At 39.7% G+C, this 288358-nt stretch overlaps 5 protein-coding genes and 2 long non-coding RNA genes across 15 annotated transcripts; 3 read left to right on the top strand and 4 right to left on the bottom strand.

Moving 5' to 3' along the window:
- Positions 1-61981: 61981 nt before the first annotated feature.
- AGTPBP1 (ATP/GTP binding carboxypeptidase 1) lies at positions 61982-125266 on the bottom strand. 5 transcript variants are annotated; one of them, XM_053932118.1, is made up of 28 exons: positions 125042-125264; positions 116852-116983; positions 115742-115812; positions 108511-108641; positions 107905-107972; positions 107425-107488; positions 106935-107081; positions 106548-106679; positions 104619-104712; positions 102975-103012; positions 101249-101457; positions 100662-100839; positions 99144-99241; positions 98005-98121; positions 96656-97368; positions 93108-93191; positions 92767-92853; positions 92532-92680; positions 91015-91102; positions 90134-90278; positions 87799-87952; positions 86896-87076; positions 85387-85516; positions 84895-85026; positions 83072-83248; positions 77694-77854; positions 75591-75718; positions 65423-65510 (listed from the first exon to the last, which is right to left on the bottom strand). In XM_053932118.1, the coding sequence occupies exons 3-27, from the start codon at positions 115771-115773 to the stop codon at positions 75625-75627; spliced, it is 3603 nt and encodes a 1200-aa protein (XP_053788093.1). In that variant the 5' UTR covers positions 115774-115812; positions 116852-116983; positions 125042-125264; the 3' UTR covers positions 65423-65510; positions 75591-75624. The 5 variants fall into 5 exon arrangements, with proteins under 5 accessions (XP_053788092.1, XP_053788095.1, XP_053788096.1 ...); XM_053932117.1 differs by lacking the exon at positions 75591-75718 and having other exon boundaries at positions 61982-65510; positions 125042-125261; XM_053932121.1 differs by lacking the exons at positions 75591-75718; positions 77694-77854 and having other exon boundaries at positions 65285-65510; positions 125042-125266.
- Positions 125267-126049: 783 nt separating this feature from the next.
- On the top strand, positions 126050-161731 carry NAA35 (N-alpha-acetyltransferase 35, NatC auxiliary subunit). 2 transcript variants are annotated; one of them, XM_053968835.1, is made up of 23 exons: positions 126050-126069; positions 135746-135889; positions 138641-138674; positions 140124-140238; positions 141321-141395; positions 142556-142723; positions 143570-143636; positions 144332-144375; positions 144963-145013; positions 145711-145794; positions 146617-146731; positions 147221-147399; positions 148473-148532; positions 149742-149848; positions 150073-150139; positions 151143-151241; positions 152524-152702; positions 154332-154468; positions 155410-155477; positions 155822-155962; positions 157550-157672; positions 158795-158875; positions 159382-161731. In XM_053968835.1, exons 2-23 carry the CDS (start codon positions 135766-135768, stop codon positions 159439-159441), a joined length of 2178 nt encoding a protein of 725 aa, XP_053824810.1. In that variant the 5' UTR covers positions 126050-126069; positions 135746-135765; the 3' UTR covers positions 159442-161731. The 2 variants fall into 2 exon arrangements, with proteins under 2 accessions (XP_053824810.1, XP_053824809.1); XM_053968834.1 differs by lacking the exon at positions 126050-126069 and adding an exon at positions 134372-134525.
- Positions 161100-199510, bottom strand: GOLM1 (golgi membrane protein 1). 2 transcript variants are annotated; one of them, XM_053968837.1, is made up of 10 exons: positions 199037-199510; positions 192653-192826; positions 189912-190091; positions 180163-180217; positions 179090-179192; positions 172094-172220; positions 167477-167606; positions 165991-166266; positions 163900-164013; positions 161100-163557 (listed from the first exon to the last, which is right to left on the bottom strand). In XM_053968837.1, exons 2-10 carry the CDS (start codon positions 192779-192781, stop codon positions 163493-163495), a joined length of 1179 nt encoding a protein of 392 aa, XP_053824812.1. In that variant the 5' UTR covers positions 192782-192826; positions 199037-199510; the 3' UTR covers positions 161100-163492. The 2 variants fall into 2 exon arrangements, with proteins under 2 accessions (XP_053824812.1, XP_053824813.1); XM_053968838.1 differs by lacking the exons at positions 192653-192826; positions 199037-199510 and adding an exon at positions 190444-190510.
- Positions 199511-199802: 292 nt separating this feature from the next.
- LOC128802451 (uncharacterized) lies at positions 199803-206163 on the top strand. The gene is made up of 3 exons (XR_008435437.1): positions 199803-200224; positions 200326-200392; positions 205523-206163. It is a non-coding gene; the product is annotated as an uncharacterized LOC128802451 (long non-coding RNA).
- Positions 206164-227370: 21207 nt separating this feature from the next.
- On the bottom strand, positions 227371-234888 carry ISCA1 (iron-sulfur cluster assembly 1). The gene is made up of 4 exons (XM_053932015.1): positions 234758-234888; positions 232621-232674; positions 230839-230944; positions 227371-229835 (listed from the first exon to the last, which is right to left on the bottom strand). The coding sequence occupies exons 1-4, from the start codon at positions 234836-234838 to the stop codon at positions 229687-229689; spliced, it is 390 nt and encodes a 129-aa protein (XP_053787990.1). The 5' UTR covers positions 234839-234888; the 3' UTR covers positions 227371-229686.
- Positions 234889-238381: 3493 nt separating this feature from the next.
- TUT7 (terminal uridylyl transferase 7) lies at positions 238382-272272 on the bottom strand. 3 transcript variants are annotated; one of them, XM_053931329.1, is made up of 29 exons: positions 272181-272272; positions 269778-270291; positions 265453-265628; positions 264807-264923; positions 263899-264076; positions 263312-263400; positions 262333-262384; positions 260566-260635; positions 259579-259705; positions 258726-258845; positions 256616-256747; positions 255694-255874; positions 254216-255351; positions 253940-254090; positions 253160-253246; positions 252128-252228; positions 251537-251594; positions 250718-250821; positions 249588-249677; positions 249385-249498; positions 249199-249276; positions 247790-247967; positions 247206-247253; positions 246996-247087; positions 246413-246528; positions 243097-243416; positions 241270-241346; positions 241037-241100; positions 238382-239408 (listed from the first exon to the last, which is right to left on the bottom strand). In XM_053931329.1, exons 2-29 carry the CDS (start codon positions 270271-270273, stop codon positions 239341-239343), a joined length of 4620 nt encoding a protein of 1539 aa, XP_053787304.1. In that variant the 5' UTR covers positions 270274-270291; positions 272181-272272; the 3' UTR covers positions 238382-239340. The 3 variants fall into 3 exon arrangements, with proteins under 3 accessions (XP_053787304.1, XP_053787305.1, XP_053787306.1); XM_053931330.1 differs by lacking the exon at positions 272181-272272 and adding an exon at positions 271423-271949; XM_053931331.1 differs by lacking the exons at positions 250718-250821; positions 251537-251594.
- A 106-nt stretch (positions 272273-272378) lies between these two features.
- Positions 272379-282970, top strand: LOC128782304 (uncharacterized). Its single transcript, XR_008428718.1, has 3 exons — positions 272379-272917; positions 273999-274071; positions 282739-282970. It is a non-coding gene; the product is annotated as an uncharacterized LOC128782304 (long non-coding RNA).
- Positions 282971-288358: the final 5388 nt, after the last annotated feature.

Raw genomic sequence — 288358 nt, 5'->3', positions numbered from 1 at the left:
ATTAACATCTCTGAAAATTCTTTAGGTTTTAAAAAGTCCAGGAAAAAGTAATTTCAATTTTGAAAGCTAAAATAATTTTAGTCCTTATTTGAAAATTTCTAAAATGTTCTTCAGGAAAAAACTTAACTAAACCTATTTTTCCAGAGGAAGATTCACAATGATGGGCTACATTCTTATTTTATTCTCTGTCATGGCATACTATTGTTAAATTTAGAGGAAACCCACTCTGAATGACTCCTGAAAGAGAGATTCATATATTTTAGGTAGACTTTCTATACACAAGCAACACTGAAACACTATCTTTCTTTCCATAAAGATTTGATTTCATGATACCAAATGCTAAAGACTGTCTCACTAGGCAATCTTACACTTTGAGCTCATTTCTTAAAAAGTGTTTTGATTTCCTAGTAATGTAGCAGGCACCAGAAAATTATATGCACTGTATTTTTCCTGTGTTTATTATTTTCTCTTCCTACTGGAGCCTTCTTTTTGCCTCATTACATTTTTCCCATTGCAAGTTTTGGTCAGAGTCCAGGGGATTGCGGTCAGGTTCTGCAGGGATTTTTTTTCCTGGTTCTTTCTCTCCATGCATATTTCATGTGCCCATTACTTTAGGTGCCATAAACACAAATTAAAACCAGCATCATTTCTGTCAGAAAGGGCCATATTTCTCTACTCATTCATTATTTATATTGGTTCCTTAAGTGGTGTTCTTGCTTGTTTGTCTCTAATAGAGGATACAAATTATTTCACAGCCTTTGTTCGTTACAAAGACTAGGCTGATCAGGAGCTCCACTGAACTTTAAAAGCAATGAGGCTCATCTCTGCTGATAGATAAATCCATGAACAATACTTGCTGCTGAACAACCTGCCTCAGGCAGCCACAGAAACCACATTAGCCTCACCTTTCACTGTATGTCATGGTAGAGATGATTCCTGTGCTTTGGGCCCATTTGAGCATTGAGTATTTAACCTCTGCACTTAGAATGGTCTGTGAACTTACATGGTGCATAACAAACCTCCAAATTTGAGTAAATAAAGAGGTCTCCTGTGTCACTGTGTCTGGTCTGGTGAACTTCACCTTCTTCTCAGGGATAAGTTCATTTAAAAATCCATTTGATTTCCTTCTCCTGCTGCTTTGATAAGGATATATCCAGATTCTCTGCAATTTTTACAAAGCTTCCTATTTCATTCTGTATGGTCAGATTTGGCTCACCTTTTCTTTTTTTAATTCCAGCGATATTACTCTCTGACTGTGTAGTTCTTTCCACCACAGTGCATTACCAACCAATGTACCTTGAGGAAACACCTGCAGAGTCTCAGATATTTCATTCTGTTGTGCAAAAATGGATCTGTAAAGCTGAAGCAGAGACCACTCCACTAATCTTGACTACTGGTCATCTAAGGCTTGCAAAAATCATGACACTAAAGTGTTTTGCATTTTCCTGGGTAAATAGAGGGAGTTTGCTTCCTACAAACTGCTTTTCACATTTTCGATCTGTTCCACACAAAGAGGAAAACCACACATTCCCTTTAAAATAACAGAAATTAGCTTCTCTGAATGTCATGTGAATGAAGACTGAAGCAATGAGAACATCTAATCCTATGAAATTCATAATAAAATTGTGAGACTTGACCACACCACATTAATTCTATGTTATTTGATCAGAGTGGTCAGTAGGTCTGTGTCATCATGTGCTGCAAGATCATCAGTGAGCCCACCCTAAAGAGGTTCTAGAGGACTCCCATCTGTTACCAGCAGAGTCAGTCAGGACCACTAAATAAATTCCCATTACATAGGCACAGGGCATTGGAAGGACATTTTATTTCTCCCTCAACACCTGTGGTGCTATGGTCTTGTTGAAGGAGAGGCAATAGCTCAGGTCATTACAATGCTCATAATTTTGTGAATCCCAGAAGGACCAGAGCTTCATTTGAGAGCAATCTCTGGTTTCTTTTGCTGTCACTGGCAGCTAACCTTGCAATTAACCTGTGCAAATTGGTGCAATTTGAGCACCAATTCTGCTGTCCTCTTGGAGAGCTGAAGGACAGTAAATAAATGTGTTGGCAATGGGTGTTTGCTGTAGGCTAGTCTGTTTCCTTACTTCCAACATGTCCCAGCTACGAGTCAGGAAGGTACAGCATTTCCCTTACATCCTGCTTGGGAAGAAGGAAGGAGAAAGGAAGGGAAAGAAGAAAAAAGGAAGGAGAAAGAAAGGGGAGGAAGGACAGCAAAAAATAGGGCCAGTCCATGAAGGTCAGTGCTTTCCCAGGCAAAGTGAAATATCAAGTATGGCCCTAAGATCTACTTACTGCTTTCTTTCTGCCATCTGTCCTTATTCTTAAGGGACTCTTGATAACAGAGGTAACTGTTCCAACAATATTTACAAGCATTTTCACCCATTTCCAGAAATTTCTTTCCTCCCTTTTTCTTTAGGGAGTCCTTTAGACAGCAACGAAAGCTCTAAAGCAGGAGAGCTCTATCAGAGTAAAGGAATAGTATTTAAAATTAATTAAGAAAACAATACTAAGCAGGTTATGAGCCCTGGGCTGTGCAGAGACATCGCCCTCTCTCCGTGTCTTCTGCAGGCAGCAGCACAGCACGGGCAGCAGGGCTGCTGACAGGGCAGGAGAGCACTGCCACCAAGTGCAAACCCAGGTCCTCCACATCCTCGTGCCAGGAAAATTGTTTTTAAAAGCCCCTGTTCACACCCTCTTTTCAGTCCCTTGCCTTAATAAAACTGTCACAAGTCCCACAGCTGGTCATATTGGGATTTTGATTTTGCAGGCTGTAATTAGTCCATCATTTCATCATTTTTACTCTGTGAACTATTATCTCAGCCTGTTCTTTCACACCTTCTTTTTAATCATCAGTTTTTTTTAAGTAACTCTGTATTGACAAAAACTGTTAACATCATTGACCTTTTAAAGAGCTGGTTATATTAACTGTGTGATGGCAGGGCAGGGAGCAATCTGTGAAGTGCAGAAATAAGAAATCTCCCAGCTGCACTGAGAAGAGATGGTAGAACTTGGCTTCAAGAATTAGAAGACAAGAGAGAATACAGCTTCAAGACTTAGAAAACAAAATTAGGTCCTGGCTATGTGGGGATGCTGAGGAAAGTAAGCTGAGCTAATTTAAGGTGTAGATTTAAATTGGATCAGGCAAACCACATTATATTGCAAAGAGAATGAAAAGAAACAGAATTAAGGCCTATTTTATTTTTTTAAAGTCACCTGAGTGAGGTAATGCAATTTTACCTATACTTTTAAAATAATATTTTATTAATTTTCCTTCAAGTCCTGTCCAGGCACAGACTAGCCCCAGATCACAGTGCAAGTGTAAACAGAAGTGGCTGGAAAATTGTGATATTCCATCCTGTCATGGTCTCTGGCACTGGTTTTCTGAAATTAATTTTGTTCTGCTCCACATCGGTGTCAGAGAAAGCAGCCTGGCTCCTGTTTCCATTGTCTGAATGCTAGGCAGATATGCAATGACTCTGTCTCTGGTTCAGCCACCTGCAGAATAGGGAGGCTACTTTTCTTTAGAAAGGGTAAATGATGAAGAAAACATTTATGACTCTTGTCTATTTGGCACTAAAAAATATATGAATAAACAGAAAAAAACCCATACTCAATTGTCTAAGTAAGGACAGACAGGTCAGTTCTTTTGGTTTCCTTTCCTCATTATACAATTAATAACAATATAAATGTTTGTGATTAGCATTGAAATATTTATACTATCAATGAAATTGAGCAAAACTCCCTATAAATATAGACAATGGAAAATTTGAGCTTCAAAACTTGTTTTCAGAATCAGGCAATATTTAGGAACTTCAGCTTGATTCTGCTCAATCAGTCTTCAAAACCAGCTTGTGCCTTGTTCTGTCCTCTGGATGACAGTAAAATTGTTCACAATTGCCATGAACAATATACTTAGCAAGGCTAATAAGCAGTTCCTTCCTGGCTCAGTTTCACATCACAGTTAAAGGTTAAGGAAATAAAATAAAGGAAATGTTAAAGGATGTTACTAAATATTGCATTTTATTCCCAGCTTCATAACAGTAGAGTGGACTCTACTAGTGATACCCTATCATCTCTTCCTTGATGATTGGCTGTATTAAGTCATACTACTACTTACTTTTAATAACTATATTCTCACTAGCATTCTTCATCAATTACATATCATACATCAATGAAAATAAAAGTTCTGAAGAAACTTTCTCTTCTTCTTCCTTCTATTTTTGTGCCCAACCTCGGGAAAAATTAAATGCAGGCTGGAAAAATCACTGAGAACTGAGAGCCAGCTGACAAATCCCTTGCTCATTGAAAAACAAGTGGCCTGGACAAGTAACACACCAAAATGGGCAAGGCAGGAAGATTCTCATAGTCTTGCTCTGACATGGCCACATGTGACTCTGCCATGCTCAATCTTTGCTGAGCATCTGTGCCTCACTCAAAGCCTGTAAACCATGGCACCAGCCTGTTGTGGAGACCCTGCCAGCATTAATCATAACCAAGTTCTGTCTGGTGTGCTTCATGGGAAGAACCAAGGTCAGGCAGGGTCAGTGCTGAGGAGGCTGAGGAGGCACAGTGGAGAAAGTTGGTTTGGGTCTTTATAATGCCCTTTCCCAGAGAGAGATTGCAAAGGTAAAATATTACTATATATACATAACATATATATATATATAAATGTTATTTTCAGAGCAAAACACGAGCACCTAAGGCACATGCTTTCAGGTCAAGTCATCCAAAGGTCTTTCAAATTCAGCCAGGATCTTCTAGTTGCAAATAAAAACAGGAAGAGATGGACAGTGACTGACCTTAAACCACTTTCAGAATAAACCTTGGCTGAATTTTGACACTAAACGTTTTTGTGCTGTGAAGTGAAGGAACCCAGCCAGGCTGACAAACTGAAGACATGGTATTCTCAAGCAGGTGACGAAACACAACAACACAATGGGAAAGTAGGGGTAAAGGATCCCTCCCAAATCTGAGGTCAAAGGCTGGACAGTCCTTCCAGGACAATACTTCCAGACGTCAGCTTTTGGGAAGGAAAATACAGCTGAAGAACATTGTGCAGCCACAGGGAAATACCAAGCACTAGTTTTAGTACAAAATTAATGAAGTCAGGGAAAATATCCTGATTAAATCTATTTTTTAACATATTCTGAGGCTGAAAAATAATGCACTAGTAAGGCGAAGATACAGAGAAAGCCAGGTCATACAGGACATTTAGATTAGGCGGGATAAGCCCTTGCAAATGTGCAGTAGGGATTAATTGCACTATGGCAGAGATGGAATAGATGACTTACTGTAACAGTTCTGGAGGTAGCTAACAGCCAGAATAAGTCATCTTTAAAATGCAGCAAGGAAGCTTAGTGTCGCAAAGATTCACAGCAGAAATGGCACAGCTCTTCTGCATGATAATAAGGAAAATCATAAAGGGGTGAATTAAGGACAGAGGGTTGGGTTTGTATTTTAATTTCATTACTTTTGTCAGCTTATATTATAAGTTAAACATTCTTAAGAGGTATGGCAATTTTGTTGACTGCAAAATTTGTATCTGTTTTGCTTTTCCTTTTCTCCTAAGTAGGAGGAGGAAATATTTTATGACAGATTATTAAATCCTAAGTGGCTGATTCAGCTTGGCAATAAGCCGTTTTACAGGGATGAATGCTGGAAATAAGTCTGTTTAGTGTGTGCACTACATGGTTATATCACAATTTTTTTTCAGGTAATCACCTTCTAAACAAAACCTCAGCCTTTATATAAGAATGACTTCTTTACCCTAGAGACTCAAAAAGCTCTAAGGGAAATGTATATTTAGACATCTCCAAAAAGTGACTTATTTACCCTATTCAATACACTAAATCTGGAGATTACATGATTTACCTGACAGACATCAGGGCCTCCCCAGGAACTGTTTCGTTCTGATAAGCAAATATGCATCTCATGCCTGCTTATCAGGGAAAAATAACTGTATTTCCACAATATCTTGTAATGACTCTAAAGAGGTGTTTAAACTTCACTAGCATTTTCAAACCCCTACACAAAAAGCAAACAAACACAAAGACAGTCAATATTGTCCCTATACAGTGTATGCTGGGGCTTTGATTAAGGGCTGGTGAGCATTTACATCTCTGAGACATCTGCTGTCTTCAGACAGGCAGGTATTTTGTCTTCAGACTGGAGCAGGCAGTGGAGAGTCTACAAAGAAAATGTGCTCCTTAGAAATGTAATTGAGTCCTCTCTCACTTAGGGTATTCTGACTGAGAGCACATGGCTGCTACTCATGTAAAGGAAAGCAACATTTCTACAAAAACCACAGTTGTTTATATAGGAAGAATGCTATTCCAGGCTGTCTTTTCAAGGTGGTTTGAAAAAATGATGTGAAGTGCAATAACTAAAAAGAAGGGAAAAACCAATGTCTTTGTTTAGCATGGGAAGCTAGATTCATCCTACAGCAAAAGCTTATATTTTTCCCAGATGGTTATGTTACCCCAAAGGCAAACTCAGCATTGAATATTTTTTCCAGGCCTCTAGAATTTAGGGAAAGGGAAAGGGAAAGGGAAAGGGAAAGGGAAAGGGATAATATAAGAATTCAGACAAACCACCTAGATTCTCTTTGTTTCTCTTCATGTGCAAAGGGACAGCATCAAGAACAGTTTCCCAGCTGATGACTGTTCATACCATTTAAATTATTAAGATCTACTCTAGCCAGCAGCAACGTGACAGCCAGTGGTTTGGGCATCTCCATAAGAAAGGTCAGGAGTTCCAGAGAATCTGAGTGGATTAATGTAGAGACTAGTTTCAGAGATATATGAGATACTTTGGTGAGTAGCAACAGGGTGGCAATTTGCATAAGAGACTGATGATAATATTGATACTGTCACTTTCTGGAAATGGCAAACCATTTTTAGAATTCTAAGTGAAAACTATTCAATTTTTATTGAGCACATTATGAGATATTCAGTGTAGAGGCTGGAAACTCTAAAAGCTGCAGGAGAATCAGAGGAGTACAAAGAGACAGAATCAAATCCAAAAAACTAAGATGCAAAGGCTAAGTTGCTATCAAATTTTCAACTCAACAAGGCTTCTCCTTTGGGACTGCAGAAGAGAGAATTTCACACGTTGGGTCAACAGAGGCACTGGTATGGGAAAAGCCAGATTTTCAAACTGTTGAAATACAATGAAAAGAGGATAAAATAAAATAGGCACAAGCTTTTCTCTTTAAGAGGGACTCTGGATTACTCTGCTCACACAGGCTTAAATGTCCTTCCACTCCAGTGCACCTTCTCTCTTCCTTTTCTTCCTCTGCTTCAATCTCAGTGAAGACCATCAACTTGTGACAATGTGGATGTCCTCTTTCAAACTTCTCAGTGCTGAGGGTTCCACTTTTGCCACATAGTTATAATGGATGTCCAAACACAAAATGTGGAGAAGAAAAGTCCCTACATTGAATTATGTTTTTCAGTCATCCAATCATGGTATTTTGCTCTTATAAAACATAATGCTTTTCATTCAAAGACCTCTGAGCTTCTAATTGATTTTTTTAGATTATTTAATTAAGTCGCAAAATGTTCCTGTGATCTAGGAAAGTATTGAAATGAGTGAGTAAACTAGTATAGATGAATAGTCATTAGTCAAGATGACTAACAGATGAGAAATGTACAAATAAAGGGTAATTGCAGTAAAAGAAAATTAGCTAGAAACAGGTTAGAAGAGTGATTTTTAGAGAATAGTTCTGAACACCTACACTCTTTCATATCCAGCAGAAGTTGTGATAGTTCAGAAGTGTCTAAAAACCAGACTAGGTCTGATTTACCTAGGTACACTGACACAGACACAAGAGACACTTTTGAAACAAAAGTGTGTATGTGGCATAGGAACACAGTGCTGAATGTACCTCTTGAACAACAGGCTGAACTGACTCCTTACTCACCTACATGGACAACCTCAGAAAATGGGTTTAGCCTAGGAGCCCCTACAGACTATACATTACTCACCACCCATCTCCAATGTCAGTTGTCATTTTAGATAACATTGGCCCAGAAGTCTGTTCTGAGTGGATCTTACTGTTGCTTGCCTCCAAAGGTTGATATGCGATCCCCTTCCTGCATAGATATCTTTCCCATAACTGCATGATCAATACAACCATAGTTCTATTTAGTCATCCCATGTTCAGTTTCCCTGCACTCTATGGCACACCAGCACCTTCTCCAGAAGTAACAGGAGAGAGGAGCAGAGAGAGACGGTTAATTTCCCCTGTCATTTATCATTTATCATTTATTTCCCCTGTTGAGTAGTGAGGGTACCAAAGGGCTGATGGATGCGGAGTAATGCTTAGGTAAGATTGACAACTATTTCCTCCTGCTTCATACACATAACCAGCACCCACCTGTTTTCCTCCCACCCAGAGATATTTTTGAAAGCTTCTTCTAGCAAATTTCTGCACCAAAATTAAACCCATATAGCAGTCAGCCTTATTGCCGTGTTCCCACGTCAGCTGTGTGTCATGACAACAGATGATAGAAATGCTGCTATTCAGGCTTCAGGGTACGTGTTTCTTTTTTTTTTTTTTTTTTCCCTTTTCTTTCTTTTTTTTTTTTTTTTTTTTTTTTTTTTTTTAATTTTAATAGCTTTAAAAAGAGCTCTGAACAAAAGTTCTTGCTCCATGATGCAGCGCTGAGCTAAAGCACACAGGGCAGGTATACCTGCCCACATGCCAACAGGCAAAAATAAGTAGAGTGGGTGAGGTTTCCTGTGGCGCTGTGGGGGCTGAGGGAAAAACACTTTGAGGAGAAAAGAAGATGACAAGATAAGGGAAAATGGAGAGGCAGAAATAGAAGTGCTTCCCTTCCCTGCACCCCTCCTCTGTGGGCCTTCAGCACTGGGGCAGCTCCGTGCACCACACATGGATGTCCCTGTACTGCCCCATGTCCTAAAACCAGTCAAACCTCCCTGCTTTGGGGTGCTTCTTGGCAGACTCCAGCCTAATCCACCAGAAACGGCCCTGTTTGTCTCACCCTGGTCTGCAGTGAAGGAAGGGAGTTTTCAATTTCCAGGCAGGAAGCTCTTGCTCTGCAAACATCATCTGAATTATTCCATGGGAGTAAAGCACTAACAAATAAAAGCCTCCTCACACAAAACAGTGTTATTCCCATAAGACATAATTTCTCCTAGGTCAGACACGCAGATACTCCTTTCTACCCAAGAACTCAAAATTTGTATATATGGCCTTGGTTTTGGTCGTGCGTTTTTTGTTTGGTTTTGGTTTGATCTTGGTTTTTTTAATGTACAGCTAGATCCTAAAGGAAGAAAAATAAATGAACCTAATAAAATCATGGTCCCAGTTACTTTAGGATCAGGCTATTCAAGGGCAGTCAGAAGCTTGGAGTCACAGAGGAGGGCTCTCCAGCTGGAACTGCTGCTGTTCACAGCTAGTACTTCAGTAATCGTCACATTTGTTTCTGTTTCACAGCATCATAAAAGACAGCAAGCAACTCCTGAGCCAAGCAAGAATTTAAATACATCTTTGAGGCCTTTCCCATTTAGAAAATCGCTTGTGTCTGTGTTTGATAGTAAGGGCTGCTCCTGAATATAAATGCTTCCCTGAATCAGGGCTACACAAGTATCAGAAGCTTAGATCAAGGAGCTGATCTGTCCAAATCAGGCATTAGAGGCGTGATGAAATGCTGCAGATCTTCCCTTTAATGAAACTTAGTTTATGAAAACCCTTTAATAAAGCTGCAGTGAGTATATTTACATTCCCAAAAGAGAAGAGGTCTCTCTCAAAATGAAAAAAATTACCACAATTAATAATATCCTGATATTCTTCATAATGGCAGTAGATTGCAAGATTTTGTTGAGCTGTTCATCATTTTGAATTTCCATGCATCTCTTTATTCCACAATCACATCTACACCCGCTGGGGCACTTTAGGAACTAAAATTGATTGCTGCATATTAAAAATAGCAAATGAATCTCATTATTTCTTTTGTACCTCCCCAGTTTATTCAGCATACAAAAAACAAAATCAATAGCATCCTGCCTGAGGAATAGGGTTATTTTTGTATTTTTTTTTAATACTGCTGCAGATTTTTGGCTTTACTCTAGAAACTGTGATGCATTGCACCAATATATTTTCACTCTATGAGCTTTTGGATCATCTGCATTTTGCTGTGCTAATCCCGGATGTTTAATATCAAGGAAAATAGTATTTATATCCCATTCATCTCTTTCTCCAGCATCTCCTGTGTATCTGCATGTTCATTTTCCATTGCCAACAGTCTGAATACTCAGAAATATTCAGAAATTTGCTTCTCAGTGGTGCAGATCCAAGTAAACATTTACACCTAAGCTTATGTATAATTTAAGATAAATTTGGGTTTGAGGAGCTGAGGTGCATCCTTGAGCTGAGAGACATAATAGAATAAAGGAGGGAGGGGGTGTTCCTGTGGGCTCTGACTTTTGGGGAGAGCTGGGTCTTGTAGATCTGGGTAGAATTCTGGAACTGGTCTGCTTCTTGTTTAAGAAAAGAAATGTGATATTTCCTTTCTGTCCATCTTTCAGCACTTCCACAGTTGCCCACTGTTTTCAAATAGATGTAAGTGGAATAAAATTATTCAGGAAACAGTATCTTTAACACCTAAGAATGTGCATAATCCAGGTGACCTTTATATGTGTAGATTTTTTTTTATATGTCTAGATTTTTTTTCCATCCACTTTGTATATTTTTTTCAGATGAAAACAAAGTTTTCATGGTATTTCAACCATACTAAGTCCTTTTTAATATAATCTCCATCCTGATTTATTAACAGGTGGACTTCCTACCAATAGTTGTCTTTCCCCAGCACACTGATAAAATGCTTTCTATTTGTTCTCACGTACCTGAGAGAGGCAATCCACTTTGCCCTAACTGTTCTCTTTTCTCTGAAATCATCAGCTGCATAATTACCCTATACACATGGATTCCTGTACTGCCCAAACCACTCACTGGTTCAGGGTATTTGATTTTATTATTCTTGATCCTGAAACACAAGACTCAAGACTTTCTATTTTATGACAAAATTCTTTCTATGCCAAAAATTATTTTTTGATATGTTTTACTATTCTCTTTAGTTTTAAAGCAGAACAGAAAACACAAAAAAATACACTTTTTCCTTCTTTCACCATTTCTTCTGGGACTTTTCCCTGAAATGTGAACAGACTTTTCCAGTAAAACAAAGCAGATGTTTTGCAACAGTTTTCACAACTGTAAGTCCCTGACAAGCTATATATTATAGATATGTCCTGTGCAGCAACCATCGTATGAGTATCTTTACATATAACGAGTCATAAAAAAATTAATATTAATATATACTCCAGTAAACTAATCTTCCAGTTTGGGAAAAAATGAACTTCTCTTTGTATTTCCATATATATATTTTTCCCCTTGATAAACTGATTTCAAGGAAACCATATACATACTTACAGTGATGTGAATTTGTGATAGAATTTGCAAATATTTTAGTTTTATTTCTTTGATTTCTGCCTAATTTATATCTGACTCAGGTGTGACATGACGTGTCTAAACTCTGAGTAAATGCTTACAAATTTGGAAAAAATTTGAGGTCTGATATGAACTTATATTAAATTTGAGTGCACTTCAGACGCACTAACTGATTGCATCTCAAGCAATGTACCCAAAGAGGAGTCATCCTGGAAAGACATCTTGATATTTTTTTTTCTTCAGAAAGTACAATCATTATCAGTTTGCTTCTGTTTCCTTTTTCCTTTCACTGAGGCAATGTTTGTTCTCTCTAAAAAATGGAACCAAACAATGCTATTATGTGAGTCATCAGAAAAGAGCAGCAGCAGTCGTACTTGGTTGTTGATGGTGATCAGTTTGAATTGCTTGCTGCCCCCCTGCCAGTCTCTTGGAAACTTTGGCATTTGGAAGATACCTTGGATTTACTTGTTTGGGTAACTTGGTGCCTTGCTGCTCATAAGACCATAAGCAAAACCAGTTTTACTTGAGAACTATGTTTGTGTTCCCAAAGCATTGCAAGTCTAGTGCTGCAGACCTTCCTTAGCTGACTGCAAAACATCAAACACTAGTAATGAAAAGTGGAGATGGCTGCCTTCTAAGTATAATACAGGATACATCACTAGCTAGTCCAGAATACACTTAATTTTGCTAGATGTCAAGAGATGTCATGCTGCCACATAAAAATGTTTCCTATTGTCCTTAAATTGATCATTCAATCCGCTTGCCATCAAAGAGTAAAAGTAGCCTTTCTGCTTTCATCTCACTATGAAAGGAAAAAAAGAGCAGATATACATGGCAGTAATTATTACATCCCATGGCTTTTTTTTTTTTTTAGGAAGAACAGCATACTATCAGAGAAGCAGTAGGCAAAGAGAAGAAGAAAAGAAAATTCACTCTCTTTGAGATTTTACTATGCAGAAAATCTCTTCTTGTTTCTCTGTAACACTTCTAATACTGCCATTTGAGTTAGAACCTCACATCCTTGTGCTGTTGGACATCTGACAATAGTTGGAGTGAAAAGATTGTGAGGCACACATCATCAACATGTACATAAAAAATTACAAGGCCTAAACAATTCCAAACAATGCAAGAAAATTACTGAAATTAAAAAGGATTGAAAAATATGTTCTCCTGCTTGAATCAAATGTCAATGCGAAAGAAATTCAGCAGATCTCTGCAGGTTATACTACAGAAAAACTGTTATTCATGGATGTGTTCTTCAGATTCTACTAGTCAGCAATAAAGATTTGTTTGCTCTGTATTACAACAGAGAGAAGGGGGAATCACAATACTGAAGCACCACTTTCAGGTTCCCAAACGGAAATTAAACACAGCAGTAGAGGCAAATTAACAATATTTAACGCACCTAACAAGTCGTAACAGAGCAATTGGCTGAGCCTGTTGCCCGGCCGGGCGCAGCTGGCAGCGCCGCTGCGGGCAGGGGCTGGCCCGGAGCGCGACCCGCGGCAGCGAGCGGCGGCAGCCCGGCACGCCGCGCGGCCGCGCCCCGCCACAGGCGGCAGCGGAGCGCCCTCTAACGGCCAGCGACGGCGCTGCGGGGGCTGCGGCGGGGCTGCGGCATGGGCTGAGGGCCCTGCGGGCGCTGCTGCTGAGCGACACTCCCCTGCTGCTGAGGGACACTCCCCTGCTGCTGAGGGACACTCCCCTGCTGCTGAGCGACACTCCCCTGCTGCTGAGGGACACTCCCCTGCTGCTGAGGGACACTCCCCTGCTGCTGAGCGACGCTCCCCTGCTGCTGAGCGACGCTCCCCTGCTGCTGAGCGACGCTCCCCTGTTGCTGAGCGACACACCCCTGTTGCTGAGGGACACTCCCCTGCTGCTGAGGGACACTCCCCTGCTGCTGAGGGACACTCCCCTGCTGCTGAGCGACGCTCCCCTGCTGCTGAGCGACACACCCCTGTTGCTGAGGGACACACCCCTGTTGCTGAGGGACACTCCCCTGCTGCTGAGGGACACTCCCCTGCTGCTGAGCGACACACCCCTGCTGCTCAGGGACACTCCCCTGTTCCTCTTTGCCCCCGCCCCGCCGGCAGGAGACCCCTCGAGGTGTCTTCCTTTCCCAGGCTTCTCTGAGCCGTGCTTGTGTTTATTCTCTCTACAGGGAGGGAGGGTGGGAAAGTGCCACTGAACGGGAAGATTTTGCAGCATGCTGTGGTCTCCCAGGGATTTTTGGCAGGTTCTCATTTCCTCGGGGAGCCAAGAACATTTTGTCTCTGCATCTCACATTCTTCTCTCTTGCCTTCAATGCTGTGCAGTCTCGAGGGGCAGCGCTGCCTGGAGACATCTCAGAGGGGCTGGCAGCTTCTACGGAGCTCGGGTCACAACCCACAGCGAGTGTAAGGACAAAAGTCCAGGGCACGAGCGTACAGGCAGCAGGGATGGATGAGGGTGACTCCAGATGTTCAAGACCTTGGCTCAGGTCAGCCTCTAGGCCTTATGAAAGGAACTTGAGACATGCCTGGCAAATCCTGCACAACAAGTGACAAAAGTTTCAGTGCAGAATTACCAAGCATAGGGTAGGGCCTGGCCAGACATTTTAGCAAAAATTTGTAACTGTAGGTCAAAACAATACATTCTGGATCAATAAAGAGAAACTAAGTCACACTCACCCACTGGCATAGGCCAACACACCTCATCAATGCAGGCACCTAGGCACCAAAGGTTGCCCCAGTGCCCAGGGCTCAGGAATGCCTCACACTACTTGTCAGCTTCTTTCTGCCAGCAGACATGAGCCTTTCATCCATCCTAGTGATGCAGCATTGTCATTGCTGGAAGCCTGTTGTAGCACTTCTGTCGCATCAAGCTGTATTCTCAGTCACTAACACACATCTCCTGAAGACACAGCAGTCACCAAAACCATCCTCAATGGGTTCACCACACCAAGAGGAGAGACCAAGGAGGTGAGGTGTGAGACCAGACCTATATCTCACTGTATCAGCTGGATTCAGCATTGTTATCTGCAGCGGCCAGCAAGGGGGAAGGGGAAGAGAGATTGGTGCCATGCACACCCTCCCATACTCATCCACAACCCACAGCTCCCACTCTAGGAGTGGTCACACTCCAGCGGCCACCAACGGTCTAGGAAAAGCAACTTTCACCCCATTTTGTGGGTAAAAATGGAAGAGCCTGGAGAACAAAAGTTATTATTAATTCCCATCTGTTGAAAGGAGACTGCAGCTGTTTTGAGAGGTTTTCCTGCAAGCTTTGCAGATCTGCTCAGAATTTTAATGGTTGTTTACCAACCAAAAAGTATGCCATTGAAAGAGCAAGATGTTTCCAAGCAAACATGGTGTGAACATCATTTCAGCTTAGAAATAAATCTCTGCTTTCTTGCAAACATTTTTCTAGGTGAGCAAAGATGGTTTTGTATTTGATTCTTTCACTTTTCAGCTGTTCTTTTTTAAACTCATCCTTTGCCATCTAAGAAGCATACAGGCGAAGAGATACCTTGAAATATGCAATGCAATTTTACACACACAGAAAACCTTGTTAACCCCAAACATTCAATGTGTTCACTGTAGGTAGCCCCACAAAACACTGATGTGCAGTTAGAGTAGTATGTGCTAGGAAAACTGGTCTCTGTCCAAAGAACCAAGCCTCGAAATAAAACACTGAACACAAAAGATGAAAAAAATAAAAAGGTTTTGTTATATTTTGGTAAGTGTAAAGACATGTGTCAGCCTTTTTACCTTACATTTTCTGCTGTGGTCATATTTTCAACGGGATTGTTATTGCTGAGAAATTAACATGTCTTTAGCCAAACTCTCTAATGTGTATTATTTATATCAGAAATTAAATCCCTGCAACTATGCCTGTGTTTTATGTCTGTGTATAACTAAAAGGCCTGCCTCTGTGGTATTTATACATGCAGTTTCTCTGTGACATGTATCTTGTACATAGCAGAAGGAAGCACTACAAAAATGCCTCAGATAGATAGAAAAAAACCCAAAGGTTTTTCGCTACAGTGCATTAAAAATCCAAGCTCTTTTTATTTATTCCAGTAGTCTTTGAACTGCTTGACTTGGAGAAGGTATTTACAGCTGAAATGATAGTCCCTGAACACAGCCTAGCATTCCCAGTATCCCTGCTGTAACTGGGGGATGGGAAAGATCCACTATCACCCACCATTTAGCCAAATAAGTTATGACCATCCTGCATTTAAAAAAGACCATACCTGAGAAACTGGAAGGACAAGAGAGTTAAGTAACATAGCAAATGGTCACCAGGAAATGACCAGGAAATTAATATAACATAGAGGCAGTGCTAAGGAGAGAGTTGGACGGCCTGCTGCTATTCCATCAGGTCATGCAGCTGAAAATATTAGTGAGAAAATGAAACTATTTATCTTTCACTAAGACAGAAGTGAAAAGCAATCTGGGCAGTCTGACCTTCTAATCTGAGTTAAGTCAACATATAAACAATAAAAATGGACTAATATTTCAAGGAATTTTGTTTTAATGACCGTGGGGGTTCAAGTTACTGTGGGTATTTTCCTGTAATATGATAGAATCCCACTAAATGGTCATTAGTTGACTTCTGGTAATGGAGACATGAAAGCTCTCTGTGTGTCCTGTGTTTCTGTTATAGGGGTCCAAAGGCTACTGAGATGGGTTTCACCCATATAGTTTTGAATTTATTTTCTCTTAATAAATGGTAACCTACAGTTTTGTGTAACGGCAGTGCAAAGTGGATTTCTGCTTTGTGATAGCTAATTCATGGCAACTAGCTTCTAAAACGGTATGTGAAAGTGAACAGCTGTGAACTGATAAATATTAGGAATTATTAAATACACTTTTTTAAATATAGCATTTGCCCATTCCTTACAAATATTTTTTCTGTTTTGAAGTTCAGTCTCCAGCATAACACAAACAATGACTGAAATAAGTGCTATAAAAAAACACAAACAGATGGGAAATCAGGGAAATGATAAACACAATAAAGTCAATGGCATGACCTAAATTTGCCAGAGATATCAACTGAGTAAGCCAAGGTTAAGAAATCACCTCTCACTGCCCAGTATTTTCCTTATTGAGAGTGTTGATGCCCCCTGCCTTGGTCTGAAAGACATATGTCATTTAAAGAAAGCAGGAGCCTCCCTTGAAATGGAAAATATGACCCACTTTCCTCCAACTTATTATAGCTTTGAAATTAAGGGCCTTTCAGGCAAAGAGATGGGAAAAGGAATACCAGTTATTTGCTAGTGTGTGTCTGTGTAACCAGGCAAGCAAACAACAACAATGCTAGCACAGCAAACGAGAGCAGAAATCCCAGTGAAGTTTCTTCCGCTCTTTGAGCACTTTTGGTGCAGTTCCGGCCGCAGCCGGCAGGGGGCGCTGCTGGCTCCCGGCGGGCCGGGCGGGTGCGGTGATTCCCCCGCGCCTGCAGGGGGCGCTGTGGCGCGGGTCCGGCCCGGCTCCCTCACGCGGTAATGGCGGACGGGCTGGCAAAAACGGGCCCCAGCAGGAACCTCGGAGCGGCGGCTGGATCATCAGGGCGGGCTCACCTGGGACAGCAAGCAAGAGGCAGCAGAAACTCTGTAGCTGTAGCTGGAACCGTGGGATGTCCCAGCAGGCAGGGGATGTGGAGCTACGGTGTGGCAAAACCCCGGAGCTGTGGCAGAGGAACTGCGAGGTTGGGCAGGGGCAGCCCGGCTCCCGAACACAGCTGGGAGAGGCCCCCTTGGAGGGGGAAGGGGCTCAGGGTCTCGGGGCTTTCCCTGGGGCACCTGAGCAGATGGTGGAAGTTCTTTTTTTAGTGAGGTAGTGTATTAATAAGGTCCCAGTGTAATGGCAGCTCTCACAAGCAGAGCTCCAGTGACGGTAGAAGAAAACAGGAGACGGAACCCCGCAGTGGTGCTGTGTTCTCCCCACAGCAAATGCAGCCTGTCTCCCCCTCCAAAGCCGACAGGGAAGAGAGCTAGGAGCTGCGCCCAACCCCTTCCCCCAGCCCAAACCTCCACATATCTCTGCTGCTCCAAGAGAAACCCTCAGATAAGAGAAGTGCAGCCAGGTGCCCTTCTCCCCTGTGCTTGGCAGCTTCTTTTGTCTCTCCTAAGTACCAATCGTTATGGTTTCTTAGCGACAGATGGGACAAAATTCCATGACAAAAGAAACAAAACGGAAAAATCCTAAACCCCAAAACCCTCCCATTTTTAAAGAAATGTTAAATAGGTTTTGAGGATATAATCTGGCCACCCCCAATCTTTTTTAATGCATGCTGGCATCCATGGATATGATCTCAACAAATCTAGGTGCTTTGATTTACTATGGCATAATATCAAGAAAACACATTACCTGAAAATAACCTGATTTAATATACCCTTGATTTTACCAGTGCACTGTCTGCATGTATCTATAGGTAGACAGATAAATTACAGAATCATAGAGTTGTTTGTGTTGGAATGGACCTCCAGAGACCACCAAGTCCAACACTTCTACAGTTAGCAAGGGCATTTTCAACTAGATCAGGTTGGTCAAGGGTCTGACATTGAGTATTACCAGGCATGGGGTATCTCCTAGCTCTCTGCACAACCTGTGACAGTGTTTTATCATCCTCATTGTAAAAACTTACTATATCTAATTGTGAAAAATGACCACTCACATTATAAGATTTTAAACGTTTATTAAACCTTAACAAAAAATACAACAAATGGACTAAATAAGGAAAAATAACAGTGCTGGGAGCCCCACCCTTGGCTGTCAGCCACATGGCACCTCTTCAAGATGGATGCTTTGCCGTTTATACCTATAGCCTCTCCTAGAGCTTTGTCATTCAGCTCCTTCCTTGCCATCCAGTGGTGGAGGTTGCTTTCTTACACTCTGATTGGGGCAAGTGTTACCATAGTAACAAGCTGACCTTCCTAAATGCCTGGATTACCAAGACCATCCTGTAATAACAATACTGGGGGGAAACACATTGCAGTAAGATAACTATACATTTATAAAACTTCTCTTAACATACATATAATGTTCACCCCTTAATTGTGAGAGTTAACCGTCTCATTACTCATCTATAGCATAATGTAAATTGACCCTCTTTCCATTTAAAACTATCACCCCTTGTCCTATCACAACAGATTCTACTAAAAGTTTCATCTCCATATTACTTGTAGGCCTCTTTCAGTTATTGACAGATAAGATCTCTCTGGAGCTGTCTCTTCTCCTGGCTGAACAACCCGAGCTTTGTCAGTCTGTTTTCACAGCAGAGGTGCTCCAGCCCTCAAACCTCTTAGTAGCTCTGCTATGGACATGTTTCAACAGGTTAATGTCTTTCTTGTGCTGAGGACCCCAGAACTGGAAAAGTACTCAGGTTGGGTCTCATCACAGTGGATCAGAAAGGCAGAATAACTCAACCTGCTGGCCACTCCTCTTTTGATGCAACCCAGGATACACTTGGATTTCTGGGCTGAAGGTGCACTTTATCAGGTCATGTCCAGCTTTTCACTCACCACCATGCCCATGTCTTTTTTTGTAGGGCTGCTCTCAAGGAGTTCTTCTCCCATTTTATGTCTGGTGTCACCCAACCCAGGTGCAGCACCTTACACTTGGCCCTGATAAATCTCAAGAGAGTCTTGTGGGCTCACTTCTTGAGGTTGGCCAAGTCCCTCTGGATGGCATCCTGTCCCCAGGAATGTCAACTGCACCACTCTGCTTGATGTCATCTGCAAATTTGCTAAGAGTGCACTTGATCCCTTTGTCTGTGTCATTGATGAAGACATTAAACAACACTGTTCCCAATACAAACCCCTGAGGGACCCCACTTATCACTGATGTCCATCCATTGAGCCACTGACCTCTAGATGCAACCATCCAACCAGTTCCTCATTCACTGAATAGGCTACCCATCAAATCCATATCTCCTCAATTTAGAGAGAAGGGTATTATGAAAACTACGTCAAAGGCCATACAGAAATCCAGATGGATGATATTCATGACTTTTCCCTTGCCCACTGATGTAGTCATTCCATAATAGGTTTGTTCTCCACAAGGAAGTTTCCCTTTCAGTTGCCCACAGCCAGTGCTCTGCAGCCCAGTGCAGAACTGTTAGATTTCTAGTGCTGTGGGAATGGGCAGATAGCAAGTGAGCCATCCCAACTTATCCATGCCATCCCACTGCACAAAGTCTGCTCTTTCTTACACACAACTTGCACAGAAAATGGTAGCTTTCTAAAAAGTGTGAACCACAGGAACAGTAGAAAGTGTCCTTATTTCAACATGTGAGAGTTCATTGTCAGACTGTTGCAATGCCCTGGGAAATACTTTCTCTCATACTATTTCTGCATCTGTCTTCTCTACCTCAGAAAGCTTAGCACTCACTGAATTCTTTCATGCTTATAATATCTCAGAGCCATGCCATCTAACCTGTGCATGCCACATAAAACACAGCTCACACACCTTGTCACTGCTCCCACTTGGGACAAAACAATGCACAGTGCTAGTCACATCTGTAGGGCTTGGATGCACAGCATGGGTCATGACATGGAGAACCAGGGAGTCCCAGTAAAAGCTCTAGGGGTTTCACATGGGGAGCAAAGATATGAGCTGAGGTGTAGGAGTCTAGCATCCTTTGGGTCTAAAGAGAAATTCTCATGTGAACTCAAGGGATTTTGCACTCAAGAAGGATTATGAGTCTTCACCACTACAGCCAATACAAATAAAGGAGGACCCTCTCCACAAAATGAGCTATGCTAAGGTGTTGCCAGGGGTTGGCAGCAGGGAATTCAGGGGTGGTTTCCATGAGGAGAGCTCAGGGACTGTCCCATGCCCAACATGGATTGTTCCAGTCAATACTAAAATGGCACCCTCACTGTCTAGAGGTGAGCAGTCCATCAGTCCAGCTAGCAGAGCCTTTGGAAAAATATATATAAGAAAGGGTAAAAAGCATCTCATACTAGTTTTGAGAGAGGAGAGTGAGAAATATGTGACAGCAACAGCCCTGCAGGCACCAAGGTCAGTACAGAAAAAGAGGGAGGGAGTGATCCGGATGGTGGAGCAGGGAAAAGACCATGGAGAAGCAGATGTCAACTCATCACAGCAAATACTTACTCCTTGCCTCAACCACCAGAAAAATACTGTTGGTCTTTAGATACAGGAGGTGTAAAACACCTGTTTTCTTTGTTCAGGGAAGTCCTTGGACATCTCCCAACTGTTTTTGAGAAATATCTTGCAAAAGTGGCAGCTTGGAAAGATTCTAACTTGGCTAAACCTACAATGTCCTGTACTAGCCTCTAGACTTGTTATTATACAAAGAACAATCTAGAGTAATTTCCTACTTTTTCCTGTGTAATTTCTCACCCAGATTAACTTCCTACTTCTTTTGTCACAGCAGGAATCCAGGACCATATTACATTGAAAGAGTGTGGATTTTATGTTATACAGTGATCAAAGTCAAATGCTTGTTTTTCTACTCATCTGCTCAATTTCAGTTGCACTGAAATTACTACAGCAGTTGTCTCAGTAAGAGTACAACTCTACCTAATCAGCATCTGGCAATGTGACACAATTAGTTCAGACACTAGCCCTCTGTTTCCAGTATATTCTGCAAGCCCACAGTGTATTCAGTGCACATGTTGCTATAGAAATGCAGAAGTCCTACTAATGCCAAGAATATTTACCTCATCCTGTTCTTATTTGGACACTTACTCACACTCCCAGAGACTTGTGCAGATGCTCATGGGGTAGACGTGTTGTATCATTGACATATGAGTTGTGGCTTATTAGATTCTCCCAAAGGCCCTTATGGACCAGATTGCATTTCCCATGAAGTCTGCATTAGACAGCAGTGGGCTGTTAGCTGGGGGAAGGACAACACTGCATCAGGAGAGCAATATTCCCTAGCAGCAGCTTGCCACAAGGGGGGATTCATCCTAATTTACTTAATAGGACCAGAAATATTTGGGGTTGTTTGAACAAAACAAAATACTTCAAAGCCAATTGGGCTGACCTTTCATGAAATATTAACAAGTCATATCTGAGACAAATGGAAAACTTAATGATGCAATGTAATTTTTTGGAAACTACACTTCATATTGTAAAACAATTTTTAAAATCCTGATTAGCTTCTTTTGCCAAGAAGAATCTGTTCTGTTTTTGCTCTTGAATATATTTTAAATGCTATAAACATCAACTTTTACTTGGAAGATAACATCACATCAAAATTCTAATTAAAACAAACAAGAGCTGAGAGTGCTTAGCGTAGGCCTTTTTATTCTAGATTAGTCAAGTCATCAATTTAAAACAGGAACAAGCCACATAAATATGACAAAGTAGAAATGAAAAATTGTCTTTCAGACACACTGTGCCATTTATTCAAAACAGACCAAACGGAACACCTGGCTTCTTAATATAGAACAGTAGTTGGGTCAGCTCCATTAAGGGAAATTGATTTCAGCAGAGATGATCTTGGGAAAAAAAAGTAATTTCCAAAAGAAAGTCATATGGAATCACTTGTCATTCCCTGCTCTTCCTTTTCAAATCTGCTTCAGGAAAAAAATTTCAGGAGCATTCAAACATAGTTTTAAACATAGCTTCCTTGTGTCTGCTTCCAACAGAATTCTTCATGCTCTACTTCTAATTAAAGGATCTATTCCTGTCAGATTTATACAAACACCCCATTTTATGGCTTCCAGATTCAAGTTCTAATTCTTCAGCTACTGTTGGTCTCCTGGTTATTCTTTACCTTCTGACAAAGAAATTACCACTTCACATGAATCACTTATTTAATGTCCAAATTCAGCTAAAACAATTGCAGCGGGATGTGGTGGTTTGTTGTTTTATAATTGTTCTTTGTTAATCAGTTCATAATGGTTTGTCCCATGTACCCAGTCTGTTCCCCTAACGGTTTAGCCCTAAGTTGTTTACTCTAATATTTTCCTGCCAAGTGCCTGTCAGTCCCCATGTCAGTTTCCCTAGTACCTCTCTTGCACTGCCCCTTCCTCCTTATAAATCCCTGTCAATCCCCACTGCTGCCTACCCCTGCCTGTCAAGGTGAACACACCTTGTTTGTTCCAGAATGTTCCCTGTCTGTTGCCCCTTCCCCAGTATCTCATTGGACTGTTAAGCCTGCTCCCTCCCCTGAACTGCCCTCATTGAACTATCCCAGTTGTGTTCTCCTCCCCTAGTGCTTCCCCATTGAGTGAGAGTCACTCCCCTCTTTAAAAAGAGGCTGCAACTCTCAGTTCCCCACTTACTTGTCCCTGAACTCTCCTCGGTAATAAACTGCCTTGGAATTCATACAAGTGGCCCCTCTCTGTTCTTTGCCTTGGACCCTTGTCTTGTTCAGCAGCTGTGTTATCCACGCCACAGCCTGCTGCAGGGAGCTGCAACTCCCTGTGAGCACTGCCACCCTAGAGGTCTCGGAAGAGATCTGGGGGCAGCCACTCTCGTAGGGCCCTTTGGCCACCGAGGAGTGTGCTACCCAGGAGACCTCCTCACTGTGGCCACAGCCTGGGCACTACAGGAGAAGGAATGAAAAATTAAGATCTCAAAGTTATTCGATTTTATTATTAATTAGTTATTTGGTTTTAGTCATTGAGTCTGATTCTGTGAGACAGTTAAGAGCCTTTCCCTGTTCATTAATGTTCACACTACTGCTGAATTCAGTTTCAGTTTCTGTGGCTGATAAAGAGTCCAGCATCTTGTGAGGTCAAATATTTTCTTGGTCACATAGGCAGAGATGAATTTGGGTAGGAAACCAAAACTGCAAGTTGAATGGTAAAACTTCTGCTTTGACACAAAACAAAATCTCCAGCTCAGGAAAACAGAATCAGACTGACCTCTGTCATGACATTTCAAGAAATCCAAGTTCAACATCTTAGAATTGCTTGGCCATTATTCTGTAAACACAAGAAAAATTAAATTGCTTTCTTCACGTTTTTTCTGCCTTGCCTTCTTCTCTGTCTTGCTTCTGTGTATCATATGCTTCTTAGGAAGGACAAATCTAATTTCTTTTCTCAGAAAGTTTCAGAGAATCACAGAATGGTTAAGGTTGGAAGGAACCACTTGAGGTCCAACCTTGATACTCAAACAGGACTATCTATGGTAGGTTTCCAGGTCCATTTCCAGAAAGCTTCTGAAGATCTCCAAGGAAGAAGATTCTACCACCTTTCTGGGAAACCTATGCCAGTGAGAAGTCAGAGTATATCCAAATTTTAGAAATGTTTTTTAAGCTTCTTAAGTAAGCTTATAGAAAATTTATATAGAAAATTTATACATTGCCTAGCACAAAGAGCCATCACCTTGTCTGGTGGACAAGTGATGACTACCTAAAAAGAAGAACAAGAAGAGCACTAGGGTTGGCAGTCATGGCAGTGTTTGGGATCTAGAAACAAGTAATGTGAGTATAAGATTATGCATGTAATTGTATTGTCACACAGGAGGATTTATAGTGTTTATCTGCTTAACGGTATATTGAATCACTTCAATTGCTCTTCAACAGCTGGTCAGCAGTAGGATGGAAGGTTCAGTGCATGCCTAATGAAGAAGGGCTTGAGAATCACTATTGTAACACTGTGCAAGGAAACATATACATTACTGATATGAGATGGTGCATACTAAATTTTACTGGTGTCAAACATACTGATTGTGTGTTGTCTCAGACATACCCATTCTAGCTTCAAATTTGGCAGAAAATCAAGGTGGTTTTTGGCTAGGCAGAGGTCAGCAGGAATATAACTAACTATTCTGTTGGAAGTCTGGCAGCTAGGGTTTTGCTCTGAGCATCAATGAAAAAGTCACTTTTTCTTTCTAAGCTTGCTTCCTTCATACAGTTGCCTGTTTGGATTGCAGGTAACATGGGGCTAGGTTTGCATCACAGTCCAGGTGGTAGCTTTTAGTAATAGTTTTGGCTGCAGTCTTTTCTTTCTAATTCAAATAGGGGTTTTGCATTAAACTATTCTCAAAGAGCAAAGCTTTTCTAAAGACTGAGACTTTTGGTTTCAGAGAATTATAGAATGGGTAAGGGAAGGGACCACAGTGAGTCATCTGGTCCGACCTCCCTACTCAAGCCAGGGTTGTATCAGGTGTGGCACAAAATTGTGTCCACACAATTCTTGAATTTCTCCAGTGAAGGAGACTCCCCAAGCTCTCTGGACAATCTATTCCAGTACTCCATCACTTACACAATAAAGTTCTTCCTTGTATTCAGGTGTAACTTCCTGTGTATCAGTTTCTGCCTATTGCCTCATTCCTATTGCTCAGCACCAAAAGGAGAGCCTGTCTCCATCCTCTTGACACCCTCCCTTCAGATACTTCCAGATATTGATGAGGTCCTCTCTCAGCCATCTCTGCTCAAGGCTGAACAGGCCCAGCTCCCTCAGCCTTTCCTTACAAGAGAGTTGTTCCAGTTCCTCAATCATCTTTGTTCACAGGACTCTCTCCCGGAGCTTCATCTCTCTCTTGTCCTGAGGAGCCCAGAACTGGACACAGCACTCCCACTCACCTGGGCTGAGTAGAGGGGCAGGATCACCTCCCTCAACCTGCTGGCAATGCTCTTCCAAATGCACCCCAAAACACCACTGGCTTTTTTAGTCACCAGGACACACTTCTGGCTCATGGACAGCTTGCTGCCACTAAGACCCAACGGTTCTTCTCCACAGAGCTGCTTTCTAACAGATCAGCCTCAGCCTGTGCTAGTGCCTGGGGTGATTCCTGCCCAGTTCAGGAGCCTGCATTTGCCTTTACCAGATTTCAGAAGGTTCCTCACTGCCCATCTCTCCACCCCATCAAGGCTCTTCTGAAGGGCTGCACAGCACTCTGAGGTATTGGCCACTGCTCCAAGCTTTGTGTATCAGTGACCTGCTGAGGAAGCATCTGTCTCTTTGTCCAAATCACTGATGAACAAGTCAAACAATACAGAGCCCAGTACTCACCCTTGGGGGGCATCACTAGTGACAGGCCTCCAACCAGACTCTGTGTCACTCATTACAACCTTCTGGGATCTACTGTTCATCCTGTTCTCAATCCATTTTTTTGTTCAGTCATTTAACTCACACTTCCTGAGTTTGTCTATGAGAATGTTGTGAGAGATACCGTCTAAAGCACTGCTGACATCAAGGTAAATAATATCCACTGCTCTCTTGTCAACCATACTGATTGTTGTTTCATTATACAAGACAATCAGGTTGTTCTACCATATTTTATCTTTAGTGAATCCATGCTAGCTACTCCTCATCCCCTTCTTGTGATCTTCTTGTGTTCTATGTTTTGCCTCAGCAAAAACAATCAAAAGACAAATAAGCATCCTTCAATCTCTATTTTTTTTGTGTAGTGGGAAGAAAACTTGATATAAAGATTGCATTCATTTAGGTAGTGTGGGGTTAACTTGCTGTGGACAGCCCCTCTCCAGCTGTCAATAATATAAAAGTAAGTATCTGAGTCTGTATCTTTTTCTCTCTGTATATACCACTGAACAGCTGCAAAGAACACAAGTGTCATGTTAAATGCCAATAATTGAATCACTTTATATACCCGTAGTGCCTAGAAGTAGTATGATTAGAAGCATTATTGCAGACAGTGAAAAACTTATGCTGTGCAGTGTTTTTTTGCCACTAACAAAACTACTGAAAACTAGTGTTGAAAGAACATTTTTGCGTTGACTTTTTGGGGCCTTGATTTTTGGAGATTTTGGGCTGAGTTGTTGTTTTTTTGGGTTGGTTGGTGCGGTGTGGGTTTTTGCTCTCCCCGGCTGCACGCGGCTCTTGGGAGCCTGGCTGTGGCGTAGCTTCCACGTGCTGCCGGGGTTTGCTGCCGCAGGTTCCCGGACACGGCTCCATGTCTCGGGCGCGTGGGCTGGCCAGCCTCTGTTACCGTGCGCTAGGGACCCGGCAAAGAGGAAGGAATTTGTCCATTTACTCCGTGCTTGGCAGGAACGGTTTATTGGTCACGTATGGCGCCCAATAGGGGCGGCTGCCACGGCTGTGGTGCCAGCAACCGTGACCAACCAGAGAACCCCGCAGGGGTGGGCACCGAGCCACGGGCTGAGCGGGACCGTGTGGCTCGGGGCGGCCAGCACGGGGTTTCCTGGGGCCGGACGGCAGGGTGGTTACAGGAGCGGCACAGGGGTAAGAGCCGGCAGCAGGCAACATGGGGCTAGAAACCGCGGGGGGGAACAATGCGGGGGTAACGCGGGATTACAGAACTTGACTTATTTTAACATAAATTAAAAACCCTAATCTAAACCCAAACTCTGGGATGCAACATCTCCCCGCTTAATAAAATATAAAAAGAAAGCAGTGGTGTTGATTCAGTCTCTCAAGCGGTGGCCTCTTCTCCCAGCTTCTTCTGGTGCTGCAACTGCGGTGACTGCTATGCAGGTGGAGAGGGCCTGGAGATGGTGCTGGGGCTGGTTCTTCTCAGGGTGTTTAGGGATAGGGAAACTGGGACAACTTAATTACAAACATGGGGATTTGGGACACACGCAGACTGGGGTGGCTGGAAAGTTTTCCTGGGGCTTTGGGGAAAAACATTTTTTGAGGAGATCGTAGGGTCCTTTTTCTTTTGCGTCACCTGCGGTTTGATGCAACCCCCCGATTGGTGGGGTCATCTGCCACGCTCAAAGGCACCCTGATGTTCTGAACTACCACCTGCACAATTACTTGATAACTCACAGCTCCCCTTAAGGTGCTGTGGCCTGCCTTACTTTTATCTTCACGCGAGGCAGGTGCGCGTTGTTTCTTCAGTTTTTTGGGGGAATGGGGTCTCCCTCCCCCCCTCTCCCCCCTCCCACTGTCCCAGGGGGTGCCCTGCCCAGAAATGGACATTGAACCACAAAATGTCCTCTCTGATTGCAGTGGAAGCACTGGCGTCTTGCTGGAGGCTGCTTTGGACCAGCGTTCTTTGGAGGCATGGCATCCAAGGCAGCAGTGTTCATGGATGCCGCTTCCAGGACAAACTTGTCCTGAACCTCCGATCTCTCTACATGCCTCTCATCTGTCGGCTCGACCCGTTCCACGGAATCTGCTCAGAGACCCACATCCCCCTGCTTCCCTCCCTCCCGGGTCTCCGGGATCCATGGGAATGTGGAGGCAGGAGCTCCGATTCCCCCCCTCTCCTTTTCCCTCCCGCCCGGCTCTCCGGGGCCCATGGGAAGATGGGGACAGGGTGCGGGCAACAGGACGGGGGCTGCCTCCCTCAGGCAGCAGGGTGGAGATGGCAGAGCTCTCCCCGGTGGGGGAGGGCGGCGTCCCACCCAGACGTCTGGGGCCCATGGGAACTTGGAGGTAGGGGTTCCCGTCCCCCCCACTCTCCTCTTCCCTCCCGCCCGGCTCTCCGGGGCCCATGGGAAGATGGGGACAGGGTGCGGGCAACAGGACGGGGGCTGCCTCCCTCAGGCAGCAGGGTGGAGATGGCAGAGCTCTCCCCGGTGGGGGAGGGCGGGGTCAATGACTCAGCAGGGAGGACATGCAAAGGACTGGAGGGAACGCCCATTCGAGGGAGAACAATGGGTGAGGGAGTAACCTGACCTCCCGAGGGGGCGGCGCCCACGCCCACAGGGAGGCAGGTTGGGGTTGGGTCAAAGGCGGGGACATCGGGAACAAAGAATGGAAAGGGGTTGTGGGAAGAAGAGACCCTGCCATGTGGCTGCCCTCCATCTTGGGAAGACAAAGGGATCGACCACGTGGCCTCGGCCTCCTCAGAGGAACAAAGAAAGGGGTTTAAAGAAACAGAACTGCGCGGGGTAGTGCCGAAACTGGGATTTTCAATTGGGAAAAAGGGATTGGAAAAGGGGTTTAGGGTCGTGGCCTCAGCGAATCGACCGATCTCGCTAAGGCAGGGATGCCGGGGTGGCTTGGGGGAGCCAGGAGCACGGTCCACATTTGTGGAGCTGCCCTGCGTCTCAGATCGGCGGGGTGCCCCCCCTCGCCCACCCGGGTTAGGGGAAGAAGGGGTAGGAGAAGGGGATGGGGAAACAGATTCAGAGGGAGTAACAGATTTTCCGTATGGTTCTTTCCCTTCCCCAACCGAGTTTCGCGCGGGGTCTGATTTTACTACATCTGTGATCAACAAATGGAATTTAGGGAAGCAGTCATCTATGGAGGGATCCCTACCGATCCCCTCTGCTAGCCTTTTTCCCACTTGCTCCCAAAATTCTGTTTTGCGCGCGTCCTCGGTAGACAGACGGGGGAAAGCAAAGAACAACCACCGAACAAATTTCTTAACTAAATTTTTTGGGTATCAGCCCTTCACCAAAAGGATTTCTTTAACTTGGGAATAAAATTCCTTTTGTTGGGCAGATAGCACGGTCCCCATGCTTCTTCCACCCAAACCACCTCACCCCTGGGGCAGTAAAAAGGAAAAAAAAGCAAAAAACACAGGCGACTCCAGCGGCTGCTGTTCGTGCTGTGCGCCGCACGTCCCAACCTCGGGAACACAGCCAGCCCTCCCCATATTAGCTGGACATGTTTCCACGACTAATACTTACCAGACTGAAGTCTCTGCAAAGCAAAGCTGCCACCAGGGTCCAGGAGTCCCGGGAAGTGTTCTTTCTTCTGCCCTCCTGGCTGCGAAAGTTTGCACTTCCTGTCCCACGCGGGACACACTGTCTGGTCCCCCGTGGGCGACGGAGACTTCACTGACGTACTTTGGAGAGCCCCTGCTCTCGGTTTCCGTCTGGCATGGAGCTGTGATCCGGCGCGGACCGCTGCCCGCTCTGGCTTGGTGGCGGCGCTCCCCCCTTGGCGGCGGCAGGGCCCCTGGCCGGCGGCGGTGGCTTCCGGCGCTGTTCCTGGAGCTCCGCGGTGAACCTCCGTCCACGCAATCAGCTCAGCGCTGGCCTCAGCCCCACGATGGGCGCCAATTGCGGCGTGGGTTTTCGCTCTCCCCGGCTGCACGCGGCTCTTGGGAGCCCGGCTGTGGCGTAGCTTCCACATGCTGCTGGGGTTTGCTGCCGCGGGTTCCCGGACACGGCTCCGTGTCTCGGGTGCGTGGGCTAGCCAGCCTCTGTTACCGTGCGCTAGGGACCCGGCAAAGAGGTAAGGAATTTGTCCATTTATTCCGTGCTTGGCAGGAACGGTTTATTGGTCACGTAGGCGCGGTTCGATGGAAAGACGCAACCGCTCCCAGCACTCGCATGGGAGAAAATGGCGCCTGGCTGCCGGCGGGATAGGGCTTTATGGAGGGGCGGGGCGAGAGGATCCACGGCCTGCCGCCCAATAGGGGCGGCTGCCGCGGCTGTGACGCCAGCAACCGTGACCAACCAGAGAACCCTGCAGGGGCAGGCACCGAGCCTTGGGCTGAGCGGGATCGTGTGGCTTGGGGTGGCCAGCACGGGGTTTCCCGGGACCGGACGGCAGGGTGGTTACAGGAGCGGCACAGGGGTAAGAGCCGGCAGCAGGCAACATGGGGCCAGAAACCGCGGGGGGGAACAACGCGGGGGAAACGCGGGGGAAACGCGGGATTACAGAACTTGACTTATTTTAACATAAATTAAAAACCCTAATCTAAACCCAAACTCCGGGATGCAACAGGTTGGTTTTTGTTCGTTTTTTTTTGTTTGTTTGTTTTGTTTTTTTTTCTCTGTGTATTATCTTGATCCTAAGCTGCTGAATATGAAATAAATTCAGTAGATCACATAAAATTATACCCTATAAATACTTGGGAGTTAGGATATCTACTGCGGAAGCACATTGGTAAAAGTGAAGTTCTCAGTTCCAGAATTTTCTCCACGAATGATGCATTCTGAGCCAAAATGTGGCCTTCCGACACCATTTACTAAGAAACCCTGTACTTCTGTCCAAATTACTTCTAAGACAGCCATGCTTACCACATTGTATCAAATAAACATGCCTCAAATATACATTCTCTACTTAAGAAACTTTCACTTTTTGTTAAACCAGTATAAATCCACTGAAGAATTCAATCAGTGAAGCTACTTACTTACTAATATATCAGATTACCCATATGCTACCCCATGGCTGGTTTTAGCTGCATTGTTACAAAGGTAGAAGAAAAATTTTGGAAAATGAACCTTTCTCCTGCCACTATATGTTTTTATATACATTGCCTTTCAACTAAGTTGCCAATGTACATATGCAAAAAAAAAACCCAAAAAACACAAAAAAAAACAAAAAAAAAACCCCAAAAAACCCAAAAAAACCAAAACCCAGGCTGTTTTAAGAAGGAAACTAGTCTACATTTTTATTTCAGAAAGATGTTGGCAACATACTGTATTGTGTTTTTATATTTCTGTAACCGTTCTGTAATGGTTTGCCCCTTTACCCCCCATTTTCTCCCAATGGTTCCACCCCGAGCTTTTCCACCTTTCCCTCAATGCCAATCTCCCTGAAAATGCTCAGTCATTCCCCTGTCCCCTCCCTGGTACCCTGTCCATCACTCAGCTCCCCATCCCACTCTTCCAGAATCTTCCACCGTGGGCGTCAAGTGAGTGGACAAGGGCCAGGTCCCACCCTTAAACATCACCCATTGGTTTGTGTGTCTGTCTGTCCTTCCGCCTTCCACTCCCCCGAATCCCCCCATTGGTTAATGGGTGTCCCTTCCCCCTTGTTACTGCTCCAGTATTTATGTTGCTCTGAAAGGCTTGAAGGCACTTTCGGATGTCGGATACTATGGTGCTAAGGGCTCCTCGGAGCACGGATTAAACCTGAGACTTTTTCCCCAGCCTTGAGTCGATTCCCTTATTGCCTCCTCTGACGTCACCTCTCCTCCATACAAGGCAGACAGCGAAGCGCTCTGTCTTAGCTGCTCCCCGACTCTCCTCGAGACACAGGGGAGTGTCCCGCACAGCTGACCGTGCTTCTGCCGGGCAGGCAAAGCCAGGGGAATCAGGGTGGGCAAGGTGGCACTCAGCAGAGTTCTCTGGAAATATTTAACTGTTGCCCATCTTTTTTCAGGATAAGCACCAAAAAGAAAGGTACCTTTTAATATTTTGTTTTGGCTTATTTGTTCTTTATTTGGAAAATGTCCTGACACAAAATGCATAATCATCAAAAGAGCTGATGGCAGGTATCAATCCAGATAGGTTTAAATTAAGGAGGCATAATTTGGATTGACATTTTGCAGGATGAGTGCATAGATAGGGAAAAACCACAAAGATACAATTTTCAGAGTGTTCAGGTAATCTGTTTGTATTAGTACTAATGTGATAACTTTCTCTGTACTTCTCTAACCAGAGAAACATTTCCTATTAAATATGCTGTATCTAGCACAAGAAATACCTTCTTTAAAGTTAGATTTACTAAGTCTAAATCTACTGTACTGCTCAAACACACAGTTTTCCATACAAATTTAGGGTGTGGGGGGGTGAGGGTGGTTTCAGCCTTTTAAATCAGTGCTGAGGAAGGAGATCATCACTGGTTTAACCTATGAGAGCACCTTAGTATGCAGCAAAGCAATGCTGAATTTTAACCCAAACTGGGAGCTATATTCTATTTTAGATACAGGCATAGGTCTCCATGTGACTTTGGGAGTTCTGCTTGCATCCAAGGGCAGGTTTTGACCTTTAGACAATTTTTTTGCTTCATTTTAAGTCCATATCATATAAACTGTTTTTCTGTGGTTTGAAGGGAGAGAAAATATTACATCACTTTTATGCTAAAATGAGACATCCCCTTTGTATATCATAGGTAGAGAGTGAACTCTCTGTCATTAAGTAATCAGTAATTAATAAGTAATTGAATAACCAATTGAAGATTCAAACCTTCCTGTAAACTTACAAACACCTTCTTACCCTTATTCAGGTAATTGTAATATGTGACCTTGTCCTTATGTTTTGGTAAAAGTCAGGGGCAAAGTTAAAATAGCAGCAAGAGGCTTTGTGGAACCACTGGCAGAAGTTTTAGCTTTGTGTATATTTAACAAGGAGACTAATCAGCCTTCCAGACAAGAACAAAGCATATGGACTTCTGCTGGAAAGTTGGCAAATTGTGATTGAAAACATTGCTATGGTCGGAACTACTAAAATGATGGCTTTCAAATGTTCCTTTTTGCTAAATCCCAGCAATCTTTCATTGAAAATATCAGTACTGCTTGTTATATTCATTAAGTCCTTCCTTAGAATCAGAAATTCAGCCTTTGGCCTTATGTGGCTTTGGCACTACCAGATGTTCACATAAAAACCTCAGGACTCATTTGCTCATTTTTGTTTGTTTAGGGCTCTTCCTCCTTCCTTTCATCTCACATTTCAGCACAGGGTAGCTATACTTTTTTCTCCTCAACCTTTCACAATTCAACCTCAGGCAAAACCCATGCACACAGCTTTACTTAAGGCTGGTAGGACAAAGCTAGGACTGAGTCATGCCAGAAACGTGTGGATGACTGGCGAGAGAGCTCTGAATAGGGTTATAGATCAAGCTTCCCTAGTGCTTTTTCACTGTAGATCTCATAGAAGTTCACAGATGTTAAAAGCAATTATTAATGCTGAAGAACTTGACACACATTAAATGTACATTAGATCTCTTTCCCAAGACCTCATAGTAAGCTTTACAAAGAGTTGAAGTCAGGCCATATGATTTCTAGTGCCAAGCATTTTTCTCCAGTATGTCATAGCCCTTCAAAACATTCTTGATTATTGTTTTTGAGCAGGATAACTTTTGTGTATCAAGGACTGCGACATCCAAGTCAGGCTCTGAAATCCATGTAATGCTATACTTAAATAAATAGCAACACTTGTGAATACTCTAGAGCAGGCAAATGTTGCCACGGACATCAGTGGAACAGTCTTCCCACTCTCTCTGCCTGGATCTGTTATGTTGCCCTTAAGAATTACATGCAGCAAAGGTCTGTGACAGCACTCTACAAAAAGTGCTCTTTGTGTATAGTAAGAGAGACGGTAAGGATGAGATAGTACAGAGCCCGTTACAGGTGTTTTTCCTATTGGCAGCTCCTTCCACACCAGCAGTTTACCCAGGCATTGCACCCTGCAGATTGTCATTTTCATGGCCTTGTTACTCTGGAAAAAGGGAAAAAAAAAAAAGAGAAAAAAAAAAAAAAAAGTGTCTTTTCATGTTTTCTTTCTTAGTACCAGATCCAGGCTCTCCCCTGTGTTAAAGGAAAGGTTATAATAATAAGGTCTTGCAGTGTGTTTCATCTTCATTAAAAGATACAGGGGGATGTGTCAGCTGCAGGGCAGATACGGAAGATGCAAGCACAACATGAGGCAATTTTGTGTTTATAAAGCAGGTTTTCCTGAAGGGCTTGAAAGGGCTTGAAAGTCCTTGTTATATACAAGAAAGACAATTTAATGGTTAAAACAATTAACATAAAAAAGATTCATTTCCTGTACAGCTTTTCATACTTGTCTACAGCAGATACTGCTTTCTGTAGGAACATCTTCTGAAACAAAAGTGAGAACTCACTCCTTCCTGTTTTCAACAGCATTTGTAATATTTTGTCTGCTCTGTAAGCATCATTTTTTCATGTCAGGAAAAGAAAAAGAGGAAAAGACATCTTTTTGTCAGCCACTAAGGTATCAATCACTAGGATCTGTCCTCCAAAGTGAGAGTATCACATTTGTGTATATATCACCGATAAAAATCAGACTTATATCTAGCCACATGTTTTATCTAAAGGTCTGGACACAAAGAGGAAATATGGTTAACACCATTCTACTACTCCCGTAACTTTTACAAGTGAAAAATCTGAAATGCAAAGATACCTATTTCACTCTTGCAGAAGTCAGAGGAAGTGCCTCAATATGCTGGAAGTGTCATGTTCTTCCATTCTTATGAGACTTGACAAGATCTATTTTACACCCTTCTCAGATGTTTTGATTTAGTTTTTTGTGTTCATCTTTGAGGAAAAAGACAAAGAGAAGCAGGTGAGGTAAGTGGTAATGCCTAGATTAATTAGTTCTCCAACCAAAAATATGTCTCAGTAGTAGAAACTTTAGTCAGAGAAGGAACAGGGGGAAATGGAAGTATTAACTCAGAAATTAGAGATCTAGTGGATCTTTAGCCAATGAAAAAAAAAAAATTAAAATATTGTAATATAAGAGTAACTGTTCTGTGCTACACAAGTGTTGTTTTAGCTTCAGAAGTGCTGAGCAGAGGGCTCTTGTTCCCCTTGGTCAGCTGAAGACACTCATGTTATTTAGAAAGAGTGTCAGGAAACAAGTAAATGTTATTGTGAGAGGAAACCTGTTTCAACATGATTGCAGTTTAGCATAGCTGCACCCCAAGATAACAATAACAAGATTTATTTATTTTATAAGTCTCAATTTTACAAAGAATAAAACAGTCCTGTTAAAGAAAGTTATGAGCACAAAAACTGTCTGGGAGGACACAAACTCAAAAGAGAGAGAGGAAGAGAGAGCACAAAAGAGCAGGGATGCGCAGGTACTGACAAAAGGGAAAATAAACATATCTAACTGATTTATTTTGAGTACTTAAAGAATAATACTTTCTTCTAATTATTCTAATATTCTAAGTTTAAAAAAATATTAGTAAAAAGTAAGGCTTGTTTTACACATGATTTATAAGCACCACTACCTGCATGCTAGGCACAAAAACTAGGCACTCAGGCAGACAGCCTACCCATGTTTGGGCATCTCACAGTCCATCTGCAAAACCAGGTCCCCAGCAGGTGATTTTCTTGTCTTCCAATGGCCTTCCTGACACTTCTGCCTGACATCTTAGTCTTTTGTTTTGCTCTTGCCATGGTACAAGCAAATCTAGATTTATAAACAACACTTAGTTGCACTGGTTGCATGCACAAGGCAGGTACATGTGCCTTGGCGCCTCATCTCTCCCCAGAAGCACAGACATATGCTCAGATCTGCAGTGGAGGATGTGGAATGGGGGATAAAGACAGCTGGGATGCATTTTGTGTCTTGCCAATCACTACCTGGGAAAGGATCAGCAATTCTCTTTGTCTCTTCTGCTTTTTGTGGAAAATCTTCTGCATAAAGGCTTTCCAATTAGATGGACTTTCTGTTACTGCAGGTGTCTTCCCAAAATGGGCCTCCTTCCTGTTTGTGACTGCTGGTGCTGCAGGGCTGATTGTGAAGGCCTATTGTTCCCCACCACTGACCCAGCACTCAGACCCCTGCCACTCATCAGCATTCTGTCTTTGCAGCTAACCCGTAGAGATTCCCATGCCTGGGGAGGAGATCAGCCAGCAGGAAATCACATTCAGTGCAGTGACCATGTGAAGTCTGCAAGAAATGTCCTACTCCCAGTTTGCTGTTTTGCAGTTGAGACAAGCAAGTCTGCTTCTCAGCTGAGAAAACAGAACAGCTATTCTTGTGATTATGAAAAATAAAAGTTGAGGAAACAGACATAATAAAAGAAAAAGCCCAGCCATCAGAAAAAACACTAAGCAGACAGCACATCCTACCAAGAGAGATCATCTCTGCATTTATTTTACAAATGAATAACTAAATCTGATATATGTATACTTAAATGTGGAACACTGCTCCCATTGGTCTGTTATTTTGTGAGAAATACATAAAAAGAACTGCTCAGATGCGTTTCCAAATACTGCATTACAAACCAAAATTCATTCCAGTTACTTTCATTTGGTGAATCTTTTTTTCAGAAGGGCATGGCCTTCAACACTGACCCTGATCTATGTATTGCAGTGTTCTCTGATGGTGATTTTGGCATGTCAATTCAGAAACATCAGCAGTGAAAAATGGTAGAAGTTATACATTTTGCTTATAATAGAGTACTTAGTCAGGAAGTATTTTGTTTTCCAATTTGCTGTGGATAGAAATCCCTCTGACAAATCCTTCAGTCCTCCTGTGTTTCTGTATACAGAGAATCAGGTATTTTTAAATTGCTATGAGAAGCAAGATGTACTTTTTTTGTGTACAAAACCACGAATACTGTTTTTTTAAATGCTGTCACCTCTCTCTCTCTGTTATTAGAGACAATATATTGTGATCTGAAGGACATAAATATCTATATGTTATTGTTTGGATGCAAAGTCAGAAGTCTTATAACCCAGTGTTATTTTTTATATGAGGCATCTGAACAGAAATTGCTATTTCAGAAGGAAGGTAGAGCATGTGAAAACATGTGGTAACCATACCACACCTTCTAAGACTTCCTCCTATTTCTCCTTCTATTCCTATGAGTATATTGAAAATAGAATGAAGGAAAAAGAGCAAAAAGAAAAAAAAGAGCATCACATGAAAAAAAACTGTACACAACTAAAATCAAGAAAGCTTCACACTGATTTCAACATATTCACCTTATGGCTTTTTAAGTTTAATAATTTTAAGAGAATTGTTTTTCTCTACAAGCCAAAAGATAAAATCACAGTTAAAAACTTCTGAACCAGTTTTATCTTCTTAAGCAAAGAAGTGAATAATCATGGATTTATTACAAAAATTAAATCATGGATTTAATTACAAAAAATTTGTAATTAATATTACAAATTTAATCTTACTGTTAAAGCAATTTTGAAAAGAGAATAATCTGACTTATTTTTACCTTATTTTCGTTGTCAACTTTCCCTTTTAGATAGGCAGGTTGTATTCCACTTTATGTCATTATTCACAGACATCCAGCAATGTGTTGATGTCCATATTTCCAAATGCAGAAAAACATATCTCATAATTTAATTTTTTTATCTCTATTTGTCTGTCACTGATTTTCAGAGAGTGAAAGGAAGAGACTGTCATAGTGTTGGTTTTGTTTCTATTAAACATCTGTTCTCAGATGCTAGGCCCTCTGATGTTTTAATGTATGCAGTAATAAGGACTTGTCCCAAAAAACAGGAAATTGTTAAAAATCTTCGGGAAAATTATATTTCTCAGAACTTGACACTAACAATACTATCATAAAATAATACAGAATAAACTTGTATCTGTCATCATTCAAAGGGATAGCAATTTAAATTAAATTATGACGGGGTCTGGCTCCAGAATTTCAATTGGAGCTATTTGTCAGTGCTAAGAATCCTGTAGCAAACACAGTATCCAGATTTTCTTGTTTGGAGCAGATATTTTCTATTCCTTTGCATATAGGGACACTAATAAATATGAAGAAATTTTTTAGACCAACTCTAATAGCAACACTTACATGAGCTAGGTGTGCATTACTAGCCTTTGCTATTAAATGTTCACATCTGTTTTAAGAGGTCATTGCGAGGATCACACACTTACTCAGTGAAAGGGGTAGGCTCTGCTATCCCCATAAGAACATGCATCTGTTTTTCTGGAACGTGACTGTCCCTCAGACTTTAAGTGAAAGAGAAGAGGGAGACTTTTCCTTCACTCTAGTCGAGCCACATTTAGCCAAGCAGAATTCCCCTTCCATGTAGCTCTTACGAAGCAATTATCAAGGAAATGCACTATCTCTTTCTCCCAAAGAACATGTCAGAGAGAATGTCAGGAAGGATACCTCCAGCCGCTTCTCAGTCAGAAAGATGACAGCTCTAGGTGGAAAAATCTGGGATATTTTCTACAAGGGAATGTGCGGCCACAGAGTGTTAAGGCACTGGCTAGCTGTCTACCTATGTGGCCAGAGGGCACCATGAGAGGGACCGTTCCTGGGTCTCTGCCGAGACTTTCAGGTGACGGTGTATGCAGCAGCTTGGGTGGCGCTTGCACGAGAGCACTGCTAGGATCCAAGGAATGAAGGAGAGGACACTTGTATGGGGTCCAAGGAAGTTTTATTCCAGGGATGGGTCAGAAACAAGTGCCAAAGAAATGGGGGTCTGGCTAGGGTATATAAAGGGAGTGGGTGTGAGGGGTGGAAACATTGCACAACCAATGGGAAGATGCCAAGGGAGGAGTACAGAGCTTAGTACATCCAATGGGGATAACATGGGGGAGGGAAGAAGCCTCACAGACAAATCCTTTCCTGAACAAGGGGTGATTGACATAGAACATTCGCAAAGAAAATGGGTGGAACTGGGTTGATGGACAGGAGAGGGGGGTAGCACAACTTAGATTGACATGAACATATAAGGGTAGAAGGGGTGGAACAGGGAGATTGACAACTTGACAACTTGCCAAGTGCCGGGAAAACTAAGGAGTAAACAACTTGGGACAAACCAATGTGAGAGGAAGGAATGGGGGGTACCTTAACATCAAATAACTAACTTTTATAATAAAACAACTGTAAAGCTATAAAAACACACCACCAAAGGAATGGTCTCTCTCCTGAGAATGTCAATTCTTTAGCTACCAGGCATTCATAGCTTTTACTAAGTGAGAAACTTCTCACCACTTATTCTGTAGGATTTGCGAAACCAAAACGAAATTCAGACTTTAAACAACCAAAAGGGTCAAAAACTTCTTTAAAACAGCAAAAATTCAGGCCAGAAAGCCAGAAGTTAATACAAAATTCTCTTACCAGCAGATGTCAGGCCTCTGCTATTTCCAGAGCACCCAGAGGAACACCTTTTTCCCCTCATCTCCAGTCTTTCCAATCTAGATATCTTTCTAGATATCTACATATCTTCCCATCTAGAAATCACCTCCAAAAAAACAAGGAAGGAGCAGAGAAGGAAATTTCTTACACCCTACACACAGCCAGAAACCTACTTTCCCTTTCCAGTAGTTCCCAGTTTGCCTCACTTCCCTTAGTTTTTAACTACCACCATAACTTTAAATATTTTGCTGATTTACAAATTTAGAATCTGACATTGCCCTATCTTCTCCTTCTGTGATTGCTGTTACCATGTCCAAGGGCAGGATTGCTGGTAGTAACAACCACAACTTTACTGCCAGCATCCAACCTTTTGGAGGGATCAATAAATATCAGGTAGGAAGGTCTACTTCAGTTCTCTGCAGTCAGAGGGAAAAACAGACCTGGTACCATATGAGTCATCATCCTCCTACCTGCTGGAAGAAATAATCTGAGAGGTTGCCAGCTATAATTTTTTTTTCAACAGAAAAGTTGCCTGATATTATAATATTTGGTGTCCTTTCTATATTAAGCATGCATAATCAGCTATTTTATTAACTAGTTATTAAAAAGTTCAGTGATAGACACCCTTTACCCACAACACAGAGTATCAAAGACATTAGGAAAAAGACACTCAGCTTGCCATGGTATGATTTTGGAAGTGAGGCATGCAGAGGACAGGTATCCTACTTGGAGAGAAAGGTCAAGTACTATACTGAGAAAAGCTGTAGTGGGAAAAGGAGAAAGTGAAAGATAGATGATGATACAGAGGAAGGAGGGAAGGAGTGAAATCATGATCCTTCCTAGGCAGAAAATCCCACAGGGCCAAACCAATAGAAACTAGTATTTCCCGAGGAGTAATCTGATCTGTCTGTTCAGCTGGCTTTCTGTGGGAATCGACATGGTATAAAAACCATATCCCCTAAAATGCAGGTTTTCTGCTGATCCCACACAAGGAACACTATAGTCAGGAGAAACATATTCTGATTTCATCTGGGGGAAACCTCTTAGGAGCTATTTCCAGTCAGCTCAGCTGTGTTGCTCCACACATCACAAGTGACTCAGAGTCATAATAGCTTGAACAAATAAACAGCTAACAGTTGAGAAGAGAAATCAAAGGCACAAGGCAGTAATGAAAGTCATGTTTCCAATTGCTTTTCATACAAATCATCAGAAGCTAAATCAGTCTATAAAAAAGGGATGAAACTTTGTTCTTCATATTGATTGGATTAACTTTTGTGTGATTTGCTAATTTAGCTTCTTTTGTTTTTCTTTGCCTTTTAAGTAGTTTTCTAGAAGCAGAAAGCAAAGAAAACATCTAGATTTTGCAAGATATTGTCATTTGAAGGCAAATGAATTAGTGGTATTTTGCAGTAACTTTTTAATTATCTTTTCTTTTTAGGACCTTTCTCTTTAAATCAGCACTGATGCACTGCTTTCTTTCACAAAGGTTATGTTTCTCTCTGTGGGTGGTTTTGAGATTACAATGGCCTAAGAAACCCTTTCTTCAAGGAATCATTTGGGAAGAAACATGTAAGTATATTTTTTCCATGTACTATTTTCCATGTCTTTTTGAATTTGGGGTGCAAGAAACCAAAGAAAACCTCAATTTCGCCTAAAGCAGGTTGTCCGAGATTGAGAAGCAGGATGTTTTCTATTGCCATCTGTGTAGCATTGTCTTCTGAGCAGTTTTCCTTATCTCCTGTTAATGGGCCCGTCAATGTCTTGCCATGTGACTCAGAGATAACTTCCTCCAGGAGCCGATTCTGTTTACCAGGTGAGCTAGGACCGACCACATGACTCAGAATAACATCAGCCCATTGTGAGATGCTCTGCCCAGGGGGGAGCAGCTAAGCATCCCCACCTGGATATATTCTGGGATTTTTGGACAGAAAGGCAGCCTTCCCACAGGTTCCAAGAGGACACAGCTGGGGTTTCCACTGGACGACTGCACCATTTCAACAGGATCACTGCTCCAGCAGAAACCACATCTGCTGCTCCAGGAGGACTGCAGCCACTCCAATTCGGACTGCTACCAACACACTGGCCAAAGGGGTGTCAGGTTGTATTCTGACTTCGTCAGTGGTCTTCCTTTTGTATTATTGTATGTATTTTGTTTCTTTTCCCTTTTCCCAATAAATTGTATTTCTGACTTGGAGTATCTCAGTGGTTTTGCTTTCAAACCAGAACACAGGTCCAGCTTGTTCATCTGGCCTTCTAGGAACATCAAGTCATGGCAAATCAACAGGTTAAAAAGCAAGCACAGCTTCCTCACATTTCTTCTTCCAACAGGTACACAGGGATTTTTACTCCAGTATCACTAACAGGACTACAAAATCAGTCATGTACTCCAGTTACTGTCATATTTCTCCTAGAAAATTAGCCACACAATTAACATAGCAAATTAAATAGGAAGTTCTAATGCATAGCACTATAGAAATATAACTTGAAGTATTAGTTTGCAAATAACAACTCTTTCAAAAAGCCTAAAAATATATGGGTTGTATTAGGGAATTTGGGTCCAATTATGCCCCATTAATCAATACAAACTACAGGATATATGGATAAGGATGTAGGATTCACTTTGATGGACAGTTTTCAGTGAAAAGTGTTTTATTGTCAGTATTTCTATTCATGGCTGGAACAACTTAAATAATGTTTTTTTGACAGAAGAAAAGAGTCAAACATTTGGAAAACTGGTGCATCTCATCCAGGACAAAAGCAAAAGTAATTTTATCTGCCTTCTGGGGAAAAGCACCCACAGAATCTGCTAAAAAACTTCTCACTCACCTCTATGTAAATAAAGGGTAGAATAAGTGTTGCAGCCATAGGTTCACAAGAGATACATTACAGTTAAGCAGTCCAGAAGTGTACTGCCTGTTTTATGAAGGGTAGTTCATTGAGTATACTGTTGCAAACCTCATTAAAGCTCCAATTTCTGAAACAAATAGTTTTGCCTGGCAACAAGATCCTTAAAACACATTTTTCTTGAATGTCTGCTTTAGATTCAGATCCCTGACTTTTCCCCTAGGGCATCTGAAACCAGGCTGCAACTTGTCTTCCATACACCTAGCCCATAAACAAGAGGGATCATGCACGGGTTTCTGTGGCAGACATAAGGACCCCATTCTCCTTCTGCCATGTGAAAATAACATCCACACAGCACTCAGTGCAATGGATGATAAACAGGAGGATACACTAAGTGCTTAAGAACATGCAACTTCCAGCAGAGATGGAGATGAGAACTAATTACCTTGTTTAATTCCCAAGCATAATCCTAGGGATTCATTTGTGGCTGTTTTAAGTGAGATATGCAGACAACTGTAACATAGTATCTATGATTTCTTCTCCAAGTTGCCCAGGAATAGGATGGAGTATTATATGAGGACTGCATTGCTGCTGAACCTCCAAGGACCACAACATAGACAATTAAGTTTATTGAACTATTTTTGTTATTAACCTTTGCTTTCAGCTATACAGGGCATTCTACAGTTTTTACCTTTCAGTAATAACTTTTCCAAGCTAGCCTTTTGGATTAGTACTACATACTTAGAAAGATTGTTGGAGGACATGAATACAAAAAATCCTCCTACATGCTTTAAAACAAGAGGGAAGTGGAAAACTATGCATTTGCCTCAATGCCATGCAACAGTCATAGATTCATTTTGCACAAGTTCTGACTGAGAAGGTTAAAAAAAAAAAAAAAAAAAAACAAAAAACAAAACAAAACAAAAAACAAACAAACAAACAAACAAAAACAAAAAAAAAACCCACCAAAATAGTTTAAAAGGGCAAAAGTCAACATTTAGCAGGGAGGCAGTTAAATAAATTGCGCTATGTCTGGGTGTACATTAGTTTAGTTTTATGGAAAACACAAACCCTCAAACTTTCCCTGGAGCCCCATATTTCAGGCATGGGATGTTTCTCTGCTTGTCCTATCAATTTTTGTGAGAGCAAGGCAGAGCAGCTCCCAAAACTTTCAGCTTCCCACACCATCCAAGATGACCACAAGGGTACTTCACCTGCCTCCCCTCAGTCTCCTGGGGGACAGCTGACACAGCACCTTCCTGGAGGACTCTTGGACTTTGCTTTCCTTTCCTACAGACAGCCCTGTTATGGCAGTGCTGTCATGCAGCAAGTGCATCTCCCAGGACAGCCTCATTAGCAGCAACTCACCCTGAGTGGGGCCCCCTCATTCAAGTGGTGGCCTGCTTGCAACTCTCTTAGATCCAGGTGCCAGGGTATTGCTGTTTGTATGGTGGATTTTGTTACTGCAGCCCTTCAAACTGGCTTTTGACTTGAGACCACCAATTTGCTTCCCAGAAGGAGATTATAAACAACCCAATATGTCATATCAACTTATATATAATTCCTGGAAAGAGCCAGCTGTCCAAACCAATGAACCAATGAAAAAGGGGTTTAGTCCATTAACAAATCCTTGAACTACCGATACAGCTTCTTCTGGTTTGCTGGAGCTTGTGGAAAGGTGACAGCTCACACAACAATATGAAATTATTGATTTGTAGTGAAGGATGTTGTAATGCTTCCCTGCACAGATACAGCTCAATTGCATAGGAAAAACTGTAGCTGTTTTACAGCATTGGCAAACAAAATTTTCCTTGGCCTAAAAAGGTACTCAGTATTACAATGGAGAAGACTGAGTAGAAAATCAACATGAATTAACTAGCAATTAAGTAAAATAATTAGTAAAATAAAAGCTGGACCAAATCTTCTCTTCAAACCACACCTGAATCAAAATTCTTCTTTTAGCTGATACAGACTTACGTGGCATCCCACAAGCTGCTACTTCTCATGTGCAGATCCAGCTGTTCAGAGATGATCAGAAATTTACTGTTTTTCCGCCCCAAAGTTATCAGTTGTTAAAACAACAACATTTTACAGAAATATTCAGTACTGACACCAGTTCTCATGAAGAAAAGAAAGGGAAAAAATTTCCATTAACCTGTTGAACAAGTCAAGGATGGGTCATTAAGTTTCCGCCTTACTTTAAATTTTTTTTCCAGATTGTTGGAATTTCATTTTGATTACCACAATTTTTTTTTTCATGAGAGTTATTTTCAACATTTGCTGTTAAATTTGTAACATTTGCTGCCAATTAGAAAGTCTGTCACCAAATCCATTTTCTGCTGTTCAATGTATCCATCTTGTGAAGGAGTGAACTGGATTTCAGTCCATGGCTGGAAACACATAGATAAAGGAATATAAATATCCTAGAAACACTGTGTTAATGTGATAACATGATTACTTTTATGTTAGATGCAAACACCTGTGATTTTTTGCTTTATTTATAAAGTTCTGCAGAGATGTTTTTTATGACTGTATCTCATCGAATCAAATCTGTATGTTAGTCTAGGCCTGTGAGCCATCCTTGTGACTTAAAATACTGCTTCTGTGAATATGCTTGAAGCACAGAATAATAGGAGCCTGCAGTGAAACTTGATATCTATAAAAACTGTGAAGTCAAAAAAATGTACTGCTTGGCATATCTTAAGATACTTCTCAGCAACATTTTAAAACAGAGTACTTGCACAGAAGGATATTTTTTGTCCATCGATTTGGTAAAACAGACTAAATAATTTCTGAAGAACATGGTGAAGAAAGTCACACAGCTGCAGTTAAAGGGATGTTAGCTTCTCTTTGCAGTTATGACTTAATTTTCTTTCTGCTTTCTCTTGTATATACAGTTGTAAGTCTTAAAACTATTTGTATTTGCTTTTCGAAGTAAATACATGCTCCACTACTTGCTTCTATTTATTTAAAATAGGCAGTGATGAATGCATGATATTAACTAAAAAGAGAAAAATGGAGGGACGGAAAAGGTTATACGACAAGGTCATGGTTTTGTGCTGGTGAATGTGTCAGGTAGATTGATAGCCAGCTGCACCTGGGATCTCAAACTTCCAAATTTGTATTATTGGCCAGTTGCTCTTTTTATTATCTCTCCTCCCATCTGTGCATGTCCAAACTCACCTACACAAAAATAGAGGCTGCACACATTTTCCAAGTTTTTTTCGTTGCCAAGATCAACAGTCCTGAGTCAAAGCAAGGTTAACACTGGCATTTTAACACAAAAATAACCAAGACTAATGATTCTTTGGTTTGGGGAACAGTGTCAGAATCATATCCATAGCAAAAGATCAACAAGCATTCTATTCTACTGCTGTTCATTCTATGGTTTTCATAAAAGCCCAACTGAAAGAAACTCATAACAGACCTTGTCTGGCCTCAGGTAGACAAGCATATGCAATAGACACATCAAGAAACTGCTTTTAGGAAAATTTAAAGGCTGCAGACCCTTGACTTGCCTTTTGTGGCGGTTACTTGCTGCAACCTCAAGCAGTCAAAAAGCAACGGCTAGCACTGCCTATGAGGCCGAGTCCGCCATGTGAGCAGGCACTCCAGGGCTATGGCATCTGCCTCCCTGATAGTGCTAATCTCTGCGGCATGGGTAACGCAGCTTTGGTAGCTTCACACTGAGAGGAAGTGAAGGGGCAAAAGAAGGACACTTTGCTTGCGAGACTGAGAACTTTTATTCCCCCATGCATGGTCGGAGTGAATCGCCCTCAGCGCAATACAAGACAAAATGCCGCCGGACAAAGACCTTGCGACAGATTAAGTAGGGGGTGGGCAGACAGGGGTGGAAACCTGCCTCACCCTATAAGGGACAAACGACAGGGGAGTGACATGGATTATAACAACCTATGATAACCTAACAGAGGTGGGTGCAGCATTCTGAGACAAATAGCAAGTGCTAAGGTGGGATGATTGATGCAGAACTTTCATGAAGAAACAGGGAGTGGTTACAAGATTGACACCCCGACAAGGAGTGACAACCCCTGACTGACGGAACCATGTAAGGAGAAAACTGAGAGAAGTAAGAAGATTGACAGGTCTGAGTGACAGGAGCTCTCGTGGTAAACAACTTGGAGCAAACCACTGTAAGGGAAAACAGGGGTACAAGGAACCAACCTAACTAACAATAATAAAATCCCTGACTAAACCAACCCAACCTACAATATCTCCCCGTTTTTTATTAAATAAAGAAGACAGCTGTTTAAATTTTTTCGCTTTTCATGTGGTCGCCTCCCCACCGAGTCTCTTCTGCAGCTGCGACTGCGATGATGACTGCTTTTGAAGATGGAGAGGGCTTGGAGATGGTGGTGGAGATGATTCTTTTCTGAATGCCAGAGGATAATGGGACTAGGAAAACAACTACAATGAAAGACAAATGAACGGAGAACACAATCAGACTTATGTAACTGAAAGGATTTGCCCTTTGGCTTCAGGGAAAATTTTCAAGCACTGTTTTAGGTAGAAAGAGGTGTGGAATCTCTCTTTTCCTTGCCGCATCTTCAAATGGATGCAATCCCCTGGTTGGTGGGATCATTTGTTGCATCCACAGGCACCTTATCATCCTGACTCACTACCTATCCTGGGATATATGATTTCACCTGTCTCAGAGGGACCCACTTGACTCCTGAAGGCGTGGGTACGCAGGCTTATCCCTGTCCCCAGGTCAAAAGTTGGAATGGACCCTGCATTTCTTTAGAATCCAGGTCCCTCACCAGCACCAGCGGCCTCTCTTCTGGCCGAAGCTGCTGATGCTGCTTGAAATGTCTCAGTACTGGCAGTTCTGGCCTGTCAAAAGAACAGTTTATAAAATTGATGGTAAATAATGCCTTGCAGAGTCTCTCGTGAGGTGACAGCACTCACACATCTCCCTGCTGCCGTCGGAGGACCTGTTTTAACGTTTGATGAGTCCTTTCTATTATTGCCTGGCCAGTGGGGGAATGAGGAATCCCGGTCTTATGTTGGACCCCCCATTCTTGCAGGAAGTTACTGCACACTCTGGAAGTATAAGCTGGACCATTATCAGTCTTAATGGTAGTTGGGACCCCCAAAGTTGCGAACGCCTGTATGAGATGTTTTCTCACATCTGCAGCCCTTTCGCCGATGTGGGCTGAGGCGAAAACTGCCCCCAAGAAGGTGTCCACTGACACATGGACATTTTTGAGTTTCCCAAATTCAGGGACTTTGGTGACATCCATTTGCCATACCTCACAACTGCGGAGACCTCTGGGATTCACACCTGCTCCCAGTGTTGGTTAAGCTGTCTCCTGACAGCTGGGGCATGTGGCCGCTATTTCCCTTGCTTGGTTACGCCGCAGATGGAACTGGCGGATCAGACCTGGGACATTTTGATGGAATTGCTGATGGCTGAGCTTGGCCTGCTCAACTATGTTCGGCTGGCCAGCTAGTTGTAATGGGGCGGCCAAAGCGGTTCCCCTCGGCAATAAAGCCTGGGAGATCAGTGTGTGATCTCACATGCACCACGTAAAAGGGTTGCTTGCGGTGGGAAATCAGGTGTATTAGCTTTGCGAGCAAGCCAAAGATGACCGGGTTTGAGACCTCCTTTAAGACAGCATGTTCTGCTCTCGATACTGCTCCTGCAACATAAGCTGAATCAGTAACCAAATTAAAAGGTTCACCGAATCTCTCAAATGCCCTTACCACTGCATCCAACTCAGCTACTTGTGGGGAACCCTCTACTATCTTAACATCTGTTTCCCACAGCTGATTCTTGGGCTCCCTCCAAGTCACCACTGACTTGTGGGATTTTCCTGACCCATCTGTGAACACTGTCAGGGCTTTGAGTGGTCTTTTACTTTGTATCTCTTTTGGCAACAATTTGAACTCTGTATTGAACAAATGATGACCTGGGTGCCCAATCTGAATTTTTCCTGAGTAGCTATCAAGGGCAAATTGCAAATTTTCATTTTGCCTCAAAAGGTGTTCAGAGGTCTCCTTGGTCATCTTCTCTGTTGATGTCCTGATGGGAAGGTGGATACGTGTGAAATCACACCCTGCCAACACTCGCAGGTGAGCCCTGGCCCGCATGATGAGCTCAGCCATCAGCTCCTGCAGCCTGGTGATGCTTTTGGACTGTCTGTGGCCAAGGAACACCCACTCTGTTATCAAGAGAGGATCCCATTGACCCTTGTCCCACTGAAATACCATCCCACAGAGATGTGGCAACTCACCTAGTACAATGAAGCGGAAAGGCAGCCCTGGTTGACAATGATGGGCCTGCCTGCTCACGATGGTAGTCTGGACCTTCTCGAGTGCTGCTCTGGCCTCCTGGGTCAGAGCCCTCAGGGAACCTAAACCTTCATCCCCCTCCCTTCCTGTTAACAAGTCAAAAAGGGGGGGTAGATCCCTCGTGGTAGCCCCAGTCAAGGCCTGATCCAATTTAAGGATCCGCACAGGTGCTGGAGGTCATTTAGTGTCTTTGGGTTGTTATCTATCTGTATCTGCTGAGGCCTAACAGTTCTGTTGTTAATTTCTAGGCCCAGATACTTCCAGGGTGGCACAACTGTACCTTTTCTTTTTGCAGCTCAAATCCTGCCACCGACAAGGCCGTAATAGTGTCCTCTAATGATTTTTGCAGGACTTCGCTGTCAGGGGCACAGACTAAAACATCATCCATGTAATGATAAAAAATACAGGATGTCCACTTGGCACACACTGGGGACAGAACCCTGGCGACATACCACTGGCATATAGTGGGGGAACATTTGAGACCCTGTGGTAATAATGTCCAGTGGTAGTGTCACATTGGGGCTTCTCTGCTGATGGAGAGCACAGAGAAAGCAAAGTGAGGAACATCAGCTAGGTGAAGAGGAATTCAGAAGAAACAATCTTTTATATCAATCGCAGCCAAATTATAATTTTGAGGTAGCATAGAAGGAGACGGCATACCCAGTTGGAGGGACCTCATGTCCTCCATAACATCATTGATTCTTCTAAGGTCGTGGAGGAGTCTCCACCTATCCTTCCCTGTTTTTTTAATTACAAACACTGGAGGATTCCAAGGGCTATTTATTTCTACAATGTGACCTTTAGCTAGTTCCTCCTCTATGAGCTTCGTGAGTGCCTTCAATTTCTGCTTACTCAGCAGCCACTGCTCCACCGAGACTGGCCTATCTGTGAGCCAATTCAGTTTCTGGGTGGGGCGCTCCTCAGTGGCTGCACCTAAAAACTCTGAGGGGCTGGAAATTCCAGTTTGGCTCCCCACTGCGATATGGCATCTCTCCCCCACAAAAGGTAAATTTGCTGTCACTCACAAATGGACATACTGAGGCTAATAGCCCATTAGGAGCCTTAATTTGCACTATGCTTTTAGATTGTTTTGCAAATTGAGGCCCACCTAGTCCTAAGACTGGCGTGGCCATGCTTTGCAACCCCCATTGTGATGGACACTTGTGCGGTGGAATGACTGTCACATCTGCTCCGGTGTCCATCATCCCCTGAAGATGTATTGAGTGCCCCTCGCACTTAAGGCCGCACCATATGAGGGGTTTTTCCTCTCCCAACTTCTCAGTGTAAAAGACTGGGAGTTCCAGATCATTACACAGAGCATGAGGGATGGGAATTGGCTGTGCAATAATCTGGCCCTTCGGTAGGAAGAGGAGGGGGTGGACACAGCATGCCGTGAGATAGAAGACCTTCAGGTTAAGCGTGGAAATCACAGGAGGAATCTCTGTCTCCAGTGGCGTGAGTGTTCCCATTTAGGGTTTTCCCCTCCCGTGCTATAGGAGACTGGAGTTAAGAACGGCTGCTCTATTTCACAAGCCTGTTCCCGCTCCCCCCTCCCCCCAGCCTCAGATTCCCGGGGACCGTGGCAACGTGGAAGTGGGGCGTGGAAAACAGGATGGGGGCTGTCCCAATCCTGAGACAAAGGGGCGGAGCCGACAGAGCTATGATCGGATCTCCATGAATGGAGAGGCCGAGGCCGATGGTGGGGCTGTGGGGAACATGCAGAGGACCGGAGGGAACGCCCACAAGAGGAGGAGCAGAGGGAGGGGGAGCAACATGACTTCCCGAAGGGGCGGCACCTATGTCAACAGGGAAGCAGGAGGGGTTTGAGACAATGGCGGGAAAGGGAACAAAGGGAACAAAGGGAACAAAGGGATTGTGGGAATAAGAAGCGCTCATGGGTGCCTGTCCTCCATTTTGTTGAGACAAAGCTGCCGTGGTTTCCCTACGTGCGAGTGACTGCGCCTCTCCAGGGGAACAAAGGAAGGGGTTTAAGGGAACAGAACTGTGCTGGGCTGCGCTGAAACCGGGATTTGCAACTGGGAAAAAGGGATTGGAATGAGCATTAGGGGTAGGGTCCCTGGTGGCATGGACGGTGCCGTCAGGGCACGGGTGCTGGGTGGACTCAGGGAAGTCAGGAGCACGGTCCATGTTCTGGGAGCTGCCCTGCACCTTTGACTGGTGGAGTTCTCCCCCCTGCCCACCCAGTTTAGGGGAAGAAAGGGAAGGAAGGGAGGGTAGGGACACGGGTTTAGGGAAAACTGGGGTTTCGCCCAATGGCCATGCTTCTGGCCCTCCCCAGACCGTGTCCCGCACACTTGCTGTTTTAACAACTTCCCAAATCAGCAAAAACAGCTTAATAAACCTATCTTTGATGGAGGAATCCCTGTGTTCGATTCCCTCTGTTAATTTTGTGCCAACACGTTTCCAAAATTGCTTTTTTCTAACTTCCTCCACCGAGACTCCCGGGAAGGTAAAGAACAACCATCAGACGAAATTCTTAACTGAAATTTTGGGAACACTTCCACCCTGCACCCTTAGGATTTCTTTAACTTGGATATAAAATTCTCTCTGGTGAGTGGTTAGCACGGCTCCCATGCTGCCCACCCACGCGGTCTCACCCCTCGGCACAGGAGAAAAAGAAATAAAAAGAAAAAACAGCCAAGGTTGCCAGTGGCTGGCTACTCACGCTGTGCACAGCGTGTCCCCTACCTCGGGACCGTGGCCAGCCCACCCCCAGTGAAGGAAGCTCTTGGTCGGGTCCGTCCCAGCCGCCGATACTTACCAAACTGGTGAGCTTTGGAAAAGAAACTGCAGCGAAGGTCTTTGCTCTCGAAGGCGGCTTCTCTTTGTTGTTCATGACTGGTGAGAAGTTACGCCTCCCTTCCTCATGGCCACAGCAGGACAAAAGTCTGCATGCTCCCTTCGAGGGTGGTGGAGTTTCCACTGACTTACTCCATAGAGCCGGTGCCCTAGGTTTCAGTCTGGCATGAGGCACTTTCCTGCAGAGACGGCAGCTTCTGCTCTTGGCTCGGCAGCACATCTCTGCGTGGCTGTGGAGTACCTCATGGTGAGGTCCACCGCGCTGGCTACGTCTTTGGGTGCTGCCTCATTGGGCGCCACCTGCAGCAGTTACTTGCTACAACCTCAAGCAGTCGAAAAGCGATGGCTAGCACTGCCTATGAGGCCGAGTCCGCCACGTGAGCAGGCACTCCAGGGCTATGGCATCTGCCTCCCTGATAGTGCTAATCTCTGCGGCGTGGGTAGCGCAGCTTTGGGAGGAAGCGAATGGGCAAGAGAAGGACACTTTGCTTGCGAGACTGAGAACTTTTATTCCCCCATGCATGGTCGGAGTGAATCGCCCTCAGTGCAATACAAGACAAAATGCCGCCGGACAAAGACCTTGCGACAGATTAAGTAGGGGGTGGGCAGACAGGGGTGGAAACCTGCCTCACCCTATAAGGGACAAACGACAGGGGAGTGACATGGATTATAACAACCTATGATAACCTAACAGAGGTGGGTGCAGCATTCTGAGACAAATAGCAAGTGCTAAGGTGGGATGATTGATGCAGAACTTTCATGAAGAAACAGGGAGTGGTTACAAGATTGACACCCCGACAAGGAGTGACAACCCCTGACTGACGGAACCATGTAAGGAGAAAACTGAGAGAAGTGAGAAGATTGACAGGTCTGAGTGACAGGAGCTCTCGTGGTAAACAACTTGGAGCAAACCACTGTGAGGGAAAATAAGGGTACAAGGAACCAACCTAACTAACAATAATAAAATCCCTGACTGAACCAACCCAACTTACAACAGCCTTTGTGAACATGGGGAGAGGAAACAGCTTCTGTTGGTCTCTGAAGAGGTGGTTAATCATTGCACATATGCAAGCCATAGGCACTTTTTTCCCAAGCATTTGAGAGAATATTTGCCTTTCATTTGCTGTAAAATAAACAAAATAGTTCAAGGGATAAATTTTGACTCACAGACTATAGTTATCATCACACAAATTTTAACCTGCCCCTCAATCTTGCAGTTTTTTCAGCTGGATTTGCATAGCTAAGAAGAGTGAATCATTTGGTTTAGTTAATGAGCTGATAGGGAAACATCAAAAAGGGATAGTGATTTGCCTAAATGTCAGATGGTAATCAACACTGTAATTGCACAGCCAGTTTTAGTCACAATGGATCCTTTATTGATATGTACTGCAACTATGTACTTATATCCTGCAAGTGGTTGGGTGCAAAAGCCAGTCTCTGCTTCAAAACTACTTTATGAGTCTCTTTTCTGGCATCAGATGTAGTTTGTTCTGGAATCCCCTATGCCAAGGCCATATTCAAGTAGTTGATAAATGAGGGACAGAACCTTTCCACCCACTCACATTATACCACAGACAATTGCAATGTTGTCTGCAAATGTATAAGATTTTTCTCTTTTTCATTTTTTATTGTAATGCATTACAGCTGCAATGTCTCCACCTGCATCTGTGACTTTCCTATATTTAGGCACCAGTCAGTCACTGGAGAAACATTATTAAAGAGACTATTAAACACATGCAACCAGAATTATAAGAAAGTTAAGACAGAGAAGTTAATTAAAAGATACATGTCCTCAGTGTTTCAAGCTATAGATGTACTGTTTATGACCATGTGTGAAATAGAGGAAATAAGATTCCACAGACAAAGAAAAGTTGTGGGAACCTTCATAATATTTTTCAAAATAAAAATACTTTCAGCAAGTCCTGAAAAAAAAATTCTTAGTGACTCTGGTGCAAAATGAAGCAATTCTCTGTTTGCAGTGCATTGCAAATAGCTGATGCTGTTTTCCTTGCTGTATGGAGTTGTTTCATTAATTGTTACTGAGGTGGTACAATGCCTGTTAATTCATATTAAAATAAGTTTTGCTCCCATGAGAAAGCTTAATGTAACACAGTAGGCTTACAGGATATTGCTATGGCCCAGGGCATCTTCCTCTATGCAATATAATCATCTGCAAACCCCTGAATTTTCTTCATATTCTCTATTATTAAACATTTGAAATAGAGCTTATTTCTCAGTTAGTAGATCTGGCAGTTTACTACATTAACCAAAATCTTGCAGCAGAGTCCTTTCTGGTCAGTTAGAGACACTGAAATTCTTATCATCTGTCTTTGTTACTGGTCACAGTATTGTTCAAACATTAGCTGTGCACAGGTTTCACTGTGCTTTTCTCCCCATTACAATGCCAAGTCCAGCAGATGCTGGGCACCGTTGTCCTGAATCAAGTACTGAAGGAACCTTCTATTTGAAAAAAAAAAAAAAAAAGCTTAAGTAATCTTTAACACACAGGTTGTTAATAAATAAGTAATATAACACACAATAATATTTAACAATAGGTTAGCTGTTACATTTCCTTGTATTTCATCTGTAATGTAGTGTGACAGAATTTATCATTGCTTCTCTTCTGCAATTGCAATAAAACCTGCAGTTAAAAAAATTGGAAGAGATTGTATGAACTCAGATTATAAAACTTCAAAATTAAAGACTGCAGCAATGAATAAAAATAAAACCAATAATTAATAACAATTTCTTCTTTAAGTTTTTATGCCATAATTCATAAATTTCAAAGAAAAACACACATCTCATGTCACAGGACAGAATGGATTATACAGCCTATTGTTTACCAAAGTCTAGGCTGAATTGTTAACTCTCACAGCATGCAATCACATAGTGATACTGTTTCTTACAAAGTTGTTATAATAGGAATAATTTGTAAGAACAGTTCCAAGCAAATATTTTTCATATGCTTATCTAATTCCAAGATAAAACTGCTCCAACTGTGTAAACAATATTGTCCCGGATAGATTAAAATTCAGGGTCTTACCAAAGAGTTTAAAATTATACCTGTTTTCCTGCCAGCTCCTTAGCACCAAAAGCTAAACACAACAGACCTTGAAGCAAGCAGCTGTGCAGTCCCTTAGTTCAGCTCATGGTTTTGAAACATAAGCACAAAACTGAAATACAATATTGTTCTTTTTTGAGAACAGCGATGTCTGCTAGACTACTACAGGAAAAAATTTAGAAGTCCAGACCTTGCCCCTTCTAGGGGAAGTTTCTTGTGGCAAATCAGAATCATCAGTGGGGTTATGCTCCCAAACCACAGCATCATTCTTGACTTCCCTCAGATGAAAATGAGTTAATTTGTTTAATGAGAATCCTCCAATCTAGAGGAAACAAAAAAAGAAACCGAGCTAAACATCATGTGAACTTTAAATCTTACCCCTCTTTCCCCATGGTAGTAAGCCAAATGGGAACAGAACAAAGAGAGAACAAAGTTTTAAAACAGTTGTTCCAGGCCTAGAATATGCCTCAGTCTGCTTCTCTCTTCTCCCCATTCTTCTCTACAATAAGGTCTCAAGAGCTCAATACTTTTGTAAAGGTGTGCGTGTGTCAGGGAATATTGTCTTCTCATATTACACAAGCATAAAGGAAAGAGAAGACACACTGATACCCCCAGACAGGTGATTTTTGTGTCAGAATGCTGAAGCAGATTGCATGAGAGTGAATATGAATTCTTTCTTAGCTTGAGGAGTGTGGTATGAACTTATGAGATCCCCAGAGTGAAGCTGTTCTCATGCATTGTGGGGTCTCCAGAAAGATCCTGTGCCTTGTGAACTCTTCTCCAGTTCCTCTGTGCAGCCCCAGAGTGCCTGGCTTGCCCTTGCAGCTTTTGCCTGCCCACAGAGACTCACCCCATTCTGCTCTCCCATCCATTCCAGCCGGCCACCTGGGGCCAACCTGTGACCACCTCTGGCCTTGGCATGGGAACCTTGCCACCTCCAAAGTTCCTATCCTGTCCCAGCCCCTAGAATATGCTTTCCCAATACTTCTCTCTCTCCACACATCCAGTTCGCTGTGCATTGGACCTATCTGTGGGCAGACAGTATTTGCTTGCTGTGCTGTGCCCCCGCACATCACAGCCCACAGCTGCCGTGTCCTCTCTCAGGAGGGATGGCATGGTACAGAGTGTGTGTTCAAGGTCTGCAGAGGAGAGCAAGGCTGTGAAAACAAGCTCATAGTGTGACTGCCATCTTTCAAACGCAGCAATCTCCTTTCTCTTTTTTTTTTTTTTTTTTTTTTTAATAAAAGAACTAAATGAAATATTTTAAAGGCGGGAACTTGATAAAGTGAACACCTACCCTCTGAAACACAAGCTGATAATTTCACAAATTCCATTATTTCAATTCTCACCTTGTATATTAGGTAGTTGGTATTATCATTGCATATTTTGGGTCAGAAAAGGCCTTAAAGATGATGTAGTTCCAAACCCCTTGCCATGGGGAGATCAGGTTGCTCAAAGCCTCATCCAGCCTAGACTCAAACAATTCAAAGGATGGGGAGTCCTCAGCATCCTGTTCCAGTGCCTCACCACCCTCACAGTAAAGATCTTCTTCCTATCATCTATTCTAAATCTTTCTATCTTTTAGTTTAATCCCCATATTAAAATCCATTAGGTCTTGGAAGTCAGCATAAGTAAAGCAAGAACAGGTTTTTTTGGCTTTTTTTTTTTAATACTGTGACGTTCACCACTGTATTTTTAATTAACAAGGTCAAAGTAATGGACCGCTTCTGTCCTGCCTTTCCTTTGTTTAGGTTGTGACCTGTTAATGTTGACCTCACAATAATAGTGTTATTAGCTAGTAACACATCACTAGCACACTGATTAAATCTTAACAGGAACACACTGGCTTGTGTCTGTACCCCTTTCCACCTAAAAATACAAGAGGATTGTGGCCACCTATAATCTCAGACAGCAAACAGAATATTTAATAGGACAGAAAAACTGTAGCACAGGACTTTCACTGGGATAAAACTGCCACAACACTTCATTTAAGTGAAGATATTAAACAATACTGAAAACAGCAACATCTGCATCCACTGAGTAAATATGGTCAATTAATGAAGGGAAACAAAACAAGCTTCTTTTGCTGCAGGTTTTTAAACAATCTGTTTCTGCTAGGGGTAATTATGTTGTGGCTAGGTTAAATGGCTCCTCATATCTCTCCTAGATCTGTCGACACTTGCTAATGGTAGAGTGAGGTTACAAACTCTTTCCCTGGTTGAACAGCACAGGCCCTATACCTTTTCCAGGTGTGACAAAAGAAATATACTGACCTGGAAATTGTGTCAGTATAAAGAAATACAGTGGTGCGTCATTTTTCCCGCCCTGACCAGCTCCCAAGAACGCAGCTTGGTGCCTTGGCTCCTCATCAGGGTCAATGCTGCCGCTACTTCCGGGCGCTTCTGCGGCTGCGCTCCGGGATGGGATAGCCGCATGTTGTCGTTGTCGCGAGGGAAGGAAACGAAGAGGCAGGGAATTGTCCAAACCCGTCCGTGTCGCGGCTGGGTGCTTTATTGCAGGAGCCACGGTGGAGAAGCCGCAGCCACTCCCAACCTCACTTGGACGAATCTGGCCCCAAGGCTGGGGTGCCGTGGAGGGATATAGGGGTGGGACAGGGGAGGACAGGAACACAGCCCAATGAACACAGACACCGTGGCTGTGATGCTGCCACAACGGCCAATGGGGACATGACGGGGGCGGACATGGGGGTTCAGGGCCAGTGGGACCGTGAGAATGAGGTGACGAGCACAGAACTGCCGGGGACTGGACGGGGGAGTGGTCACAGGAGTGGCAGGGGAGAAAACCCAATGGCCGGCAGCCTGGGGGTGACTTCCATAGGGGGGAAAACACGGGGGATGCACGAGGATACATGGAACTGGTAAGCTAACAAAGACCAGAACCCCAAATCTGAACCTAAAACCCAGGATGCAACAAAGAAACACACTGGATATTTTTGCTATACCTCTGGTATCACCTGATTTATGGGTCAATTGCTAGCTATTCAATACAACAGAGTAAATTAAAACAAACCAGAGAAAGGAGGTTAAGTATTATTTACTGATTCCTGCCGGCATTTCATGGTCAGTACTTGTTGAAAGACACCTCCTTCACCACTCCATTAGACCAAGACTTGCTTCATCATTAGACACCCTTTCAAAAGGAGAGTCGCCAGGGAAACACAATATAAATATGACCTTTAGTTGCCAGTCAGTGCTACTTGGAAAATGTCTTGTCCACAAAAATGGCTTTCTCCTCCATCACTTCCACAGCACTGCGTGCAAATTTTCCTGTTTATTTTGTTATAATGTATTTACTGGCAGCCAGGTGTATGGTGAAAATAATGAAATTTCAGATGCATAAACAAGAACTCTGTATAAAAATAAGACACAGATTCTCCTCAGAATGGTCTTGCAGCTTTGAAACATGCTACACTCCACAGATTGCCATGTGGGCTGCTTTTTCACGGTTTTATAATTCCTAAGGGGATTATTTTAATAACTGGCATCATCTGGGTATGTGAATATTTTACATTTATAATACTATCAGGCAACGCATTCTTTCTGTACTACCAGTCATCATAGCTTTTATTATAGCAATCAATATTTTGTATCCGTAAATGATGTAATATAAATGCCCATCCCATCTTACAAACCTCAATCTGGAAAGCACATTGACCTACATTATGAAAGAAGCTTTCAAGGATGTCACTAAAAAGAAGAAAACAGAACAAGCTAGGGTTCATGCTGTACTTGAAGTGGTAAGTGGTCTTTTGCAGGAAACAGTATTGTACTGCTTCTTCTCCCTGCATACCAGGAAATTTCTTTATTCCAATCAAGACAATACCAAAATTTAATTAGCTTAAAAATTCTCTGAGTAACTGAATTTTGGAAACAGAGTTTTAGTGATCACAGAAATCATACTGAATTTGTTTTACCTGAACTGTGTCATGTCCCCATCTCCCTCTTGTTTTTATGCATTAAAAATAAGTACATATAAGCTTCTGAAATCCCTTTTCCATATCCTTACTTTGCCATATCATAACATCTTCTTTTCTTCCTTTGGAATAATTTAAATCCTTAGCACTTAGAAACATATCAAACCTTTCAGCTGGGAATGAGAAAATGTCTTTTCAAATTTCCTGAGACTTAATCAGTCTCCAGCAGACAAATTTGGCTTAAATGTCTCTTCCTGCAAACCCCAGAGCTCCATCAACACGTAAGGCTTCCCACACATGAAGCTGGGATCTCAGACACATTCTTCCCACCCTCAGATTGGAAAAAAAATTCTAAAATTTTGTTATTGGACTCCAATTATGTTATTCCACTTGTATGAGCACCTACTAAGGGTGAACATAAATCCTTGGGATGTGAATCACTAAATTTAACAGGGGTGATTCTGTTGTAGTTAGATCCCGGTTTCAAATACCTGAAAGGAGGTTGTAGCCAGGTGGGGGTCAATGTATTTCATAATTAACAAGTGACAGGACAAAAAGAAATTACCTCAAGTTGCACCAGGGGAGTTTTTAGACAGGATACTAGGAAAGATTCTTTTTCACTGAGAGGATTATCAAGTATCGGAACTATCTGCCCAGGAAGGTGCTTGAATCACTATCCTTGGAGCAATTTAAAAAAGTGTTCAGATGTGGTGATTAGGGACATGGTCTAGTGGTGGACTTGGCACTGTTAGGTTAATGGCTGGACTCAAAGATCTTAGATGTCTTTTACCAGTGAAACAATTCTATGATTCTGTGTTTTTACTCACTGGTTATCATGGACAAAAGGTAGTTGGGATGTTGTGATCTGCTATTCAAAGTCCAAGTCTGCTGATCACTCCAAGAAGACTCTGGTGGGCATTGGCTTTCATGCAATGTTCAGCCTGAGAGACACCTCCCACCCACTGGCACACATTGGCACCAATGGCTCAGACAGTGACTCCTATCCAGCTGCTCCCTGGTCTTCCCTAAGATTTCTATGCTGGTGTTTTCTTTCTTGAATCCTTGATTGGTGAATGATCCCATCTCAACATCCCTGCTCACACCTCCAGCATTACCTTTCATACCACTGTGGCGATGTTCCCACAGCTGTGCCAACAGCCAGGCCCCAGGTCAGCAAGCAGTGTCCCATAAGGCCTCCTGCTACGGTGGGAAGCTCATCCAAAGATTGTGGAAAGGGAGTTTCACAGGTGGCCAAGTTATTACTCAGGACCCATTTGCCTTCGCTGTTCACATCCACAAACCAAAATTATCTTATTACATTTTCTTTCATTGACAGGGGACTTCGCCCCATAGCCACCTTGCCCTGGTGGGCAAGTCATGGAGGAGTGGGGATCTTCTTAAGCACTAGTCGATGTGACCCCTAACAATCAATAGTTGTAATTTATCTTTCTGTCCCTCTCACTCTACCATAGAGTACAGCTGAGAGGCAAAAGAAAATGTGTCCACCAATCTCTAGAATTTGTGAGGCAGACACAGTGAGGTGAACTATGTCAAGATGAAGACCTCTTCCTCTGCTGTGCCTGACAGTATTTTCTCCTCAACACAGGAAGCTGTGTGAGAAGGAATGACTTGGCTTCCTTATAGAATTAGCTGACCAGGAGGCCCCCTGTATGAGTACATCAGATTTGATCCATCTCCCTGTTAGATTGTGGGGTCAGGTGCTTAGCATGAAGGGATTTTTAGAGTTAATATGTCTCTGAATTCACTCATAGATCTGAAAAATTATTCTTCCAAAATACTGTCTACTTATGTTCTAACCATTTTGTCTTTGGACAAAAGGAACAAGTATCTGACATACTGACAAATGAGCTACTGTATTTAAACAGATGATCTGGGGAGTCTCCTTTCATTCTGGAATACAGTCAGGTGTACATGTGATAATAGCAGCATTTTCAAGCAATACTGACTGTTGGGATGCATAAGAGAAAGCTTTTATCAAAAGTGAGGTCAGACTCAAAAGAAGAGGATGACGTCACTGGCTCATCACTTAAGTTAAAGGATTGACTTGACTAGACTGGATGCTTTAGAAGAGGAAAATAACCTAGAGTAGACATGGATTAAATTGAACGGGTGTAAAAATGTGTACAAGCAAAATGTACTTTTAAATTGGACTTATGTCTTTTGTGATTACACAAAAGCCAGAACAGGAGGATGACTGTTGCAGAGAATCTGAAAATTTTGCAACAATCTTCACAGGACAAAAACCCAAAGCATTTATTATTTTGGAATACTGTCTGACCCAGTTTAAGACTTTCCATTTGGCAGTATAAAGCACTAAATTGTGTGGGATGATGATCAACACTAAGTATTAAGACAGCCTGTTGGCTGAAGGTTTGTGCAGCACATCTCAGTTTGTCTTCATAAAATGTACAGCCGAACCATTTTAATCTGAGGGGTCAGCTGGACTATTAAAGTTTATGTAAATACAGTACCATTAAGCAAATACTATACAAAATATTAAAGATCATTTGTCTTCCTTACTCTGTGCTTCATGTCTTGTTTGTAATGAATTTTTTTCAAGTCCATTTTCTTCTGGGAACAAAATGAGCATGAATGCAATGCTATCAGCTAAGAGCATTTTATGCTATCACAGTAACTTATTATCTTTATGTGTCTGGAGGGACAGTGTAAAGATAAGTCCTATTTCAGGTCATTTAAAGTGAATATTCCCTCTCTATGTTAACAGCAGCATTTCATGTATGGAAGCACTATTGTGGAGTTTTGTTAGTCAGATTCTTTTATTAGTTAGCATTCACCCTGTGAAAATCGACAGTAATTATGCAATAATGAGGTGCTGCTAGTATATATTCTCCCAATCTACCATGAAAAAAGCTGCATGAGAAATAACCCCATGCCAGAAAGAAGGGCACACTCTAAGCACAAACATCTGGAGGTAAGAATGTTACAAAGACAAGAGGCAGAATCTGGTTGACATTTCATAACGATATAATTTGGATCAGCAAATCCTACAGTGCGTCATTTCTTTTGATGATAAAACTGTATTTTGTACCAATGACTCTTAACAAACTGCTTCAAAAGCTGTACAAGAGCTCTTATAAAAGCTGTACAGAGTGTACTAACACTACTGTATTTTGGTGGGGGTTTTTTGTTTCTTTGTTTTTTGTGGTTTTTTGTTTGTTTGCTTGTTTGTTTTAAAAAAGGCAAAAAGAAATAGAGCATCTAACTTTTTCTAATAACAAGAAATAAGCAGGTGTCTTTCATAGTTATGAAGTATTGTTTAGGGACTAGAGAGTTCTTTATATGATACTGTTAAAAACAGCCAAGACAAGGTCTTCTTTACTAGGTGTCACAGCTGTTTGGCATTTTGTACTTAAAGCCCACCTTTAAAAGCAACCTAGTTAGACTACTTAAGCAAACAAGATGTGAGCTCACATCTCAAATGTCTGGCATCCTGATGACCTTAGAACACTGATAAAAGAAAAATATCCTAAGACTAATTTGACACTGTGACTATTGCAGATCCTTAAAATTATTTAGACAACAAAGTTTGTGAAGCTGTTCAACTTAAAGAAACATGACAGTAATAGTTAAATAAACTGCAACAGTATTTACGAAAGTTACATTGATGATTTCTAGTAATCACTTGCTCTTTTGAGACAGCTGCACAAAACTAGATTATCTCATTTTATCTTGAGCTTTCCCTCAAAAAATTGCTGAAATCTTAAAATTGCTGCTACAAAAACATATATAGTAAAAATAACTCAACTGCAGTCTGAGTTGAATTGTAAAGGGATGACTTACTGAGAAATAATCTTGTGCCTTTCCTAGATCAGATGAATATCCTATTAACTCTGTAGGAGGGAAAGAGTCTCACCAGAAGCCTCTTCTGTGAGCTCTGCAAAGATCTTCATTGTGGTTCATCCAGTCTTCATAAGTTTTACTAACATTGGTGAATCTCAAAAATTTTCAGATAGTTATAATTCAGTCAATTAATATGCAAATGCTACTCTAAGCCTGTAGCACACTGAGTTTAATTTCATAGAAAACAAAATATGTTTTTTTAAATGCTAAGCACAGTGCTGTCCTTACAGGTAAGAACATTGCTGCAAATGCTAGGAAGAGGAATCCTTAATTATAACTAACCAAAAATAGGGAAGCAAAAGATTGTAATTAATCCTTTATTATGCATTTTTATTAGTAAGTATTGGTATTTGGGGCATGCACACTAACACTGCAACAATTATATCTATCATAGTATTACAACAGAAATTATCTGAAACCTTGTATTTTTGCATTTTGTGAACAGTGTTTACTGCATCTGCAGTCTTATTTGAGATTCAAACCAAACTCCCTGGTAAATCAGGCTGATAAAGATATCCACCTTGCAAAATGGCCAGGCAAGATTTTGGCACAAATTCCTTTAAGTTACATTACACAAGGGGATGTCACCAGTGAAGACACAGAAATATCAAAATTTGTGATGCAACTTGAATTATTTCTGGAAAGGGAATAGAGTAATCGTCGTTCAGCAATTACTTAGAAGCAAGACATTAAATAATACATACGTAATTATTTTTTATAGTCTTATTTGTTGTTATTACTGGAGGAAGATCTAGGGATCTTCTTTGCCTATATAGAACCAGTCATGCTTATAGCAAACACCATCATTTAAAACCAAAGCCACACTGAAATGCCAATACATAGAATAAAGATAGTCAGTTGTCTGGGACAGACCATGCTCAATGACTGATTTGTGACAGTCCAAGATGCTGCCATTCTTTGCTATCATTCTGCCCATTTCTTCAGGGCAAGTGCTACAATAACAGAATGGAATGTGTGCTCAAGTGTTAGCTGTTCCTTTTTCAGCTAAACACCAGACTTCTCACCAAAACACATTAATGGGGGCACCAGCATCTGTCTGTCAACACCACTGCAACAATGGCAACAGGTACTGGAGAGACATAAACAGTATGGAGCAGTTCTCACTGCAGCAGTTCTTCCCATGAACTGGCATCCCTATGAGCACAAATGAAGACTTTACATTTCAAAAGGCAAGAAAATGTTTGAGGTAACAACCTTTGCATTTTCAATGTGTAAGATAGGGACAAAGTTTCACCTCTTGCATTAGAATTACACTGGCAGAAGCTCAGACCAACAGCTGCCAAAGTGACATCTAACACCTAAGTGACATATAATGCATAACTGCATTACAATCTAATGTATAAACATGTTATCCTGAGACATTATATAGCTGATAACTCTATTTTTGCACAGATTAAAAGCTGTAGGAGTCATGAGAAGAACAAATATACATACGTACTCAGGAGAAAAAGACAATTTTGTATTACTAAGCCACAATTCTTTCTAAATGGATGAAGTATATTTCTAGTCTTGCCAGTAGTATAAAAATAGTGTTCCAAGATTAATACAAATTCAAATGAAACCTAAGAAGACATGCACAATACAGTTAACAAACATGTGGCATCCTGCATTCTTTGAAATTTAAGTGAAATTGTTTATGAATAATTTTATTCATGAATATTACTCCCACTGAAGTAGGAGCCCTTAGGGATAAAAATCTATTTATGCATAAGTATAGTATAAGACTGACAGGGCAATATGGGCATTCTGAACTGCTGTCATTGGGCAGAAAAATAATTCAAATTCTGTGGCAAGGTTAATTCTTCCATTTAATACATTCCCAAATTCTTCTACTTTCAATTCAGAGGGCTCCTTTTCAACAGAGCAATAAATAAATTTTCTTATTTACAGTATGTAGTTCACAGAACACAAGGAAAGATAACTTCCACTACAGAGAAAAAAATAAAGGACCAAGACACTAAATGTTTCCAACTTTTCCATGTTTTCCACCCCTACCTCTCTCTGCATGTTTATTAATATAAATTCAAGTCTTTAAATAAAAATACAGTTGCATATAATATGGGATCAAAACCCCTTCCCCAGTTTCAGAATCAGGATAGTATGGACAGGCTGAATGCAATGCTGAAACAATGCTGAATTTGAAAGAACAGATCCTGGTGCAAATCCAACTCCTGGCTGAAAAACACTGATACAACTAATTCTCATAAATTTTATTCTTTTTTAATCCTTCTGAAGACACTCTTCCCCTCTGAAATACAGTTTTATTTGGAACAACAAATATATAGAAAATCCTCATTAGTTCAAAACCTGGTATAACTTAGAAATGTTATTCTTCATGTTCTTAAAGCCCTTGCACATGCAGAAGAAAATTAATGCCACAACTGGGTCACATCAAGTAAAAATAATTTTTGAAAAGTATTTTTCATTGCAAAACATGTCAATTCTGTAAACCACGGACTACAACTCTCTTAATTTCTCTATTAGATCTTATTTTAAGCAGAGGCAAGAGGCAATAAGAATTAGAAGACGATAGGAGAAGATGAAGAAGTGTAAATCCCATACCTGACACCTTGATTTTAAACATGAAGAATACAGAACCACAGAATAATTATTCAGCCTGGAAGAGACCTCAGAAAGTTACAGTCCAATTTCCTTATCAGAGCAGAGTTAGCACTAGGTTGCAATCAGGCAAAAAAGGTTTAAACCGAAATGCACTATCCCCCTTAAAGCAGTTGAATTGGGTATATAGTTAATGTGCCTCCGGTAAAGTGAACATTTTTTAACTACGTGCATATTCAAGATGAAAAACAGAGCAGTTTGTGTAGCTGAATATACATAGAGTGTACATACCTGACTTCTTCCTGGAGACAAGTACATTAAACAAGAAAACTTCTTCAAATTAAATCATGCCTATCTTATGGGTGAGTTTTGTATTTATACAAGAGTCTACTTCTTCTAAGCACAGGCTGCATTGGTCACTGTGCAAAATTCCTGAACTCTGAACAGACATTAGTAAGAATTTCACTTAATACTGTGGCAAAGAATTTTCACTTAATACATAATCATAAGAAGCAAGAAACAAGTGCAAAAAATTCATACATCATGTTCTCATTTTTAATTTAGTAATTATTGAATTGTTTCAGAGCAGGCACTACATTGCTTTAAACACAATCAAGTATCATTGAAATAATGTCGAAAAATAACCTCTTCACCTCAGTATACACACGCGCATATACACAGACATACACAAATTAATTTAGAAAATCTGTACATACATATTTTTCAGGATGCAACTCAAAGAACTGTACCACAAAAAATTATTTTCTGTACTCTGACACACTAAAAATTATAATCCATTTCTCTGAAATTAGGGTTTAAGGACACAAAATGCCATGCAGTAGTATTTAGTAGAAAATGAACTGGTAAATAAATTTATCTATATAGGGCTTCAAGAATACACAGAACTCCTTGAATAAAACGAACGTAAATTTATCAGAAATATTTACTGTCCTTGAGCTGTGCAGACCCCAGTTATATGTGTTAACTGAAGCTTATCCCCTTTGTAGAAAACAGCAAGGAAGTATGTGATTGGAAATGCAGGATACTTTATTTTCTGTTACTGGCAGCAAAGCTGGTTCAAGAAAGGAGTATCGTTGTTGAATCTGGGTCTCAAAGTCCATCATCTTGATTAGTTGCCTCATAATCACCCACATTATCAGCTAATTCAACGTCTTCATCATTACTCTCTGCGCTGTAATCAACTTCTTCAAGGAAGCGAGGCTCATCTTCATCCAAAACATATGTAGTGGGGCTATAACAAACAAGAAGCTCCATGAATCATGTTAAAAGTATTATTTGGATTAACACATTCACACCATGTGCCCTGACCCTTTCCTGACATACAGTAATCCAAATATTACCTCAGGAAAGGGGCAGATTACCTGAAATGGGACTGGCTTTTTAGTTGCGTGTAAAACAACTGAGAGACAAACCCATGCTTGTAATGCCTTTAACTAATTAGTTAGTCATATACAACACATTATCCAAATTTGCTATGACAAATCCGCTACACTAATGGCCCGTAAGAACTTAATGTAAATACAGCAGTATCAGAAATGGCTGAAGATGAATCCAACTACCTCAGGACGCAGCCATTGCTGTAGGGTATCAAAAAAACCACTGTATTTTATTGAAAAACACACTTTACTGAAAAGCACTGTAACCAATTACTTTATACATATCAGAGATGATAGAACAAGGGGTCATAGTTACACCTACAATTAAGTTCCCACACAAATCACTTAACTCCCATCAGATTCTCACACATTTGTATCCTGGTAAAACTTAAAATTTGTCAAGCACTGCAACTCTGAGGCAATGCACTTAATGAACTGAAGCTCTGCCCACAGAGTGGTCTATGCCCTTATCTAATAGCATTGAAGAACAAGAGGATTGACACCTTTAGTGTTAACTGGAAAAAGGTTAAAATACAACTTTCTGATCCTCTCATCTCCCTAGAATAGAGAAAGGGATGATGGAGGAGGCAGAAAAGTGTTTTCCAGACACAGTTTTACTCAGGACATAAAAAAGCTATCTGCTTAAAAGCACTAAGTACTCCTAAATATTTAGTAAGTATTTTTACATTCATTTTAAGCCTGAAAAAGGTTTTGTAATGCATTTTACCTAATAATCAAATAATATAGAGCTCATACAAAACAGTGAGACTGTCCTTATTGAGAAACATCATAAAGAACTTGTAGAAATAGTTGCATATTAATTTTATTTTCTCCGTAGATACACAAAACCTAGCTTGGCTGTGGCCTTATAATTAAAAAGACTAATCATTGCTTCTTTCTAAAGACCTTTTAGGAGCTCAGCTGCACCAGTGGAAATCTGAAATGCTATCTCTATTCAATATAAATAAATTTCACAGTATTCTTCCTCTACCTGTAACCTCAATTACATGCCACACTGTAACATTTTTTACTGTTGACAGTTAATTCAAAAACAGGGAGAAAAAACTGTTCCCTAGCTTTGAGGAAAAAAATATTTACATTCAAAATTATCTGTATCATGGTTCACTAAACAAGCCTGTACTCTATTAGCTATGCGAAACAGAAAGCTCCGCAAAACCAAATACTTTTTAAGTTATTTAAGCTGTAATTAGGGAAATAACCCACTGCTGGTTAATGAACTTGGTGTTATAAACAAAATTATTTCCATTTAGGAGAGAGAAAGAGTGAAGAAAATGCGGTGTGGGTTTTTAACAGAAAATAACTGGGATCTCTGCTAAGAAGTCTCTTTCGTTTCACATATGGAGAACCCAACATACAATAAGGATACATACTTTATATGAAGCACCTGTGGGAGAACCATCAAAGGAATACAAATTTTTTGTTCTTTCATCCTGTGATGCTTTCTGCCCTAGGAAGTCACCACCTACTAACAATTCCTTTAAGGAAAGAAGAAGTCAGGGAAATAAAAAGTTTAAGTATTTCATTTATTTAAAGAAACAAATGAAAGGGACTCCACCAGATGTATTACGTTCTGACAAGTCCACAGATTTTTTCAATTTGTGCTTCTAATCACTTAACACAGGTACTGATTAATTAATTTTTGTATGCAAGGAATCCACACTTCAGTTGAATCCACACAGAATAGACTGTGTAATTCACAAGAAATTGTGCCATTAAATCTGAATATTGACCCAATAATATGTAATATTTCTGAACACTGACAGAAAACTACAATGAACTATGTCAAGGAGAAATATTCAACCAGTGACAATGGGATGTTTAATCTATTCTAATGGTATTCAAGAGAAATACCATTAGAATAGATCAAAGATCTTACTGAACAGGTCTTACTTAGAAAGCTACATAAATCTTTAAAAAAAAACCTGTCTCTGATCTGCTGCCTAATAGTCTTTGCTTTCTACTACCATCCAGATCAACACACCACAACTTCTCAATTATGTGTTACTCAAATAATACTATAATATTTACTAAGGTTATTTTTCCCACTTTCCCTTTCCTAAGTTTTCGTTCCTCATAAAACTATCCAAACTGTGTCACATACTACTATATTTGTCTTCCCATGTATACTTGTCTTTTGATGTAGCAAATGTTAGCCTTGAAAATTTAACTTTTCAGTAATCTCTGTTCCAAAGGTTAGCATGAATCTGAGAAGTGTAATTATTATTCCACTGTTTTACTGAAGCTGGATCACAAGAAATATAGAAATCAAATACCTGAAAAAATGTCTTACTGTTTAATCAAATTCTTTATTTGCTTTCCTGCTGCTCCCCACCCTCAGCGGATCTTGTAGCGATATATTTTTAGCTGCTGTCATGCTGATTCTATGGGTTTTAATTTCCTAACTTCTCCCTTGGGCTCTTTATAATTAACTTGCTCAATAATCCTTCTTCTACTCCTACACCTCCTGCTTTTTCTTTTAAAAGGGAACTATTATTTTTATAGGTTAGCAGAGGTTGTTTATCACACACCTACAGTATTGTAATGTAAAGGATGCCACGATCTGTGTATTTTCTTTGACGTCATGGCTGACGATAAAGAGAATACTATATGAAATTCTGAAGTTCTGTGTATCTTACCTAAGCAACATTTTATGGGTAAAAAGATGAATTCCTAAATGTCTGATTAATACACTTGATATAATACTATGGTCTTCAAGTTTATGAAGAACTTTAAGAATATCTCTTTCATTCAAAAGATTATTTTCTTCATTACCTGCCACTGAATACACTGAATTTAGGAATTAATACAATAGTTTTCTAAAATGCATTTTAATTATTAATTAAAATATACTTTAATTATTAAGGTCAGCCAGGCACACACAGCAGCGATAGCAGCAACAGCAGCGGCAGCCACGGCAAGTTCTGGGGGCTGAGCACTAGAACAAAGTGGGCAGGACCTCCACAGTCAGAGAAACATGAGTAAGAGCTGAGAGACCCACCAGGAACCATCATCTCTCGTGAGTGAGATTGACATGGTGTGAGTGTTGTCAGCAGATTTAAATGGCCCCGGAGAGTGCGAGTGACCAGAGTGTGGTGCCATGGTCAGGACATGGCGCAGCAGTTCTCCAGGAAGGGCACACAGAAAAGGCCACTTAATTCTACTTGGGGAGGAAGAGGAAGCAGTCTTCTTCTGTAACAAAAATGGCATCTACACATTACAGCTGTCAGACTAAAACCAAGAGAGACCACAGCCACCTTGGGTATTTGTTTAGACCCAAACAGACTTGCTGAAGACTAAAGAAGCACCTGGACCCTCAGCTGCAGGAAACTCCATAATCTGAAAGTCCCCCAGGCCCTGAAGGCAGAGGTAGGTGTCATGGGTGCAAGTGTGCCCAGATAGATAACCTGCCTTTTGTTCAGGTTGCCATGTTGTGTGAGAAGCTCATCAAGCAGCATATGATCTGGGAATCCAAGCAGGAGACTGAGGTATGGGATTATGCACTGACACAGGCAAAGAGACAGTTGCTGCTTTAAGACCTTGGAAACAGAAGGTACATTAGCATCCAACCTTGAGATAGGCCTGATTTATTTGTAAGGCAAGGGAGACTGGACTCTCATCTCTGCTTGGAGCAAAAGAAAAGAGTCTCCCCCTTGCCACTGAATTGCCCCTACATAAGAAATATGACACTATGAGGCTTGGAGGAGAAAACTCCACAATAAGTAGTCAAGAACAAGAAAAGGAGAATGCTACAAAACTGGTACAATCAAACAGTCATATGAGAATGAGTGCCACCAAAAGTGCACAAAGCATGGTAATTACTGGAGAATCATCACTGAGACACATGAAGGCAGCTATTTACCCTCCAGCCTCTCTAGCAAGATTTGCTGTCTATAAGGGCCACATTTGTCATGTCACAAAGATGTTACTAACACTGGTTAAACCATAGGATTATCAACAACTCTTACTCTTTCATGTAAGGTTGAATGTTCTCTCCATACCTGGAGACTAAGAGCAAATCATGCCTTACCCATTTGATGGCCTTCTATGATGGGATGACTACAACAGTCAACATGGGAAGATCAGCTTACATCATCAACCTAGACTTCTGTAAGTTTTTCAGTGTGCCACATTACATGCTTATCTCCAAATCAGAGAGACATGGATTTGATGAGTGGACTGTTTGATAGGCAAGGAATTGCCTGGATGGGTGCAGCCAGAGAGTTTTGGTCAAAGGCTCCATGTCCACATGGAGGCTGGTGACAAGTGGGGCTTCTTAGGGCTCTGTTTTGGGACCAGTGCCTTTTAAGACCTTCCTCAATGTCAAAGACAGTCAAGTGCTCCTGCAGCAAGTTTGTAGATGACACAAAGGTGAGCAGTGCAGCTAACACAACAGAAGGACAGGACACCATCCAAACGGACAAGCTTAAGAACTGGACCCAGGAGAACCTCACAAAGTCCAACAAGTTCAAGTGCAAGGTTCTGTAACTGCATCAGGGCAATCCCAGACATAAGCACAGACTGGGAAAATAAGTCACTGAAAGCAGCCCTGCAAAGCTCTGTGGATGAAAAGCTGGACATGAGTCACTAGTGTGAGTCTGCAGCCCAGAAAGCCAACCATGACCTGACCTGCATGCAAAGCAGCACGGTCAGCAAAGTGAGGGAGGGGATTCTGCCCTTCTGCTCTATTCTGGTGAGATCCTAACTGGAGTGCTGCATCCAGCCCTGAGGTCCCCACACAAGAATGATATGGACCTGTTGGAGTGAGTTTTGAGGAGGCCACTAAGCTGCTCAGAGGGCTGGAGCATCTCTCCTATGATGATAGGCTGAGAGAGCTAGAGTTCTTCAGTCGTAAGAACAGAAGGCTTCAGTGATACCTCACTGTGGTTTTCCAGTACCTAAACAGGACTTACAAGACAGAGGAAGGATGACTTTTTACAGAATCAGAAAGGGATATGACAAGAAGTAATGTTACTACACTAAAAGAGAAGAGATTTAGATTAGATACCAGGAAGAAATTAAATTATTTATTGTGAGGGTGGTGACGCACTGGAACAGAGTGACCAAAGAACTTGTTGATGCCCCATCCCTGAAGTGTTCAAGGCCAGGTTGGATGGGGCTGCGAGAAACCTAATATAGTGGGTTGCATCCTTGTCCATGCCGGGGGGGGGGGGGGGGGTTGGAACTAGATGATCTTTAATGTCCCTTCCCATCCAAGCCATGCTATGACTATTATTTTTTAAAACTATAGTACCTTACTATGTGTTTTTCATTTACATTAATGCTCCAAACTTATTAAAATTTAATAAACCTTTTCACAAATACGGTATATTTTTTTCAAAATAATATTTTAATTGTCCCATAAAAGTTATACTTGGGATTTTTAATTATCCACAAGACTCAATTACAGAAAAATTAATCCACAAGGTAGACATAACCGTTACCAATTTGAACCCTGTGGAACTCAGCAATTTTTTGACACTCTGGGGATGTTTATACATTTTACAACTTCGGAACAAAAAATTAAGAAATATTCCCTGTCAACGTATGGAGAGTTGCAGCTACCTAGGGAGTTGAGAAAGGAAGGAGAGAGAATTCTGAAATACTAATGATTTCTTTTAAAACTGCTTTGTCATGGAAGGCAAAAAAAAAAAATCTTAGATGAGAAAGACAGTTACAAAGTATCACAAAGGAATTGTTTCTCCATAGTTTCCCTTCTAATTTCTTTTTAGTGTCTACATTCTCTTCCGGAGATTAGCAATCCTGCTGCAGGAAGCAACATCACATATGCAACTACAAGTCCTGTCCTGTTCAGCTGCTCTTAACCTATGTAGTTCTTGTAAGTAATAAGGATATTTTCTCAAGGGAATTTCCAAGGTTCAACAGGATGTATCCAACTATTTTTCAAGCCATAAGGAGCTGGACATCCAAATCCTCTTTAATTATGTTTTTTAAATTTCACATTTAAAGTTACAGAATTTTACTCAGAGCTTAATCACAAGTAACATCAACACATTCTATGTGTTCTCACCCTGAAATACATTTTATGAAATTCAAAACTGAATCAAATCAGCTGGGATTCATCAGTCATTTACTGTGGTCCATAGCAGTAATTGGATCATACCATCAAGAGTAGAAGAAAACTTGAAGTATGGTATGAAGAACTTATAAGCAGTTCATCACACTTTTTTGTTTGTTTGTTTGTTTGTTTGTTTGGGGCTTTTTTCCTTGATTACTAGTTTCCTTATTTTGCCCTAGAGAAGACGAACAGTATTCTGAATAGTACAGTCTACACAGAATTAAAAGCAATCACTTTCATTGAGGCCAGAGCAGGGGCCTGGTGCATGGGCACTGCTACCAGGCCCACAAGTGGAATTCTGAATCTGATTTTTAATAGCTTTTTCTTCCAACATTTGGAATGGGACAGACTGGACAAAAGCTGCAGTATAAGATGCCTTCTTTTTAGCAAAGCTGTACTCCTAAAGTACTGGAAGAAAGGCCAAGCAAAGCTTCAACCATACAGGAGAGTAAGAAGGAAAAGACCTTTAGTTCCAGGTGATGAAGATTAGGAATATACATATGTCTGGGCAAAGTTTAAGAGTTATTAAGAGGGAGGGAAATAAAATAGGACAAAACCAGTTTCTATCTGACAGCCTAGACAGAAATCCCTTGTAAGACTTTGTACACACTCCCACTGTATATACCCCTCACTTCTTGCCTCACCAGTCTGATGTTTTTTCTCAAGTGTAAGACTAAGTGGAGGAAATGGATTTTTCATCAAGTTTTTCCTTTCCCACAGCTCCTTTTGGCTGTCTGCTTTTTCTACCATTTTCTAGACATGCTGGGTCCCAAAGCTCAGTCTGCTTCTCTGCTATAATTAAATCAAATTAACAAACACAACCACACCATGTTCTAGAACACACCAATGAGCCTCAAAAGAATCATTTAAATGAACTAGAATTTCCAAAAAGTGGTCAAGTTTTTGAGCAGAGGATAAGTCTAGTAAGTTGTAACAGTAATGAATGTGGTCATATCTTTTTGTTTCATTGCATATAGACCCTATCAAACCTGTCAGCACAATAACTACAATTCTCAATACAAGACCAGTATTACATTTAGTCTAATCTTTTCCATTTGGAACTGGGGTGAAAACACTGTCAAATGGGTTGGAAATAATTAAAGAAAAATTAAGTGTTTTATTCATCACATGAAAGGTTAAAGTTCACTGCCAGAGGAAAATAAATCTACTTATTGCTTTATTTTTCTTGTTTCTGACATGGTTCAAAATGAACTCATGCAAATTCAGCCTATGTGTACTGAAATACTGGCAATATATTCTAAAATATTAACATGTACTTGGTCATTATAATTACAACCTGGAAAACCAAAAAAAATTGAGAAACCCTCAAAATCATTTGCAAAAAATAAAATCAGTGCTACTGTGTTTAAACTTGCCTGCTTAGTCTTAAAAGCATTTAAACTGTGATTTGGTAAAAAATAATACCAGTAATATCCAAAAATAAAGGAAATAACCACAATCTTAGTAATTGCTGTACTCTAACCCTACAGGAATGCTACAGTTGTGTAAAAATATTCTGGTTTATACTTCCTATTGATGAACTTTTTACCTGCTTTTCCTGTAGGTAGCTTCTCATTTGTCTCTAAGGGCAAGTAAAAAGCAGCAAGTCATATGAGAAAGAAAGTATAAGCAGTTCTTTGTTGTAATAGAAAAGTGAGAACTGAAGTCTGGGCATATAAAACAAGAAACTGTGTGACTGTATTCTGATCCATGACTATCTCTGAAGAGGAATAGAAAAAAGCTTTATAAACTTTGTATATTTCTACCACTCAAGTGAATAATAAATGCACACCTTGGCTGAAAAGATTTTTCTTAAAATATGGCCTAAGGTATACATAAAAACTCTGCTTCTGAGCCTCTGGCAACAAAAGAATGAGACCACCTTTTAACTTCACCTATGTCAATATTGATCCCTTTGGCAAAGAATAAAAGAAGATAATGTGCAAACTTAAATAAGTTTTGTTCTGTGAACAAAATTGTAGTTTCTTATTTATCATAGAATCATAGAATGTCTTGGGTTGGAATGGACCTTAACAATCATCTAATTCCAACCCCCCTGCTGTGGGCAGGGACATCAGATTGCTCAGAAATCCAGGTACAAATGCACAACATATTTCAGTCTTAATGCCATATTTAAAATTATATTTAATTTGCATTCACACATTCAGTTTTTCTATCACATATTCTCACACAGTTATACAGTATTGCTAAGTGAACACAGAGCAAAGTACCTGTTTTCTCACTTCATGATATGTATTTTGCTGTTTTATGTTTCAGTGTTCTTAGATTTACATTTAATGACTTTAAGAAATAAAGCCATCAGGACTTAAAAATCAAACAGATGTTAACAGATTCCTCCAATAAACTTCAACATTTCAATATTCCATATAGATTAAAAATATTAAGTTTTACATGCACAGAATCTGATTTTTTTCCCGCTCTCCTAACTTCTTTAGTGCAGAAGCACTTGGCTATCACCTTTCACCATCTGTAGCTGTGTAACACCCAAAGGTCATGTTAGGGGAAACCATTTAAAAAAAAAAATTCTAGGTATAAATTCACTTTTAATACACGGAATGAAGTTATTTAATCATCTCCCTCAAATTTAAAATTTCATCTTGCGGTACAATTATTTTTGTGATTTTCATGATCTAGTCTATTGGATGTAACTGAACCTGCTGGTTTTTTTTAATCTCCAGAGTACTAGTTACTTTCTTCACAAATCAGGATTATAAATATTTCCATATAGAGTCTCAGTAACAGTAAGCTTATTATGAGCCTAATGTTACATTTTTCCTGTGCTTATGTGTAGCCAACAACATTATGTTTATGCAGGACTAAGTATTTTATCAGTGCTTTCTGAAAATCCAGGTTAAAACAGTCCCCTGTGCCACTCATTTCCCAGCAATGAAATGTAAACCAAGTCAGAGGCAGTCTTCCCCTGCCCCCAGCATGGTTGTACTTCACATGCAATTAGTTTTCATAATAATTTTTTAGAGATAGCTGGATCAACGAAGTATTTTAGCTGGTAAAGGAAGTTCAAACTATGTGCATCTATTAATATACCAGGATTTGCTGTTTTTCATAACATTAAAACAAGCTATGTGTTTCCATTTGTTCCTCTTCTCATCTAGCATTACTGAAGTTTGCTATCAAACAGAAAGCAAACATGCCATCTCACCCTTTTTTATCCCATTCTGGTACTAAGCTGTTTTTGATGTGTCTTTAGCTTCCTAGCAGATACTAAGGGGGGTGACTTGTGTATGATATGACATTCCTTAATTCAATAGATGCTATGATAAGGAAAATCCACCATAAGTAACATTAACAAACAGGAGCAAAGGTAAAAACTTCAAGATGAGATAACAACAACTTACTGGAAGCAGCAATGAGAGAAGAAAGGAAGCAACAACAACATTAATAACAAAAGGTAAAATACAATGGAATAATTTACGTAGAAACTGCAACAATACCAGACTCTTCACCTGCCACAGTTTTTCTCCCCCCAGCCTGACCACAAATGAGGGAGTCTCTTACTCCAGCCCCTGACAAGTGATGAGATGGTATCAAATAACAGTAGGGTCTGGTCAGGCCCCTTTCTCTTTATGGTAAAAAATTAAAATTGTTCTGGCCAAACCTAGGGCACCTTTCCATGTATATAATGGTTAATGCACTTTCCTCTATAGTTTGTGCTCTTAGCCTGTCAGCAGATACCACTGGAAAGAGCCTGGCTCTACCTTCTTTGCAACCTCCCTTCAGGTATTTGTATACATTGATAATGTAGGCCTTTTGAGCCTCCTCTACTCTAGACTAACAGACCCTGCTCTTCCAGCATTACCTCCTGTGGGAGGAACATCAGTCCCTTCAACATCTTAGGAGCTCCTCACTGGACTATCTCTGGTAGGTCCATGACACTCTTGCACTCCTGAACAACACAGTCTTCCAGGTGTGCAGGCCTTGCCAGTGCTGAGGAGAGGGAAAAGCTCAAATGTTGACTACTCATGAACAGCCCCTCTTCAAATAGCTGCAAATACTTTCCAGTATTAGGTATTTGATCACCTTATCAGGGATCACAGTGAGACTGACCAGCCTGTAATTCCCTGAATCCTCCTCCCTGTTCTTCCTTAAGACAGGTAGGACACCTCATTTCCTTCAAAAGCACCTGTCCCAATCACTATGATGCTTCAAAAATTATTGAGTGGCCTCACAGTGACATCAGTGAGCTCCCTTAGTACATGTGGGTGCATCTTATCAGGACCCCTGGACCTAGGTAAGACTAGCTTGCTTAAGTATTCTCCAACCCATTCCTCTCCCACCATGGGTAGGCCTTCCTTGCTCCAATCCTTCTCCAGTGTCTGGGTCCTTAGCACACCAAGAGCTGAACTTTCTAGTAAACACTAAGATGAAGAAGGCAGTCAGTACCTCAGCCTTTTACAATTTCTGCGTCACCAGTGCTCCTGCCCCATTTACCAGTGGGCCCATATTTCCTCTAAAATTTCTTTTACTACTTATACACTTACTGAGGTTTGATTACCCCAAATCCACTTTCTGACACTATCTTTTCCAGGAATCACTAAGTCAGCTTTAACCAAGCATGAAACTTGTTGTGACAGTAAAATTTTAGTCATTACAAACATCTGACATTCAGCTAGTGAGCAAATGATACCGGGGGTGGATCCAACCATCACTGGAGCCAGCATATCAACACTACTATTCATACACTTTTAACCACTTTCCTAAGACATCCTCCTATTGTTACTCCTATTGTTTTTATCACCTTTAACTTATGCTTCGCTTTTCATTATTATCTGTAAATGGTAAGCATGAACAAGCTCCAGTTTCTCTCAATACTCAACATTCTAGGAACACTGATGGGTCTGAATGAGAAAAATAAAAATTATTTTCCTGTCATAGGGTGTCACAGATGCCCTCCCATAGCTCTGCTAGGTTTCCATGGTCTAAAGACAAATTGCTTATTAAACTTACATCCAATGTAAGTCTTACTATCAAGTACTTCCTTGTTTCAGCTGTCCAAAAGCAGTAACAAATTTCATCTTTTCCCCAAATTTCCACTCCATTGCCTTAGGTAAACTGGAGCTACAGACAGCATTAGTAGAAATATTATACCATGTAAATCTTACTCCTTTACAATGATTTGTTCTTTTCAAGTCTGGAACTCAGCTTTATCAGTCTGTCAACCATATTTTCAGAAAAATATGTTTGTATATTCAAAATAATTTATTTGCTGTTCATCCTTATTTACCATGTACATTTGGATACTTCAGTGATGAATTACATGAATGGAAAAATGCAAAATATGCATACATTTGCAAGCCTATCTAAAACTTTAAGAACCGGCAACTTAGTAAACTGGCTACTGAGCATATAAATTTATTTTGTGACCCAAACTGTTTCATATATTTAAAATTCTTCAAGTCTTATTATATATCCCCACCAGAGGAGAAATAAGAAAAAGAAAGTTAGGAAGAAATACTTACAGTTCTTACTGCTTTACCTCACATACTTTATGTCTGTTTGAACAAATTTTTAATACCACAGATAGTAAAAAAAAAAAAAAAAAAAAAAAAAAAAAAAGGGAAAAAATCCCACTTTGAAAGAGACTATTGAAACCTAAGACCTACTACTGGATTTTATAGCCTGTAATAATTCCCCAATGAAATTAAAATTGCTAGCATTTATCCCAGCAGCAAATGTGACATATAGTCTAACTCTGTCTGTGTTGTTTTCTTTCAAACTTTGAAGCAACTGAATTAACAAAATAGGTCTCCAACATATTCAGATTATTGTTACAGTAACGTCACAACACATCAGCTTTAATTTTGATCAATGGAAGAACATTTTTGAAAGAATGTTTACACCACTTGAGAAACCGCAATTTTTTTCCCCAAAAGAAAAAGTGAATATAACAAAAGTGTACTACCTTGTCACTTTACAGCTTGACTCAATGAGCTCATTTTCAATATCCAACAGACTAGAAGGCAGGTTGTATTCCAAAGGTGAGGACATTCTTTTTAAACGCAGCAAGCCAACACAGAACTTTGCTCCCATCTCCTCCAGTTCTCTTGTACCTATCTGCAATCCCTAATTTGAAAATAAGATTTACAAATACAAAATAGGTACAGGCAGATGGACCCACACATACTGCAGAATAGCTCTTTAAGTTAATATTTTCTTACTTTATTTAATACATTCTCTTGCTTTAAAGACAGAACAAATCAGATTTGTAGAATAAACACTTAGAGTATCAGAGAAGATTCAGCCTTGATTCCTTCAAGGCTGAACAGACACATCCACTTTTTTTGGAGCTTCCTAGCCTACACTTCTAGCACCCCAATATTAAAAAATCTTTTCCCAGTAGTATTGGAAGAGAGACAGAGATAATGTCTAGGTTCATAAGTATAAATTATTTTAAAATAAGAATTTAAAATACTAGATTCCTCAATATAAATTCCATCAAATAGAATTTAAAAAGGAGAGAATTAATATCATAGCTGTGATCAAATGCATTGCTATGTTTTGACACATAGGTAAGACTACCTAAGGCAGCAGTTACTCCATGAGAGAGATGTCTCTTCCCTGCCTATAAGTTAGAGGCTACATGTGTTAATTCTGAAAGCATTTATTCATGTATTTAGTAATTAAAACTAACAAACAAATTCTCAAAAGCTATAGCTCTTTTCTGACTTGAATTACATAGCCAGGCATTTTCCTCTGCAAAGACTATTTAGAAGTAGAACTTATGTAATACTCTCCGAGTTCACATATCTGATAAATCCTCCCATCAGGTAATTCTACATTTTTAATTTAGCCATAAGTGCAGTATATAGGGACATAACCTCTGACCTCAACTACTTTATAAAAAGACCGTAATCTAGACTGACCCTCAACAGTTATGTAATTAGCTAGTACTAACTGTATATACACTAGTAAATTCAGAGGCACAACTTCACTCAATTTCCCCCTTTGCAATTTCTGTATCTCTGGAGAATTTAAAAGGACTTTAGGTTGGATCTTCTCAACCCCTTAACATACAGATTAGTTAAAAAGAAGCTTTGGCAAAACAAACAGAGAAACAGAAGAGCCAGGAATTGGTGGTAAGCTAAGTCATCAAGTACAAAAGAAGCAAAAAAGAATGAAGCGGGAATTTTTTTACCAAAAGCTAGGGAAAAAACACACAAGCTTTGTACGTGTTGCCACACTGACACTGCATTTTAAAATGCAAGGTTTAAAAGAAAGTATGTTGCTCCAGAAATGGTACAGCCCACACCAACACATTCTCCATGTGCTGTTTTGAACATGCTTAATAGAAGAAAAGTTTGTTTTTCTTCTGAGTTCTTTTTTGCCTTGGTAGTACTCATAAACAAGGTGCTTTTTAGTAACAAGAAAGATAAATCTATTTCCATGATTCTGAACAGTGCCATCCTCCGGCCAAATGGTACTGAAACCTGTTAGCAGTGAACAAGAGTTGAATATTTGAGTATTATTCTTAATAGTAATACTACTTACCTCTTTCATAATGCTTTTGTGCTGTAGGTTTCAAAGCACTTATTAATAAAGGAAGAATTATCCTCACTGTACTGATGGAGAAATGGAGGCAGAGAGGGTTGAAGCGATTTGCACAGTGTCTCACAGCATGTCACTGACCCCGCTGGGAACAGAAATCAGTTCTCCTCACTCAGTGCAGTACCTTATTCACAGAGGCCCATTTTTTGGCTTTGTTTTGTATTTGTTTGCACATCATTAACTTTCGAAGACCCCAATCATAGCTGGGGCTCCACTACGCTAATCACAGGAAGACACAGTCCCTGCCCCAAAGAGATTAAAATAACATTAAAGTCAAGAGGCAACAAAGTATGCAGAACAGGAAGGAGAAAGGTAACAGTAATCTCACTGTTACACAGGTTACTAATGTGCACAACTTGACGGTTCAGAAACTTTTCCAGTTATTGTCTGCATTTGTTGCTGAAGAATTTATCGTTAGTTGGCAGGTTCCTTATAGACAAGATATGCCTAACAGAGTGTCTCTAAGTTGAGAAGGGACAAGAGTACAGTATGAAGGAAAGTGCAAAGACAATTGTTATAAAGATAAACAGCATGCGCATGTTCTGTGGCTGCTATTTTTAGCACAGCAGAAAGAGGATGTAACTAAAGAGAAAACTAAATGGAGCAGATTGGAGGTGGATAACTGGGAAACACCTGAAGGATAAATTTTGAACTTACTACGCTGAAGGGTCTATACAATTGTGGTAAAAGCCTCATGCCAAATCTTGATTTGCTTCTTTCATTTGTTTTAATCATAAGGGAGAATGTAATATCACACAAATTCCAAATACCAGATTTCTTAATTGATTCTTCCATCAGCCAAACCTCTTCATTGCCATGAAACAAGATCCAAAGTCTGGTTCAGGAAGTCATCATCACTATCATTAGTTGACCTTACTAAGGGACCTGAGGTCAAGTTCATTTTCACTGAAGCCTTGATTACACTCTTTATCTTCTAATGATCTTCAGGTGTTGTTCTAGTACCTTTAATTGAGGCCTATTAAAGTTACTTACAAGCTACAGGCATTGCTTTTAAGCTCAAGCCATCTCGATGTAGTTTCTTTTTTTTTAAACGAAATTTAATTTCTTTTTCTCTACATCTTACATACCTATCTTTCTTCTAGGCAGTAAAATTTGAGATGGAGAGTTGAAGTCTTCCTTACTAAGCATGTTATGAAGTTATCTTCATATCAATAGAATATCTCAGTGATTAAATTTGCCACTTGAAAGCAAAGATACAACAATAAAGACACAGCAGACTATGACCTCAAGTGGAAGAGAATATTCCTGTAATAAGTACTTAATAAAAGGAAAATAGCCATATAAAGATTTGCAGAAGTCAACTGGTCAGTAAAACACTATGTAGATCTTCTGATTTCTTATTCAGCAGAGGTTACAAAGACATAATCATTTCTGAGAGCTTGAATTCTAGAGACTGAAAAATCATGGTTACTGAGAAATTTGTTAACCAAATCTTTATTTCCTGAAGTCTTCTCTTTATGTGCATTTTAAGATTGCCAGGTAACAAAATCTTTTCAATTAACTTAAAAGTCAAGCAATACTTCCAAATGTATTAATCTTCAATCAGCAAAGACATTGATTTCTGTTTCAGGTGGCATGAATCATTGAAGACATTGTTTTTTTGTCTGGCATCTTAATTATGCTCCATAGTAGATCCTGGAGAATCCTTTCACCTGAAAGCTTGTTTTTCCATATCCTGAATCACAGATGACTGACCTATATTTACAGCACTTACTGTCAAGAAACTACAAAGATTCCATGTGACCAGCTTAAAAAAATTTGCTTCCAGAGACAACTCTGTCACCAGAGATCCTAAAAAGAGTTAAGACTAGCTAACTTCAGCTCAACAGCTTCCTGGCTGGAAATAGTCTAGATTTATCATTGTCCAAACAAAATAAATTAAAAGAAAAAGAAAAATTATGTTCCACTTTGGCAAAGACTCAGTATTTCTTCCACAAAGAATCAAATTGTTAAGTCATCCTCTCCATGCTTTGAACAAAATTCAGCAAGGATGCCAAACCAGAATAAGACTAGTGGAGTGTTTCAGACCTTTATGTTTCCATCGTTCAGATCTTAACTCTCATGTCCCTTAGGATGAGAAGTATGAGGGAAATGAATTTCTATAGTTCAACTTCTCTCTGGTTTGAAATAACATATCATGACATGTGTAATCTAACTTTTAAAGTAAGTTTATTGACAGACTTACTGGTCCTACTCCTTTCACAAAATAAATCTCAAAAATAAACCAACCAAGTACAACAAAAGCCCCCACAAAAGCCCTGAGCTTAAGCCTTTTCATCTCTTTCATCTTCTCACTGGAGAAACGCAGCTCTTTGATAAGTCCAGTCACCTTGACTTTTTAGATATATTTTCTTAATAAGTCTGAGCATTATCATAGTGAAGAAAAAATTAAGAATCTTCCTGTATATTCAGAGGATGACTAAGAGCTCACAAATTGCTTTACTCGATAAAATGAATGGCAGAACAGTAATTTAGTCTCATCAGTTAGTTTATATGACGTAAAAGAATGCTCTTCCCTTAACTAAATTATTCTTCCACAAAATTCAGCCTTTTTTTTTTTCTCTCCTTACTGAAGAATAGCTTTGGAGATTTTCAAATCTTGAAAGTTTGTCCACAAAGCATCTTCAATTCACTTTTCTTAAGTACTTCCTGTACTTCCTTTAGCAACATTGCTAAAGCCATGAGGGTCCAGGTCTAAGAATATTTTCAAAATTTCAAAATAAGCAAACTGGATGATTTATCTTTTTTTAAAGCTCTATAATAAGCTTTATCAGCTGAGGAATATTCTGACAACAGCAGGAATGAATCTGTTGTTAATTGACAAAATGTAGTACTTACAGGCCTACTGAAATTTTCAACAAAATATCTTTCTACTCTATAGGGATATAAGCACAGATGTTGGAGCATACATTAATATACTAAATATATCTTGTTTCAACTCTTTTTTTTTGTTTGTTTCTGCCCCACCCAGCCTTCTAAACCTCTTTCTGTCAAGCACCTTATTTGAGACTTGTAATCATTTTCTTGATCAGCATGCCTAAACTCAACTTTCAAGCAGAGAAATCCACTCCTTCCACGCATGCCGTCTAATAGTGAGACACTACCAAGAGAGTCACCTTTTGTTTTCAGATATGCAGCCCTGTTAACACTTTTCAAGGAGAGAAAATGAAAACAAATTGTAAGTCAAGAAGCCACACAACTATGTGAGTTCAGACATGATGTGTAATTTGTAGTGCTGGTAAGTGGGTATGAAAATGTTTTGATTTGTAAACCTGTTTCCCCAGCTATATGGGAAAATTCTGTAAGGGACATTGCTAAATATCTGTTGAAGATCCATGATCTGCCATGGTGAAGTCTGAAATTGCCATATATATATAAAGGAAATTTTTATTATAATATTGGCATATGCTACTACACAATCCTACTAATATTTTGGACAGAACAGTTCTGTGTTTTTTTAACTGCATGCATACACATGTGTTACAAGCAATGATTAATATTAATCTTGTTAAAACAGCCCATAAGCATAACTGCTATGCAACCTAAAAAGTTGAAAATTTTATCATTTCATCCTAACACTAGCCTACCCAGACCTTAAAAGGTTTCAAAAGCTTAAAGCAAGCAAGAATTGAGCAAGCAGGGTTACAGAAGAAGATACCAGTGCAAAGGGAAGAAATTAAAAAGTAAGAAATATTAACTGATATATCCTCTTACTTTATACTTGCCCTGGTCACATCCACATAATGTGCTTTCCATTGTGTAGCTCCTTTGTACTCCTATCTCTCGCCAGACAACAACTCGTGCTGTAGATTCCTTGGACTTTTCCACTACAAAGCTGCAGCTGCCCATGCAGAATGCGGGGGCAGTCTGACTCAGGATCTTGGGGAGTGCCTACAGGACAGCAATTTGAAAAAAAACAGCGATTCTTTTATTTCCCATATGGATGGAGGTGAAAAGGGACAATGTAACCACAAACCATTACCAGAAAATTTGGTGCAGTTTGCATTAAAAAAACAAGAAAGAAACAATTCTCCATCTCGAGTTTTCAAAACTCAGTGTGTTCAAGTAACAGTGTCTTCAGGCCTTTTCCTAGTTTTTAATATCCCTTTTTACAGGTTCAGTCACTAAAATTGTTAGTCATGCAAATAAGGATCAGGATACAGGAGAATTCTTCTTCAGCTGATCACCATCCCTCCTAACTCACCAAGCTAAGTTTGCTCAAATTAAGTGTATCACATACTCCACTTAAGTATTAATTCAACTGCAGACTGTTTCAGAAATCCCATTTACAGACCTAACAAAAGCAGTATTTTATTAACACATAAAATTCATTTGCATTCAGCAAAGCACTTACGTGCATATTTCACTTCAAGCATGTGAATCAAAGTTCAGTTCTGTTTACATGACAGTTTCAGTGAAAAGGTCATGCAAATATATATATTTCACTATTGCTAAATGACTATTCTTTCCAGTTTTTATTTGTGTCAGTTAAGACAAAACACATGACTGCTTCAAATTTATTATTTCAGTAGTAATACATAACCCATTAGTGCAAGCTTGCCCAAACATTTCAGTCCACCTTTTTGAAAATGAAAGGCTTTTTCCAATAGCTCTTATTCACTACTGTCTTTTGTGCACTACAGTAGTGCATGCTGAAGTGACAAAACCCCACATAAATGTGTTAGAGCAAAAGACGTGATTGGCATCTGGCTCAACATCCAGGCAATCACGCAAGAAAATCAAGAAGCCACAGATTTTTTTTTTTTTTTTGTGAGGGAGATTTAAATAGGAAAAAAAATCAGAAAGCATCTGTACTCAAGAATGCATAACAAGTGTTTTAACATGCATTCACATGCTTTTGAAGTTTAACTCTGAATCTTTTCAAAAAACACGGGGCCTGCATGCCCATAGGTCACACAGGTTTGCAGTTCCCAGGAGGCAGCAATGGAGGGAGACACAGAAGAAATAGCTAACACTCCAAGAAACATGTAATTCTCTAAATTTTTTTACATTTTTGAAAGCTTATACAATGCAGAGGATGTGTTTGTGCAAGTTTATTATATATACCTAATTAGGGGCACATGTCTTAACTACACTGTATCTTTATATAAAGGAATAAATAAAAAGGAATCTTGCATATTTCCATATACAAAAATAACTATTTCTCAGAACAACTCAGTTTCTTTTTTGCCTTGTTGCTAGAATATTGTTTGCCATGCCTCAATGATTTGTTTTTTAATCTGGTAATTACAAATGCACAGAAGCGTATTTTTCATCTATTTTCTATAAAAGTAATATTAAATACAAAAAAAGTAAATATTGATGTAAAGAAACAAAAAAAAAATAAAGCACTCTGTATATAATGTTTAAAGTTTCATGAAGTGTAGTTTGAAGTACACTCACAAACTAAAAAGAGGTGATTTTAAATAAGTCTGCTTATGCTATAGAGTCATTATTTGCATAGGACAGGATCAGGATACTATTTGAAAAGGATGTTCCAAACCCATGCCAAATAAAAGGTAAAATGTCAAACTCACCCTGTAAGCAGGGTCTTCCATCAGATCACAAGAGGCAGCATTAACGCTTGTGTGCCACATTGTCTCTTTGATGCTGCAGCCATACATAAATACATTCTTTTTACGAGAATGACCATGATAATCACAGTAGACCTATAATAAATCATTTGGCAAAATAAATTCAAGGCATAAGGAATTAAAATTTTAAGAAAGTAATAGAAAGACTTTTTTTTTTATTTGTACTGTTGAATGTTCCAAAGAACTAGGCAACACAATCCCTTATATAATTAACTCACATTAAGACAAAAAGTGTGTGATTCATCTAAGGAAGGTTTAACCTCCTAGCCTAGCCAATGTAACAGATTTACATCTACAGGTTTGCAGAAGACCAGTTCTCCAAATCAAATTTAAGTGTGACATGGTTTACAAGACCATATCAAAATGTTTAATTTATAGACTAGCTATATAGACAAAGTTAAAAATATTCAGAATTGCTTACACACACATACTTACCAAAGGCAAACGTTTTATAGCAGCCAGATATTGCAGTAACCCTTTAGCATGGTAAATAGTGGGATGCAGATCTGGATTTGGATTTTGCCACTGTCTGTTTAAATCTTCTCCACTTAAAGAGCAACGGTGGCTATTGTGGGGGGGTGGAAAAACGCATGATGTAGTCTGTATAATCATACTTTTAAATAAGCCTCCCCCCCACCTCAAGTTTTCCTCATCAACACTGCTTCTTTGGAAGGAGTCTGGCAAGAAACAAACTTCAATTTTCTAACAAGCCAAATAATAGAAATGTTTGGGGTGTTTTAAGCTATGTTACAGAAAATCTAAAAATTAATTAGAAGTAGTAGCCTCTTAGGTGAAGCCAACTGTAATATTACTTATTTGCTGTTGAAACTGAATTCAACAAATCCAGTTCCAAATTCTAGTTCAAAAATCAGTAATTTCATACATATGGTATCTTTAAAATTTTGGTGTCTTCTGTAATTTAGAGACTAATGTCAACTAGAAATCTAATGCTTGAAATGTGAAGTTGTTAGGAGACAAGGAGCTCTGAGAAAAACAAGGACAAAAAAAACCGAAACAACCCAGGAAACAAAAAGACTATCTCTGTATTCAGTCAGCTATCAGCCAGAACTTTTAAATTTGCAGAATTTCATGATCATGCAGTCATCTTCACTACATTTGCCTTTAGACTGTGCCTGCTGGGACAGCCTTCTTAATGGTCCCTGTACCCTGAATTATTTAATTATGTGTATTCTAGTATACACATTCTTTTACATATATAAAGACAAGGTTCTACTGAAATCTGTAATTAGTTTTACTTTTGTTATTTTGTTCACAAAACCTTTTAAAATAGTACCTATAGTAGATGAATAGAAACTGCAGCTTCACCATAGCAAAATTTCCATTTCACATGAATTCCCTGCAACCAAGTAAATGTAGAGTGCTCAATGTTTACTCATAGCAGTTTCAACAAGTTGTGAAATATCCCTTAAATTTATTAAGAAATGTGTAGCAATTGAAATAACTACTATTAATAACTTCAATCAAACCACGATATGCTATTACCCTTTCTCTTGCACACCTATAACTTTCCACCTTTTAAAAAAAATTACCTAAAAGGCTCTCTCAAATATAAGGCACTTTCTTTTTTCATGTAGACCATGAACTTGTTTAGCTACTCCTAAACGCAGGTGTGGTCTCATATAACACTCTTACACAAATCCAAGACAGAGAGAGACAATTAAAATTTCATGTCTAATCCCATAAGGGAGGATTATCATCCATGAACAACTGGAAATATTTTTGTAAAACTTAAATTTGTGAAGGAATGTAACTGCCTTTTAAGAAGCCAAAAATCCTAGCAATATTGCAAGTGTCAATTGCTTTTTTATCACATTATGTATTGCATTTGTACCTTTGCAGGATTAGTTTAGATTCTTTATTTTTAAATATTGATGCAAAGAATTAGAGTACAGGTTAAATATTTGTGAGTAAATATATGCTTACTTTCCATTGATGACACCATCTGGATTGAGCATGGGAATAATTTTGAAAATATAAGATTCCCGTAAACACTGTGCATTTGGACTATTGCTCATAAGGTATTCCAGTGTTCCCTTCATAACCCAGCTTGCATTAGTCTCTCCAGGATGCACACGAGCAGACAGGAATATATAAGGACGATTCCCTGAAAGAGATATCCATAGAAATTGCAAAATATGATTTAAGCTAAGTAAACAGTTCATTGATTGGAAAAAGAGCCAATAGTCCACTGCATTTATAACAATGCAAAAAACATTTATGAGTTGAGTATTACTGAGTATTGGTATTATTGATACAGCTTGCCACAACATTTTTGAAAGGACTGCTAATTACAGAACTATCACAATGGAGTTGTAAATTTGATCAGACAATTACACAACTAATTTGAGCTGACAGTTATGATTCAACTTTCATGACATAGCCAAGAAAAATACTGAGGTGGACAAACAAATCAGGAAATGGCAAAAGTTCAATTCAATAACAGTAGCTAGATGTTAGCTTTATGAAAGATTTTTTGACAAGCTAATAACCTCAGCATTTTAAGAAAAAAGTTAGTCATCCAGTATTCTTTTCCAAGAAGTGCTGTCTGCAAGATGTAATGTACAAACCTAGCAGCAAAAATTTAAAACACATTAATATATACTCTCACATTTAAAGATAGAAATATCTTTGTTTCACTACCACAAATAAGTATTATTAAATACAAAACAAATCCTGAATACTGATGCCTCTCAGTGTCACAAAATTCATTTACCTTATTTTTACATTGCTATTTTTACACTGCACAGTGGTTAAGACTAAATGTTTTTCTACAAATAAATGAAAATAATGTAAAACTAGGTGATGAGAAAGAAGAGTCATACTTACTGAACTGACAGATATGTTCATAGTAATTGGACTCTGGCATGGCTGTAATAGTGACTAATGGACAGCTGTTGCCAGCCAGGGTCTCACAGAGAACATCTTGCCGAAAATATATCTGTTGAGGGTTGTGCATAGATTCCAGCTTCCTAAGATGCATCTTCATACCAAAAATAATGAAAAAATACTTCAAATTCTTTGCAGTAACATATGACAGCATATTTCAAATGTACTATTTAACATATCTTTTAGATGTTCTAAATAATGTTCAAATTTCCAGGATAATTTTGACCATGAAATACCATTTTCTACATCTCTGACTGATTGAATACTTCTCTTTACAGAGTCTGGTTTTCTAACTGCTTTGAGAAAGAGGGAGGAAAAGAGGGTAAATTATTGTACACAGATGGTTCTATAAGGGTATATGGAAGGTCAGAACCTCTGCTTCATTAAGGTTGTCTGATCAGGGACCTTTTCGCTGCAAAAAGAGGTAATAAGTAAAGGAAGAATCAATACATGGGAACAGAGAGCTGAGATGTAACGGAAACCATAGCAAAGACCAAAGTCAGTCTCTCTTTGAACAGGCCATTAAAAACCTACAGACAAAGACTTGGAGAGAGTCACCTGATAAACAAGGAGAAACCTGAGAATCACCTGATAAACAAACGGAACCGGATAATTTGGGACATATGCATCTTCCCTGCAGTGGTGTATGTGGGGGCACACATGAAACTTACTAGTAAACTTTGTGGTAAGCTACCCAGACAGCATGGGCCCCAGGTCAAGGGAGGGGTATCAAGCAGGCTGACAGACCATGCTGGCATCTGGGCAGAGCCACAAGTGCAGAGTGCCTCTGAGATAAGTGTGCAAAGTGCACACATCTCTTTGCTAGTGAGCATCAGGCTGGACTAGACTGCAAACTGGAGGCCTGCACAGCAGGTAAGAGAGACTTGGGATTGAGACAGGGCTATGGCATGGATGGGCCATGCCAGTGTTCCACAAACACACTTCTGATTTTAGAGAGTAGGCTGTCTTGTACTTTTACTAGTGGAACAGCAATCCACACCAACTGCAGAGGAGGATGGGGTGTCTGTACCTGTTATGCAAGTATTGTTACACAGGGGTGTGCCTTGTCTGTGCCAGTCCATGTAGCCAACCCTGCCAGGCAGGAGTGGGCATGCATAAGTATGTGTGCATAAGCCTCTTTCTCTCTCTGGGATACGTAGTCAGACTTGCTAGTGAATATGTAAGCAAACAGGAAAGTAGGAGCCATGTCCATCAGCCTGGGACAGAGACCCCCAGGTACCTTGGTTGGCCTCCAGCAGCTGGGCAGGAGGAACCTCCAGGACCAGGAGCTGCTGAAAGCAGCAGTTGCTTATAACATCCCTTCACAGGTAATTCTTTCAAAAGTTGGCATAGTTTAGTGAAAAGCTGCATTTAAAGCTGCTCTACACTGGCCACTGAATTGTCTGCTTTGCTTTCATTGCAGTGACAGAGGCAAACAAGAGACATTCTAGCCAAATGAATTTTGCTTAGTATTAAAAGCTTCAGAAGACTTCCTTAGACAATTCATAAACCTAAAAAGATCTCTAATTATCTTAGTTACAGCAGCTTTACTTATCAAAAAGTATATGTAGAACAGGATACAAGTCATTTAATTCAAACAGAAACACTCCATTGAATTAGCACTGCTTCCAGTCAATTATTACAGAATCACAGAATGCATAAAGCTGAGAGGGACAAGAGTGGGCCATCTGGTCCAACACCCCATAAGAAGCAGGGCCATCTTATTGCACATTGAACAGGATTCTGTCCAGACAATGTTTGAACTCCCTAGGGATGAAGACTCCCCAAACTCTCCTTGCAATCTGTTCCAGGGCTTGGTCCCTTGCACAGTAAAGAAGTTCCTTCTCATGTTCAGGTGGAACTTCCTGTGCATCGGTTTGTGCCAGTTCCCTCTTGTCCCAGTTCTCAGCACCACCAAGCAGAGCCTGGCTCCATCCTCTCGACACACCTCCCTTTAGATACTTCCAGACATTGATGAGGTCCCCTCTCAGTCATGTCTGCTTGAGGTCTTTCCTCATAAGAGAGATGCTCCAGTCACATAATCATCTTTGTGATATCCAAGAAATCCATTAAGCCTGTAACCATCAATTTTTTTTTTCCTGGGACTGTTCATTAGAACAACCTAGACATTTTGTCAATCTAAATACTAATATTATGAAAAATCTCCCTTGAAAGGAGCATTTAAAACTTCATAAAAAAATTAATTCAGTCACAAATGTGATATATTATACTAATATTATAAATAGTCATTTATATAATAGATACAGCTTCTCACCTTTAAAGTTGAGTATGTATATGGATAATGGTAAGCAAAGTAGCATACATCATCTTTATGATGGAAAGTCACTGTGAATGTAATTGTGTAATAGGATTTTCCTTTCTGGCCCCCAGCAGCAATCGAACTTCTTGAAAAGTGATTCCTAAATCAAAAAATGAAGGCAATACACACATTAGAATAATATTTTTTCATACTATTGATTATTTCTGAACATCCATTCTAAGGGTCAGAAGGATTTTTAGAGACTGTATTTCTCTTCTATGTACATACAGGTTAAATATAGGTTCCCACCAGCTTTAAAGATACTTTATTATAACAGTGATACACACATTCATTTTCATTGATAAAAGGTGAGCAAAGAAAAACAACCAACAAAATAAAACAAACAAAAACAAACCGAAAAAGTAAGCAAAGAGCCACCAACCAAGAAGGATTACATGTTGATATGCTGCACCATCTGATCGTGTGTTTTAGAACTCCTCTACAATAATTCCATTAACTCCAATAATTCCACCACACATTACAGAAGGCTTATCACAAGGACCATGAGACCAGTATTACTGGAAGTTACTAACAGGATTTCAAGTAAGCATGCATGTATATGTTCCCTTAAAAGCTTCCCAGAAACAGTGTCCAATTTCTAAGAAAAGTATAAACTATTAACAGCTTAAATAGTAGTAGTATGCTTACAAAATGAGAGTCTGTATATTTCTATCATATATATTACTCTCTGTAGTAACTCAGAAAAAAAACCCTTTTCACAACAGAGTAACATAGAACTATCAAATGCAGAAAAAAGAACTTCTGCCCAAAGACTGGACCTCATGTTAACCTTCAATGTAAGATTTGCTGTACGTTTGGTTTGTGTGGGTACTTACTTGTAGTAACAAATATCTGTCCCAACACGAGTCCAATATGGTCGAGAACGTAGTGCTTCCTGAACAGAATACATGAGGGGCTGCATACCTGAAAGAAGAAATGCATCTCACTTTAATGCTTACCATTAAACAGAAACATATTAGCAGTAATGGACCACATCAACACTTACATACAACTCTACAAATTACCTCTGCTTATTCACTCACTATCAGAGTGCATTTTCATGAATGTCTGGGTATTGTACTGTGTTCTTTTTAAACCAGATGATGAAAGGTTACTGATTTTCAGAAAATAACAACCAAAGAAAAGACTTATGGAAGACCAAAATGGAATGTTTAAATGAAAGCTGAGGTTTGCATGAATGGTAGAGTACAAGCAGTCTTCAGTTCCACTCCATCCAACTCACACTATGAAAAGGCTTCACAGAATACGCAAAAATTTGATACTATCATCCATTCAGGTAAATAACTGAAAAAAACCTGATGTTTCAGCACAATTTTTTTAACAAGTAGCTCTTTAAAGTCCGGGTTTTTTTTATAGTATATTCACATTGAATACTTAATATGAAGTTAGAGGAGAAAAAATACATAGTAATTGAATATAATTTATTATTAGATTATTAGCCAATCACACTGACTGACTCAATCAGTGCAATAAAAAAATCAAAAGAAATTATTAAGTATGCACAACATTAAAAAAAAAAATCTGAACTGACTAATGAAGATTAGTAAGTAACTTAAAAGCATCTTATTACTGGTCAAACTACCAGGTATTCTGTGACTTGATCAATGTGGATGAAAGTGTATAACAGAGGAAAATACAATATTACTCAGTAACAAAAGTTTGAATCTCAAGGTGGGAGGAGGAATTTCTTCCTTCTTAAAGGACAAATTTCAGAATATAGCAGGAAAAAACAAACAGTTTTAAGCTGAGTGACATACACACTACATACACACTCCCAGACAAAAGGAAGAAAGGTATTTTCAGCCATTTGTAAATGTTTGAATGAGGCATACACTGCAAACACTACTTACTACAGACAGCGATGTTCACTTATGAACCCCAGTATTTCAAAGTAGACTTATTTTTCTTTACCATCAGTAAGACAAAACTGTTTTGGAATGTCTCCACTTACATTCACATCTACCCCTATGTAGAAATAAATTAATTAAGACAACTGTCATTCTTGCTGATCTGAGTGAATCAACAGGTTTTGTTGTTGTTCTCCTCTGCCCAGTGGTCCTAAGACAATTGTAGTTGCAGTTACCAGTAAATTTCTTCTGCATTGGCCTCACTTACAACAAAACTTCATTTTAAAAACTGACAGCCCTTGGTTTAAGATGCATTTCTTCTTTTTAACTACAGCTATCAAAATATTTTCTAGCAATATTATTAAAATAAAGAATTTAAACTGACAACATGAATACTGCTGATCCTGTGGAGGAGGGAAGGAAACAGCTGAGTTGACTATCACAGGTATTTTTTACATATTTCTTCTCAAAGAAACATATCTTACCGTAGTTGAACTGACTGTTTGACTTTTCACAGTTGATGATGTTAAACCGGTAACCAATGCCAGTTTTCATTCCACTGACTTCAAAGTAGAACCATTGATGATAATGATTGCTATTTATATCTGAGTTCAGAATTAGATCATACTCATTTCTGAAAATTAACAAAAACATATCAATGATCGTAAGAAGCAGAAATAAAAGGCCTAAACCATGAAAAGTAGCATTCAAATATCTTACTTTCTGATCTGAATAACTTTCCGTAGGTTTCCAGATTCAAATTTGGAATTAAACTTCAAAACATCTGCTTCCTCTGGTATAGAACAACTATAAGTAGAAAAAGGGACCAAAATTAATAAAACAAACTTAGCTAAACCAAATAGCTTTATTTTAGTCCTCACTTATCAATTCAGAAACTATTTTGGTCCTTCCTCCAAATACAGCCTAGATAGCAAAAGCACTATTATGTCAGATCAAACTTAGTATGAAATCTGCTGTAAATATTATGAGTCATATTACAAAGAAAGTAGAACTGGCTTAAGTATTACTTGAATATTTTTTACAGAAAGGTAAAAACTTACCTCAAATTATCAAGGTCATACACAACTCTATCTATAATGTCATTTTGATAAATCAGCCTTTCAATATCTTGACAGATTTTTGTTCTAAAAAAGAAAAGCAGAGTTCTCACTTAAATTGTCACTTACTGTTTCCAATCACAAAAGAGGAATTGCCTCATACATGGAAACTAATGAAGTTGACATGAAGACAGTGGTACAGTTCAGACACTCCTCAGCTTCACCCCCACTTATGTGCACAAAGTCAAGGTGTATTTAAGTTTAAACACCTGCATTCACAGCTGCCTGAATCCAATATTTGTATGTGAGGGAACTGAGTTTTCATGCACACAACTCACTGGGTTTTATCTGAAGGAAAAAAATGCAGTTTCATACTTTATAATAGAAGCAGAAATTACTCAACCATTACTTATGTTAATACTTTAATACATGACAACACTTGATAACATTAGTAACTTAAATGAATCCTACCATAACCAAAATTAAAGAGTTTTAGGGAGTAGGTTATACAGTGAGTGTGTTAGTGAACTAGCTTTTCACCTCTGGAGATCTAGGTTCATTTATCGACTATGTAACAAATAAGAAAGAATTTGGTGACGTCAGCCAAATGTCAGGTGTGTGCTTATCCAGAACATAAAACCATTGCACAACTGGCAGTATCTAGGTCCTGGCTTGGAAAAGTAAGAATGTGTTGCAGTTCAAGAATGAAATATATTGGCAGAGCTGTGTGGAAAAGCTTGCACAGCACCTGCAATAAGAAGAAAAGGAGGTAGATTAACAATGAAGAATACAGAAACAGAATGGTAAAGTATATTTACTGGAAATTCTCAATTGAATTAAAATAAATACTCTTAACAAATGAAAAAAAAAAAAAAGAAGGTAAGTGCACAACTCTAGCACATTGTATTAAACTGAAATTAACTGAAAAAGAAAAGAAGTCACAAGTTTAAATTCAACTGACAATATTGTGACAAGGCTGACTCACCAGAATCCATCTCAATAGGTTCAGCTCAGGACAGAATCACAGATTTTTGACCTTACACTTGATCTTAGAAAACTCATTCAATCTTGGCATGCCTCTAAAATGCCATAACACTCCCTAATATCACAGGAGTTTTGCCAAGACAAAATCCATCAATGAAAATCCATAATAAGTATTTTATAAATAATAACATAATTTAAATACCATTATATTAACCAGTGTAGATGAAAGCCAAGAAGAAATAGTATTCAAGATGCTCATGAGAAGGAGAAGTAGTAGCAGACATTTTCACGTTCCAAAAAATGAAGACAAACTATTTAAAGAAAATTAAAAGAAAAAGAAATCTAGGACCAACACTGTTGATATGAGCCCTGTGCTTAGAGATTACTCCTTTGTGGATCCTGATGATTAGAAAACACTGAAGTGTACAGAAAAAAAACCCAAACCAACTAAATTTTTAAGGAATAGAAATATCTAAATTTATAGGGTGTTTTACTATATAATTTTCTTCCTAAAAAGATAGAGTAGTATCAAACACTTCAGCTATAATCAATTTAATTTATCCTAACAATAATACATTGGTGAAATATTTTGTGATAATTAATTACATGCTACTAAATTTAAAAGAGAAAGAAAAAGCACTCCAAAGCACAAATTCAAAAACATTCAATCTCCTGGCACATTGAAAGACTAAAAAAAACCCCAAATTCTACATTGTCCTAATAAAAATAAGAAGAAAATCCATTAAGTCACACTTAGACCCCACACAATATTTTCTCAAATTACATGCATGGATTAAAGCAACTATTTATTTTCTAAGTAAGACTTTCCCAATGAGCAGTAACCAAGTGCTTACATGACAGAGAACGTAGATCACACTGAATGTGAAGAGTTAGGAGACAGCTTTGTAAAAGACTTTAAAGCTTTTCCATGTCCCCTACCAAACAATTTTTACAATCCACTATAAACTATGAAATCATGAAAAGATTATGCCGTTTTTAAACAATTTCTGAGAAGATTTTTATATTGCACTATCAAGACTGAGTCGTTTGTAGAAAATGGAATTCTTAAAACAGTGTTCCTTTAAAATGTGATGCTGGATTTTTGATTCAGGTTTAGCCATATTACCTGGTATTTCATTCTTGTTCCCCACAAGACCTCAAGAAGTTACTTTCAACATAAAAAATACAACAAAAATAGAACCTTACAAGTTAAAATATACCCTAAAATTATCTTCATGGTGTAGAAATCAGCCTTATGTATAATCGTACAAGGTTTACTTTTCCAGTGCTATATATCTAACAATGAGCACTGGAAAGACAAATTGTATCTGACTTCGCTCAATGTTTTTATTCAGGGAAATTCAGAATTATTAATTACTACAAAAACATACATAAGGATTTGCAAGATTTGCTTAAATGCAGTTCTTAGGTGATTCCTGACTCAAGACTACCTCCCTTCTAAATCAGCTGAATATATCTAATAAATAACTTGCTAGGGAAGATTCTCCTCCTTCAACACTGAATAATACGTTCATTATGTCATTAGTGTTCCAGCACTTGTCATTTCACTACAAAGATCACTTTTTCATTACTTGTGTCAAACAGCTGAAGGATTTTCATTCAACCACCTAAAGACACTTAATCATTTTAATATCTAAATATAAATAAAGAGAAACTCATTAATTTGGTTATAGTCATCAGTATAAAGGTGAAGGTATTCGGTCTCATAATTAGGCAATTAGCTATGAGGTCTCATAGCTCTACATGTTCTGCTACTGTACTCACATATTGTTTTTACAGTAACTCACTATGTAATATTAGCCAGCTCTTCATACCACCTCCACAAATTATTCTGAAGAATCTCATCACTCTTCATCATCTTCTATTATTGCTCAGTGAAGACATAAAAGGGTGTGTTGATATGGTTTTTGTTATATGTCATTCTGCAGGACCTAACACAAAGTGCATGCTCTGCATTTGTTAACTCTAAATTCTCTTATACTGTGAACACTAAAGCCAAATGCTTTCATGTATTAATTTATTAACTTTCTCCACTATGTTCCCCTGAAAGACAGATTTTCAGTTCAGCAGAGAAAAGAGGTGAAGAATCTTTTAATAATTAACTGTCCTATCTTTGCTAAGACCTGAAAGGAGCATTCAGGTGAGGATTTTTAAGTTTAGTTGGTGGTGGGTTTTGTAGGTTGGTTTGTTATTTTGCAAACTACAAGATTTACATGGGAAATGATGAGGAGGGAGAAAGGGAGAATACATAATTGAATTTCATATTTAGAAATTGAATTCCAGAATTAGCAATTACAGAATCAGACTGTGTTCCTCTTTATGGCTCTGTACTGATCAATGCATACTCACCTACCTTCAAACTGCTTTTCACTGGCAACTGTTTTAAATGCCCAAGTAAGCAGCAATTGTGATTAACAATCGTTTGTTAATCACAGCCATAGTTAGGGTTGTGTGAGACCTCTGGAGATCATCAGGTTAATCTCATCCTAAACACTGTTTCTCAAAGGAATGAAAACAACAAGGAAAAACGGAGTACGGTAACTCACCTCTGCACCCCATATCGCCTTTCCAGAATAGGTTCCTTAAATGGGGGTGGAATATGGCCAAAATAATCTGGATAGGCCACTTCTGAGTATTCCGGAATAGACTTTGTGTTCTTCACCATTTCAAGATAAAGATCACAGTCATGAACTGGTGATACATCAGAAACTTGAAGCATGGTATGCTCTCCTGATGAACTAGATCTAGAATCCTCCTCCTCCTCTGAATCCACTCCAGTGCAGCAGAGTTTTCCCAGCTGGACAGATGATCCTTCAAAAAGACTACTTCCACAGGGTGAAACATGCTCACAGGGTTTACTACAAGCAAGTGTAGTAATGTTAGCTTTGCTTTCCTTCTTTACGACACACCCTGTACCATAATATTGATCATTTTTTGCACTATTCTGGAGACTGATTCTGTCCAAGCCTTTCACAATTTCTTGGCTTAGACATTGGCATGATGGAAGCATGTTTCTTTGATCATTTTGGTGATGTAAACTACTGCCTTTCATGCTATCTTTCTTTGGTAGTTCCAGAAACACTGGCCTTCTATTGCATTCCTCTGTCAATAAAGGATTGCACTCCTTTAAAGCAACTCCTTTTGTTGATGTGTTTGTTTCAGTAGAGTGCTCCTCACTGGCCGTAGGAACAACAATAGGTCCACTCAAATTTGCATCAGGTACAAAAGGCTTTGGTTCCTTGGAAACTAAGTCCCATTCCTTAAAAAACAAAGGTGAAAAAATAATTTAAAAGATTATTAACAAAAAATATACTGTTCCCAAGTTTCAAGTACATTAGAAACATTTGTCTTTTATTGTTTTAAATGAAATTTAAAAGGTGACAGCTGTTACAAGGCATCAGAGCAATGAAGTTTGTCTTTTACATCAGAGTTTGTCTTTTGCATCAGAGCAATGAGTTTATCTTTTACAAAAAGGCCTTAAAGCAATAACAAGCAGTTCATTAAAAACAAAGTATAAAGTCAATGCAATTACCTAGGCATTTTAACTACCTATTTTAAGCAGGTGCACAGCATTTAAGGAGATGCCAAACACAATTAAGCGTTCTCAGAAATCTCATGTCCTTCTTCACTATTTTACTTTCTGCTGTATACAATAATCAGACATCAGAAAACAGTTTTCCTTTATATCTACCAAGTGTACCCCTTTCTCAGTAAGACTGAAGCAACCATAACACCTAACTAAATAATTTACGATAAAGTACTCCCATATGTAGGTCCAGAACTGCAGACCCCTGATTCTTGGCTAGAGGAACTGTCCACCCAAAAAAGAACATCAAAGTATATCCCAGAGTCAACCTGACATGGCCAGAAATGTCCTGGGAACAATATACTTTACCTGAAAGTTTTCTGAAAGTTCTGGGAAAAATTGCTCATACATTTTCAGTTCTTCTATGGGTCTTCTCAATTCCTGTCTAGGTTTCAGTTTATTAATATCAGTCTCAATATCATCATTCTGAAAGATCACCAGAACAAATTAATCTTGCATCCAAAATTAATGAACTTCTACACATTAATCTGAAACATTCACCTTTACACCTGATACAGCCATGCTTTAAAAGATAAAATACCACTATTTAAAAAATAGCTGAACTGCTGCCTTCACCATGATGATCTAGACTGCTCAGTATTATTAGTATGCCTACACCTCCATTTCAACAGCAGTATTACAAACATCTCAATTTACTTGCTTTCATCCAATCTTCATATACACAGATATCAGATTTTACAAGAAATCTGTGCATATTCCCAGCACAGAACTTGGAACGTGAAGACTTCACCTGATTGCAGTGACAAAGCAATACTGCTTCTATGGAAGATACTCCCTCCATCCGGGCTCATGAGATCCTTGAATATATTATGTTTTTCCAGTTCATGGATAGACAATTCTATTAACTCCTGAATACACATAACACAAAAATATAGAATAAGGCAGTTCTGACTAAATACCCATCCATGTCCCAACTGGCACCTAGAGAACAGGAGAATACCATCCCTAAGTGGTACAACAGTTAGAGGTATGATGTCTACCTCTACAGCTGGCTGAAATTCAGCTATCTTGCTGAAACACTGATCTAGCCAATACCAATCCAGAATGCTGGAAAAGGTTAGAGCAGCTCCTCCTTATGGACCAGTTTACATGAGAAAAGCAGGCTGAGAGAAGTACAAGATGGGAAAGGAACACTGCTAAAGGAGTGGTTCTGTTCCGTGGTTCTGTTCCACTGCACTCCAGATACATCACATGTGAAGCAAATAAATTTTGACAAAAATCCTGAAGCAATCTGAACAAGAATGGCTGATATTTTCAAGCAGCACACACCTTGTTTAAGTTATGAAGCTTTTTTAATTTTAGAAATTGCCCTGACAACCTCCTCAAACTACGTCTAATACTTAAAATGCGCTTATATACCAGATTCAAGCAATTTAAATAAAAAAATGTTGTATCTGACTTTGCCTATTAATTTTGTCTCTACCAACCTTAAAATGTTGGTCCTTGTCATCATCAATTTCAGTTTCAATTTCTGATTCTGTTTCAGCATCATCGTTATCATCACTTTCATCTACTACATCATCCACTACAATACAAAAAGGTTTTGTAAGGCAGATTATACATTTAATCCAATTATACATGCTCAAAGAAGATTTTCGATGCTCCATGTTTATTTTCTTTTTCACGTACTCCTTGAAAAAAATGTGAAAACCAATTAGTAAACTAGTGCTGGGGAGGTTTTGTTAAGTTTTCTCATAGTGTTTTCCATGCAGAAAATTTGCTGATTGTCATTAAAAGGCTCATTTAGAAGTTTGCAAATTATGCTGATTTTCTACTGTATGCAGAATGACTATATGTACTGCTTTTACAATACTAACTATACAAGATTATATTTTTAATAAACCCAGACCTCTACCCACCCCGCAACATTCCACATGTCTTTTAATATAAACGTCTTCCTTTTAAAGCACTATGTATCCTATTTCCTTTAGGTTTTTCACTTCTTTTATAACAGGTAACAATCTATTAAAAAATCATTAGTTCACTTTAGTAAACAAAGATATTTCTAAATAGGTACAATACAGTACCAATCTACTGTATTAAGCAGAGATTTAATTTCTGTGGGTTTTGAAACACATTTCTAAATCTATTTCTACTTTGAAGACAAAACATAAACAATCTTTGAACTACTGGAGTCTGACCCACATGAACCCCAATAGGATAGCTTACTTTCAGGAGATTTTGTTTCAGGAGATATCATGAATAAAAAATATTAATAAGCTGACTTTGACCCTTCATTTCAGATTAATTTTCTGACAGCAACTTCATTAGTTGCTTACCAGGTCTGAAGCTGTTTCACCTTATTGGAATATGTATTAATCACCTGAAAATAATGAAAGGTGTTCACAATGGGATGAATCGATTTTCTACAAAGAACCATATAAATGCTTTGCAGTACAGTGTTTTCTAAGGGACTGCAACAGTTCAAGAAAGCAGTTCTACTTTCTCATTATGCAAATGAAGGAATAACCACAATAACATATAAAGGCCAGTGCTTCAAATGGCAAACATTAATCTAAATGCATCACATCCTAATTTATCAAAGTAACAAAAAGAAAGGAAGGGATATAAGCTCCTGTAAGACAGGATGTACACTACAACACGTTCCACATAAGAGAATATATATGCTACATGAGTTGAAAGGAGAGACCACTTAAGTTTGAATACAGCCTGCTCTTTACACTTCAGAATTTGGTGAACGTCACCTTTTAGTCCTTATTCCTCTTTTATTTTATAACTACATGTGTCTGGACAAAATTTCTATCACTTTAAACTTAACATTAGAAATTGGTGCTCCACACCAACAGTCACAGACCCTTTGCTTGTTGAGAAGTGTCTCAGAGTCCTTTTAGCAGAGAACACAAATAAGTGCACTTATTTGATTCCACTTTCCGCAAAGTGAAATTAGACATACTCAAAGACAAAGTACTACAAAATCACCATACCATCAGGAGGCAAATTGTACAGCTGAGCCACAGGACCACTGGCAGGAATAACTGGGAGTTGGAAATGGAAAGCACTTTTAATAGTTGGTAAAGGAAGACGATTTTTGGGAAAACATTTTCTCATTATTAGGCTGGATGTATTGACAAGAGGATCAAGAGTTCTTACTGCAAGGCATTCCTGTTAACAGAAAAATGAAGAAAAGTATTTCTCAAATTGAAAGTCAAACTACATTTTTATACTATTTACAAAAAAATTGGTTCATGTCTTCTTTGAAGGGCAGAAAAACTTCTAGCAACTCAAATTCATCTTATTTAAAAATCCAAACTTCACCATAGAAAGACATTTTCACCCCCTCTTTTTTAAAACTAAGTTCAACTATCCCTCCCAGAGATAGCCACAGCAAAATAACAGCAAATACAAATTTAATTCTATACTCTTTCAATGTTTCAGTGGGGTACAGAATATAATCCTTATTCCCATAATCAGGAATGACCATGAATCTCATAAAAGAAATATGACAAACCTGAGGTCATAGCCAAAAAGGCAAAAATAACAACATAAAAAAACCCTATCAGGATAAACTTACCTGTGAAGTGTTGTAAAGAATTTTCATCCCATTAGCATCAATAAATGCTTTTCTTCCCAGTTTGATGTTTGTAACACTTTTAATGCACTGTAACACTCCTTTACGTATCAGCATGTATCTGTGTCGACTATCATGACGGTGCCAATCAACATAAATCGTTATAAGCACCTGCACATATCCTCTGTCTACTGCTCTCCTGGCATTTGTTTCTTTGCAAAAAAAGTTAGGAAAGAAAATTAAAATTGCCCAGTGACTTTAATATTATTTTCAAATTTTACTTTCAATGTTTAAATTATTATTTTTAACCAAGTAACAGAATTGTTTCAGTTTGAGTAGTATTTTAGCCACCCTTAGCAGTGTTTTACATCAACCTAAACAGAAATGACTGGAAAACTAAGACCAGTAGCCTAAACCTCAATCTTAGAACATTTCACGTAATTTTCATGGTTTATTAGAAGAATAGCATGCATTACACTTAAAAGGCAATTTTAAGATGTTGTCACACAATAAATTAAAAACCAAAAATATTTCTACAAAGCATATCTATCACTATCTACACACACTGTCCAGATACAAGATTTGAAACAAACTTCACTTCCAATCCATATAGTTTTATAACTATCACTCAAATTTCATAAGCTGAAAATACTTCTACCCCTAATACTGGGTAATCAGTATGACAGCTGGAATATACATATATAGTAGACTAATGTTGTTATGAAAATATTTAATTATATAAAGTATATGAAGTTACAAGTTAAAACCACTAAGGAGAAGACATCCCTAAATAAATGAACAAGACCTCCTGTTTTAAAGACACAAATGAGAACACCTCATTTTCCTCCCCAATGTTAAACTGACAATTTATAGAATGGAATACTGACAACAATTTAGAAATATTTCTTTCCCTAAACTTCCCAGGGAGAAATTGAAAAATTCATAAATACACAAACCTGTAAGACCATGGTATTACACTGAATAAACATTAATAAACTCAGGACCCTGTAGTCAGTACAGAAATTTCTCACCATTTGTTTGAAATGGTTTTCTGCAAATCTCATCACATCTCAATTCTTATTCAACTCTACTAAAACTACTATGAGTGTTGTCGCTTTAACACAACTCTTTGGAGAAAATGATTTTTTAATTCCTTGCTAGTTACAATGCTGGTTCAAAATCTGCAAAGATGACATTGTGAAGATCAATTGCTGCTGGCTGAGACAGTCCATATCTGGAATCACACCACTGGTTTTGTTACCTTTAATTCCACTTCATGAGCATCACTGACAGATTTGTTATTCGGACCCAAGTCGTAATTATTCAGGAAGGTACTGAAGAATGCCTATATTTTCCCTTGGCATCCAACAGATATTTTCAGATGTATGTGTAAAAAAGAGGCACAGGAGTTAAGCTATAGACATCTATTACTGAATGGCTGAGGTGAGTGAATGTAAAAAGATATTTGTCCACCTTGGACCTAGATCAGTTCTGCAGAAGTAGTGCAGCCTTTCTGCTGCACAACTAGAGAAACACTAACCAAATATTAAACATTCATGTATATACAACATAAAAAAGCATCAGAAACTGCAGATGAAAGTTATTTCTAGGTTCCCTAGCCTTATTTTTGTTTTGGCCACCGATTTTAATGTTTAGTTTTACTGTGTCCATATATACACACACACCCATTATCGCTCAAGTAGACATTTTCTTGTAGTCAAACACTTACTTGATTTTAGCAATGCAGCAAGTGTGTCTAAAGCAACCCTGTCAACATAACAAGAAAAGTCAAAACAGCAACCAACCAGTAAGCTTAATCTACAACACTGTAAAACTATGCAAATTATTTACTGCTTACAGACTTATATAGAGTCTAACTTCATGTTTTCCTGGTTGCACTGTAGCACAGACTTCACTTTTATATTACTACAAGATCATATATTTGAAGTCTGATAACAAAACTTAAAAATATCAATGCAACATCTATACAAACTTCCAGCTTTTCACTGTGGCAACATAATGTTTATGACCGACACTCACTGGTTGTGATATTGTGAAATTCATGTCTTTGTTAGCAGTAGAACAAGTACTTCCACAAAGTAAAGGACATTATTTTAGAAAACTGTAGGTCAGTACCAGCAGGCAGTATATGAATATATTAAGAAGCAGTGCCCATCAATCTGTACTATAACACAAGATGGTCAGCATGAGATTTGTCTTGTACCCAAAGATCTTCCCTCAAGTCAACTGTGCAACTACAAAACATATATACTTATTTTTCATAAAAGAAAAATAAGTGAAGATAGATCTGATGCATCTGATCTTAGACCATAAACAAGGATATCATGACTAGTCACATCACAGAACAGTATGTTTATATGTGGAATTTTAGCTGAGCCTTAAAGGAACAGGACACATTTTTTGAACCCTACTCCTGTGATCACAAACACCAGATTTTGATCACATAATGCTGTTTCTTTTTTAACAAAGTTAGAATATGAGATTAATACTTTGCAAATCAGATGAAAAATTTAGTTTTCCACTGCTATATATTTCAAAAAGATGGAGTATATAAAGAAAGGATTATTCAGTTACATCCACTTGGCTACTTTTTAACCGTACATTCACCCAAAAAACCCAATCCAAATAAAAAAAACCCAACCAAACAAAAAGCCCTAAAGCTACAACCACCATCAGAGTGGGAATCTAAAGTCACCACCTTCACCTACACAGTGAATTTTAATTTTTTTAACATAATAGCCTACAAGACAGTAATTGCTAAGGCTTCCTATTCTATGTTTTATGTTCTTCCTCCGGATGTCTATTTGCTTTGCAGAAAAATGGAAAAAAATTCTATTATCAAACAAAAGGGACAGTGTCACATTAAAAGCACAAAGCAGATAATTGAATAGGCTGAACTGGAAGAGGTACACAAGGATCATCAAGTCCAACTCCTGGCCTTGCACAGCATCACTCCCAAGAATCACATCCTGTGCCTAAGAGCATTATCTAAATGCTCTTGAACTCTGTCAGGCTTGGTGTTGTAGAAATAAACTGAAAAATGATGGGATTGTCTTATCTGCTTGTTATGATTTGGGGTTAACCACTGTACAGTTTCCATGCAGGAATATTAGAGATAAAGAATAATGTATATTATTTTACCAGTACTGCAAATAGACATTCAAGTATTTTGTGTTACTCTACTGGGAAAAAAATAAAATCTCTCATATTTGTGAGATTCTCATCACCTTTCACTTTAATCTTCAAATATTAATTGCATGTGATTTCTCCAATACGGTTTTTCATTTACAAGTAAGTTTTGAAAAAACTTACAAGGTTTTACCATATAATATATTAATGAAATCTTACTTACTTCATAAGGCTAGTGTTCCTTTTACTAAAAGGGCCAATAATCTTAAACATCAGTTCTACTACTCCGTTCTTTCCCAGAGATACTGCGTTTACGGCTGGAAGTTAAAGGCAATCCATTTTAACACAATGTAGTAAGAAAGGCAAAAGAAAAAGATCCATATACTCAAAACTAAAATTGACACAAGTTAATTTTGAAGTACAAAAAATGCTAGATATTTTAGTCCTTTAAGACATGCAGTGACAAGCAGATGCTACTCTACACATAATTAACATGACGACCTAATCCTGATAAAACTTGGAGAAGAAGAAAATTATTATTTACAAATAAAACCACATATTACTTCCAATGCAGGCTTCTGCTATCTTTGGTACTAAGATACAACACAAAACAATTTTCTTTATAGAAATTCACAGCTTATTGAAACAGCAGGTTTTCTAAAATTTCAGGTTCTATGACTTGCTGTCATAGACTGCATGACTGTGACCCTTCAGTATTTGGACAAACAGGTATATTCACCAGGATTTGAAATCCAAGAGTCTGCTATTCAATTTAAAACTGCCAATTGGTACAGTTTTCCTGAACTGCATGTTCTGAATATACGTTCTCAGGAAAAAAAAATCATAAAAGTAATCTATTTGACTGGGAGCAAATGAAAGGAAAATATGCTAAGACCTATTTTAGAGAAATATGTGCTTAAAGTATATGTTTGAAGTTCAATAGCCAACTGAAAATACAAACTGCTGACATAGACAAAGAAATTCCATTCCTGACTGAGTTTAGCAATATGTTCTCCTAACAAACTAGGAAGAGAGCAGCTAAGAATTTACTTCAGTATAATAAATTCTGTTAGCACTGTAGAATTTAGTACCTGAATCCAAGTGGCAATTTCATCATCATTAGCAGCAACATCATACCAGAATCTAAGCCAAGTTAGGACTCAGTCTAATCGTAACTGTATACAAACTTGAAGAACTACTACTCATCAGAAAATTATAAACTACTACTTTTTCTTTTTATAAAGAGTGAGAAATACAGAACTGATCTAAGAAGTCAAATTAGAGACTCAGTCCCATTTTCAGGATGAAGCAAGTTTTCAGATAAGTGATGTAACTAATGTAGCTATCTGCATTAGACTTTTCATTTTAGGAGTGTTTCACCTCATTGTCAGATAGCTCAACAGAAATAAAGCTTCCACGCTTTGAAATTATTAGGGCTTTATGAATTATTGCTGCTCATGTGAATGACCCTGAAAACAATCTTACTGATTATCAAATCATTTCTCTGAGAAGGAACATGGCCATGTTTTAAATTTCTTGCACATAAATAAGAAGATTAACAACCATTTCAAGCTCAAATGAAAAAAATTAAGAGCATCTAAATGACAGTTGAGATACAGAAAGAACCTCGCTATTTTCATCAACTTCCTACTGCCTGCTCAAACAACTAGGCTCTTGTGGAAGAATACTAATCCAATAGTGGAGAGTGGAGCACTTGAATAAAAGGAGTAAGGAAAATGTTTAATTAAGAAATAATTGAAATATTTTCAGGGTTAACCAAGTTTTAAATTGGTAATAAAAAAATGAATATAATGTCAGAAATAAAAAAAAACATGAGAATGAATAATAAAGATAATAATTATTTATCTCTAAGTGCTTCTGCAAGCAAAATGTTAGCCTTTCTAGTTTAGAGCTTTAAACACTACCATTTATGCAAATTAGATGGCTCAAAATTCCACACATCCAGTAGCACTGATCAAAAAAATTCTTTTTCTAGAATTTAAGCATTTTGAGGATATAAGGAGAAAATTCTCAGAAAAAAAATAGTTTAAATAACTAATATTAAACATGCACTCAGAGTTGATATTTTAACCTTATCTAGATAAAAATCTTTATTCACATAGGAAAGAAAAGAATTTTCTGCAATACTTACAGTTGGTTGAATAAACTCTTAATACTTGAAGACATGGCAATACTAGCCTGTGGTTCTGCAAATTATGCTTCACTAAATTCAATGATATGTTTAGGACACCATTTATTCTTGCTTTCATGCCAATCTTCTTGTCTGACATCAAAGAAATACAAGATAAATCACACTGATTTTGAAATTGTTAAAAAAATAGAAGTTAAATTACTGAACTCTTTCTACTGATGTCAACTCTGCTTATCTACTTTCCACCAATCTTTCCTCCCCTCTAATTACTTCACTTTATTTTTTTTTCTACTCTACAGATTCTGAGTATGTGGATGCTTACACCATTACAGAAAATAACTATTAAGTTTTAATTATAAAACTGTAATTATTAAGCCATAGTATCACCTTTTGGACCAATTTTTGCAAGAAGAGTATGAAGAAGCACCATTAGTTCTTCATTTGGTGGAGAGTCTTTGCTGGCAGTCAAAAGCAGTTGTAACAAGATCTGTGTCCCTCCTTTGGTGACTAAGACACTTGCTCTCCGACCACCACCTAGAAATTAAAACTGAACTGATACATCTAAAGCCAAAGAACAATTAAATATCTAAGATACAGTTATAATGAAGTTAAGTCTTTAGAACAGCAGTATTTTCATTATATATGCAAGAACATGCTAGACTTAAAGCAACAAACTATTGTGTAGGATTATTAGAAAGCTAACTTCAGTCTTTACATTCTTTTAATTCTGCATATCTTCAGCAATTAACAACAAAAACCAAAATAATGATACTTTACAAAAAACCCAACAACAATAAAAATTAACTAGAGGAAACAAAAAACATCTGAAAAAGCAAGCATAAATATAATCATATATTGCTCCTTAATGAAAACTTACCAACTGAGACTATCTCAATGAGAATATTCAATATATTTAGAATAGTTTGAGGATCTCTTGTATTCTGCAATAAAAAAAGAGATCTGTGTTTAACATAGCAGTCTAATAATGGTTTGGAAAGATAGGAGGAATTGCCACCAAAAAATTAAATAGAACTTTGGATGTACCCACGTAGCAACCACCCCACTAACCAGTCCAAATTAACCACAAAACCAATTAAAACAGACTTTGTAGTATGGTACATCAATTAGAACTGATAAGTGACAAGCAATTTCTTAAAATATCTAAATATCAGGGAGAGAAATTCACAAGTAGGTTACTTAAAGACTGTATCTATTCATAACAGACCAACACAAGTTTTGAAGACTCCATAGGATAACAACATATTTCATAATACAAATATAATAGGAAATACATACATTTCATAATGACAAAATGCAAAACTGCTATGAACCCATAAAAAAAAATTAAAGATTTTACCTCTAGGGTTGACAGGATAATTTCTATTCCAGTGGAGCTCTTAGAAGTCATCTCCTTCCTGGTTTTTTCTGTCAGAGAAAAAGACCAGTAATGGCTTGCAGTAAAAAAATATGTTTACTGCAAGCCAGTACATCTACAAATTGACAAGAAAATTTACACGGCAAATAATAAAACTTACTAAAAAAATGCATATATGTGTATACTAAGATCTAAGTTAAAGACTTAAGCAATTTTAAAACTAATTTTTGTTTTCAATTGTTCAGCAATCTTGTGATGGCCTAGAAAAAAAAGTGAAGAAAAATATCAGTAAGAAAGTTGCCTTCCAGATACTTCTACTTTTCATATATATATAACACACAGACACATATATGTATGAAGCTAATTATTGCTCAAATTACAGCTATTTGACAACACAAAGTGTACTCAGCACTACCAATATTATACTAGATACATTAAATATGGTCTTAAACAGACGGTTTCAACAATCAGTGACAAAAACATATGGATAATCAAGTTCCCTAAATCAAAACTTAAGTCCAACAAGGGAGATACAAGAAGCAAGGGTCAAAAGGGAAACAACCAAAACCACAAAGCCTAGATAATTACCTTGACTCTGGACCAGATGAAGGATCTTTGAGGTAACATATCTGGCACTGTCTGATTCTCCTAATACAGAGTCCAAATTGATCTTCTCCAGCTGTGACAGCAGGTATATAGTCCGAGAATTGGCAGAAACACTACAAAAAAGATACAATTTTTCCATCTGAATCAGAGAAAAAGCTCCTAACAACAGAAACTTGATGCTACAGTAATGAGTGTGGCTAATTCACTTCCATATTTTATCTGAATTGGAAAACAGTCTTAATTCTTGCAAATTTACAGATTTTGCAAAGCCTGCACTGCAACAGACTAATTGTATGTAACAGCATCTCCAAGAGCAACTGTGAACAGGGAACAGCAAGTAAAATGCAGATTAATAACAAATGTTCTTAGTCTATGCCATCTAGAGTGACTTATATTTATTAATTTATGTTAAGTGACAAGATACCCTATCAAACCTGCCATTCAAGGGAAAAATGGCTACAAACAGACCGAAAGACTGCTTGTCTCACGGGACAGCATTTCAGAAAAGGAAAAAAATAATGTCATTCGTGAAGTGAGCAAACTAGCGCACACCAGCTGAAGAACACCATTTTGAAGAAAAGAACTTAGGAAGGTTTCTAGAATTATCATCCAAGTTTGGGTTCATTGTGACTACAAGGGCATTTTGGCCTGCTGTTGTGGGTTTATGCTGGCCGCAGGCCAGGCACCCAGCAAAGCCACTCACTCACTCCCCTCTGCAGCTGGACAGAGGAGAGAAAATTTAAATGAAGGTTCGTGGGTTGAGATAAGGACTGGGAGAGATCACTCACCAAATATCATCATGGGCAAAACAAGCTCAACTTAGAGATATGAAGTGAATTTATTACTGACAAAATCAGAGCAGGATAATGAGAAGTAAAATAACCCCTTAAAAACAGCTTCCTGCCACCCCCTCCTTCCTTCCAGTTCTGCCTCATACCCCAGCAGTGCAGGGAGACAGGGAATGGGGGTTATGGCAGTTCATCACACAAGGCTTCTCCTGCTGCTCAGGGAGGGGAGCTGTTTCCCTGCTGCACCCTGGGGTCCCACCCATGGGAGACAGTTCTCCATGAACTTCTCCAGCATGAGTCCATCTCATGAGCAGCAGCTCTCAGTGAACTGCTGCAATGTGAGCCCATCCTATGAGCAACAGTCCTCCCAAAACTGCTGCAGTGTGGGTCACTCTTTTACAGGGTACAGCTGCCTTGCCATGGTTTGCACCATGGGCTGCAGGAGAACCTCAGCTCTGGTAACTCAAGCACCTCCTCCTCCTTCTCCACTGACCTTGGTGTCTGCAGTTGTTCCTCTCACTTGTTCTCACCCTACTCTTCTCTGGCCACAATTACATCTGCATAATATCTTTTTTTCCTTTCATCTTAAATTTCTTATCACAGCAGTGTTACCACCATTTCTGACTGGCCCAGCCTTGGCCAGCAGCATGTCCGTATTGGAGCCACCAGGGATTATCTCTGCTGGACATGGAGGAAGCTTCCAGCAGCTTCTCACAGAAAGTGCCCCCGCAGCCTCTACCCTGCTATCAAAACCAGCAAACGCAATAGTCCTGCCAACAAAAATTTGCCTTGAAAATGTTTTTTAGTGACACCACTTCAGTCCAGGCATTTATACAGATAAGTAGAAAGAAAGAATTGTGTTTATTCTAAACAGAGTCAGTATAGAAACCATTTTATTTGTTCTATACTTTTAGATCATAAAAATTATTCAGAATAGTTTTGAGATTCACATTCCTACATGACAGTAATTTTTAAACAGATGTTTAACATTTTAATTGTAGTCATGCAATTAACTACAGGAAACTCTGACTTCCATGCATTAACTACCTTGGCTTTTCATTCGTAACATTAGAGTCCTACAATAATCAATAATAATTCATTTTACACACACACTGCTTTATCTACAATAAAAGTAAAGTCTACGATACTAGCTTTATGAATAGTCAGTTTTGTTTATAACAATGAGGAATTATTACTCCATGATTTATATCTTACATCTGTGTAAAGATTTCGCACTTACAGTTAATTCTACAAAAATGTTAAAATTATGGGGAAAAGTTAGTTGAGGGCAAAAGTTATGCTGCCAAAAAGGCAAACTGATGTGAGAGCTGCACAGAAAACTGCTTCTACCGCTCTCACTGTTCTACACAGACATCTAAATGAGAAGCATTGCAAAAAATCAATTTCAGATTACAGATGATACTTAACAAGCTGGTAAGAACAAGAATAAGAAATGGTTATATTAATCATAGCTCTTAAATAGGAGTAATTTTATGTTGTGAAGTAAGCCTATCACCTTCTCTGTTATTTGCAAGACTTTAATTTAAAATTTTAAAAAATAATTAATCATTACAGTTTTTAATTATTAAAATTTAATTATTTTTTAATCTAAATTAAATCTATCTTGGGTGCTGAAACGTATTTCCTTGTGTAAGTAAACATAATCACTCCAATCCTTTCTCATCATCTAACACCACGCTGAATAGTATAAAGCCATTATTATTTGTATAAGCTTTGTTTTGGTTATCTCTGCTTCTCCATTTATACATTGAACTTGAAATGCTCCAATATTGACACAAGATTGTAATGAAATCCACAAGCTCTGTTGATCCAATACACAAACTGACCAAATTATGTAGGACGTTATCTTCACCAGCTCCACAAGCAAAAGAAGTAGGAGTCCAGCCATCCACATGTAAGCCGATGTGTAAGAGAACTGCTGCTTCAACTCGTGTGTGTGTGTGCATATCACTTCCATTGTGGTACACCATTGGTCCCACAATGAAATTAATGTAGTTTGAAAGATGAAAACAATCCAAGAAAACAAAGCTGATGCTCAGGAATAATGAAACATAAATAAATAAATAAATAAATACAATAATAATAATAGCAGTAACAATAACAATAATAATAACAGCAACCATTTTTTAAAAAAAGTTTTTGCAAAGATAAAATTCACTTACAGGCATTAAAATGTCAGAGCAAACCTGGTTTTTGACTGCTGCAACCTAGAAAACTCAAGCAACACTGACACATGGAAGCAATTTACCACGTACAAGAAGCTGGCACTTACACAATTCTTCCATAGTTAATAAAAGCTTTAAAAGGTTTAGGTAGGGTAAATAATTCTCAGTACTGGGCAGTATAACAACTTAAGTTCTAAGATTTAGAGTTATAATCTCCTCCTGGGGACAGAGTTGCTATCAACAGCAATAACTGCTTATTACAGCAGAGATATCTTTAAAATGGTTTTAGCCTATTCATCTTGTATAAAGTCTTCCAACATAAATAGAGCTATCTACATTTCATGTCTTCAGCATGCACAATAAAGCATCCCTAAAAATTAACATCAGCCAACACTGAAATGCAAATAAAGTCTTGATTTCCTCTTAGTGATGGCTAAGTTTTCTTCCTAAAACAAGAATTATACTCTTATTTACCAATATTCTACACTAATCTACATAGTGGTTATAAAACTATTTGACAGTTTTCAATGCCTGCACAGTACATCAAAAAGGACAGGAATTACAGCAGCCAGGCAGACATATAGCAGCAGAGTTGGTAATATTGCTGTGACCACCCATCTGACCTCAGAACAAAATGAAAGCAACAAGTTGTAATGAGACTGTCTCATATTTGTAATGTAAATATATATGTTTTGACCAATTTTGAACCATTCAGGATCCAAATCTAAAAGACAGTTCTCCAAAATGGAGAGGCACCATGGAATTCAGTATTTTCAATGCCACAATAAGAAACAGTCAGAATGAACTCTGTCCTGTCTGAGCTATGTTTTCTCTCAAGCTCCCAACATTGCAGAACCTTAAATACCCTGAACACTGTGGCCAGAGTTTTGTGGTGACCAGACACAGAGACACAGCAGCAGCCAAAAACTCAGGAGGAAGAGCTGAGACTTTCCTCTGTTTGGACTGTGAAGGCATAAAAGCCCAGGGGTTCCTTTGTTGGTGGTCACTCCTAAGAGGCACCAGCTGTGTTACTGCACTGTGAGTAAATTGATTTGTAGAATGAGACATTGGAGACTTTGCTAAGGGAAACCTGGGGTCAAACTGGTACAAACACAATGCAGACCAGTCTCAAGAATTCTGACTGGAGTATTCAACATGAATTTGAATCATCACCCATCAAACTAGAAGAAGACTAACTACGGTTTCTACTCAGTCAAAAGTCATTGTCAGAAAAAATGGGATGACTCAGACTGACCTGACACACCAACATGCAGCTCTCCAGGTTTCAAGCTGCAGTGAGTACCTGAGCTCGTCACTGATGCTGTACAGCTGTAGAAACAATATGAGACTACTTTTCCCACAAGGTGAAGAACCCTTCTTGTTATTAGGAGTGGCATTTTTCACCCCATCCATTCTAAAGCCTTGTCATAAGAGCACTCTGTCACTAAGGGTTACATAGAGTCTCTATCATCTTTAGTTCCTAAAAAACATGACTAAAGAGCACCAGAAGAAACTTCATAACACCATAAAAACTATGCTCTTCAGATCTGGATAAACACCAGAGCTGCTCTTCATGACACATATATGCCAAGCCAGTCCCTGATGACCTGCAAAAATGATTCAATTACCAAAGGCAATCTCATTCTTTGTATCCCTTCATTTGAAAGGCTTTCTCCCTGAAGTTTAATATTGTCATTTCAGGCACTTCTTACTATAAATGCAACAATCCTTTATCTGTTCCAGCGACATACCTCTCTAAGCACAGTATCTTGCACATATTTCCATCAAATATTCTTAACCATTTTCTGCATTTTACAAGAGTATTTTGAAATAATTTGGTCCTCCAATAGTTTTGCAGATCTTGCAAGTTTCAAGTTGTCCATAATTTTAACAACTTCCCTCTCTTACAGATTATTAGTAAAAAACCAGAATATTTCCCACCACTAGCTGTAACCAGAAAGAGAGTAAGAGAGCACATCCAGAAGTAAATTTTGCACCATTTCCTTCTGACAGTCATCAATTACCACTGATCTGGTATCCAGTCAGTGATCTACTCTGTCCAAAGACAATCAACAATTATTCTCTGATAGATTCACACTTTCTTTAAGCATCTTGAGGTGAAATTTACCAAGCTTAGTTGATCCGGTACAGTTCGTGTCTCCACAGGCAGGAAACTCTTTCTTCATCCCACATTCAAATGCTACAGTTCAAAATGCCCCTCATACCCACACTTTGCCTGTGCAAAGGAAGCACCCCTGTCCTTATGTCAAGTGTTACCAAAACTTAGAACGTGACTCTAGCTAACCAGGGAGCTTTGTGGATTTCCTCTTTCTCTGGTCAGGAAAGCCACAAGTAGATAATATGGAAGCATGCCCAGAAAGTGAAGCACAGAGGACTTCAGGGCTTCACACTTGAAAGAGAACTACCTCAACAAAGGGTTCACATTTGAAAGAGAACTTCCTCAACAAGAAAACATCTTCTCAAAGAGAGATTCCTCATTACAGGGACACTCCTTTTACTCCCAAAAGATTTAAGCATTTGAACTCTAATAATGAAGAAGTGCTAGATTCATAATCCTCTATTACTCACTGTATGCCACTTTCTCTATGCAAATGTTAAAACACATCATTGCAGCTTTCTACATGTCTACCCACAATAAGAAAGAGAATTCTAAGCCATGCCTGCTCATAAAAATTCAATTATCTTAGAATGATTTTTGGCTATTGACCTTGCAAGAAGCCTTACAAAATATAATAGTCAAATGAGAGATGTCATCGGTTTCTCAATTATACCTACTTCCTCTGAAACTGCTGTTTGCAATTAGCCAGCACACAGATGTATAAGGGAGTTCCTCCTCCACAGTAAACAGATCTGCATTTTGGCATGTTACCGTAAGCCTTTAAAACAGGCAGGTTTCTCATGAGTTTGTTCGGATTTTATTCCAACACAAATCACTTCAAACTATGGTTTTGGTTTTTTTCTCTCAACCACTTCCACAGTTAACAAATAATTGTTAGAGAGCTGATACTTTTGATTGGTTCATAGCTATCTCTGTACACAGAGTCACCAGAACTTATTCACAACTTAGGGAGCAACTGTTTTGAATTGCAAGGATGGAAACTTTCATTTTGTCTCTAAGTAAAGAAGAATAAATGGCAATTAAGTAGCAACTGTGCAAACATCTAATATTCTTTGTGATAGTATATTTTATGCATTATAATTTTCAAGAATACTTATTGCTGACAGACAGCTTGCTTTGCTTATTATAATGCCTAAGGGGCTAGTGTACCACAAGAACAAAACAAAGAGTTTTTTAACCATTTCTTTTGATCTACCTGTCACAAAACCAGGAAAAACTGGCTTGATATAAGCCCTAACCTGTTCATCCAAAGTCAGCAAAAGTAAGGATGATTCTACATACAAGAATTTAAAGTCAAATTTTAAATAGATCCCAACATACAAACATAATTCACAGTAGAGCATGTTCTTCATGAAAATTCACCTCCTCACACAGAAAGCAACTGGTACTTCAGAAAATTGAGACTGAAGCCAGAATTCCCAATTTTGCTGACTTTACTTTTTTTTTTTAATCTAATTAGATGGTTTAACAAGGTGGTATAATCTGTGCTACCTTAAGAAAAAAAGTAAGATTGAAAGCATTTAAATAGTTTCCTGATGCTAAACAGCCTTCCAGAGAATCTCACAAATTTCTCAAATTCAAGCTAAGACAAGTTCACATGAAAATAACAAACACAGCTGTTCAACCTGACATCATCTGTATCCCACTCTGGTTTGTCCTACCTATGTGTTGGATTGCAAGATTTTTGCAGGATGACATACATCTTACGACAAATTCATGGCTTCTTATACAGTATTATAAATTTCTTTAATTCCTTCAGTGGAAATAACGTCTTGTTTTGCCAATATGTGCATATAATTATGAAATTAATTAAATTTTCAATTAAATTTAATATGTATTTTCTATTTGAACATTTCAATAATTAACTGAAAATTTAGATTTAAAAGGTTATTTATTAAATGTGAAGATACTTTGTTAATCAATACTGACTCCCTCAGTGTTTCAGGACAACTTGCACATCCCTACTAGAGACCCACAATGTATATTATATTTATCTTTGTACTAAGAAGATAAAGATATTCTTACTAAGATAAAAACTGGTTTTTTTCGCAAATCTCAAATAGCTTGATGTTAAGAGGGGACTGTAGTTTTAAATTTACCTTTTTTCAGATGATGCTTTTGCGTTGTTCATATCGGAAATATGATTCTTCAAATCACCATCTCTGACAACCTGTAAGATATTAAACAACTACATATTATTGACATCTTTTGTTCTTTAGAGAAGAAATGCCGACACCATACTGAATGTCCCTTCACTAGAAAAGCAAAATTAATTCAGTGATTGCATTTCTCCACACTATCACAAGGTCTTCTCCCTTCACACTACTTGATCCAGCTTTTAAAATAAACTATTGCTTTTTAAGTATGGAGTATGGTTCTGCATTATAATTCAGGCCTACCAAAGTTCAGTAAGTCTGATTACAATAAAACAGAGACTTGTATCACTCATTTACTAGACATTATTTTCCTGTCAATGACAGAATTTTATCAAGTAAAGTTTTTGCTGAAGCCAGTAAATACATTTCTTAAACATACTTGACAATAGTATGATATGCCACAACATACTGATTTCTGACTCTGATTTTATGTATCTATAGAATAACTAAGGCTAGAGGCACAGAGGCACAGTGAGGAACATGGAGTATTTGGTGTTCTTATTTAAGCAAGACCTCAATACATTCCTTGGACAGAAACCATATCGTGCCAAGGACTCAATTTTCCTATCCATCTAAGGACATAGTGTCCTCAGGGCACACCGCTTCCTCAAATGGTGCCTCCAAGCAATTAAGGTTGCAGTCTACAGGACCATTAACTGAGCACCAGTACTTCCATCTGAGATGTACTATGAATGACAGACAAATACTCCCACTGTGAAAAAAAAAATGTCCTCCAAGAGCTCAGTGGTTAATTTGAACATAGAAGACAGAAAAGGGGAAAATGGATGTTCAAAGATATGGGTGCTGCGAATGAGTAAGATAAAGCACTCTTCTCTTGGGAAATGCAAGCAAGAAATTCAGCCAACTGTACACATACAGCTGCCCACTCCCTCCCCCAATCCCCTTCTCCCCAAAGAAATTCGTAAAACCTCTCAAAAATCCTTATTGTTCAGCACATAAAAATAATCAGTTTTGTTATTACTGGTAAATTCCACTCCACTGCTAAAAGCCTAAAGCAGATGAAGTATGAAACAGGCTTATTTCCAAATTTACCTGAAAGCAGGATCTTTTCCCAGCATCCAGGAAGAAAATGCTTAACTTTTCAGAAGAATTGCAGCTTGACTCAAGTTAACAGGTGTCTTAGCTTTGTCCAAGCACCCTTCAGGTGTACACTATCTTGAAATCCTTTAAACAAAAAAAAAAGTTACAAGAGAAGAGCTTTGTCCACCACATTACTGACAATTTCATGAATTACAAAGTCTGGATTATTCCAACCAGGCTGCAGGTCTTACTGGGTGGAAATCAGACCCTTGAATTCAAGTAACCAAGAGCTGCTTTGCTTCCAGCAAAAGTAGGACCCACTGTCATGCAGATGATGAACAGTCTGCCAGTGCCAATAGTGTCTATATATTGTTGTGTACTGAACTGCTGTACAAGTGGAGCCAGCTATTGAGCTGAACCATCTTGAACTGCAAGGTCTTTGTCCAAATTCACCACAAAGTATGTCAGTAAGCATTAAAGTACTTACTGATGCTCCAGGTCAAGGGGAGAAGTCAAGTAAAAAAGAAAAAGCAAAAGAACAAAACAAAAAACCCCAAGAAAACTAACAACAGAGGAGAAGGAGCAAGGAAAAAATGGAAAGAGAAATGCACGCAGCAGCAATCCAGACAGATGTGGTGGGACATCTATGCATACTAAAGAAAAAATAAATTCTCTTTAACGTTTGACTAGCTAATGCAAAAAAAACCTTCCAAATTAATTTAAAGCTTTTAATATTATCCTTATTTTGAATAAACATTTAATAGAAAACTAAAGGCAGAAGGTGAATGAATTTACATATATTTTAAACAATGCCACTTGCCTTTCAGTGGTAGCAGAGCAGACGAAAAATTAGCATTAGTTCTGCTTGCAAAGGACCAAGAACAACTGAATGAAAGCACTTCAATATGGAGGGAAGCAGAGGAGAGCAAGAAGTGCTGACTAAGTAGAACTCCAAACCGATAAATGCTGGACTGTCTGCAATCTCCCTTTGCCTTTCCACCTTGCCTGTGAAACGTTATCTCATTCATCCTCCCATCTAGACAGGGGAAACAGGCAGTCTTCACAAGATCAGAAAGCAGCACTGTAATAATTGCTGTAATAATGCTATCAACAGTACAATAAATTAAATGGCCTGCATGAAGTTACACATCATTTTCACATTTTCTTTTCTCCTCAGAAAAGCACATATTTGCCTCACTCCTAGGTGAATTCTTTGTCATTGAGTCCCCTTCTCTGGTGATCCAGATTTTTAATACCCTAAAAATATGACACTCACTGACAAAGTTCATGCAAAAGCAAAGAGGATATCCCCTCCAGTATTTACCTTCCATGTGAAATTCTGGCATTTGCCAAAATCTAAAATTAAGAATAACATGGAATCCATGGAACTCCTGGTTCTTAGATAAATATTTTAAACACAAAACTACTCTACCAAATGGCAAGGACCATCACAAAGCAATTTTCTTTTGCTCAGAACAATGGCTAAAGAAATGAACTTGCACTGGTTCATTCAGATTTCATGTTCAGATGTGTCTATTAGGTATTACTGGGAGTGCCTACAGAGGACTTGTACAAATTCCATCCTCCTGAATATTAAGTTTATATATATATATATATGTATATATGCATATATGTGTATATATGTGTGTGTATATATATATATATATGTACTAGAATAACAGCAAGATGCTTAGCCACTCCAAGGCAGCAATAATTCTGGTCAGAAGTCATAACAGGATTCACAGGAGATTTTACTGACACAAGTTCTGGGGTCCCAGTGTAGCAAGGATGTGGACTTGCTGAAGCGAGTCCAGAAGGGGACAATAAAAATGACTGGAGTGACAGAACAATTCTCCTATACAAAGAAGGGCTGAAAGAGTTGGGACTCTTCACCCTGGAGATGAGAAGGCTCTGGGGAGACCTCAGAGCAGCCTTCCAGCATCTAGAGAGAGCCTACCAGAAAGCTGGATAGGGACTTTTTACAAGGGCGGGCAATTATAGGACAAGAGGCAACACAATTGATTCAAACTGAAAGGAGGAAGGTTTAGGTTAGACACTAGGAAGAAAAAACACATAGTCACAATTACAACAGTTTAGTGCTGAGCATTTCTGTTGTCATTTTAATAATATCATACTAGAAAGAAATTCTTATAAATTAAACATACAATAATGTCACATCTGAGGCTCAAAATTTTTATTTTAACCAATAGACCTCTGCTTTCACATTAGGCTTTTCTTTTTCACTGAAACTGACAGAAGTCCTATATCTCAAAACCACAGAGAGTTTTCATGCTAAAATCCTGCTATTAAAACTTTCTCTTACAGAAAACAGGGATAATCTCTCTGTTGTTGAAACTCAAGGACATTCTTAGTTTACATAAACAGAATTCGTATGTTCCATTGACCAAAATACTTTAACACAGAACATGCCTGCCTTGGAAAGATAGATGTAATTTTAATAAAATTTAAATACCTTTGCATTTTCTTTACTTAAAAACTTCTTGTCCCTCAAGAAACCAGCAAGACCAAACTACCACACACAAGAAAACCATGCAAATAATTTTAAAAAACCCAAAAAAATCCCAACAACAACAACAAAAAAACCCCACAACCAGAAAATAGACCACTTCAAAGAGCCAGAGATGTCTGAAATTTTTTATGGCTAATACTAGGATCTTCCTGCAAAGTGCTTTGTAATTACATTCCAAAAAACACAGTTCTTTCCAAGGGAAACCAGACAAATCAAAACCCAGTATGGAAACACAAAGTTTATCAACTCTACTCAATCTGTTCTACTTGCGCTATATACTATTAAGTTTTTATTTTCCAGAAATGTATGTTTTTAATAAATATTATATAGAAAGTTATATTTTTGAGTCATATTAAAACATGGTATCTTATTATCAAAACCAGAGGAGTTGTTAAAATCATATATCAAATTATACATATCAAGAGAAAAACAAAAATTTAAGTTTTTTTATGTCTATCTACCACAATAGCTCTGCAAAACCTGTAAGATTGTTCATCTACTATTTCCATGTTTTGCTTTGTATCCAAAGTTTGGTGCAACCCAAAATATTTTCAAAGCCAAAGCTCAGATTTCACTTTTGATTATCACAGAGCTATTGATTTGAAAGGTGAAAAAAATTAACAAGACTGCAGCAACAAAGTCATTACTTTGATGTGTACTTACTTACCAGATAGTGCAAGCAAGTAGCTGAACAAAATCTTTGGTAAATGCTACAGTACAAAAAAAAAGGCAAACTAGTACACCAAAAAAGGAAGGACTACAAAATCTCAGGTGACAGAATAGTGTCAAATGCAACACATTAAAAATTGAATCGAAAAACTATAAGTATGAACTGAGAAAACACGTAATTATTTAAAAGGTCACAAATGCTCGGCAGAAGAAAACCTATATTGAAACCCTGAAGCTGGTTACATTCTGGGCTTCCAAAAGCACTTCTACGTCTCACAGAAGTACATGTGAGTTCTCCCAGTTCAATGCAGACTAAATCACAAGCAAATGCACTTTTCATATTATCTCATTTCATGCAACCCAAAGTCTCAGAAGCTGTTCATGGGTCAAAATATTCTTTTTCAAAGTACTTATAAGTCTGTTTAAACAAAACCATATAAAAAGACTTCTGCATTCTTTGTGCTCTAGGCAATCTTAATTCCAAAATAACATTTGTGGTTTACATTTTTAAACACTGAAGTAAATTGCTTGCAAGAACAGACTATTTACCTAAGTGAATTCACATTTGTAGGAATATACTCTGTGTTAAAAATTTAGGATAACCAGCAACACATGGCAGCAAGAGTCATGGTCTCTGTAGCAACAGCAACCTACTCAAAAATCTTGTAGAGAGCAGGTAAACACCATGATAACCAGCATTCTAAATATAGCAAAACCGTACAAATAAAACACCATGCAGAAATGAGCAGTATGTTACCTAACATTACACAAAATAATTATTCACCAGGACAGAATACTCTTTCTTTGACAGCAGTAAGAAATGGCCACTGCTATTAACACAGTGGTGCTGTCTCCCTGAACTCATCTTTCTGCACCATAAGGACTGCCCATTTGCACAAGTCCCAGCAATTGTACCTTAAGTAGGTCCTTCATCTATTTAATCCTTTACTCTTTCATACTTAGCATATTGTTTTCAAGTTCTCAAATGACAACTTACACAACTTTCTTCTTGAAAAAAATGGTTGGTTGTAGGTTGCTTTTTGGGTTTTTTTTCAAGAATGCAGTTCTATTTTAATGCCATACAAAGTAGCAAAGTTACTTCATGTGAACAACTTCCTTAATAAAAATGCGATACTTAATGTTAGGTAAAATATCTAACACAGCTATTTGGAGATGCCATATTTACTTGTGCAAACTGCTTTATATCCTAAAATCTCGATCTACAGAACAATCCATAAAAGCTTTGGTTACCTATAAACCATACTAAAAATCTGGGGAAATCCTTCAAGCTTCACAATTAAGTTTCAGGTTGGCAAACACTACATTGTACTCAATCACAATCCAGTAAACAGAACCATATACATAAAGAATGATAACTAATGTGGTATTGACAATCTGTTTCCTGAAGTTGACTATTCCTAGCCCAGTTCCTAAACCTTTACAAGCACTGGAAAACAAAAACAAACTTCCCCCCCATGCCCAACCTTACGCTGTATTTCATAGCAATTAAAGTCCTAATCAATAGCCCAGAGAGAGTCAATTATCAGGACTAGCTGTTTTTTTAAGTGAATTGTAAAATAGGATGGAATGGCACTGAGTACACACTGAACAGCTATCTCTTCCTATTAATATATAGCAGTACAAAAAGTTTTAGTGCCACCAAAGTATTATAATATACCTAGAAGTACCTTAGATGTGTTTTTTCCATGAGAAAAGGTTTGTTCAAGATAGTAGAAAAACTATTTCTTCCAGATGTAATTTTAAGACTTTATGTGGAAAGGGCAGAAAATAATCCCTTACCTAATGACTACTCAAGACCTCTAAGCAGAAAAAAAAATAAGTTTTTGGTGGAAGAGAGCCTAATTCGTAAATCTAAAACAAAATTAAAAGGCTGACAACCTTCACTAGTCAAAGAAAAAATACTTCTGAAAATCAGTAAACTGCCTTTCCCTTATGCCATTTGCTGTATTCATAAAAAGTCAGCTGATTAGCATACCCATTGCTGCATTATAGCAAAGCACTGACTTTTTGACATGACTAGATAAACTGCAGCACATAATCAGACATTCAAAATGACATACATAAAACTTTACAGACAACTGAAGCACCAAATTCCTTTACAGCAGGCTGCCAACTATGCCATGCAGCCATTAGCACTAGTCCACTTGACTGTAAAAACAAAGTCTGACAAAAGTAGCCAAAAAAAGACAAGCAAGCAAGCAAGAAAAGCATTTGCTGGGAAAGAAGCAGACTAAAACACCAACCAGTACTTTATTTTTTGCCTGGAAAGAAGCTCCTAGAAAGTTACTAGCATTGCAGGCATAAGGTTACTTCAAGATATGACAAACTTGCCGTCATCAAGGTCACATAGTATCACATTCAAAGCTTATGTGATTTAAGCTGACAGAAATACTGCAAAAGTCAGCTACTTCTTGCCCAGCCGGCATAACCCTTTTATCAGGTAGGAGGTGAATGCCACAGGGAGGGAGGAGGAAGCAATAAAAATAGCCAGAAGAAAAAGGACAACCACAGCACAAACTAAGTATTTCCCTACACCATGAACTGAACAAGAACTGGAAACCTAGGAACTTTTGCCAGCTCTTGGAAAAACTTAATACAGTGGTAAATGTCAGAGGTGCTTTCTAGCGCCTGACCCAGTGATTGCTCCTTTGGGTTACACTGTCTTGATGGTTAAGATCAGTCTGTAAAAAAAATCAACTCAAAGATCTAAACTTCCTAGTTCACAAGCTTGAAAAAGTAAACCTGCAATCCTGGTTTTAATCTAAATTAAAAAAAAAAAAAAAAAAAAAAAGGAAAAAATCCATGGCTCCGTGTTGCAGATTTATCTACCTAAATATACCTCAAACCCTTCAAACCTCATTGATCTGCAGAAACACAATCATAACAACCCATAATACTCCCAGCAACTGTTATCCCTTTCAAAATCTTGATTTGTACCATTTAGCTTATGAATTAACCTTGAAACAATTAAAACAGTATTACCTATCTCAAGTATGCAACCCTTGGGCACCCTGTTTCTCAGTAATTTTAAGTTTTATAAAGGATATAGTGGAAGTTTTTATGTGCCTTGTAATATACTAAATGTTTTAGGGTGACATTTTCAGGACTGCTGCCTCTGCAGCTGCTGCAAAAGAAAGGAAGGATGTTTGGGTGCTCCCTCCCCTCTTACTAGTTCCAGTCTTTCTATGGTTACTGCATTTCCAAATGGAAACCATGCTCAATCATCCATGTATCCAGGACACACACTGGATAGTTAATAATCTTCTTGATGCTTAGCACAGGATATTGGACAGTTAAGCTGTGGATAGTGGCAGGGCCTGAAAACGTACCCAGCGATACACTGCTATTATAAATCTCTCCTAAGCACTCACACAAGCAGCTGCCTTGTTCAGCACTCTCACACTCACTCCAAGAAACCTGACATCCCCTCTAAGTTCTTTAAGGAGTTTCAACACTTCAATTACTGCAGTTATACTCCAGAGCCAGGGTGACTTGATTAGCACTCAGCGCTTTTGAACATTAGCAACTCGTATCACGGGAGCAATCTCCTAAGAGCAAGCAGCTCACAGATACTGGAATTCAAGGAGACGTTTCAAATAACATACTGAGAGCCAAAAAACAGGTGATCCCTAACTGTGCCTAGCAGAGTATCACCATGAATTTTAAAGACTGCAAAGTTTCTAATCATGTGACACACTGCTGACAAGCTGTTGAGTGAGAAGCTGAATGTCTTTCCTAAACTAAAACCTAAACACAAGGTGAAATAGCAAACTCCTCCTGTAAACTTAAAGGACTTCACAGAGCCTCTCACCTTTTTCTCTTTACATGTAGCTTCTTACACGTAATTTCAGGGAAGTTGCTCCTAGCAGCAGTAAGATAACTAATACAAATCTTCTGCCAAGGCAACTGAATATTCTTCAAGCTCAAAAGTTTAAATTTGGAAAATCTGTGAAGTTCTTGAACATGAAAACTAAAATATGAGTACTGCCACTCCCAACACCTGAACTGAAAGTTAAGCCTGAGATCAGGTATTACTTTACACAAACATATATCGGGTGTCACTTCACATACCAAGACTACTCCTTGGTTTAAGATAATTTCCACCCTTTTTGAAAAAAAAAAAAAAGAATCCTTTTTTTAAATAAAAGTTTAAAAAAAAGGTATTTTGCTTAATTTATACTAGCATAAAAAATCACAATAGTGAACTGAAACATCAGAAACTATGTGTCAAAATTATCTTGCCATTAAAAAAAAGTCTTCAGGAAGGGAGATTATCTTGTCACTCGCCAGTAGAAGACATTGAAAGATATTCCAACACAGACTTGCACTCACAACACACAGCATGATGTATAATTTCCAGAAAAACTCTTTGGTCATAACTATAATTTCAATGAAGGATTAACCAAAAGGTGGGGCTATCCCATCAGCAACATCCAGTCACTCAGGGTTACACAAACTACACACTGAAAGCTACCTGCAAAACAGAGAAGCCTTTTAATGAAATATAACCCAAAAAGGTAGTGCAGACACATTTCTTTAAAGTAACATCATTCATGGGAATACACTTATTGGAGAGCTAATTTCCTAATGCTGGAAAAATTAATACATAAAAATCAACATTCACACCACAAGGTTATACAGAAGCTTCATGGTGTTTTTACACCATACAGATAAAAAGGAATTTACTTTCTGCCTATACATACTATTGAAAGATTATTGCTCTAAGTAACTGTAACAGCTCGTCCAGGTGAGGATTTCTAAACATCTCACACAAAGCTCGGTGCCTGAAAGCAGTTTACACTGAAGAAAAACACCACCCCACCCTGATGTGCAACCTATTTCTCAAACCTCTGTCGAGCATTTGAACCGGTATCTACAAATAAACAAAAAAAAAAAAAAAAAAAAAAAAAGAGGCAGGAAAAGGAAAAAAAGAAGAAGAAAGAAAAAGAAAAACCAAACCCCAAATGTTGACAAACTCCTACCCACAGAGCGTTAAGTCAAACAGACGTTGGTCAGGCCAAGTCGCACGGCACATGAGGCAAATGTTATCCCAACCGCCGTCTTTTCCACCCAATGCCTATGATGGGCTACCCCTCCGGCGGGGCAGCGGGGGCAGAGCCGCAGTGCTCGGGGGCCGGCAGGGCCAGGGCTCACCGCAGCCCTGGCTGCTGCAGGGCCGCCCGGCAGAGCAGGAAGCGCGCACGGGCCGGCTATGCACCGCACGGAGCGCGGGGACAAGATCGTCCCGCGCCCGGCGCGGGGCTCCGTGCCACCGGCGGCTCCACCCCGTGCCGCGGGCAGACCCAACCGCGGCCAGGCCCGGAAACCAGGACCGCTCCTACCGTAGGGCCTGCGGGCGAGAGCGCGCAGGGCGCGGCTCCTGCAGAGACCCGCCGTGCCCGAGCGGCCCCGCACGCATCCACCGGTGTCCGCAAGAACGCGCCCGGCAGCCCCGGAGAGCCTGGCACAGAGGAGCCGAGCCCCGCCCCGCATCTCCCCGCCCCAGTCCCGATCCCGATCCCGATCCCGATCCCGATCCCGATCCCGATCCCGATCCCGATCCCGATCCCGATCCCGATCCCGATCCCGATCCCGGCCCCGGCCCCGGCCCCGGCCACGGCCCTGCCTCCGCTGCGGCCGGCTCCGCCCTGCCCAAGGCGATGTCCGCTCGCGGGGCTTCACTTTCGCGGCAGGCGGGGAGCCCCCCACTCACCCCGCGGCGCTCAGGCGGGGGCGCCGGGCGGCGGTGGCGGCTCCGCGCTGCGCCCCCGCCGTGCTCATGCGGCGGCGGCGGCGGCGGCGGCGGCAGGACCTGCCCGCACCGCAGCGCGTCACCGGCCCCGCTGCGCCCCGCCCGCGCGCAAGCGCCGCCGAGAGGAGTGCGGTGCCCGGCCCGTCCGGACAGCGCGGATGGAGCAGCGCCGCTTGAGTCGTGTACATCTCCCTGGCTGGCCGCCTCCCGCACCAGCCACTCATGCCTGAGCAGTCCATACTTCTGTGAGATACACAGGTATCTAATGGGGGACCGGGGGGGAGCAAGAATATGGAAGCAGGCTTTTCTCGGTGGTTCGGGAGCAGTACGAAAAGAGGCTACGGGCACAAAGTGATGCACAGGAAGTTCCACCTGAACACGAGGAAGAACTGTGCGGATGACCAAGCACTGACACAGATTGTCCAGAGAGGTTGTGGAGTCTCCCTCACTGGAGATACTTAAAAACCCTCTGGACACCATCCTGTGCGGTGTGCTCTAGGATGACCCTGCTCGAGCAGGGATGTTGGACCAGATAACCCACTGTCGTCCCTTCTAACCTGACCGATTCTGTGATTCTGCAATACCTTCGTGGGGCACTTCCCCTCAGCCCAGCCTTACACACAGTTTGTTGTAGCAGGTGAGTACCTGAACCCAAAGAATCCTACTGCCCAGGGCACTGAGGTACCACAGAAGCAAGCAAGAAAATTCATAGTGATTCATTAGTCAAAGATTTTGTATACCTCCTCAGACACCCTCCCACCCTTTTCCCCTGAGAATCTTTGCAAAAGAAAAGTAATACCTCATACGCTTCACAAAACATTTTATGGCAAATTAACCTCCATGTGCCTAGCACCTGGAGGTGCTATGAACCATGCATTAGTATCACTGATGACTTCTAGAAATGGGTAATTTAATCTCCCTGACACTTGTCAAACTGGAACAACTAGGTATTTCCGTTCTCATTAAGTTCTCAAATGAAGAAACTACTAAGAATCTGTGGCCAAATCTTTATACTGGGTTTACAAATCTGACATGGGCAAAGCAACCCTTTAGTAAAAGGCCGGCAAACTGAAATCAAGTTCAAATCCCACTTACACCCATTACAAAGGCACAATCCTTACTAGAACGATGCAAAGTTAATTTCCCAATAATAATGTGTATCCATGGAGTTACCCATTCTAATTCTTGTTCAGTAAAAAGCAGATTTCAGATCCTTTAAATTTATACTTTTATTCATCTTCCAATTCAAAGTACAGATACCTGGATACAGCACTTGCAACTCCTGTCCTATACACATCATTCAATCTACTCACAAAGGCAAGAGTGAAGATAGCCAAGTCTTTTCTACTGTCTAGGAGGTAGCTGTGCATTTTGTGTGACAGTTTGCAACTCTTCCATAGGGCTGATTCAGCTGAAGGGTGGTTTATAGTTACTGTTTGTTAGTCCTTTAACTTGGGTTACAATATTAGAAAGGTGAATTCTGCTTATCATGCATGCAATGGTACACAGCTGATCTGCACAGCATGCATATACATCCATAACTTATGGACACAGAACAAAACTGCTTTACTGGCAAGTTAGCAGAAACCAACGCAAGTGAGGAGCAGTGAACTAATTTTGTCGAGGTATGATAGATGGGAGATCCTGGTCCTCCTACCTCCTATTTATGCATATAACTGCTTATATACATAAGTCCTCATCCTGCCATATTAACAAAAACGGATAGTCAGATGTCCATTTATTCAGTTATTCACATGGTCTTTCTCCAGCAAATAATTCAACATTAATTATGCTTCCTAGAACTTGTAAACCCATGGGCTATAATCACAAAACATGTGTGTATTGAGAAGGACCTTCCTCCCTCTCTTACAAGTTTCTGCAGGTATCTAGCTTGAATGAAAAGAGCACATTATCAGAACATTGCCAGTGCATTGGCAACAGGAACAGTCTCACTTGTTCTGTAACACTGGTCACATCGGGAAATGGGTAAGAGAATACTTAAAACAGAATTCAGTACAGATACAAGTTGTCTGTGAATTCTATTAATGGAATTATTTTAAATGCATAGCTCTGTCTAAAGCAAAGCAGAAGACATGGAAGTACTCAAGTATGACTCAGGCAAATACAAAAATAGTATCGGGCAGGCTCTGGCAAATAAAGGACAAATAAAGGGGGTGTAGATAAAACTCAAATATTTTGAAGTTGAAGTCAGAGTCAGTTTATTTAAGTTAGTTATGAAAATAATGTTTTAAAACAGCTCTGTATGTGTCCTGGCACATGACAAAAATAAATCAGTTAAAAATATGAGAATTTTCTACTGAAAAAAAGAGGACCCAGCAGTAGCTCCATTAATTTAAGGCTGGCAAACAGTGTGATTTCATTTAAGGAAAAAATGAATTATAGTAATGGGCCTAATTAAAATACTATTATCAGTTACTGAAATATATTAACTTTTTTCACTCAATATAAACAAAAAATGCAGAATATAATTGAATATAAGTGCTTCATTTATCTTGATTATTTCACCCAAAAGACCATTCTATGCAGAACTCCTATTTTTACTAGCTAAACATTTGTTTATGGAAGTTAAAGGTCACTGAACAATTGAACCTAGACTTGGTTTTTTTGGCAGGTAAACTGGTTCCAAGTTTAGGATTTATTTCTAAGGAGAACAACTTTACCTTTAGAAAACCTGACTCTGTTTTCAGAGTGTAAAAATGGTGTAGCAGGCCATTGCTGATCTTATTTTCATAACAATTCTCACCAATTCAGATGCATTTTACTTATATGAGACAGCAGGAATATGTCCTAGCTTTATTTGTTTTCAGACACAATACTGTGTGCAAAAGTGAATTGTTTATCCATTGAATTTTTTATAAAAAGTTAATATTATTCTTTGGTTTCACAAAATTTTTAACACTTCAAGCAGAATCTTTAACAAGCATACAAAACTATTCGAAACGATTTACATTTAATTTAACCAGAGCAAATAATACATTTGAAAATAAGGTGATGGCAAATTATAGAGCCATTAAGTAAAAGCTTGATGGGGAGCCAGGAATGCATCTCTGAAAATTGCAGCAACAGTAATACTAGATTGTGGAGCAGAATGGGTTCCACCAAAGTTAAATCTCTAGGTTTGACTAAGTGACCCACCTAGCAGATGAGAGAAAGGCTGTGGACGTTGTCTACCTGAACTTCAGTAAAGCCTTTGATACTCTTTCCCCCACAGCTTCTTCCTGGAGAAATTGGCTGCTCATGACTTAGACAGGTGCAGTTTACTGGTTAAAAACTGGATGGATGGCTGGGCTGAGGTATCTGGCTGACAGTCAGTCACTACTGAAGTTTGCTAGGGCTCACTGCTGGGGCTGGTCCTCTTTAATGTCTTTTATCAATTATTTGGAGTACCACCTCAATTTGCAGACAATACTAAGTTGGGTGGGAGTGTTGATCTGCTGGAGGGCAGGAAGGCTCTGCAGAGGGATCTGGACAGGCTGGATGGATGAGCTGAGGCCAGTGGTATGAGATTCAATGTGGTCAGGTACTGAGTCCCAAACTTGGGTCACAACAACCCCATTCACTGCTACAGGCTTGGGGCAGAAAGACTGGACAGCTGCTCAGCCAAAAAAGACCTAGGGGTCAACAGCAGATCCTGACCTGGGACATTGAGGAGTGTGGACTGTCCAGAGAAGGGCAATGGAGCTGATGAAGGGTCTGGAGCACAAGTCTTATGAGGAGCAGCTGAGGAAGCTGGAGGTGTTTAGCCTGAAGAAAAAGTAGAAAAGGACATTCAGGAGTGACCTTATCCCTCTCTTAAAACTACCTGAGAGTGTAGCAGGCAAGGGTTGGCCTCTTCTCCCAGGCAATTAGCAACTGGAGAACAACACATAGCCTCAAGATGGGCTAGGGCAGGTTCAGGTTGGACATGAGAAAGAATTTTGTCATTGAGAGTGATTAAGTATTGAAACAAGCTAACCAGGGAGGTGGTGGTGTCACCATCCCAGGAAGTGTTCAATAAATTATTAGACATGCAACTTAGAGCTATAGTTTAATTGACATGGTGGTGATTAGTCAAAGGTTGGACTTAGAGGTCTTTTCCAACTTTAGTAACTTTATGATTTGTAGGAAATTCAGTCTTAGGAATATACCTTCTAATGGGACAATCCATGGACTTAGAGAAGGTAACAAATATATACCAATCTGCACATTGTGTGGAAAGGCAAGGACATCAGAGGTGTCATAAGCTAAAAAAAAGAAGTTTATAAATTTACATAAATTGTATTCCTTTAGTATTTTGGCAAGGCAATACAAACAACAAATTGAGCCACAGATAACTGACATTCATGCAGAGACACAGGTTTTCAGACAAAGATAGGCTCCTCAGTCCTGCATTTTTACAGGCTACTAAAAAAGTATTTACTACTAAGTAAGCTGTACAGCATGACTTCCAGGATCAGACCATACAACTAAAATAATCACAAAACATTTTAAATTATAATGGTTAGCCCCTCTGGAAGCAGGAAAGGGCTGTAAAGCATTAAAACAGACTGCCCAAGAAAGTGATGGGGTCACCCCCTCTGGAAGTGTTCAGAAAAGTGTGTGGATATGGCACTTGAGGAGGTGGTATAATGGTGAACATGGTGGTGGTGCTGAGTTGATGGCTGGACTTGAAGGACTTTTCCGACTGTAAAAATTCTATGATTAAGAGCAAGGAGAATAAGAAAAAGCTCTTCAAAATAACTTAGTGGGTAGCAACATGAAAGCATCTTAGATCCTATCCTCTTCTCTGTTTCCTACTAAATCTTAATCATTGTTTCCTACTAAAACTTAACCTCTACTAGTTAAATCTGCCTTGCCTGTTGCTATATGCCTATTACTGAACAGATCCAGTCAGTTCCAGATAATGAAGCTAACAACTCTCCATCACTCTTAAAAACAATCACTCCTTCATTTGGAAGCCAACAGTTGCGTACATGCACATTGGAGAATTTGTTTTTGACTCTTTATCTCTAACGTATCTTATCAGTTAGGACACTTTTTTTTTTTTTGAGATGATCTTTTGTGCTCTGTTATGCATGTATTTTAGTGCATAAAAAAGCATTTTAGTTCAACTTCATATCTGCCCTTCATTCAGCTACTTTAGCCTTTGTAATACTACAAATGCAATAACACATCAATATTCTTCACAGAGAATTCAGAATGTATAGATCTGGTGGATATTTTCATCTAAGTTTCTAGGGACTGGGGGTGGGAAGGAGTGGGCATTGTTTTTCAGAGCAGGAAAAGGACAAGATTCTAAAGTGATGCACTGTTTCACAGGTTCATACCAAGTCAGTCACTTTTTTCCATATGCCTACTGACAATCACATTTAATTTATACATGCAGAATATTAACATAATGCCCCCTCCATGACCCAACCAAAACAAAAAATGAATCTCATCTGTTTCAGTCTATCAAGAACCTCCATACTCACAATGTAAAAAAAACAATTTAAATGTGTATCATTTTCAGTTTACCTGAAGGTCACCTTTTTTCTGTTTATGACAGTATTTGCATACTTTGAGATCTCTCACTTTCCCTTTTCTCCCTGCACCAAAAGAAGGACATCTAAAGCAATGGTAAGTTCCTGAAAAATCAGCAGTACTTTAAGCAAGGTAAAAGGTAAAGAATAATCTTCAGAAACAAGTATGAAATACCTCCTTCTTGGGGCAAGGCTAGGAAGATATCCTGCAGCAGTTGACCATTTCCACAATGGACTTACAACACCTCTTGAGGGAGAGGACAGATTTCTGCTATTTAGAAAATGATAAACAATTGCAATTTTGTACAAAAAGGTCAATAAGTAATTCTACACACTTCAAATTCTTTAGAGCAAACAAAACAGACTTACCTCTTAAATCTGATTTTCATTTCACACAGTACTTGAAAGACTGGAAATGCCTTTTTGCTTATGCCAGTCAACATTTCTTTTACAGGATATTTTTTTAAAGCCAAATAGTAAAGGATAAGTTTGCTCACTTCTCCTCTTACGTATCCCTAAAAAATTCATTATGCTTTAGTGTGAGTTTCCGCAGTGTAAAAATAGGCACCCTGTGTTACAAACTCATACAAAATACATCAGTACTTTCAAAATTAATGTAACATCATTTTGGAAAGACAAAAATAGCAGTCAGTCAAATGACTGCACCCTAAACTGTCACATGGTTAGCTGAAGTTTTCTTAAACAAAGCAGCCTATTTAAGTCAAGTATATAATGACATGTACTAACTGTATTATAGGAACAAAGGTACTCCATAATTAATACTGAAGCAAGCTCCTCATAATCCTTGATCTACTGCCCACTTCACCAAGACAGTGACAGAAGCACAAAACATGTGTTGGACATAACGAGCAAGTATTATATGAAGGTTGCTCTTTTCTTCTGTCTTGCTTAATATTGTGGACTACTTTGTGGTGTAGATTAAGGAAAAAAAGGGATACTTTTGTAATAAATGCAAGGCATTTTAAATACTAGTAATTTTGGTAAACTATCCCCAGAAAAAACGATAATTGTGTGCATAATCTAAAAATAAATAAAAACTGATTTTATTTCTCTGGATTTTCCCATGTGCATATCACATGTACCAGTAGTTAGATCAGCCCTTCAAAGCATTTTTGTCAAGGCACTTAATTGTATCATTTCAGGTTGAGGTGCTTTGATGTTCTCAAAGCAAAGCATCTCACCTTAGTGGTTATTGCAGTGAACATGTATTACCTTTTTTAACTGCTATGGTCATTTCACACACACATAATCAACCTGGTGTTCATTTTTGATGCTTGGTATTTTTGTCAAGGGAAGTGATAATTGCTTACATTTATTTAGGATGAATCCATTGCCATGATTACTTCACAAAAGTCAGCTTATAATTTCTACCATAAAGTCTGCACAGAACCACAAATAGGTGGTTTGATGGATTACTCTCTCATAAACTTCAAACCTTTTCAGAAAGTAATTTTTGTTAAATATTGTGGTTTTTAAAAAGATAATTTCATAATGAAATTATTATTATATGGACTATAGCCGTTCTGTCCTGAAACTAAAAATAGATTTCCCCTGAAAATCAACTACAGAAAAGAGTGGTGGTCAAGCTATCACTATCTTCTGTTTTAAAGACAGGTAGGTTTCATGTACAGATGTTTTAACCAACATCAGGTTCAATAATAACAATCTGTTCTTTCTACCATAACATTGGGATTATTACAAGATGTCTGCTATATTGTTGCATATCATCCCTGGAACTCCATATAAGTATAGTGCAGCTGTGAGCCATCAGACATTTCAACAGCCATTAAACTAAAGATAACTTATTCTTTCAGATAAAGTAGGTTGCTGTTATTGTTTAAAATGAGCTCTGACTGAAATTTCTCCTCTTGCTTCCCACCAAGCACAAATGCTCTGTACTTTGAATGCTGAATAGAAAGGACGATGGATAAAGTTAGTTCTTTTATTTTAATCTCTTTTTTCTCCAAAACCTTGGACATAAAATCTACTTAAGATAGCCTCTACCAAGTCAGTAAAGCGCATTAGCCACTGTCTTTTATGTTGGTGATCTTAGCCTGAAACTGCAAGCATTCAGTCATACTAAAACAGTAGCTCCCTAAGACATCATCTCACGTCAGCTGGCTTCCCTCTCGACGGAGATAATTAGCACATCTCCGTAGACCCTGCACAGAACAGAGTTACGTACTCTCTACCACATGACGTTCATTAAAACGGAGTGCGAAAGGAAAGGGAACGTCTGACAGAGGACAAAATAAACCTGCTTCGAGTCTGCTTTTCAGTTCAGCCGCCGCCCGCTCAACCCACGGCGCCAGCGCCGCACCTGCACCGCGTCCCGGGCGGGCAGAGGCAGCACCGGCATGCGGGCTTGGCTGGGAGCCCAGGGGCCGCGCCGGGACCCTGCTGGCAGCGATTCAGAGAGTCACAGAATGGGTCAGGCTACGAGACACGAGGTCATTTGGTCCAACCTGTCTGCTCAACCAGATTCAAGCCTGCACGTAGTCCACAAGCCTGCAGGCTTCTGTCTATACTGTTCTTGAGTCTCTCCTATGAGGTACACAATCTGTCTGGGAAATTTGTTCCAGTGCTCGGTCACCTGCACGGTAAATAAGTTCTTCGTGGAAGTTCTTCAGGTGGCACTTCCTGTGCATAGGTTTGTGCACATTGCCTTTTGTCCTATTGCTCGGCGCCATTGAGAAAAACCTGGCTCCGTCCTGTCGACACACGCCTTTTAGATATTTATACAGCGTTCACAACAGAGCTGGAGATAGACTCTGCTCCTGCTGTGCGGCAGCGCCCCACAGCTCCCGCACTGTCCCCCAGCTCCTTCACAGTCCTTTCCCCACCCACGCACGCACGCACGCACGGGAGCCTCATGGCGCCCGAGCCTCCACCGCGCTGGGCGGAGCTGCCGCCGCCGCGGCCCCGCCTTGCTCGCGGGCGCAGCGGGTGCCGAGCGCTGCACCCGGCCGCTCTCGCCCCGCCTCACCGCTCACGGTGAGCGGCGGCCGCGCAGGGGTGGGGCGGCAGAGCTCCTGTGTGCGGCTGCGCCGGGGCGCTCAGGCCGGGACCGCGGGCTGGTGGCGGCGGCAGTAGCAGTAGCAGTGGTTCTGCGCGTGTGCGGCGGCGGCCCAGCCAGGAGCGGCGGGCGGGCGGCGGCGTGGGACTTAGCGGGTGAGGCCCGGGGAGGGTGCGGGGCGAGGGGCGCAGGCAGAGCCCGCAGGGGCACCGAGGGAGGGACGGAGGAAGGGGGAGCCCGCGGCAGCGGCGCTGCTGCTCCGGAGCGGGGAGGGCGGCGCGCTGGCCCCTCCTCTGCGGCGGGCCGGAGGAGCCGTGCGGGCCGGAGGAGCCGTGCGGGCCGGCGTCCCCGGGAGGCTGCGTGGGGCCCGCTGAGCTCACGGTGGCCGCGGCTCTGGCAGCGTCGGAGTTGGGGTGACCTGTGGGAAGAGGATTTAATTTTTTTCAACTGATTTCCCACGTTATTTCCTTACCACAGCCCACTGAGCCTGGCAGTCCCTGCGGTCGCTTGAGAACTGGTGACAACCTGACGGCCCTCCGATGGGGAGTGAGCCTGGCTGGGCCGAGAGGACCCCTGGGCTGCAGTTCAAAAGCCCTTTTATCGTCCCCTTTGTTTTTATTAATTCCCGATGCCCTGGAGGTCTTCTGCCACTGGGGCCTTTGTTTGAAGCTTCCGTGGCGGCTGTGCTTAAGCTGCTCAGAGTTTGCCGAGCTCGCAGCTGTCTCTTAACGGGAGCTCCATCAACAGAGGGGAGTTCAGCATTGCTGACACCTCACAGGCAGGCTGACCGGGAAAGCTGGACGTCCTCAGGGGTGCCCACGTGTCGGGAGGTTGCGAAAGAACAAAACCAGTTCGAAATATCTGGTCGGTGGAGTTTAAAACTTATATTCTAGTCTGAACTTGCTTAACTTCAGTGGTGCAATCTTTTCTGCTGAAGAAATCGTAGGAAATGTCTTTTTTTACTTTTACAGTACCCTCTTTTTAATTCCTGTTGCGGAGCAGTAGGAGGATGTATAGTCTAACAGTATAAAAGAACAAGTAGAGAATTGTGATGTCTGCATCTGTTATTATGCTTCCGATTTTATTTTTAATTTGACAGCAGACACTTTGGTATGGTCTGTACAGTTGATGTCCTGGTGTCCCTAGTTTTTGAAGTTTCACAGCCTACAAGCTACTTGTAAAGAAATTATGCATAAGAAAAGCTTTTTCTTAAAGAGTTTTTATTAATAAGGGTTTTTCTGTTGGTCTTGTCTAAGAGTAAATGTTTAAATAAAATCTTAGTTCATTTCCCATTCTCACCTGATTATTGAAAAAAAAAAATTATTCCCACAAAGCACCTTCTCTAATTTGTGCAAATATATGGTGTCTCTGATAGGAATTTAAAGGTGCAGCATCATGGTTATGAAAGCTACACTAGAAGATGATGATTCAGGATGGGAACTCGGTATGCCTGACAAGATGGAAAAGAGTAATACCAGCTGGATAGATATAACCCAAGATTTTGAAGAAGCTTGTAAAGGTGAGTTGTAGTCCTTTCATTCTGAGAAAATCTGGAGTCCTTCGGAGGCCTAAGCATAGTTCTTTGAGCTCTTTTGAGCAATAGTTTGACCCAGGTTCAAGCTTTAGATGAATGAGCTACATTGATTCTGTGTTAACTCTGAGGGTGGAATTATCATGAACCACCTCATTTTGTTTCCTCTTCCAGATTACATAAATACATCTTTAATTAAAGTTTTTTCATCTTATGCATTTTCACATCTGCTTTTTTTCTTTTGCAAAGATTTCTTACTGTCTCTTCTGCCCAAGTGGAAATGTCATTCCTGCATGCAGAATCAACACACTGTTTCTTTCTTGCATATTTTGGATCTCCAGGGTCCAGTAATTAATTTAATTCATCAGTGCATCATTTTTCATCTTTGAAACAAGTCTGAGTTTTTGAACTTTTGAACTGATGCAGTGCATCTCAGTAATGGGGAAGCAGTTGCTTCCATTTAAACAGTGCCTTTATTACTGTTAGGTGCTACTGCTAGTTTACAGTTTTTCCAACTGATTTTAGGGAAAAATAAATATAAAAACTGCATCTTACCACACAGAATATGACATGATGATAAACACAATTTCTGTATATTATTTCTCTATATTACTCTAAATTATTTATAAATAATTATTTCTCTGTATTACTTATATCTGTGTACCCATCAAATATATCTAAAGACTCCTTTAAAAGTTATGAGGAAAAGCAAGCCTTTCAGTAGTCTCCCCTGGAAAAGACTAGGGCACCTGAATAAAGGAGCAGAGGAAACAGCTGTGTTCCACGCTATTCAGATGCTACTATTTCACAGAATAGTCATCACAGAATGATTTGTGTTGGAAGGGACCTTAAAGACCATCTCATTCCAACTCCTCTACCATGGACAGGGACACCTTTCACCAGACTGTGTTGCTCAAAGCCCCATCCAGCCTGACCTTGAACAGTGCCAGGGATGGGGGATTCACAACTTCTCTGGGCAACCTGTTCCAGTGACTCACCACCCTCCCAGCAAAGAATTTCTCCCAGTATCTAATCTAAATCTCTTTTAGTTCAACAGCAGTTCCCCTTGTCCTGTCAGTACATGCCCTTGTAAAAAGTCCCTCTCCACTCTTTTCTAGCCTTCCTTTATGAAGGATGCTAGATGAATCCATAGACCCTTTTCTTCTCCAGGCTGAACAGCCCCAACTCTTTCAGCCTGACTTCCTAGGAAAAGTGTTTTACCCTTCCGTTCATTTTTATTAGCCTCTTCTGAACTTGCACCAGCAGATCCATGTCCTTCCTGTGCTGGAACCCCAGACCTGGATGCAGTGTTCCAGGTGGGGTCTCATCAGAGCAGAGAGGCAGAATCCCCTCCCTTGACCCGCAGCCCAGGATATCAGCTTTTTGCTCTGTGAGTGCACTGTGTGCTTAGTAATTCTGAAACTTCTTTAATTCCTAGAATAACAGAGGGATGAGAGCACACTGTTAACCACTGGGGGTTTTTTCAGTCTTTCAGTCTTGAAAGTGCTTTGTAAGTAAAAGCAGTAGTGTCATGGGTTGACCTGGGCCAGATGCCAGGCACCCAGCAAAGCCACTCACTCACTCCCCTCTGCAGCTGGACAGAGGAGAGAAAATTTAAATGAAGGTTCGTGGGTTGAGATAAGGACTGGGAGAGATCACTCACCAAATATCATCATGGGCAAAACAAGCTCAACTTAGAGATATGAAGTGAATTTATTACTGACAAAATCAGAGCAGGATAATGAGAAGTAAAATAACCCCTTAAAAACAGCTTCCTGCCACCCCTCCTTCCTTCCAGTTCTGCCTCATACCCCAGCAGTGCAGGGAGACAGGGAATGGGGGTTATGGCAGTTCATCACCCAAGGCTTCTCCTGCTGCTCAGGGAGGGGAGCTGTTTCCCTGCTGCACCCTGGGGTCCCACCCATGGGAGACAGTTCTCCATGAACTTCTCCAGCATGAGTCCATCTCATGAGCAGCAGCTCTCAGTGAACTGCTGCAATGTGAGCCCATCCTATGAGCAACAGTCCTCCCAAAACTGCTGCAGTGTGGGTCTCTTTTCCACATGGTGCAGTCCTCCAAGGACAGGCTTCTCCACCATGGGAGCAGGGCCCCTCTCTCTACAGGTCTCCCATAGGTTCATAACCCTTCCTCAGGCATCCACCTGCTCTGGTGTGGGTCTTCTCCATGGGCTGCAGATGGATCTCTACATCCCCATGGACCTCCATGGGCTGCGGGGCACAGCTGCACAGCTGCTTCACCATGGCCTGCACCACGGGCTGCAGGGGAATCTCAGGTCTGGCATCTGGAGCACCTCCTCCCCCTCCTTCTTCACTGACCTTGATGTCTGCAGTGCTCTTCTTCTCCCATGTTCTCACTTGGCTGTTCTCCATTTGCAGTTGAAACTGTGCAATTTGGTTTTTTGTCTTTCTTCTCAAATCTGTTGCCACAAGGTATTATTGTTTCTAATTGGCCCAGAGGCTCTCTGGAGCCACCAGGGATTGCCTCTACTGGACATGGAAGAAGTTTCTAACAGCTTCTCACAAAAGCCATCCCTGTAGTCATCTCCCCCACAAGCTACCAAACCCAGGCCATGCAAACCCAATGCGAGTAGAAATTCCTGATCTGCTTCCTGCAGCTTGTTCTCTCTTGGCATAAGGCAGTTTTGTATGTGACAAGACTACCCTGGAAAAGCTGTGCTAGTAGGATGATTGTAATTGTTTTTGTCCTGTTCCTTTGTAGAACTGAAGTTAGGAGAACTGCTTCATGACAAGCTGTAAGTATGTGTGTGGAATGGTTCTGGCTTTTAGATAAGATTACTGCAAACATGTTGATGTTACCTAATAACTAAGTTTTTTTAGACTTTTATGTTAAATAAAGTATTTGAAGTATATAGAATATTACACATTCTTAGCAGTGTGTATATGCTGCACCTGTATGAATGCTGAACATACCTAATGCTCTAAGTATAACATAACATTTTTCAATGGGATTGAAATTGTATTTCAGAAGTTCATAGCACATCTTATGATCTGTGGTGATTATATTATTGCACTATCTTATGGGACATGCTCTTATGAAAAAAGGCCAGGAAGACTTTAAACCTGGTTGACCCAAATGTCGATATCAAGTATTTGGTAAACAATCTGTATGCTTTAGTGCAATGTAAAGCACTTCATGCTAAAGCAGAAAGTAAGAACTCTACATATTGAAAGTATATTTCAAAGAAAAGAATGTGGTAAAGACTTGCTGAATTTATTAAAGAATGATGAATTTAAATAATTTAAGTATTTTAAAGATTAAATTCTTCTTAGTGAAGGTGTTCACTTGAGTAAAGAAAAAAGTTATTTTTGCAACTAATAGCTCAGAAAACAGAAGCATGCTATTAAATGAAAACCTGCTTAAAACTGTGTGCAAGGATGTCACCAGCTAGTTACTAAGTTGAATCAAAGCACATTTTCAGGTCTACTTTTATACGTAGGAGCATTTCAGAGCAATACAGCAAATACACTTCTCAGAATTTAAATGTGCCACATGCAATAAACTTTTTCTATTATAAAGCCTGTTGCAGGAGTTCTGACAAATGTTGTGATACAGTGAAGCACTGTATCTCTACATATGTAGGCAAGTCTTTTGGTGTGGCTCTTCTGCAAGCTTTTTTCTTCTGCCCTGACTAGAAGTGATAAGCTGTCACATGCTGAGGGTTTTTTTTTTTTTTGCATCAGTTTTCTTAACATGCCCGTTTTAAACAAAGCTGGTATATTCAATATATATTAGTCTATCTTATGTATATTGTCATTAGTGTATAGGGGACATATCTTACTTGTTTTTTTGGATGTGGTGTACTAAGGAACAGTTTGTTCAGTTAATATCAGTTTATGATTTTACATGATGTTTAAGAAGATGCTATGAAGTTTATAGAAACAAGTGTGCAAAAATGTAGTAGTGGGATATTTCACTCAGGAGTGTTCTTCATCCTTAGAGAAAGGCTTATAATTTGCTTTTACTTTTAGCCATCTCTTTTCCTATGAATTTGTTGAGAGATGCTTAACTTCCTGAAAACCATGATCTCTGAAGATCGGTACTAATGTTCACATACCTTATTGTCTGTGGTCAGAATATAGTGTACTTGGTTTGTCAACCTATGTTCTTTTTCGTTAGTTTGCAAAGACTATTTTGTATAAAACAATTACGTTCAGCACATTTATTTTATTTGTGTTCTTAGTTTTGGTCTTTTTGAAGCCATGTCTGCCATTGAAATGATGGATCCCAAGATGGATGCTGGTATGATTGGAAACCAAGTTAACAGAAAGGTTCTTAACTTTGAGCAAGCTATTAAGGTTTGTGTGAATTTCCTGGGTTTGCCTACACACTATCTGTAAAAATACACATTTTTGTCAAATTACTGGTAATCACAATGCAGCATAATTAATGTTTTCAATCTCCTCTTGAAATCTATGATTTTTTGTTTTGGATAATAAAGTAAAAAATAGCTTGTGATGTTTACCTTTCTTGTTACCTGCATTATCACAATGATGCTAACCCTTCCAGTGAAAAGTAATATGAAATTATTGGGTATTGATACCTCAAGTAAATATATTTCCAACATTCTTTTGCGAGTCACTCTATGCTTCCCCAAAACGTGTCTTTTGTATGAAGATATATTGGTTAGCTTCTATTTAACCTGAATGGAAACCAACTTCCTTAGAAAAACTGGAAATTAACACTTTATTATTCTTTGAGTTTATCAGCATTGAACAGAAGCTGGATAATTCGCCAACATTGACAGTAATGATTAACTTTTGATTTATGATCAAAGTAAATTGGAGGTTAGAGGTCGAAAGACTTGCTCTTATTTCAGAAAAAGTAATGCACTCAGAGGGAAAAGTATATTTTTATGGTGAACATTGGAATGGAGTCAGAGAACTCCGTAAAGCACTAGCTAAGTCATGTAGAATGTATGCAGGATTGCATACATTGGGCAAATTAAATGATCAAAGTTGCAGCTGTTTTGGTGTTCACCTTTAAGGTGGTAAAACACTACAAGTATTTCCAGTTTAAGCAGCAGTCTTCAAAGAATTGGTCCTGCATATTACTCTTTGTTCAATCTTTATTATGATTATACAGTTTTGTGATTTTAGTGTTAGCAGTTAACTGGTTTTAAACTGTTCTTGGCTAGTAATAAGTAAGAATTGTTACTATAACATTCTCTTCGGGTAGTTTTATGTTCCGTCAGTGTTAATGGGAATGAAAAGTTTTTAAGAATTTGAGACATGTTAAAAAACTAGAGGTATGCAATTACTCTGAAGTCTTAAACAAATTTTAATTCCTTTTTTGTCTTTGGTACAAATAAGCTGTATTTTGCCTGTATAATTCCATAGTATTTAGGGTTTTGGTTATGTTTTTTTGTTTGTTTTCTAAGGATGGTACCATTAAAATAAAGGATCTCACTTCACCTGAGCTGGTTGGAATAATGGATACGTGTTTTTGTTGTTTGGTAAGCAGTTTTCTGTTCTTTAGGCTAGATGGTTTTGCTTTCAAAATACAATCTTTTAATCCATCTTAAAAAAAAGAAAAAAAAAAAAGAAAAAAAGCCAGCAGAACTCAAAAAAAAGATTGACCAGCAGAAAATACATACATATATTTTTTAGTTGCTTGCATTATTTATTATGGCTTAATTTTGATTTTTAATTTTTTTTTACTATAAGAGATATGGAAGATAGCACCTTAAAAACTTTAAAAGCTTTTATCTTTTCTGGTTTTATAAATGTATGTTACCTGATTGCCTGCTGTGTATTGATGTTTGACTGTGTTGGAAGCTGAGTGTACAGTAGCTGGTAGCACTCTGTTGCTTCTTTCTGCACAGCCAGAATTAACTGAGCCAGAAGCATTTTGAACAAAGAAAATAAAATCTATTTAGAAAAAATAGGTTGAATATAATTTACTTATTAATTGCAAATTTTTTTTCTGTGTATGTGCTCTAATTTCCTCAGTGAATGATACTCATTATTTTCAGTTATTCTTTAAAATTAGATAAATAATATTTTTAAAAATATTTCCAATCCGTTTAGTCAGAATGACATGTAAAGATCATAGTATATTTGATACAGTGTAACATCATTTGTTTTCTACTTCTTGTCCACAAAAGGCACAGTAGTGATATTAAAAATTTTGTTCTACTTAATTTTTTGCTATTTCAAAATAGAAATTTAAGTTACTGAATCTTTCCCTGTAGCTTAAAGAAACATGGAAGTGGTAGAGAGAGGGGTTTGTGACAAGAGGCTTTTATGATGTAAAAAGAGAGAGAACATGAGGAACATTAGTGACTTGTCTCATAGTCATTTGGATTTTCCATTCACTATTTATGCAGAGGAAGTTTAGAAGTGTGAAGTTCTCTTAACATAATGTCATGTCTAAATCACAGGGGTTAGACCTGAACTTTGTAGAAGAGTTTTATCCAATACCAGAATTCTAGGCTTGAAACACCTTCACTTGCCCTTTTTTGGTACTTGGAAGGTTGCCTTGATAAGGCAACCTTAATTTTAAGGCTTAGTTGTTTAATGAGTTTTTGAAGCACAGTAAAATGGAAAAAGAATGGATCTATAAAAATGAGGACTTGGCTGTCATGAGTTAAATATTTAATTTCCTTTTCTCTAGATAACGTGGTTAGAAGGACATTCCTTGGCACAGACAGTATTCACTTGCCTTTATATTCATAATCCAGACTTCATAGAAGATCCTGCTATGAAGGCTTTTGCTCTTGGAATCCTGAAAATCTGTGATATTGCCAGAGAAAAGGTTAACAAAGCAGCTGTTTTTGAGGAGGTATGTGTTTCTCATCTCCTGTGGGGTTAAATATGCAATATTATACCATAATGCAAGTGAAAGAATGTAGTAGTGACATTTGTTAGTGTTTGATTCGAGTATACTGTAGGAATAGCAGTTCATCATCCTAAAAGTATTAGACTGGATACCTTTAAAACACAGTTTTCCCCAATGAAGTTGTTTCATGCTCTTCTGTATTTTCCTTGAATACTGGGACCACATAAATATTTTAATCAAGAAGCAGTGCAAATCTTGTGGTTAACCATTTGAAATAACGTTTCAGTTGTGGTTTTCTTCCAGTTTAAGTTTTTTATTTTTCTGTGTTAGGTAGTCATGATTGCGTTTTGTCTAAAATGCCTATCTAGCAATGAGATCAGAGTCCTGTTTTCTATGCTTAGAACAATCTCTGTTTCCTCTGAGCTTGGACAAATCACTTTTGCTGACTATATCTAAAATGGATCACATACTATTTTGCAGCTATAGTTCTTGTAACACATTGGTAGGGTGTCACTTGATGAAAATATGAAGGGCATATTGATATTAAGGATTTATGCAGAAAATAATTATCTCAAGCTGGATTTGGATGGGCAAGTCATTCAGTGTATTCATTCTGAGTGTATTCAGCTGTGTAGAATAAATCTGGAGTTCTGTACTTGATGAAATTAAACAAAAGCACACCCCTAACCATTTGTCCAAAAGAGAAAAAATACCAAAAGACACAAAACCTAATAAGAAAACCACTCCCAAAAAACCCAAACAAAAAAAACCACTCAAACCCCAACATGAAAATGTAACTACAGCTTTTATATTTCACTACATATTGCTTCCTTGATCTTTCTTTTTTAGGAAGATTTTCAGTCAATGACTTATGGATTTAAAATGGCCAACAGTGTGACAGATCTTAGAGTTACAGGTATAGTTTTATGCTTTCTTTGTATCTGTCCAGCAGCCTCTTTCTCTTTTGATGTGATTGCTTTCAGACACATCTGATTAATTGTTAGGAGTCTCAGCTGTTAAGTTTTTTATTTGTCTTGTGGAAATTGCTGACTTGGTAAAAAAGAGATCAAATTATTTTTCCTTGGAAAAAAAGTTCAGTTGTCTTCTTAAGTCCCTGAGAAACAGAAGAAGTGCTTTTAGATGTGCCAATGAAGTGGCTAGGCATGAGCTCATCATGGTAAAGATACACACCACTGCAAAGTGTGTTGTTTGAATTCTGCTTTTTTGCCTCATAATTTGTTGTCCTCTAAACAGAGCAATCTAGTAGTTCTACAGCTATGAATACATATGTTATTAGGTACATCCATAAGTATGTATGTTAATCTTTTGATGCATGATTTTTTTATATATGTATTTGAGCTTTCCACTGATTTATTTTTGAAAAGTTTGTGCACTCTTTAGCTTTGCGTCAGTTGGTCTATATTCTGATTTTTGGTTGTTCCAAAACATCCCCACCATTCCTCACAAGATTACTTTTTGTCTAGTCTTTGGCTAATGGATATAAAGCACTTCTGAGTTTGACTTTCCCCATAAAACTTCTTTTCCCCTGAGTGGTGAAGGTGTTCTTAGGAATGCTTCTCAACTTTTAATTGTGCTGTGATTTTTTTCCAGGTATGCTGAAAGATGTAGAAGATGACATGCAAAGACGAGTGAAGGTATTGTTTTCATGTTTGTCCTGTCAATTATATTTCAGGTGTACTTAACATAGGTTTGGGGTAAGGAGTTGGATTATGAGGAATGAAGGAGGTTTGTGTCATTATGGTGGGGTTTTTGAAGAACTGCCATAATGGTTTCTGTAACATGCTTTTAGTTTGCCTTCTAGCTAAATCTTCAGACTTTATTTGTAAACTCCTTAGTAGTTGCTTCACTAGTAGTAGCAGCTGGAATCATGATGTAGAAGATGACACTGGGCTAGGACACAGAAAGTAGGTGTTTAACTTTCAGGTTTTAGGCAGATATACTATGTGATGTTAAAGAAATTACTTAATTTTCCTTTACCACAGCGTATAATGTAAAGCGTTCGTGCACTTTCCTTGCTTATTTGCAGAATTTACTGAAATAGATCTTATTACTACAGAAGAGTCATTCAAGTATCTAGATTATATATTAAAAAATTTTGAATTTGAAAACTGATTTTTCATGTTTTTTAACAGGTGGATGTTTTAGAGAAGGCAAAGGGATTTTATCAGTAGCTTCCCTTTGCAATTTTTAGTAAATTATTTGACATTGTTTTACCTTGCAGAGCACCCGAAGTCGACAAGGAGAAGAGAGAGATCCAGAAGTTGAACTTGAAGTAATTAATTGTTTGCTTTTTTCCTGGATTTCATGGATGTAAATGGGAGATTTAAATATGGCGTATAAGAAGCAGCCAGGAAGTGTGACCGCCCAGGAGCATGGGGAAGAGCTGTCAAACAGCAGGGCATGCTGGGGCTTTCTGTATGGCAGTTTGTGCAGGGAGGGCAGGAGTCCTGTGGGAGTCCTGCACACCACAATACAAGAAAGCCGTTAAGTATTAGAGAGTGTCCAAAAAAGGGCCATGAAGATGATGAATGGCCTTGACAGGGAGCCATATGATGAGCAGCTGAGATCACTTGCTCTGTTCAGCCTGGGGATGAGGAGACTGAGGGGAGACCTCATTGCATTTACAACTTCCTTGTGAGGAGAAGAGGAGGGGCAGGCACTGATATCTTCTTTGGTGGTGACTAGTGACAGGACTTGAGGGAAAGGCCTGAAGTTGTGTCAGGTGAGATTTAGGCTGGATATTAGAAACAGAGTTTTCATCCAGAGAGTGGTTGGGCACTCCCCAGGGAGGTGGTCACAGCACCAAAACTCTGAGTCCAGGAAAATTTGGACCACACTCAAGCACATGATGTGGCACTTGGGGTGGGCCAGGAGTTGGGCTGGATGATCCTTCTGGGTCCCTTCTAACAAAGGATATTCTATGATCTAATACCTACTGCTTGGTAATTAGCAGTATTATTTTATTACAGCATCAACAATGTTTAGCTGTCTTCAGCAGAGTCAAGTTTACCCGCGTCTTACTCACCGTCCTAATAGCTTTTACGAAAAAAGAGGTATGTTCATTTGGCATTTCTGTGTTTGAATTTGGATCCTATGAAGTATCCATTTTTCGTTCTTTAAGATCAGGCAATTACTGTGTAGATCCTGGAGATATGAGTGATGTGGATAGAGGTAAAGCTTTGAATAAAGCCTTACAATGGCAAATACTCAGTTTTTGTTCAAAGTGGGAAACACAGGCAAGGCTAGTAGCTGGCATTATTATGGCCTTGCAGAAAGACAGAATATGAATTACAAAACATTTAAAAATATTTATAGATTTCTAATTACTCTTTTCACACATGAGCAAAACTTCTTGTTTGAGTTCAGTTCCCTCCTGTGGATTTACCTGATGCTGTGCAGTATTATGTCCATATCAGAAGAACTGTATGCTTTTCCTTCCATGTGATATAGAATTCATATCTAGATATCTTTGGTCTGAGAAGAGGAATTTAATAGCATTCCATACAATTTGTCTGTTTTTTAAATATAAGATTTCCTAATTGCTGAGACTGGAAGGAACTTCATGTTTTAAGGCAAAGGGCTAGAACTACATGCCCCTGTAAACAGATTCTCATGCATTGTGTACAAGACTTTCAGTTGTAACTATTGTAAAGTTGTACACAGCAAAATATACAGCATTGAATTTATGTACAGGTAAATAAAATACAAAGAACACTACCACACAAAAATGTTGGGTTGTTTGGGTTTTTTTCAGAACTAGTTATGTAAGAATATCAATCTTAATGCCCTTCCTTTTTTTTTTTTTTATGCTAACATTAATTAGATAGTCAAAATGTATTGGTTTGTAATGATAATAATTGTTTCTTCCCTTTCAGACGAGTGCAGTTGCAGAAGCTCAGAAACTAATGACTCAGGCAGCTGACTTGCTGTCTGCCATACACAATTCACTGCATCATGGTATGCAGGCACAGAATGATACCACTAAAGGAGGTATATATCAAATTACACCATTTTTTCCTTTCCTGGATATGATCCCTTCATAAACATAAATACCTTTGTGTATTTAAAAAAAAAGTTGAAATCACTATTTACTCTGAAATAAAACACTTATTACGCAAGTTGTCACAGATTTGCATTGTTTGATTTAAATTTTATTTTAACAGGTGGTTGTTCTCCTGGAAGCAACACTGCTATTTCAAAGCCAGAGTTAATGTGAACTTTTGATTAAGTGCAGTGCACTTAGAATCAGTGTGTATGCCATTTTAAAATAGAGAACAGTATTTCACTGTTTGTACAGGAGGACTCGGGTTTTATAAAGAGTAATCATTGTATTATGTTGGGTTGTTGGAGTCTCAGGAAGTTAACTGTCACTTTAAAGAATTCATTTTTGCTAATTAAATAATTTGTATTATTGAAGGGAGTTCTGAAAACACAATTTACATGCAGCTTTTCTGTTTCTCTCCTCTCCTCCTTCTTTAGATCATCCTATTATGATGGGGTTTGAGCCACTTGTTAATCAGAGATTGCTGCCACCAACTTTCCCTCGATATGCAAAAATTATTAAAAGGGAAGAAATGGTCAATTATTTTTCCAAACTAATAGACAGAATAAAAACTGTATGTGAAGTAGTCAACTTAAGTAACTTGCACTGTATACTGGTAAGCATGAATATTTCTTATTTATTGCCAAAAAGAAGATCTGAAAATGTAATTTGCAAAAAAAATCACTCCGTATATGCATGCTCTTGCTCACTGGAGAGAAAACTGAGCACTATGTATGTATTTGGTGTTTTTAACTGTTAGGCTCAGTTTCAAAGTTTACTATCCTTCCTGATAGTTACTACTTTTCTTCTTTTGACAAACACCTTTTCTCCTCTCAAACATCTTATTTTTCCCATAGTTCGTTAAATAACTATGTGTCTTACTGGCAAAGCCCAAGCAAGTTTCTTTGGTTGAAGACCTGTGTTTACAGCAACAGAACATAATTCTTTGGTATATGCCTGATTTTTTTCAAATTCATTAAGCAGTATTCTGCACATGTGTCTGTAACACAAGAGAGCACTAAATAGGTGTTTAAGCATGCAGTTCCCTAAACAGGCATAAAGTTAAGCACCTACTTATGTTCTTTCCTGAATAACTAATATTACTCTTAGTTACTGCCTACATTTATTAGAAAACACTTAAATGCTTAAAATATTTTTTGGTATCCATGCATTCACTGACTAATAAAAGAGATAGTTACAGCAAACCTCTTGTCTTCCTATTTCCTGTTAATTAATGAAAGGAAGGTTTGCATGAAGTGTCTGGTACCAATTAAACCTTACCTGGGTTTCAATCAATTTTTTAAAATCAATTCTCAGTTTTGTTCAATGCCTGGTGTAGTTACATCATGATCTTAACAATCTCAGTATTTTTTTCTGTACTGTCATCTTTCTAATTGTTGCATTTGAAAATTCAGAAACCTTTTTGTTAGGTAACAAGTAATTGCAGAAAATCTTCATAATATCTTTTGTTCTGTTCAAGCTATTCATGGTCTGTTTCTTACAAGCTGTGTAAGCTATGCTGTTTGTGTATGCTTTCAAACAAAATATAGGTGTATTTACACAGGTGTATATATTTCTTTAGGAAAGATGCACGTATGTGTGTAAAAATGATTTGGTGTATATTTATACATATATAAATGGGCATATTAACCTGATTTGTCTTTTTTTCTTTTCCTACATATACATTAGGACTTTTTCTGTGAGTTTAGTGAGCAATCACCATGTGTTCTTTCAAGATCCCTGTTACAGGCAAGTCTTAATTATGTCTATTAATAAAATACTTCTGTATTAATTATAAATTCCTGTTACTAAGTATTTCAGTAATTTGCATGTAAATTAATAATAGTTAAGTGGTAAAAAATGTTCTGGTGATATTTAAGGAAGAAATGCCTTTCTGTGTGGATGATGAGGCATTGGAACAGGCTGCCCAGAGAAGTTGTGGATGCTCCACCAAGTGTTCAAGGCCAGGAAGGTGTCCCTGCCCATGACTGGGGGTTTGGAACTAGATCTGATGGTGGATCTGATGATCCACCACAAACCATTCTGTGATTCTATATATGGAGGCTTGTGTTTTGGTCTAATTTTTAAAATAATTTTTAAACACTGTTGCTTTGGTCATTTTAGTACATGCTAATTAAAACAGAAAGCATTAATTTTTTTTTTTCTCCACCATAAAGCTGTGCCTATACACACATTTTTATGCTGCTCTCCATGTGCTTTCCCGTTTTGGGGCTGGTATTTGTATTCATCTCATTTTTTGGACAGAACTTAATGTACAGACTGCTTCTATTGCTACAACAGTAAAACTGATGGTTGGTGCAGAATAATAGGGTGCCTCTAAGATGCCAGAACTTCTTTACATTTGATCTCTATTAAACCATGTGTAGAGCCAATGGACTATAACTATGGGCAAGTAAAATGTGTTCCTAGTGTGTGTTCTCACCTTCCACTACATGTATTTCTGTAATCCCTGTGGGTGCCTGACAGCACAGTTTTTTTCTTCAACTGCTGAAGAACCATGTAAGAAAGGGACACAGAACTCATGGAGGGAAGTTATATGAGTACCAGATATGACTGATGTAAGTAGTAGCATCCAGAGGGATTGAAAAACATCAGCAGTAGTCTGGACATATATCCTTATCTGTGTCCAGAGAAGGCACATACTTTGTGCTAATCTTCAGAAATATCTGATTTATCATCCAAGAAATCAAACAATTTTGGATGCACTCTATTACGCAAGTAATAGAGCTGTATTTGGTGTCCTGGGAATACTACAGAAGTGTCAGATCTCAGTATTTCTGAGTCTTTAACTTTGAATCTAGTTGAACCATTTTAGTTCTTAAAGTAACCATACAATTTTATTATATATAAAAGGTATTGCCAGAGCTTTCTATTAGTAATTCTAGAGCATTACTTTTAACTTAAAACATGTTTCTAAAAACACATCTTTACTTTTAGACAACTTTTCTAGTGGATAACAAGAAGGTGTTTGGCACTCATCTCATGCAAGACATGGTAAAAGATGCCTTAAGATCTTTCGTCAGTCCTCCAGTACTTTCTCCAAAGTAAGTGCATCTTCAGTGTACTTGTATGTGTTTACATGTCTGATAAAAAAATATTTCTGCTTTCAAGAGCAATGACAAATGTACAAAAAACATACGTTTTGTACGTAGTGCTTACGTATGGAGTCAGTTGCTGTTGCTGCACTCATGTTTCTTTTTTGTTTTGTGCTACATAGACTGGTGGCATTTATAAAAAATATGTATGTACATGGATATTTCTTTTTTAGGTGTTGTCTTTATAATAACCACCAGGCAAAAGACTATATTGATTCCTTTGTCACACATTGTGTTCGGGTAAGTGTTCTTTCCAATTACAACATGTATGTGTGTGTGAGCACTTGGCAGATTTGCATACATTTGAAAATGAGTCAAATTATTTTACACACCTGACATGAAGGCAAAATTGAAGAAGCTGGCCATCTTAAATTGGTAATCACTTTTAAAAATCCAGTGTAATTATTGCTGGTTTTCTTCTGCTTCCAGATTTTTATTTAGCATTTCACTTTATAAGAAATCTGCATCTACTACCTCTTTACAGAGTAGTTTCATGTCACAAATGCATATCACTAATAAAAACAAAATCATTTTTACATTTGTCCAGTTTTAGTTTTTTAAGATTCTGTTGTTGAACTGGCATGACAAAAATCTTAACAAAATCAGAATTACTTAGGTTGGAAAAGACCTCCAAGCTCATTGAGTCCAAACCAGCACTGCCAAGTCCATCACTAAACCATGCCGTGACTACACATCTTTTAAATACTTCCAGAGATGGTGACTGAACCACTTTCCTGAGAAGCTGGTTCCATGCTTGACAAACTTCTTTGTGAAGAATTTTTTCTTAATATCCAGTATAAACCTCCCCTGGCACAACTTGAGGCCATTTCCTCTTGTCCTGTCACTTGACAGAAGAGATGAGCTCCACCTGGCTGCACTCTCCTTCCAAGTGGTTGTCGAGGGTGATAAGGCCTTCCCTGAGCCTCCTTTTCTGCAGGGTAAAATGAAAACACCCTCACCACCTGGGCACATGGATTTAGGCATAAGAAATACCTCTTTAGCCCCTGGTGACCTTCCTAAAGGATGCTGACTCAATCTCACATTGACTTTTGTACAGAGAAATTGGCTCTTGAATCACTCCACAAAGTTTACTTCCCTGCTAACTTGCACTTTGTAGGGAGTGGTAAGGAACCCACCTCCTAATATAGGTGTATGAATCAGGTGCCTAAATAGACATCATACTACTTCTCCTGTAGTTTCAAAGTTGTATTGGTAGTTTAAAATTACACTTTGCTTCTTTCAGCCGTTCTGTAGTCTGATTCAAATCCATGGACACAACAGAGCTCGTCAGAGAGATAAACTAGGTCACATCCTTGAGGAATTTGCCACACTACAAGATGAGGTAATGTCCTAGGCAGCAGGCCAGCAAAGTTTCTTTCCAGGTATATTACTGCCAGAATGAAGCATGGTACTAAATTCTAAATGAATGATGGAAAATCGTTAAGACAAGGACTCCTAAAATTTAGCACAAGAAATTGTTAGGATGTATCCAAAAACTTCATGCTAGATGTGTTGAACAAAAACATACTACATTTTTTAAGATTAACTTTGTCTAGTAAGTAGACTTCAGGAAGACCTTTTGTGATTTAATTTAATGGTAATAACACAGCTTTTAGTCTCTATCCTCCTTGTGATTATCAGTCTGCAGGATGTAACCAGGGGAAGGTAGATAAGGTGTGCTTACAAGATACCTTTGAAAATTCAGCCTTATACCTACGTAAGATGTAAACTGCAAAATTTTATAATTACTAAAAAGAATGTAAAAAAACACTTTAAAATATGAGCTCTGACTAATTTTGGACATCCCTTAAGAATGGGGAGAGATGAGAAAAAAAAATATTCTCTCTTGCTGGAAATAAGTTTCCTCAGCAGTGAGAGCCATATAATAATAAAATAGTTCCCAAGACGTATGTGGCAAGGAGAAAAATTGAAGAACTTGGAGTAGGAGGGTGATTTTGCGTGCTCCATCTTTCTTCAAGATGGTTTAAGTTTGTTGAAGTATTGTAGCTGAGACACTGTTTTTTTAATTTTGTAGCAGGTTATATGGATGGTTCTGTTTAGGCTTACTGATGATATTCCAGCTGTGAGAGACTTTGTCTTCCTGCTTCTTAAGACAAAATTGGTCTTGGCAATATTCTAGTTACTCTGGTGGAACACAGTGTGTTTCCTGCATATAAAGTTAAAAATTTACTTTTCAATGCAGCTAGGTTTTTTCTTTAAAAGAGAAATAATTATTGCCAATATAGAACAACTAACAACAGCATGTAATGGGTTCTGAGTTTGTGCTCATGTGACTGCTAATGATCTATATACAAATGCATTTTAAAATTACAAATTTTACCTATCTAATATTCTTATAATATTTGGTAATTCTTTCAGGTAATTCAGGTAATTCTTGCTATATTACTGTGAAAAATATTTTTGTTCTGTGCAGCAGAATTTACTTAGGTATCTTCCCAGTTTTCTGACAGTTCTAGACTTATTTCCATCTTTTAATCTGGACCATAAATTTACTGACCCAATTTGTTAAGATTTTATTTCTGGCTTAGGATGCTGTTTCAGTCAAATATTTTTCCTCCTCTGTCTATTACTTTGAGGGTTTTTTTTTTTCTTTTTTCCAACAGGCAGAGAAAGTAGATGCAGCACTTCATAGCATGCTACTGAAGCAGGAACCACAAAGGCAACATTTGGCTTGCTTGGGCACCTGGGTCCTATACCATAACCTTCGAATTATGATACAGTATCTTCTCAGTGGCTTTGAGTTAGAACTTTACAGTATGCATGAATATTACTACATCTATTGGTAAGAAGATGCTTTATTGATGGCTCTTTGAGGAGGGATGCTCCCAGAGAGCTATAATTACACATATTTGAAGGAGGGACTTCAAATACGATTTTATGATCTCAAGCTTGATCAACACTGTGTTTGGTTTACCTATTTATAATATTACAAGTGGAGAAAAGAATCCGTTGGTCCCTAGGTTTTTAAACTTACTAAATATAGTGTACCCTTTTTTTTCCTGAAATAGTAATTCTCACTCTGTTTTGTTCTTTGGCAGAGGGTCTTTTATTGACGATGAATGAAATGTGTGCTGATTTTGGTAGACAAGAGCATGCAGGAGAAAAGCAATTTCCTTTATTCTTTTCTGCCCTTATAGTCTCAGGATCACTAGTCTTATTGATCTCTAGTATTCTGGAAAAGTTCTGCAAAGTTTTAAATCATAACTATAATCTGAAAGTTCACTAGCTAAAATTCTTATCTGGGGTATATTTGAAGAGACATCCTCCACCTTTAGTGAAAATAATCACATTATCTAGAAATAGAATACTTTTATTTTTCCACTTCCATTCACATTAATTGTTTTTCATAGTTAATGGCTTGTGCCAAAAGATAATTTTTAATTTTTTTAAACTACCAAGAGACTCCTATGTCAGCCATAAGCCTTCTTACTGAAAGATTAAAACAGTGCAAATGACACAAACTTCAATGCATTGCATTTCTATGATGTTTCAACAGTGGATTAAGTGAAAATATTAATATTTCATAAGTTACCAGAAGATGGCAGTCTTTTTTTACTCAATCAGTAATACCACTTTTGTATAAGACAGTATTTTTTTTACCTGCCCCTCTTTCCCTCTACCATTTTAATAAAACCACTCTTAGTTGGAATTGTCAAGTTAACTGCTTTCTTACTCAAGAAAAAGATAAGGAGAAGCAGTTTCTGAGAGGTAATGTGCAAATGAAACTCAAATTTCTCAGTAATTTTTCTTCTGATTACAACTTCTTTATAACTATTACTACATTTTTATTGTACTCCAAATCTGTATTTTTTTCTGTTCTTTTTTCCCCTATTCCTTTTAATTTGAAGTCAAGTAAGATATTTATTGGACTCACTTTCATTTTCTAAAAAATGTTCTTAAAGTTGTCTCTGTAACTCTGAAAGAACTGCATATGTATGTTATGTGTCTGTGGGCTTGGCCCCTTTATGTAACAATTCACAGCTTTTTAATGCTTGAAAAAGTCAGTAGTTATCTTGTTTCTCAGAATAACAAGTCGTAACAAACAAAAGTAGAAAAGATGTTAACATAGTATCTTTAAAAAACCCACTTGATCTCGTGGGGGAAGAGTTCTAGAAAAATTTGGTCTTAGACGAGTTTTGAAATAAGAAGCTTAGACTTCACTTAGTAAATGTGTAAGAAGCTTGCACACCTTGAGCTGTTTGTGGTTGAATCTGAACCAGAACATGAACGTAGACTGATGTGTGTGTGATTCCAGCCATACAAAACAAAGAGTTTTCACGGCCCATAAGCATTGTATGCAGGACACATCCTTTACCTCTTGGAGCAAGTGCCTTGGTACTGGGCAGGACGTGCGCAGGACGAGTGCACAGTGCACCGCAGCCTGTAACAGCTCCATATGGCTTCTGTGCAGGTACCTCTCAGAGTTTCTCTATGCTTGGCTGATGTCAACGCTGAGCCGCGCCGACAGCTCTCAAATGGCAGAGGAGAGGATAATGGAGGAACAACAGAAAGGCCGTAGTAGTAAGAAAACAAAGAAAAAGAAGAAAGGTACCTAGATGTAGAGTGTTAACACGTCTTTCTTTTCCCTTTCTTGCAGCCATGTAGAATTAAAATTCAAAATTTAAACAGGCAACACTGATATGGGTAGGAAAAATATCCTAATATTTATGGAGGCTGAATGTAAAACTTTTTAAGAGTTTCCTATTTATTTAGTTAGTTTTTTACTTTCAAATAGATATTTCGGAAAAACACAAACTCATTTATATGCATCGTACATAGTTTCATCAGTTGTGTTATGTGTTGGACCTCCTCAGAGTTTATAATTCCTGCAAAATTATGCTTTTAGTGACTGTAACTAGGTTCAAACACTAGACTCTCAGCATATTTCTGTAATTTCTATTTGGCTTTAGAGGTTCTTAAAGAAGGTTTCTTAATTATACAATGGTGAGTTTCCCTTTCTTTTCCTTGCAACCTTTTCACGAGGAACAAACAATTGGATCATAGACTTGTCTCCGGAAGTTCAGAAAATTACTAATGTACTTGAGATGCCAAGTGTTGGGCAGTTTGGCACTAATTAAACACTGGAAACTAAAGGGAAACTTAAAAGAATGCTGTCAGGATTATTAGGATAAAAAGTGCTTTAACTTCCTTGCCCTAGAAGTCAAAAAGATCCAGCCTCTGGTGTACAGAGTGAGTGTTTGAGGCTGTTGTTCAGTGGTTTATAATGTCATGGGAATACCACTGACTAATTTATTCCATTGAGAGTAGAATTGTGTTCATGTGACTGGTAGGTGAGTCCTGAGGTATTTTATGTAACCAGGAGTCAGGTGAGCAGAAATGCATGTCTAGGCTTTGTATACTTCAGTTATTTTAAAATATAATTAAGAGTTATGTGACTTTGTGGAAATTTGGAAGAACTCCTCTGATCTGAAATTAATGCACATACTTACACTGAAGTAAGAAAATGTATTTTTATGTAAAATTTGCAGTTCGCCCTCTCAGCAGAGAGATCACCATGAGTCAAGCATATCAAAATATGTGTGCTGGGATGTACAAGGTAACTCATTTATGTTCTTTTTGTTTCAAATTCTTTTGTAATAGGGATCCTGCATACATTGCATACCTTCTTTTTTTGTAGTGGTGCTGGAAATTAAGTTCAAATTTATAATTTTCTATGGTAAATTCTCTACAGTTTTTCTATCCTTCCAGTTATACCTACACCATAATTTTGATCTTCCTCACAGCAAAATATGACATAAATATAATCATTATATAATATATACTTATATATAATTATTATATAATTCATATTATATTATATTATATATAATACATATACAATTATTATATATTATATGTAATAGTATAAATATTATATAATACTTTATAATTTCCTTTTAGACAATGATTGCCTTTGACATGGATGGCAAAGTAAGAAAACCTAAGTTTGAACTGGATAGTGAACAAGTTCGATATGAGCACAGATTTGCTCCATTTAACAGTGTTATAACACCACCTCCAGTGCACTACCTGCAATTTAAAGTGAGTAATCTTCAAACGTGATGCTGCTCATGCTTTTACAGAAGTCATTTACTCACCTGCTTTAAATATCACTGTCATAGTGAAAAGAACCTCAAAGTTCACATTGAAGCTACGTCACAATGGCAAGGACTTCTAGCTTTAGTTTTGTGCAAGGCATATTGGACCTGAAGTCTTTATAAACTTAGATGTTTAGCAATTGGTCTGATATGGCAGTTTAAGATGCTTCTGTTGATTTGCATGAAAACAAAATCTCTTGGAAGTCTATTAACAGACTTCTTGGCTGTGGTTAATTATAGCAGCATGTTTTTATTAGTGCAGCAAGCAAATGAAAAAACCAAAAAAGTTAATCTTGAGTGATGTTTAGAAGGGACCACTGGAGGCTTGTCTTGTCCAGCCTCCTCCTTGAAGTAGCACTATAAAATCACATTACCTGTGTCTTTGTCTAGCCAAATCTGAAAAAAGTCAAGGTTGGAGATTTTCCAACATCTTTGGTTAAACCTGATTCAGTTACTTTTTTCTGGTCCTTTAAGTCACAGGATAACTGATTGAGGGCTGTATTATTTTTTTTCCTAATGTCCAGTCTGAATTACCAAGCCACAACCTGTGGCCTCTCATTGTTTGCAGTAATGAACAAGGTATCTTTATCTTCTGTCAGCTTTGTAACTGTCTTTCAAGTAGGTGTAGGCTGCTATTAAAATTACCCATTAGCATCCTTCCTATAAAACTGAGAGTCCAGCTCCACTGACCTCTCCTTGTGGCTTATATACTCACTAGACCCCCAACCGTCTCCACATTTTAATATCTTTCTAGAACTGAGTGGATCCAGCCCTGTATGCAGTATTTTAAATAACACAAATACTGAGTTCAGGATGATAACCTTGATATGCTGACCATACTCCTGCTTGTATAATCCCGTATGAGGCTTGTCTGATTTGTAGTAAGAGCATGTTCATATTCAGCTAGGTGTTTGCTGTACCCCTGGCTGCTCACCCAACCATTAAGTCTTGCTTCTGGGGTTAGTCTGAACTGAAACAGTACTATTTTCTATTTCAGTTACTCTCCCCAATTTAATGTTATGAACTGTTTAATGTTATTTCCACTGTAGTGGAAATTAAGAAATTATCACGGTCTTGTCATTAACAGGTTTTTTTAATCTATAATCAAGAACAAAAAAATGAAGAATTAAAATTATATAAAATTAAGTTTTGTACAGTTTCAGCATCTGACTTGCTGTAGCTTTGAGTAAACAATATACTTTTTTAATCTATCTTTTTCCTGTAATTTCATACCCTGTTGCATACCACTGTTAAAGCAAATGAATGGTAACTTGTTCAAGAGAGAGACTGTTTTATAAAAATTATGAGAATTTCATTATGTTTCGTGACACTGTAATAGTTGAGCACTGTTGCTTGGGTTTTGCCATTTTAAGTAAATATTTTCAACTTCAGTTTTGATTTTCAAAGTGGTATTTAGCTGACATAACTCTTCTTTTGAATACAGTAATGTGATAAAAACAATCTCCTGACAGTTTTTAGTATCAATTTTATATATTTTAATATGTATTTATGCATTTCTCTAACACACTAGGAAATGTCTGATTTAAATAAGTATAGCCCACCTCCTCAATCATCAGATCTCTACATGGCAGCTAGCAAGCACTACCAGCAAGCTAAAATGATTCTTGAGAATATTCCAAATCCAGACAATGAGGTAAGACTGAAACACTAAAAAAACGAGTATTTGCTCAAAATAGAGTAACTGGTTTTTTTTCAGCTGGATCTCCTTGAGATCCAAAATGTACTTCCATCAAAATGCTGAGCAAATTTGAATGCTTTGATTAAGGAGTAGACAGTGGATAGTGGTGGCATCTTGCATAATGGTCTGTTTCAGTACATCAGCTAGCATAAAGTTGCGCTCACTGTTTAGAAAAAAAAGCTCTCTCTGCTGAGGACCCAAGGTGCTGGACAGCAGCTTATTTCCTTGCACGTTGAGTTCTAGCCCCTTTCTAAAAGAACGGCACTTTTAACCGGACAGTGATAATATGCCTGTCACACTTAGTTGGCATTTAGTAATTTGGGTGGACTCCTGAGAGGAGCAGAAAATACGTTTGAATATCATTAGGATGAAGAGGATCGAGGTTTGGCACTTGTTCCCTGGAGCAGTTCTCTCAGCACTGAGCTGAAAACATGGGTAGGAATTTCTCCCTCTTTGTCCATAGCCTAAATCCTTAAGTGTCTGTGATTGTATTTTGGAGCAAGGAGGATGCTTTTTCTGTCACATCTGAGTAGATTAAGAATAGTTACAGGATTAGGTTCTCCTGAGAATTTAGGACTCACTCTCTCCTCTCTGGATCATGGTGGTACTCACATATGAGCTATCTATTTGAGGCTAAGATAGTTAAGAGGTAGTTTTGAGCACATCCAGAACACTTGCATACAAAAAGCCACCAGTTTCATACATGAGTTCCTCTTACCATTGTGATGCAATGTTGAAGATTAGATGTCTAGAGTTTATCTATACCCTTATTTGTGTGAGTGCCACAGAACTTGACATAGTTCCCATGTTTTTATTCAAGAATTATTGAAGCTGTGGTTTCTGTGGCCTGATCACTTTTTAAAAAGTAACTACTGAAATAAATGCACCCTTCATTAAATTTAATCAATTCAGCTGTTGTATTTAAAACCAAATCCAAAACAGTCTGATCTCTGTTAAACTGATCCTGTAAGAGAACTGCTGTATTGCTAATAGTATATCAACATTACAGTATTATCTTTTAAATAACTGTGAGGTCAAATGCTTTGACTTGAAGACTTCTTTCTGTTTTATGTTCAGGTCAATCGAATTCTAAAAGTTGCAAAACCCAATATTGTGGTCATGAAGCTGATGGCAGGAGGCCACAAGAAAGACTCTAAGGTAAGGAAATGCCAGCTCAATTGAACATAAAATGCAGTAATACATGCATTAAGGCTGGATTCAATGATCTGGAGATTTCCCAACATGAATGGTTCATCTTATTCTATGTAAAGCCACCACAGATCTCTTAAGAGCCAAATGAGCACCTTCAAGCTGTAGTTACTCTAAGAACAGGGCAAGTAACTTAATTTATTTTTCCCCTGGAAATAGTTTGTTGTAGTTAACTAAATATAGAAAATTCTAACCTATAAATGTTTTGAGAAAAAAAAATTAGAAATGCATGTTGGACAACATAGACTATAAGGGTATTCTTCAATAGCGGGAACAAGCACGTGTAACAGCAGCTTGTGTGAACAAAGTCATGAGAGTGCTGGCTGCCACAAGGACTATGTTTTTTCAGTCTCTTGCTGTTTAATTTTTTTTCTGTCTGCAGGTTGTTTTCATAATGAGTATTAAATGCAGTAGTACTGCTGTCTAATATCTAATCTTAAATCTTTTCTTCATAGGTTCCTCCAGAATTCGACTTCTCTCCTCACAAATACTTCCCAGTTGTGAAGCTTGTTTGAAGTACAAGAGATTCTTTTAGGATACCTGAAGAATATCTGTGAAGCAGATAACAGTTCTAGGAGAGGGAATAACTAGTGCTGCAATCTGACTATGACGGACGTCCAGGATAAAAGTACTGTCACATGGAGTATCTGTAGTCTGCTGCCTTTATGTGATTTGAATGACAACTGCTGTTTTAAAGTGGTTTGTATAAAGTTTATTGGAAAGCTGATTTCAATCAATTCTATTATTAAAGAATGTTGTATCTTAGTTGATATTATTACAGATTTTGATCATAAATAATTTTTATTACTGCATTCTGACTAAGTGGTGCGTTAGGAGCTGAATAAAAATCATGCAATGGAGCCTCATGTCTGATGTGCACAGCTAAGCTGCTACAATTCTGCATTTAACAAAGTCACTTGGAGAAATTTTGAGTTTCTGTATTTTTGTTTACTTGTATCAGAATTGCTCACTTTGCAAGTAGAGAAATGTTGGGGTTTTATCCTCCCCACATCCTCCAAGCTAAAATGATCTTTATAGAGATCAAGAGCAGATGAAAATTAGTCATTGAGCTATTGAGTGAGTGATAACTAGTTGGAATTTGTTCCTTTGTCTTTGTTCTCCTAGTGCTGGAGAATCTGCACAGCAGACACTCCAGTAGTCACTAGCAATAGCATCAGACTCTGAGGATTCTATTTTACCAACTCTGCAACTTTTTTACAATCCTAGTGTTTGCTCATGCAAACAAGGGATTGCTACATTTGCATGATCTTTATTCTCCATTTTTGACTGCAGTGGGGCTGCTGCATCCTATTGTCTTCTGTAGTAATTTTCCAGGTAGATTACCAAAACAGGAGAAGCTCCAAACCTATCCCTGCCTTCCTGGAATGGTTATGCCTTCCAAGCTTTCAGATGTGAACTAATAGAGGTAAGCTGTTGTGTTGTAGCAAAAGAGCACGCAAGGAAAAAAAGTTCAAAAAGCAGACCTGGCTCTGACCAAATCATACCTAGGCCATACAAGCAAATTCTTTGTTGGACATGACAATTCATCATTTTGGTGTACATTGACTTCCACTGTAGGGATGAGCTTGTAACTCCATATTGACCCTACAAGACATTTTTTGGTGTTAATCCTATCATCTGATTTTACTGTGGATTAGTATTGCTTCAGCTTCATCCCCTGAGCAGCAGCACTGAAGCTAGAGCTTGAAAACAATGAGTAACCTCTGAAGAAGAACACTCACTTGTCTTCCAGCAATTTGCAGCTTCCTGAAATAAGCAGAAGTACTGTCCTGAAGACACATTTTTTCCAAATTCTCTGCTAAAGAGACAGCATATCACATTACATGTTTGCTTATCATCATGATCAATATACTTGAATGCTTCCACATAGCTGCCAAAGAAATAAAAAGCCTGGAATATGTAGAGGTAAAATGGCACAGAGCATTCATCTGGCTTCTTGTAAAGAGTCACAAAATCTTTCCCATTTTAAAAATCCTGAACTACATGACAGTAGCTCAAAGGACAGCCTTTGTTATTTTTCCAAAGCAAGCAGCAAGTAAAAGAGAAAGCAAATTACATGTGATTTGCAGAACCAAGAAAATAGTAATATTTCCCATTTTCATTACAATTAGAACTGGATGAGTTTTACAAAATAAAATCAGTACACTAGAGATTCTTTTAAATGCTTTTACTTTTAAATGCTTACCTAAAATGGATCAAGTTTAGTTGTAAAGAAAACCAAACCAAAGTGCTAATTAACACCAAGATGATTAGAGAAAAGAAGTAATGCCTCACACAACTAAAAACTTTAGTGAGAGACAACACTATGTACGCCACAGTTCCAGATTAATCTCGTGTTCAACTAAAGGTCTTCTAAAATTCTGTACACTAGACATACAGGCCTCTTGTATGCTAGAAATCTACCACACGAGTTAGACTGAAGCACTTGAAGTTATTGTGAATAAAACTGTAGTCCTTCATTTTGAACATTGTTCTTATGCATGTTTTCAGACCCTTTGCCCTCAGAGCTTTACAAGTGTGCTTTGTAGAGAGGTGGTCATATTTACAGAGGACAACATCCAGTTGGCAAGAAGAAGCCCAAAAATGTACAGAAGCGTAGCCAAAACTATTAAAATAATCCTCTAGCAATATTTAAATACCCTTAAGTGTTTGATTCTTTGGAATTTTTAACTTGATATTGGTAAAGCTGTTCATTCAACCTGAATATAGTGTTTCACTGTCTATTTTTTACTGTTAGAATATATGCTTTTTAACAATCAATATTAAATTCCCAATCAACTTAAATCTCAGCTGCATATTTGTTTACTGATTAAGTCCTAGGAAAATGCTCAAAAGATGGGTAAATATTTTTATCCAAATTATGGGTAAATACTTTGATGTTGAAACATGTCATTATTAGCAAAAAAAATCCCTATTACCTGAGTTTCCCAATACTTGTCAGAACAGATGCTCATTCCTCTTCCCTCCTCTTCACAAGCATGTTTTTCCTACTGTCTTGACTGTAGTAGCCCAGACCAGTTAGATCTTACTTAAATGGTGAAAAACTCTTAGTGAACTGTTTCTGTGTTTAGGCTTAATAGGCATCTTTTGACTTAAACTCTGACTGTCAGTTGATGACAACTAACACTCTTCTCATACACAGAAGAGCCAGCCTTATCTTATGGTACAGGAGCTATAAAGTAGTACACTGAAGAATGACACACCAAGAAAGGAGTTACAAAGTGAAGTGCTTTAACAGAAAGCAAAGACAAATTTGTGTTTTCTTAAGTGGAATGCTGATTGGCAAGTTAGTCACAGCTGTCTGGCTGCTGTGCAGTCTTGAAGAGGGGTTGGCTCTTACTCTCAAACAATGCTCCCTCCAAACACGGGTGTTGGTCTTGGGAGCAGACACAAATATAAAATTTCTTCAAACCAGCTGGCTATACATGGTGGTTGGACTGCAGTTAAGGGTGCCTTTGTGGTAAGTAGAAGGTATTTCTACCTCACATGAAGTAAAATAGTTTTTAGTTTACATTTAACAAGTTACAGAAAAGACTGCAGAATATTAACAAGATGATACATTGTGATCAACATACACTTCACAACAACTACGGCTTCACCTGTGGAAGACACTGCCTTGTCTTCTAAATGCATAGTCTGGTTACCTCTGTCAGAAGTCTGGCAGAGAAGATTAGTCACGTTGAACAGCTGAGATTGCTGTTGTACAAGGCAAGCATTTGCATTCATCTGTTTTCGCAAAAGATAGTGGCTGGGTGGCATAAAGGGTAGTTGTAGTACACCATTTCAGAGGTCTGCTGTCATGAAAAGTTTATGAGTTTGAATTTTTACACTAAACTTGTGCCAGGTAGTACTGACCTTGTGGAATCCAACAAAACTTTCAGAAAAATCTTCCTGGCTAATCTCTTAGCAAGAAGCTTCTGTTGTCAGAAGTTGGTTTTTTTTTAACTTTGAAACTAAACATATCTCGACAGTGTAATCTAGGAATTTAATTTAGAGGCCTAGGTACATATATCATTCTGCACAGTATCTGAGGACTACAGTTGTGCTTTCTCAGTCTGTGTTGCAGTAAAAAAGTGCCAGAACAGACACTAGATTGCAGCATGAACTGGTTTTCATCCTTCCTTTGTTTTGTAACAGTAACACAGCCCCTTCTTAAATTCCTAAAATTGAGCTGGGGATTTCTCTACTATGCATTGCTCAGCAGAGATCCATGCTTGGCAGAGGCCTGCCACCAATCCACATACACGCTTACTGCAGTATGACTATACAAGGTAGCTAACTTTATTGCTACCTGATTGCAATTCTGTAATTGATAGGAAGGAGAAAGTCATTGCAGAGGCCAAACTGCTTTGAAACAAGCCTCCAGAGATTTACCCTCTTTTCCTCACTGCAACAGTACTAAAAAGTTCACAAGAAAATACTACTTCATTTGGCCTCTTAGTCAAGCCTTTAGAAGATAATCAAAATCTTCTAAGATCACTTTGCTTGGATCATTGTTGCATTTGGAAGAACAGGTGACTCAGTTGTATCATGAACTTCCTTTGTTCACAACTTCTGTCGTCCTTCACCATTTTCAGGTAAGTGGTTTTTCGTATCTTTGTGGTTTTGAACTAATGAGGGGAAAAAAAGGAAATGATACAGAAATCTCTTTTAAGAGGGAGAAGTTCTTCATATAAAGTTCTATCTAGAAAACAACAAGAAATTTTGTAAGGATTCTTAAATGCTATGTAGTACAAGTTATAGATACCACACTCCCCCCGGTGTGGAGTAGGTTCAGTGGTGCTGAACAAAAAATAGGTCACACTATAAACATGAGGAAACATGAGGGAAAGTTCAAAAAACAAACAGAAATCAGCTAGGTATAGTGTACTGCAGGATACCATGCAAAATATGGTCTTAACATTTTAAGCATGTGATATTTAGGTTAAAACTTTTTTTTTTTTCTTTTTTACCATTTTCAATCCCAGAAAGTGCTGCTTGCTTGTCAGTTTCCGATTCAGCTTCATTCATATCTAAATTGTAATCAACATCCTTGTCCTGGTTAACTGCTTCACGTTCCTGTTTGTCTGGAAGATTAAAATTAAGTCATTTTATGCTATACCATCTGCACACAAGAAGAGTGAGTGTAAACATCTTCCACAGAATTATATTGCTGCTGAATTAATCACTTTTCCGAGTAGGTTTTTTTATTATTTTTCCTTTGAAGTGTTACTTTTCAGAGCAACTTTGGCTGTAAATCCTGTCAAAAGAACTAGATAAAAAACAATCTTTTGGGATTTGGAAAGCATAGCAAAATCAGCTAGCACTCTGATGAACATAAAGAAAGAGCATTACACAATTTCAGAATACATTAAAGGACAGCCTAAGGACGGGCAAAACCTTAAGTAATTGCTGAAAACCCCTTCTTGTTTTAGCTTGTCCAGCAAGTGGAATGTATACCTGTAGCGTAAAGTGCTTTATGACATGCCAAGTTGTCACAAAGGTACTTCTCTCCTAGAAGATTTTCTTCACCCAGTTATTAACTCCTCTCAAGCAACATTTATTCACTATCAGCTTTCTTTAGATAGAGGACTCAGACATAAATGGAAACATTTCTGATTGCCAAACTACTATCCTCATTTTTCAAATAATCAACCCGAAAAAAAGGTAACAGCAGAGAGGTGTAAGCAAACCTCACTTAAGATGGATCACAGCCTCTGTTCTAAATGTTCTTAATACAAGCCTTCCAGTTAGTAAGTGGCTAAGAAAGCCTTGAAAATTTTAAGCCTTACATCATTCATGTTCAGGCCACCACATGCAATAGATTTTTACAGTTATGGGCCTAAAGGTCTAAAAATTTCAGAAGCAGTTCTTCTTGAAAGAGAATGCCCATAGACTACTGAAGAAGTCTGTCTACCTTAAGCTCCTTTGGCTACAAGGAACCTGTGCAGTAAGGTTGAACAATAAAGCCTGAAGAACATCTTCCTAGCCTTTTTAGCTCACAGAAATGCAGACCTTTGAAATTGAGTCATAAGCTGCATGGCAAGAGATCTTTCCTTGCACTAATTGTTGCATGATTTCTTTGAATCTCATCTTTCTGCTATTTACTTCCATGAAATTAAAAACAGTTCAGATAACTTGTAATTACATCTCCTTGGAGTACAGCCTGCTCTGGGGCCAGCATCTTTTTGGACCAGTTGGAAAAATACTGCTTTAGCAATGTAGATGAGGTTATTTATCCTTGTCAAGTTAGCAACAATATTAACACTGAAACTTAAAATTCTAAGGATGTGTTTACTAAAAAGCATAAACAGCATTTTTTGTGGGCATCATTTCCTGCTCTGACTCCCATAAGGCTTCCTTTTGATTACTTTGGGTACTGAGACCAAATCCCTCAAGACAGAGGAAGTCTAGACATTGGTCAGGTTTAGACACAGCATCAATACACTGGTGCTTTGTGCTGTTGAGATGTGTTGCTCAGGGTCACTTCATAGATGCCAGAAACTGGCACTTATCCATGTTTTCCATCTAAACATCTGATCCATGTTTTTGAAGACTCACAACAGTAAACTTCAGATACCTGAAGTCTGACTTACCAGTTTTACTCATGGTAGCTTATTTTGAAATAGGAATAGCTAGTATTCACACACTGACATTGTAAAAAGACTAACTGCAAAACGTCCATGCACAAATGCTCTACTCATCAGTGCTTTGGATGGTGAACATCTCATTCTTTTCAAATGCATCATATTCTTTCAAAGCCCCAATACCAAAATGTTTTGGGGTGAATTTCCCTAAACACTTTGGAGCCAGTGGAGAGACAGTAGGGCTGTTAATGGTGATGCAGAGGAACACAGACTTGCAGCTTCATGTTGCACAATCAGAAGCCTCCATCTTTTAACTCATGGATTTTACGTGACTGCTCAGGACTGACACCTTCCACATCACACTGACCTTATGAAAACTTGTACTAAGTCTGGCCAGCTTCCACCACTGTTCTAGAAGTCATGCTCTTTACTTTTCATTCTGTTACTATTTTTAACAATACATGACATGCTACAAACCAGCCTTTCCAGGGGGCAAGTCATCCTGCTTATCATCGTAATTTAGGAACTGTTCTCTCTCAACTTCCTCACTGGCAGCCTGCTCTGACATATCTTGCCCAGCTACATGTTTCTCATCCTCAGGTGGATTTGGCTCCTTCTCTGACACAGGCAGCATCTCCTTGTGACCTGCAGCAGTCTTGAGTGACTCTTGAGGTTTTTCCAACTGACTAGAAAGCTGCTCCTCTTCTGCCTTAGGCTCCTGTTTTCTGATGTCAGTTAGGCTGTCTGTTCTTTCTGAAAACAACAAAAATGATTCTGAGTTTAAAAAAGAATGCCTTCCAGTGTGGCACAAGTTAAAAAACTTTAATAAAGAATGCTTTATATTTCTCACTAAATTATTGGTTTTCCACTGAAAGAATATCTTCAAATCACACCAGTACCAGAGATAAGAGGAAGACAGCTTGTCTTTTTCCTACTTGGAACAGCTAAAGAAGGGAATTTTATTTACTGTCAACAGATTCATGCTTCTACATCCTTAAAATTTTGGTATGTGTGGTTTATAAATTGGGCAAGTGAAACAGAGCAGTTTAAATAAAAATTGTGGTGTCCTATATAAGCATCAGGTTTCCATGTATTACATCTTTTTACGAACAATAAAATTGATTTAGTGTTCAAAAGTAGCTCAGGACAAAGCATCACATAGGCAGATTTGCAAGTATCCAAGCCTGTTCTTGTTTAAGAGCACGAGTGCTATAATATTTAGTTGATATTAACATATATCTGTCCTCACATATCTTCATTTTTAATTTAAAAAACCCATTAAATTTCTCAATTAAACTATATGTAGATACGGTCTTCAATTGCTAGCTCTCTAAAATGAGTTGCATGTTCACACGATTGTAATTTAAGATAGCATGTAAGAGTAATTAAATTTAAGAATTGAATTTCTACCACACACCCTACTGTGCAAAACAAACACACAAGGATACATCCACTCAAATTAATAGTTTCTGAAGTTTAGTGCCAAAATGAACCATTAGGCTAACTAACCTAAACCCACGTGTATCATTTCTCTCACTTGCATTTTGCTCAATGACAACACATGGGAAGTATAGATGTGTGTTTGTTCTAAGCCTAACTTCCAGCTATTCCACACAGAGGAGGGGTTACAGGCTGAATATGTCAAACTTACTAAGAAAGCAAATTTTAAATATGCTTGAAAATTATTCCTTCCAAAAGTTGGGTATTTTCTCCATATTAAATGAGGAAGATGACTCCAGAATCGTAAATATTTCTATTTTCTGTTATGTGCAACATACCTACTACAACAAAACTGAACAAATAAATCCGAGCAAGTTTTCCTTCAGCTGGAAACCTGATTGATGTTCAGACTGTTGGTGTCACTTTTTCATCCTTATATGGTGTACAAAAATGTTTCTGAATGTTCAGTTAAAAAACAACCGTTCTTAACCAGTTGTTAGTGAGACAAGGATTTCCATCTCACCTTTATTCTGCATCAGGTCTGTCTTTCTTACTGTAGGTACTGCTTTAGCAACATCTTCATTGGTTTTCTGCTGTTCCAAGTCAGCCTGCTGGAACCTTGTTTGCTTCAAGGCTGGCAGTTGAGTATCAACCTATAAAGTGAATGTAGTAGGTAAGCATTGGTCTATATAACTGCACCTGGATTTGGAAAGGGCAGTAGAATTTAGGCAAGAATTCTACATGGGAAAAAATCCCAACACACTTGGAAATATTTGGACTGAAATTTTTATTGGTGATAAATGGTACTGTACAATTCTGAATATGCAGTAATGTTTGTGTATAACAGCATAGCACATCAGGAGATTTTTAACATACCTTATTTAACTGCAGCTAATGATGAGATTACCTCCTTGGTTATTCTCAGAGTGTTACAGAACACACATGTAACACCACACATGTATCCACTGTTGTTCTGCTACTGTGTCAGGATGAGCAGAGCAAATAAACAGATGCCTTTTACTATAAATAGTCTACAGGGCAAGAAAACTGAATTTGGTCATCATTAGACTTCAGCTGAGTAAGGCTTGTATAGAACTGGTCTGTAACTTTATTAAATGCAGGCTTAAGAAAAGTGTAAATTAACCTACTAGAAAATAATACCTGTTTAACATATGAGAGCTTACTTAAGAATATACTAAATTCTGGTGCTAGACTGCAAAAAGCATCTGACCCACTAAGATATTAAGCCTAAGATGTACACTGTCATGAAGATCTTCCAATTGGGCAATTAAAATTCCATGTATGACTTCTACTTACATTGGCATTGGCTCCCTCACATGGCCATGGTCTCCCTGTATATCAGAGTTGGCATGTTGCCTACCTGAGGCCCCCGTCCATCTCCTCCCCATCTCGGTATCTAGTGGCTGGCAGTCCTGTGCTTGGTGCTGTCCCTGTCAGTGAATCCCCTCATCTATACCATGGGGAACAGGGAGCTCAGGAATGCTGTGTCACCACCTCTCCATAAATTACTCCCAGACTATATTAATTGAGAATTTAGATGTGCAGGTTTGTACTATACCTCTTGAGAGACACAGGACTCAACTTATGATTCACCATTAATTCCAGATGAAAATTAAAGATGGTCAGTGAACTGAGCGGTGTACCCAGGGGCTTTCACACAGGTGAAATTAAGAACACCCATTCTCTAGGAGGGGAATCTGGAGCTGCCCGTAGAGAATGGTGATTCTCCAGCTACAACATGTTTCTGGAGTTGAGTGGAGGTAGAAGAGGTTTGAAAAGATGAGGTGGCCATGCTTCCCCTAACGTAGCCCTATGGTTCATATGGTATCCCTTATAGCACTCAGGCTCTTCTCTTCACGGTCATTGCTCAAGCAGTCAAGACCCTGCTTGCCCTGATATATGGAGTTATTCTTTCCCCCCTGTCATCTTAGAAAGCACTAAATGAGGGTGCAAAGCTAGGGCCAGTGGAGAAAGAGCAGAGCTGAGCTGTTTGTGGATGAATTTATGAGAACAATCAAAGAGAAAGACTTGAGAGGAAAAAGAAGAAAAAAACCAAAAAGATAAGCTCAGATATGGGATTACATGCCTGGCGGCCCTGCATCAGGGACTTCAATGGGACAAGGAAGCTACAGTTGATGGCTCCAAATAAATGTCTGCTTACTTCCATGGTCATTGGAAACCAGAATGCTCTCCCACTCATCATCAACTCACTGCATTACCATCACTGCTCTCCAGAACCACCCCAAAGGAGGTAGTTGTATTGAGGTGGGGGTCAGCTTCTCCCAGGTAACAAGAAATGGGACAATGGGAAATAGCCCCAAGTTCACCAGAAGAGTGCAACAGTAGATTGGATATCTGTTACCAGTTGTCATTGTACTGTCAAGACTCTAGCTTCCCATTATCTAAGGAGGGCAGTAAAACACTATGTTGTCAAATGTTCATTCAGTCATTTGGAAAAATGACCACAGAAAGAAGTAGCTAAGTCATCAAGAAGCCAGAGTTGCAGAATGACTACTTGGTTGTTTTAAAAAGCATTTAATTTCCATCAAAGCCAGGCAGAACAAGATCTTTTTGTATCAATTACCATGAAGCCCAGTATCAGCAATTAATCTAGCATTAATTCTTACTAACGCTTGATAAGCAAATGTTACTGCAGAATATTTGGTTATTGCAGTAAAGATATTCAGAAGAACTCCATCTTCCTTCAATCAGTAAAACAAAAATGCTGTATGTAAACATGGTCCTGTTCTATAAATAATTCAGCTCCTTGAGATCCCTCTCTACAGTAGAAGAAACTGAACATAAGACCATTTTTCACTTTTTGTTGGGCATGAATTCTTCTGCAAAAATACTGAGCGTGGACTTAAAAGCAAGAAGTTACCTCTTAATTACACATGCAAAAGCTTTTACTTACCTTAAATTTCTAGCTAAGTAATTCTTAATGTCAAATAGATTTAGAGGGTATATGCTTATTTAAAAAAAAAAATTAAATAGTTGGATAAAAAGATAGTAATTGAACATGGTGTATTTTCTTCAGCCAAGAAGTATACAGCACTCTCCAAATTACAGAGCTCTAAGTAAAGTTGTTTAGTTATTAACCAACCAACACTCCATTTTCTTTCAGTTTTAAGACAGACTTTTCTATTACATAAGCACATAGGTCTTAAAAACAGGAATTACTCCAGCTTAAAACATTGGACAAAACTACATAGGATTTGTCAGGATCATCTTGCACTAACTATAACTAAGTATGCTTTTATGAAAGCAAAATGCTGAAATTCTTGGGCAAGCAAACAACTGAGAAAGTTACAGCTTGGCCAAAGAAACACTGACACAGATACTAGGGAACACAGACAAATTATTTAGGCAGTAGCTGTATTATCTGTTAGCTCATCTGAGACCATCCCACAAAAAGGATAAGAGATAACCTGCCCTGCCTTACAGATAATCTGCTTTGAGTGAAGATTGCCTCCAACTATGCACTTTTGTGCAGGAGACTGAAATTGTCCTGCAGAGGGGTTTCAGTCAAACTCCTCAAGTTCCTTCTCAGGTAATTTACCTTCCAAACTGAAAATGGTAAAAAAACCCCAAAAATGCAACAAACAATCACATACACACAAATAAACTAAGAAAAGGAATCTAGTGCAAGTAATTGTAATTAAAACCTGTTGCAAAGCCACACTAAAAATTAAGTTGACCACTTCTTTATTAGGGTCTTCCCTAGGTCAACTTTCTTAAACAAGATATATTTGACAAACTAATGTATCATCTCCAAATAATGCATTCTATTTATTTACAACGATGTATTTATTATTTACTTTTTATCTACTTATTTGATACTGTTGATAAAAACTATTGACAAGAGCTGTAACTTTTACTTTAAGGCATAACTGGATAGCACTTCCTGTTTCTAATGCTTCATTCATGTTGCAGCTCTCACATAGTGCAGGTTCCCAGGATAAAGGGTCACTTCAGTACTACACTGTAGTAGTTCTGTCTCCCCCATTTTACATGAAGGACTGGACAGACTGAAAACATTACCTACGGGAATCTCTGGACAGACTGTTTTAGCTGTTTTCTCACATGCTTTTTCACCTCTTTGTAAAACCAAGATTCATTCCTCACTGCCTTACCCTTTCCACTTCTGAAGCCATCAAATTTAGCCTTTTCTAAGCCAAAGAGAAAAGGGTATTTTCCACTAAACCTCCACTGCCTTTGTAAAAGGGTATATTCCACTAAACCTCCACTGCCACTCAGGTAGAGGGAAAGGCCCCACTGCAATCACATGTAAAAAGTCTAACTTCTGAAACTTGTTTCTTCAGTAATCCTGAAAGGACTACTTTGGTACAGAAATAAACTGTGTGCCTTCTCACCCAAGAGCCTGATTGCATCTTTCCAGGGCCATCCATATCAAGCTTAAACAATCAAATCCTATTCCTGACCAAATCCCACATCAATGAAGAAGGATCAATAAATTACATGCCAGGACAACAGGATCTTCTGCTACCCTCTGCACCCCAGGAGAAAAAGCCAGCTGACACGCAGCCAACATATTTGCTGAGCCTGCCATACCCTAGTGAGCCTTCAATAGGTTCAGCAATGAATTTGTAATTCTTTGGCTCAGAATATCTGACATCAAACAGCTAAGACATTTGATTATCCCTTCATTCCTACAGTAAAATGCAGACACAAAGGACTTCTGTGAAAATTAATGGCTGATGAACCTTGGACTACAATATTCAGGGTTTGCTGCTTCTCTGAAGTGATTCACAACTTATCCTTAACACACAAAGCAACTAAGTACTTTAACAAAGTCAAAAGGTATTATTAGCTAAAGTTCAGTCATGTAAATATTCCTTAATGGATCCCACACCACTTTTGGCATCACCTCTCAAATTTGGCACATCTCAGAGACACAGTGATTTGGAATCTCCTGCAGGGTATCTCCTTGTTCTGTCCTTGAAATCACCCCATTTCCCACAGATCAGAAACATTCAACAAATGCTGAAGTAGTGAAAAACTTAATGAGATAGGGTAATGCTAATAGGAGATAGCAGAAATGTGAAGAAACACTTAAGAATTACAAAAAAGTATTTTCAATAAATTATCCAAACCATACCTGGCTATCTTCTGTGAAGTCTTTGTTTTCTTTGATTGGTGGTACATCACTACTCTTTTTTCTAAGCTCATCTATCCTTTCTTCACATTGTTCTTTTAATTCTTTCATCTGGTTGATGCACTGTGACCTGAAAAAAAACATGAACAAGACAATTAAGTCTCATCTAGATTCTTCTGTTACGTACTTTTGTAAAATTATCTAATTTTTTTCCTTCATTATATCTATTTTTTTCTTTACATGTTATTATTGCCTTAATTCTACTACCTGGTTTTACATTTGATAAGTCACTAGGAAAAAATGAGGAACTGACCCAAGTCCTAAGGACAAATTCATAGTGCAGGCAAGTTCTATTGGAAGAAATTAATTTAAACTACTTTTGTCTGACTAGCTCAATAAGCTACATGATTTTTCCATTGTGTCTTTGTGTCATTGTGTCAAGTCCAGATAAGTTAAAATCAATTTTGATCCCTGAAGCATTTCTAGTATGATTACAGAAATTTATATTTTGATTTTAGCCAGAAAACAGAAAAGTATCAGTTGAAATAGAAAAGAGATGTAATCTACCGTTAGCAAACTGAATGCACTTCCTCAATATTTCAGCAAAGTGCAATGCTGCAAGATGTAATAAAACATATGTTACAGAAACAGAATTCACTAGTAGCTACTGTAAGTTCCAGAAGGAATATGTCCTAAAGATGCATGCACTGTATATCTTTTACATACTTTTAATAGTTACACAGCACCAATAGGATCTCAGCCTTTGTAACAGCAGAGTTCTATCTGCATCCGTGCAGCCTGTCTTTTCCTCACAACTCCCTAACTCCTATGTAAGGTCTGCTGTTCGCAGCAGTATTTTCCCTAAAGCTGCCAGGGCAGTGTTCTCCCCTTCTGTGGATGTGCTGGGGGATCCTGTGCGAAGCCCAGGAGTTTTGTCAATCTGTTTCTCAAGGCAAGTGGCTGCAGTCAGGGCAAGATCATCCTTTCTCCCCCACTCTCTTCATCAGTCATTTTACAGCTTTCAGTTTATATCAGAGGAAGAACAAGACCTAGTGAATAACACACCAAGATAAGCATTATCCCATAATACACACACAGAAGTCTTAGAAACTAGTCATCATATGACCCCAAGTATGCTCTGACCACACTATGAAGAATAGCAGTTTGTTTGGGTGGATCCCAATGACAGGTGTGTCACACTAGGGGAAAATATGGTGAAAAAATCACCATCACTGTCAGTACCCACTGCCCTGGAGAGCCTGCACAAAGAAGAGCAGGCTCCTGGTTTCTCTCTCTCCTTTGTTTTTCCATTCAAAGATAACTTCCAGTTTTTACATATACAATCGGCTCCAGACCTTGCAAACGCATCTTTCTGCATTCAAAATCTTTTCCAGCAACCTTTGTACAACAGCATGGTCAACATACTGCAAGTTTCTCATACCCATCACTAAGACTAAGAAGGGGGGTGAATTTCTCCTTATTCTGGCTCTGACCAGTGTTATTCTGAGTGTCAATACCCTCCATGCAACAGCAGCTGTTTCAGACAGGCATGCTGCAGTTTCTCAAACTGAAAATAAACTACTACATAATCCAAACGAGTTTCCATGCTACGTGCACTCTACCACAGCAAGTGACTCATTTTTATTGCACTTTCACCCTTCTCCAGCCCTGCCTTTCAAAAGTAAAGTATCTCTTCTGTAGTTCACACCTAAAAAGGAAGAACAGTAGCAGACAGATATGCTAACTGACTTATTACCTTTATTATGTTTTCTTGTAGACCAGACATGATTCTAAAGTCTGATTTGACAATGCTACTACATGGAAGAGTCACCAAAATAAGCCGTGCTTCAAACAGGTGAACATCAGAGATAGTAAAATAGCATAGGCTTGAGTTATACTCACATTCACTATTTTCTAAGAAATAAAAGGACATATTAATTGTCAGTTTACAAGTTTGAAAAAGATGCAGTACACAGACAACCTGAAGTCAGAGACAGAGCATTTGAGAAAGCTTGGACTTTGATCCCACAATGCACATGAAAATAAAGTTCATTTAACATAGAGGACAGACCCTCCCCATTTTAAGCTTATTATCTGTAATAGAATTCCCTTCTTTTCAAGGAGATTTGAATACTCTACTCATGTTTACAACAACTTTTATAGTACAGGGACAGCCTTAGTTTCTCCACCTCGTCCCATCACCAAGACATTTCAAATGTGCAAAACTAATGTTCTTAAATTCAGTCTCTGTGGTACGTTTTCTCCTTCACTACATAGTTAATTCCATGACACAGAGCTCACCTGTGCACACATGAAGGAGTGCAAATAACACTCTCCCCAGCTGCTCCCAGGCTCATCAAGGGAGCCACCAGCCCACCCAAGGATCATCTCCAAGAGCTTTAGAGGCACAAAGAGCTCCAAGAGGCACAAAGGTGGAGAAGAGCCCAAACTACAAACGCATAAGGAAGGACAGCCCATCTGTCCAACCAGTCCAACCCCAGAGCATGTTTTGCAGTAGCAGACACTCTCAGAAGAATATTGTGTGTGCTCATGCTTCACGTGTTCTGTGTTCTGCATACTTGGCCATGTACAGATATGCTCTGCATGCACAGGAACAGATGCGCAGCCTCTCCCCCTCTAGGCTGCTAGATTTGCATATGCCCACCATGACAAACAGAGTACCTTTGTTCTCCAGGAGCATCTACCATCTCCTCCTTTCAACCCTACCAAAAGAGGGTTGCACTCACACTCTTGCACTTGTCAGATCTGCAAATATCACACTAATTATCACACTTTTTACACACAGTGAGATTTCTAAGTAACAAACAAAGCTCTTAGGAACAAAAATGCATTTGAATATTGGAATGTATTCAGTAACGATTTCAAAAGATGAGTCCAGAGGCTTCTGTTTCACTCTGGGTGCTGCAGAAGAGAAGGGTCGGTATGCCACTGAGCCTTTGCTGAAGAAGCTCTAACCATGATCAGACAGCACTGGGCACAGTGTACACCAAGGGTACATTGTGAAGTCAACTGCTGAGGAATGCACGCTCCTTTTGCACACAACACCAGTAAGGCCAGATAGCTCCTGCTGGCTTCTGCATGGAAAACGCTAAGCTTGTTCCAAAAAATGCTAAGATAAAACTTCAAGGCTCGGGTACAAGAAGAAATAATGATATTTTTTTTTTCCTCCAAGATCACAAATTTTGTTCTTATGCATTCCATATGCACAACTGCTTTTACCACTGTCTTCTACAGAATAGTAACTGAATGTTTAAAAAGAGTGATTTACAATGTGCCGTTTGAAAAAGACATTTGACTTCCGTAATCTTTTTATAACATTTTCATTATTTTTATACAAATAATATGGTCTGTTTTTGAACTGGGCATAGTATACTTGCTGCCTAAGGTGCAAAACCTTCATCCATGCAAATCCAGGTAAAAGGAAGAAGCACATAATCAGGTCTAATGCCCCTTCCTGGCAAGGCAGATGAACAGAGAGGCAACACACTAGTTTATTCCTAACTGGGAAGGGAGGAAGGAAGGCAGATTAAAAATAACATTTGGAGTCTTTCTAACAATTCTTATTTTTCCAAGCCCACAATCACATTGGGAAAAGGCTGTTTGTAAGCATTTAAATTGACAGTATTAAGTGAGCATATAGCAAAGAGTGTGGTATTGTGTTTTTATATTTCTGTAACCGTTCTGTAATGGTTTGCCCCTTCACCCCCCATTTTCTCCCAATGGTTCCACCCTGAGCTTTCCCGCCTTTCCCTCAATGCCAATCTCCCTGAAAATGCTCAGTCATTCCCCTGTCCCCTCTCTGGTACCCTGTCCATCACTCAGCTCCCCATCCCACTCTTCCAGAATCTTCCACCTTGGGCATCAAGTGATTGGACAAGGGCCAGGGTCCCACCCTTAAACATCACCCATTGCTTTATGCGTCTGTCTGTCCTTCCGCCTTCCACTCCCCCAAATCCCCCCATTGGTTAATGGGCGTCTCTTCCCCCTTGTTACTGCCCCCTTATTTGAGATGTTGCAAGAGCCTCGAGGCTACTCTCAGCTGTTGGATACTCTGGAGTTTGGAGCTCCTTGGAGCGTGGATTAATCCTGAGACTTTTTCCCCAGCCTTGAGTCAGCTCCCTTATTGCCTCCTCTGATGCCGCCTCTCCTCCATACAAGGCAGACAGCGAAGCGCTCTGTCTTAGCTGCTCCCCGACTCTCCTCGAGACACAGGGGAGTGTCCCGCACAGCTGACCGTGCTTCTGCCGGGCAGGCAAAGCCAGGGGAATCAGGGTGGGCATGGCGGCAAAACAAGAACATATGTAGCCAAGCACAATCAAATATCCATTTCTGCAATTACCTAAACACAATGTAAAGTTAGTTGTGTATATTAGTTTAGCAGAGAAATACTAACATTCCAACATCCTCCCTAAAGGTACACAACAAGCAATGTTTTAAAAATACATGTTCCTGCTAGGACTGTGTGAACGCTGCAAAGTACTGAAGCAATAAATTATTTTACGAAAATTTAAGTCCAAAGTTTGTTTTTCCTTACTTGTACTCTCACAAAAAGAGTCTAGAAATAGAAAATGAACCTTTAAGTATTTTGCAGCAAAGCTAGTGAAGACAGCATTGCTCCTTGGCTGAGATAACTACTTTTACATACTCCCATGGAGGCTCTGCAGGAAATGGTGCACCTGCCTCAAGACCAACCAGAAGCAGATCAGCTGAGTCCCTGTTCAACTACCACATGGCTGATTTACCACACCTATCTCTACATTTACCCTCATAAAAGGAAACCCAACTTTACCACTGTGTCATGCTTAGCTCTTCACCTTGAGCCAGCCCAGACCTTGGAGCTATGCTGTCTGAATACAACCTTGCTCTGTTAAACAAAGAGGGATTCTTTATGGTACACTACCACAAGCAGGGGTGCTCTGTCAGGGATTTCCTCAACAGAACCATGCTTATAAACATTTCACCAGACATGGGTGATAAACCTCCAGGTTTTCCTAAGCCAGACTAAATACATTTGCCATGTATCACCTCCCTGTATGTATACATCAATCCAGTGCTTAACAGGTGTACCTCTCATGTGGAGCATTACTATCCAGCAGATAGATATATTTGTGCAGATCTATTTGTTCCTGCTGATCTCAGACGTAGAAGAAGACACTGGAAAACAGATTCACTGACTAGCACAGAACTATCAACAGAGGTACATGGGTCTCAGGTCTGTCATTTAACTGAACAGCCAACAGACTGTCCTTAACAACCATGGTACACTACAAACACAGAGGGGGAAAAGGCCACTTAACACCCACATACACAACACAGTTTATTGAAAGGCAGGTACAAACTAAAGTTTCCAACTTCTATCCACTTTTCTGTTATAAATCTTAAATTCTCCACTAATATAATCCATCTAGGTCATCTTTATTACATGAATAATAACCCAAAAAAAGCTCACAACCAACTGGTAATCAGTAGTATCACTAACATTAATCTTTAATTCTAAAATGAAAAAAAAAAAAAAACCTTACTTCAAGTGTAGCCTGCAGAATTCAAGTTCTTTGAGTGTCATGTTCCACTTTCAGTTACAATTCCTAAAAAACCTGGCTAAACAATGGCTGCTGAAAAAATACCTATCACTATGACAATTACATTCTTGATGGAACATAATTATGAGAACATGCAAACAGCAAATTCTATTGCTTTTTTATATCTATGCACAAGGGGAAGATGTTGCATCCCGGGTTTGGGTTCAGATTAGGGGTTCTGATCTATGTTAGCTAGCCAAGTGCTGTGTACCCCCGTGCACCTGTGTTTCCCCCCCCATGGTGGCTTGCTCCAGGCTGCCTGCCATTGGAGCTTCCCCCCGCCACTCTTGTAACCACTCCCCCGTCCAGTCCTGAGAATTCTGTGTCCATCACCCCATTCCCGCGACCCTACTCGCCCCGAGGCCCCATGTCCGCCCCTGCCACGTTCCCGTTGGTCGCCGTGGTCCGTGTCATCACCACGGCGCCTGCCCCCCATTGGGTGGGAGGGCCCTCACCCTCCCTGTCCCACTCCTATATCATCCCGGGGCTCCCCAGTCTCGGGGCCATTTTCATCCACGTGGAGTTGGGAGCAGTCTGCAGCTTCTCCATCGCAGCTCCCGCGGCCATTAAAGCCTCCAGCCTCCACGCGGACAGATTTGGACAATTTCCTTGCCTCTTTGTTTTCTCCCTCGCGCTGACGGCAAAGCACGGTCAGCCCGTGCCGGTGCACAGCAACAGAAGTGCCCGGGAATCGCGACAAGCGCCAGCCCCGACGAGAAGCCGAGGCGCCCAAAGCCAGGTGTTCAGGAGCCAACCAGGGCCGAGAAAAATAACACATTGTCACTGGAAGATACTACAGATTGTGAAGGCAGGTAGAAGAAACAAGAATATTACTGAGCAGAAAGAACTGAGGAGAAATTAATAGAAATACCAGAAATGTGTATTTAGTGTAAGGATAATGAAAGTACTGTAAATACTTTCATTCAGTTATCCATGCTTTAAAATTCAGTGGGAAATCTCAAGAAAAAGCCATGACTAGGTATGTCATGTAAAGCAGAACACATGAGTCTGATCATCCAAGAAGCTCCCAAGACCTCTTCAGCTCTGTAAGGTACAGCTTCTCATCAGGTATTCTCCTATCTTAATTCAAAATTCTTCACAGATTAACCTCTTCATGTTTCAGTTTTCCCCACACAATTCTTAAGTGATAATATTGCTACACTTATCCTCTTGCAATAGAAGGAACATCAAGAAGTGTCTGGGCACAGAGATGAAAAACACTGGAAAGTTAATGCTCCTCTCCAAGATCAACTGTGAGCAGTTTTAGGTGAGTCAGATGTTATCTTCACTTCAAAAATGTGTATTTACTAACAGAGCTATAGATAACACAAGAGTACTCTGGGTTGTAACCAAGTCACCTCTAATTTGGGAAGTCATCTTTCCTAAAGAACATACTTACAGATCATATGAGAACTTCCTCTGAAGGTTAGTCTGGTTCTTCTGAAACGAGTAAACATCCAGCTGTAGCTTTCCATATTCCATCTGTAACTCTTTCAAGTGTTCTGGTCAAAGCAGGATTAAAATACACATATATGTACAGATTCTAAACTAGAAACATCAAGAAACAAATCTATAACAACAATGCTAAATTAATTCATCTGTCATGCAAACTGCATTTCATACACAAATGCATATATAATTGTTCAATTTATTCAACAAGGATGCACAGGATCTGGTAAGAATAACCTCTCAGTATAATATATTGGCAAAACAGTGTAATACATATTTTTACCTACTTTTCCTCTTAAGGAATACAAAGATCTGATTTGCAAACCCTGCTAAGTTGCAGTCTGGAAAATCTTTACATCTGTGAAATCATAATCAGAACACAATATGAAATAGCATTCACATTTATCAGTCATATACAGACAAGCTTGCAATGCTTCCCTGAATAATATGCAATTTATACCCATGTTCCTTAGCAACAGAGGCATCTATGATTTAATTTTCTTCCTGATAGAAGCCTCTGTGAGAGGGCACCAGAAGACAATACCACGACATACTTACTTCGTTATAGGATTAATTCCCAAGTACCTCTAGAATACATTGCTAACAATTTTGAAGCACTACCACGAATAGAAATTAATTAGACTGACTTTTTATATTTAATATAGATTTGTGAATTCCTCTGGTGCTAAAATGCATGACCCCACACCTCAGGGAAAAATGCAAGAATATGTTGCCAGGTAAAATGAAGGAAAAATATATTAACTTAGTTCTATTCATATTATATCATAAGAGTCAAGAGTACTACATCAAGCACAACATGGACAAATCCTCCTACTATTGAGGCAGATTAGTCTGACACTTAACTGGAGCTATGCAGATGAAGTATCTAAGTCATGGCAGCTCATGTACCAGCTGACTTGAAGAAAGGCAGCATTCTCAAAAGGCCACAGAGTAATTCAAGTCTTAAAAACAGGGGGCCTAAAAATCAATATCAGAGAGAGTCACAGAGCTACCACAACATACCTCGTAAACTCTGAATCAATCGATCATTTACTGTGATGTTACTCATCAGCATTGCCTGAAAGAAACAGAACAAAAAACAGTGTTTTAATTGCAAAGGACCTGTATTACCATTATAAACAACACCTATCAAAGCACTTGTAACAAGATCTACTTTTTGTGTGCCACAGTTGTGACAGTGTCACAGTTCAACAAAACCTTTTAGCTGCTTTAGAAATCTCCTATTGCAAACAACAAATATTCATTTTAACCCAGATTTTCCAGTATAGGGGAGTGGGGGAAGATATCACTGCAAAAATGAAAATAGGAAGAATTTAAAGGAATTTATAGATACTAAAATTGCTTGTCACTTTATTCTAACTGTATCTCACAACTGGAGTCACGGTCAGACTTACTGTATTTATCTCTTGAAGGAAGAATACGACATCACAGCTCACTATCAATTACCCTCACTGAGGAATCAATACACCTGCATTCAGGCATGCAAAGATGAGCTATGAAAGCATTAATCATTCAGTATAAAGCAACTCCATGAAAGCCTTGCATTGTATCCCTTTTCTACCTATCTTATTGATTGCTTTCATGTTGGAGTGGCCTTCTTCCACTCCTTCACTTTGTTCTACTGTACAAACAAAGAATAAGAACACAACACATTATGTCTATTCTTTAATCAATCTCCATCTACCATTTCATATACACACATTCCCCAAAACACCTGAAAACTATGTCAAGTCACAGCTAAGTAAATTATTCTTTTGAGCCAGATGTCAGGATAACTCAAGATTCATATTCAACACTTAGCAAGTCTGATGCAGAAACATTCTTAAAAATACAAAAAAGACATCCACTGACTCTTCAGAAACCATCCAGTCCCGTCTTAGGAAGGTATTTCTCAGGCTTCATTGTCCCTTATTATCCTTGTCCTGGGAAACTTCAAGGTTCTTCAAGGGTCCCAGAAAAATCAACTCCCCTGTTTCCCAAAGTTTCTGCTCTAGTACTGAGGTGTGTGTATGTCCACACCCAAAAAGAAGGAACAGCATCCACTCTGTCTGCCCAAGTCACCCTGAAACACTGACAGCATTGTTGGTGTCTTTCTTCCCAAGGCTACAGTAATAAGAGCCAGCTGATTACATGAGTGCAGCATTCAATAAATCTGAGTAGAACAGCACCCAGCAGAGTAGTAACTTCACAGAGGTGGTCATTCAGCTGTTGCTAAGTCTTTCTACACCATTCTATATGTACAGCTGTTATGTGAACACCACTGTGAAACCCTGAGGAAAAAAAACATCATGCTCAAGTAAAAAGAAACTCAAAAAACAGTAACAACTTATATGTAGGATTGTTTAACATCTCTCCCTCTCCTTTCTCATAGGATAGGTAAATAATAAATTAATTTGTTTTCACTGGTTTGTGGAAAGGAAATTAATGTTTCACTGGAAACTCCAAGTTTTGCTAATGTGTGGACAATGTAGTCAGGTTGTTCCAGGATTATCACCTTCAGGAAAACACAGCATTGGCCATTACCAGAAACTGTCAGTGGACTAGAAAAATCAGTATGATAGAGCAATTTATAAATTTATTACAGTTTTTTTGTGGGGCTTTGCTGGTTTTGGTTCTATTTATTGGGGGGAAGGGGGGGACGAGTGGGAGTGAATGGGGATGGGGGTGTCCTTAAACACCTAAATGCCAGGTGTCACTTATGTGACAGTAAAATATACAAGTGTTACATGTTTTGTACATTAGGACAATAATAACTGTGATCAGCTGAAGTAAAAAACTTACTTCCCACATTAAAAAAGTCTCTTTGAATCACAACAGGGAAAAAAAGAAATTGTTCCTTGGCTGAGATAAGGCTTTGCCTTGGTCTTTACAGATTGCATATAAAACTTTCTTTTGGCAATGCCACACCTATCTCCTTGAATGTGTGGGCAACAGTCCAGGCAAAAACCTGTTAAATCCTAGTTAGCTGTTTAACTTGAGCAGGAAATACTGTTTAATAATTTACAGCACAGTACTGCAACTGCCAGCTTCCAATCTACTAAGTCAATAATATTAGGTCTTCCATTCCTCCTCCTATAATTCAAGTGTTAACTAATTTTCACCTTGTGGCTGTAAACTAAGCAAACATTATTTACTTTTGGAATTTTATGCAGATCAAGAATGAAAACTGCTGGGAAGTACTCAAAAGATACATGCCAATATTCAGTTCTAGAAAGAAACTCACATTTTAAACTTCATTTAGCCCACTAAACAATAGCTTTAATCCCCAGGAGCAAAAAATACAGCTTTTAAAATCACCCTGTCACCGTATCAAAATCTGATATTCTGTTATACAGTAAATCTGTAATACAGAACCAGCTTATTCTATTTGGAAACATGTTTGCACAGAAGTCCTTATGACTACCAAAAGAGGAAAAAAAACAAGTCTTTTGACTGGAGACAATGCTGTGGACAGACAATGCTTCAGACATCAAAACTCAGAAGTCACACTTCCACCAGTAGTGTGGGAAACAAATTGCTCCAGCTGTACAGCAAATTTTTTAATGATAGCAGCCAAAGACTTGTTTATTATTCACCATAGAACATGTCTATATAAGTATTATTCCACTTAAGAAACACAAAGTTACTGTTTAAAAATAATAAAACATAATGGAGAAATATGCATGAGGAAGCTTTGAGATAAATTATTTGAAGTATTCGTTTTGAGCACATACTTTGGACTATGTAAATGCATATGATCTGAATAATGCCAAACAGTATTCTCCATATACATATTCCTTGGAGGAATTACTACAGTAACTCCTCCAGCATTTGCTACTATCAAGAACCAAGCTAACCCAAGCACACTGAACTGACATACATCCTTTCTAACACTGACTGTACGTGGTGTATGTAAAAGCATAATGAGCATGTATATAAAAGCATAATTTCAACAGAAAAAAGAAAGCAAATAGTTTGATAAGCATAAACACTAAAACTTAAGAAAAAAAGGGCTTTGCTTACACAAATATAGCACAAAGGAGACAAAGATAATCCACAGGATCAGTAACTCATCTGGTAAGAACAAAACCAACTGTGAATAAAGCAAGATGGGAAGGTAAGATTTACACATGCAGAAACGGACATTTATAATTAATCAGGGGAAAGCAGGGCACTCATTTAATGATTAATTCAAACTGATTTAAGTCCTTCCAGCAAAGAGAAAGAGTGTTTCTGTCTTGCATGCTCCCATGACTCCCCACCACTACTCTGGCATTAATATGAGAATAATGCTTGCAACACACTGATGTTTTAGTTACTGCTCAGTAGTGCTTACGCTAAGGCAAGGATTTGCCCGTTTCCCATGCCCTGCCAGCCAGCAGGTGCACAAGAAACCAGAAGGAAGCTCTGTCAGGCATCCCAAACTGGCCAAAGGGACATTCCTTACCACAGAACATTGGGACATAAACTGGGGGAGCTGGCCAGGAGGCATTGATAGCTGCTGGGGGACCGTAGGAATCCTCTTCTCTTTGGGACTCAAATCCTGTTTATTATAAGGAGCCACCTCGGATCCAGGTGACGCCTCAGTGGGTAACAGGCTGAGGCGTCTGGTGGCATCCAGAAGAAAAAGAGACCAAAGGTGTCGTCCAGGGGGGTTTTGAGCTCAGGGAAAAGGGGTGGGGCAGAACTGGGAAGCCACATCCAATGGGACACAGGTGAGGAGAAGGGGAAGAGGGAGCAGGTCAGGGAGAGACCACCATACCTGAAGCTTAGCGGGGAGGGGAAAGATGTGTGGAATAGACCAATGTGACATAAACTCCATGGTGCAATACAAAAACTACTCAGTGCAAATTCCCAATCACCCAGTGCAAAACAACTACTAAATAAGCTATTCAGTGCATCACAACAGTTGGGCATCAGACAGCAGGTGCTGAGCAATTGGATTGTGTATGTCTTGTTTCTCTTGGGTTTTATTCCTCTCAGTTATCAAAGTGTTCTTATCTCAACACAGAGTTTTCTTCAAAAATCTAGCAGGAGATGTGGGGAGACTAAGAGTCTGCATGATATTTAGACGCCAGCTGGTGTTAAAACATAAGAACTTGCCAGAAAAAGGCTTTTTGGTTCCAGGCCAAGAGACTAACAGCTAAAACACATAATAGTGTGTGAGGAAAAAGTTCATAAATAAGGTTTTTAAGGAAATATTTCTCTTTAAGGTTGATCATTGTGTTGCACACTCATGTATACTTCAGTGGAGGCGCATCAATTAAGTAAGCCTTACAACAAATTTCAAGCGCAAAATTGAGGAGATATTGTTCATTGAAATCTATTTCTCAATAAATGGAATTCCATTCAGAAACTGCAATTTTCCTCAATAAACATAAAAAACCCTACCCAATCAACAAAAGAACCCCAAACAAAAACCACCCAACCAAAGAAATGAACAACCCATGCACCCAACAAAATCCAATTCCTAAAAAACCACCTCTGTTTCTACAGAGTGGTTCTGCCAAAGATCTGAGACTCAATCTTGCTTCACAGCCTGTACTAAAAGCAATCTAGATTCTGTTTTATCGCAGAGGACACAAGGACATGCACACCATCACATGGTGCAGTTCTGCCTTCAAAACCACCAAAATTGCCAAGTTAGTTTCTTAAAGATTAAGCACAAGAGGTGGTATTTGATACACATGAATACAAAATTACTGTTACAGGTACTAGGCAACAGCAAGTCGATTGGAGAAGAAAAGCCCTGTGAAATGACAGGACTTGCACTTCACTTTACTCACTTCCTGTCACTTTACATTTAACTAAAACCCAAATAGTAACCCAATGTAAGCAAAGCAAAATCATATGATATTAGAATATTAATATAAAACTTCCACAGGTATATCTAATGCACCATCTGACTTCTGGTCCATTCATTTAGCTGTGAAGAGGTAGTTAACTTCAAACTACATATACTCTACATTCCTTCTCTCTAGTTCAGCTAGCCTCAGACCATCCTTTTTTTTTTCCTTCCTACCATGTGAAAATATATTTTGAACAGAGGTGATCTTCTAGACTTCTGCTGTACCAGTTATGAGGAATATGAGGAAGCACACTGATTTCCCTTGCTCATTTAGTAATATTGTGCTACAGCAAATATGGGACATGAGGCAGTGCTTCCTTACCTCAAAGCTTTTCCAAAACTGGAAGATGTAACACTGTTTGGGTTGAAAAAAAAAATACAAAAACCAAAATACATATAGCCTTCAGTGAAAAGAAAAAGGTACCTTTCTACTCTCTCCTACAGACTACTGTAACTCCTTCTGAGTGGAGTTGACTCCCTGCATACCAACAGGTACTTCATGTCAGAAGACTGTGCTGGGAATTGAAATTTCCCCAGAGGAAGGGGACCAGAGAGCAGCTGTGACCAGTGTTAAAAGATACTGAACAAAAGGACAGTGACATGCTTCACATAGAATGAACAAATCTTGGCCCTTCTCAGTAAAACAAGATTTGGGATGGAGAAGATTTATGTAAATCCAAAGAACAATACCAACTGCAAAATCATACTCATGGAGTTCAGAAATATTAAAAATATTGTTGTCCTGTTATGTTCTTCAAAGAGACTTCTGTGGCTCTGTACATCCCAGAAGCTACGAGAACTGAATAACAACCACATAGAATATACAGATTAGAAACAGCCTTTTTGCACTCCTGAACTGTTGTTGTCAAATGTTCATGTAAGACTACTTGATCTCATCATTCTACTTCTGTATGGACTTCCAGAAGCTATTTCCTAAATCTTACACTGATATTTAAAATTTCAAGCATGTTTTTTAAAAGTAGACCAGTGACAGTAGTGTTTTATACCTATTCAGACCTAACAAAATAATTACAACAGTAATTTTCTAGAATTACACTGCGTCAGTGAATGGTGAGCCCACATAGTATAACAGGCTTAGACTAACGATGTTCTGTGCCCTCATCCTTCAAGTAGCATAGAGAGAGTTCTACCACCAAAGAAGGCAGATTTAACTCAAAGTGATTACTGCACTGCTAGTGACAATGATTTTAATGGGGCAAATACCTTATCGGTGTTTTGGTTTGGTATGAAAGTAAATCAGTACTGTAATTATTCCATATTTTATCAGCAGAGTAATAAGACACAGTGAGCAGAGATTAACTGCAATTATGATGGGTCTCAAATGTTACTTGCGACTTGCTCTTGGTTAGAAGTCCAGATTGTGTAAGTATGCCTCATATGTAAGTTTCTTCTACAGCCAAAAGAACCATAATTTCTTCCTCAAAAAGTGGGAGGTTTGAGAGGGACCAATCATTCCTACTCAACTGCCGAAAGCATTTTAATTTTTCTTTAAGAACAGCAAGAACTAAGAAAAATCTTATTTACGACTCAAAGATCTCTAGTTAGTTATAGAGTTTGTAAAATGCTTGCAAAACAAGTTGAGAGTCTCAGGATTTGGATTTACATTAATTCCTCCTAAGTAGGTAAATACTAGCCACTAATCCTCACAAAATAAAAGTTCAGTTCAAGGAGCAAGCTTCCCACCATCAGGAAGAGTGAATTCATTACTTGTCTCCCTCCCAGGAATCCCAGATTCCACTGCAATCCATGGAGCCAAAAAACATGGATATATGTATATGTCCTGTATATACCTTCATACCATGTATACACAAGATATGAACATACAAAACACATTTATACATGGATATAGATACACACAAACAAAAATGCACTCAGAAGCTGTCTTTTCTTATATTCCATATCCCTCTGTAGAATAACCTCTGATCCCAGACAGCTTCTTCCAATAAAGGTCATTAGTGAGGAGAATTAAGCTTTCCCTCTCTTCCCTGCCACCACATCAGAGGCTTTCCTGAATTACAGTGGATGAAACTATACCAACTTGGCTGATGTCTTCTTTTGACAAATGCACGGCTTTCCAGCAAAACAGTTCTCCCTACTCTTAAACTAGAGATGGAAAACAAACAGCATCTCTGCAGGGTATTTGTCTATGTGTCACAAGAAAAGCAAATTTTGAATTTGATGCAAAATGGTGCACAGGCACATACATGCTCACCCTACCACTTCAGGCTCCTGAGTGAGACACATGCTCTTTTTCAGCCACAGAATGCAGAATTCAGGAAATCAGTCCCATGCACCACTTCCCTAGGGTATCACTTCCCAGGGTTTCAAAGCAAGCTTTGAAACAAGCTGAACTGTATTTTAGGGTGACAGAGGGAAAAGCACTAAGGAGGCAGGAATTTCAACTTTATTGGCCCCAAAATCCACCTTTCCCAGCATCTCACCTCTAACACTGAAATGCCAAATGAATTCCAAGGCAGCCATAAAGCACAGTATTTTCTAAGCAGCAGCTTCTTCTGTCTGAGGAACACTTTGAAACAGAACAAACACCTTGGCAGTGGGTTAGGTGTTTGCCCAAAGTCATCCAGTTGCTCCTTAACCTACACAGACCCACTGTAAATAAGTATTATGGATGCCATGCACTTGAAGCTTCACCACCTACTGCCTGAAGAGCACTACATTCTGCTCAGTCTGAACTACAATTTGATGATGTCATTTGAAGCACATCAGTGAATGCCGGACAACCCTGCCTTCCCTCTCCCAGCCACAAACATTTTCTGTACCATTTGGAATCCTGGAGATGACTTTGATGGCTCTCCTCTGCTGACTCTTGTCCAGCCTGTAAACCACACTATGGATTCCTGTAGAGAAACTACTGCACAGATTTGGTGACCTTTGCTGTCCTCTCTGTGCCTTTCACAGAACTTCAGAACTCCACCAGTGATCCTCCCACAGTACAACAATTAACCCAGTGTATTTCTAAGCTGCTTTGTAGCATTCACCCTTGCAGTACCACCACTGTCTTACCACATGGCTGTATAATATCTCTACAAGCCGCTTCAACTCCAGGTGTGAATGTGTTCACTTGTCTCCCTCACCTTTATCACCAACTCTTTCAGGAGAAAACTCCAAGATACTTCAGAAGAAAGACTTTCTTTTCCAGAAGAAAAGAAAGACACCAGACACCACACTCCACCCCATGTCCAACAGCAGTTCTAGTTCTGTTAAATACTTACCACTGCTTCTCTGGGTATGGATGCCACATTTTATCAACAGTTCCTAGACTGAGAAACACCACAAGGAAAGTAGATTGTGTGCTGCCACCTACCACTCATCTAATGCCAGAAATTTGAAGCAAGAAGATGGCACATCAGACTTGGCAGAAGAAATATTTCATTCACTAAACTTCCTTAAAATTCCTGGATGAGGTCCTGTCACCATCTCTCAACATCTGCCCCTCTTGCTAGCCTGTGCTGAAAACTCTCTGGCCACCTGTTTCAGTGTCTTTTAGTAACTCTGGCAATATCTATTTATGGAAAGGAAGCATAATACTCCATTACATTTGCCTTTTTCTTTCCTTTGAATTTTATTTTTTCTGCTCATGCATGTCTTTTCACTCCCTGTAGGACTGAAGCAGAAAGCAAAATAATGCAACAGCATTCAGTAGCAACACAAAATAACAGCAGGCAGAAGTGACAAGACTGATTACTCGCTTGAATCTCGTCTGAATATTCAAAGATATCTTTTTAAAAAATGCACACATTAAAAAAACAAATGGACAAACTATACCTCATCTTTTTTAAAGTATATGCAAGACTGAACACAAAGAAAAGAGAGAAGTTATCAAGGTTACATGTTTGTCTCAAAAGAGGTAAAAAGCATTGGTTTACTATTTCCCTGAAGATCTGGGGTAAAGATTATTTCAAAATAGACTAATGATATATGACATTGATGCACACATTCTACCTTCCATTTTTACTCAATTTTTGTTCCTCTAAGTTCTTCAAAGATTAATCTTATCAGATTAATCTGATATTTTTCTCAGGCAACACAATTTGAGGAGCAAACCATTCCTGCACAGTGAACCTGCTACCTGAAGAGTATGTATTACCATCACAAGATGTGACTGTTCAGCCTGCTGAATATAATAGTCCTGGAAAGCTGATTTATTAACTTCAGTAAAGAAACTCTATGGGAGAAGCATTTGAATAGTCTCTACTAAATATTTCTGCTAATAGGGAGAAAAGTGATATTACTAACAACTGCAATCACAGCAGTATCAGCAACACAAGGAAAATACACAGCAAACCAATTTGCAAAATATTACACTGCAGGAATCATACACACTGCTATTTAAGTAGCTTTGTTCACATTCTTCACAAAGGAATACCATCCCCCTGGTGAAGCTGAACTGTCAGGAGCACTGCCATGAAAGTCTCACATTCTCATATCTTCCCAATACCACTGAGTTTTGGAGGCAGAAAGCCAAGATGCCATAAAATTTGTAATGCATTTAGAAATAAACGTCAACCATTTATGCTTATAAATATACTTAAGAATATATCTCTTGGTGTATCTTCCTCTTTTTCTTAAGTTTTAAAACATTAGTATACAGGTAAAAAAGTGAAGGTACAACCCAAGTATGGCAATGATTTATAGAGAGGATAAGAGTTTTATTCAGAACTGCTGAGTAAACTTGCAGCTTGCAGCTTCTAGTATTTCAAAATTATACAACACATGCTAAAATGTCCATTCAAGGTTCATTTTCTCAATATCATACAATGTAAAGTGTTTTGCCACACCAACATTGACTGTAAGCTGCAACATGTGAGCACCACTTCCCGTTGCAGAGTGTGTCTTGGTAAACCACAGTCTCACAGAAAACTGTGGCTAGGAAAAGCCCTACCTTCTCTTCCTGATGTACTCTGTTGGCATTTTCCATCTGAAAGCTGTGCAAGGACTGGATTTTGTCAATCTGCTGTCGCTGCTTCTCTAGCTCCCCTTGGAATTCATTCTTTTTTTGCTCCACAGCACCCCTCTCCGCTGCCGCCCTGCGGACTTTGACTTCCAGATCCATGACTCGACCCTGAGAAAGAGCAGATTAGCCAAAGCAAGCAGAGATGTTTCCCCCTCGCCAGAATCTTGTCCAGTATATTCAAGGAATAGCAAATTTTACAGTGCTAACAATGCGGATATCATGCAAGTCCTGTGTCAGCCAGGCATACTAGTCATACACAGACACACACCTCTCTAGTTTTACGTAAATTAACAGGAGTGTGTATTTTGTAGAGACTGTAGAATTTCTGTTAAAGATGAGAAAAACGGAAAGCTCAGTACTTGAGCTTAAAAAAAACCCCAAAACATAAACATAAAGAAGATTAGAGACTACTATCTTTCTGAAGTACAAGGACAAACAATTTTTTAAATTTAGCCCATACCATTCTGACGGCTCTACACTTCTCAGTGTTGACCCCAAACTAATTCAGTGTGAAAACTCATCTCTCTAATCAATCTGATTTCCTGGAAGAAGTGTGAAAACTCAGCTCTCAAATCAATCTGATTTCCTGGAGGAGCTAGAAAAGATAGAGGGAGGACAACACTGCCCAACTTTCACATGAACAATTTACATATGGCTATTACACAAAGACATATATGAGAAAAATTCGTTCATAAACAGAAAATCATCATTCCCTTGACTGCTCAGAGCAGCTACTGTCAGAAGAAAACTCAACACCATCACATCCTGTACATACATAGACAGAGACATAAGCTAAGGAATCAAGCCTGATGCTTCCACATTCTTTCCTCCTCCACTTCTTTTCTGTAAGTGCCAATTTAGTTTTGCAGGACATTGTTTCTAAACATTTTGGATTAAAATTGTTCTTCAGCAGCAACTAGGAATACAAAAACATGCAGGGGGCTGGAGATATCAACAGAATCTACCCATATAAAAAAAGACCTGGTGATTCCAGGTGGACTAAAAATTAGATATAATAAAAACTGTGCATTTTCCAAGAGTCCAAGAAAATGTACCAAATCTTCTTACACCACAGTATGTAGCATGTCATGTCCCACCTACCCTGCCTCTCTGCCACAGAAAGAAAGAAAAGGGAGAGGAGCCAGAGGAAAAAAAAAAAGGAAAATTACTTGCAGTTTAGCTGGAATAGCAAGGAAAAACACTCCTTCCATTTCAGTCATAACAGCTGCAAAGTCTTGCCAACAAACACATGGGTTTATAGAGTGCTTTAGAAGCTCCATCCATGTTCAGCTATGCTTTTATTCCATTCAGAGTGTGTGAATGCCAAAGTGAAGTAATTTTCAGGCCAACTTAAGGAGAAATGTATAAGATGGTATAGTACATCAGTAATATCACAGGACCTTGTGTCTCTAGGTTATTGAGACCAAGAAAAACTAGGATGGTGGCACATTTTTCTCGCTATCAGCTGCTTCATGGCTGTGCAGCAACACTTCAGCAGTACTGACACAGTTACTACACACTGGTAGCCACCATCCTAAGGCAAATGACTGACGGGAAAGCAAGGGATGACCAGGGTCTCAGAAGTCATAAGACATACCCTTAACTGCATGGCCAGACAAAAGTGCCCTGTTTGAACAGTGCCTGTTCTGGGCTGAAACAGGAGTTGCAATCCTTCAGCTGTCCACTCAGTACTAAAATTTGCCTCAGTTACGAAGAGCATGCAAATTTACTGGATAAACTGGGAAGGAGCTCTCATGGGCCACGTTTAATCAACATGTTGTTAGTTTTTAGGTCAGCTTGTTAAAAACAGTAACAAAAGAAAATTTTAAAAAAAGAAAAAAAAAAGAGGGAAAAAAAAGAACTGTCCTGCAGAGATTGTTACAAACCAGAAACTTCACTCACATACCCTATATTAGAACAAATGGTATAGAAAGGATTAAAACCCAAGTTCAACAGCCACAAAAAATATAGTTACCAGAAAAAATACAGTTCTCATCAGGCAAGGTAATTATTACATGTGACTTGAATGTCCTTCTTCAGAAAGGTCACAAAAAATCAAAAATTCAGATTTTGTTTCTGAACAACCCAGATTTCTTTCTACAGTATACATACAATGTTATAGGTCATGTACAAAGATAAATCTAGGAATATCACTCTGCTAGTTTTGACTGGGGTAGAAATAATTTTCTTCACAGTGACTGGTATGAGGCTCTGTTTTGGATTTGTGATGAACACAGGGTTGATAACAAAGATGTTTTTGTTATTGCTGAATGGGGCTTGCAAAAGCCAAGGCCTTTTCTGCTTTGAGTACTGCCACGATGGTGAGGAAATTGGAGGTATTTGGGAGGTTGGGAGGGGCCAAAAAACAGAGGATGGCATTTGTCACATCTTTAATGTGAAACAGCACGAGACACCTGAATGTTTTGTGAGAGCAGAAGTAACAAGTATCACACATGCAGGTGTGTTCAAGTTTTGGGTTCCTCTCATGTACAAATAGGCATTCATCCTATTCCCCCACTACTGATAAGCAACAACTGTAAAATTTGTGGAAGTTCCTACAACAAGCTGAAGTTACTGACTTGCCACATGAAAGAGAATCATCCTTCTTGTGAACTATGTTTACTACTTGCACAAGTACAAAGTGACATGCAGAGCAAAAGGAACATTACCTGCAAATCCATGCTGCGAGAACTTGCAACCCAGTAATTGAAACCCAAAACAATTATGCATGCCATGAGCACAGCCATGAGGAGTGGTGAAGACTTCATCCCGCGACAGCTGTTTCCTAGTCCTACCATTTCAAGAAAAGAACAAATCCGAAGAACCACAACAAGTATGGAAACCTGCAAATTAAAAAGAACACATTATACTGCATCCCCAACTATTTTATACACACGATAAAACTTCCTTTGCAGTAATGCAACAGCTGTGAGCTGACAGGTTTACACCCAGCAAGGAAGGTAAAAGTATTCGTGTTGATCTGTCTAGATATTTCCATCTGAAAGACAAAGAAAGGTCATTGCACCCTATCAGCTTGTACATAAAGCTTCACAGAAAGCTCTTGAGGCGGATGTCTTGAATTCTCCTTACAATATAATGAACATCTGCAATAAACAGAACCAGCCATGCTTTTATCATACATCTAACCAAAAATCTACACAGACAACACTGGGCTAGAGAATAGATTGCTTTTTACCTAATTTACTAAGAAAATTAATTTAGTCTTGCTGTTTGAGGACAAATTCGCACTTTGCTTTCTCAAATTGGACAGTTTCAACTTATTCCATCTGACACTACTATTCTAACTTTTTATTCCCAAGCTTGTAAATAAATACATAAATAAGACTGAACCAAATTATTTAAAGGAGAATCTAAAAATAACAATTAATATAAACATGAGCAGACACTCCATTGATTTCAATGCTACATTGCCTTAGGTGTTCTCCATTTTGATCCTCAGCTGCTTTCTCTGCTCCTCCAAAAATAAAAAATGAATTAGCAGTACCAGGGACACTACTGGTTGTTATTGAGATTTGTGCTATATCTGTGAAACAGACCATCTTAAAAAATAGGCAGAGGCAAAGGGTAGCTGCAATTCTCTTTGAAATAGGCTACACTGATTTTATGACAATGTGAAATCTGGTCTTAATAAACCTAATGGCACCTAGCTTCATGAATCCTTAAACTCCAGGGAATCTTGGTTGCTGTTTGTAGAAGATTGCTTCCTTGTAAACTGAGATTAACTTTTTTTCTTTGTGCACCCCTGCAGACAAAAGACAGCAAAAATAAGCACAGAAGGCCAGGCAGACAGCAAATATATATGCATCACAAGACACTAGTTAAATCTAAAATGGGTACATTTGCAAGTAATGTATTTTACAAGCTTTCAAGGAGCTTTTAAGCAAAGCAACCTCTTCCCTACTGTTGCAATGCACAGGAGGCAATGTTTTAAAAATTAGTAAATGGTAGCAACTCTCAAAGGATTTACATGTGAACATACACTGTAAACACAGGGGAAGAATGTGATGCCAACACTTCGCAGGTACCAGAAATACAAATTCTACTGTATACCCAGCACTTAAGTCCTTCAACAGCTCACCTATACCTCAAGTGTCCACATGCATTCTCTGCAAAATTCCCTCTCTGCAGTCAAGATATAATCTATCTTCTCAGTATACAGTGCACAATACTGCCAGATTCACAAAGGCTTCAAATCCATGTGCTCATTTGAAAAGTTTCTTAATTTGTATTTGAGGGTGGAACATACAGAGGATGTAAGAGTAAAATGTAGCTTCCTGAAAATGTTGCCTCTTCATAAACACACTCCACAAAACAATCCAAAGAAGTCGAATATCTAAGACTTGAGTTTCTTGCCTAAAGGAAACCTCAGCTAAGGCACAAAGGGACACATGCAGCACAGCTCCAGTGGACACCCACAGGGCCACATACAGATAAGTAAGGCCAACACTAAGAAGCAAAGGCAAGTAAAGGAATCATGTTTTTTTTTTTTTTCCTTGTAATGCAAAAAATTAACAGGCAGTAGATTAAAACACACAAACACAGACATCTACAGATTTCCAGTAGAAAGCTATGAATTACAGAAACACATACATCTTGCACAGACTATTTTCCTATTGTGTCATCCTAAAAGAAGCACCTGAGACGTATAGAGCCACCATGTCTTACACATGATCCCTGAAAAACAAGAACCCCAGATCTCTAGAACAGCAAAAATAAGAGCACAAAGGGCACAATTAGCACCGCCATCTCAGCAAAGAACAAGAGAATCTATTTACTTCTGCATACCAGAATACAATACTGTATTTCAAAAAAGGTCTGTCAGAACCTATTATGAAGTCATCTGTATCTTGTTCCTTGCTGTAAGAGCATTAGCAGGTACACCTGACACATGGAAAAACTACAAACATAGCACTGCAAGATGCAGTGATCCATTGTAAGTGTGACTTGAATAAAATAACTGGTATTTTCCTCATAGCTGTCAGAAATAGAGAAAGCAGTTCACATTATCAGCAGTAACAGCTTGCACTGTAATCTACTAGATGAATATATGGGACTAGCAGTTTAGCTCAAAAATTTTCAGAGGTAAAGCAACTATATCGTTCAAAGAAAGAATACTTAGTTCACCATGCAGCTTAAAGCACAGGTGTGTGCTTTAAACTATGCTAAAAATGCCAATACACCTAGATAGTAGACAAATCTGGCAGCATCAGCACCTTTTCCGTTGTTTTCAGCTGTTAAAAAACAAACAGGCAAATAAGTGTTGATTTCACTAAAGTATGTTTGACTTCAGTACATTGCTCTTTCTAGAAAAGAGCAGTGCTGTTTACCCTTAAATAATTTATAGTAATTAGCAATATATTTTTATATTGAACAGAAAGAAAAGCAAAAGGAAGAGGAAAGGCATGAAAGACACAGAAGGATCTTCTGTTCGTGTACCGGAGACCCAAAACTTTACCTCAGGTGCAATATAGATACTACCTCTCTCATTAGTTTAAAAAATAAAAACTGTTTAACTTTCTGCCATGGATATGCATACACATGTATTTTGGAGGACAGATAAGCAAATCAGCTCAATAAGCACATTTACATGAAAATCTGTTTGATTGTGCTGTTTTCTAGGAAACATCTGGTCTGGCACAGTTATTTGAGTGGGATTTAAAATAAGTTTCTGATTTTATGGGTAAGAAAGTAATTTTACTGAAGATGAAATTCAACCATGTCCATGGCAGATGTAAAAATAAGCATATTCATAAAATTCCTGACTTCTGAACAGAAGATTTCATCCTTCTGTTTTTACAACCTAGTGTGCTTCATTGAGAAGATGTTTTAGACTCTGAGATATTCAAGCAAATTAACATACAGCATACTTTTACTTCCCACAGTAAGCAATTCTTTCTTTTTCCTGTACTCAGGTGAAATAGGATACCTGGTATCCAGCAATCTTCCACTACACATAAGCAACAACGTTGCCAACCAAGCCTCAAGACCAATAAGCTAGTTATAAAGACAAAACAAAATGGTGCATTTCAGACTCCCAGAAAGAAAGCCAAATCTCTCTGCTCACAGGATTCAGCTCTGTGTACTTCCGTAAGAGCTGCTGAGCAGAAATAGATAGAAAAAGTGAAAAATTCAATAGACACACAGCACAGAATGTAAGAAAAATGTTCCCTTATCCCTCAGCAGCATATCTGCCTACCAACCACCTCCTCCACCACCCAGCCACTGCATGGTACAAAGCCAGAGCAGCATCTAGAGACAGACCACAGCTGAAGCAGCTACTGAAAAGTGAAGGCACAGCTTCTTGGAGGTCTGAGTACTTGCAATTCTGAGTAAGGACAAAACCTTACTAAAACCCCTGCATAAACCAGAGACAAGAAACAAAAAAAGAAAAAATAAAAAGCCCCAACAAGGACCTAAGGTCTAACACACAGCACAGAGGTCACACAATCCCATCCCAACCAGACTGGACGAGAATGGGGAAACCTCCTCCATCAAGGGAGTCCCTTAGACAGTGGTGCTTTCCCTACCTATTGCAGATTCTTCTCCAACCTCCCAGTGAGCTTCTGGAAGAAATCACTGGGGTTTTTTTTCAGATATTGTCATTAAATTCCTATGTCTGACTGCTTGAATTGAAGCATACTGTATTAACCAAGCAAGTTAATCAAAACTTCTTCCACTGACAAGTTAGTTAGGTATACCCAGATAAAACTAAATCAGACTAAAAGGTACTAGAACTTGGGTGTTATTTTAAAAAACAATTAAATGAAACTGAAAAATAATTAATTCTTAAAATAGTGAATCAGAGAGCAAACATTTGTTTGCAAAATAAAGGATTTTGGGTGGGTGGAAATGGAGTGCAGAAAAAAAGGAGTCAAAACCTTTCAGTTTTCATTTTATAAATGAAAACACAGTAGTGATTATCTTTGAAAGATAAATCCAGTTGGTTCTTACAGCAGGATCTTACTTACAAGTACCACTATTCACAGCCCCATGGTGAGAACCAGCTATAGCCAGTGGCAACCTTAATGCTTTCTGCTTGCACAGACTATACACAGGGTTCAAGGAACTGTACACAGTCACAAAACAGAGCATACAGATTTCTTATCATCCTCGGCAGCAAAACTGTCTGAGGGTGGTTTTTCCTTTCAAATTTGCAAGTCAACAAACATTTTTCCATTGGAGATTTAAAGTTTGTGCACTGAACTCAAGCCTGCGGACCACAAACTTCCTATATGCCTTTCACAGGGATTTACAAACTGCAGGAAAAAAAAAAGGAAAAGAAAAAACACTCTGAAACATTCAGCAACAGCCACTACTCAAATTTCTATACTTCGGATGAATGTCACAGAGTCACTATTTACCAAAATTATCAAACTACACTTTTTACAGGAAGGGAAGGGCATTTTCACCACAACATATTCAGCAACTCCACTCTCATCCCACTCAGGAATAACCATTTGACAGTCAATTCAGGTGTCAGGTCTTCCTTTTCTAACACATTTTAAAATAAAAGTAACAGATCAGAAAATTATGAAAATCCTAAAAATGCACTATCTGTCCAAGAATAGGGTCACTGTTACCACTTGTTCACTAATCATATTTCAACTCAAGAAGTCTCTCGTCTTTCAAATGACTACTTTAGAAGAAGCTAATAACGAAACACCCTCAATGCCCTTTATCTGATTAAAGAGAATTCCAAAACAGGTATGGGGCAAAACAGAAGCTAGAGGTTTAAAGTAGGTATCTATCCCAACAGAGTCCTGACAGAAGCTGGCTAACTAAAAATAACTTGACAAAATGTTCTAGAATACCTGGACATGTTGCCTAGGTGTACTTTCAGGTAATAGTATTACCACTGAAAATAATGTGTATGAAAACAAAATTGAACAAGCAAACTTATACACCTGATCTACCTCAAGACTTAGTCAGACTACTCACTTATTTTTATGCATATATTTTGTTGCTGATGTTTTTCCCATACAACATGAACTAGCTTGTTAAGTTCACAATTAATACGACATCCACTTATCTTAAATGAAGATTATGAAGCAGAGTACAGTAAGTTTAGATATGTGATGAAAAACTCAGTAAATTGCTACCATTTTCCCACCACTACTAAACTACACATATGGTTTGACTGCAAAACATGCAGACCTTCCACCAGGAGTGAAAAAAATTTCAACTATATAAATAGTTCTCTAAAATCAAGTGCTGTTAAGATGTAAGATGAAAGGCCATTCAAAAAAAGTCAATTCAAGAGGAAGACTTTCTAAAAACCTGATCAAGTCTTTCTATCTTCATGCTGACAGGGGAATCCAACGAAGTAAATAAAATAAGGCAAACTTCCCCCGTGCAGCCGATAAACACAATGCCCACTGTGTACCCAACATCCGAACCAAAATTTCTGAAGAGGTGGGGGTAACACTTTTCCAAGCACCGCGGGAAGGCCTCTGGAGGCACGAACTTTTCAGAAGTCATCAGTCCCCTGAGCAGAGGTAAGGCCTCCGCAGCCCTGCCCTGGGAGAGAAAGCAGGGAGCAGGCTGCCGCAGGGCTAGCTCATGAGGAGGAGGATGGTCAACAACCTCAGGTAGCCACCCTGGCTGCGACAGACCACGGAAGGCCACCTAGTCCGACCCTTCCCGGGAAAGGTAGCCGGGAGGAGGTATCTCACACCTGCACTGATTTCTAATATTATTTCTACCTCCACTGCGAATATTCAAAGATGTTTCCGGCTCAAGACCCTTAAGAGGGAAGGCTAGCTGAAGAAACAAGAAAACGCTATCAGCGTCCGGTAAGCACGCCACTTAAGCCCTGGTACCTCTGCGAGTACCGCCGGCAGCGAGCGGGAAGCGCCCGCGGGACGGAGCCCGCGCGGGGCCGCCCCTCACCGCCCCCACAGCCGGCTGCCGCCCGCACGCCCGGGCCGGGGCTGCCGCTCGTCCCCCACCGCCGCCGGCTGAGCCGAGCCCGGCGGGGCACAGCTGGCACAGCCGCGGCCTGGCGACCCCCGCGCCCCACCCGGCGGCCTCACCTCAGCGTGCCGCCGGCTGCGGGCCCCCGGGCAGAAGGGCGACGGACGCTGCTTCGCCCCCTTCTGCCCCCGTCGCCCGCGGCAAGAAGAGTGGCGGCAGCAGGCGGGCAGGGCGGGGCGCAAGGAAGATCCCGCCTACCCAGCCCCTCACCGCCCAGCCCCTCGCCGTCCCGCTGGCGCCTCCGGCCGAGAAGCGCCCTGGGCTGAGCAGAGCAGTGCGTGTACCGCCCTGTGCCACCTTGCGGCACCCCGCACCCCCACCCTCCGCCCGAGCGGCTCCGGCAGAGTCCTTCCTTCACCAGCGCTTCTGCTGAGTTACAGATTTCCTATCTTGACCACAGACGCTTCAGTCTCTGGAAAGCGGCACGCAGGCAAAGCTGAGTGTCCGAAATCAGAGATGGAGCCACAGAAAATTCAGGAAGGCTGTTTCAATACCTATTTTTGACAGCCAAATGGCTGATGCCAGTATTTTCTTCATTTTAAAAGAAGTTAGCCAATGTGTTTATTCCATGGTTGTCATTAACTCAGCTGGAGTTTCCACAATCTAGATAGAATCATAGAATTGTTTTGTTTGGAAGGAGCCTTAAAGACAATCTAGTTGTAGGCCATGGGCCTAGAACATCTTTCATTAGGCCGGGTTGCGTGAAGCCACGTTCCAAACCAGCCTTGAAACTGACAGGGGTGGGGCATCCACAACTTCTTTGGGCAGCCTGTTCCAGCGCCTCACCACTCTCACAGTAAAGAATTTCTTTCATAATTTTATGATTTGTAAGGATTTCCTTTCTAAATTTCTCCTCTTTCAGTCTGAAGCCATTCCTCTTTGTCACATCAATGCAGTTTCTAATGAAGAGACCCTCTCCAGCTTCCCTGTAGGCCTCCTTCAGATACTGGAAGGCTACTATTGTAATAAATGGGCCAGGAGACCAGCTCCCTTTTAATGCCTTTTTTAAGTGATCAACTCTAGGTGGGGGCCCGAGGAGCCACGAACACCGCTGCTGCTCCCTTTGGCGACACAGAGGAGGACATGATCAGTTTTGCTTCACAGCAGAACCGGGGCTTCCGTTCTAATGGGTGTGCCTAGGAAAACATCTTCTGGCTCATCGGCTAGGGTCCTCATTCCAGTCCAGTTCTACTGAGGTGATGGTGACCTCTAAAACCTTGTTGGTGGAGTAGAGGGACTTCCCCCCAGTAGGTCCAGACACTTAGTTCTTAAAATTTTGAGTTGGCTTGTCGTTTCTGGGGTCTTTTGTTGGATTTTCTTGAGCTTTTCTTAATTTGCATATTCCCAGGAATGTTTCCAGCTGCCATTTTGGGGAGCAGCAGAGGCAATACCTGAGGGATTCAATAAGGGTACAGGTAAGAGGGGGGTACAACCAGGGTGTATGTAAGGGAGTTAACAGTGGGGGGTACAAGGGGGGGTACATAAGGGAGTTAACAGTGGGGGTACAACAAGGGTTTAACAGTTATCAACATAATTAGCTCATTACAACTGTAAGTGCATTAACAGCTCTAACCATATTGGACTTGTTCATAACACTATGACATCTACACAGTCTTCTCTTTTGCAGGCTGAACAGCCTCAACTTTTTCAGCTCAACCTGCATGTTGTTTCTGCATTTTAGCTTTTGCAAGTGGAAGTTTAAAAAACAGAATCAAACCAGTATAGAAAAACTAGTGAAGTAGCAATTGTAGGTGCTGAAAAAAGCAAAATAATTTCTTTACATATACATATATATATGTAAATTTCTACATGAACAAAGACCATAAAATTAACAAAAACAACCTTCTACATGTCAAAACATAATGCCAAATATGAGGTTTTCTTCCTGTCTTTGATGACTGTTTAAAATTTGATCAGTGTAACACCTGCACTTCAAGCTTTTCATGGGAGAGAACATATATTTGTTATTACATATTTATTTTTTAAAACAACTCATACAATAGATTTGTCTAGACCAGAACCAGAAAATTTTCTTACAAATACACAATGGATCACATCCCACTAGTTAGGGAATTAACTAATTTCCAAGTGGGATCTGCAATATTAATAAAAAAGGTATCATTCTATCTTAAAAAAAATAGCCGTGTATTTTAACAAAGAACTAACAAAAACACAAGGGCACATGTACATATGTTGCCCTGCAGAAAAATTAAGGATCTTAGCATGATCTCTTGGTACCAGTACTAGAAGCAATGTACTACTGTGCCTGAAAAGTCTAGAAGTAAAGCAATTTGCAGAAGTCTTCTGGAGGTGTATCTCCTGAGTAATTTATATTAAATAAATTAATATATTAATTTATTTAATATAGAGGCAACTCTCAAAAGTTTGTGGAAAAAATAGATTACCTTGAAATATATTTTATTTGATTACATGCTGCTTTTTTTATTTTTCCCTAAATGGTAAGCGAAACAAATCAATTTCTTGTTATTCTTTCACTGAAAAGTATATCTAATATAGAAAATCCAGTACTTCTTTTTTTTCCCTCAAAACTACCGACAGCTTTCTGGTAGAATATATTTGTCAAAACAGTTCACAGAATCACAGAATTGTGAGAGCTCTGGATATCATCCAATTCAACCCAAACTCTGCACAAGACAGGATCACCTAGAGCAGGTTACAAAGGAGCTCATCAAAGTGTGTTTTGTGTGTCTCCAGAGAGGGAGAATCCATGACATGCCTGGGAAGCCTGTTCCAGTGCTCTGCCACACTCCATGTAAAAGAAGTTGTTCCTCATGTTAAGGTGGAACTTCTTGTGTTTTAGTTTATGGCCATTACTTCTCCTCCCATCTCTGGGCACCACTGAAAAGAGTCTGGCACAATCCTCTTGACATTCACCTTTAAGATATTAAGTAAGACTACTCCCAATGACCTTATTGCCCTCTACATGCCTGGGCATGATCTCCACAATGGGCTGTTCCATTCCCTTTTCAGGTATGGAGGGGAGGCTGACAGGATGTATCTTCCCAGGTCCTCCTTCTTGTCCTTTTTGGAGATGGCAGTAATGTTGACTTCCTCCAGCCATCAGGCACCTCTCCTGTTCTCCATGCTTTTGCACAGATAGTGGAGGTTGGCTTATCAACGTCTGCCAGCTCCCTGGGCACTCATGGGTGCATCCCATCAGAGCCCATTGATTTACAGGTGTTAAGTTTCTCTAGCTCATCTCTAACCCAGCCCTCTGTGACCAGGGCGAAGTCTTCCTTTCTCCAGCCTTCCTCTCCTGCCTCTGAGGCCTGGGACTCCTCAGGGCTGGCCTCACCAGTAAAGACGGAGACAATTAAGGCATTCAGTAGTTCTGCCTTCTCTCTGTCTTCCATCACCAGGATACCAATCTGATTCAGCAGTGCCCCCACATTTTCCCAATCTTCATTTTACTGCTGATAATACTTGTGTCATCCATTTTAGCCTGTCTCTTAAAACTTATCCTTAAGCTCTCAAATAGTTTTTATGTCCCTGAGTCGAGCTCAATACATTCCAGATTCTCTCTCTCACAAAGACAACTCCACTACCTCATCTCACTGACCTCTCCTTTCTAAAAAGTACACAGGCATCCAAGCAACATTCCAGTCCATGAGCTATCCCACCATATCTCTGTAAATGCAATGATATAATGGCCCTACATTGGCACATGCCCAGAGATTTCTAGATCTTGCTTATTCCCCATGCTCTCTGCATTTGTGTACAGACACATCAGGAAGGTAATCTAGCATCCAGGTTCCTTAGAAGAGGATTACCCACAGCAATACACACCCTTGATGTGGATAGCCCTATGATTCTCGAGAGGAGGTCAAGGTAGCACTGGTTGGCATGGCTTACTCTCCAGGAAGAAGCAAAGGCAGGAGCATTGCCACTTTGGATCCCACAAGCCATTCAGTGTAAAGCTCATCTCACCAAATTGGCCAGTCTGCTGCCAAAGATTTTCTCTCCCTTTTTAGACAAGTGGATTCCATCTCTCCCTAACAGGCTACAGTCATTGAAGTGCAATCCATTGCTAAAATCCCCAAAGCCTTCTTGATGGCAACAGACATGAAGCCAGATACTGATCTGCACTATGCCTCTGCTTCTACCTTCTTCAGTTCTGAGATTGCCCTCTGGATACCCATGTAAAAATTAATTTTAGAAAATCATTTTCAGATAGCAGAGGAACAAAAATTCAAATTATGCAAGAAAGACATTAGTCATGTGTTGGTGAGACTATACTATTACTTCTAAAGATTCCAAGAAAGAGGAGTCTAACCCCACAGTGCAAAATGAAGTTCAGTGTTTAACACAATCTCTTTTTTCTACATACCATTAACTTATATTGCCAGACATCTTTGTGTACTGTTGACCTACTTTATCCATGCGATCTCATGCATTGTAGAGTTTGAGGATCCTGCCTTTGAATTATCATGAAAAAATGACAGTGGAGATTTTTTTGTTTTGTTTTGTTATGTTTTGTTTTTGAATTTCACTAAGTCAGAGCTAAATGCCAAAACCAAAGAGGGCTGAGATGCTGAAGACAACAGCTGAAAGATGGATGATGTCCTCTGCCATCTACTTTCAAAGGTGGACATCTGAAATCCATGTTACATTCTTCAGAGGTACTGAGCATATTACAAGATCTAAAAGATCATGTCTGCAACAACTTTCTCAATAGCAGACAAAAAATAATATGTGGGATTTTTCTTCTTCTGCACAACATGTGTGCATACATATTTTTAGTAAGTGTGTGGTGACTTCTGTGCACATTCAGGGTCTGACCTACCATCAAAAAAACCTTGTAGGCCACCCACCTATTAAATTATGCCTACATTTTTCAGGATGTACACCTTAGTGATGTCATTTGGCCTTGAAAATATATAGCCAAAAAATCTTGAAGTAAAATGAGTGCAGGCTGAAACACTGAATAAAAAGCTGTCAAATGCAATCTTATTGCAGTTGTGCATTACTGAAGCACAGACAATGATAAGAGGTTTTCTTTTTCTGTCACAGATTCTGTGTGCTTTCTCTGAGCAATCCTGAATGGTGCCCCTGGGCTTAACGTGTGCAAATGGCAACATTTTTCTGGCTCCTTCAGGTCTGCAGAAGTTGCCTCAAAGTGTCAGTTCTCTTGCTTAATTGCACTGACTCATTCAGAGAAAATGCCCAATGTGCTCTGATATGCGAAGAAAGAGCTTAATGGAAAATTCAGACCAGCTGTAGGAATTAGAGTTAGGCAGGCTGGTCTTGCTAGGACAAAATCAACATCTACTGTAACAGCAGTAAAACACCACCTTAGAAAATAACATGTTGACTTGGAGAGCTGGATCTTTACCAGATGACCTGTCAGCTTCACTGATTGACTTCTTTTTCTTCTTTTTCTTCTCTGTGTCTTTGGTATTTTGGCAGCTAACTTGTCCTCTTCTGGAAAATAGGCCTTTCATTCATGAGATGCCTCTAAATGTTGCTTTAGGAGGTTTATTGACTGATTTTAATCTTCTGTATTGGTTGATGCCATTTTCTTGGGAAAAGTATTACCTGCAGGCAATGGCTGCATTCACTCTTGTTGGTTCACCTTGGATGCCCTAAGGAGTCAGAATTAAGTAATCCTTTTCTCTTCAAAAATGATAAATAAAAGAGTAAGATCCTTATCTTCAACCTCTTTTGGCTTCCATATGTGTAAGCCAGTAAGAGGAATGGAGCACATTATTTTCTCTGGTTTTTATATTGATGGACAGCTTTCTATATATATCAGTTGCGTATGTAATGGAGGATGCCAGATTTGCAAGCATTTGCTACAACCTTGTGTTTATGTGTACAGTCCTATGCACAGGTTATAGGCTAAACCTGGTTTTCCCAGAATATGGGCTGATATTTGTAAAACTTAGGACTATTTGACTGGAATTCATAAGGTGAAGGATATAGCCTGAGCTCTGCGACACAATTACAGAGCAAATCAGTCTTCTCTGTTCTTCAGTGAGTCAGAACAACAATGCTGTTTTTACCTAATGAGGGCACTGAGAGGCCTAACTTCTTAGGGAAAGCACATGGCTAGTCCAATACATAAAACAGGGTTTAAAAGCCTGAAAAAAATCTCTCTGGGTCTTGAATGTCTACCCAGGAAACAGTGGTATTTTCTATAAAAACTGTCAGTGATACGAAACTGCAATTCTGCAGCAAAGGGCGGTGTTAACTGACATGGTAACTGAATGCAGTTTTGGCTAACTTGCCTTACTTAGCTTATAGGAAGATAAAACATATACAGATCATTTTTTTTTTCACTTCTTAGTGCCAGAGTTCACATTACATAAGAGGATATGGTAATGTAATGATAGACTATGTGAAATTACATGAGAGCCACAGTATTCCAACTCCAGTGGCTCAGCTTGGTACAGGGCTCTGGTGTTGTTACTGACAAATGTTTGAGATCACTTAAAAAATCATTGGCAAGGGTATAAATCAAAAGCCAGATTTAATATTAAGTGACATCACTTGATGTGATGTGAGATTCACTCTACTACTTACAGGACAACTAAGGTACAGCAAGGAAAAACAAGCAACAACAAAACCATACAAAATCCAAAATCAAAAGAGAAATGAATGGAGAACTGTGGTAGTGTGTTTTTCAGCTGTAATTGTTTAAGTTGTTAATGTGTTTTATTCCAAAGATTTGTAATGGTTTATTCCTATGTACCCCTACCTTCTGTTAAAGTGGTCTAGCCTTATGTTAAGCCCTTCCCCTGCACCCTTCCATCAATCCTTGTACCTGCCCCCTTTTCCAGTCTCTTCCATGTCAGTCTATGTAGTCCTGCCCCTGCCATCCATCAATCATTGTAACCCCTGCCTTTTATCTAGAATCTTCCCTATCATTTATGTAATCCCTAACCTTCCATTGGTTGTGGATGTTTGCTCTCCTGCCCCCATGTACCTTATTAGTTGTATGTTAATGCAGTCCCACCTCATGCTCCTCCCTTAAGCTAGCTGGTTGGTTGTTAGGCTGTCCCCCTGCCACCTCAGAGACCGCCCCCCTTTATAAGTTGCTGCACTACCTTGTTCTGTGCTCTTTGTCTTTGCTTTCCTTCATGTGTGATAGTTTCCTCTTTGTCTTTGCTTTTCCTTTGTGTGTTACATCTGCTCGCTCCCTCTCAGGGGAGGAATAAAAGCCACTTGGAACAGCAAGCAGGAGTCCTTCCTTTACCTCAATCCCTCCTTCCTTTACCTCAATCCAGTTGGCGTGGACCCTGTTCTTATAAGCCACTCCTGGCAATAAGGAGTCCCAGCTTGTGGCTGAACCGCTACCCTTCCGTCTGCTGGTGGCATGAGGCGGGGAGCGGCCACTTATGACGGATGCCTGAGGAAGGGAGTCGAGCTAGCTGGAAGATCACCCCTTCTCTGGAGGGCATGGTGTCAGAGAACTGTCTAAGGGTGTGTATGTTGGCAGGGGGGTGTGGGTGTGTTTAGATCTGTGTGACAAAGGACAGCGAGGGCAAGGATAAAAACAAACACAGCCAAAAACAGTACTCATACTTAACAGTAATTTAACTTAACTTACACCCTAAACTTAATAATTTAATAAAGGAACAACACTTAACTTATACCTAACTTAAATGATACCTTAATTTATAACGTAACCTTAACAATTTAACAGAGGAATAGGTCTTAGCAGCATTTGCCCTAGTTTATAACTTCAAAGTTTACATAGCAACTTAGCAAAAGAATAACACTTAGCAGCATTTAAGTAAGGTTAAGTCTTAAGTCAGAAGCTTACTTACAGGGCCTCCCACCCCTCCACGCTGCCATTATGGGACTAACATGCAAATAAAAACCCCTTAGGATCATGGGAGTATTTTTAGGAGATAAAAATTAATATAAATCAAAAACTGAACACAATAGAGGAGTCTAGACAAATGCCCTAGCTGAGGAAGAGGGAAACACATCCCCTGACTGGCTTTTAGCCGTTGCCATCACAGACTATATTAGGCTCTGAGAAGCCGGGAGATAGAGACAGAGAGCTCTGGTGCTGCCACCACGGAAGGAGCGGGGACAGCTGTTGTTCTGGACTTCAGCAACAGACTCTGCACACCACGCCTCCTCATCCTCGGGCCACCGGTGTGCCACAAGGAAAGAAAAAAGGACAGCTGCTGCTCAGGACTCCAGTGACAGACTCTGCACGCCTCCTTCCTTTTGGCTGCCTGGGAAAGCTACGACTGCGGGGGCGAGCTCTGCGTCGAGCCCCCTGCCCAGCTGATCTTTTTAATAAAGAGCTGAGCATTAATAAAGGCATTAGCCCTGTTCATTTCACTTAGACAACAGTTCCTGGGTGCAGTCCATGTTTCTGATAAGCTCAGGAAGAGCTGAGGCCACGTGCTGTTTCCAAGGCTGAAGCCTAATGAGCATTTCTTAGATCACAGTGCAGCCCGGAATGGGGGAGGGGGGGAATGCACCACTACAGGTGTGTCTATAAAGCACATGCTTTATAGATCTCTTTACCTGACCTCTTTACCTGAATTCTGCACTATTTGTACACAACACATGTACTACATATGCAGGTACAGGGCAGAAAGGAAAACAATTGTAAAGGTTATAAATAATTGTAAAGGTTATGTGGGAATTGCTAGAAGTACTTTGGAAATGCAGGTGGGAAACTGAGAAATATCCAGCGAGGCAGTCTACCTATTGTTGCATCCCGGAGTTTGGGTTTAGATTAGGGTTTTAATTTATGTTAAAATAAGTCAAGTTCTGTAATCCCGCGTTTCCCCCGTGTTGTTCCCCCCCCACGGGTTCTGGCCCCATGTTGCCTGTTGCCAGATTCTTACCCCTCTGCCGCTCCTGTAACCACCCTGCTGTCCGGCCCCGGGAAACCCCGTGCTGGCCACCCCAAGCCACACGATCCCGCTCAGCCCGCGGCTCGGTGCCCGCCCCTGCGGGGTTCTCTGGTTGGTCGCTGTTGCTGGCGTCACCGCCACGGCAGCCGCCCCTATTGGCCGGCAGGCCGTGGATCCTCTTGCCCCGCCCCTCCATAAAACCCTATCCCGCCGGCAGCCAGGCGCCATTTTCTCCCATGCGAGTGCCGGGAGCGGTCGCGTCTTTCCATCGATCCGCGCCATACGTGACCAATAAACCGTTCCTGCCAAGCACGGAGTAAATGGACAAATTCCTTACCTCTTTGCCGGATCCCTAGCGCAGGGTAACAGAGGCTGGCCAGCCCACGCGCCCGAGACACGGAGCCGTGTCCGGGAACCCGCGGCAGCAAACCCCGGCAGCACGTGGAAGCTACGCCACAGCCGGGCTCCCAAGAGCCGCGTGCAGCCGGGGAGAGCGAAAACCCACGCTGCAATTGGCGCCCCAACATGATGCCAAGGCCAGTGCTGAGCTGATCGCGTGGACGGAGGTTCACCGCGGAGCTCCAGAAACAGCGCCGGGAGCCGCCGCCACTGGCCAGGGGCCCTGCCGCCACCAAGGGGGGAGCGCCGCCGCCAAGCCAGAGCGGGCAGCGGTCCGCGCCGGATCACAGCTCCATGCCGGACGGAAACCGAGAGCAGGGGCTCTCCAAAGTACGTCAGTGAAGTCTCCGTCGCCTACGGGGGACCAGGCAGTGTGTCCTACGTGGGACAGGAAGTGCAAACTTTCGCAGCCAGGAGGGCAGAAGAAAGAACACTTCCCGGGACTCCTGGACCCTGGTGGCAGCTTTTCTTTGCAGAGACTTCAGTCTGGTAAGTATTAGTCGTGGAAACGTGTCCAGCTAATACGGGGAGGGCTGGCCGTGTTCCCGAGGTTGGGACGTGCGGCGCGCAGCACGAACGGCAGCCACTGGAGTCGCCTGCGTTTTTTTGCTTTTTTTTTTCTTTTTTACTGCCCCAGGGGTGAGGTGGTTTGGGTGGAAGAAGCATGGGGACCGTGCTATCTGCCCAACAAAAGGAATTTTATTCCCAAGTTAAAGAAATCCTTTTGGTGAAGGGCCGATACCCAAAAAATTTAGTTAAGAAATTTGTTCAGTGGTTGTTCTTTGCTTTCCCCCGTCTGTCTACCGAGGACGCACGCAAAACAGAATTTTGGGAGCAAGTGGGAAAAAGGCTAGCAGAGGGGATCGGTAGGGATCCCTCCATAGATGACTGCTTCCCTAAATTCCATTTGTTGATCACAAATGTAGTAAAATCAGACCCCGCGCGAAACTCGGTTGGGGAAAGGAAAGAACCATCCAGAAAATCTGTTACTCCCCCTGAATCTGTTTCCCCATCCCCTTCTCCTACCCCTTCTTCCCCTAACCCGGGTGAGTGAAGGGGGGCACCCCGTCAGTCTGAGACGCAGGGCAGCTCTACAAACGTGGACCGTGCTCCTGGCTCCCCCAAGCCACCCCAGCATCCCCGCCTTAGCGAGATCGGTCGATTTGCTGAGGCCACGACCCTAAACCCTCCTTCCAATCCCTTTTTCCCAATTGAAAATCCCAGTTTCGGCGCTACCCCGTGCAGTTCTGTTTCTTTAAACCCCTTTCTTTGTCCCCCTGAGGAGGCCGAGGCCACGTGGTCGATCTCTTCGTCTTCCCAAGATGGAGGGCGGCCACATGGCAAGGCTTCCCCTTCCCACAATCCCTTTCTTCCCTTTGTTCCCTATGACCCCACCCCCTCCTGCTTCCCGGTGGGCACGGGAACTGCCCACTCAAGGCATTGGGTTACCACCCCTCCCCCGGTCCCTCCTCGGGTACGCGTAGGCGTTCCCTCCTTGCATGTTCTACCTGCCGTGTCAGCAGCCCCGCCCTCTCCCACCCGGGAGGGCTCAGTAGCCTCCTTCCCACCTTCCGAAGAGGAGGATTCTCCCTGCCCTGTCCGTCCTCTCCCTCGCGCTCCGCCCCCGCGTCCTCCCGCTCCTCGGAGACCTGGGGTGGGGGGAGGAGTGGGGGTGCAACGGAGCCCGGTCCATGAAGTCGAGCAGTCGATCCACACTCCAGTCCCCTACACAAGGGGAGGGGAAAACCCTGCGTGGACACCCCTCTCCTACGATTCACTCAAAGAGGTCGGCAAGACATTGCAAAAATTTGGCAGAAAGAGTCCTTTTTTTAAAGGGATTCTAAAAGCCACTTTAACATCTAAAATTGTAGTGCCGGCTGACCTTAAGCGTCTATTCAACTGCCTGCTTCTCCCTTCTGAATACGACCTGTGGGAGAGGAGGTGGAAAAGGCTAGTGGCAGACCTGCTTCCCGAAATCCACGAGGGGCCTTATGGCCTGGATTTCGCAGAAGAGCAAATCACCCTAGACCATCTTGTGGGCGAGGGAGAATGGAGTGAGGGGCAACTGCAAGCTCGGGGAATTCCCACAGCAGTGTTGGACATGTCCAGGAATGCAGCAGAGCGTGCGTTCCTGGGCATGCCCGCCAGGGATCCGGGGATACCCTACACGGCAGTCAAGCAAGCCGTGGGGGAGCCTATGTTAGATTTTGTAGATCGGGTCTGGGCAGCTGTGGAGAGACGCATAGAAGTACCTGAACGCCGGGAAGGAGTGATCCTAGAAGTGGTGCACATGAATGCCAACGCCATGTGCAAAAGAGTCATCATGTCAATGCTGGCCTCACCAGCGCCAACCCTCAGCCAGATCATCGAGGAATGCACACTGAAGGTGCACCTGATGGAAGAGGAGGAGGCCCCAAAGAAAAAGGACAAGCAAGTTGCCTCGGCTGCTGCTCCTTCAAGGAACCCAGCACTGAAGCAACTTCCATCCACACGCCGGTGTTACCATTGCCATCAGGAGGGACACTTCCAGGCTCAATGCCCACTTCTAGGGACTGCGCTACCCAGAGTTGCGGGAGGGGGGAGGGGGAATGGGAACCCCGCGGTCCAAAAAAAAACTGACCCATGAACGCGCACTTGCCGCGAGTTCAGACAAAAATGAGGCAAGTCGCAGTGCTGCAAGAGGAGCCGCAATGCACCATCTAGTACCATCAGTAAGCAGCTGCCTCTCAACTAGTGACAACCGGGAGCCTTATCGACTCCGACTCACTAACTCTGTTCATTTCCGTTCCCAGGACTGGCAGTTTTTCATAGCAGATGCAGAGCTTCTATCGCACATCTGCCACTGTGAGACCAGGAAAAAGGAAGATCTCTTAAATTGCAGGTACCTCGTTGTTGGGGACACAAAGAGCACTCCACTGGAGATAGAAGTCCCTCCAGTAATCTCCACCCTCAATCCGAGGCTCTTCTATCTCGCAGCATGCTGTGTCCACCCCCCGCCTCTTCCTGCCTAAGGGCCAGGTAATCGCACAAGCAATTCCCATTCCTCGTGCTCTGTGCAATGACCTGGAGCTCTCTGTGTTTTATGCTGGGAAGTTGGGAGAGGAAAAACCCCTCATATGGTGCAAACTCAAATGCGAGGGGCGATCTATACACCTACAGGGGATGTTGGACACAGGGGCAGACGTGACAGTCATCTCACCACACAAGTGGCCGTCACACTGGGAGCCGCAAAGCGTGGCCACACCAGTCTTAGGACTAGGTGGGCCACAGCCGGCAAGACAATCCAAAAACATTGTCCAAATTCAGGGTCCAAATGGGCTGCTGGCCTCAGTGCGTCTGTTCGTGATTGACTGCAAATTTACATTATGGGGGAGGGATGCCATGTCGCAGTGGGGAGCCAAATTGGAATTTCTGGTCCCCCAGCATTTTTTGGTGCGGCCACTGAAGAGCGCCCCACACAGAAAGTAACATGGCTCACAGATAAGCCCATCTGGGTGGAGCAGTGGCCGCTGAGTAAGCAAAAGCTGCAGGCGCTCACCAAATTAGTTAACGAAGAGTTAGAAAAAGGACACCTTGTAGAAACAAACAGCCCCTGGAACTCTCCTGTGTTTGTAATAAAAAAACCAGGGAGAGACAAGTGGCGACTCCTCCACGATTTGAGAAAAATTAATGAGGCAGTGCAAGATATGGGCTCCCTCCAACCGGGTATCCCATCTCCATCTATGCTACCCCAGAATTTCAATTTGGCTGTAATTGACATTAAAGATTGTTTCTTCCAAATCCCACTCCATCCAGATGATGCTCCCCGTTTCGCATTCTCTGTGCCTTCCATCAACAGAGAAGCCCCAATGAAGCGCTACCACTGGACGGTACTACCACAGGGTTTTAAATGTTCCTCTACTATATGCTAGTGGTATGTCGCTAGGGTTGTATCCCCAATGCGTGCCAAGTGGACATCCTGTATTTTCTATCATTCCATGGATGATGTGCTGATTTGTGCCCCTGACAGCGAGATCCTGCAAGTAGCACTGGAGGACACTGTTAGGGCCTTGTCGATGGCCAGATTTGAGTTACAGAAAGAAAAGGTACAGTTGCTGCCACCCTGGAAGTATCTGGGCTTGGAAATTAACAACTGGACGATCAGACCCCAACAGATACAGATAAATGATAACCCCAAGACGCTGAATGATCTCCAGAGCCTGTGCGGGTCATTAAATTGGATCAGGCCATGGCTAGGACTCACTATGGGGGAATTATCCCCCCTCTTCGATTTGTTAGCAGAAAGGGAGGGGGATGAGGGTTTAGGTTCCCCGAGAGTCCTGACCCAAGAGGCCAGAGCAGCGCTCGAGAAGGTCCAGAAAGCCATCACGAGCAGGCAGGCCCACTGTTGCCAACCTGGGCTGCCTTTCCGATTCATCATCTTGGGTGAGTTGCCCCATTTGTATGGTGTGATATTTCAGTGGGACAAGGGTCAACAGGACCCCCTCTTAATAATAGAGTGGGTGTTCCTTGGCCACAGGCAGTCCAAGAGTATCACCAGGCCACAGGAGCTGATGGTGCAGCTCATAATACGGGCCAGGGCTCGTCTGCAAGTACTAGCTGGCTGTGACTTTACATGTATCCATCTCCCCATCAAAACATCCATGGGGAAGATGACCAAAGAGGCTTTTGAACACCTGCTAAGGCAGAATGAGAACTTACAGTTCGCTCTAGACAGCTTCTCAGGCCAAATTAAGATCGGACATCCTGGCCATTATTTGTTCAATACTGAATTCAAATTGTTACCCAAAGAATTACAGAGCAAAAAACCCCTCCGAGCACTAACAGTATTCACGGACGGGTCAGGGAAGTCCCACAAGTCAGTGGTGACTTGGAGGGACCCAGAGACTCAGGTGTGGGAATCAGATATTAAGGTAGTAGAAGGTTCCCCACAGGTGGCTGAGTTGGATGCTGTAGTGAGAGCTTTTGAGAGGTTTGAACAACCGTTTAATTTGGTAACAGATTCGGCATACGTAGCTGGAGCAGTGTCTAGAGCTGAACATGCAGTTGTAAAAGAAGTGCCAAATCAGGTCATCTTTGGCTTGCTCTCAAAATTAGTACACCTGGTTTCTAACCGTGAGCATCCCTTTTATGTGGTACATGTGAGATCACACACAGATCTCCCAGGCTTTATTGCCGAGGGAAACTGCAGAGCAGACGCCTTGGCAGCCCCTGTACACCTAGGAGGCCAGCCGAGCATAGTCAAGCAGGCCAAGCTGAGCCATCAGCAGTTCCATCAGAATGCCCTGGGGCTGGTACGCCAGTTCCATCTGCGGCGTGACCTAGCCAGGGAAATTGTGGCCTCATGCGCCAGCTGTCAAGAGGCAGCTTTACCAACACTGGAAGCAGGTGTGAATCCCAGAGGTCTCCGCAGTTGTGAGGTATGGCAAATGGACGTCACCAAGGTCCCTGAGTTCGGTAAGCTCAAGAATGTCCATGTAACTGTAGACACCTTCTCGGGGGCAGTTTTTGCTTCAGCACACATAGGGGAAAGGGCCACAGACATCAGGAAACATCTTGTCCAGGCCTTTGCCACCTTAGGGGTCCCAACCACGATTAAAACAGACAATGGTCCAGCCTATACTTCCAAGGTGTTCCGCAACTTCCTGCAAGATTGGGGGGTTCAGCATAAGACCGGGATTCCCCACTCCCCCACCGGCCAGGCCATAATAGAGAGAACCCACCAGACTCTAAAGCAAGTCCTCAAAAAGCAGCGAAAGGATGTGCGAGTGCTGTCACCACACAAGAGGCTCTGTAAAGCATTGTTTACCATCAATTTCCTGAACTGTTCCTTTGACAGACCAGAACCGCCAGCCCTGAGACATTTCAAACAACATCAGGAGCTCCAGCCAGAGGAGCAGCCTCCAGTGTTAGTGAGGGATCCGGACTCTAAAGAAATCCAGGGTCCATTTCCACTTTTGACTTGGGGACGGGGATACGCCTGCGTGTCTACGCCCTCAGGAGTCAAGTGGATCCCCAGGAGGCATGTTAAACCCTACACAGCAGAGCAGTCAGTGAGTCGGAGTGATATGGTGCCAGTGGATGCAACCTGTGATCCCACCAACCTAGGGGTTGCATCCAATCGCAGACGCCGCAAGGAAGGAAAAGATTTTACCTCTCTCTAACCAATGCTTCCCTTACAGCTACCTCAGCCCAGTTATACCCCCAGTTCCTGTGTTTGTAATAAAGTTGTCCCAGTTTCCCTATCCCTAAACACCCTGAGAAGAACCAGCCCCAGCACCATCTCCAGGCCCTCTCCACCTGCGTAGCAGTCAGTCACCGCAGTTGCAGCAGCAGAAAAAGCTGGGAGAAGAGGCCACCGCTTGAGAGACTGCATCAACACCACTGCTTTCTTTTTATATTTTATTAAGCGGGGAGATGTTGCATCCCGGAGTTTGGGTTTAGATTAGGGTTTTTAATTTATGTTAAAATAAGTCAAGTTCTGTAATCCTGCGTTTCCCCCATGTTGTTCCCCCCCCGCGGGTTCTGGCCCCATGTTGCCTGTTGCCGGATTCTTACCCCTGTGCCGCTCCTGTAACCACCCTGCCGTCCGGCCCCGGGAAACCCCGTGCTGGCCACCCCAAGCCACACGATCCCGCTTAGCCCGTGGCTCGGTACCCGCCCCTGCGGGGTTCTCTGGTTGGTCGCTGTTGCTGGCGTCACCACCACGGCAGCCGCCCCTATTGGCCGGCAGGCTGTGGATCCTCTCGCCCCGCCCCTCCATAAAGCCCTATCCCGCCGGCAGCCAGGCGCCATTTGCTCCCATGCGAGTGCCGGGAGCAGTCGTGTCTTTCCATCGAACCGCGCCATACGTGACCAATAAACCGTTCCTGCCAAGCACGGAGTAAATGGACAAATTCCTTCCTCTTTGCCAGGTCCCTAGCGCACGGTAACAGAGGCTGGCCAGCCCACGCGCCCGAGACACGGAGCCGTGTCCGGGAACCCGCGGCAGCAAACCCCAGCAGCACGTGGAAGCTACGCCACAGCCGGGCTCCCAAGAGCCGCGTGCAGCTGGGGAGAGCGAAAACCCACGCCGCACCTATTAATTCAGTAGTAGTAAGATAAAGGGAGAAGTATACTCTGTTTAATTTACGGAGGCTCAAAGCATAAGTTTCATACAGTGATATTTGTTTATCTGAAGGTAGTGCTGTGTTTTCTGGGACTGGTGCCTGAGAGGCACAAGTGTCTGTGTGTGAAACAGATTTGTCTTCTTACGGGTCACAACAGGGAGGTACTACAGAGTGACAGCCTTACCAGTGATTTAGCACCAAGACAAAGCAAAATATTTCCACTAGGGCTGCTAGCTAGTTGTTTGCTCTTGGGCTGAGACTGCTGCCAACATTAACTCCCTGGCTACCTGTGTCAAATCTCCTTTTGTCAGCAGTTCAAAGATGGTAGGTACAGGATGCCACTGAAATTGAACAAATGGTGTTTCTACACTTCCAACCTAGTGACATGAATAAGAATGCATCACCTTTGAAATACATCACATCAACAGCATTTGCACCTTTTGAACCCCAAAAATATGGGTACCACAGCAAATCCTGAAGTTTCAGATGAGACACAGCCTCTGTGACAGTTTTTTCCTTCTGCAAACCTGCAAGTATTATTGTACAACAGGCACACTAAAAATAAATTTTGCACCACTACTACCTGAAGAGACCAAAATAATTAGCAAATAAAAATACAGTGTGTGGAGATAGCCACCAGATGGTAGCAAACACGTAGTGTAGATGTCTGTCAGATTTTCTCAATTATACTGGATTTCTTGAAAGAGAAAACACTCACGTACGTTTTTAAATATGTGAGCTCAACAAGCAGATCTATAAAAATTCTAGCAAAATTTTGAACAACTGCTCAAAATTTTAATTATATTTAGTTATATCCTTCATGGTTACTTTGATACTGTTAGCAGAACGCATCCTTAGTGTTCCTTCTGACAAACAAGTGAGACAAAAGATGAGTGCAAAATTCAGCACAATGATTGACAGTAGTCTTTAGACAACTGGTTGTTGAATTGTCAGATTTTGTCCTCAGTCTAAAATCAAGAAGACTCCAGTGCTTACTAAACTGCATAACAGCTTCTGCATAAAGATTGTAGAAGTGAATAATGTACAGTGAAAAAAAACTTTTCAGGATCTTCAAACACGACTCTATGCTAATACCATCTGTTCACCAAAGCAGCAGTGAGACTGCTCTCGACTGTTCTAGACAAATATAAAATTTCACCCTTTCTCATAGAAAAATAATCGCTGACCTCCTATTCAAAACCAGTAGTTCATTACATTTCTGCTGACCCTGACTGACACAGCGACAAGGACTGCATGATACATCTGTACAGCCACCAGGCAAGTGTCAACGGGGTGGCCACCTTCCCGAGAGTGGTCTCTTCAGCAAGGGCAGATAGCTCCCACAAACCACCAGACGCTCTGAGGGCTAGGTGTAGCAATACTGGCCAACCAGTGAATGTGAGAGAGGTGTGCTGCTTGAGAACCCAACTGTGTTTATTGGAGGGTCCAGGAGAAGCGAGGTAAAGGGATCAGGAAGCAGGGTAGCAGGTAGCAGGATGGCAGGTTGAAGGGGCTCAGAGGCAGCAAGCCCCAAATGAGGGAAGGCCAGGGTACATAACCAGGACAGGGTAGGCAGGGTAGGTGTGGAGAGGAACCAGTCAGAGAAGGGGCAAGGGGAGGAGCAGGGATGGGGTGATCAGAAAACAACCAGTGAGGAGATAGGGGATGAGTGACAAGTGACAGGAACCAATGAGGGAACACAGAACACTGAACTTTCTGGAACGGGGGATTGAATTAAAACTCGATTGACACAACAATATTTGCATTTGAACAAAGGATCATGGGAAAAGGTTCAGTCTCTCACTCTGATTTAAAGAGTTCTATCCTCCCAAGGCATTTCTGTCTCATCATTCCCCATCTGATATCCTACACATCTGTGGTCACAATCTCCCTAGACATCAAAACAGCACAACATATAGGAAACAATTCTTTCCAAAGCTGAGTGTATGTATAAAGGAGACTGCATCAGGCCTTCTGGGAGCTTCCTTTGCCTTTTGTTTCTGGGTGAAGTGCCAAAGCTTACATCTGCAGGAGTTATCACCATCAGATGTGAACAAACACACAAGCAAACCAAAAAATCCAAACCAGCAAACAAAAACCAAAACAAATAAGAAAACCCAAATTCAACCCAAAAGCCAGCACTCCATTCTATGCCATCACCACCACAAAATTACTGCTATTTTGTTTGTAGAACTCTCTGATTCAAGAATTGAGGTATTGACAGGAAAGAGGATAATAGCTTTTGGAGAGCTCACAATATCATTGCCACCTCTGCTTAACATCCTTAAAAGGATGTTAATGCTACTTTGTTTTCCAGGTGTCTCAGGCCTCTAAAAAACTTTGTATCAGAACCATGGGATATGATTTTGGATCCTTTGCTTTTAAAACATGTAAAAACAACAGTTTAGGATTCTATATATATGGATAAATTGTTGCAAAATTACTGTCTCAAAGTTCTTTTTGGTCTTTATGCTTTTTTGGATCTCTTTCTTGTACCTCTTCCCTTGATACTCTAGAGGCAGCCAGCAGAGCTGTTGGGCAAGCATGCATCCAGCATGACAAGATCTCATCAAAGCCTCTGCATTAAATAATGTTCTGTCTGGATTGCTTTGTTGTTTTCTGACAGCTGGAAAGATGTAACTTTTTAAATAGATAATCCCTTGCTCCTGCTTCTACCACCTTCCTTGTGATGGCAGAACTGAACACATATCTGCACCTGTCCTCTTCACCTGTGGCTGCAGTTTTCCTTGAGAAGAGGTACTGTTTAGTATTATGTTCCATCATGTCTCTAGAAGATTAAATTATTTAATGGGGACTAATTATGGAGACAGTAGCAGTAGTGGAAAGTGTAATGCTAGCGGTGCTAATCCCATTATTGAATTTGTATAGGAAACAGCAAAAGACTATTTGGAGCAGCAGTGATAAATTTATCACCTATGGCACAGTGATGCAATCCTGCTGCTGTATCTTGGAAGAGTAATTCGTGCAACTTTTGAAACATAACTATGTGTACAGGATCTGTAACCTTTTGCCTGTTTATGGCATGCCAGGGATAATTCCTGAAGTAAATTCAGAGTCCTCTGCACAGCCATGGACTGCCTTAGGTCCAGCAATAAACAAGCACCTTTCATGAGCTAGCAGCTCTGCAGCACAGAAAAGCACAGCTGGCCCAAAATAGACTAGAGCTGCATCAGATCTGCACCCACTGTGCTACCCTGAATAGCTCTTTGTGGATACCATTTTTAGAAGTGCAGTCACACTTGGCTGTGAGACAACATCCATAGGTCTTTATAGACTTGAAGGGTCTAAAAATAGTGTGTTTGGAATTATATACTTCAACTAAGACTGTGACAACCCACTGGAGCATAGCTCAGTACAGACCGTTTCTTTAGCTGCCTGAGGAACAGTAAGCAGGAACTAGTTGCCTTGATTGTTTCTCTTCCTTAATTGTGTGAATTTGGTTTTTAAGACCCTGGTATCAGCTGCATGTAAAAGCAATTACAGACTTGAGAACCATTTCCCAAGCTGTTGCTGCCAACAGAATTTTGCCTGTTCCAGTATACTCCAGTAGACAAAGGGAGAGCACAAACAGGTTCTCAGTTTTCCTCCCCTCCTCCCACAATGGCTGCTCAGCAGTACTCCAAGCCTTCAGTCTTACTGCTGAGCATAATCTGCGTGCTACTCATGCTGCTAATATTACACTGCCATCACAGAAAGAAGGAAATTTTCACAATCTTCTCTTATAACAAAAACATCTTGTCAAGAAAATAATCTCCCAAACTTTAGAGAAAATAGGGATTTCCTAGACAGACCTATAACATTTTTCTGTGTCTGCTTTCTGAGTGTGAGAAATGGCTACTTGCTTTTTATAATTTTAGAAAGGTTTATTAAACCATACCAAAAATACAACAGAAGACTGAATAGAGAAAATGTTATGGTGCCGGGAGCAGTGGATTTTCCCCACCATGTGCTTGCCCACACAATGGAGGTTTTGCCTTTTAACCCTTTAATCCCTCTTAAGGTTCTGCCCATCAACCCCTTCTTTGCTGTCCAGTGGTGGAGATCACTTCCTCAAATCCCGATTGGAGGTCAGATGTTGCCATAGTGACAAGCTGACCCTTCTAGATATCCCAACCCTGGCTGTCTCTTGATAACAACGTGAAGGGGTGAAACATAACTCTAAATCTATAAAACTTTTCTTAACCTATATACACGATAATTGTGAGAGTCAATGATTGCATTACTCATCTATCAAAATAGAAATTGCCATTTGACATGGGAAGGAAAATCCAGACTGTCTTGAGGTGTCTTGATTCAATACTTGTCAATCCCCTCTAGATAAACCCCATGAAGCAATTTTAAGCACTTGCCTAGCATTTGTGTGACGTGGGCAGCTGCGTGGAGCAGTTTCTGGCTTGCCCAGTCCCCTGGCCTGTGCCAAGGGAGGCCAGCCCCTGTCTCCCCGTTTGGCTGTTCTGGGTGGTGGTGCGAGCAGGGCTGGTTAGCTCTCAGCAGCAGCAGGCTGCTCTGTGCAGCTGTTGGGTGTCACTCCAAGCTGAAAGATCCAGAATAAAGGAGACAAAAGGGTCCACTTGTATGGGTTCTCAAAAGGCTTTAATCTCCAAGATGATCCAGAAACAAGCAACAAGCACACAGTGTTACGACTTTAAGTATAGGGGAATGGTACTAGGGGAGGAGACAAAGCTCAACCAATAACAGGATAACAGGGGAGGAGCACAAGGCGGGGATTGCCTCTAGACAATCAATGGGGAATTATATGGGAGGAGATCAGACTAGGTGTACCAATGGACCTTCAAATGGAGGGAGATGGACATAGAAGGTTCTGGGGGAAAAGCTGGGGATAATATTTGATGGGCCAGGGAGAGGAGCAGTACTTTCAGGATTGGCAGGGAAGGATCTGGAAACAAGGGAGGTACAAGGGAGATTGGCATGTGGATTGACATAGGGACTGCCAGGAAAATGGAAGTAAACAACTTCAGGGCAAGACCATAGGGGAAGCTGCGTGGGGCACATGGAACAAACTACTTTAAATTTGCAATAAGAAACACATTATATTTACAACAGAAAGACACACTACCACAGTTCTGCTTTGTCACATCTCAGTGTATCTGCTGTGGTTTATGCCACTTCTCCAACTCTTGACTTTCTCTTCATGCTTTTTTCAACAGGCTGCTCCCTCTCAGTCTGTTCTCTGCGGTGCCTTGGGAAACCACAGTCAAGGTCTTGCACCTGCATTTCATAGAATTTACAACTGTGAAATCTGACAGTCATTTACATATAGTTCTGCTCATGCTACTTTGGCAATGCACAGGGACTTCAGAATCAAGAATGCAAGAGAAGGAAAATTTGTTTCCTTTGGAACTATGCATGATTTATTTACAAAGCACAAATAAAGAGACTTAAAGCTAATAGGTCTTGAATATTATTTCCAGCTCTGTTACTTCATCTATGTGAGTTCGGGATAGCAGTATCTATATTTGAGCTTCCATGCATATATTTGTTCTTTACGATGGCTCTAATCCTTTTAAACTGGTAATTGCCCAGTGTGTGTATGTGCACCGAGCATATAACACAATAAAAGCATCCAACTACATCATAGAAGAAAACCCAAATTTGCAGGCTTACAGGAACAGGACAGGAATATTGACTTGCATGGTGGGAAAATAAAAACAACAACAAAACCAATAACAACAACAACAAAACAATATTGCCTTGTAATAGTTTTTGAAACTTTGTCTTACTCTGCCCTTTTCATGATCACAGTTTGAGTCACCAAGTGTCTGTTTTCAAGAGCTTGGGGACAGCTGGTGAACCACCCACTCAGATTTCAAAATCCATGCATGAATGTACAGGAACACTGTCAAGCACTGCCTCAGCCAAGCCTTACGTTAGAACCAGTCACACAAACTAACAAACAGTAGAGATTTGTTATATGTTAGGATAATTAGTTGAATACTGTAACTTGATAGACATTGTAACAAATCTGTACTAGGCAAGTAATTATTCTTCTGCATAAAAAGTCACAGAATTGCAGAATCTTTTAAGTTGGAAAAGGCCTCTGAGATCATCACACCTAACCTTTGATAAGTACCTTGTCAACCAGACCATGGCACTAAGTGCAATGTCCACTCATTTCTTGTACATCTCCAGGGATGGTGACTCCTGAGCAGCCCATTCCAATGCTTAACAATCTCATTTATGAAGAAATTCCTCCTGATATTCAGCCTTAACCTCTCCTGGTCCAGCTTGAGGCTATTTCCTCACATCCTGTCACTTGCTGCTTGAAAGAAGAGGCCAATCCCCACTTGGCTACCCCCTCCTTATAGGTGGTTGTAAAAAGTCATAAAGCCATCCCTGAGCCTTCTTTTTTCCAGGCTAAACAACCACAGTTCCCTCACCTGCTCCTCATCAGACTTGTGCTCCAGACCCTTCTCTGGCTCCATTGCTCTGCTCTGTGCAGAGTGAAACTCCAGCTCCATCACATACTGCTACACCTTACTCTTAAAACATAATGATAAAGAAAGACATCAGTGAGGATTATAAACTCCTGGTGGGGATGGAGCACTTCTTTCCAATGTAAGAAATGCCCCTGGTTCTTCATGGTTTATAAATAATTCACAAAAGAGCCTGATCTGTTCACTCCATGGTAATTGCACAGTAAAGCTGTGCTTCAGATGAGAGAAAAAACAACCCACTGAAACCCAGCCATTTCTAGTAACTCAAGCCATGGTTACTGTAGAACACACCTACTCTTTGGACCACATCTGACCCTGGGATATCTCAGGCAGCAGTTAACTGAGCTAGTCTCTCTAGACTAGGAATTACATTGAACAGAAAAAGGCATACTATGTTTTATTCATACTATGTTCCAGCAGAGACAAAGAAATATAAGCATATTGTTTTTCTGAAGGCTTATATTTCCATCCAGCTGCTCCACATTGAGGAACACTAAAACACTTGGGAGAGTCATATTATTCTGCTGTGTTTGTACAGCATGAGAAGGTCATGCTTCCCACTCAATATCCAGCTGCTACTACTACAGTCTGAAGAATAATTAAAAATAATGGTAACTTTATAGATTGCCTACAGCACTTCAGCTTTATTTGCTTTCTCTGCTGAACTGCAGTATTTTCCATTTAAATTCATGATGCAGAACAGTATATGAAGGATAAATTGCAAAAATTATTGAATCTCCTCAGACTGTGGAAGATCACATAGGTATTTCTGACATTGGCAAAAAATATGTATTATTTTAACACATACATATAATACAACATTTTCCCTAGAATAAATGGGAGTACATTGTAACAAGGCAGAACACTGACCTCTGTATGTTGTAATTTAAACCATTGCTCAGGACTCAACGCATTCCGTGAGATATCTACACTTGATAAATGCCTACATTGTTTGTTGTTGTTATTTCTTAGAAAGAAAAAACCAAAGGAAAAAAACAAAGCAGAAAAAAAGAAAAAGCAGTCCTACTTCTGCTTTCACTGGGGTGAATAAAATGATTTTTACTGATAAATGATCAAATGATCATTTTTACTGATAAATGATAAAATGATTTTTACTGATTATAAAGTCATGAGGTAAAATAATTCATACATGATCACTGCTTGGCACTCATCTTGCCAGTCTCAGTCATGAGTCATGCTAGATGTCAGCACTTGACAACTGCACACTTTTATAAGAGTGTGTTGCTGGCAGGTCCAAGAAGACAGGTTTGAACTGACACTGCCTATGTTGTATCTGCTATTTGAAGCAAAAAAACAGATCTTATTTCAGCTTGTTTCAGTCTGTACCCATGTTAAAGCCTTCTTTGTCATCTAGGTATTGATTTTGTTGCTGTTGGCAATCTTGTTGCTGAAGAACATCTAGGCAGAGACAGTGTGAGAACCAACTGAAACCAGCTGCATGAACAGTTGTCAGCTCCTTGGGAGATGTAAGGAAGAGGATGCTATGGCAGTCTTCAGGTGATGACTAACCTACCCAAACATAATGCAACAGTGGAAAATATACAGCCTCCACCAAATCATTCCTTGAAGATTCGATGCTATATCTGAGAAGCCAAGAGCTAAAACATTTGGTTTAGTTTTTCTCAAGGTATGCAGGAAGGCCACCCAAGAGCCATGGTGTTTTGCTTAGATGTGCATGCACACGTGCATACACACATGAAGAGAGGGTAATAAATGAAAAATTCATATGTAACCCTGAAGTACTTTGTAGTAATGAAGGTGGAGAGGAGGGAAGATATATGGAAAGTATTGCTTTGGCTCAGATTCTCCCTTTGTTGTTCAAATGGAACTAAAGATGCACTGGTATGGTAACCTCTTTGCACAAAATGGTCACAGTATATGCAAGCCATTAGCTATAGCAGATTCATAAAAAACAGCCTGTTAATACATTTCAAACTAGGTGTACTGTGCCATGATTTTAAAAGGAGAAAATTGTGTAGGTTAATCCAGATCCCACCAAAATCCAAGACAAGTTTCCCACTGAATTCAACATCAGGAACAACTAACAAGCTTGTAACAAGCTATTTTTTGTAGGAATCAGCTACCTCTATGCACATGGATCTGAAAGTGCTCCTAAATGCCTGTAGGCCTTGTATTTGTTTTTAATATTTGTCATGATTTTGTGGAAAAAAATCTTATTTTGTGTAAATAAATGTAGCAGATTGCCTACTTCTGCTTTGACAAATATCTTCTTTCATATCCCAGATATTCATGCTTCTATTACTTACAAATTGTTTCAGAGTCTAATGTCTGAATTCCTATATCCACAAGCTGGGTCTTGGTATTCAGACTTTTCCTTCTTTTAATTTTCATTCTGTGGTTCCTGAATAGTTTGATTTGTAGTACTCTGAAATATCCATAAATAATTATCAGTACAGACTGCTCACCATAAGTATTGTGTAATGTAGAAATGGGTGAAGTTTTGAATGTTGACTGGAGCCTTTTCTCTTTCCTAAAGTGTTTTATTTTGCACAACATTTCTTTCCCCTCTTCCCCTGAAATACTTGTCTTGGATCAAAGAAACTGGCAATAACACATAAGGAAGTAAAAGTTTTTGCAATGGCTCACAAACCAATCTCTCTCTGTCCTCCAGCAACAGGCACTTTTCACTTTGATTTAGAGAACTGATTGACATCTTCAGATATAGAACTGTGTGGGATTTTTATTCCTGTTCTTATTGATTCAGCATTTTGCTCTTCAGCATCTATTTGTGAAAAGTTGCTAATAATAACCTCATTGGAAAGCAAGCTGTGTTTGTTACTTGCTGTAGCATTGCAATTGTTAGATCCTACTGCTAACTGCATAGCATGGAAGAGACGTGTGCTTGCTCCAGAAAACATGGGCACCTTGCTGCTGATTTTTAGTATTTGAGAGGGATGACAAAAATTCTTGAAGAGCATATTGGAAAATCTTTACATTGATGGTGCAGGACTGTAAAAATATATTACTTGGATGACTCTGAATTTTTCTGTGGTTGCTTAAATTTTTTGAAGGCTAGAAGTTTTGATAAAAGTTGCAGTTCGGTAGCAATTGGTCATCATACAACACAAACAAATAATCTTTGGAAAAAAACACATAAAATCTAAATGGAGTATTAAAAAATAATCACAGGCTGAAAATAAACCACAGAAGAGACAGAAAACTATGTTCCCAAACAGTCCACAATAATGATGAGTACCTTTTCTCTGAACTCATATGTAATATGCATATCTTAAAATATTTGTAATAGACTGCAGATGTCAACTGCTCCATGAAAAAAAATTCTCTAATTTTCTGCATTATGTCTTGGTTAATAAAATTGCCCAAAAGTAGTTTAAAAATGTAGTTTGTCTGGAACACTGTGTTATGGTACATGTACAAACCAGATCACTAAAAAGAAGAAAGTGAGCTTTAGGAAGCTGTAACAGTGTATATATCTCTGCTGAGTTTATGTCCAGAACCCAAACTCAGCCAAATGCCAACCTATCTCTTAGTAGGAAGATGGGAAAATGAGGATGGATGGTGAAAAAACCCAATGCTTCAAAAGCTAAAGCTTGTCAGAAAGCTCCTCTGCTTTCTTTCCATCTTGGAAATGGTTTGGCAATTTGGATTTCTGTGATCATTTGCCAGGTGTCAGGAACAGATATAAAGCACAGAACAGAGTGCAAGAAAGACAAACAGCAGAGCTGAGCAATGCTTTCCACCTGTGTAGGCAGAAGTACTCTGGTATTTGGGAAATCCAATAGGAAGCTTGGAACACAGACATGAGGAAAGAGGCAATTTGCTTTTTGAAATGTGCGGACTGGAAACTTGCTGCCACCCAGTGTCAGTAAATATCTGTTCCCATGAACTAGCCCTTGGAATTCCACCCTGTCCCTAGACAAGACAGGGTCTGGGACCCCTGGCTTCTCATGTGAGAAGCTTGGGCTGCACAGCTGCTGGCTAAGGCATGGAGAGGCTGAGGCATAGCCCACTGAAAGGGACCATAAAAGGTGAGGGTAAAGACTCTGCTAAAATTGAGTGGTTAACCTTCCCTTGCTGTACCTCTCTTTAAGAAAAATGCCAGACATTGCATACAAATTTTGCTCTTCAAATGCTGTTCAAGCCCAAATACATGTGGAATTGCACTAAGTACACACATTTGCCTCACCATGTTGAAGCAGGACATCTCTTAGGTGTTAAAAGTGGCAGTAACGTACACAGCAGCCCAAACTGCTCCCTTTCTGGCAGATTACCTTCACAGACAAAAAGCCATATGGGTCATGAGAAAAAGTAATTTCAAAGTATGCTTTTATTTTTAAATTTAAGCACTCTTTTGAGGGTTATTTTGGGTTGAAAACAGAGGTGCACACTCTGACACATCAGACAACTATGGAATTCTTTTGTAAGAAGAAACTGCAAAATTGTGGCATCATAAAAATTTATGTCATGAACAGCCAGGCAGCCAGTGTTAAGCACAATAGAGGTATAGGTGAAGATTTTTTCCACCAGTGAAGGTGCTGATTTAAAGAAACAGGGCTAATAATAATTACAATTACAAAAAACAACAAAAAAAACCTCAACAAAAAATCCTCAACAAAACCAATAGAAGCAACATACAGCATATAGGAATTAAGTTTAAAAAAAAGGTAAGTTTCTTTTGCATGAAAAAGTCAGTCCCTGAATCTTTTTTGTTTTGTAGCTCCTATTCATTTTGTTCCATCATCTCATGTCCAGTTGACTTGCATATTGAGCTAGTCAGTTTTTTCCTAAACAAATTCTTCTTCCTGAGCCATCCAAAAAGAGATATAAAACTTGGTTGAACAGGGATACCAATCTGGTTGAGCAAGCAGGTTGTTTTTTACAAGTTCTGTAAGAACTCTCTCTCTAGAATCATGAATATGCAATTGTATCAACAACCTGTCACATTTTTCCAGAATTCATTACTTCACCTTCTATTGTTCAGAATCTTTACCTAACAGCAAAAGGAACCTTTAGAGGTGCAAAGACTATATATCTAAGAGGACACCCTAAATGTGTCATGGACATTACACACTATAGAACACGAGTGCCATGATACAGCACTGAAGTGGAACGGTGAAGAATTCCCTTTGACTCTCATCCTGGAAACAGCTAGCCAGTTTCAAAAACCTTTAATGTCAGCAGTTACTTTGATCAAAATCATTATCGTGCATTGAAGCATACCATAATGATTTTTGGTATGTGAAAGCCTTCAAAATATATTCAGCTTGTCTGCTAGAATTTTTACCCTGAGAATAGTGTGTCATGAATTTTAATAGAAGGCTATACATTAACAGCACACTCTCCCAGATACATAAATATTTTATGTACATAGTTAACTATTTTTTCTGCCATATGTTTCTATCAGCATTCATTTCAATGCTGTTAATATCTGGAAATGTTTAATATTTTGGGGAAATACTAAGTCAGGTAACAGTAGCATTGTGTCTACTTTGTAACCTTAGCACACAAACCTGTTCTCTCCCCAGTGCTTTTTTTATTCAAAAAATCATTCAAGACAGGAATATTTCATGGTTATCAACAGGCTATATTTATTATAATTGAGGACTCTACATACATTGTTGCACAAAATTATAATGGACCAATCAACAAAACGATACAGTTTGTATGCAACTGTAAGTAGCACTTTAGCAGAAGTTTAACACACTGTGCATTAGTTGTCTTAGTAAGGTGACAACTTAAGATGATTACGTCATGGGAGTACAAAAGTGCAAACTTTCATTCAAGGTATACACAAACACATAAAAAGGATTACTGCACAAGCCAGGTAGGTCTAAAATAAACCTCAAACCAATCCTTTCCACCCCAAAACAAGTCAAATGAGTAAGTACCAGCACTCTTAGCAACCACCAGTGTTACCACATTCAAAGTCTTATCTCTAGCAAGAAGCAGAGAAATGCAATCTGAAGAAATGCCCTTAGCTTGGAGTTTTAGATATAATGCAACAATGTCACATGAACTCCATATTTTTGTTTGGCAAGAGTGAAAGAGTTATATCACTACAGAAGCACTTCACCAGTGTATTACCACCAATTCCTGAATCACTATATAAAGTAACTGTGTGCAACAGTTGACTGTTGAAGGAAATAGTGTCGTTACATCAAAAGGTGATATATAACCAAAATTCAAGTATTTACTGTTAGACTGCAAGTAATTCTGACCTTCTGTTCCTGTGTACTACATAAAGCAGATGAAGTGTTAGTTTATATTTTTTCATTTTTATTCTTCCCTTTGCCCTGGGAAAAGGTGGAGAGGGAAGAACCAAAATGCAGGTGCAATCCTACATCTACAGCAGTTGGTGACAGGCATGTGGGGTACAACTGTCCACATCAAGATGAACTCTGGATTTTCAACATGCAGCCTTAATGCTCTCAGATCACTCCCATCTCAACACCTACAAGACTCCTTCTGTCCCTCTACTTTTTGTTTGCACCATTTTCACCAGCTGTTCAGATCTGTTGCTCAAGCAGACATGTTACCTTCTATTCTGCACAAATGAGCACCTGAGCTGCACAATGTCATCTCTGGACAATGAGGAGCTAAAAGGATGGAACAGTTCCTCTCTCATACCAGGTTTTGGGAAGGTCTGGAGAGACATTTACACTTCCGTATCAGCACCAGTGAAGAACTGCTGAAGACTGCATAAGCTTGAAAGACACTTGTTTACAAAACCAAGATTCTGATTAAGTAAATTCCAAAGAAAAAATGGCTTCTTACAGTATTTTAATTACTGCCTAGATTAATTTAGAAGAAATATTAAATACTAAGGTTTTTTTTCTAATTAAAAATTATTTTTCTCATGTTATCAAGTTAAATCCAAGACAGGAGTTAAACAGAAGGGACAACAAACTTTGGTGAAAAAATTCTACTACTTACTGAAAAAGAGTACAAACTATAACAAAATTAGTAGCATGCATGATTACAGAAAAAAAAAAAAGAGAAATCTGAGATTTGTCTCTCAATAAGTTTTCATAGATTTTTGTGTAAACACAGTACATTCTGTGTACATGGGGAACAAGAATGTGGAAGCAGTTTTATCACCTTTGCAAATAAATTGAGGCAAGATAAAAAAATGAAATGTGAAAAACAAGGCCTGTGTATCACTTTTTAGCCCTCCAGTACCCAGATACTTCAAGCTTTGAAAATGACCAAGTACAGCAGGGACTATGCCTTCAACAAAGAAAAGAAAATAATTAAGATTAGGCTAGCCCTCTTCCAAGCATTTCTACAACAGGCACCATCATAGCCTACCACTATCTTAATACATGAACCACATTTTTATTTCCCTGAATTTAAGGGAAAATAAACCACCAGAAAATGCACTTGTTAAAAGATGAAAGCATTGGAAAACTACAAACTAAGCAAGGACTGTGTGCTTGTATATATAAATCTTTATAAATCCTCACACAGAAATAATTACGATTTTTTGTTCATTGGTTTGTTTTCCCCAAATCAAAGCAGAACACTATGTATTCTTTCAAATGGGTTTTGAATGGGGAAGTATGAGTAGGATTGACAAAGAAAATGACAGAGGAAAAGAACAGTGAAATTTTATTTCATGGGCAAGTGGAAGTAGAGAGATGTTACTGCAGCACTTACGGTTCTTACCTTTTAGATCCCAACTCATCACAAATTACAGCATAACTACATCAGTGGTGGAATTTAACACACAGCTTATATTTTCAAATATGTAACTTTATTTTTCTTAATAGTATCCCCACTTTACGCAGCCTACAAACCTGAAGAAAATGTATTTGCTTCTGAAAGTCATAACAGTAAGTTATTTGGGGCTGCTCAAAGTCAAAGAAGTAATCCTGAGATTTCAGATGTTAAAGCTTTCTCCACAGCCACACGTTCCTTTGATGTTTGGATTATTGAAGACAAATTCACTGGACAGTTTGTCTTCTACATAGTCCATTTCAGTTCCTAGAAGTGTCAGCTGTGCCTTCTTTTCAATAAACACTCTAACCCCTTGAAAAGAACAGAAAACAAGAAATTACATAGAGTAAAACCATCATTCACTTTGAAATTCTCTTTTGACCAGTAATAAGAGGAAGGTAAGTATAAAGACTACCCGTACAACTTTGTTTCCCTGGCCTAATGTGGGTCACTTCAATCACTGTTTCATTCTACCAACAGAAGTCTGTCAGAAGTGTGGAACTGTTACTTATGTGTGCACATGAATTGTAGCAGTCAGAGGCCCTGCAAGGCCTCCATGGCAGTCACTAGCCTAAGATAAGAAATGCAGTCATGGTGAGTGGAACAGAGCTGCCCCTCTTCCGCACATCAGACCCCGGTTATCTCTCTGTGAGGCTATAGGTCGTATTCTCCTCGACCTCAGCCATAGGACAAATCCTGATCCCTCAACAGCCTATATAAACCCATACCATTGCCCAGTTCAGAGGGAAGAGCTGTCACTGGAACCCTTTGCAGAAGCTGCCAATAAAGACATCTCCGCAGAACTCCACACAGCCTTCACCTCTCTCCATCCCTGCGTCTGCTGAGGCACTTTGCGAGCACAGAGCTGAAATCACTAAGAGCTGAAATCAGTAAGAGCTGAAATCACTCCACAAGTGCTTGCTAAAGATGCCAGCGGCTGGGAGCTAGCCCGAGGGCCCAGACAGGCTGCACCTCATCAGCACAGCGCTACCCGGGACACCCACTGCAGCAGCTGCTGCCCCGGGGGCCGGACAGACCCCTGGGGACCACCAAGATGTAATAATGAGTGTCTGTTTTTTTGACAGGGAACAAAAAAATGATGCTGATGGAAATAAGTGGTAGAACATGGCAACAAATCTCAGCTTGAGTACACAATTCCCATGCACAGCAGACAGTAACCCATTTCATACCCTTCTTAAAGTCTGTGAATCCAACTAGATACACAAAACTTTGACAATATAGATTTCTTCTCTCAAAATGACGAGGTTTCATCCTCCCCACCACAGAAGCTTGTGCTGCTGCACCAGAAACTCACCATCTTGAACTACTTCTTCATCAGAGTCTCCTTTCGATTTTGTATATTCTAATGTGTAAGAAAGTCCATTGCATCCCCTTGTACGAACACCTACTTTCACACCTACCTAAAGAAAAAGAAGCAACAAAAAACACCACCACAAGCACAACTTCCTTTTAAAAACCTATTCAGAACATCAAGTTAAAAAGTATGCAGAACAATGAAGTGCTGACATTTATTTTTCTCCACTGCCTAAATGTAAAAGTGAATTATTGTAACATATAAGAGGTAACTTTTTCTTTTTGCTTTTATAATTTGACTGCTAAGGTAAAAAAAATATCTGATCCTTGCTGGAGCGGATCATGCCCTACAGGATGTTAAATTCTTGAAGTAATGAACCACAGGCACTCCTATAGGAACCAGGTCTCAAAAAGACAGTCAAATTTCAAAGACAGGTATTGTGTGACTTCAAATTACAGTTTACTTAGATGCTAATTCAGCTAGTATGACAGTAACATAATTATGAAGATGTGAGGCCAAAATAAGGGCAGTTACTAATTATCACAGAACTCTTGTAATGACACTGTCAGAAAACTTACTTTAAACCAAAGTTCTGAAAAACATGCTTTGATTTTTCATTACCTCTATTGCCAAGAAGCAAACCCCTCCCTAAATCAACTGTATGTATATGTGTACTGTTTTAACTGGCTTTAAAAGCCAACTTAGTCAATGTTTGTAATATTCACAGCATTCAGCAAGTCTGACAAGAAGAGCATCCGTGTAAGGGAACATAGAGAAGTTTTAACAAAGTAGAAAACTATTTGTGTGTAAGAATCTTTAAGAAGTATCTGTATCACCTTCTACGCACCAGTTCTTCATAACTGAAGAGCCAAATTTTATTGTCCATGTCCATATGTTGTTATAAAATTGTATCAAAATGTAACAGTTCTCATCAAATGGGCTCAAGACAAACTGCATCTGATCCTTTCAGACTAAATACCTTTCTCTACAGGAACTGCTACAAATAATGGGCTGGAAAATGCACACAGCATTTAAAGCCAGGAAACGACTGACCATATAAATTGTAGGCCCAAGGTTTCCTTAGGATGGTTTAAAACATTAGAACAAATAAGTCTAGTTAGTTGCAGACATGCAGGAACAAAAAATGGCCTTGGTTAATAAAAGAAATATTCTTCTCAGAGCAATACTTACTGTAAAAGAAAAAAGCTAATGCTTGTTTGCACAATGATTATAAAAGAAGCCTCTGTGTGTCTTTCCCTCAAGAAGAAAAGATGACAAACTCATTATTTGGTGAAACACTGGTTACTTAAAAAAACACATTGTCTGGCACTTCTCCTAAGAATTAGATGTTCTCCAATGCAGATGAATATAACTTCATTGTTGCATACTTCACAATGAGAATTCCTACAAGAACTTAAATAATAACAGCTGAAGAGCTGTCTCTCTATCAGAAGTCATTAGTATGCCATACTAAAGGGTTTCATTAAAATGTAGCTCAAAAATATCTCAAGCTCAAAATTTTTCCAACTTTATTAATCTTAACAGTAACTGTATAGTGAATTGTCATTACAGTCAGTTGTTTCCTGCATTTCATTTTATAATAAAACAAAGCTGGATATACAGATAAGCTTATGCATTCCCCACCAAAAAAAAATAGGTCAGTATCTCTAACAAACACCTCAGTATTCAGTTCAAACTTCTAAGTTAGCCAGAAATGCTTTACAATCATGAGCTGTGCTAATACCTTAGCATACCCTACAGACTGACCCTGTCTACACTTACATGGTCAGGTTTATCTTTTAGAAGCTCTTTTATCTTCTGGACAGCAGAAGGGGTCTGAAAGACAAAAGAATACATATAAATTTGATTTTTTTGTATATTTGCAATGCCTGTATTAAAGTTGATGCCTGTAAGATACACAATGCTGTAAAACAGATGTCTCCTCAACCTAATTGACACAGAGCACACCACTTCTTCACTCCTCTCCTCACCTGCACTGCCAGCAAACAGATACCTCAAAAATTCAATCCTTAATCCTTAACAGTGGGGGTTTTGGCTGTTAGAATATCAGAATGGCTTGGGATGGAAGAGAACCTTAAAGATAATCTAGTTCCAACACCCCTGCCATAGCAGGGACAGTAGACCAGGTTGATCAAGGCCTTGGACACAGGCCAGGTTGGTTCAATCCAGAACTTCCCTGGGCAACCCATTCCAGTGTCACATGTCCCTCACAGTAACTAATTTCTTCCTAATACCTCATTTAAATCTCCCTCTTGTTTTATCACTACAGTTCCTGATGAAGAGTCCCTCTCCAGCTTCCCTGTAGGCCTCCTGCGGATACTGGAAGGTTGTCATGAGGTCTCCCAAAAACCTTCTCTTCTTCAAGTTGGACAGCCCCAACCTTCTCAACCTGTCTTCATAAGGGAGGTGGCTGCAGTCCTCTTACCAACTTTGTGGCCTCCTGTGGACTTGCTCCATGTCCTTCTTATGTCGGAGGCCCCAGAGCTGGATGCAGGGTTCTGGGTGGGCTCTCACCAGAGCAGAGCAGCAGAATCCCCTCCCTGGCCCTGCTGCCCATGCTGCTTCGGATGCAGCCCAGGACACATTTGGCTTTCCGGACTACAACTGCTCTTGCTCGGTCACATCCAGCTTCTCATCAACCATCATACGCAAGTCCTTCTTTATACGGCACTCTCAATCCATTCTCCACCTAACCTGTTGGTGTGCCTGGGATTGCCCCGACCCAGGTGCACGACCTTGGATTACATTTTGCTGAACTTTATGAAACCCACCTCTCAAGCCTGTCAAGATCCATGTTGTTTCTTTGCAACTTTTTCCTCCAAAATCACTACCATAATTCAAACAAGTAGCTCTGTTCTTGTAAAAATTTTGTCACATACCCAATACAGATAAAAATCTGTTAGATATAGAGGGCTTATAGCCTACTTCTCTCTCCCCACTAACCTTAAGGGAACCTGTGACTTAACAGCAGATAAAATTCAGCATTCATGCAGATCTAGTTGACGCAGAAATGCAATAACAAAATGCAAATGTCAGAATTTCCATTAAATTCCCACAAGTTTCTAAGACACTGAGAAAAGCATTAGCAATGTGAAATTCTTACCATGAGCCGAACTAAACATACAAAGTAAACGTCAAGTAAGACTTGCAGTAGAAAATCCTTTCTAATTACCTCTACCACTCTTGTTGTGGGGTTGTGTGTCTCTAGACCCACTGCTGAGCAGGAATTACCTGCTCTGACAAACGACTGAGCTGTGTGCACTCGATCTGCCCCTGCTCCTGCGGGAACTGACTGAACTTTTCTCTGAAGTGCTCTCAGATCAGAGGCTGGAAAAGACCTCTGAGATCACGAAGTCCAACCTACGACCAAACACCATGTTTTCAAATTTGGCCTCTCTCAGCACGGCCGCTAGAATGCACGCACTTTATTATTAACAACAGGATGTAAAGCCTTCCTGGAAAGAACCTACACGTCAGCCTCGGTAGGTTACGCATTACCGTCTTCCAAAAAATTTTAATCAAATACTGTTTTTTGGGGTGTCTATGCGACAAGGCCCCGCGCTCCCAGGGGCCGCACCGGTGCTGCCTCGGCGGTTCCGCAGACGGAGCGGCGGAGCGCGGGGCCTCCCCTCAGCGGGACTGGCGAGGAGTAGGAGCTACCGCCTTTCAACTCGGCAGGGGGAAGAAGAGCCCCTTGCAGCCCGCCCGCCGCAGCCGCCTCGCTGGGGTTACCGACGCTGGCCGGCCGAGCGGCCACAGCCCGGCGGGGCGGCCCGTCCCCGTCCTTGTGCCCGCCCCGCTGTCGCCAGGGGCCGCCTCACCGCCCGTGGCGCAGCTCCCGCACCCGCGAGGTGTCGCGGTCCCCGGGTCCCGCCCGCTGCCCGCCCGCGGCACTGACCAGCGTGAGGGCGGCGCGGGTCGCCTGGATCCTGCGCTTGCTGACGGCGCGCACCGTGGCGCGCACCACGGACGAGGCCATGGCCCAGCGCCCTCGGCCACGGGCAGCGCCGCCCGCACGCTGTGACGCCACCGCGCACGGGCCGCGGGCGGGGACGGGCGGCGGCGGCTCCACCCGCCGGAGCGGCGCCCGGTCCCGCTCCGGCTCCGGGAGGGCGGGGCACGGCAGGCAGCGGGGCTGCGCGCCGAGATAAGCGGTAAAGACAGCAGGACGCCCTGTCCTTCAGCTGCCCTGGCGGAGGCCGCGGCAAAACAGCCGCTCAGGTGTCACGTGGAAAGGGGAGGTTTTTGCTGAAACCATTTAATGATTGATTAGTCTGTCAGTGCCGTTTAAGTTAACAGGTTACGAAATACCAATCTTTGTTAATTTAGAATGTTAGGGGGTTAGAATGGAGCTTAAAGATCATCTAGTCCCAACCCTTTTGCTGTGGGCAGGTACACCTCTCACTAGACTAGGCTGGTCAAGGCCTTATCCAGAACTTCCCTAGGCAACCCATTGCAGTCCCTCACCTGCCTCACAGTAACGAATTTCTTCCTAATACCTAATTTAAAGCTCCCCCTTGTCTTATCATACAGTTCCCGATGAAGAGTCTCCAGCTTCCATGTAGGCCCCCTGCACATACGGGAAGGTTGGCATGAGGTCTCCAGATAACTTTCTAGTCTTCAAGCTGGACAGTCCCGACCTTCTGATCCTGTCTTCATAAGGGAGGTGGCTGCAGTCCTTTTATCAGCTTAATGCAGGGGAGGCCACACACTCAAACAGTTTCATAACATTCTTAAGTTGGAAGCCCCAGAGCTGGATGCAGTGTTCCAGCTGGTGTCTCACAAGAGGCAAGCAGGAGGGGCAGAATCCTGTCCCTGGTCCTGCTGCTTTAGATGCAGCCTAGAATTCTGACACGTTAAGGTTCAAGGATTGCTGGTGATAGCAGCTGACTGCAAAAACATATTCAAAGAAATATATTAATTCAAACAAATGTACTAAAAAGATCTAATCCCTAACAAAAGTGAAATTGAGACAATAATTTACCATTCACAGAACACTGTTCTCACCCCACAGCTGTCCCCCACAGGAGCAAAAACAGGTTGAGCCTATCAACTGATTCCAGAAGTTAGAATGGAGTCTTTCCCCTTTCTGAATTCACTTTTGTACTATTTACTTATGTTTAGATGCAGCTTGAGTGGCTGTAGTCATATAGCTTACCCTGTGAGGGTATCCACCCTGGGGGTGGATATTTCAGAATGAATAATGTGTCAGCCTGAGGAGAGTGATTCCACCACAGCTGCTGATTCAACAACAGGACATCTTCATCTCCCTTGGTTTTCAGCTGCTGCGCAGCTTATCAGCCAGAAAGGACAACTAAATTCAAGCCTCTGCAAGAACCTGGCTGCAGTATACTCTACTCCACCCACCTTTAGCATGTATAGTGAGTGGGAAGTCAGGTATGCTGGCCACATTCCATTCAGGGAGTAGCAATCCTATTTTCCTCTACAATTTCCATACCGTTATCTCTTTACCTCCTAAAGTTTTCCCACACCAAGGAACAATGGAGGCCCATGAATACATAGTTTCCCACCTACAAAATACAGGCACAGAATGTGAATATTTATTGACCGTCACACTGGCAAGCATTTTAAAATAACAATGCATATGGCTATTCAAAAGGAAGTTTTGGCTCAGCAGGCAAAACCCATGTGTAGAGCAATCCAGTTTGGACAAATCCCTGAGCGGAGTGCAGAGGACCTGGAACCAGTGACTGCTATGATCCATCACAAACAATACATTGTGTCTGCCCTCCTGCTGATCAGGATCCCTTTCCTCCCAGCTCATGCCGGTCTGGGGCCAAGTGAGAGGATGGCCATGCAGTGGTCAGGGCCCAGCTGCCCTTCTTGATCCCTGCCTGGTGTAGAGGCATGGTAGGAGGACAGCATGAAAGCTGCTGGATGAACTGAGCTGCCATTCCCCAATTCCAGGTGGCTGCAGCGATGTGACTTGCAAGAAACCCCAATACCCTTGGTACAGGGAGACTCATGCCATTACTTTAAGTTGAATGATGGCTATGCCAGAAGGTAAACAAGTACTCATTTTTCATTTCCACATTCCAGCATTCTTAAATATGCTAGATAATACTTTAAATCCATGTTTATGAAGTCCAAGCACAAGAAACACATTTGGGTCTCATCACCTCACTTCCCTGATTCTGGGCTTAGTAGTTCTGAAGAGCCTGGTAGCACGTAAGATATGTTACGTGTTTTTTACATACATAATTATGCTCTTTACTGAGGCACAGTACTACTACCTCAAATATAAAGATAGCAGGTGTATAAAAAAAGTTGTATTTTCTTTAGCTACAAACAGTGTGTCTTTTCACATGTAATTCATGCACCTTGAACATGCATCTCAACTAAACTACTCCTACTTAGGGGCGGAGGGGGGGTTTAATGCACTACTGGGCTGAAAGCTGAAGTCAGTACACTTGAAGGAGGGAAGCTCGTGTATGACTGCAGCTAATACCTCCTTCATCATTCACACTCGAACATGCAGGCAAAACTTTCCTCAGGATGCTTCCAGTCATCAATCCTTAGTCTCCTGCCTGCTGAATCAATCTCCATATGGGACACTGAGCATGGGCTAGAAAAATAGCCTTCTCTCAGAGAAGATAAATTCAAAAATCAGTTTTAAAATCTAACTAGTTCAAGTTAGTAGTAAGAAATACTGATATGTTATCAGTATGGAAGAAAAAGCCAACAACTTTCCATGCTAGAAAACTCCCATTCTAAGCAGCTATTTCAAGCCCTGGAAGCTTTAAGCAAAATTTTAACAGATGGGGAAACAGTTTGAAATATAGCTAGGAAACAAACCTCACCAGAACAATTACATTAGGGAAAACGGATATGTGTGATCTAGTAGTTAAATAGCTACATGACATTGACTTACCTGTTTAAGACAGTTAACTGTGTTGCAAACCTGAAAAAAAATTAGTATTTCTCCATTTCTCAGCACTGATTACCTAATAGTCACAGCATAAAACATATTCCAGCTTTGGAAACTCAGAGATCAAAAGCATTTGAAATTCCTGTGAAATATGGTGACAGCACTTTTTTACAATAAAAAAGGCAGCATAAATAAACAACTACATGTCCCTCCATATCATTAAGAAGGACAGAGTATGCACCTGGTTTGGAAGAGATTTATACACTTCAATCCCACCAGCAAAATTGGAAGCAACTCTGAACAGAAAGCTAGATAAAGCACAAAGGTAATATGCTTGAAAATGTCTTAAGGAAAGAATGCAGAAGAAATTATTTGTGAAAGCAACACATCTGGAAGTTCACAGACAGCTGGCTTCAGATTGGTGAAAACCAAAACAAGACTTAGGATGCTAATTTCCTAAGACCCCTTTGGCAATTCTAGCTTTCAACTTCCATAAAAATAGATTGATAGGGGAAAAAAAAATTGAACATGATGGTTATAAATCCAGATAATTATAGTAACTTAGCATTAATTCTACATTTATGTCAGGAATATTGAAAACTACAACCTCAGAAAAAAACAGAGAAACTTAAGTCTGATTTTCACTTTTTTTTTTAAATTTATTTCAGATTCATAAATTAACAGTGGTTTCAATTTTAACACATAACTAATTATTTTCTGAATAAGATAAGATGGTACATTACCACCTCTGGAAGGACTTCAAGTAAAACTCAAGTTTGTACTACTAATGAATGTAAATTCTTGACTGGTACAAGGATCCTCTTCATATTCTATTAAAACGGACATGTATTTTTCCCTAGTTGCCAAATATAATACCTCTATTTCTTAAAGCATTTTTGTCTGTATCCCCAAGGCCTTGAAAAAGATTCTTAGCAGCAACAAAACAGGATTGACCTGTTACCTAGTCTTTCTTTCTTGAACACGAGCACAGCAGCAAATAAAATCCCATAAAATCACAGAACAGAACCCCACAAAAATCTCAGTGGCACTGCTTGTCCAGAGATTGTTTTACATACGATGACTAGTGTCTATGCTTTTAGTTCTCTGGAGAGATAAAAAAGAATATAGCAGTCTACAAACATCTCAAACACTTACACAAGGATTCAGTAAACAATCAACATTAATAAATATCATATGCTCCTTCAAAAGATTCATTTTTGAAGAAAATATAATTTATTTGGCTAGCACATAGTTTTAGTGCAGTTTAAAATGGTCAGGTGGAAAAACGAAACCCTGAAAACAGTTCATTTTTAGTGCCTGCCCTTTTCTAAATGCATTACCTAGTAAACAAATACAAAACATCATGGCTTTCTATTAAAATGCTCAAACAATCTATTATAAAGAGCAGGGGTTTGTATTATAATCCACAGTTGCTTGTACTAGCAATCTAAAAGAAAACACCCATATTTTCATTGAACTTAAGCTGAAGGTTGTCTATGCTGCTGTCCTGTGAATTCAGATGCTTTAGCCAAAGACATTTCTTTTAAGTGAATGATGGGCCTGTGTCGCAATTTATCAGGGCTTAATATCGCTCATGATTCTTGCTGGGTCCTCTTCTGTGAGGCTCTTCCCTGAGTCATGTATTTATTGGAAAGGCTGCCTAAATTGGAAGGAAAAAAGCATAATGATTTAAAGGTATTATTTGTTGTTTTTTTTTAAAAAAAAATCAAACAAAACTAAAACCAAAGGAAATAAAAAAAACCACAAAAACCTCAAAAATATTTAAACCAACTGAAGACAGGAGAAAATTACTGTCAAGTCAAACTACAATGAAAGGACCCACAGATCAACTGAAGATCATTATCTGCCAAAGGACAGTAGGAAATAATTAGATACAAAATTGAGAACTAGCATTTTCTTGAACTGAACACCTAATGACAAACTATTTTGTGTTACAAAATCCCCAAACTTAGATCTGAAAAAGCCTTCCAATGAAGACAAAAAAATCCAATCCCAACAAATTGGATAATTTAATTTGAGATACTTAATTGCAGTCAAGTCTTCACAAACTTCAGAAAACTAATTAGGTCCCCCCTCCAACTGCAGAGAGATTAGTGTATTATATACCCCATGCTGCTGAAAGGTTTGCAGAGTTGTACTAGAAATTGTAATTAAAACAAAAGCAACTGTTCTTAAAATCTTCATTGTACTTTAAATAAATTGCTGTAAGGAAGCTACATTGTCAATCACACATTTAAATCAAAACATAAGATTCAGAAAGAGTACATAAAGGCCATTATAACACAATCTCACTGCTACTTCTAAATGCAATTTTAGCTTGTTTGCATTTTGGCAGTTCAGACCAAGGATGTGGTTTCATAATCTCTAAGTTAGTTTATCATGTGTAATTCTAGACAATTACTGCAAGAAACCCTCACAGGAAAGCATTCCATGTTTTGTCCCTGAAGAATCAGAGAACTCCATGTAAGCTGAAACAGGAGATTGATACAACTCCACCATACCCTGCTGCAAAATGAATCTACCAGAGTCAAGGATAGGGCACAGAATCGTTATGCCCAAGTTTTGCTTCCAATACAAAACTCAGAATCTGTACACTTCTCCAGATTAAAAAAAGATAGGCTTCAACCTGTTCAAGCTGCCACTGTGTTCAGCAATTTAGCTAGAGTTTCTGCAAGGAATGATGAAGAATCATACAATTATAGAATGATTTGGGTTAAAGGTCATTTAGTCCAATCCTCCTGCTGTGGGCAGGGACATCTTCAACCAGATCAAGTTGCTCAGAGCCCCATCCAACCTGATCTTGGATGTTTTCAGGGGTGAAGCATCTCTGGGAAATCTGTGCCAGTGTTTCACCATCCTTATTGTAAAAAACTTCTTTCTTTAATCTAATGTAAATTGACCCTCTTTCTGTTTTAAACCATTACCCCTTACTACCGCAACAGTGCCTGCTGAAAAGTTTGTTCCCACCTTTCTTAAAGGCCCCTTTTTACAACTGAAAGGCCACAACAGTCTTCCTTGAAGCCCTCTTTTCTCTAGGCTGAACAACCCCAACCCTCTCAGCCTCTTCATAAGAGAAGTGCTTCATCCCTCTGATCATCTTGGTGACCCTCTTCTGGACTCGCTCCAACAGTTCCATGTCCTTCCTGTGCTGGGACCCCAGAGCTGGCTGCAGGGTTCCAGGTGGGGTCTTAGCAGAGCATCCCCTCCCTCACCCTGCTGGCCAGGCTTTTACACATAGTTTCTGAATTGAACTGAAGATACACAAACCTGACTGGGGACTCAAAAATACTTTTCCTTTTTGTTTCTTTTTTTCTTCATGCATAAGCACTCCCTATAAAAAACATACACATATTAATAAACCAACAAAACTGAAGTATTTCATTTTACAACATAAAAGGTTTTCCTTGAAAGCTTAGCTAAATATTTTCTTAATTACTTTATATGGACTTTAAAACATATAAAAAGTAAAAGATGCAACCAAAGTGGCACTTGGTGTTTACCTGATTTAATCTACCAGCATGTTTGACAGCAGTGGGTAAAGAAGGGGACCTGCACAAAACTTCTGGCTTTGAGCCATCTGAAAAAATCATAAAAAGGAGTTGCTAATTGGAAACTAGTTTCCATTTCAGTTATCATAAACATAAAAACACCAAAATATTTTCTGTCTAGATTCAGAAACTGTAGAATATTGTTATTTTCCTCAATTTTATGACATGGAAAACTTGAGTAATGTGGTGACATACATTTAAACTAGGAACCTACAATAAATTAATCTTTGAATCCTCCTCCAGAATCAGCAGGAAACAGAATGAATGAAGGTAAGGTGGTAAGTGAAGTGTCCGTAGTCTCACAAAATGCAGCAATGCAAAGAGTGAAATCTAAACTCTTTGATCCATTTGTTCGCAGTACTTTATTCAACTAGAGAGAACATTTCAGGCACTAAGCAAACAATAGAAGACAAAGCCCAACCTACAGCAATTCTTTCAAATTGAAACATGTTAATTCCCAAAATACAGATAATACATAAAAACACCTATTGCAGAACTTACTATTTTAGACATATATAGTGTACAGCCTAAGTATAGTTCTCATGTGATGAATGCTAAATATGATTGACTATGAAACAGTCAGGCATATTCCCCTTCACCTTATCAGACTCAGTATCACAGCAAATGGAATGGCTGGAAGAGAAGTTTAGTGAGAAAAGGTCAAAGATGAACAAACTCAAAAGTTAAATTTAGACTTGACATACACCTTCAAAAGGTCAGAAGCTGAATGAAGCATGGTTTCAATTTTTAAATCAACTTTTCTTTCTCTCCAGTACTTCTAGTAGTCTATCAAGGTAAGAATACTTCTAAATATATTCACAATTTTGAATATACCCGCACCATTTTCCTCCCTCTTCCAGTATTTTCACAGTCTGATGCTCTCTTTCACTAAATGCATCTGACTATGAAGAGTTTCCTGATCTAAGGCAGACAGGATATTTTTGCAAGTAGAGAAAAGTTGGTTTGAAAAATGTTTATATAAAAGACTCCAATCTATTCCTTTAAGAGGTCAAGTCATGACTAATTTGCAAAACAAATTTTTTCCAGCCTGAACTTAAGTGAACCCAGGTTTACCTACAGGGAAACAGTGATACTTTGTTCCTTTGGAAGCTAATTACAAGTACCACCTACTGTCTTAAGGAATATCTTAGAAAGATATTCCTTCACCACACAAATGATGAGCAATCCATCATATTTAAAAGATGACTTAGATGATTATATACTTTTGCTTAGAAGTATTTCATTCAGGTCTGTCAGTCAGGATCTACAAGATGAACTTCTGTATCCCTTCAACTGCTGAGTTGTCAAAAACATTATTTTATTTTATTCACAAAACTCAATCTGAGCAAATCTGTACACTTTTCATAGTGACTTCAGGGTTGTATAGAATCATTCTGGTTTAGGTAATGTGAAGAGCTGTAACACTAGCTTTTTTGCAATTATGATGAACTGGAAGAGAAGCTTCTAGTAATTTGAATTTTGTTGGCAAACTCACATACTGTGACGACAATGGAAGCAATTTCAATGTATTTGATACTCATACCCTTTTTATTACCAGTATCTTATCTGCTAAGAGAAACCATGCCAAATCTCCCAGGATACAGCACATTTCTGAAAGGAAAGTGAGGATGAAGGGAAACTGGGTGAATGTGACTACATTAAAAAAACCTCCATATTTATGTGATGCAAAAACCTTATCTGTTAGTCAATCATGTTAAAAATACAAAAAAAAAAACCCATAAGTGCTATATAAACTACTCAGCTTGATCAGTTTCATACCTGCAACTCCTTTATATTGTGGGCATTCCTTTTTAATATGACCTTCTCTTCCACAGATAAAACAACGTTTTTCTCTTATGTCTCTGTCTTCTAGGCGCTTCCATTTTTCTGCTGATTGCCTGGGAGTCTTCTCTCTTCCAGTTTCCACTATTACCCTTGCTAGTTTCCTCTTCTGAGGAGTACACAGGTGCAACATTCCCTCCTTGATTAAGTTCTCCTTTTCTGATGGTTTATTCTGCATTTCTTTGTCCTCTTTGCTTTTTTTCTCCTTGATTTCTCCATACCTTTGTGTACCTTCATAATCATGACGCCGTCTTAGTCTGCAGGAGCAGAAAAGTGCTACAGAATTCAGAGGCCTTACATTCACACACAGCGTCAATTAAAAAACCAGACAGAAAACGCCTGTACTTCCTTAGAGAAAATAATTCTTCAGTGGGATAAATAAAGTGAATTGCCAATATGTTTCCTTTGACTCTTCCACCAAACAGTGCTCCACTTCATTATTCATGATGTTATATGTATTCAATAATTTAACTTTACAATTAGATGATAATACATATCGTAACAGGGGTCCCCGCTGGGTAATAATTAGCATTGACTCCATGATTCCAGATGTCTGATCAATTGCTTTATTGTACTATACTATACTATTAAGAAACCCTCATTGCTCTTGCCGACAGTCCAATACAGATTGGTCAATCAATCCAAACACCATCATCAGTGACCAATTAAGAAATCACCCTTTGGTTAAACGAATCTCCATAACACATTCCACATGTGCCCAACAACAGGTGCAGCAAGTGAAGATAAGAACTGTACCTCATTCTTTTCTTTGAGCTTTCTCACAGCTTCTCACAGCTTCCCAGGAAAATCCTGGGAGCAATAGGTCTCTTTCTGTCCAGAGGATATGTGATTACCACAAATACAGTCCTAAATCCTAATAATGGTAACTCAAAAAATACAAGAACAACTGAAAATCTGGCTACTCAAGTTGCATAAATGGAAGAAAAGAAACACCAAGCAAAATGTTGAAATACAAAAAATAGGGCTATAGTTCTGGGTTTTTTCTATTTGTATGACTCAACCAGAACTGAGCTCTTTCCTTCTGAAACTGCATATTCACTCTAAAAGTCTCTTCTGTTGAGAGAAGCTTCTAACATTCTATGTGACTTAAAGGTCTAGTAGTGAAGAAACACTATCACTGTCAGACTTGTTTCATCTAACAACTTCATACATGACTAGAGAAGGAGATAGGAGCAAAACCTCCAAATCTGAAGATAATACCAGGCTCCTTTGGCAAGTTGGATGTATTGCTAATGGCTAGAAACTTGGAAAATACTTCACAAAATTGGATGAAAGGTAAAAGAATGGCATGAGCTTCAAGGTGAGCTTCTTTTTTTTTAAAAAAAGGCAAAAAAGGAATACCTGGGGAACTATAGGCTGGTCAGTCTCACCTCTGCCTGGTAAGACTATGGAGCAGATCCTCCTGAAAACTAAGCTAAGGCATGTGGAAAATAGAGAAAAGAGAGGCAACTGGTGACAACCAACATGTCTTTGCAAATCATGCCTCACAAATCTGGTAGCCTTCTATAAATAAGGGTTACAGAAATGGGTAAGGAAAGTGACTGAAATCATGTACCTGGACTTCTGCAAAGCATTTGACACTGTATTACACAACATCCTCGACTATAAAATTGAATGACCTGGATTTGATAGGTGGACCACTCAGTGGATATGGAATTGGCTGGATAGTTTCACTTCAAGCATTGTAGTCTATGTCTTGATGTCTGTGTGAACACCAATGATGAGTGGTGTTCTTCAGGGGTCTGTACTGGGACCAATATTATTTAACATCTTTGTTAGGGACATAGGCAAATGGATTTATGTGCACACTCAGCAAATTATTGGATGACTAAGATTAGCTTTAAACAGATACAGGAAAGCACTATTTTACATATCAGTCACTTACTGAACTGGTTGCCATAGAAGACTGTTAAGGACACCAAAAGAATCAGGTTCAGGAAAAAAACCCAAAACCAAAACTAAAAGGACAAAATCATGAACAAGTCCAGTCCACAAATGAGCATTAGCAGAGCAAGGCAGGTATGTGCTCTAATATCTCTCATACAGCAACTGCAGATGCTGAGGGAATGCATGGGAAGAGACTACAGAAAACAACTAGTTTTCCCTACATAGCACTCCCTTTTGCAATAAATGGCTGAACAGAGGATTCAAATCTATCAGTGGTTTTACTCCACAGAGCATTTCTGTTCTTAGATGTATAATCCCATTTACTTTTCCTCTAATGTTGTACAGAACGTAGCTGAGTATGTGCAATGGACTGGTGTTTCACTTCAGAATGCAAGATTAAAAATCCATTGATCTAAGACAGCAGTTTGGATGTTGAGGAGGCTTTCACATCACCTTTAGCATTCTTTAATTTTAAACTATCATCAGCTTCTGTGCTTGTGATTGCTAAAGCTGAGTAAATTTCCAAATTAACAGAATCAACAATGTAAGTTCACAGATCTCTAAAATATAACAGGAAAGTGCAAATGATTTTTAATGACAGCTTTTAACATAAATAGATTCTAAACAATGGTTAGATTTTTCCATCCACCTTACAAGTGAGCATAAAGGTTTTTAAGATTTCACTGTTTTTTAGACATGAAGTCTTGAAAGAGCTTTGGCTTAATTAAAATCAAAATTTAAGGATGAGTTTTAAGTTTAGACATTTCATAAGACGAAGAGCGGCAAAAAACATTTAGCCATTAATCTGTTGCCAGAAGAGAGTCATTGAATACTGGACATGGCTACTCAGGGACAAGAAACATTCTCTTGGATATAAAACAGGACAGTGTTCTCATACATGCGTGCTTATGAAAAGTAATGCTGTGACATTCTTGCCTTGTTTTTGATAGAAATTGCATGATTCTGTAGACTTGACAAAATCATGTCTTGCTAGGAGCAGCAAAATTCTGACAGTAGAAGCTATTAAATAAATAAAAATATAGACTGTATCCATGAGTACTTTTCACAGCACACAGTTATTCAGCTCTGCTGAATATTTAGATTCTCTTTGACTACTCCTTTCCTGTGTAACAAAATTGAGAGTAAGCATTGATACTTTAACAGTTCTGCAGCAACACTATCCACCACTGCCAAAAGAGGTACTGATACATTTTAAGTTTAATTCAGGTTACTAAATAATCTGCAGCTAAATAATCAACACATTTTGCTTTAGCATTACTATCCTAATCTTTCCTAAACAAACCTAAGGAAAAAAGTTACACACAGATGCCAATACTATACTCACTTTCGTCTCATGGGACAATCCTTCATGAAATGGCCAATTTTACCACAAGTTCTGCAGCATCTATCATTTGGTGCCAATTCTCCTTCTGTTAGAACCTCAGGATCAAAAAAGTACTCCTGTAGAAGAAATAATATATTTAAAATGAAAATCCAAACACCTGGAAACCAAGATAGACGCAAAAGTATTAAAACAGCAGTAAGAGTTACAAAAAAGAATAAACTTGGGGTCTGTAGCTGAACCCTGAAAGACCTGATGAATTATCTGGCCACTGACCTCTTCTTTGACAGGCAGACTTCTCAGCACCAGGTCTGCACACTGTTATAAAACTGCAGTTTTAGGAAATGCTAAGGTAGTTTTGATTTGGATTAAAAGATATAAATCTGTACAATGAAACTCTGACTAGTATTCTGCATACCAAAATATTTTACATGCAAGTAACATCAAAAGGGTACTCAGCGGTAACTCCCACGATTTTTGGAGTATTGTAAAAATTTAAGAGTTTACAGTGAGTGTAGCCATAGTCCTGCAAAGGCTAAATTATATGCTAAAGAGCTCACACATTCTCCTCTTAGAAGGAACTTACCATTTTTGATGGGTATTCTTTAGGAAATATTTTTATAGGGGTACCAAATACCCTTCTGCCATTGATAAAAGCCTTCATTATAAAATTTGTCACTGTGGAAGAAAAAAAAACTCAAACTGAAATAATCATTTAAATATCGAAGTAGAATGTAAAAGAATATCCAAGACAAGATCTTCACTTTGTAACTGAAATTGTTAACAGAAGACTTACTTTTTCTTGACAATCCAGCTCCAAGATTGTGGTTCAAATCAAAGGGATCTGTAGAAAATAACATGACAGGCATTCCTCAGTGTGCAGACCAAAAGAGTAGAAAGTCTTTCCATGAAAATGAAATCGGTCAGAAAACAGATTACAAATTATTTCTAAAATATGTCACTGCATTTTCTCTGTCAGAGATTACAGTAATAATAAACAGTGATAGTAAACAGTAATAATATAGAGTTAAATCATTTAAGTAAATACAGGCTCAGATAAACCTACTATTTTTGAGAACATTTCAATTGCATTATACCTAATTTTTTTGCCAAAGGATTTTCTTAAAACTATTTTTCTGCCATTTACTTCCTAATGAAAAGTGTGAAGTTTGCTTTGCAACTTCTTTTCAGCAGCCAAAAAAACCCTGAAGAATAATGTTTAGCACTACTGAAACTCAATGGCAATTTTGAGATGCTTTCAAAACAGAAGCATGTAACAATTTATAATCTAGTAATAGAAAAATAAATTAGCCTTGTGAAAAAAGCAAAATTTTCATGTTAAAGAAGTTCCATATATTCTTGTATTTTATTTGGTTTTACCTTCAATTACAATATATTTGGAGGTCCACTGCTTCTTGAAAGTTGTAAGCAGATTTCTTCTCCTGATGCAGATGACATGCTCTTTAAAATCAAATTCTTCTGTGTAGAATCTGAGAAGTCCCAGCCACAGCTGCCCAGCAGATTCAGTGTTTTTCCCGTAGTCTGGCCAAACAACTGACTAAAATGACAAAAATAGTTACATTCGGTATTACATTAAGCATTTTCATAATTTTCATGATTTCCATAATATATTTTCACCATTTATTTTATACAGAAAAACAATGGAGTTACACTAGAATACTTCCTTTCATAATTTATATTGATAATCCAATATGGATTTTAAACAGTATATTTTTTAATCTATTAACAACAAAAGTGGACAATTAATAGAACTTCTGGCACTAGGTTTTGCCTCTTAAGAAAAGAATTTATCAATTTACTTTATGAGTCTGTATAAAACAAAATTATTCAAGGGAATTGACCAGATATGATCAGATATACAGGTGGTAGCAGTTATTCTCATCCAGAGAGGCAAAGAACAATTAATCATCCTTAACAGCTTAAAATAATTTTGTGATCTATTTTGTCAGATTTTGGAGTGTATTTTTTCACAGATGAATTACAACTAACCATATCCTAAAAGCTTTACAACACAGGAGTGGGATTTTTGTAACAGGAGCTACTCCACTTCAGTTCCTGTATTTGTCCTGGATAGAATTAATTTTGTTCTCAGTAGCTGGTATAGTCTGTGTTGTGTATTTAGCGTAAGAGTAATGTTGATAACATTGATAACCCACAGATATTTCAGTTGCTGCTGACTAGCACTTACACTAAAGTCAAGGACTTTCCAGTTTCCCATGCTCTGCCAGCCAGCTGGTGCACAAAAAGCCAGGAGGAAGCACTACCAGGACAGCTGACCTGAAGTGGCCAAAGGGATATTCCATACCATGTACATGAACTCAGGGGAAGTGGCCAGGAGGTACTTACTGCTGCTGAGGGATTGACTGGGCAACAGCCAGCAGCTGCTGAGCAGTTGTATTGGGCATCTCTTGTTTCTCTTGGGTTTTAGTCCTCTCTCTCTCTTTTAATTACTACCATTACTACTACTACTGCAACTACTATTATTATTAACATCATTGTAACAATTACAAGTATGAGGATTATTATTTTATTTTATTTCAATTAATAAAGTGTTTTTATTCCAACCCACAAATTTTACCTTTTTTTTATTAGCCTTCCCACCAGGGAGGGGGCTGGGAGAATCAGAGAGTGGCTGTGTGGTGCTTAATTGCCAGCTGGGGTTAAACCAAAATATTCAACCTCCATATTTGGGAACAATGTCTTTAAAAGGAATTTCTATTCATTTGCCAAGCTACAGGTAACATTTCCAATTAGTCTGATTTACTCACCAACTCCTCTATCTTATCAAAGAAATATACATTCCAGCCATCAACCAAAATTTCAGGCTTTTTGGGCTCTTTGTAGATCTGAAAGAGTAATACTAAAACTCATTAGAAAAGCCTTTCATATTCAGCACTGACATTCTTCTGATCAATACCATGTACAGTTACTCATTTATTTCCGATATACCGTACCTCTTGAAGAACAGGGATGACTGGTGGATTTCTCTGTTGAAGGAAATAAAGCACCATAAGAGTATATGCGTAAGATGACAGGCTACCTCGAGACGCATCTCCAATGTCACATATCTAGAAAAAGAAACATGATTTTTATCTTTCATGGTGTTCACCCTTTGCTGCAGGAACTAATGCTTCTAAAATGCCTGAAACATACTTACTTTTGTAAAGACTTTCATTGTGTAACACAGATATTTTACTCTAGGATCAATAGCTGCATATGATAACAGAAGTCTGGTGTTATGCAAGGCCTACAAAAATAAGAAAGTCATGTAGAAAATAAAGAAACTCTGAAGTCATGAAGGAAATAAGCTGAAAAGATGAAAAAGAAAAACTCTAAGTTGTGTCCTAGAGAAATGCATATGTGAAGATCTGCATAGTAGGAAAATATATTGAGAAAGGAAGCACTCAACAATGAGGTTATCACTTGCTCTTTTAAAAGCCAATCAACTTCCTTAATCTGTATGGAAGTGGTACAAATCAGCATTCACAGAACAATACTTCAAAACAAGAAGCACTAATCTCCTACTACAGTTTTAAAATATTTAGTAGAAGGTAACTACTTGAACCCAGAAATTTCAGTCCAGATCTGTAAGAGCTACCAACAGACACATATGGATGCACAACTTCAAGGAGAACATTTTCACACTTAGTGGTTGAGGTATCCTCCTCAACTCCTCAAGACTCCCTTTGAGCTCATAAACAAACCTTCAGAAAGCTTAAAAATTGTCTCTATGACTTAACTTTCCTTTGCTGTTTCAAGGAACAGGGTTTTTAAAATTAGAGAATTAGAGACATTGAAATAAACTAAATCTCTTTTTAAAATGTTTGGCCAAGAATATGGATTTTTTTTGTTTTGTTTTGTTTTATTTTGTTGTTTTTTACATTCTAATTTGTTACAGTTCAGGCAAGCTGGGTTCAAAATTACTATTTCAGGTCTAAAGGTTAGGCAAGAGCCATGATGCTAAGAGGAGTCTAAAAAATCTGAAGTTACTTCGTTTTGTCTCTCATTTAAGAAAGACTTACAATACTTAAACCACTGTTTCTTACTATTACTGAAGAACTAATAGATTTTCTTATGAAAGTGACAACTCTGAAGTCACAACTGTGCAGCTGACTCACTCATAGTCAAACAAACAAAATCAAAAAGGTTTTTTTGAAATATAAAACTGCAACAGGTAATTGGAAACAGTTGCTTTTTAAACCTCATCCAAACAATCACTTCAGTCTCAAGAAACAGATCCTCAGTTTTTTATTTCACAACATAAAATAAAAAAGGAGATAACCTTACCAGAGTATTATATAAACTGATGTCTACTTCAAGACCACTTCTGACATGGAAAAATTTGACAATTGGGACTTTAGCAGTTGTTATAGGCAAGACATTTCTTAAACCTAGGATGAAATGTTTTATTACTGAATGGCTACAATACAGTCTTACACAGTATCACTTAACTTCCAACTGCAGCCAAAAGGCTACAAAATAAAACCTTGGTTGACACCAAATTTGTATTTGTTACGTTTTAACAATGATTTTAGAAATTTGTCAAACATAATCAATCTGATAAACTTAGTTTATAAAAAATGTATGTTTAGCCCCCTCAAAAAATAAAGAGCAGTCTAAATAAGAGTATAGAATTTCTTTATAGAGAAATAAGCTTAAGACATCAATGATTGTTCATTACAACTCATTGGAGATACACCAAAATGAGCACTATAAAATTCATGATTTCTTGAAGAAAAGACCAGGATTTTCATTGCAGACTTGTATCAGAATATCTTTTACTATCAACTTCCAATGCACTGAACATACAAGTACGTAATTATTAAACTGAAGCCTCAAGTCTTAAATCATTGTTCTTATGCATGTAAGTTATAAACATACTATCTGTCCAGATCAGATGTGGTCCAATAACATTATAAACTTGAATACCAATATATACAAACAAAAATAAATCCAAACGTTCACCATACTCAACCCTTCTCTTACTAACATAAGCTCTTTTATGTTAGTTGTATCTTAATGATTTTCACATGCAGTACCGCAGAACTGTCACTACAGCAAAGTAACAAAACCAGAATAACTTATCTTAATTTTCCAGAAAATTACCTGACTGTTTCTTGAGAACTTTTGCTAAATCTTCAATGATTCTGATGCAATCAAGTCCCTACGACATTAAGAAAAAAAGCTGAAAGATGTATCTCCTCCAAGTATTTTAGCCAAACCTTTTATTATGTGCCATTAAGCTTAAAGCTGTATAATCAAATGTTTCATGTTATACAGAATTATGTGAATACAAGAAATAGTTCCAAAAGAGCATATGTAAAATCAACAGCTGATAATATAATAAAGAAAACTTTTTTTAAAAGCTAATATTAGGCATGAAAGGAGACTGATGTGCTCTTCCACTGTTTCCCATTCCCAGTTTATGCAATGAAGAATGTTACTTATCTGCACAAATAAAGCTAGAAATGCAGAATTTGGGAGAAAACTAGCTACTTTATTCTTATAGTCATTCCTGCTTCACAGTAAACACCCCCAAAATAATCTGCCATAGTGGTAACTTAGTATTTCCTTCTAACATTAAAAGCTTTTATTAAAAAATGAATTTGTTACGCAAGAACAATTGCTAGAATATTGCTACACAATATAAGAAAATTCTGCATTTATTTACCAAAAACCAAAATCTTCTGGACCTACCTCAGCAGTTTCCAGACCATCTATTGTCATACAGATATCAAGATCACTTTGTTTGAAGCCAAAGCCATTTCTTGAGGAACCAAACAAATCCAGCTTGGTTCCTGTAAGGCATGGGTTGCATTTCAGCCATATATCAACAAAAAATATCAAATTATATATAACAAAGAATCTCAAATTGTATGTAGCTGCAAACCACTGCATGTCTCCTAATACAGGCAGGAAAACATTACTGTATTTCTGTAGTACATGAAAACTTTCTGATCAACTTTGCTTATGAGAAAAGAATCTCTACTATTATTGATTCAAATAAGCAGTTTGACAAATCCAGAAGCAAGTTAGGTTTTCCAGTACTTAAATCATCAGCATGTAGGCTCAAGCTGACATCTGACTGAAAAATGCTTTGTACAGAGATTCTCAGGGTAAGGGATATACCTGGCTCCAGCCAAAAAAATCTTTTTCTAATTTTAAAAGACCATGAACTGAAGTCCAGGTGTTACAGGTAAGAATTCCAGAAACAAAGGAAAAAAAATCAAATGCCTAGGTTCTGTGAATAGGCCAGATATTGTGCCTATATTTTAAAATATTCCAAGACCAGTAAGTTTCCATAGAAAGTACTAAAAAACCCTTGTTATTTGTAAGAGCAGTTACAAAAATAAGTCTGATTAATAAATAAAGTTAAAATAACAAATGTAAAACTATTCCACTTCTGCTTTGATTGTTCCTACTAATGTGTGATATAAATAAAAGATTCAAATAAATAAGAATAAAAATAAGCAAATAAATAAAAAATTTAAGCATATGAATAAATAAATAATTTATTATATAAATTAATAAACAAGTATTTTCAAATTTAAAAAAGCCTTACAAGACTTAGAACAAAAAGTAATGTAATGAAGTATTCGAATGTTAAGCAATAATATGAGTTAAATATTCAAATCTAGAGTGTTTATTATACTGAAATTACGTTTTCTTGGAAAACACTCAAGTATGAACAATCAAAAATATAAACAGAAGTTAGAATGGCCTAATTACCTGGGAAATCCTGTCTAATGAAGATTTCCAAGCTTTGTCTTATATGTTCTCGAGCATTATCTTCTACTATATTTGGAGCAAAATCATCTTTAAAAAAAGAAGAAGAAAAGACAACAATTTAAGCAACTGTTCTTCAGGAAGAGCAGTGAAGAGCAGATTCAAGTGAAAATAGAGAGGTTTTTACAGTGGGGCATAGGAAGGGAAAGAGAAAGAGAAAATTCACATGTGAAGGAAAGAAAACAAGGATGAAGTAGAAGAGAAATACCTGTTCAAAGAAAAACATTAATTAGACAAATAATGCATTTTTTCTGGTCAGAAATGGCGAGAGAGAAAGGAGGAAAGTTGGGTCACTCTGAAAAGAACAAAAGTGGAGAAATGTTACAAAACAATATTTTGACATGATTTTTCTAGAATATTGAAGTCTTTTTTAATGAAAACTACAAGTTAAGGAACAGTTAACATAATTCAAATCAGACAAATACAAAAGCATCAGTCAAAAACTCCACCCAAAATTAGATTCTCAGAATATGTATTTTCCAGTATGAGTAATCAACCAGCCAGCCAGAAGAAAAATCTAAAAATTTTCTAATTCTCTAGATAAAAACTACTGAGCAGTTCTATAAGAGCCATTACCATTAAGCCAAATTGTAGAATAGTATCTAAGAGTTGGAGGCAATGTAGCAAATAAACTGTCACCTTGTAGCACCATTAATCTGTGGGTATTCAGGTTTTTTTTCAGATTTTTTTTCTATGGCGCAATATTCAAAGGAAAAAACTTACGGTAACACTGGACACAAACTTGATCTAGAATAACTGAAAACTTGGGTGGCAGTGGTGGTAGTGGGTCAAGCTCAATTTTCTTGAAGTCTTCTGGACAATCATTCTTTAAATGACCTTCTCGTTTGCACAAGCTACATACTACTGTAGGAGACTGCATGAACAAAAAGCAAGATTAGTTTTAAAAAGTATAGTACTTTAATAAATTGGAGCAACACTTTCATATAACTTCTAACAGAACACAAGCAATACGTTTATGTTCTGATACAACTTGCTTACCTTGCCCTTTGTAAATGCTTGTTTACTGAATTCATAAAAAAGTTCAGATTCTAAGCACTGTTCTACTGCTGTGGTCTCTTCAGAATGGCTTCCCTTCTCAGTAAGATATTCTTGACTCAAATTGTTCCTCAGAGGTCCATCTACACTTTCTTTGAATTGTTTGTTTTCATATTTACTGGGGATGGAAAAATCATCTTCCTCTGACAGTGCATCATCATCTCCAGATCCAGTATATGTGTTATCTCCAGCTCTAATGGTAGCACTGCATTCTCTCTGATTTAGAAGACTTGGTGCTTCCTCTTCTTCCTCTTCATCATCTGAGTTAATCATTTGGGATACCTGACTCTGTGCTGAACATAGGAATTTTTGTGGGGATTCATCCAGTTCATCAGTACCTTCAGTGCTACTATACTCATCAATGTCAATCTTATCATCTGTTATACCACTGCACTCCAAGCCAAATTCATCACTCTCTGTAAGCACAGTTTGTTGAAAACCTTCTAAGTCTGAAATGCCACATGTCTCTACTTCATGCTCATTCATCATAACAGGGAGTTCTCCACTGTCACTGTCTTCATCAATTGTCTGCTCAGCAGGCAAAATAGTATCCCATTGTCTTTTTCGTTGTTCATGCTCTTCTTCTTCCTCCTCTTCTTCATCTTCATTTTCACTCTCTGTCTCTTCACAACTAGGTTTAAAATCCTCATTATCTCCAGAAATTACTTCCTCAATTATACAGTCTGAGTCTTCATGGGTAATTCCCAGATGACTTATATCATCAGCCAAGTCTTCTTCTGTGAAACTTTCTGAGCCATCACATAGTTTTGAAGGACCAATTTTATGTTCCTTGGGAATATGTGTACGCTCCGTTATGCTATCTTCTACTATGGCCATTTTTGTTCTACCATCCAAGTTTTGTAAGTCAGAATCTTCATGCTTTATAGCACCTTTTCCATGGTCCAGCATTTGGGATTTCTCCTCACTTGCATTTGAAGAGGGTATTTTGCTCCATTTTGCACTTTTTTTTTGAGGCAAGGCAAAATACTTATAAGTTGCTCTCAGACAGTGAAGAATATACACATACACTAGCTGGCTGTTCAGAGTTCTTGCCACATTCCTTTTGATTGAATATGGGTCTAGTAGAAAGAAGAAGTGAGCCAGCAGTGAAAGAGTTAATTTCTTAAAGAAAAGAATACACTTACATCCTTACAGAGTCTGAATTGCTAGTAACTCTTAAACATTGTGCAAGGACATAAGAGCTACAAATTGTACTGAAAAAAATTTTTTAGTTCACTTATTTTTTCTGATAATATCTAAAATAATACCAATTGATTTTTTTTGAAAAAAATATTCTACTATAACCAGTCCAATATTAAAAAAAATTCTAGGTTGTAACACACAATATTAACAGCAAAGTCAGCACCATATAAAAATTAAAGTTACAGTTATTTGAAGTTTGTTGAGAGATATTTATATACCTTCCACAGCAATGCGCTTTTTAGGCCAGTCCTTTAGTTCACGAGACACTGGTTCCTTGAGTCGTATGCTAATAACCAAATCAGCCATATTGAACTCCAAAGCATAGAAACGAAGCAGTTCAAGCCAGAGCTGACCAACAGGCGCTGAACACTGCTGACCTACATCAAATACTAAGGGAACCTGTCAATTACAGAAGAAAACCTTAAATAATATTTAGTACACAGACATTTAACTGCTATGCTTCCTTTATATCATCTGTATTCTAGTGTGGCAGAATTTATCATTGGTTCTCAACTTCTGCAATTGCAATAAAAACCGCAATTAAAAAGTTGGAAGATATAGTATAAAGCTCCAAAATTAAAGAATGCAGCAATAGTAAAAAGTAGCATTTGTGATTAATAACACTTTCTTTAAGTGTTTCTTTAAGTGTTTATGCCACAATTAATAAATTTCAAAGAAAAACTCACATCTCATGTCACAGGACAGAATGGATTATACAGCCTATTTTCCAGCCAAGTCTAGGCTGAATTGTTAACTCTCACAACACGCAATCACATAGTGATACTGTTTCTTACAAAGTTGTTACAATAGGAATAATTTGTAAGAACTGTTCCAAGCAAGTATTTTTCATATGCTTAATCTAATTCCAAGATAAAACTGCTCCAACTGTGTAAACAATATTATCCCAGATAGATTAAAATTCAGGATCTTACCAAAGAGTTTGAAATTATATCTGTTTTCCTGCCAGCTCCTTAGCACCAAAAGCTAAACACAACAGACCTTGAAGCAAGCAGTTGTGCAGTCCTTTAGTTCAGCTCATGGTTTTGAAACATAAGCACAAAACTGAAATACAATATTGTTCTTTTTTGAGAACAGCGATGTCTGCTAGACTACTACAGGAAAAAATTTGGAAGTTCAGACCTTGCCCCTTTTAGGGGAAGTTTCTTGTGGCAAATCAGAATCATCAGTGGGGTTATGCTCCCAAACCACAGCATCGTTCTTGACTTCCCTCAGATGAAAATGAGTTAATTTGTTTAATGAGAATCCTCCAATCTAGAGGAAACAAAAAAAAAAAAAGAAACATAGAGCTAAACATCATGTGAACTTTAAATTTTAGTCCCCACGCTGCAGTAGACCGAAGTTTAAAAAAAGCTGTCCCACTACTAGAATATGCCCCAACCTTTTTCTCTCTTCTCCCGATACTTCTCTACAAAAAACTCCCAAGAGCTCAGTGCTCTTAGAAGCGTGTGCTGGTGTCTGCACTCAAGAAATACAGACAGTGAGGTGGACTGAAAACTGGATGAACAGATGAATGGCAGATCCCAGAGGGCTGTAATCAGCGGCACGGAGTCTAAACATGGGCTTGTCATTACGGGTGTCCCACAAGGGTCAGTACTGGGCCCAGTGTTGTTTAATTTGTTCAGCAGTGACTGAGACAAAGAGACAGAGGCCTCCTCAGCAGGTCATGATGACACAAGGCTGGGAGCAGAGGCCAATACCCCAGAATGCAGCCTTGACAAGATGGAGAAATGGGCAGAGAAGGACTGTCTGAAATACAGCAAAGGCAAAAGCAGGGTTCTGCATTCCACTGGGGAGGAATAACTCCAGGCACCAGCACAGGCTGGAGGTCAATCTGCAGGAAAGCAGCTCTGTGGAGAAGGACCTGGGGGTCCTGGTGGACAACAAGCTGTCCATGAGCCAGCAGTGTGTCCTGGTGGCCAAGAATGTTGTCCCAGGGTGCATTAGGAAGAGCATTGTCAGTGGGGTGAAGGGGGTGATCCTGTCCCTCTAATCAACCCTGGTGAGGCGCATCAGGAGTGCTGGGTCCAATTCTGAGCTCCTCAGGACAAGAAAGACATGGAGCTCCTGAAGTGGGTTCAGCAAAAGGTAACAAAGATAATTAAATGACTGGAGCACCTCAGTTATGAGGAAAGGCTGAGGAAGCTGGGCTTGTTCAGCCTTGAGAAGAGGCAACTGAGGCAACTCATCAATGTCTTAGTATCTGAAGGGAGGGTTTCAAGAGGATGGATCTAGGTGGTGCTGAGCAATAGGACAAGAAGCAATGGCAGAAACTGATGCAGGAAGTTCCACCTGATTATGAGGAAGAACTTGTATGGGTGTACTGTGTGAGTGACCAAACATTGGAACTGATTGCCCAGAAAATTCTGTAATTTTGTGTCATGCAACCTTTTCTTTGCACATTAGACAAGCATAAATATGTATCTTATAGTTATATGGCCATATACAACAGGACATTTTTTTTCATCCAGCTTAGAAAGTGCATGTGCTTTTGAATGAGTCAGGAACATAGTAGAGAAAATTGCTAACTGCAAGGTTCTTGTAATTAATTATAGGAATTGGAACACGTGTGCTAAACATAACAAGAGACCGTAAGTGCAATGAATATAACTGAATTGGAATTCAGTTACTGGAATTGAATTATTGGAGTTGTATTATGGATGCCAGTCCAGAACTGGATTCTGCATTGGCATCCATAATACAGCTCCTGACATCAAGATGCATTTTGGTTTCTAAACCAGAAACCAAATCAGAAATACATGCTGTAAATGTGATCACATGTAATGTGATCCCTTCTGATAGTATCAGTGCACCAGTGTGCTCCTCAACCATGGTCTATTTTTTGGAGAATTAGATGGCAAATTCTAAGATGCTTTGCGATGTAGCTATGTGGATTGAGTTCTCAACAGTCTGGAGGAAAGGCTGAAGAAAATGAGGAAGTAAATTGCTGCAAAATGCATTATTCAATGCCCACCTCCCCTTATTCACAGAAGGGGCAACAGAGCGCTTATTTCAGTGACTAGGATTGTGAAAAGTAACCTTACAGCTAGGCATACTAAACTTAAGTGTAGTCATTGCATGATGATTAATTCACACATGAGTTCTAATTCTTAATTCCTGCAGAAAGGGCTCACTTATGGCTTGCTCAGAGTAGCATAAAGCTAACAGACTATATACCACTGCAAGTAACTGGTCCTCTCATTTATACTATTCAGTGTATTAATACACATACCCATGATCCCAAATAGACAGGCAGAAAGGGCTCTTTCCTCTGTTGTAGAAAGAAAATAACCATTAAAGCGAACACATAAGGTGACAAGCCTCCTTCTTCAGGACGATCAACACAGCATAACTGTAAAAACAAATTGTGTAGCCATTAAAGTTTCAAGTGATACTATGAAAAATATTCTTTTAATTACTGTTCAGAAGTCAGTCACATTGAATACTACAGAAACTTAGATATCTTTGAACTCTTACCAGATGCAATTTGTTCTTAAGGCCTGCATATTTACTGCAGTTACTACCATACTACCATAACATTTTCAGTGTAAGAGCCATAGGACACAGACTGGCAAAACAGAGAGCATAGACCACATTTGTAAAAAAGTGATAACTCCTTTTGCATAGATACAGTACAAGTCAGAAGTTTTTCAATTTTTAATTAACATTTTAATTGCAGACACACAAATTTTACAAGTTATGTTAATTCCTAAGATTGTTTTCATCTACAATAGAGACAAACAGTTTTTTCATTTTTTTCATGATGGATTAAGTTTACGAGAAACTAGCAACTCCATCTCATATGCATTCCTCTGACTAGTTTGGTAACCTAGAAAGATGCTTACAGTCTGCACTCTGCTGAATGAAGCTTAAAATTCCATTTTTGAAATTTAGTGGAACGTTTATCACACACAAATGATAATTATATAATTTTAAAAATTTACAATTTATAACAACATATGTCCGCATTGCAACTCTTTTTCCAAGGGCTGTTTCAACAACCATTTTCTAAAGCATAACTACAGGCATAATATCAAAGTTAATTCAATATTTATTCACAGATAAGGAATACAAATGACTCTCACCTTTGCCCAGTACCTGAAGGCAATCACTAAAGGTATGATAGTGGGTTCCAGCTTTCCAAGAGTAGCCAAATGGTTTGTTGTTAGACAAGCATTCTCATTCCCTGCACTCACTTTACAAATAAGGCCACTAAAATCCAAAAAGAAATGAAATATCTTGAAGGTTTTGTAACATCCAGAGGTCAGATAACACCTCACAGAACTGTGTAGCAGAAGGCTGTAAGGAAAGACTTGACAGCCTCTCAAAGACAGTGTCTCTGCATGAAAAGCAGAATGCAATATTAATTTGATTTATAGTTAGGTTGAGAATATATGCATTATAATTTTCTGTACACGTGTTTTAAGATATAATCCAAATTTAAGTATTTTTTCTAAAATTAATTTACTGAATTGAAAAAGTTATAGTATTAATTTCCTTCATAAAACAAAAATGTCTTCCCACACCACACCCACCATCAAACAGTTTCTGTGCTGTTTTCACACAACATAAAATATTTTTAAACACTGAAAAATCAAGGTAGCACCAAATAACTGGTAATATTTTTGTCAGTAGCTGTTTATAGAATGTTTCATGAATCTCAATTGATATTCATCAAATGGGCAAAATAAAATATCTTTCACTTGTTCTCAAAATACAAGCAAAGCTAATAAGCAAACTGTTCTTATCCTTGCAGAAATCTGTAATTTAATATGGTATGTACACTACCTCTAAGAAAGGAAAGTTTCTGCTTAAGCAATAATCCCAAATGGAAGGGTAAGGGTACATGCTGGAAGCCATAATGGTTGAAGGGGTTGGAAAATACACAGCTGAGGACAGAACAACCCTTACCCTCTTATTCTAGGCTAGGAATGACTTGCCCATGAGTGTTAGTTTGTGTTTCAAGATCCATGGAACTGTAATAATTTAGTACAGAAACGTCATTTATCAGGTGGTAATATAATTTACATTGCTATATATACTATTAGAACACACAAATTGACAACCGAGACCTTTGCTTTTCTCTGCACACCACCACTGGTACTCTAGCATGGAAATCTGCATCAACTTCCGTAAAAGATTCTAAGTGGGAAAAAGAAAAAGAAGAAGCCACATTAAGCATGATGTTGATAAAAAAACATGTTGAACTGGATGCAACTAGAAGAGTACAGGTAGAATTTCAGTTTCTAATATAATGACTAATATTGAGAAAAATAAAGTACATGTGATTTATGTATTTCACATGTGATAGGAAGACTATGGTCTATACAATAAGGACTGTTAGGAAAATACTGAGAAAAACCGGAACTTTTCAAAATTCATATATACACAGTAGGTAAAATTAAGGAGGTATATTTTGGTTAAGAGCTGGCTTTAGCAATTGAGGTATGCAGAGAGACCTACAACACCTATGGAACAATATTAGTGCGAAAAATAAAAACACCAGAGTGTTACATCACTACTATACAGAAATAAATTCTTTCCCTGGTTATCTGACAATTTTTTATGTAAATATAGAACAGGCTTGCCTACATGATGTCCCTTTCCTATGCTTTTTCTGTTTTTTTCTTCTTATTCTTGATATCATTTTCCAAATATAATTCAGCTGTCAGCCACCCTAGTTCCTTCTCTTAGTGGTGCTGATTGATCCAAACTAGACTTATTTTTTGATACCTTTTGAAACCTATGGTTTCACTGGGCCAGGAGGGGAGGAAACTATCAAACAATTTTAGATACTTTACTCAAAGATTCTGAAATAACAAGATTTTTGTGATGATACTTAGCCAACTGGACACCTAATTTCACTGAAAATTATCTTGCTTTTGCCACTAAGGTACCTCAAACACCTAATGCTCTATCCCTGTATCTTTTCACTTACAAAGAAGACTCTGCACAACACTTTAATGCAAATATTACTTGCTTTTCTGATACAATAGTGATCCTAACTTCTTAAGAGAGCTGGGTCTTCTTCCTCTAATCTAACTTAAAAATAACCCCATTCTCAAAGACCATAATGGTCCAGACAATAAAATGCACATACAATGATGGCGAGGGTGCCACTAAGAAAATCTAGGTCAGTAAACATACATATTTTGAATAATATGTGTGGTTCTCGAACTGTGGGCATAAAGCAAGGCAAGAAAGCAGTAAAGCTACTTTTTGCAATCTGCATTTAAAAAGAATAGAGTTTCCATGCCCCCCGCCCAATATTTTCTTTTTTTTTCTTGCCTGCATATGCTTGGTTTGAGTAAACATAGTTTTTAAAAGGATCTTAAACTTTACTTCCTTATATAAATGCAGAGAGTTATGTTCATTATATGAAAAAACCCCCGTGTGCCTCTATGCAGTCATCTGTACATGGCCAGCACCTGCACTGACAGACATGTGCAGGTAATGACCACAATGTAAAGTACATTACTGGGTTTCTGTTACATTTTAAAGAACTTAGGCTGCTTTCTGTACTATGCATGGCTAATAGAGCAGGCTGGGGAGGACAGCAGAGTCTACCTCACGTGTAATGACATCTTCACTTATAATGTAGAAGAAAGCCTCCCACTAGGAATTTCTCAAATCAAAAATAAGAGACCTTCAGCCCTCATAACACTGAATGTGAAGCCAAAAGTAGTTTTCCTAATGTATTCTTTTCTGCAGTATTATTCAGTCTCATATCTTTCTAAAAAAAGAATAGCATGTGATGTACCTGTTCAGCAGAGGTGAAATTCAGCAATACTAAGCAGTAATAGTTTAATGAAATTGAGAAGGCAGCAATTTTTTCTTACCACTGTTCTGGAGACTTTCTTGCACAAGTAAGAGAACATCTGGTTGAGTCATCTGTCAATAAAATGAATAAAGCTGTTTTTGTATCAACTACCTGTCAAGAAAGTGATTTTCTACAACTCAAATTTAAAACCACCTCTATGTGTACTTCTCTATTATTAAGTTGCATCAAAAGGAACAGGAGCTCTGCTTGCTTTGAAGAAAAAAAATATAATCCTGGAGTAATTGTTCCTAAAGTTATTTTTACCTCTATCAAAGACTTGATTATGGTAAGAAAACCCCCACTAGCAGAATTATTGTTTCAGTGTGCTTAAATATGACTGCATTCTGACAGAGTGGACTTACATCATGTTAAAGACTGGAATTATGGCTTTTTAGAATTCTCTGCATGTTATGAACTTAGATAATTCTTGGTTTCCTAAAGGAAATGTTAAATTCTAATAATAGGACTGCCAAATCAACTACAGCAGCAGTAAGTTTAAGTACAGAATCATGTCCTTAATTACTTTTCAATGTTCAAGCACAAAGATGCATAAAAACAATTAACATGACGAATAAAAACCTTAAATTACTCCACATATAAATAACCATAAGGTTTCATGGCTCAAATATAACCTAGTAGTCAAAATGTGCGTATGTGAATATATCAATACAAAACCAGGATCAGTACTGAAACAAGAACACAGAAGTGTCATTTATTCCAGCTGTTAGAGAATATGAATAATCATCTGTCTCAGAGGACTGCTAGAGTACAGATGTTTTAAGTGTTTTCATAAGAAGTTTCAACAAAACACAAAGATGTATTACACTGCCTGATGACTACAGTTTTGTGAAGAATGTTATTTTAAGACCAGACAGGCTCTGTTTTACCCAATGGGCTTTTATAAAACCACACTATAAAATATATTTACAATATAATCTACATGAAGATGCAAACATTCAAAACCACTAACACGTACTTAATAAAATGGCCTTACTTACATTGGCAGGAAACTGGGTATCTATGTTTAAGTCTGAAGTTTTGAAACCAAATCTGCTATAGGAGGAGCCATACAATCTTAATGAACACTCTGCAACAAAAAGAATTATATTTCATTTACACTATGCCTAACTCTAAGTCTGTAGCTACCTACAGCATTGTTAATAGATCTTAAACCTACACCTGGTTTTGGTAAGCACAAGAAAAGAAGAAAGGTCTTCAACAGCCCAGAACTGTTACTAAATCCTGCCTTCTGTGCTGTTGTTGGTAAAGGCTTATCATGAAGGTCAAATCCTTCCCACATCCTTTTCATCTTCACTTTTTATTACAGGCCTGTTTGGGTCATGAACACCATTGTAATTTAAGTCTGGAACAGGTTTATATTGCTAAATCAAGTTGTTCAACAGACTAGTAACTAAACATGCTGTTTTAGAATTTAGAGAGATAAGGTTTTAAATTCAGTTTTCATTTCATAAGCTGTTGGGGATTTTTTTTTGTTTGGTTGATTTATTTTTTTGTTTGTTCAGTTTTTGTTGTTATTTTGTTTTTAATAAATTGGCATATCTAGCACTTAAATTGCAAAAAATACCTGGCAATTTTTGACGCAGCAAATTTTCCATCATTGTTTTAATGTTAAGCCTTTCTTCTAGATCTTCATTATTTAAGCCAAACTCCTGCACAACATTTTCAATAGCAACACCGATAGCTTGTATCTGGGAAGGCGTTGGAGGAGGAAGGGCACTCAGCAGTTTTTCTTCTTGCTTTTCCTTTCAAGATAACAAGACCAATGTTTTAATGAACTTCTTGAGTTCCTTCACATGCTGAAATGAAGGCCATAAACTCATCCCAAGTAATACCACCACCACCACAAATTTTCCAGCTAATGTAGATAATTGGAAGCAATAAAGAATCTGATACTCCAGGAGGCTTCAGTAATGTTCAGATATATATATATACACACACACACACACACACATGTATTTGGCATGTAAAAAAAAAAATCATCAATTCTTTTATCACCTATGAAGTATCAAAGGTAGGAACTGAAGATGAAGAAATAGAAAATCTGCATAAGACATATTTGGTCCACTTCAAGCAGAGAAAGAAGAAGATGTTTAAAAAAAAAAGTAAAATTGATTTTATGCTGGAACTTATTTTGTTGCTTATACTCAAAACAAATCTATTTCATTTACATATAAACAAATCTGTAATACTCCACAGGTGCTTAATTTTTGCAGTATTTCTGAACTGAAATATTCATTCTGATATACAGGTTATAACTTCTAATTCTGCCATACCAACTACTCCTCATTGCAAAGTCCAGGTCCCAAACTTATTGTTTTCATTAGTATCACTATGTAACAGTTTTTAAAAATATTGAAACATGGTAAAAACAAAATGTGGAATGGTTTTAAAAGCAGTGCCATTTCGTCATTTTTAGTGGGGTAAGGAAGGTTTCATTAAATTAGTTTATACTTTTTCTTGGGCTAAACTCACCTTAAAGCTTTTCTTGTGTCTTTTTTCTTTAATATGCTTATGAGCAAAAGCTACCGACTCAATGAGAACATCACACAACTTGCAGGTATATTTTGCTGATGGGTAGCTTCGAGGTTGCTAAAATAAAAATAGCAAAAAAACCCCTTGAAATATATAAAGGTATTATTTTCACTTCATTCAGTACCCTAGCTAAGTTCAGTGGACTAACCCTGAAAGCTACACCCACTCACTTTATCTTCCTTCACTTCTTATTTGCCATCAAAAAGTTTGCACATCAAATATAATGTCAGAAGAATGATACCATGTCAATCACACCTAACACCTTATCTTTTACACAAGAAAATACCCAATGCCCATGGAAGAATATATTAATTGAAGAAACAACTACTCCAGCATTTTAATTAAGATCTGACATCATTCCATGAACTAAAGGAGCAGCCAATTTTTTGAACTTGAACTGTTATCAATGTTGTAGCAAAAGCCCCAAAAGATAAACCCTCTTCTTTTTACAATTCATTAACAGCAATATCTGTAACTAAACTTTCTAGCTACAGTCAGAGATGTTGCTCAAAGTGTACCATGTACAATATATTTATATGCACAAAATATAGGAGAGGTCTATCTGTACGAGTAAATACAGCAGCACCTTCTTCAGTCTATAAATGTAGTCTCGCTTCAATCGTTCTTCAGCTTGCTGCAGCCCCAGAAGTTCTTTTGCTGACAGCACAGATTCATCTATAACCGGACCTTCCACTTCATCATGATCACACTCATCTTTTATAATTCTTCTCAGTCTTCTTGGTTTTCTAAGGTTCTTCATTTCTTATAAAGAATTATGAGAGTAAACACATCAAATAACTGCAGAGCATCAGACAGCATTTAAAAATTTGTTTTCCTTAATTAACATTCTACTTACAAAAGAATCAAAGAAAGCACAATCAATTCACCTACTTGGTTTGGTTTCACAATTTGTCCTGTGCAAGTCAGATAATAATAAGTGTATATTAGTATCACCACCTATAGTGCCTTTGTCCCAAACTACAAATAAATCTAATTAATTTGTTCCACTGAAGAAAATTACCTTACTTAGATACCTTTGTTAAAACTGGCAAAAAAAATAGAACTAAATGCAATAGATATGCCTGTGTGTCATTACAGCAAAAATACAGAATATGTCCAAAGATTTTCGGATGCCTGGCTAGGCTTTGGTAGACAAATAAGCTAGACTACGAGTATGACAGAATTAAAAAGATCAGGCCAATCTGAATGATTTATAAGACCTAGCAGCACTCTGATATGGCACTGTTGTGGTTTAACTCATGTATGACAATTTATTAACAAAGGATTATTACTGGTGATAATGTAATTTGCCTTTCAGCTAAACCAGTATATGGATCATACTACCTTCACAATATTAAATAAACAAGTGGAAAAAAGTAAGCACCACCGCTGGCTACAGAGACTAAAGAATGGACTTGCCAAGTATGTGCACATTGCTTTAATAAAGCTGTAAAACTGCCATAATAATAATGCTTAAAAAGCTTGTTGTGTTTACAGCAAAAGCTCTGGAACAAATCAATCTAAATACCACTTCTACTTCAAAGTGAATTTTATCATCATTTTGAAGCAGAAGCTGCTATTGGCCCAAACCCAATACCTGTAAAAATCATCTCAGGAATAAATATATATATCAGGTTTCCACACCTTGCCTTTCACTTGTACAGCTATACAGGATGTCCCAATGCCTGTAATGTCTAAAGTTCCCTTCTTCTAAGAAAGTTCATGCAACTTCCTTAGACTCCCAAACTTTTATCATAGCACGAGGCTTTAATTTAAAAAAGGCATGTAGTAATTAAAAAAGGCAAAATAAAAAATCCAGATAAACTCCTCTTCCAAATAAGTTTACAAAATTTCTTTCCCATAACCACAATTTTTGTCTCTAATAATTGGCAAATGGTAACAACAGAGTTGTGTATTTGTGACCAGTTATTGATTCAATACAGCACGCATGTATTAGTGGTGTAAACAGTACCAGGGCAAAGATAACAATATAATTTCTTTCTTTCAGCAGCAGCACAAGTTTAAGCTGCAATAAAGAGAATTTAGGCCTAAGAGGTTGTAGAATAGAAGCTGTACTCCAAAGGAATCTCCAGGGAGCAGAAACAGAAGTCTGAGCTTGTGAACCTTCCCCACGTCCTCCATTTCTGCATCAACGCTTCTGCTCAAATTCCTAAGATGTGCCACATCTGTTTCACCATATTTTTTAACTAATTAGTGTGGATAGAACCTGGAGGTATATTAATGTTTTCACAGAAAAGCCTGTGACAACTACCTACTTCTCAATCTTCTCAATTATTTCTGTAGCCAACAAGTAGCTTAAAAAAATTTACAAACTAAATAAATACTTCTAATATTTGGTAGGTACAATAGTGACAATCTAATTTTAGGTTAATGATTGAATCAAGTACTAAAGAACAGTGTCTCAGAGATAAACTTCCTTATGAGCTACAATAAAGATATGAAGGCAATAAGAAGGACAACTGCACAAAATATTTCAAGTAAATGCTAGAAGAAACATTTTTAGTAATTTTACTACTTGACACAAAATTTCTGAAAAGACTTCAAGAGGTGAGCTATGCCATGCCTGTGCTTCACAGCAGAATGAAACAAACACTGTCAAATATGAACAATGCTCAGCTAACCTGTTCTTAAAGGCCTTCAAGTACCTTTTCCACGAGCTGCCCATGAACTTCTCCAGAACCTCCATAGCTTTACCTTTGGAAACTTGCCCTTTATTCCTCATCTGAACCTTTCTTGCGCAATTTTAGGCCCATTGTTTTGTGTCCTATCTACTGGAAAGAAACAATATAGTTTACTACATCAGTAGTAGCTTTTTACAGTACTAAGTAGGAGCTTTTAAAGTAGGAGCTTTTTATAGCTTCCTACACAGAAGATTGTTACTATGCCTCCCTACCCTCTTCATTTTGCAGAAATATTGGGCAGTGTTCACAGTTTGAACAGCTTCTGTTTCCTACATGTCTTGACAACCTTCTTGCTTTTCTTTGCACAGCTTCCATTTTCATACAAGTGGAATGCCAAAACTGGATGGAGGACAACTCAGGAAAAGGGGTACTTCAGACTGTGAGTCTTTTTTCATGCCTCACAACCCCATGATAATGACTACTCATTATCATCTTCTGATTCACTATCATTTCAGACCCTTCTCCGAAAAAATATTGCTTTATAGTAACTTTTCCTCCTTTATCTGAACAGCTGATATTCCTCCTTAAACAATGGCATTTACATATCCTTTGTATTCCATCCTATATGTAGGTCATTTCTCCAACTGTGCAAAGTTATTTTAATTGACCTTCCTGCTTTTCTGCATTCCATTCCTACCAGCTCCACAGCATATTCAATTTTCAGAGCACAAAATTAATAAGTCTGTTGTCTTCATTCATCATTACAGTAGTATAACAAACATTGAACGGAATAAAATACTCACTCACTAGATGTTCACTCACTATTTTAACTGACAAAATCTTTAGTAGTTTCTGAGTATAGTTACCTAATTAGTTCTGCAAGCCTCTTACATTAATTTAATCCAGACAATTTTCCACTAATTTACTTACAGAACTGTCACATAGGAGTATCCAAAGTAGTACAGTACTAGTACAAGCAATACCTACTAACTGCCTTTCCCATGTCCACAGGGACTGATGACAATTTTAAATAAATAAATTAGGGCTTGGCATACCTTCTCCTTAACAAATGCATACTTACTACTTATCTTTGTTACCTTTCAAATACTTACAGTATATTATTTGTTGCAAAACTGACCCCTGAGATTTAAGCTGCATACTATTTTAATTCTTCTTTTAAGAGACACTTGTCCATTCCTGTAATCAGTAACTCACTTCCCTTAAGTTCTCAAGTATGATTGCCAATGGTTCCAAAAATCTATTTCAGTGAGTTCCTGAAGTTTCACAGGAAAAAGTTCATTACATCCAGTAAAAGAAGAAACTAAAGAAAATTTTAACTGAATAAAAAGCTTGTGAAAACACTCTACTCTCTCCTCATGTGAGGTTGAGCTGTGTGCAGCTTATTTCTAACAATAAGAGACACTGGGCACCTGTTCGCAGTTTATCTTTTTAGTGACAGCTAGTATCAAGGGAAAGGACATTTAACTGCTGGACTTCCTAGCATCAACCAGAATAGCTCTTCTTCTCAGCAGAGGGTCTGATCACTACTGTCTTTGGCTCCCACTCTTAAATAAAATAAGACAGATTTCTTGTCAACTGGCATTCCCTGTTAGCAGCATCACACACAAGTTACACTCTCTATATTTTAAACTTCCTTTTTCTGCTTTACTTGCATTCCATGAAAATACTATTGTATTCATCACTTCACCCTCCCTTAGGCTGTTGTTCCTGACATTTCAATGCTTTGGGTTTGTACTCTGATTATTAGTACCAACTGCCCACAGGGAAGTTAAACGTATGAAGAACTGGACTTGTGTTATTGCTGTACTGAGTTCTCACAATACTGACACAGCACTGCTTTCAATACTCATTAAGACACGTTGTTAAAGACCTCATTGGTAGCTCCAAAAATCTTACCCTGTTGTCAGCTTAATTGAAAGACTTCTTATCAGCCATGACAGATTCCATCAAATTGTACAGGGAAAACAACAAACAGGGACACTACAGAGATGCTGTAATCTATTTACTTCTATCACTCACAGGCTAAACTGCAAAGACAACATAATCTAAAAAACAAGTTCTGTATTATTTGCTGTAGCAATTTGTCTGAAGTGCTATAAGTACAGAGCAGTCAATAGCTTGTAATACATGAGAGAAAAAAACCACTTTTTTACTTAAATAGTGAATCTTGAAATTTTACTTTTCAGTACCACATGTAGGAAGCTACTTTACTGGACAGCTATGCAAAAACAAAGAAATATGTGATTACCAGAACTTCCTTTCTGCATGTCTGGCACATCTTTGCTCATTAAATCTTCCTGAAGTTGTCGTCTTACATTTCTGTTTCCAGCACCTTCCACCTTGTGAAAAGAGTCCTTTCTTGTCCTGCCATGCCCAGGAATCCAGGGAGCAGAACGGTACTCTCTCCAGGTGTCAGAAGTACCATGATGGTCATCAGATACCCACTTCTTCATTTGGTCTCTTTGGATATCATTTAACTTTGACCCTTGACTGTAAGCTGTGTTTTTAAGTGAATTTGGGCTACTCAAAACACTTTGTGGCCCTCGCCTGGGACTGCTTCCGTAATGACCTGGAGTTCCCTTTTTCCTTTGCAGGCTGGTATCTATTTTATTGCTACAGCCACTTCCATATTCATCCATGACTTGGTAGTCTATCTGTAAAGGACTTTCTTTTAATTCTTCTGGATGCAAAATTTCCTGCTCGTTATTTTGTTTGGCAAAGCAAGGTTTTGCAGCATCTCCCATGGTTATTGCTATTCCCACCTAGAAATCAAAAAGTTAAAAGCTGTATTTTAAAATCAATCAAGGAATGAACACTGGATATTAACTGCTATGGAAATCTCAACAATCAAATTCCTGGCTTAAACCAAGGCAAGAAAAGGCAGTCCAAAACTTAGCTAGGTCTCTTCTCTTAGTATGTCTTAACACCTATGAGTGGTTTATAAAATACAGAGACGGTCTATGGCTTTTGCAGGCCCTAAGGTCTTTAGGACAGATAGAAAATTTTAAGAGTCTACGCCAGTCTCAGCTCAGTACAGGAAAGCTTTGAAAGAATGGCTGAAGGAGGCAAAAAAGGAGGCAAGGATGGCCCCAAGGCCATTCTACATATCAGAATATTCCTCTTTGCCCACAGTAGGCACTCTTCACCTTGTTAAGAATGAAAATCATGATCATCAGAGGACAGAGAACTGCAGAAGCTAAGTTGCAATCTAGCTATCAGGCAAGTAGCATATAATGACTTAGAAACAATGTACTCTCTGCACATTTTAGGCAGTCCACCACTGTGAGGTCTCACATTACTCAGTATTAACCACTCCTATTTCATATTATTATAGTGTTGTCTAAAACATCTGGACCACTGAATTACTTGCACACTCCCCCCCTTTCTTTGGTTACCTCTATGTTCTTATTGCAAAACATTGCCACAGAGCTCTAACTTCAATGCTGCCAATAAACCATGTGACTGTGAAAGGGGAATTACAGGGAGAGACTGTGTAAAACACGTTAAGTGGCAGTGGTTGCCTCAACACTGAGTATTTTATGATTTAAATATAGACAGATACAACTAAACAAAAATATCTTCTCTTTCAAAATACATGTAGATACTTAAGGATGCAGATAAAGAGACTTAAAGAGCATTTTCAAGCACCTAAACATCACAAAATGTCCTTCTATTGCCATTAATATGGGAGTAGGGTACCTGATTTCTCACTTTTTTTCTTTTTTTTTTTATATTCTGCAGGCCATAAAGACACTCTTAAAAGTCTCAGTGCCTGCATTTTACAGGCCTGAGGTTTTTAGTGTTTATGCCCCTCTTAAGATAAAGATAGTTTTTTGGTCCCACACAAGCGAAAAAACAAACAGGATTCCTGTCCTAAAGAACAGTATTCTTACCCAGTTATGCACATCTCTGGAAATGCAGCTGCTATAGCTAAGAGCGGAAAGAAAAGTTTCAAACACACGAAGTGCACTTGCTTCCTATTTTAGGCAAGAAACGCTGTCAAACCCGAATTTCAGAGTGACCTAAACCCAGCCTGTTTTAGAGTCATCCCCAGAAGCAACGCCCACACCCTGCCGCCAGGCTAGATGACGACACCTCCCTGCACGGGAAGGAAACAGAAAAGTCAAAGTTTACGTTCGCCTCCGGCTCCCAACCAGGACTGGAGGCGCGAGCCTGGTGTGGGCAGGGGGCTGCCCTGGGGGTCAGCGGCGTCGCAGATAGGCAGGACACGGTTGCCTGCGGAGCCAGCACCGTCAGGCAGCGCCAGCCAAGTTGCCAGGGGTACCCAGGCGCAGGTGTTAAGATGCCGGCGCAGGAAACACACTACGTGGGTCAGGGCTCCCTTGCCGCCACACCGCAGCTCCCGGCTCGCTCCTCCTCGGCCTCCCACAGGCTAACGAAGGTCCCCAGCCCCCTCCTATCGAGCTCCGACTCCGGTGGTGGGACTGTGGCGCAGCATAACTCAAACTGCCGCCTCAGCCGGACACAGCCCGCGAGCAGAGGGGCCGCGGCAGGGCTCGGCACGAGGGGACCGAGAGACGTAGGGAGGAAGAGAGGGAGGCAAAAGAGCGGGCGACGGGCACAGGCCGCCGGTGGACACCGCCCGCCGCCGGGAAAGGCCTCGCCTTGCCGCCAAGAGAAGGGCACTCACCGCCCGCTACCGCCGGCCCGCCTGCCGCCCAGGGCTCGCCATTGTGGTGCGACGGAAGCGGCGCTGCTCCCTCAGCGCGACCGATCCGCCCTGGTCTTCCGGCAGCGCGGGCCCGCCCTCCGCGCCCGGCGGGGCGGGCCGGGCCGGGCCGGGGCGGGACAGGAGCGGACGCGGAAGTGGAGCCGGTCCGGTTCGCAGTGGGTCCGGAAAGCGTGTGTGGCCGAATTGCGTCTGGTCTTTCCTTCCTGTCATGGTGACTCCACCACCTTGCTGGGCAGGCCGTTGCCCCGTCTAATCACCGTTTCTGTGAAGAAATTACTCCTGATGTACAACCTGAGCCTCCCCTACCTCAGCTTGAGGCTCTGCACTCTTGTCCTGTCACCTGGTGCCTGTGAAAAGAGGCCGACCCCCACCTGGCTGCGCTCTCTTTTCAGGCAGATGTAGACTACAAAGAGGTCTCCTCTGAGCCTGCTCCAAGCTAAACACCCCCAGCTCCCTCAGCTGCTCCTCACAGGACTTGTGCTCCAGACCCTTGCCCAGCTCCGTTGCCCTTCTCTGGACATGCTCCATCCAGCACCTCAATGTCCTTGCAGTGAGGAGCCCAAATATGAACACAAGATTTGAGGTGTAGCCTCACCAGTGCTGGGTACGGGGAGATAACCACTGCCCTGGTCCTGCTGGCCACACTATTGCTGATACAGGCCAGGAAGCAATTGGCCTTCTTGGTCACTGAAGAGGTGAATAATGTACATTGCAGTTATCTCCCAGAAAACAAGTACCTGATTTACTGGCTTGTTGAGAAGGGTCTCTTTTTACCATGCTTTTGCATTCATATTTATGGAAAAGAGGGACTTTTAATAAGCCTCATGAGGTGGCCCTCATAAGAATTCACCTTCCCATTCCAGTTCAAATTTCCTTAGCAAATGTGTACAAGTATATAGGCTTTGAAGATAGGTAAACTGCAGAAACTTCCCAGAATAATTTATGGTACCTTTCCAAGACAGGAACTTGCAGGCCAGTGCTTTGCATTAACAGTCAAAAGTTACTTTTGACTTTCCCTCTATTACCCTTTCCTGGTAGGATGCTTTCTGGTAAGGGCCTGGCATGGAAGGATAGCATATCTTACCAAAACAATTGCTGTAAGCAGGTGTGGCTGGGGTACCAAACATGAAAGTGTTTCTGAACCCTGTCTTGCCTTCTTCTTCCATAAAATTGTTGAGTGGCTGCAGGGTCAGCATGTTTTGTGTCATAGTGGCTGTGGTGGGTCAAACAATCTTTGGTCTGATGAAAGTTTCTCACTAATGCAGCCATGCAAGACTGTCTAAAGTTTCTGTCATTTTTATGAAACTAAAATTCCTCTGGTTTTATAAAAGTCAGTGATTTGTGTTTAAATTTCAACTAGATTGATTGTTGTATACTCAAATACAAGCATTTTCTATGGTCAGACAAAAATAAGAGGAAATGGGCTAAAAGTGTCGTATGTCCTAAAGACACATGCTCTTGCTTGGAAAGCCTAAATTTTGATCCACTGAGATTTTTTCCTAAATAGGTAGCATGAAGATGCAATTAGTCAGTTTTTTTTTTTTTTTAAAAAGTAAACTTAGCATGCAGAATACAAATCTACTGAAATGAGAAAGACAACTAGCAGCTCTTTCTAAATTTATCAGTAATAAAATAAGAGAGAGAAATTGAGAAATAGTAAAAGAGTACAACTCACTAAATCAAGTAAGATCACCCAGATGCGCATAAATTATAAGACTGAGCTTAAAGAACAAACACAGAATTGGGCATCACAATTTTTTTTTTTTTGTTTTTTAGAAATGTAGTCTCTGGAATTTTTTGAGTATGATCTTGAATCTGCTGCAGACATTTTGTTCTACATTTTGAACAAGTAAGTATTTTATATATCCTTTAAATAGGTTTTGTTTTATTTTGCTGTTGTAGAAAAGATACTGTTTTCCTTTATGAAAGCTTGTTCACCAAGGAATAAAGGATTGCATTGTAAGATAAACTGGGCCAGTTTGGGATTATACTTTTGTCATACTTGTGCTAATGGGGGTGGGATTGCCCAGGCACAGAAGTGGTAGGAAGCTGAGGTAGACTCCTGTTTTGACTGTGACTCAGACAGCTCTTGGAGCCTCGCCCTATACCTGCTTCTTCACATCAGCATTTTACTGTTGGAACACCCTCCATCTTGAAAAGCTACTAAGCTACTAGAAGCACTGACAATGTTGCTCTTTGTCTTCATCATTGATAGACTGTGTCACTTGCAGATAAATCAGAAAACCTGTCTGCTAGATATTTTATGGTGAGATTTTCTGGAAGACAGTGGATATGGCCATTTACACCCAAAAAGAACTTGGCCAAATACGGTGTCTTTTTCGTTGTGCATCTCCAGACTACTTGCTGGTGAGATATTATGAGGAGCAGAAAAGGCCTTGATGCTAAGTGTTACTCAGCAGTAACTAAAAGATCTCTGTGTTACCAAAACTTTTTCTAGCATTCATCCAAAACATTGTCCCCATACCAGCTACCATGAAGAAATCTAGCTCTACTCCTGCCCAAACTAGAACATTTTCCACTAGTTATTCCGTATCATTTATGTCATATTAAGATCCCACCTTATCAAACACCTGCTTCCCCTTAAAATGTTTGTGAAAAGTCCATAATTATCTGCAAAATGCTCACTGTGTTTATTTGTTGTTTGACTTTGTGCTCCATCTTTTATGGTGGTCACTCAGGATTGAAAAAGTAGTATGTTGCATGGAGTCATTTGGCACCAAAGGCAGCACACTATGAAACTGTCTGCAAAGGAGACAGAGGAGTCCTACAACTTTATTTTATAAAGGGAAAGAGTCCGTTGGGGCATACCCCCATCCAGTTTCTCTCTAGAGGTTTTAGAGGATGAAGCCTCCTTTTATCCTAAATTCTCAGCTGCATGTTGCTGTCTTCCTATCCCCATTGGCTGAGGAGCTACAAAGGCACAGGTTCCCTCCCTTGAACCTGTCATTTTCCTCCAAAATTCAGAATTTCAGGTTTTCTGGGTTCTGCAGTACACTTGGTCTGGACCCATTTCTCTATTACTGTAAAATTCAAGAGTCAATCTGTCTGGGTTATGTAACTGGGTTATGTAACAAACCTGCTGCTTGAAGTTGGTAGAGGCATTGAGACCCATTTCAAAGACATTAACACCCATATCCTCAGCCATCAAATTGTTTGTAAAGACATTACCACACATCTTTCCCTGTCAACTGCTTCTTATGATATTCATCCCTCATTGTATTCATTCCTTCATCATCCTTCAAGTAGTTTCTGCTGTAGGGTTTTCTGTAACACCCAGCTCAAATCATGTTTTACAACAATTTAAAAGTACATCCATTAAATTTTCCAGCCCTAATCCCTTTGGACTAGGCTGTAAATTTTAATATGACATTGAATTCCTGCTCTTGTCCCTAGCTTTACTAGCAGCAAGAAGTTTGTGCTATAATACTTTCAATAGGTTGCAGCCATAGCAGTGGTGATATCCAGTATTGAGTAACACTGCCATTTTACAACTCAAATAGTGAATTATTTTCACTCAGGATTAAATCACCTTGAGGTGCACATTGCACTTGCCCATCTTACTGCATTTACCAAGTCCAACCAAGTCCCTGAGCAAAAGCCATCCCATGAATAAGTTTACCCTTTCCTGAAGAAGGAATAACTGTTTCTTTTAGTCAGTTTCTCTTATGTACTGTTTGGATCTTTTCTTCTTCCACAGTGCACAGAGACCTTGATTCAACAGGGCCAGGTCAAGTGGCAGATGCTCTAATATTAACTAGCCAAGTGGCTTCTGTTAAATATATTTCACAATGCTTGAATGTATGTCCTGGTTACTGGAGAAGAATTCCAGTTCAGCTCTATGTGGGTGTTATCAAATTGAGTATTCTACTGCCCTCTACACCATTTCTGACAAACTGTTAGTGATTGGTCATTTTCAGTAGATGCCCATTAGATGCCCAGCTGACACCTCAGGCCACAAGTTGGGTGTTAAATGAGAAAAGGGAGAAGAGCCAAACCCTGTGAGAAGGGGAGTGTTTCTTTTTCTTCACAAATGACTGTGCAGTGCTAACTCCTTCTGGGGAAACACCAGCACAGTCCCACCGATCCTGAAGGCGTCATCTCTGCCGATGGGCCATAGTGGACTCAATGGCACCACCACAATAACGGATAACTGTATGTTCTGGTTTGAAAGCAAAACCAGTGAGAGACTCCAAGTCAGAAATACAATTTATTGGGAAAAGGGAAAAAAAAATACAAAAATACATGCAATGATACAAAAGGAAGACCACTGACAAAGTCAGAATACAACCTGACTCCCTTTGGCCAATGTGCTGGTAGCAGTCCAAATTGGAGTGGCTGTAGTCTTCCTGGAGTGGCAGATGTGGTTGCTGTGTCTTCTTGGAAACCTGTGGAAAGGCTGCCTCTCTGTCTAGAAATCCCTGGATTTATCCAGTGGGAATGCCTAGCTCCTTCACCTGGGCGGAGCATCTCACAATGGGCTGATGTTATTCTGAGTCACAAGGTGTGTCCTTAATCACCTGTTAAACAGAACTGGCTCCTGGAGAGTGTTATCTCTGAGTCATGTGGCAAGACATTGATGGGCCTACTAACAGGAGATAAGGTAAACTGTCCAGATGCAACTGCTACTCGGATGGTAATAGGAAACATCTTGGTGCTCAGTCTTGGACACTGTACCAACTTAGACCAAAGGATTAGGGACCGTAGGATTCCCAAAAATATCCTATGACTCACAGGATGACATCATTCCCACTGTGCAACTGTCCACCCTAGGGGATGTGCTGAATACTCTCCCTTGAACCTGACCATATATAACTGGGGACTTTGAACCCCCATCACACCTGGACAGATCCAGACGAGGCCCAGAACTTCCACAGGACCACCACTTTTGACTGCAACCATCACTTCAACAGGACTACAATCACCACTTGATAGGACTGCGGCCACCACCTTGGCCAACAGGATGCCAGGTTGTAGTCTGACTTTATGGGTCTAAGCCAGTTTTAATGTGGATTATTGCATTATTGTAATCTTTCTATTAAATTTTAACTCTGATCTGCAATCTCTCTTAAGGTAATTGGGTGGTCTTCATTTCTTCCACTGGTTTACTTTCATACCAGCCCAATGTCCCAGCACCTATTACTCTCAGTGTAGTTTTTAACAGCCATTCAGCTTTCCTGGGGGCTGGTGCATGTAATCACCTGGTTGATGTCATGCCCCTTGACCAGGCTACAAATTTGCTTCTGGAATGAGTCCTGTTGTGTGATTTGATTATTTCAGTTACCACCAAAGTTGCTCTTTAAGGCCCAAAACAATAATCCAGGCAGTGGCATGGGTCACAGGGTATGTTTCTAACCATTCAATAGTCACTTCCATCACTGTAAGCAGATTACTCTTTCCATGGCAAGTTCATGGTAGTCTGATAGTCTTCCCTGTATTGATAGTTCAGCCATCATCTTCAATATCAATAAGGTTTTAGCTCCTGGCCTGTTTAATTATCTCACACTCTTTGCATTCATGGATAACCTGTGCAGTGGCATCAGTGATCAAGTCCATGCCTTGATCATGGGCCCATTTGTATGTTTCTTCTCTTTGTATATGTTTTGATATATCATATCAGACATATGTGATCGTTCACCCTTATATTCCCAGTCCAGATACATCTGAGTCACTTCCATTTTAGCAGCTTGGTCCTCCTGCTCGTTGTTTTGATGTTCTTAAGTGGCAGACTCTTTGCTACGTAAACTCTTACATAATGTACTTTTACAACCAGGTTCACTACGTGAGCAGCAATAACTCACTGCAATTCAACAGCCCAGAAGGGTTTAATTCTGCTCTGCCACCAGCTATGCTTTCATTGCTATAGCCACCCCTGGAGCATTTGCCACAATTCATGATCAGCACAGAGATAAAGTACTGGTCATTTTTCTTTTTCAGCAGTGTCTAAAGCCAGCTGGAGTGCTTTCTCTTCTGCAGACTGACTCAGTTTACCTTGTCCATCTGCAGTTTCTGCAACTTATATATCACAGCAGCTTTCCACCTTTAATATTTTCCTATAACATGACAGGATCTGTCTGTAAACAAGGCTTATTGGTTCATTTTCTGATAACTTATTTTACAGTGGGGTCTATTAAGCATGAGTCACCTCCTCTAGTGACACTCCAAAATTTTGGCCCTCTGTGCACTCCATGATCACTTCCAGGTTTCCTGGGTGGTTAAGGCTTCCCATGTAAACTCATTGAATCATCAGTGTGACCCACTTAGTCTTGTCACATCAGTTGCGTGATGTGTAGAGGAAAGTCTCCTTTTGAACATTCAGAAGAGCATGGGCAATCAAAATTGCACCAGAAGGTACTGTGCTTCATTACCAACTGGTGGCTCAAATTGCTTTATAGACTACTAGTATTTCTTTTTCAGCTGGAGTGCAATGGCCTTGACATCCTCATCCCTGGCTTCAAAACCCTAGGGGTCAACTGTGAGTCTCTCTAAGAGCTTTCTGCCAGAGCCTCCATGTATGGCCATTAACCATGGCTGAGGTATGAGCACATTTTTAACATCTTGTCCTCTTCAGACTGGCCGCAGTTGTAATGCATGAACTATCTCCTACTGGATTTGTTCAAAGGCTTAAAAGGCTTACTGCTGCTCAAGACCCCATTCAAAGTTGTTTTTCTTATGGGCCACGTGATAGAGAGGGCTTGTAATCAGACTGTAACCCAGAATATGCATTCTCCAGAAACCCCCAACACCCAAGAGCTTGTATTTCTTTTTTATTAGTTTGTGAAAACATAGGTGCTATTTTATTGATCCATCTATTGAGACATGATGATGCCCATCTTGCCATTTTATTCCTGCAAACTGGATTTCCTGTGCAAGTACTTTGACCTTACCTTGTTTCATAGCAAAACCCACTTTCAAGAGAATTGGCATCAATGTTCTCCCCTTCTCATACTTTTCCTTGTCTGTGTTGCCCCACACAAGAAAGTCATTAATATATTGCATGTCTTCAGGAGCCTCACTTTGAGTCCAGGCGAGATCTATCTGTATCAGCTGGTAGGCCTGTGTTTCTATCCTTGGAGCAGTTGATACCAAATGTATTGGATACCCCTCCACGTAAAAACAAACTGTGGCTTGCACTCTGCTGTCAAAAGGATCAAGAAAATGGATTAGTGGTGTCAGTGATTGCATATCATTTGGCTGCCTTTGGCCCCAGTTCCTGCTGGAGTTCTAGTATGTCTGATAGGGCACCACACAGTAGCAGTGTGGCATCATTCAAGACATGGCAGTCCACTGTTAGCCTCTACTTTCTGTTACATTTTTGCTCTGACCTAGAGGGACTTATTAAAAAGTGAATGAGTCTTACTGATGACTCCTTGACGCTCCAGTCACTGGATCGGGTTATGCATGGGAACCACAGAGTCTTTATTGGTTCATTACTATAGCTGATGCATTGTCCTAACACCTGCTGTTCTCTAACCTGCAGCAACCCCACAATGGAAGGATCCTCTGAATGACCAGGCAAAGTAGACGGCTATTTAATCTTCTCTGTACTCAAGGCAGCTATACCAAAAGCTCACTGGTACCCTTTTGGGTCCTTTTTCTCTCCTGAGGTATTCTATGGCAAGGACAAATTGGTTGTCTGAGCTGGTCAGAATTGTTGCTTGAAAGATAGGGTTGCCTCAGCCTCCAACATGGGCAGTTCTCAGGATCCTTGCATCACTCCAGAATTAGAGACAGATTGTGCCTCTTTGTAACTGGTGGTTTTGCTGTATACTGTGCACCAGTGTCCAGTAGAGCTTTAGACTCCTGTGGGGCTGATGTTACAGGCCATCAAATGCATACAGTCCAGTAAAACCAGTTGTCCTCTGCCTGGCTGAAGGCAAGTCCTCTTTGTTCCTGGTTGGGGTCTTTATTGCTTGATTTTTGGAACTGCAAAATGGAAGTCCCTTAATCAGGGTCAAAAGTACAATCAACTCTTCTACTTGGCTCAACAGACACAGGTACAGTAATTGTTCTGGGTGAATGCTTTTTGGCTGTTGCTTTTCCTTACAGTACCCCTAGTCTCCAAGTAGGTTTAGTGTCCCACTTCCACATGTCCTGTCTCTTTATCATGCAGGAAGAACTACAGGGTTGCATGCTTTGTGTGGTGGTATGAGTACCTTCTCCCTTGAACAAGAAAAGAATTTTAGAATACATAGAATCCTTGTATTTGGAAAAGACCTTTCAGATCATCAAGTCTAATTGTTAATCCATACCACTGTGCTCACCACTAAATCATGTCACATCTACATGTATTTTAGATACTTCTGGGGGTGGTCACTCCACCACTTCCCTGGGCAGCCCATTCCAGGGCTGCTACCCTTTCAGTGAAGCAATTTTTCCTGCTATCCAATCTAAACCTCTCCTGGTGCAACTTGAGGTCATTTCCTCCTGTTGTTACCTGGGAGAGTAAACCAACCTTCATCTGGGTACACCCACTCTCCTTTCAGGCAACTGTAGAGAGTCATAGGGTCTAATCTGACCCTCCTTTTCTCCAGGCTAAAGACCCCCAGCTCCCTCAGCTGCTCAAGTCCTCACAGAACTTGTGCTCTGGACCCTTCATCAGCTCCTTTTCCCTTTCTGGACAAGCTCCAGCACCTCAATGAATTTCTTGCAGTGAGGGGCTCAAAACTGAATACAGTACTTGAGGTGTGGCATCACCAGTGCCAGTACAGAGGGACGATCACTGCCTTGGTCTTGCTAGCCACACTATTTCTGATGCAAGCCATGGTGCCATTGGTCTTCTTGGCCACCTGGGCATGGGCTCGCTCATGTTTAGCTAGCTATTGACCAGGAGCCCCAGATTCTTTTCCACCAGGCAGCTTTCCAGCCTTTCTGCCCCAAGCCTGTAGCAGTGAATATGGTTGTTGTGACCCAAGGGCAGGACCCGGCACTTTGCTTTATTGAACCTTATACAGTTTACCTCAGCCCATGATCCAGCCTGTCCAGATCCTTCTGTAGAGCCTTCCAGCCCTTCAGCAGGTCAGCTGTCTCACCCATCTTGGTGTCAACTGACTGAGGGTGCACCTAATCTCTTCATCCAAATAATTGACAAAGACATTAAATAGGACTGACCCTGACCCTGAGCCATGAGGAGCCCAATAGTGACAGGATGCCAGCTGGATATGACTCACAAACACCCTGTGGGCCCAGCCAGTTTTTAATGCAGTGTACAGTGTACCTATCTAAGACATCAGCCAAGAATGCCTTGGGAAATCGTGTTAAAGTCTTTATTAAAGTCCATAGATAGCCACAGCTCTTCCCTCAACCGAAGTGCATCACCTCTTCATGGAAAGAGATCAGGTTGGTCAAGCTACACCTTAATATGGAGGGAGAGAGAACAAAATCCTTCATGTCCTAGAAGTTAAAACCACTGCTGTCTGCAAAACCCATGCATTTCAAATGGATATCTGCTCACTAGATGGCAGCAGATTCAAAAAATTGCTGAAAAATTACAGCTCAAACCACCCATGAATATGTGATGTAAAGACATGCTTTTGCAGTGAAATGAAAGTGCAGTAATAAAGCATGGTTAAAAACTTAGCTGGTCTGGATAAGGACAATGCATGGTCGGGGGAAATGGGAGCACAGGCTTCAGACTAGTCTAGTAAGTAGAGTCTTTTGCCACAATTTCTGTACAATCTCTGCTTTGCCTGCCCTCCCAGGCTGCCATTCCTCTGGATCACAAGATTACAGCTAGCATGTGCCGCATCCAAGAGTTCTGAGTCAGTAGAATCTAAGAGAATACATTACAACAGTTTACCATTCTGAGAAAGACTTTCTTATTCTAATGGTGTTTCTTTACTCTGAAGTACAGAGACTGTATGAGAGGCAGGTGAAACATATTTAGCTAACTATCATGATCTTAAAAAGCTCTAGAAGACCTCTGTATCTGATTTTTTCCTCAGAAGTGAGTCACTTACCTCAGACAGAAGACATGCCTATATCTGTTATAAAATTAAGAATTTGAGAAATAAAAGTCGTGATGAAAAATCTCTTAAATTGAAGGGGTAACACCTTCAGTTCATGTAGGTAGAGTTAGAAGACATATCTGTCCAGCGACATGGATCTATAAACTTCAGTGTAGTTCCAAAGGTTTGTCAATACTACTGTCACAGAATTGCAGAAGGGCTGAGTTTGGAGGGGACATCTTGAGATTCCCCAGTCTATAAATCTCTGTCAAGCAGAGTAACTTGGAGCAAGTTACAGAGGAACACATCCAGTTGGATTTTGAGTATCTCAAAGTATTGAGATGCTGTGTCCCCTCTGGGCAATCTGTGTCAGACTTTAACTGCCTTCACAGTAAAAAAATACTTTCAGATGGAAATTAGTATTTTAATTTGTGCTCATGATTACTTGTCCTCTTGGTGGGCATCACTGAATAGAGCCTGGCTCTGTCAGCTCTGCACTCTCACATTGTGTACTTATGTACACTGATGAAATACCCTTGATTCTTCCACAGATGAAGAGGCCAGCTCTCTCACCCTCTACCTGTATGAAAGATGCTGCAGTCCCTTCATCATCTTTATGTCCCTCTGTAGGACTGACTTCAATCTGATCATGCTTCTTTTTGTTTTGAGGAGCCCAGAACTGGGTGGAGCCTCGATATATCTCACTAGGCCTGAGTAGAGGGAAAGGATCACATCAGCCTGCATGTAATGTAATTTCCAGAAGCTGCTGACATGTTTTGCTTCAAACTGTTGATTTGGAGCCAATTTGGTGTGCATAAGACCACCAGTCCCTTCTCTGCAGAGCTGGTTTTCAGCCAGTTCAGAACCCAGCATGTACCTTCACCAGAAGTTTCTCCCCAGGGTTAAGACTTTGCACTTTTTTGGTTGAACTTCATGAGGTTCCTGTGACCCAGTTGCTCCAGGCTGTCCAGGACCTTCTGGCATATCAGCCTCTCCTCACAGTTTTGTACTGTTTGCAGACTTGGTAAGGGCACGCTGTGTACCAGTGTCCCAGTCATTCGTGACAATACCAAACAGTAATGGCTCCAGTATGAAACCATTGGGCCCACCAGGAAATAACCTCTAACTGGACTGCACCACAGATCACAACCTTCAAGCTACAAGGAGAGACAGCTACACAGGCAAATCCTCCTGATGGAAGTTACATGTCAAACCTGTGGTGCAGTGGAAAAGGCAAAATGGTTCATGTGCTGGTACAGCCTGCAATTTTTCACCATATGAGTTAAAGGATGCTGGCAAGGGCACTTTGTAATCTGTAGGATTGTAGGACTACAACAAAGCTTCTGCTGGCATAAGCAGACTATGTGATTTTTCCATGCCACTGTGAAGTGTAAACCAGGCTCAACATGTGAAAGGATAATGAAGCCTGTTTGTGATGCTCACTGATGGCAGACATTCCAGGATATGCCTGCTCACCCCGTAAAACAGATGTCTCCTACTCTCAGAGCAACCAGGGGATTTTGACAAGATTGCTGACATTATGGAAAATATTAAGCAATAATTCTTTCCATCAACCTAAATCGCAGTTCCTCAGTTAGCTAAAAACATTGTAAGTCTTTTATTAAGTGGATAGTTTTACAACTCCCACATGTTTTTTAGTTCCCAGGTTAATGGATTTTTTGAATATTATAATAAATTACAGATCCAGAACATAACAAGTTGCTCATTGTGCAAATTTCTTGTTGTATAGATAGTTTTGTCTTCTCTAATTTACTGTTTATAAGAAGCATTTCCTTGTAAAAAGAATTAAATGCTTTCAGTAAATACAGCCTATGTACATGTACTTACATACATGAGTGTATATATGAATATGTAAACATGAGGAGTCAGATACTCAGTTCTTTAGAACTGATGCATTTCTATTGACTTTAAAACTAGAAAACAACCATGAATCAGCAGTCAGCCAAAGTCCCTTTTACACCTATATTTTCTCAAGTTGCTTGCCTGTAACAACTGGGCAGTAAAACTCAAAGTTGTGCACTCTGTGTAGTCAAAAATATTGATCTTCCTTCAATTCAGTACTTCTGGGATTCAGTGATGGTCCTTAGTTTTTCTAAAATCAGGCTGCCTATGTGTTATCTTCAGACCCATGTGTTATCTTTACGTATTTAAACTGAAAATGCTTGCTTAAGTTTTCAGGTAAACTTGTTAGAGTTGTTCTTTTGTAATATGTGTTGTTAAAAGTGAAAAGCTACAAGCAGATGAGAGAGAATATGGCTCTGTAATATTGTTCTTTCTGGGGGAAGGATTCCCATGTTTTACTTCCAAAAGTCACTTTTGAAGCACTGACGATAACAGTTACATGGTAGGACAAGACCCAGCAAATGACTCAGTTCTGGACAGTATCTTTAGTATCTTGTGTAGCTGCACAGTGGAGGTGTATATGAAGAGAGCTGTGTTGGAAGTGGTGCCCGTGGGATCACAGAAGAACCTGTGCTTTATCCTGTTGCACTCAGCCTCTCTGGTGGGACAGCACACAGTGTGTGCCACTACAGCTGTAGCTTCTGTCTCTGGCCACTCTGGATAAACAGGGAAAGATGGGATTTTTGCTGCAGACCTCTTGGAGGATGGATGCCCTCCTTGTGCCTGAGTGGAATGTGGAGGGTTTTCAGTAGTGTCCAGTGTGAACAAGCACTGCTTTCTGCTGGGGCTGTTGGATGCCTGAAAATCTAATGTAAATATCCAAAGTCCCCCAACTCTACCCTGAAAACATTTCAGATTGGGCAAGAGGATATAGCTAAGAAAATTGAAGAAAGCCGGTTTTGGAGGTCACAAGTCCACAGAATAAGCTGAATTGGAAGGGTCTCACAAGAATCATCAGGTCCAGCTCCTGGCCCTGCACAGCACTATTCCCAAGAGTCACACCATGTGCCTGGTAACATTTTCTGAACACTTCTTGAACTCTGTCAGGCTGGTATTCTGACTGCTTCCCTGGAGCCTGTTCCAGTGCCCAACCACACTCTGGGTGAAGAACCTTTTTTCTAACATCCAACTTAAACCTCCCCAGCTATGGGTTTGGGCCACTCTTTTGGGTCCTGTCACTGGTCAACACAGAGGAGAGATCAGTGCCTGCCCCTCCTCTTTCCTTCCTGATGGAAACTTCCTGAGGAAGTTGTAACTGCAATGAGTCTATTCTCAGTTTCCTCTTCTCCAGGCTCAGCAGATCAAGTGGCCTCGGCTTCCTTCAAGGCCTTTCACCATCTTTGTTGCCATTCTTTGGATACTCTCTAATAGTTTACTCTCTTTCTTATATTGTGTTGCCCAGAACTTCCCCCAGCACTCGAGGTGAGGCTGCCCCAGCTCAGAGTAGATCAGAACAATCCTCTCCCTTGCCTGGCTGGCCATGCTGTGCCTGATGCACCCCAGGACAGGGTTGGCCCTCCTGGCTGCCAGGGCACTGCTGACCCATGTTCAACCTGCCAGGACCCCCAGGTGCCTTTCCATGGCACTGCTTACAGCATCTCATTTCCCAGTCTATACATCCAGGGTTGCCCTGAAGCCATACGCGGAATAAATAAATAGACTCCACAACCTGGGGTAGTTATGAAGTGGGTATGTATGTCAGCACCCGACACAAGTGAGATAGCTCTCCAAAACTTGTGCCCTGAGCCTCAGTCTGACCCACACCTTTATTCCCAAAGATGTTCCATATGCAATACATTGCACAAGTTTTTCATGCATATTCAACCCCTGGTCCTGCCTGTCCTCGCCTCTCATGCTAAATAAGTCCACGCCCTTCTGGGCACGCGTGGTTTGCTGTGGTGGTCGTACGGGGGTCTCTCGGTGGTCCTGAGGCTGAAGATTGTGGTCTTCCTCATGATTGAACTTTTGAACCTTTCCTCTCTGCGTGTGTGCTTTCGGTCTTTTGGTGCTTATCTGAGTACATCTGTCAGTCTTGATAGGCTTGGAGACAGAGGAGCTTCTTTATCTGGGTTCTTTGCCTCTTCTGGTATTGTTCTTTATGCAGGAAGCTTCAGAAATTTGCATTTTCCTATGCCCTTTGTATCAGGCAGAGGTTCAAAAGACAGGTGTCTGCCAAGGAAGGCAGGAATCTTTCCATTCCATCTTGGAATGATGATCCTCTCCCTCCAAATTGTTATTATAATTTCAAAATTATGGGGCTTCCAGGTAAAAATATGGGAAAAGGAATAACAGTTCTTTACTAGAAAATTTATATGTATGTATGTAAGAAGACAGAGCAAGCAACAACAACGACAAAGCAATAAAAGAAATTCCCACATGTACATTGTGGGTATCCTAGCAAAGGCAGCTGCTGATGTTCCAGTCAATCAGGCAGGGACCCTCTCTCTGGATAGAGAGATGGAGCAAGGCGGGCAGTCTTCCCCTGAAACACTCATGCCAATGGTGAGCATCTCCCGGCAATGGTGGATGCTGGAAAGTCACAGTCAACTAGCAGCTCCTGCAAGCAGTAGGCTCACGGACAGGCAGCAAGGAGAATTCCGCAGCAGCACCGAGCTCCTGAGCAGGAGCAGTCAAGTACTCAGAACCACAACCATCTCCCCACCAAGCTGGGCAAAGACTGCCTACCCCCACCAGAGAACTGCATCAATTTTCTCCCTGAAGTGGCAAGCATCATCTCTCTGTTCTTCCTATGTCACTTGACCTTGATTCCACTGGGCACACACCTTCCTTTTTTGCCATATTTCCAAGAGAACATTCTTGCTTAGCCAAGCTGGTTCTCTGCCTCTCCAGCTTGACCGGTTACAGTTGGAGATGGCTCTTAAAAGAGGTGATGTTTAAGAAGTGACCAGTACTGATGGATGTCAACACTTCAAAAACATTTTCCCCTGGGACCTGATTACTAATTCCCTGAGCAACCTGAAGTCTGCTCTCCTCATGTCCAGAGTTAAGGGTTTGCTGGCACTCTAGGTTCTCTCAACACAGATTTTAAACTCAATCACTTCATGGTGTCTGTGGCCAAGATGTCTGTCAATCGTCACTTCACTTATGAGATCCACTCTCTTAACAAGCAGTAGGTCAAGGAATAAAGAGAACTACTGAATAAGGTAACATCTTTGGACTAGTTTCCCCTTGCAAGTATATGTATCCTTAAGAGGGCAGTAGACATAAGGAAATGCAGGTTTAGTTCCAGTCAGCCTTAACTACATAATTTTGGCATTTAAGGAATTGTTAGCATTGTTATGGCATGGTTTTCCAAGCAGTGGAGGCACATTATCTTTATGTGGGAAAAGTCTGCCTTTCCTCTAAAGGAAGCAGGACAATAATAATACATAAAAAACTAATTCGACTTTTTTTTTTTGTTCCTTTCAAAATATGCATTGTCCAGTGTTATGGACCATCCAGTGTTAGAAATATATTGTATTATCTTTTCATATGCATCAAGTTATTTGTATTTAGGCAAGTTTAAAAAGCCCCTTGAGTATATGAGGAATGTGAATGTAAGAAGATATTTCTCAAATGGGGAAGCTAGGAAAGTGGACAGTCTTAAGCCAAAAGGTTTAAGATTGTCTTTCTAATGTTGGGTCACTAGATATGTGGATTAGAGGATTATTTAGAAAGAAACAATGAGGTTCTGTCTGAACATATTGATGTATATTGCTGTTTATAGTTCCCAAGAAAGTGTGTAAGGAGTTTGGTTGCCAAAATTAGAGATGCAAGTTGTTCCACAGTACACTGATGGATGTTTGATATATGTACTAGTACATTTGCCCTTAGTCTGGAGAAAATTGGTTCTTCCTTTAAGGGTTCCTTTGTGGCAAGTAACAGTGAGCCAACATTACAAATAAACTCCAAGTAGTTTAAGGCTTCTGTGTAGCACAGGCAAAAATGAATTTTACTTCCCTGTGGGTGAAAGCAAGATAACTCTTTGTGGCCAGACAATGTGGGCAGACAAGTTTTGTAGTGATGTTTTTTTAGGAACATGGGCAAAGTTGCACACTTTATGTCTGGGAGGGGTGGAAGACCTCTGAGGCCCTGAGGTGACAGGTACTTGGGCAGTAAAAAGGATGTGAAGTTGTCACATTTCCCATTAGTTAACGAGGTTGAACAGGGGTATGGCCAGCGCAGGCAGCTGGATGATGGAGAAAACAGGGGTGCAACAAGCAGCCTTTTGTCTGGGATGAGCCTCCT

The sequence above is a fragment of the Vidua chalybeata genome, chromosome Z, assembly GCF_026979565.1.
Source record: "Vidua chalybeata isolate OUT-0048 chromosome Z, bVidCha1 merged haplotype, whole genome shotgun sequence".
NCBI lineage: Eukaryota > Metazoa > Chordata > Aves > Passeriformes > Viduidae > Vidua > Vidua chalybeata.
The sequence above is the reverse complement of the archived record's forward strand: the minus strand, read 5'-3'. Positions and strand labels throughout refer to the sequence as shown.

Coding starts and splice junctions, on each gene's coding strand:
- NAA35 (XM_053968835.1), top strand. CDS start 135,766: ATGGTTATGAAAGCTACACTAGAAGATGATGATTCAGGATGGGAACTC. Junction 138,675..140,123: donor GAACTGCTTCATGACAAGCT/GTAAGTATGTGT, acceptor TTGTGTTCTTAG/TTTTGGTCTTTTTGAAGCCA. Junction 157,673..158,794: donor TTCCAAATCCAGACAATGAG/GTAAGACTGAAA, acceptor TTTTATGTTCAG/GTCAATCGAATTCTAAAAGT.
- ISCA1 (XM_053932015.1), bottom strand. CDS start 234,838: ATGGCCTCGTCCGTGGTGCGCGCCACGGTGCGCGCCGTCAGCAAGCGC. Junction 232,675..234,757: donor CCCGCGCCGCCCTCACGCTG/GTCAGTGCCGCG, acceptor TTTGTCTTTCAG/ACCCCTTCTGCTGTCCAGAA. Junction 229,836..230,838: donor TGAAGAAGTAGTTCAAGATG/GTGAGTTTCTGG, acceptor GTTCTTTTCAAG/GGGTTAGAGTGTTTATTGAA.
- AGTPBP1 (XM_053932117.1), bottom strand. CDS start 115,773: ATGAACAACGCAAAAGCATCATCTGAAAAAAG. Junction 98,122..99,143: donor ACAAGGACCAACATTTTAAG/GTTGGTAGAGAC, acceptor GTGATCTTTCAG/AATGATGATATTGAGACTGA. Junction 93,192..96,655: donor AGGCGATATGGGGTGCAGAG/GTGAGTTACCGT, acceptor TTTCTTTTTTAG/AACAAAAATCTGTCAAGATA.
- TUT7 (XM_053931329.1), bottom strand. CDS start 270,273: ATGGGAGATGCTGCAAAACCTTGCTTTGCCAAACAAAATAACGAGCAG. Junction 263,401..263,898: donor GCTGCGTCAAAAATTGCCAG/GTATTTTTTGCA, acceptor TTTTTGTTGCAG/AGTGTTCATTAAGATTGTAT. Junction 246,529..246,995: donor AAGAATACCCATCAAAAATG/GTAAGTTCCTTC, acceptor TTTCTTCTACAG/GAGTACTTTTTTGATCCTGA.
- GOLM1 (XM_053968837.1), bottom strand. CDS start 192,781: ATGGTAGGACTAGGAAACAGCTGTCGCGGGATGAAGTCTTCACCACTC. Junction 179,193..180,162: donor ATTGATTCAGAGTTTACGAG/GTATGTTGTGGT, acceptor TGCTTTGACCAG/AACACTTGAAAGAGTTACAG. Junction 164,014..165,990: donor CTTGCCCCCTGGAAAGGCTG/GTTTGTAGCATG, acceptor TTAATCTTCCAG/ACAAACAGGAACGTGAAGCA.